The sequence below is a fragment of the Aulonocara sp. 'chitande type north' Nkhata Bay genome, linkage group LG11 (genome assembly GCF_057382095.1).
Source record: "Aulonocara sp. 'chitande type north' Nkhata Bay isolate Kocher_YH1m ecotype deep benthic linkage group LG11, A_spYH_male_GT1.1, whole genome shotgun sequence".
Lineage (NCBI taxonomy): Eukaryota > Metazoa > Chordata > Actinopteri > Cichliformes > Cichlidae > Aulonocara > Aulonocara sp. 'chitande type north' Nkhata Bay.
This window is the reverse complement of record NC_141354.1, coordinates 13744197-14024370: the sequence shown is the minus strand read 5'-3', so window position 1 is coordinate 14024370 and position 280174 is coordinate 13744197. Positions and strand designations below refer to the sequence as shown.

General features: G+C 40.8%; 23 protein-coding genes, 1 long non-coding RNA gene, 2 other non-coding genes and 1 pseudogene across 42 annotated transcripts in view; 18 read left to right on the top strand and 9 right to left on the bottom strand.

The window, feature by feature from the left end:
• Positions 1-18344: 18344 nt before the first annotated feature.
• Positions 18345-30352, bottom strand: LOC147318641 (basic helix-loop-helix transcription factor scleraxis-like). Its single transcript, XM_086309890.1, has 3 exons — positions 29035-30352; positions 28639-28855; positions 18345-19230 (listed from the first exon to the last, which is right to left on the bottom strand). Exons 1-3 carry the CDS (start codon positions 29427-29429, stop codon positions 19192-19194), a joined length of 651 nt encoding a protein of 216 aa, XP_086166016.1. The 5' UTR covers positions 29430-30352; the 3' UTR covers positions 18345-19191.
• A 15113-nt stretch (positions 30353-45465) lies between these two features.
• LOC147318640 (uncharacterized) lies at positions 45466-50010 on the top strand. Its single transcript, XM_086310156.1, has 5 exons — positions 45466-46071; positions 46993-48135; positions 48571-48805; positions 48869-49534; positions 49952-50010. Exons 1-5 carry the CDS (start codon positions 45466-45468, stop codon positions 50008-50010), a joined length of 2709 nt encoding a protein of 902 aa, XP_086166282.1.
• A 5765-nt stretch (positions 50011-55775) lies between these two features.
• On the top strand, positions 55776-65333 carry LOC147318639 (sialic acid-binding Ig-like lectin 10). 3 transcript variants are annotated; one of them, XM_086309887.1, is made up of 19 exons: positions 55776-55908; positions 56019-56084; positions 56784-56882; positions 57025-57136; positions 57243-57388; positions 57458-57578; positions 57982-58118; positions 59087-59209; positions 59463-59609; positions 60113-60218; positions 60680-60843; positions 60981-61130; positions 61281-61412; positions 62935-63016; positions 63233-63281; positions 63419-63505; positions 63611-63744; positions 64543-64665; positions 64806-65333. In XM_086309887.1, the coding sequence occupies exons 2-18, from the start codon at positions 56036-56038 to the stop codon at positions 64643-64645; spliced, it is 1941 nt and encodes a 646-aa protein (XP_086166013.1). In that variant the 5' UTR covers positions 55776-55908; positions 56019-56035; the 3' UTR covers positions 64646-64665; positions 64806-65333. The 3 variants fall into 3 exon arrangements, with proteins under 3 accessions (XP_086166013.1, XP_086166014.1, XP_086166015.1); XM_086309889.1 differs by having other exon boundaries at positions 55868-55908; positions 55974-56084; XM_086309888.1 differs by having other exon boundaries at positions 55848-56084.
• A 2272-nt stretch (positions 65334-67605) lies between these two features.
• Positions 67606-73768, top strand: LOC147318638 (B-cell receptor CD22-like). 2 transcript variants are annotated; one of them, XM_086310678.1, is made up of 10 exons: positions 67606-67737; positions 67852-68190; positions 68266-68490; positions 69097-69375; positions 70486-70776; positions 70956-71034; positions 71623-71653; positions 71813-71974; positions 72061-72170; positions 72493-73768. In XM_086310678.1, exons 1-10 carry the CDS (start codon positions 67698-67700, stop codon positions 72551-72553), a joined length of 1617 nt encoding a protein of 538 aa, XP_086166804.1. In that variant the 5' UTR covers positions 67606-67697; the 3' UTR covers positions 72554-73768. The 2 variants fall into 2 exon arrangements, with proteins under 2 accessions (XP_086166804.1, XP_086166803.1); XM_086310677.1 differs by lacking the exon at positions 72493-73768 and having other exon boundaries at positions 72061-72424.
• On the bottom strand, positions 73193-94850 carry hpn (hepsin). 2 transcript variants are annotated; one of them, XM_086310680.1, is made up of 14 exons: positions 94637-94850; positions 94439-94516; positions 92506-92648; positions 84258-84365; positions 84036-84077; positions 83652-83781; positions 83446-83565; positions 83216-83256; positions 82764-82929; positions 82261-82451; positions 81262-81357; positions 80861-81003; positions 80513-80677; positions 73193-74726 (listed from the first exon to the last, which is right to left on the bottom strand). In XM_086310680.1, the coding sequence occupies exons 3-14, from the start codon at positions 92540-92542 to the stop codon at positions 74682-74684; spliced, it is 1284 nt and encodes a 427-aa protein (XP_086166806.1). In that variant the 5' UTR covers positions 92543-92648; positions 94439-94516; positions 94637-94850; the 3' UTR covers positions 73193-74681. The 2 variants fall into 2 exon arrangements, with proteins under 2 accessions (XP_086166806.1, XP_086166805.1); XM_086310679.1 differs by having other exon boundaries at positions 94439-94850.
• Positions 76114-79977, top strand: LOC147318637 (uncharacterized protein C14orf93-like). Of its 2 annotated transcripts, XM_086310683.1 has the most exons (7): positions 76125-76651; positions 76846-76907; positions 77007-77104; positions 77186-77304; positions 77435-77752; positions 77859-77917; positions 78007-79977. In XM_086310683.1, exons 1-7 carry the CDS (start codon positions 76568-76570, stop codon positions 78113-78115), a joined length of 849 nt encoding a protein of 282 aa, XP_086166809.1. In that variant the 5' UTR covers positions 76125-76567; the 3' UTR covers positions 78116-79977. The 2 variants fall into 2 exon arrangements, with proteins under 2 accessions (XP_086166810.1, XP_086166809.1); XM_086310684.1 differs by lacking the exon at positions 78007-79977 and having other exon boundaries at positions 76114-76651; positions 77833-77917.
• Positions 94677-99938, top strand: LOC147318635 (protein amalgam). Of its 2 annotated transcripts, none has more exons than XM_086310681.1 (8): positions 94677-95344; positions 95449-95591; positions 95824-95906; positions 96005-96210; positions 97834-98094; positions 98511-98822; positions 98983-99082; positions 99875-99938. In XM_086310681.1, the coding sequence occupies exons 1-8, from the start codon at positions 95290-95292 to the stop codon at positions 99933-99935; spliced, it is 1221 nt and encodes a 406-aa protein (XP_086166807.1). In that variant the 5' UTR covers positions 94677-95289; the 3' UTR covers positions 99936-99938. The 2 variants fall into 2 exon arrangements, with proteins under 2 accessions (XP_086166807.1, XP_086166808.1); XM_086310682.1 differs by having other exon boundaries at positions 94678-95344; positions 95521-95591.
• Positions 99939-103468: 3530 nt separating this feature from the next.
• On the bottom strand, positions 103469-106454 carry cd22 (cd22 molecule). 2 transcript variants are annotated; one of them, XM_086309886.1, is made up of 7 exons: positions 106396-106454; positions 104880-105230; positions 104562-104783; positions 104201-104473; positions 103933-104014; positions 103799-103832; positions 103469-103694 (listed from the first exon to the last, which is right to left on the bottom strand). In XM_086309886.1, the coding sequence occupies exons 1-7, from the start codon at positions 106433-106435 to the stop codon at positions 103659-103661; spliced, it is 1038 nt and encodes a 345-aa protein (XP_086166012.1). In that variant the 5' UTR covers positions 106436-106454; the 3' UTR covers positions 103469-103658. The 2 variants fall into 2 exon arrangements, with proteins under 2 accessions (XP_086166012.1, XP_086166011.1); XM_086309885.1 differs by lacking the exon at positions 103469-103694 and having other exon boundaries at positions 103754-103832.
• A 784-nt stretch (positions 106455-107238) lies between these two features.
• On the top strand, positions 107239-111815 carry LOC147318633 (uncharacterized). Its single transcript, XM_086309884.1, has 6 exons — positions 107239-107489; positions 107808-107922; positions 108301-108527; positions 109016-109163; positions 110389-110511; positions 110601-111815. The coding sequence occupies exons 2-6, from the start codon at positions 107838-107840 to the stop codon at positions 110681-110683; spliced, it is 666 nt and encodes a 221-aa protein (XP_086166010.1). The 5' UTR covers positions 107239-107489; positions 107808-107837; the 3' UTR covers positions 110684-111815.
• Positions 111816-113612: 1797 nt separating this feature from the next.
• trnaa-ugc (transfer RNA alanine (anticodon UGC)) lies at positions 113613-113684 on the bottom strand. The gene has a single exon. It is a non-coding gene; the product is annotated as a tRNA-Ala (tRNA).
• A 756-nt stretch (positions 113685-114440) lies between these two features.
• Positions 114441-116635, top strand: LOC147318631 (uncharacterized). Its single transcript, XM_086309883.1, has 3 exons — positions 114441-114863; positions 114949-115567; positions 115951-116635. Exons 1-3 carry the CDS (start codon positions 114583-114585, stop codon positions 116149-116151), a joined length of 1101 nt encoding a protein of 366 aa, XP_086166009.1. The 5' UTR covers positions 114441-114582; the 3' UTR covers positions 116152-116635.
• A 6637-nt stretch (positions 116636-123272) lies between these two features.
• On the top strand, positions 123273-126976 carry LOC147318630 (uncharacterized). Of its 2 annotated transcripts, none has more exons than XR_015131474.1 (7): positions 123273-123401; positions 124814-124858; positions 124953-124985; positions 125275-125381; positions 125576-125650; positions 125773-125794; positions 126944-126976. It is a non-coding gene; the product is annotated as an uncharacterized LOC147318630 (long non-coding RNA). The 2 variants fall into 2 exon arrangements; XR_015131473.1 differs by having other exon boundaries at positions 123275-123411.
• Positions 126977-127809: 833 nt separating this feature from the next.
• On the top strand, positions 127810-139297 carry fxyd3 (FXYD domain containing ion transport regulator 3). 2 transcript variants are annotated; one of them, XM_086310674.1, is made up of 9 exons: positions 127810-128020; positions 129220-129330; positions 134025-134058; positions 135594-135626; positions 135811-135834; positions 136082-136156; positions 136267-136303; positions 136749-136792; positions 138531-139297. In XM_086310674.1, the coding sequence occupies exons 3-9, from the start codon at positions 134025-134027 to the stop codon at positions 138548-138550; spliced, it is 267 nt and encodes an 88-aa protein (XP_086166800.1). In that variant the 5' UTR covers positions 127810-128020; positions 129220-129330; the 3' UTR covers positions 138551-139297. The 2 variants fall into 2 exon arrangements, with proteins under 2 accessions (XP_086166800.1, XP_086166799.1); XM_086310673.1 differs by lacking the exon at positions 129220-129330 and having other exon boundaries at positions 127831-128020.
• Positions 139298-140981: 1684 nt separating this feature from the next.
• Positions 140982-156074, top strand: LOC147318628 (uncharacterized). Of its 2 annotated transcripts, none has more exons than XM_086310672.1 (6): positions 140982-141029; positions 141178-141446; positions 141672-141800; positions 141906-142041; positions 142490-142810; positions 155039-156074. In XM_086310672.1, exons 4-6 carry the CDS (start codon positions 141916-141918, stop codon positions 155195-155197), a joined length of 606 nt encoding a protein of 201 aa, XP_086166798.1. In that variant the 5' UTR covers positions 140982-141029; positions 141178-141446; positions 141672-141800; positions 141906-141915; the 3' UTR covers positions 155198-156074. The 2 variants fall into 2 exon arrangements, with proteins under 2 accessions (XP_086166798.1, XP_086166797.1); XM_086310671.1 differs by having other exon boundaries at positions 141581-141800.
• A 5797-nt stretch (positions 156075-161871) lies between these two features.
• LOC147318627 (uncharacterized) lies at positions 161872-165280 on the bottom strand (annotated as a pseudogene).
• A 3556-nt stretch (positions 165281-168836) lies between these two features.
• On the bottom strand, positions 168837-179575 carry sdha (succinate dehydrogenase complex, subunit A, flavoprotein (Fp)). The gene is made up of 15 exons (XM_086310670.1): positions 179496-179575; positions 177328-177411; positions 177026-177187; positions 176750-176893; positions 176293-176457; positions 176042-176190; positions 175835-175959; positions 173588-173756; positions 173300-173495; positions 173028-173199; positions 172637-172755; positions 170555-170666; positions 170316-170446; positions 170116-170229; positions 168837-169992 (listed from the first exon to the last, which is right to left on the bottom strand). Exons 1-15 carry the CDS (start codon positions 179556-179558, stop codon positions 169906-169908), a joined length of 1992 nt encoding a protein of 663 aa, XP_086166796.1. The 5' UTR covers positions 179559-179575; the 3' UTR covers positions 168837-169905.
• A 233-nt stretch (positions 179576-179808) lies between these two features.
• Positions 179809-184318, top strand: ccdc127a (coiled-coil domain containing 127a). Of its 2 annotated transcripts, XM_086310668.1 has the most exons (4): positions 179809-179905; positions 181512-181649; positions 182392-182636; positions 182853-184318. In XM_086310668.1, the coding sequence occupies exons 2-4, from the start codon at positions 181520-181522 to the stop codon at positions 183297-183299; spliced, it is 822 nt and encodes a 273-aa protein (XP_086166794.1). In that variant the 5' UTR covers positions 179809-179905; positions 181512-181519; the 3' UTR covers positions 183300-184318. The 2 variants fall into 2 exon arrangements, with proteins under 2 accessions (XP_086166794.1, XP_086166793.1); XM_086310667.1 differs by lacking the exon at positions 179809-179905 and having other exon boundaries at positions 181282-181649.
• A 206-nt stretch (positions 184319-184524) lies between these two features.
• On the bottom strand, positions 184525-185927 carry LOC147318624 (telethonin). Its single transcript, XM_086310669.1, has 2 exons — positions 185624-185927; positions 184525-185213 (listed from the first exon to the last, which is right to left on the bottom strand). Exons 1-2 carry the CDS (start codon positions 185755-185757, stop codon positions 184853-184855), a joined length of 495 nt encoding a protein of 164 aa, XP_086166795.1. The 5' UTR covers positions 185758-185927; the 3' UTR covers positions 184525-184852.
• Positions 185928-188966: 3039 nt separating this feature from the next.
• mrpl32 (mitochondrial ribosomal protein L32) lies at positions 188967-191201 on the bottom strand. The gene is made up of 3 exons (XM_086310666.1): positions 191012-191201; positions 190650-190846; positions 188967-189481 (listed from the first exon to the last, which is right to left on the bottom strand). Exons 1-3 carry the CDS (start codon positions 191106-191108, stop codon positions 189230-189232), a joined length of 546 nt encoding a protein of 181 aa, XP_086166792.1. The 5' UTR covers positions 191109-191201; the 3' UTR covers positions 188967-189229.
• A 1303-nt stretch (positions 191202-192504) lies between these two features.
• psma2a (proteasome 20S subunit alpha 2a) lies at positions 192505-196476 on the top strand. Its single transcript, XM_086310663.1, has 8 exons — positions 192505-192630; positions 193133-193209; positions 193360-193492; positions 193602-193724; positions 193993-194074; positions 194204-194277; positions 195386-195443; positions 195525-196476. The coding sequence occupies exons 1-8, from the start codon at positions 192590-192592 to the stop codon at positions 195639-195641; spliced, it is 705 nt and encodes a 234-aa protein (XP_086166789.1). The 5' UTR covers positions 192505-192589; the 3' UTR covers positions 195642-196476.
• A 260-nt stretch (positions 196477-196736) lies between these two features.
• Positions 196737-209738, top strand: atad2 (ATPase family AAA domain containing 2). Of its 2 annotated transcripts, XM_086310656.1 has the most exons (30): positions 196737-197221; positions 198260-198393; positions 198727-198782; positions 198896-199082; positions 199213-199306; positions 199456-199537; positions 200109-200279; positions 200395-200515; positions 200885-200899; positions 201724-201825; positions 202039-202147; positions 202258-202373; positions 202630-202804; positions 202900-202988; positions 203327-203486; positions 203644-203734; positions 203941-204118; positions 204225-204361; positions 204548-204674; positions 204883-205069; positions 205715-205900; positions 206099-206234; positions 206461-206657; positions 206949-207108; positions 207229-207351; positions 207632-207802; positions 207902-208612; positions 208861-208994; positions 209178-209306; positions 209532-209738. In XM_086310656.1, the coding sequence occupies exons 1-30, from the start codon at positions 197027-197029 to the stop codon at positions 209562-209564; spliced, it is 4506 nt and encodes a 1501-aa protein (XP_086166782.1). In that variant the 5' UTR covers positions 196737-197026; the 3' UTR covers positions 209565-209738. The 2 variants fall into 2 exon arrangements, with proteins under 2 accessions (XP_086166782.1, XP_086166783.1); XM_086310657.1 differs by lacking the exon at positions 200885-200899.
• LOC147318621 (small nucleolar RNA SNORA5) lies at positions 205192-205328 on the top strand. Its single transcript, XR_015131629.1, has one exon. It is a non-coding gene; the product is annotated as a small nucleolar RNA SNORA5 (small nucleolar RNA).
• A 730-nt stretch (positions 209739-210468) lies between the features above and the next one.
• Positions 210469-226773, top strand: zhx1 (zinc fingers and homeoboxes 1). 3 transcript variants are annotated; one of them, XM_086310659.1, is made up of 10 exons: positions 210469-211280; positions 213587-213917; positions 214030-214493; positions 214817-215020; positions 215326-215541; positions 216223-216387; positions 216543-217766; positions 217893-217921; positions 218492-218558; positions 221364-221462. In XM_086310659.1, the coding sequence occupies exons 2-9, from the start codon at positions 213701-213703 to the stop codon at positions 218520-218522; spliced, it is 2550 nt and encodes an 849-aa protein (XP_086166785.1). In that variant the 5' UTR covers positions 210469-211280; positions 213587-213700; the 3' UTR covers positions 218523-218558; positions 221364-221462. The 3 variants fall into 3 exon arrangements, with proteins under 3 accessions (XP_086166785.1, XP_086166786.1, XP_086166784.1); XM_086310660.1 differs by lacking the exon at positions 218492-218558 and having other exon boundaries at positions 221364-221491; XM_086310658.1 differs by lacking the exons at positions 217893-217921; positions 218492-218558 and having other exon boundaries at positions 210471-211280; positions 221364-226773.
• A 137-nt stretch (positions 226774-226910) lies between these two features.
• LOC147318617 (uncharacterized) lies at positions 226911-247536 on the top strand. Of its 3 annotated transcripts, none has more exons than XM_086310662.1 (5): positions 226911-227341; positions 227636-227659; positions 244491-244788; positions 245196-245344; positions 246863-247536. In XM_086310662.1, exons 1-5 carry the CDS (start codon positions 227308-227310, stop codon positions 247207-247209), a joined length of 852 nt encoding a protein of 283 aa, XP_086166788.1. In that variant the 5' UTR covers positions 226911-227307; the 3' UTR covers positions 247210-247536. The 3 variants fall into 3 exon arrangements, 2 of the variants coding, with proteins under 2 accessions (XP_086166788.1, XP_086166787.1); XM_086310661.1 differs by lacking the exons at positions 226911-227341; positions 227636-227659 and adding exons at positions 243103-243483; positions 243778-243801; XR_015131472.1 differs by lacking the exons at positions 244491-244788; positions 245196-245344; positions 246863-247536 and adding an exon at positions 228004-231122.
• LOC147318618 (uncharacterized) lies at positions 231089-234095 on the bottom strand. The gene is made up of 6 exons (XM_086310665.1): positions 233871-234095; positions 233522-233576; positions 232920-232924; positions 232552-232843; positions 231997-232145; positions 231089-231819 (listed from the first exon to the last, which is right to left on the bottom strand). Exons 1-6 carry the CDS (start codon positions 233902-233904, stop codon positions 231473-231475), a joined length of 882 nt encoding a protein of 293 aa, XP_086166791.1. The 5' UTR covers positions 233905-234095; the 3' UTR covers positions 231089-231472.
• Positions 247537-261983: 14447 nt separating the features above from the next.
• Positions 261984-274329, top strand: lg11h8orf76 (linkage group 11 C8orf76 homolog). The gene is made up of 8 exons (XM_086310655.1): positions 261984-262170; positions 262814-262915; positions 263510-263653; positions 269879-269929; positions 270369-270513; positions 270638-270767; positions 273157-273289; positions 273838-274329. The coding sequence occupies exons 1-8, from the start codon at positions 262066-262068 to the stop codon at positions 274108-274110; spliced, it is 1083 nt and encodes a 360-aa protein (XP_086166781.1). The 5' UTR covers positions 261984-262065; the 3' UTR covers positions 274111-274329.
• A 3322-nt stretch (positions 274330-277651) lies between these two features.
• LOC147318615 (uncharacterized) overlaps positions 277652-280174 on the top strand; it is a 2956-nt gene continuing 433 nt past the window's right edge. Inside the window, exons 1-5 of the mRNA XM_086309882.1 lie at positions 277652-277827; positions 278122-278145; positions 278861-279167; positions 279574-279722; positions 279900-280174. The exon at positions 279900-280174 is cut by the window's right edge and continues 433 nt beyond it. Coding sequence (XP_086166008.1) covers positions 277794-277827; positions 278122-278145; positions 278861-279167; positions 279574-279722; positions 279900-280174 — 789 coding nt within the window. The 5' untranslated portion in view covers positions 277652-277793. The remainder of the gene's footprint in view (positions 277828-278121; positions 278146-278860; positions 279168-279573; positions 279723-279899) is intronic.

Sequence of the window (280174 nt, the reverse complement as noted above, 5' to 3'; positions counted from 1 at the left end):
CATACGGCTCAGTCAGCTGCAGTTGCCACTAAACAGTACATTTACTCTAAAATGCTTAGCAGAAATTCCCGTAACAGAGCCAATTTGTTCCCAAAAGGGTCCCAGTACAAATTTTCCTACCTCTTTTTCCACTTTCAGCTTGTTGTTGTCTGAAACTGTAATCAGCATGAGCTGGAAAACCTTGCAGATAATCCGGAAAGGTTCATTTATTAAAAAAAGAAACCCAACAACACACACATATATACACAAATTCATTTATGTTTAAAAGAAAACCTGTAAACAAACAGAGATAGAAAGTATTTCATGGTAGGCACCGTAATCTATTTCTGCTTGTGGTGTGCACTGACAATCAGATTACTGGCCAAAGTGATCTGAACATGTGGAAAGACAAAAATAAGAAGAGTAATTCCCTCTGACAACAGAACACGATGATTCCTCTCATCTCAGCAAAGTGCTTCTCAAAGTGCTGAATGAGTCGGCTAATTTCAGATGATCAAACCAAAAGCGATTGGGTTTCATTTAACTGATCTCTCTGATATTATATCTTACGTTTAGCTAACAACAAAACACAGGAGACTTCTCTGGTAATTCGATCTAACTGCACCAAGTTCAATTCAACGTTTACCAGCACAAAGCAACAAATATAAAGAGGATTACTCCAGTCTGTCAAATGTTTTTGAATTATTCAAAAAGTAAAATGATTTAAGTATTTAATTCTGCAGGAAACAAAGTTAAGCAAAGAGATGCTGCAGAAAGCCAAGAATCTACTTTACTCCCTTATATGACTTTCTGAGGACAGATTATGTGTAGACCTGAACTGTTTTTTAAGATACTTTAAAGTTTTTCAGTTTAAGATTAAAAACGTACAATCTATGGAAATGAAATACTCTGTTATGTGCAAATCCTAATTTATGTTGATCAAAATATTATCATTTGTTCTTCTAGCAAAAAGCGAGTGGCTTCTGATCTGATCGATGGCTCACAGAGGAGCAGGGATCTTATTCTTTCTTTCTTTTGAGCGCTTCCACATTTCTACAGAGCGCTCCATCTCCTCCATCTTTATTTCTGTTGGCAGGCTCAGCTCATTCTCCCTGAACATCCTTCCTTCTCTCACAAGGAGGTTCATTGTCCTTAGAGGAGAAGGTGGGTTTATGATCCATACAGAGACAAGTGGCAGAAGCACATACCGTAACTTATTGGGACCTGTAATCCCATCACTCCCCATCTGCCAGGGTATGTTTGCACTGTGTGACTGCTGGCTGGGTCAGCCCACTGTAAATCCAGCCTTTACAAAGTGTAAACAGAAGCTGATCTCCACCCTCGGTTCTCTAGATGTTTTCACTGTATTCTCATATTTCTAAACATAATCACTTTGATGTTATAATAACACAAGTTTGCAACCATGGCACACAAGGCTGTCGTTCCAAAGCCAAAGCAGTGAAAGCAAAACAGAAGTAAAACAAAAATGACTAGCGATGATCTCGGTTTTCGGTCTCTTTAGTCATCATCTTCATTTAATGAATCATCGCAAGATGTATGTTTTGTGTCACTATTGGAAGCATCTTCCATTTATTACATGTCATCCATCTGTCTTCCCATCATTTCTCCTCCCGACTTGCCTGTTTTGTCATTTAAATTTCCCGATCCTTGGAGTCAGTAGACCATCTGGGAAAAAGACTGTAGTCGGTTCCAGCAAAACCACAGCATCACTTTTTTTTTTATGTACCTGTGTGTTTTTCTTCACTTATTACATGATCATGTTCCATGATAAAAATAGAAAACTAACATAAAATTGTAAGACACGTAAAACCATTCATCAATGAAATGTCAGTTTGCTGCTAGCTTCTATCCAAGCTCATATATCTGGGCGAGGCTTGAGTGCAGCATCATTATTTAGAAATGAAACAGTGGCTCGAAGACAGAAGAACAACCATAACTCTTTACAGCTCATCATGCAGACAGTTTTTAGGGAGGATTTATGCAAGCTTTTTCCTGATATCATCCAGTTCTGCTGTTCTTTTGCTCTAGGTTGCACAGTGGTTTCATAGATAAGGGTGTTTAAACTGTTTCATATTGTTTGGACAAGATAAGAGGTAACTGGACTTTTTAACACTGATTCCATCAAAGATGTTTTCCCATAAGGAGCCTTTAAAGATATTTCAGCCTCAAAGGAGACACTGTCCTGTCACACTGTAAAAATGCAGCAGTTAAAGCTGCAGATAAGATTTGATGGCTGAATACACCACACCTTAGATTGGATTAAACAAATGTGATGGTTTTGTGCATTGTTGAGATGAGGACATAAATGGGTCGTGTGGTTGTTGGATTTCTCTGTATAATTGTGGGGTCTCTTCCTTTACATTATTAAAAGCCTTGAGGTGACTGTTGTTGTCATTTGGTGCTATATAAATAAAACTCAATTGAATTCAACTGAATTGAAGTAATTGACCGATCTGAGTTATGCCGAGCAGGATCACAAAAGCAACAATTTTCAGCTATTCCTAGAAACATCCACAAAGAATAAACAGCAACAGAAATTTGTCTCACAGAAACCACACTTCAGACATGTCACACTGAGCTGAAGTGAACAATATAGGAAACAATTACACGCACAGCTCGCTGCTGTGCTATCAGATTATATTTAGTTACTCATGACACGAGCCTGTTATGGTTGTCCTGTATTTTTTCAGCCATTGCTGCTGCTCTATAGGGAAGCACGGTGCGCTCTGACCTCGCCCTGACCACAAAACCCTGCTGTAACTGACTGGCTAAACTGCTCATGGAAGTGGCTAAAAATCCGTGGCACCCAGATTCCACAGGGCGTATCCTGCACTGCCAGGTCACTGCTGCTGCTAGTTTGGTATATTTCTTTCCTCGCATACAGCACGCATCATCTGCTACAAGCTCTTATAGCAAAGCAAGCTTTGCAAAGTAAACATGCTGCTGAGTAATGGACAAGAACACTAGGTCAAATCTTTGGCAGTCGCTGATGTTCTCCTGGATTATAAATTGCTCATATTCTTGGAGTTCCCAATCCCTGATGTCTTGTGCTCTTAAAATCATTTTTGCCTCGCCTCCTTTGGTGGGCTACTATAACAGGCATTTTGTCCTGGGGCTGTATGAATTATGGGTTATCTAGGGAGTGAAATCCTGGTTTCTATTTTACTCCTTGAGATGTATCGTCTTACTGCATGTATCATCTTTCTTTGAGTCACTTTCATAACAGGCTCTGTATGTTGGCAGTGCAGGGGGTAAGTGAGTTTTTGCCAGCTAAATACATGCCAAAGGAAAAATACAATTTTGCAAATAAACAGTTAATTCAAACATAATACAATATTGAAAATCAAAGATATAACACATTCTGTTCATATTATGTACAGCTACACACTTGATTTATCCCCATCATGCACAGTAAAGTTATGTAGAGAGAACATTTTAGTGCCTTTCGAGCCACTTTACTCACAAGTCAATCAATTTTCCTTAAAACTGACCAACTCATTAAATGAGATACAGTACTAACCTGAAGCTTTCTTTCTCTCTGGCACAGTTCCTTGACCAAAAAATTTCCCTTGTTTTGTGTCCATGACAGATTAATATCACACACAGGCACACACAAATTTGCACTGATAGCAAATGTCTGGAAGCAAAGTGAACATTCAGAAAATGAGATGCCTCCACACGATGGCCCAAGTCACCAAGCTCTTCATGGACACCAGAAATACCAGCAGACAGCTGGTCCGTGAAAATGTCCTGTAAGATTAATATTACAGCAGAGTGAGGTACGCTGAAAATTCTTCACTCATAGCGTGCACTGCTCTGTGGGGCAAATTTCCATCCACACAACTGTGACTGATGCCCATTTTTCCATTCGAGCTGCTGCCAGTGTATAATCCTGTTTGTGTTATAAACCATAGGCCGAGATACCTTTCTCTAATTTGGGGGATGATGAAGTCTTCAAAGAAGTCAAACCATCCCAATTTAGTGTTGTTATATTGTTGCAACTACCTTGAAGTTTTTTCTCTCCTTTATTTTGGAAGAGTCATGAGAAATGATCATTTATAGTCAGAAGACTAAAGTTTTCTGGCCATCATACTCAGAGGTGCTTAGTAAAGCACACTTCGTTCCTATTAGGTACAAGTGTGGGAACATCTCCTGGTGTGGATTATGTGCCATCAAATACTGAAAGCTTTAAAAAATAAAACTGTGTGCAGAATTGTAGGGGCAAATTGACCTGTAGTTGCGGATAATTGATCTTCCCACAGGGCACTGATCCCAGACACATAACCGAAGGGGACACAGAGCCCAGCCCCAAGCTGAACTTGAATTTCATTTTGACCTTTTTCACCTTCTCATTGAGATGGAGCAATTTCGTCAGGAAGGACTGAGCAAAAATTGCTATGTCCAGATGTGCAAAGCTGATATTATTCAACCTAGTCCCACAGCTGTAATTACCGCAAACAGTGCTCTCTCCAATTTTCTTATAATTAGATAGCAGGTTTTTCTCTGTGTTTATGCTACTGCATTGCATTGTCTGTAACAACATTCATTTATTTAGAGGGAGGGATTTCTCGTTGCAATTATCTATTGAATGATAGATTAGGAGGAGCCACTGTCTATATGCTGAAGTTGCAGCCTTGTTGTGCTGGCAGTGGTTGTGAGCCGCCCACAATGACTGAGGTGCCAGAGGCTCAGCTGAAGTAGGGTATAGCCTGGAAAAGAGTTATTTCCTTAGTTGTTAAATTTGATTTTTGCATTGTCATCTTCATGTTGAGATTTCCAGGTTTTTTAAAGTTTTTTTTAGTAGTTTAATTCTTTGTCTTGGGTTTAGTTTTTTCTTCAGTTCTCTGCCTGTACAGTAAATATGCTGCTCCGATCCACCACTGTGAGGAAAAGAGTCAGAGAGAGAGCTACAACAGCTGATCAGTTCAAGGGCCACAAAGTGAAAGCTTAAAAAACCTCCAAAATGTTTCTCTGAGGGCATTTTGTAACATTTGGTTGGCACACAGGATGCATCACTAGCATCTTAACTGCACGACAGCACAGTAGCTTGTGAGCACGTTTAGCTGCGGTGTCACCTTTCATCGTGTCCCAGGAGAACATCTCACTCAGTGACGCTACAGTAAACAGTGAATTGCTCTGACACTGATGATTTTGTCTTGTCCCTTTTTTATTGGCTCCAGACCAGTACCAGTCAAAGGATATATGCTTTACAAATCCGTGCAGCCGGGGGTTGGATTCGCAGCCAAACGCTGACAGTAGTGAGGAGTGGGATTCATCTGGAACATATTGTTGTTATTATGAGCGGTGGAAACTGTCCAGCTGCCTACAGAAGAAATGTACGGGATCATATGGTCAAAAACCGCAGAGTTGTTACTCTCCACAGTTAAAATCCACTCTCTCCCTATTTTATCCCCCTCTCCGCCCACACACACACACACGTGTGCACACACACATACACTAACACACACACAAAGCTGAGATGGCCTTTCTATATAAACAAATAGATGCAAACAAGGACACCCAGCAGGCACATGCACAAATCACCCAAACGCATCGCACACATGCACACATAATTAATGCTGACATAAATCAGCTGCCCAATTTTTTCTGTTGGAGTGTGGAACCACTTTTTTCCGTAATTCCACAAAATGATCTGCTGCAATTTATGGTGTGTTTTCCACCAAGGGGAGTGATACCGGGTTCTGGCCTGTAAACGCTGCTCTGCCATGTTTATTTTCATTTCATTTTGTTCTGCCTCTACTAACACTTTACCTTGGTGATTTAAGGAGGTTAAGAGTGGTTTTGGAGTGCAACCAGCTGGCAGCCTGTTTGCGTGCATGTATCTTCCAAAGCATTAAGCTACCAGTTCCTCCCCGTGTGCTGCTTCGTTTCTCCAATCTGCAGAGCTCTGGTAGCAAAGGTGGGATAGAATAACTTTATCTTCGATGCATGCTGCACCTGTCATCTCAGCATGTTCTGTACAATGTCGATATAACTGGTATTTAAGTTGATTACAGTAATGTTGAATATTTTGCAAATCACCAGCAGTTATTATCTCTTTCCTATCATTTCTGATGTCTTTGAAACAGGCCTTCTTTGCTCTCAGCTGATGTTGTTGTCTTCTAAAAAAATAAGGACAACAACATCAGCTCTTTGAGGAATAACATTGAAAACCTTCAGATTAAATAAATTAGTAAATGAGATCTCACACTCAAAAAACAAAAAAAACCTCAGTAGAAGCATTATTTTGGGGTGACTGAAATATATCAAATCAAAAGCAATTTGTTTAGATAATTAATCATTACTGAATGTGTACCAGTTAAGTCAATTTAATTTGACCAGTTTTCATTAAATGTAACACTTCACATTTTATTCACATAATACAATTAGATAAACATTTTACGTCATTGATTGGTTAGGAATTTGAGCAGATTTTTTTTTTTTTTTTTTTTTTGTGGCTGGGCAATAGTATCTGTCTCTTCCAAAACGATTACAAATGATCAGTAAATCAGTTTTATGATGTCGTACTGCTACGGTCTGGGTTTAGTTTGGTTCGGACACAAAAACAACTTGATTATGTTTAGAGTTAGAGAAATGTGATGCTACAGTTTCAAATAAGCACTAATCAAAGTGTTGGAAGGAAGTTTCTTTATAGGAAGCTGCCTAATGCAACCAGCTTTGGCTTATTTTGTCTGAGCATGTGCACATGTCATTGACTGTAAATAAAAGCAAAGTGAAGCCAGTGCAGAAGTGTCTCGAATCTGCATGCTTTCTAATGATCAGTAAGGGGATACTCCTGAGAAAGTTACCACACTTCTCACTTGATTTACGACGTAAAGACGTTCATAATATATCCATAGTCATAACTGCTTTTCATTCAGATTATGGTTTATGGTCACATTTAGTGTAAAATAGACAATAAAGAAGAGTATGCCTTAGGGCAGGAGTATCAAATATATAATCAGCCCTGCAAAGGGTCCAGTCTGACCATGCATTGTCAGAAGTGAAAAATGGAACATTAAAAGTAATTCCACATCTAACCTAATGTTACTAGTGATGGTTGCTAAGTAGCAAAACTCTACATTAAGGTTTCTTCATGCAGCTCAGGAGTTCATCACCTGCTTTGCAAATGAGTCACTCACTGAGTGAAAATGACATGAAAAGCTACCTCCTGTTGTATAGAGAGTGGGAAGTAGAGTAAAATGTGTCTTTTACTTTGCATTATGATTTCAGTGCTATTAATATGCTCACTCTGCCTCAGGTGTCTTTTACTGGTGTTTCGTTTTACTGGCCCATCCCACTTAATACAGTGTTTTATTTTAAGTGGGAAGTCAGAAATTGTGACTGGAACTGGAACACCACCTTTATGCAGTGTTTCCTGACAGGTGATGTGTTTAGCACTGAATTCTATATAACCATATTTTATGGAAGAACTTCCACTCCACTATCAATCAGCCTTTAATGAAAAAAAATCCCCTCACACCTATGGGATTCCCAGGTACTTATAGCGGTCCTCGATGTCTGCAATGTCGCCTTCTGGTAGTTGTGATCCTCTCGGTTCTGACTACCTTCTCTCTGTTTGTTACCATCTGACTACACTTCTCCAGTCCGAATGACATCCCGATGTCATTGCCATATATCCTCATGGTATCGTTCAGTGAATCGATATATTGTTCACTCCTGGCATACAGCTTAATGTCATCCATGTAGAGGAGTTGGCTGACATTTGGATCCTTACCGCAGGCTCCCTCTCTCCTCTCTAACAGGGTCCGATGGCCTTTGTCCATCTCTCTGGTTCTCGCTCCTGGTATGCTGGTTTCACCTGCTTTTTATCTATGGTATATAGGTGTATCTATCCTATGTTATCAGGATTTCTTGATAAATCTTTTTTTTTTTAGTAATTTACTGATCATTTTACCACTGATGTAATTTATACTTGTTGATAATAACACATTTATAGACTAAACCCAACAGTCTCTCACAGTCCTTTAATGCTAACCAAGCCTTTAAGTAGATCGTAGCCCTAGGCCTCTTTTTCCACTGGAAATATAAATGTGTTGTCTTTTAAAGAGGTTCACTAATTTGCCAAAACAACTTACCAGTGATTTTTTAAATTCATTTTCAATTTGTGGAGAAAGTATGCACACCTAAAACTAAAGTAACATTACGTCTCATAATACTCTAATAGTTAATATGAGACAAGAATGGATCTGTGCCTCAAAAGAATAAGATAACGACCAGTAATAATTAAAATCTAATGATGCCTGCCTTGCAGTGCTCTCAGGCCCAGAAATAAAAGCCTAAAGGACTATTTCTTAGTTTGACAGGTAGAAGAAAGAGTTCATTAATGTCACACATGCGATACAATGCCAAATGCCACTCAGCCACTCAGTAATTGTCACTCATCAGTCAGCCAGTCAATCCCTCATTCTGTCAGCTGCGTTAGCCAGCTTGTCAGCACCCAACTAGCCCATCAGCTAGTGAGTTAACCAAACAACTGAGATAAAAAAAAAAAAAACATGCAATGAGCCAGTCAGTCAAATCAGATCCCATGTAGGTTAAGAATAGTTTTCCTAAAGGAAATCTAATTAAGCATGAAATAGAAAGCTGGAGAAACAAAAAGCTCCATGAACCATGTCTGGAGCACAAATGCATGTGAATGTGTGTGTGAGTGAGTGAATATAGGAAGATATGTATCTGAGTGTGCGTGTGTATGCAGGCAGATCCTGGAGTTATTTTCTGTAATACCCCCAGTTTCATTTCAGGTTTGGTTTGAGTCCAGGTGGTTGGCTTTAATGTAGTCCAGATGGGAGACACAGAGAGGAGAGTGGCCAGATTTTTCCAGAGTTTCGGGCGAACCAGGGCTTTGCTAATAAAAGCAGAGGAGATTTTCACAGTTCCGCAGACAAAACCTTGCATTCTAATTCTCGAGGGAGAACGGAGAGCGAGCGAGACCGCAATGTTATACTTTGTTTTTATTAAAGGAGGTGATTGACAGCTTGGAGAGAATTTTCCAGCATTAAACCAGGGGTCTTATTGGAGAGGACAGAGCAGAGAGCACAGGGACCTGGCGAAGCAAAGCAACGCTCTGGCAAGCTGCTACTGACTGAAAGCTTGGCTTCTTTTCTGATTCTCTCTTTCATGCCATTTCTTTCTGTCTCTCTTTCTGAGCAGAGGATTGCTATAGTCTGGATGTGCTCCTCCTCGCTGCCACACCCAAACCTGCTGTCAAGTTTTGTTGACCTATTATTTATGTTTGTGGAAAAAAAAACCTTTTTGCTTTCTTCTTTTTTTTCTGATTAGTCCTGTTTTGGTTTTTATTTCTCATCTTCCAACTAATAACTGTGTCTAGGGTGCTCTGAGTTTTAGTCTGGGGAGAGCTATACGTGGTCACAGTTGGATCTGTACACGCCTGCTTAAAGCTAATAAAACCTAAAGTGCCTCCTGATTCACACAGCCTGTAAAAGGATGAAACGCTTATTACACTTGCAGCCCAGTGTGTGTGTGTGCAACTAAGGCAGCTTAGGGTGTGTCTCAAACTCCCATCTATCTTAATATCCATCTAGCCCAGCCCAGATCTAGTAGAAATGTCTGCATAGGTCACCCACTATTTCTGTTGGTCGAAAACTTAATGCAGGACTGAAGGAAGAGTTAATGAACAGTTAACTGATATTCGGGCTTTGTTTTGGTTGATAAGATTTTATAGATTTACCCGAGATTGTCAGCTGGCAGTGATTTAGCCTGTGCTTGGTTAAGGTTTGGCTCTGTTTTCCAACCCTGACAGCGCAGAATTATTCTGTCAAATGGACACAAATCTACCCTTAACGCTATTTTAGTGCAGGCGAAATACACACAATATACAGAGCAGTATTAAGGGTATCTGCTTTTGTTGTTACTGTCAAGGTTTAAAGTTTGAAAGTCCATTTGTTAAGTGTTCAGCTGTACCTGGCCTGTCTTTGGTTTGATTTAGTATTTTCCCTTGCAATTATGAGCATGTGGGTCTGCACATTTAAATTGCTACCATGAAGCCATAGCACAGCAGCTTGTGTCAGTGTTCCCAGTATGAAAATGAGATCTTAAGCAATTTCTCATCAGCCTCTAATGTGATCTTGGTTTATTTTCCTTTAATTTCCTGTTTCTTCAGTGGTCTGTTCAAAGGTTTCCTGTGTTACTACTGTCACTGCAGAGGGCCTTTAAGCATCTGGTTATCAAACTTACAGTACAGTAAATACATAAACATACTAGTATGTTTTATATGGATCACTCTTTCTTTCTCGTAAAACGTAATTCAATTATTTAGCGCTGGAAACATTTGCTAGAGAAATTTCTTTGACGTCTTCTTCCTTATGGATATTGTCCTTTCCCTAGATTTGACCATAGCACGGACTTTATTTTTATGTTGTATGTGAGGTAATATAAATAAAATAAATAAATAGTTTAACAAAGGATGCAAAGAGAGAGAAATTAGATGTAATCCTGTTGGCTGGTGGAAAGACAGCCTGAGACATATCCATATGTGTTTCACTGATGCCAAACGTAGTGTTCAACATTTTACACATACAGCTTCACTCCAAATGCTTCCGAAATTCTTTTCAGACGTTCAGCCTGAGCTCAGTGCGATAAATGTTTTTGATAAAAGCACCTACTGTAAGATCTTTAACCTGGAACAACTTCTTATGGAACTGTGAGTAGGTAAAACATCATGCACCTAAATACACCAATTTAAACACAAACAGGGATTTCTTGAGTTTACAATTTGTTTGTTTGTTTTTTTAACTCTAGGTTTCCAACTTTTTTCTTTTCTTCTTTTTTCCTTTTTTTCTCTTGTTTTTTTCTTTTTTTTCCCTTTTTTTCTTTTTTCTTTTTCTTTTTTCTTTTTTCCCTTTTTCTCTTTTTTCTTTTTTTCTCTTCTTTTTTTCTTTTTTCCCTTTTTTTTCTTTTTTCTTTTTCTTCTTTTTCTTTTTTTCTCTTGTTTTTTTCTTTTTTTCCCTTTTTTTCCCTTTTTTTTCCCTTTTTTTCCCTTTTTTTCTTTTTCTTCTTTTTCTTTTTTTCTTTTTTTTCTCTTGTTTTTTTCTTTTTTTCCCTTTTTTTCTTTTTCTTTTTTTCTTTTTTTCTTTTTTCCCTTTTTTCTTTTTTTCTCTTGTTTTTTTCTTTTTCCCCTTTTTTCTTTTTTCTTTTTCTTCTTTTTTTTTCTTTTTTTTCTCTTGTTTTTTCTTCGTTTTTTTCTTTTTTTTTCTAGGCTTCGAACTTACATAAAGTGTTCATCTCGTTAATTGTCAGTTCATGTGATACATTACATTTCAGATGGTAAATGATGTATCAGATGCTTGTTTTGTTGAAAAAAACAATACAAACTATGTTATTGTAAAAGTTGCCTCTGCTAAATGGAGGTCACATATTCATTTCCTTGCTACCGCAACTAAAGCAATAGTTAAACTATTAAAACACAATTCTTAAAATAAAAAAAATTCTCTTAAACCAGTGTTAAAGTTCTTTAAAGAGACATCTGTATTGAGTCTAGACAGTTACTAATGGCATTTTTGAAAAGGGTGGAAAATGTGGGATCAATGGATGAGTGAAATGGAGAAACAATCACTGGCACTAGACAGTGCATCAGCTTTTGTTGTCTGACCTTACCTGACAAGGCAGCAGAGGGAAACAGCGAGCCTTTTAAATCTGAGAAGTGTTGAGGAGATTGCGCAAGACTCACAGCTTTGCAGATGATGAGGAACTGTGGTTCTCTGGTCAGCCGCAAAGTTGTTTTCGCTCATTCTGCTCTCATTTTCACGTGTTTTTGTGGTAAGGTGACTAAATATGACTGATGATTGCAAGAGTGATGCACAAGTTAAAAGATAAACATTTGGACACCTTAATTACCCTCTTGTTGGGGAAAAACACATTCACACACATTCACATGCAATTATATAGGCTTCCATGGTGGTATCCTCTTCAGCAGGAAATGTCTTTTTAACAACCAATTAAAGGTGAGCCAGGCTGCTAGCTTACAAGAGGAATGTGTACTCTGAGGACCTGTCGAAGAGAAAAAGGGGGAGAAAGATTCATTGTGGGGGGGCGGAGATACAGTGAGAGGAGGCATTAAGAAAGCTAGAGAGCCGAACAAGTCCGGGATTTGGCACTTTCGCAGGTGTGCACAACAGGGGGTTAGAGGAGGAAGGAGTTTGTGTACCTACTCATACGTGTGTGTTGGTGTGTATGCGTGTGTCAGAATGTTTGCAAGTGTGTGGAGCTGCCAAACTGGCCACCTGTCTTTCCCTCGTTGTAGTTTTAGTGTTTCCTTTCATCCGGCCCGCAGCAGCACAGCTCCCACTTGGAGCAGTTAGCCTCCTGCCGTGTGTGTGTGTGTGTGTGCGTGTGTGTGTGTGTGTGTAGCTCAGGTCCCACTTGGGTTACAAAGACTAATGTTCCTAAAGGTGCATTTCACTCTTTCCTCCACATTTTTATATCTTTGTTCTTTATGTTTTATTGAGACAGTTCAAGTGGAGCCAGGAAGTTGGCCAACATGCTCACCGAGCACAAGAGGACACCAGAGGAAACTTGTGCTCCAGTGTCAACAGGAGGTCATGCTTCAGGAAAAGCACTGCTACCTGTGCATCTTTAATTAATAGGCCTTATTCAGCTGGGTACCATCTGAGTACAAAAACATGGATGAGTTAGAGTAAAAAACAGGAGGTGCTTCTCTCTACTTCACTGATTCTCGTGTCATGATTGTTGATTAATGTAGAAAAAACCTGGTAACGCTTTTGAGAGAACGGCCAATGTAGCCACTTGTTTTTAAAAAAAGATTTATTTGTCAATAAATACCATGATAAACATTAATTTGAGCTTCACAAAGCTTCATTTTATGGATCTACAGACTGACACCTAGGGCTTAGAAAGCTTTTGCATAAAACAGTTTTTAGGGAGGTTTGTTTAAATAATTCCATATGTGACGTGTTAAGAGTTGCATTCACCAACATTTTTTTACAGTATTATCAGCTGTGTGTCACATGACACTAACAGTAAGAAACCCAAACCTTTGGGAGCCTTGGCACATATTAGCATCATTGGTGGGATTACTGCAAACTGAACAACGTAGAGAAAACCAAATCTATTTCACCCAACTAGTCCTGCACACTTTGTTATAGAAACACCATTCATACATCTAATATCCAGTGTGTCCAGTGAACATGGACAGCTATATTGGGTCTACCTGTGGCCTTTTCATTAGGGACGCCTGCGTAGATACATATGTGGCCACTCTATTAGGTACAGTTGTGTGCTTTTTAAAATGGCTGTATTAGTTACACCTACATCAGTGCCATTTTATTAGGGACACCTTATTAGATACAGAGGTGGCCACCTTGGTAGGTAAAACTGTTGCCAGCCACTTTGTTTGGTCCATCTGTGAAAGTCACTTTATTAGGTACAGCTAAAGTGTCTAATAAAGTGAGCAGCCATAGAGGAACTTGATAAAAATGCCGGGTCATGTTATTTGATACCTTGTGTACCTCTGTATGTCTGTGTACCGAAGTGTCCTTCTTCCCAAATTTTAAACCGCAACCCACACAAGAAAATGCACTCCAAAATGTCCAACAGCAGTAAAAATCCCACCAGTTTCTCCAGAAATTGCATAGTCTAGTTTAGCATATTGTTTTGGTCATAGAATTTGGAACCTGGACACTTTCAGTATCATTTTTCAGCTGTTTTCAGCAAAAACCTGGGAATATTCCACTGCATCTCACAGCCTAGCACTGAATGGCAAACGTTAGCAGCTATCTGGAGAACTTAATATAGTATTTAGTAGCTTAAGAATATTTCTCTCTAGAGATGGTAGAAATTGAGCTCAAAAGGAAAGTGTATATTTGTTTTTGCATTTTCTGGGTTGCCAGAAAGTCAAAATGAATTAAACCTCATGTTAATCTTCCGCCCTGTCTGCTGGACGTTTGAACTGCGAATTGTTTTACAAGTTGAAATTATATTACTATTTTTTTGCTCATCAGTATTATGTTTGGAGCTTTCTGTGCTGGACCCAAATGACCATAAAAATCTATAATTACATGTTTTAAAACATAACCTTCTATGATTCTTTTTTCCTTGTCACTGAACGTGGAAGAGGAGATGAAAAGCATCCAATATAGCGTTTAATAATAGTGAAGTGAGAGCTGATTGGGCAGGACAATGTCTTAATATTGAAGCATAATGCTATATGTTTGGGGAAATTAGTTAAGTAGGTTTTGGGCAGACATTTTAACACTAAAACATTTATAGGAAACATTTTATTTTTCCTACTAGCCAAAACAACTTGTGCCTACGTTAAGTTGAGGGACAGAAGCAGATTCAGGAGGCTGATAACTGCCCCCCGATGCCTGCAAGGCACCATATTATAAATTGAGTAATTACATTATAGTTACAGTTATGCAATTACTTGTGTTTCAAAGGTACTTCAGATATCTGTACACATGGCTGAGAGAAAGAAAAAAAATCATGCAAACATGCTTTTTTCTTCCTTCACAATTAATGCAAAAATCAACTGATTGCAATTTGTGTGCAGGCAGCAGCCAGACCGTGAACTTCAACAGGTAACAAACTGATGAGCAGTCAAGCCGCTCGTTTCTACCTGTTCGTGTTTCTAAAGCAGAATCTGTGGCGATCGCTTTAAAGTCTCTTTGCGCTGGTTTCCATCTTTGCTTTGTGTTGTCATGTTTGTGTTCACATGTAAAAACTAAAAGAAAGACAGTGTGTGTCCTCATTAGGATAGGGCTTTGCGTTGGTGTGTGGGACTGTAGCCACACATCAACACAAATAAAAATGTAAACTGCAAATATACATAGACAATAAAAAGAAAGCTCTGACTGCAGTTCCAAGGCCATAACTATTTAAAGTTTTTGAATTTTACCTTTAATTTAAGACGTTTAACAAAGCTACGGCAATAACTGTTTAGAAATTACAGCCATTTTTATGTGTAGCCCCTATTTTCACAGGCTCAAAAGTAACTGCACAAACTAATATAATGTTTAAAAAACTATACTTTTCTTGATTCTTTCTAATACTTAGATGAAAATCTCTTTCGGGCAATGACTGCCTAAAGTCTAGAACTCAATGATGAGTTGCTGCTTGTTTGTGGGTCTCTCTGCATTCATTTTTGCATTTACTAAATGAAAAGCATGCTCTGCTGGGTTGAGATCAGGCGTCTTACTTGGTCGTTGGAGAATATCCCATTTCTTTGCCTTGAGAAACTCTTGGGTTGCTTTTGCAAAATTTGTGGGCCGTGAGATGCCATCTGATCAGTTTTGCAGCATTTCGCTGAATCTGAGCAGAGAGCCTTGTACACTTCACAATCCATCCTGCAACTTCTATCAGCAGTCACATCATCAATAAACACTAGTGGCCCGCTTTCTCTGGCAGTCATACATGCCCATACCATAAACTTTCATCCACCATGTTTGACAGATGATGTGGTATGCTTCAGCTCATAAGCTGTTTTTCTCCTTCTCCGTACTTTTCTCTTCACATCATTCTGGTTGAAGCTAATCTTGGCTTCATCTATCCAAAGATTTTTTTTCGCTGTCGTGCAGACTCTTAGATGTTTTTTTGGGAAAAGTCTAATCTGACCTTCTTGTTTTTGAGTTTAATCAATAATTAATAGACATCTTTTGATTGTAGACTTTAATAATGATACACCTCCTCAAGAGTGTTCTTGACGTTGGTTAGTTGTTTTTCTAAATCACTGAAATGAATTTTTTTCCCCGTCATCTTCCACTTTGGCTGTCTTCTGTGGTCCTTCCAGCCTTTTGGTGTTGATGAGCTGGTCAGTGCATTCCTTCTTCTAAAAAAGTACCAAAATGTTGATTTAGCCACTCTCAAAGTTTTTGTTATCTTTCTTATAGGTTTATTTTGGTTTTTCGGCCTCATGATGGTCTCCTTCACTTGTGTCAACATCTCTCTGAGCCTCATATTGAGTGTTCAAGTGAACAGCAACCAAATGCAAATTTAACAGTGGGAGTCAACTCCAGATCATTTATCTTCTTAATTTGTCATGAAATAACAAGGGAACAGGCCATGAAACCGCTTGTCAGTCAGTCATCCAATGAACTGTTTAAATCCTAAACAGTTAATGCAATATTTTTGTGAAAGTCTACAATCATCAATCACATATTGATTGTTTGATTTCAAACAAACTGCGGCATTGGACGGAAGCATTTTTTAAAATAAAGAGTCAATGTCCAAACATTGAATGAAGTGAAGTGTAGTTATGTTTTATCTGAATCATCTACTTTAAGACAAATGGTCCATACCAAAGCCGGTGGTGCCGTAAAAGCGTGCAAATTCCAGCACAAACTCTATTTTTTTTTTATAACTTCAGCTATCAGCGTTCACATGCCAGATTTCCGTGGGGTCATCTCTGTCAGATCATTATAGTGATAATAATAAGAGTCAGTCGGTCTTCCAACCTCCGGTTCACATTGGTCCAAAACCGCCCACTTAAATAAAAAGCAGTTTGCCCTCTCAGCTGATCTGTTTCATCAATATAAAATACAGAGATCATTAGAAAGCTAAGCTATATCACAGATCTTCCCGTGTGTGCAAATGTGCACGTCCGCTCACACAGTACATCCATCTGTTTGTGCATATGTAAGTTCATCTGCGCACAAACGTGTGAACGGTCATCTGTGTGTATGCTAAGTTGTGCGTGCGTAGGCGTAGGGGGAACCTGATCTGGTCTGTGTGGGAGGAACCAGTCCCCCCCTTTAGTATCCAGACAGACGGCCTGCTAGAGAGATCAGACTGTCAGACTAACTGGACCAGAAGTCATTAGGACACGCTAGACACACAGAGCTTTTTCAAAGCTATTGCTTCCTTTTAAAAAGACAAAAAAAAAAATACCCCAGCAGTAAGATTATCTACATTTCATCGGCTCATGATAGGACTAAGATCTTTAAGACATGCGGTGCTTTTCAGATCTTTTTCTCAGAAACCTATAAGCAGCAGGGACCACTTATTTTGAATCCGTGTCCTGAGATTTAGTCTTTTGTCATCCCGCGTTACGTTTTAGAAGAAAAAAACTCGTAGGGCATATCAAACAACTGTATTCTTTGGTATAAGCGATTATAGGCTTTGAAGCTATCTTTAATTCAGATTTTAATGAACTTTCAGACGACACGTTTCTCTCCTTCATCACCTTTGTGAGTTGTTTCTTTAAAGTGCGTGTCCTCTAAAAGACATCCATCTGGGGACATATTAACTCTAGAACTGGCTGTGAGTCCCCAGTAGTGATATAATTTGGGGGTGTTTGTAAGATCTGACACATGCACACACACAAAATAAATCAGCTTTGTTTTTCAGCACCATTTCCACTAAAAGCTGTTTTTTGGCAGTGGAAAGTGGCATTTGAATTTTTTGTTAGTTGTTTTCCTTCATCGGGCACTTGTCACATTGTAGGAAAAAGCTCGATAATTGGCACCTCAGTCGCAGAAACAGCTTGTTAGCGTTGTTAAAAAATAATTTGGGAACACCGAACTAGTGCAGCACAGCGGTTAGCCTCCATTAAAAGAACAGGCTCAATTTACATTTCTTTTAATGGTGGAAAATAGCTTAAGAAATTCTACTGTTATATGACTTTGGGACACCAGTGGCATTATAAGATTTTAATACTCTTCATGCAGGATAATATATCACCCAGATGATGCAACATTTTCAGGTAGCCATAACTTCTATCCTCTGACCTTGAAGATAATGTAGGAAAAATGTGTAGTAGTCACAGGAGAAAGAAAAAGATAAATTATTACTTTAAAAAAGAGAATATGCTCAAAAATGAAGGGCAGAATCTACATTTTCCATCACAGCAGTTGCCAGACTGGAGGAGATGCTGCATGAAGGTGATGGAGGACACAGAGTCAGAAACACTGGAAAAGGCAGCAGAAAAAATAAGAAAACAAGTAGATGATGTATGGATGCATCAATAAAAGGACAAGTTCAGAAGAATGTAGCTGGTGTGGGGCTAAGCACACTGGAAAGCCATCAATAACCAGACTCTGGGCAGTGGCACTCCAGGGAAAAGAGAGGAAGAGCAGAGGAGAAGAGAGAACAAGCATGTGGAAAGGTAAAGAAGAGGACAGCAAAGGGACAAAGGCAGATGTCCAAGTAGCCAACCTGCAGATTCAATTTTGCTCATTTTCCTCTCCCCTCTCCCTTTGCCTTGCCTTTTTCTTTCCTCCTTAAGCCTCTGTTGCCAACCTCATCTGCAACTTTAGTCAGTCTGAGCAACAGCAGCACCAACTAGAACCGAGTTCTCGAGGAGAGAAGGAACAAGCATGTGAGAGAGAAAGAGAGCGTCGCAGGTGAATAAGGGTAATTAGGTTTATGTGAGCTATGGGATCAGACAGAGAGGAAGTTCCACTTAATTCTCTCCACCAGCCACAAAAGCATAATACAGCATTGATTTTAAAATATATCTGCAGCTCACCGGAAAGTCACGGTGGAAACTTCTACAACGTTTATTGGTTGGGACTGGCAAGAATTAGGAGAACATTTTAGAGTACAATCTGTTTAACATACCAGCAGCATATGAATGAAATTTAATCCCAGATATACAAACAATTTATTGCTCATCTTGAGTTAAGTTCAACTCTCAAAAATGATTATTAGAAATAACCAATGCCAACAATGTTCCAGCATATTTTTGTGATGTCATATAGCCAACGATTGTACCTCAAAACGATGCACATTGTTTGTCAAAAAAAAGTCATATAGCCGTTAAATAACATAGTTTCATTATATAATGTTATGTCACATAAATATACATTTATACTTCAGTTTACACATTAATAACACACAGCTTTTCGGGAATACAAGTTTATGAGTGTGTTTTCAGATCATGTGCCGTAAGTTCTCAGAGTCACTGATACAGTCAAGAGTCTTTTATAAGTGGTATTAAGAGGTTCTTGGTGGTGTTGGTATGCATGTGAAAGCCATTTGAAAGTTCTCAAACTGTAAAAAAATTTTTTTTTTTTAAAAAAAAGGTCATTTAACAAAATGCAAACTTTAGTTAAAATGTTCCTGGAAAATCCTGGAAGTGCTGCAAGGAGTCCTTCAAAAGTCTTTGAGTCTGGTTAGTGTTCAAGTTGCAGTAATTTTAAAAATCGCTGTAAGCAAGTGATGAGCATTTTATCCACGTGGCTCGCGTCGTCGTTGTTAGCTCCTTATGGCGGTCTTCCTGTCTCTGTCTTTATTCTGCAAGAGACAGAAACAACATCTCACATCATTGACGGGTTCACTGAAATCAAACTGAAACAACAGTTTGGGTTTTGCTCTCATGAGTTAGAGCTGGAGAAAACTTAAACGGTAGGTGGAAAAAAGGCTAACTGCCATCGAACATTGATTCTTTATGGATGTTGTTGGTGTTTTTACTTGATATATTTCATAGATTTCTCAGGAGGGTGGCTTCAGAAAGTCTTCCCTCCTGTAAGTCGACTTTATCTGTCCAGTCTCACAAATATAAAAAACAATTTGAGGTAAGCTCAAAGAAACAAACTTCTTAATCGTCATTTCATGAAAATTTGCCAGTTTTGATCGAAGCTTTCTCTGGTTTCACTAACACAAGTATACTTTACGTTTAATGAATTTATTCAAACCATATTTCATCACAGAGGCTCTAAAGAAGCCCAGCAATTTTACAGTAAAAAAAAAAATCATAACAGGTAAAAAAGATGATTTTTTTTATGTAAACCATAAAAAATGCACTCAAAAATATATGGTTTCGTACTGGAATCACTGGCACAGCAAGTTCATGTGGTTTTAGATGTACTCTGCTTTTAGTTGATGGGAGAGTAAATTAGCCTTGACTACGTGCAGCAAACTCACATAAACACATTCTGTAATGTAGCACACAACATTAATTGTGGTGGCAGAGAGAAATGAGCTTTTCTTTAATACTATTACAGCCTGCAGATTGACATCATGAGCTGGTTCATGACAGCAGAGCATGATGATATGCTTCTCATTTATCTGTGGTATCAGAGCAGGAGGCCCTGATTTCCTGGCTGGTTGGGAGACCTTCGCTATCTGGCCAGGAAAATAACATCACTTTTTCCCTCTTCACCTAACCTCTTCTCAGCTCACTTGGGCCATCTACCACTGGCTTTTCAGGCAACAGTCAAGGGATTTTATTGAACACACCACTGAGTGATATGCAACACATATTATCCATGCTTTTGTAAAAAAAAAAATTTAAAAAGGAGAAAAAAGACGGATGTTTTAAGGATTAACTCATATCTGACAACGGATCTTTGTTATTTAATTCTTCAGCTGAAGAATAAGGCTACCATTATCCCATATGCTAATATAATCACTCATGTCCTCTCCTGACTTTTCTCTACCCCCTCTCATATCATCTCAACTAACCCTCTCTGCCTCCCACTTTCCTTTCCTCTCATCACGCCGAACACCTGTTACACATTTCCTCTCAGACGGCGCACAAGGTGTAGGTGTTTGGAAAAATCCGTTTGCCTGAGATCAACATAGGTGGGTTGGTGGTTGGAAGGGTATCAGGCGGTAATCAAAGAATGAGATCATAAGACTTGGACAGGAATTGGTACTCCCACTGACGGAGGTGAGTGAGTGTGAGGAGACGCAGAAACTGTTGTTGTCAATCCTTCCTCCAGCTGGATCAGCAGAGGATCATTAGATTACACTGCAATTGAACCATTACCGTTGCTAGACATGAATCATTACCACTGTGTTACTGGCTGCGAGTGCAAGTATGAGCAACACCAGCGGTATAATTTAGTATGTAGTAGCCACGCTTAAAAGCAACTACTTCATGTGACCAAATGTGTCTTATTTGTTCTTCTGTTGTCCTGTTTTCAAAACTAAGTAGATAGTAGATGAGATATTACTAGCATAAGGAAATATAAGAACATCAATCAGCACATGTAGGGTTTCCTCATTTTAAAGATCATAGAGGTCTTTCAGCATTAATCCTAATGCAAATAAGCATATGTTTACCACCATTTATACTCTCAGTTGCCTTCTGGATTGTTTGTACCATAAATAAATAAGAGGCACTTATATCATATTAAGAGTTTCTTATGACCCAAAGACAAAACGAGTGGGAGAAAAGGACAGAAAATCCTTATTTTGTTGGTGTCCGTGGATCCCATCTGTAGATTTGCTCTTTTTTGCTGAAGAGCGCAGTTTTATAATTTATAGTAAATCTCTTGGCTGTGATTCGTGGAGCGCTGGGGGATCCCCCCACATTAAGAACCCTTGCTTCAGGCACAAATCCATTCCTAGTACAACTGAAGAGTCTTGATATGATCACCGTAAAAGATTACACAAGACTAATGATCTGCCTCAAATTATCTGTCAGTTTAACCATCTGACATGACATGTAGTCTTGCTCAGATGTCTATTTTGTGTCACTTACAGCCTGGAAAAACCTCGGCTTCATTGACGCTGTGATCTCATTGTGCTTGTTCCCTTTCACAAACCATCAAAACCATCAGTTGGAAGACAAAAACGCAGCCATGCTCCTGGGTGTTTGTTGGAAAGCAACGGGGAAAATTAAAGGCATTTGTCAGTGGAAGGAAAAGTACTTGAGGCAGTTTAGAGTTAAAGTGGGTACGTGAGAAATTTCACTTGAAACCTGTGTGTGAAAATTGGATGATTTCCCAAATTACATCAAATTGCAGCGGAATCGGTAGGAATCAGCCCACGTCTCATTGTTAGTGCTCCGTGACAGTTTAGAGGCACAGCTGTAGCTGGTGTAGGCGGTTCAGCTGGAGTGAAGCCGGTTCAGTCAAAACAGAAGGTGGAGGGGATTTGGGGAGGGGGGCTTTAAGGCCGGCCTGGTAGTCAAAACAATCTCCTGAAGACTAATAGGGCATGCTCGGATGACATCTCTGCTCTCTCTTTTCTCTTTCCAAACAGGCTCGCGCGCACACACGCATACCGCTGTCTTCCCAGGAGGCCGATTTGTCTGACATTAATATGATTACCTGCTGATGTTTACTTTAGATATGATATGATGATACTACCAAACTTGAACAATATTTTTGGACCAACAAGGAGAAAGCAGCCTGTCTTAACCCTAATGTGAAGACAGTAAACACTGTCTTCACAGCATCTTATCAAGTCCACAAATTCAGTCTTTAGTATTGTTTTTCCGAAACCCAATCCTGCCGTTCCTTCACCTATAACTGGATTTTCCATTCTCTTTTTTTCCTGTGTTAAGCTGTTCTGTCAAATACAAACATCTAATTTAGTTTCTGGCTGCACGAGGACAGGAATGACTGGTTGGAAAAAATAATTTCTACTTGGGCACTGGCCCGCAATCGTATAAGGAGATTGGTATTTAACCATGAAATGAAAACTGGTAATATCCTTTCAGTTTAGCGAGTGAAAGTATGTGTATGCGTCAGGGCCTCTGGTGGCTTATAGAAGCTGTAATTTCCCCCATAAATGATCATTAATTGATAAATAAAACATAAGAGACTTCAATTGAGTGAAATAAAACACAAAATAAGGCCCCAGTCTGCCACTACGTGACTTGGACACATCACAAATTCATGTTCATTGCAGCTTTGCCAGTAAGCATGGCTCTTGATTAATCTTAGATTGCCTAATTAGATGCTGCTTGCACCAGGCAGCCACACATGTACTTTATTTTCCCCAGCATTTTAAAAATCTGTTTTAATGACTCCATAACAAGCCAGACTTCATTTTCACTAGTCTCAGATGACTTAATTTTGCTACATTATGCACTAACCAGTGCTTGATCATCAGTGCTAAGATGTAGACCCTAAAAAAACCAGTATGTCATTAGCTTCAGTACATATTGTTTCAAGAAACAGCATAAATCCTGCTTTGTCGCTGTGTTTCTCTAAAGCCTGGCTCGACTTTCTGTATTTTTGCTTTAATTTTCTGGGTGAGCGGCCCTTTCCCCAAAGACCGAATGGCTACAGAATGATAGTTTTGCTAATAGATTTTGTTAGTTATCTGACCCGGCTTCTTCTGCTGGTGTTAAATTAGGATTTAACCGTTTCCATCTGTGCTGAAAATATACAGACAGGTCCACGCTCGAGGGCACACACTCGTACACAAACTCACACACACCGAGCGTGGCTGAGAATACATTTAGACGCTGCCATCAGCGTGTTAGCTGCCTTCGATGCACCTCATTAGCATAGCGAAGCTCTTGCTCACGAGGCATGAAAAACATTCCCTCCAACTCAACGCTAGCATTATCAGCAAATGAGGGCAATTTAGTTTTCATCTATGACGTTCTACCGAGACGTCGACTCCGTGCACAAAAGTGACGCAATGCTTTTTTCCAGTGAAAACAGACTAATATCCAAATAACTGCAAAAACCGCAGTCATTAGCGCGGCCCCGCACATGTCCTATGCATGCATTTAAGCCCTCTTTAGGCCCATGGTTCATTTGATCTCTATAAAGAAGCAAAGTGTAGTTTGAGCACAGCCTAAAAACCAACTGTCCAAACTGGAGGATAAATAGCTAAGTTGATTATCCCGCTGAGTCGTTGGCTATTTCTCTTTCTCTCTCGCTCTACTTCTCCATCTCTGTTTCCACAACTTCCTGCACACCATTAGTTTAGAAAGTGTTGAAAACGCAGTCATGATCCAGAACTCCTTAACTAAGTAATCATATTTAAGACTTTTTTTCTCTCTTTTTTGCACGCTGTCTAGAAGTGGTGAACGGCTGTCTGGTTGGAAAGACTAGGAGGTAGGGTGAAATGCTTTTGATAAAAGTGTCTGAGTGCGGTGGTGTGCTGTGCGCCCACATGTGTGTGTATATATATGTGTGATTGGTGTGGGCGTGAGCGTAAGCAGGGAGGGCGTTTCACAGTGAGTGGTTTCCAGGCTCCTTTAACATCACCATCAAAGCCCAACGTCAATGTGTTTCTAATAGCAGCCGCTGAATTAAACACTGGCTGTATGGCCTCAGCAGAGGATAAATCATTTACAGAACAATTAGCTCATTTGTTGCTCCGCTCTGTGCTGCCAATGACTTCCAGACACAGAGAGCCAGCCAGTGTGTGTGTGTGTGTGTGTGTGTGTGTGTGTATCTGTCTGTGAGTGTGTTTGCAAGGTTGCTGCTTAAGACACATTAAAAAATTCACTCTAGATGTGTCACTCACATCCGTCTCATGCAAAAACAAATGCAAGTGGTCCTCGCCCTCACACCAGCAGAGAAGAGGTGTTTCCAGTTGCACAGTGAGATTTTAGTGCCCCCGTCTCTCCATCCACATACAAAAATCACCATGCGTAGTTGTGCTGCAGCCGAGATATAAATCAGAACCGTTTGCGATATCAAAGGCAGAATGCATTGTCTGCTTACGTTTGCTTTTTGATTTCCAGAAATTCCAAATAAATGACCTCCGTTGAGTGCGAGTAAAACTCTGGGCCGTGCCTTAAAATGCTTGTAAACGCATCTAAATGTAACCATTTCAAAAGAAGCGCTGGTCTATTTACACCAACCACACCATAAGCACCAGAGCAGTTATATTTTCACCAGATTTTTCTTTCATTTTTTTAAAAATTTTGTTTCCGAACATAAGATGTTGCTTTTAATTAATCAGACGAGCTTCTTCGAAATTCAAATGATGGAAAACGCTTGGGCACGTCACATCCAGCTAGAAAGGAGAATGCAGTGTGATTGCTCTTATTGGCAGACGAACTGCTATTTCTATTTACTTTAGCCCTTTGAATTGAATTAACCCGCTCTCTGTTTCGGGCCAAAAGAAATAGGCCACAGTTGAACGCTGCGGACTAGAGACAGATAGATTTTAAAAGATGTTTGTTTTGAATCACGTTTTGCATAAATTCAGATTGTAAAATAACTGCAGCAGACAACCACCTCAGCACTTTCACCATCACTGAAGGTGACCTCTACCAGATATTGACTTAAGACAATAAAGAGCTGATGATTATAAAAGCTGCCACTGTGAGCTTCTCCTGTCACATGTTGAGTCCAGGCATCTGACAGTTGCACTGACAGCAAAGAGCCTTTGCACAGGATAGCTGCATCAATCAAGTAGACAGCACGGGGATTTGAGCCGTGCTCGGCTCACCTCAGTCGTCTGTCCTCAGTATTGTACATCTCATTTACAGATGTAGCCATCAAGCATGTCCCCCCCCTTTTTTAAATCCAAGTATCAAAGGCACCAGCATGCAAGAGCTGCTATCCACTTTGTCTTTGCCAAACTGCGTGTGCTCCACCCCTTACACATCAGATTTTTGCTGTGATATATATGAACATTCAAGGAGGTATTTGGCATCAAAACAAAAAAGATACTGAGAGTAAATTTCACAAAGTAGCTTTTCATGCTTCACCTGACACTTTAGGGCATCAAGAGAGAGATTTTGTTCTTTATGTTGGCATAAAAAATTAAAAATAGATACATTTTTTTTCCTGACAAGCCTCTACTAAACCTCTCGAATTTTTCAGACGACTTGAAGGTGGGTGAAAATTTTTAACCTAAAATCTGACAAAAAAAAAAAAAGACCCGTCATTCATCAAACGGCTGACATTTGACGACGCAGCGATATTGAGAGGGTTTTAATCATGTTCTGTATCATTTTCAGGAAACTCACCGTAAATGAGTGAAATTCATTTTAAAGCTCCTTAAGACATGTGTATAAAGAACCGACACATAATGAAATCCCATCACTATTCCTCCGACTCTGTAAGATGTAAAGCGTAGCACTCCGTGTGCAGTAGTCATTACTAACAACACTGTTTGTTTTGAAACAGTTATACAGTATTCACACACATAATAAGAGGAAATGAGCGTATACTTTTCTCACTTTCGCCCTCTCCGACGCTGGAAAGAAGTGTAACTGAAGCAGCTGGTCTAAGCAGACCTGACAGCTGTGATGAACCTCAATGACCATAAAAACATACAAAGAGAGCACTCAGGACACAAAGTCTCATTTTACCTTCACAATCGTTTCCTCTCTGTAATCACCAGCACCGACTCTGCTCTTTAGCCCACTTAGACCCACTGTAGCCACTTTTCCAGAGAAAACGAAATGCTCTCAGGTTCTGCCAATCAGAGGAGGCCAAATGAACCTCATTTTTCTCCTAAAATATATTTTAGATAATTGCATCAATTTACACACACACACACACACACACACACACACACACACACACACACACACCAGGCTGCTGCCCCCGCGACCCGGCCTCGGATAAAGCGGATGAAGATGGATGGATGGATGGATGGATGGATGGATGCATCAATTTAATTTGGAAATCGCACAATAAACATTCAGCGTGGATACATGAGCCTCTTTGCACTGCGTGTGCCGATATGATGGCGAGGAGGAGCACTGGAGCCTGGTGGAGTGATATTATTATGACTCCACCGGGCCTTTGTTGAAGGGTCCAGCTAACAAGTCCTGTTCTTGTATCCAAAGCCCAGCTCAGCTTATTCCTGTGTGCCAATACAGCTTAACTTTAAACATAGCCACACAGTGTATGCTGTACTTGTACCCACACAACATCCTGCTGCTAACCGTCTAACTAACCAAGTGAAGATTAATCCACCACTGAAATTAGACCAAGAAAGTGCACCATTTAACATTTTTTACTGGTTGTATGCAGTAAAAGAAAATGCAATATAGAGTTAAAAAAAAAAGATCTTCACATTGTGATACTGATAAGCTACTAAATTCACTTTAAGCAGAACTGCAAAGACATTATAGTTGTTTGTGTGTGATTCATAAAACTGTTTGCATAAACCAAAACTAAGCAACCATTTCTACACCCTTGTGCTAACTCATCTTCTGTCTTCTCGCTTGCGATTCTTCTGGATTCGTTTCGGGAAGTCAGCCAAGTACGCTTGATGCAACGTACACAGCACACAGGGGAGAATAATGAGACTTTTCATTGAGCTACCGGGAAACATCATAACGTGACTGACAGTGTGTAACACAGAGTAAGCTGAAGTGTCTGCGCTCGAGTGTTTTGACATGAGAAATAGTTTTCTACCCAGCATGCATTTACAGGTCAGTCATGCAACCACAGCAGCGAGCTGACAGCAGCAGATAGTATTACAAAGCTCCTACTGGCAGCTCTGACCTCCATCAGGTCGATCGATATGCACAAAGGTGGTGGTGGTGGTGTTTGAGGGGAGCCGGGGTGCACATGTTGAAGGTGAAGAAATGAAACAGAATGAGATGTTTGCGAGGACAAAGGAGGAAGTGAAGGAGGAAGTGAAGGAGTCAGCGAGGACAGACAGGTTAAAAAAGAAGGGACGGGGTACAGGTTTCAGGCGAGTTATCTGCGAGCTGAGGACGTCTGGGTTTGGACGCTCAGGACGTCTAGTTTTTCACTCGCAGAAGTTTGGAGGGGTGGGGGGGACACTAAGACTGCTGAGTCTCAGGTTATCCCCCAGCTAAAGGGTCTCTGGGTTGAGACACTGAGGAGGGTATTAGCTTTCACACACTGCTGGGGTAACGGCGGAGTCTGCCAGATGTCAGCCCCTTACCCATAAATCCTGCTAAATGGGCGGCAGCTATGGGCTGGGGGGGGGGGGGGGGGGGGGGGGGGAAGTCAACTCTTTATCATCTTCTGTAGCATTTGTCAAAATCAGAACTGGGGTCATATATATTTAACTTCACTCAGCTGATCCCTCATTTTCTGTACTTTCTCATCAAGCTGATGATTTTCGTCTGCGAGAGTGGCTTTGATTATGTTAATTTCCCGCGATGACTCAATCAAATATGAGCAGAAACAGGTTCGCCCTAAGGTGTAGCTTATCCATTTTAACAGTTGTAGAGAAATGTAGATTTTTATCAAGATTATTGACAAAAGTGGAGAAGAAAAGTTGGTTGTTTTGGTTTTTTTGCTCTAAAATGTTATCGATTCTCCACCTACATTTTGTCCTGTGACTGTGACTTTCACTGGAACAAAGTAATTGCCAGTTACCAATTTGTATCTCTCAGGTCAATCTCGAGAAGTTATGATTAAAACCTTCTCGTATTCGGGCTGACGTCAATGCATTCTTGAAATTATACGCATGGTTTTGGACGGATTTCACGGGCTCCTGGTCATAAATCTCAGTCACTGCATAAATACCCTTGTAAACTCTAAATTCATATTTTTTAAAAAGAGAGCACAAACAACACCATAGATGGGTTTAGACACAACACTCGTACACATTTAGTCTGGAAAAAGCCTGCGTGCTGTTTGAACCCAGCTCTTGGAGAGAAAAACAACCACTGCTGTGGACTGTAATGCTCAGAGATTTTCAGAAACCACCTGCTTAATTAAAACTAACCCCCGATGATACAATAACACTGAGTCCTTTAAAAAGTGGTTTTGCTTTTACAGTCCCTCTGGGCCAATCTGGTTTATGGGCACATTCACTGATCTCAGGTCAGCTGTCCTAAACCACCACACAGTGTCTCTGACCGCACTGGTCTTCAGCTAAATCTCTATCATTTGTATTTTGGAAAATTTAACAAAGATAAATAAAGAAAACAAGACTTTTCTTTTTAACTTCCCGCCATTTAGTTTTAGAGGATTTTTAAGCAAAACGCACTTTTAACTTAATGTTTTCCCGGATTTCCCTCTTCTTCTTTAACTGACTGAGAGTTCGTTATCCGCTCACCATTTTCCTCTGGTTACTGAGGCAGAAGGTACAGATGTGCTTGGGCTGCGCTGATTGGTCGGATCCTCGGTTGGGGGAGGAGCTGACATGGAAAAACGGCGGTGAGGGAGCGTGGCAGGGCTGTCCGTCATGAAGCCCTTCGCCCAGGAGCAGCACGTTACCCAGATGGCTTATGTAGCTGCTGGCCAAACGCAGCGTCTCGATCTTTGACAACTTCCTGCAATCATGAAAACAGTTGTGGTGTTGACAGAGGAAAAAAAGAAATTTGGAGGGTAACGTAAAGATATCTGCCTCATAGGATATGTTCAAACCTGCAAGAGAATGATGCTAGATGCTAGAATTTTTCGTCTTATTTGTGCATGATGTCACAAAACAGTAACTCATGCAGGTCTTTACCTGTCTGCAGGCTCGGTGGGGATGAGTGTGCGCAGCGCTGTAAATGCTGTGTTGACAGAATTGGTGCGATCTCTCTCCCGCGCGTTGGCCGCGTTCCTCTGGCGATATTCCTTAGGTGGAGATGAGTCCGGGGGGACCAGTCTCGCGGCCATGCCCCCTACTTCTATCCCTCCGCCTCCTCCCCCGCACAGCTTCCTCTTCCTGTTCACCTTGATGTGAAAGGCAGATGGGGAAGACGAGGACAAGCGAAAGGCGGCGTTGGAGGAATTGCTGGTACGCTCCTCGGAGCCCGAGCCCTCGCTGCCGTTCTCGTCATCGTCTTCGGAGAGAAGGGCGATGTCGCCGTACAGGAAGCGGCCCGCGGGGGGTGCCGTGCGCAGCATGGCGAATGTCATCTTGGGCGCAACAGCGTGACAGTTACCGGTCAGTCTTGTGGGGGCTTCCTCAAGGCAAGGTTGAGCTGATGAAGCTTGTTGGCTGAAGCTGGCTGAAGGTGTCCACCAGAGATATTTCCCCCAAAACTTCTCTTCTTCACAAAACAAATTAAGCCAGGAGAATCGGATGTTTCCCTTGCGAGTCTAATTTGCCTCAACTTGTAATCTCCCCTTATTGAAGTTGATCCTAAAGCAGGTTAAGAGGTCACGACAACTTGACCTCAGAGCACTCGGGTCATGGACAGCTGCAGGTTCCAAGTCCTTCTTGTTCTTTCTGGATCTATTCACATGCACTTCACATCCCAAAGATCTGTGTCTCCTGCAGCTATCACTTCAAAATAAGAATCAAAAAATCAGTTTATACTTGCATGTTGAAGCAAAAATTGGTCTCGTTTCTCATTGCTTCTCTGCGCGTCTTTCTTTGCCCTTCGTTTCTATATTTGCCCGTTTCAATTCCAGGAACGACTCTGCGCCAGCCGCCTCACTCTCTCGTGCTCTCTGTCCTTTCTCCCTCTCTGTGTGTCTCTGCTCCACATGTGCCTGCAGTCTGAGTGTTTCCGTCTGTCTCTGGTCTTAAAGCCAGTGGGAGGGCAAAAGGACTGCACTGCTCCTCCCTCTGAGCACTGAGGGTCCCTTGGCTGCTCTCTAGAAGCAGGCCGGAGAGACCGGAGGCAAGAGGCAAACCATCCGCAGGAGTTTGTTTTGGCTGCATGCTGATATGTTCCAGGGGAAATCCACCCTAAAACAGATCTTGCATCACCCACGGGGCCCTCTAAAATTTAAGAAATACGGTCGATGTGTTGGATAAAATGCTGTCATGTGGCATTAGTAATAAAGCTGTTATCTTGGACGGTACAATCAGATGTCAGGTTGATCTATTTCTCTATATTTATTTTCTTTTTTCCACAGAAATGTGTCCAGAATCAAATTTACCAAACTGTCTTTTGAATAACGACTGAATATCTTAAAAGAATTTCTGTTGTGTTAACTTGTTTTCAGTTTCTCACATGATATGTTCTTCCTGGTTTCTGTCATTAGTCTGACAGGGCACGCTACCAGCAAGAGGTACAACTGGGTTTTGCGTTTGCAGGAAAAAAAAAATCATGTTTCGTTCAACCACTTCCTCGACTGCAGTAAGCTGTGAAGACAGAGTGGCGAGTGTGAGTGTTTTTTCTTTCCCTCCGTCTACATCTCTGATTTCATCCCGGGACAGCTGGCCGGGAGGCATCGCTGAGCTCATGGATGACGCCAAAATGTAGGTTTATCCGACCGCAAGACTTTTATCTGTACGAGCTGTGGCACTAAAGAGCTTTGCAATGTATCTATCCTCATGGGACTCAGACATTTAACGTGAATTTAAGGTTCATGCGATTGGAGATTGTAGTAGGAGAGCTGCGACTTTAAACTGCCTTCATCTATCTGTCATCCTCTCTTCGAGAAGGAAGTTAATAGTTCAAAACGAGGTACAGCAAAGGAAGCAGAGACAGAGGCGAGAAGACAGACACAAGTGGGAGTAAATTAGCAAGAGACAAGGCAAGACAGGAGCGTCAAAGTCTAATTGTGTTTTCTGCTTAAACTCTTTGTGATATTATTAGTCATGATCGCGCAGCTTAACTCTTATTGCCAAGAGACTGTGTGACCTTTATGTGTTTCTTCCTACTTTAAATGTACAGCGGTTAAAGGTTGACAACCTATGTAAAGCTCAGCTATGAAGTCTGTAATCCTCAGCAGTACCTCAGTGAAAACTCTAAACCCAACTGCCATTACTGGTATGCCTCTTTTGTGTAGATTGGCAAGAGTAAGCTGCTGCTGAAAACTAATAGCACAATGAATAATCTGTCAGAGTTACACAATGTTACAGTCGGCATTCATCACTCTCGATTTCTCTGTCTTTTTCCCTCTTCTGCCCATATTTCTCCCTGACTCCCCTCCCCTCGGTGTCCATCCCTGCCCTTCAATCTTAGTCGTGGTGTTTATGCTGTGGTGTTGAGTGAATGAACCAAAGCCAACGCTGGTTGCAGCGGTTGATTGCAGTACCTACAGGAAGCACAGAAAAGTGCAGCATAGGTGGGAATTAAACTCCAGTCGGACTACTATAATGAAAACAAAATGTGCTGCTCTTCCTACATACGAGTGCTTCACAGAAGCAGAGAAGCATTAAGTTTTGGCACTGATCGGTTCCTCCTGAAGGTGCAATCAAACAATGCGGTTCTGCTCCTACAGTTCACGTTACACCACCTTTGCAGAGTTCACACTGCTACCATGAATAAATCTCCTTAAGAAAAATAAATAAATAAATAAAAAATAATCTTCAGCTGCAGGACGTAATGGAAACAAGGAAGAAAGCAAGGGAAACACCCCCCAAGTGTAACAATTTTACACTTTGTTGGAAAAAACCTTTTCCACTTCCCTTCAACTCTTATTGAACACATCCGTTCATGAGATCAGGCCAACTTCCAATCAATGTTTTAGATTAAAAGAAAAAGAACCTTTAATGATGCTCTTGTAGCTATTTAAACTTTTCCTAATGCCGAAAAACTAAATAAAAGTGGACCAAAAATAACAAAATCCCTCAGTGAAAACAAACTTTGTCTTTCAGGAGCCAGCGCCGTATCCGACAGCTCATCGCTCTTGCGAGGGAGAAAACTAGGACAGTATGTGGTAAACAGTTGGGTTTGGGTTGGAGAACATTTTGGATCTCTTCTAAATATTATTGCTTTGGCATATATGCCTTTAATTGATAGCTGCGGCAGAGACGGACAGAAAATGTGGTATGTGTGTGTGTGTGAAGGAGGGGGGGCATGCAACAAAAGGTCAGGAGTTGCGGTAATGTGGCATGTTAGTATTGTCAATGCTTGAGGAATCCTGCGATGATTTACAGCCCTGGAGTTAGAGAGAGATGAAGACATGATCTTTGAAACGACTTGTTCTGCGCTGTGCTCTGCCTATCTGCATATTTTTGACTGACCGCTAAAATGTGGAGGTGTATTTCCAAACCAGCTGCGCTCTCTCTGCGGCCCATCATTACATTGCATTAGCATGATCTTCCCCTAGTTTGCATATCCCAGGAGCGTGTGGCTGGTCTAATACAGTATCCATTTCTCTCTGAATCACTGCCAGAACCCATTCGACTGGGTATATCCACTATTTATAATCACGTATGTTTGCCAAGTGAATGTTGCATAAGAAGAAAGGAGTCGCATTACAATTCAGTAATGGCAACATTTACATTTAAACTACATAAAAATATTGACCAATATTCCTCGATGCAGACTGTGCATTACACAGTGATGCTGAATGTTCCTGTGTCAGATATTATCGTTGTACTGAACTGCAGACCCAATTTGCAGTGTAACACTTACAGTTTTACACTTAAGTTGTACATGTATGATGCATGATTTGCATAGTGCAAATAATGAAAACGGTGACATTTGACATGCCGTGTTATATGACAGAGTCCTACCAGAATGTGGGAATTGCATCTTGTATAAACTTAGCATTAGGTTTTGAGGCTTTGCACCAACCAAGTGCCAAATGGCCATATCGTGCACTGGTGAACGCATACTTAAAAGCAAGTATATGTTCAGACTTGGAGCTTTTTCACTGGAAACAGCTGCGCGACGCAGCTCAAAGCGGAGCCAGAAGAAAAAGGCAGTTTCAAAAGTTCTTTTATTTGTGAATGAACAGGTAGCCACTCATGGTATTTTTAAGAGGTGTTGATTGTACCGAGGATGTAATTTCCCGAGCACACACCTTCTGGACCGTGGACTTATGGCATTTGTCAGGCTGAAGCAAGTGATTTAGTACGAGCTGGCAAAGAGAGTTTGGCAAATTCATTTTAGAGAATCCCATGAACCAACATCACAGAAAAAAAGGCCAATAGGATTGATTATTGAAAAATGAGCAGTGAACTTTATGTTCGACTTGCATCGCTCTTTCTTCTCACACTGGGACTTTGGAAGTTCTTTTTTTTAATGACAGTTTTAGATTTATTTATTTTTTGTGTGTGTTTTTTAATCACGCATTTTGAAATTGAGTGGTGTTCTCCTTTAAAGACACAGCAGCAGTAGTGGTGGCAGCAGCACAGTAGTAGAGCACCATCTGATAGTCATTACCCCTCCCCTCTCCTCCCCCATCCCTTCTCCTCCTCTTCTCCTCTCGCTTGATACTCTTTGCTCAGCTCAGACGTATTATTCATTAGTCTGATGAAAAACACCCACCATCTTAGTAGGGCCCAGCCTCGCGCGCGCACACACACACACACACACACACACACACACACACACACACACACACACACACTCTCAGTCAGAATAAGTGAAGTGAACAACTCTGGCACAGGTCAGGGACCTGTCAAAACTCGGAAGCAGGTCTGGACTCGATACCGTACCAGAGAGCAGGCGCCTAGCAGGGGAAAGACACTCCAAGGAACTGAGCTATTTATTGTAGTCCTCGGATAATCGTTTCTATAGCCTCCACCGAAACTGATAGAAAGAGGGAAAAGGGGAAGATCTCTGTTATGATGCCACTAAGCAGACGTCTGGACTGGGTCATTACCAAAAGTAAGTGTGTGCTCTCCGCAGCAGGGAGCGCACAAATAATGACAATGGGAAGAAGAGTAGGGATAGAGAGAAAAGAAGGTGGGAAGGTGGAAAGCAGGACAAGGAAGAAAAGTAGGATGGAAAAGGGGGAAGTGAATGGGGGGGGGGGGGGGTGTCAAAGAAGACGAAGAGGAGAGAGCTGGTGGCAGCCTGCCAGCGCTCCGGACTGCAAAGTGTATTGTATGGGGAAAATGGTCGGAAGTGCTCGCCCCCCCAACTTGCAGCCCCCACCACCACTAGCCCCAATTTCAGCCTCATTCAGCCTCAGCGCCAGCCACACTCTACTGTGTTTCCCAAGAGAGCCAGACTCTACAGCTGGCCTTATTAAACTGAGAGAGGCAGAGAGACAGAAAAAAGACCGGGAAGGAAAGAGAGGTCACACAACTGGAAGACATCAGTCGAAACTGCGCTCGTTCTCTTAGTTTTTTCCGTTCATATCCCGTTTTATGATAGAGTTTCTCACAAACACGCTTGCGGTGCACTGGGTTCAAGCGTGTAGTAAAAAGCTATTGTTTGATTTGACATCCCTCAGAACGCTGTAAAACAATGAAAGAAATGCTGGGAAATTAAAGTCTGTGTGACTTTTATCTCGTTTGTCTGAGTGCGACTGAAGGCTGTCGTCATACATCTGAGCCCTGCTGTATGAGCATGTCTCCTTTTAGTTTGTGAACACAGTGGGCCAATAAAAGAAACTTTGAGAGACGGAAATCTGCTTCTAATCCTTTATCTTGTGGTCGTTTTGAATTTGCTTCATTTCTACTGCATTCTGAGTTTCTGTTCCACCTTGACGGGGTTTTCATCAGATGCCTTTACTTTAAAATAAAGAAATTAGGTTAATTCACACATGCACTGTGTTTTTTCCACAAGCAGCTTCTGGTCACTGATCTACTCCTATGGGAAAACCGAGGATAAAGTCCACCTCCACTGCATAATGAGAGTCTGCAAAGGGATACACACTCCATTTATGTCTGCCTTTAAATGCTTGATCAGTGGAACACCTATATGTCAAGTATACACTGCTTTGTCTTTTGTGATATTGGTAATTGATCAGAGTATTAGTTGGATGAGCAATTAAAGGCTTTCATGCCTGCACCAATTACCTCCTGACACCCAGCACATAGCTGGGAACCATTTGGGATGCTATTTGTGGTGAGTTGGATGCAATAAATTTAAAAACTAAGCATCGTCTTTGAATAGAAAGTCTTTATTTTGGTTTTAAAGTATGAATTCATATGGGAACAATGGGTTCATTTAACATCATAACTCAAGAAAAGTGCAGAAAGGTCCAAATGTAATGCCCAGTTACTAAGGTAAAAACAAAAATTACCAGAATTTATCAATTTCAGTTTGTTTTGTTGGTTGGTTACTAAAAAAAAGAGAATTGTTGGAACAACTCAATGATATTATGTGAACTGGTAACACATTTAATTAAGTTATTTTAAAACAACTTATTTCAGCAAGTCAGAACCTTCCAACAGATTTAAGTTACAAGCAACAGATAATAAGTAAGACTTAACTTGCACGCTTCACTTAAGAGAAATTAAGGGAAGAAGTTGTGATTTCAAGTTGATAGAAACCCCCAAAATTTTCAATGGTAACTCAGCTGCAACACTTTTTACAGGTTTGGTTTGTATTTTTTAAGATTGCTTCCAAGGAGTCCTACTCTTACCTTTTGCCAGTGGTGTTCCATAAGGACAAGCAAGGCAAGCAGTGCTTTCCAGAAACCAGCGTGTGACGCGAGCTGGCGCTTTCACTGCTCTGAGATCAGTTAGATCCATGTCTTCTTATGGAAACACAGCTAGCATTAGCAAGCAAACTAGCTTCAGTGATTTATTATTGTAACAGTTCAGTTTCATCTTGCTAACGGTGTATGTCGAGAAGATGGAGTTTGAAAAACCTGTTAAAAACGTATTTAATAAGCTGGCAACGATGGAGAGAGGACAGTTCTCACCATGTCCGTTCTAATAAAACTGGTAAGCTAAGCAGGTGCAGGATCAGCAGCACTTTCAGATTAATTTACGATTATGTTTATGAGCTCATGAACAACTGAGATTCTCACAGGACAGCGACCACAAGCCCGATTTTCTATAATATAATGCTTGTCATTAAACAGAATATATTTACAATGATCTCAACCTTAAACACATGCAGCAGTAATCCATGTAACACTGATTTCTAGGATGGCAACTCTGCTTACCTCTTAGTAAAAGTCACTGCATTGGACTGCATTTTAACATTAAACTTCAATGGACAAGCCCAAAATCAACATGTCAGGAATCTAAGTGAGGGCGTGTTGTATGGTCACTTTTATTTATTTATTTATTTTAATTCATTATGGACTGTGAATTAATCCACAAAGGTCAGAGTGTCGAGCACAGCTGTTACATCCTGATGTGGGAAAGCGTTTGGCAGAAACACCCATTGCAGTGATGTGTGCCATTGTGCCAGATTTTTTTTTGCCACATCAGCACAATTTCTTTCAACCTACGTACCAGATTTGGCGCCCCATGGCTCCATTTTCTTCCCCAAAGTCTGACATATGAGGAGATCCAGTACGCGTCACAGACACACAAGGGAAATGCTCAGACGGACTTCAAGGACTCATCACAGCAGAGCAGCTCCACTGAACGCGGTGTAGTCCTGCCAAGGAGACAATCAAAATCAAAGCTGGTGCATAGTCCAGGAGCCCAGAGACATAGTTACTGCATATCTTTGAGGAGCCTGTAACCAGACTGGCACGAGGTTAAAAGTTCTTATTGCCATATTGAGACTTGCACCCAAACAATCTTCTGGTTCTCCTCCACACAACAAAGGTTTCCCTAAAGGACAGCCAAATGGCACTTTAAAATGGCTTCCTGCCACTGCAAACTACAATCAGTGGAAATGAAAAGCACATGCAAGCAAAGAATGAGCGACACAACTGAAGTCACTTGTTACAGTGCACAACTGGCTCTGTAATAGGTGCTGGACATCTCTGATAAAGTTTAAAATCAAGTCAACACTTAAGTAGCCCTCCTTAAATAAATGAATAAAAACACAGGAGACTTAAACAGCCATGAAGGCTAACCTTTAATAAAAACCCAGCAGCAACCCAGAAAAGTGATGCTGGAAATAAAACTGAACTGGCAAAGCAGCCTTGGCTGCATAGAGAAGCCGACCCCACTCAGTATCAGGCAAACAAGACTGAACCATGTTGTTCCTCATCTTCAAAAGAAAGACCATGGAGTGGAGGTGGTCAACACATGACTTGTGTGTCAATTCCAAACAGGTCAATTCCAGGTGGGCGGAGCCAACATAACCCAGCTGGTTACACATTAACTTTAACCCACACTCACACGCATTTTGTTCCAGTGTAAATCAAAGTCCTGCTACATTTCAAGAACAGCCTTCTTCTGATTATCGGGCTTATATTTCTTGTTGAGTTAATGCTGTATGCAGAAAATGAGCACAATCACACACACAAACAAGTAGTGGGTTTGTTTCTGAATTGAAACCCAGTTTGGAAGCACTGCTGCTCACCTGTGAGATATTTGCTTTGTTGCTACATAAACGTCCTTGAAATCTCTCTATAGGCATTAATGTGAGCCAAATCCTCAGGAGAAACCGTTAAAGACTCTGCTTCAACTAAATCAGTTGAATACAGACAGCTGCAGCTGCTCTGCAGCGTATTCATGACGGGGAATAAATCTAACATTAAAAAATCAAATCTCAAAAAAAAAAAAAAAAGACGGCTTCACCAATCACGGTGGATCCTGCCTCCTTTTCTACTTTCTCTGAGTTATTGACGACATAAAAGTGGCTCCCCAGACTCTGCCGTTAAAGACTGGCCAGTAGCAGCTCTGTTAACAGAGGAGTGGCGGAGCAGTAGTAGCGGACCAAAAGAGGAATCAGCTGTGATGTCATCGCCACTAATGAGGTGGCAGGAACGATTTGACCACCTGACTCACTCACCACCTCAGCTCTCTCTCTCTGTATTTTTAACTTTCTCTAAATGTCTCTCAGTCACTTTCTCACCCACTTTTTCTTCCCCTCCCATGTGCCACCATCTCTGCCGTCCCCCCTCTTTTTTTTCTTTTTCCTGGGCTGTGTGTTTTCCCTCACTGGTTATATGAGCTTAGTCGGCTCTGCTGGTTCACTTCAATCATTTCCAGTGCCACACTTGAATGGAAGAGTTGGGCAGCTATCACTGGTATAAACTAAAACCTCGCTAAACCTTTGATCAAGTCTCTTATGAAACAAATCATTTATGCAAACAGGATTGTTTGTAATAAATGAGTGGTAACTAAAAGGTAATAATAAATAAAACATTACACATTGGTTTTCCAAACTCCTGAAGCTCTGGTTGGCTCCAATACGTTCCATGGTGTAATGACTGGCTGCCTCAAATGCCAGGGAGCTCACATCACTAAGAGAGCGAGAGAAAGGGGGGACAAAGAAAGGGCAGCTTGGAGCGCAACAGAGAGAAAGAGAGAAAGGGGTATGGACTATCTATAGCCTATCAGCAGCAACTTGCTACTGAGTGTGAAATCCATGAGTGAGCTTTGAGAGGTACTGGAAGAAACACAGACATAAACACAGAAACATTTATTTAGCATTGTTTAAAATGAGAAACGGGATCTGCTTACTTGAGGTTTTGAGATTAATTTATTTTTGGCAGGTTTTGTAGTTTTTCAGAAAGAACAACAACCACCAAGAAAAATAAATTCAATTCATTTCAGTTTTATTTATATAGCACCAAATCACATCAGCAGTAGCCTGAAGGCACTTTATATTGTAAAGTAAAAACCCTACAATAATACAGCAAAAACCCCAATAATCAAGTACTTGGCGAGAGTGAGAGGGAAAAACTCCCATTTAACAGGAAGAACCGTCAGGGAGGGGCAACCAAACAGACAAAACATGCTGTGAAGTAGAGCCAGAGATTATTCATAACCAGTGATTAAATGCAGAGTGGTGTGTAAGCACATAAGACAAAAAAGGTGAACAAGAATAATTAACAAGTGCTTGAGAACACAATCAAGTTATAGCCTTAAACTTTAGCTCATTACACTTACCCTTTTTACAGAGCATATTCTAGGTGGCAGTTTGCAATTTTGTTTTTTTGTTGTTGTTTTTCCGTTTTTTGCTCTCCTTTATTTACATTCCAATACTGTGTGTCATTACCCTTTTGTCCTCTCTCCTGTCTGTCCTCTTTCTCCCTTTGCCTTCTCCCAGGCATCTCTGGTTCTGGAGCTCCAGTTACTGACCTTACTTGCCTTCCAGGTATTGTTATTTTGCACGTTGTCTCCCTGTGGTCTTGTTTTGTCTCTTTCTTGGGTGCTGTTGAGTTTCTTTTTATCTAAGGTCTTTACTTCACAACGTAAAGTGCCCTGTGATGACGGCTAATAAAACAGAGCTGAATAAAATATGTTGAAAAAACACACTAGAAGTATTTTTCACTATTGCACTGCAACAGAAATTTTTCATTGTGAGGTTTTTCTATATTCCTGCATAACTCCCATGATATGCTGGGAGTTCTTCCAGGGTGCACCCTGCTTCTCACACAGTCAGTACCAAGGCTCCAACCCCACCTTGCAAATCTATACTCTCACATCTTGGAAAATAGCCTTGTTTTGTGCAATAGACATGCAGGCGTACCATTATTTTCTGACTACATAAATGTACCCAGGACCACTTTGCAGACTCCTTCCAAAGTTCTGCTTTTGAAACGTTAATGCAGAGGTGTGATGAAAATAAATATAAAGTGCAAAGGGAGTTTTATGGCAGGTCAAGTACAAACATTTCATACTTCATACTACATTTTATGACAGTTCTACTGTGTTGCAGCAGTCAAGCAGCTTTCACCCATCAGACCTTGGAGAGTGAAAAATAATCCCTCTTTAAAAGTGACACTGAAATTATTGGGTGGCAGGGGTTGAAGAGAACCTTTCTGCACGTTGTGCTCCTGGCGGCTCAGAGATCATGGTCACCTCTGGTGCTACACCTATTGGTGTATAGCTCATATTTAAAGATATTTTAATGTTGCTCAAAAGCTCAAAAGCAGCAGCGCGTTGACAACTCTTGTTTAATTGCAGGTGATTATCATGTGAGTTATCCCATTATAAACAATAGGAAACTGCACTGCATACACAACATATTAAACAGAAAAAAGGGAACACATTCATATATATAATATGTATATTTATATTTCATGTCACAGGGCGAGTGTGAGAGAGAGAAGGTCAGCGGCATGTCAGGAATGGAAGAAATGAGAAGCGTTCATTTGATGAACTTGTTAAAGCAGGCTGACGGTGTAAGGGAAAGATGTGTGAAGTCGAGCCCTTGTGTTAAGTGTGTGTGTGTACGTGTGTGTGTTTGATGTTAGAGTCTTGTAAAGGAGCAGCTGGAGTGGGCTGTCCCCTGAGAACCACCACAGCCCTCTAGTAAACCACACACACATACACATACTGACATGCACAAACGCAGCCTTTAATAAAGCTATTGCTCGGTAAAACAGACCAGACTCGACCAATCCGAAGCTCTTTTAAGGCGAGAGTGACACGGTCACGCTCGCGTTCATATAGATTCAGGCAGTTAATGGGTCAGTACAGGACAGCCTTATTCCTCAGACCAGAAGGAGGGAAAAAAGAACACATAACCTAAAATGATGGTCTATTTTGAACATTGTGTTTTGTTTTGTTTTCTTTAGGTGATGTGCGCAATTATAAGTGTTTTGCCTGCATATGGTTCTACCGTAAAGCCGTGAATGTACTGTAGAACTCCCTCATCCAGATGTGGGGTTAGTAATACAAGCCACAGCAGGGGGACACCCAGTGATTGCTATGAAGTCAGTAGTTCAGTGAAACTCATTAGAAAAGTGGAACACCTGGAAGAACCTGAGAAACAGCAGACTGAGGTGCTTTTTTTTTCATGTGCACTGTATAAAGTCTTTAGTTTTTCACATGTATCAAATATACTGACAGTTCACATGGTTTGCATATTTTTTGTTTCGAATAATAAGGGACAGGTGCTCCGGTTAAAGCAACATGTTTTTCTGTTTATGGCACGTCTCTGTTTAGACAAACATCAGCTGCAGACAGAGCTCAAAATTAGTCTGCACCACAAAAATCTCCTTATTTAAGGAAACCACCGTTCTTTGCACATTCACATGTCATCAGATATCCCTTTTTTTCCTTGATTGTTTGAATTATATTGGATGACATCATGCTGCAGCTGACTGGGAGCAAACACTCCTATTTTAGAGCTGTGGACCGTTTCCAGGGCGATGATATAACTTGGTCCAGATGAGCCCCTCCAAGGATTGTCTCATTATCACAAACGCCGCAGCTGCACACGACCACTGTTTATAGGAGTGACTGCGTGCACACGCTGCATGCGTATGTGCCTGTGACCATTTAAACTCTACTTGCAGTCAATTACCAGAAAATGACTTGTGCGGACAGTTTTCCCTCCGAAAAGCTAATTATAGGGTTTAGGTTAAAGTTAGGATTGGGGTTGGGATTGAAGGAAAGTCCTGGACTGAGATTGTTCCATGTGGAAGATGTGAAACCAGGGGCGTAGCCAAAGGGCTGCCAGGGTGGGACTGAACATTGGACAAATCTGATGACTCCCCCTCTGGACTAACCCCAAACTATAGAGTCTATAGAATATACTTATTATTTTTTAGATTTATTGGTATCAAAATATTTGGTAGTGACATACAAACTGACAACAGCAAGAGAAAACTAAAATGTTCTAACAACAGTTTTTAACTTTCAAGTCATTTGCAGCATGCAAATGTATTATATGCATACACATTATAAAGACAAAGTTCCTGGCAGCATGCATAGCAGAGTTTTCCTGTCCAGTCTTCAATCAGGAGGAAGAGGAAGAGGAGGAGGTAATAGCAGAAGGAGTGTTTCCGACGGTAGCCCAGATCTGACAGGTTCCTTCACATCCGACTTCATTCAGCCTCATGCAGCGACTCTGCACATGGTAAAACTATCACAGACACACATATATGCACTCCCACACACTGCCTTGCTCTCACACACAGGAGACGTGCACGTTTCACTCAAGCTCAACCAGGAAATGGCTTTTATTTTTAATTCAAATAAAAAAAGTGCAGGGAGACAGACGGAGAGACGTTTGGCTCGCAGCAGAAAATTTGTGCCATTGCTGTCTCGGATCAAGATTCCCAGCTGGGAATATCTGGATAGTAGAAATGAACAAGGTGTGCCTTTCTCTTCCTCACACAGCGAACCCTGGATTTCCAGAACCACTTTAAGCTGCACAAAGTGTTTCCATCGAAACAGCCGAATGAATTTTCTGCGTTGCCTGGAACTGATTGGAACACACTGACCAGCCACATGCAAACAATTTGCAAAAACCTGAATTGTGTAATATGAATGTAAAAAGCTAACTACCTCTCTCATGGTATTGAGCTATGGTTAAAAATGGCTGCTGTGTTATCTTGGGAACTACAGTCAGCTGCCACTTTATTAGGTACACCTGTGCAGCTGTTCGTTAGCGCAAAATATCCAGTCAGCCAATCACTTGACCTGCTGAAGTTCAAACCAAGGTCCTGAATCATGTTGGAAGGGGATTTAAGTGACTTTGATGGTGGCATGGTTTTTGGTGCCAGACAGGCTGGTTTGAGTGGTTCAGAAACTGCCGATCTGCTGGGATTTTCCCACACAACCATCTCTATGGTTTACAGAGAAAGGTCTGAAAAATAGAAAATATCCAGTGTGCAGCAGTTCCCTGGGTAAAAATGTCAGGAGTCACAGACTCTTCGAGCTGATGAGAAGGCAGCAGCAAGTCAAATCAAAGTTTATTTCTATTGCACATCTAAACCGACTTCAGTTGACCAAAGTGCTGTACATGTTAAACAAAATGTACACTATACATGACAGTCACTACATTTACAATCAATATACACAAAAAAATCATTTAAAAAAAAGTAAATAAAACTGTGCTTGCATGATAACACACCCTGCTCAACTGAAAGCAATGGTTGTCTGTGTTAGTACAGCGACAGGCTCGCGACTTGTCCAAGGTGGACACCACCTCTCGTCCTATGGTAGCTGGGATAGGGTCCAGTCTCCCCGCCCCCCTGTACTAGAGAAACGGATGAGAATGAATGGATGGATTATCTATCTTATTATTATCTTAATTTTTATTATGAATGTATGGATGGTCAGAATTTGGTGTCCATAACATGAAAGCGTGGATTTCTTGGCACACATTGGCTCCTTACTACCAATTGAACAGCAGGATAATGGGCCATGTCACAAAACTCACATCGCCTTAAGCTGATTTCTTGACAATGTGTTCCCTGTTCTCAGATGGCCTCCACAGTCACCAGATCTCAGTACAACAAAGCATCTTTGGGATGTGGTGGAACAGGAGATTGTACAGCCGACAAATCTGCAGCACTTATGTGATGCTGTCACATGAAGCTGAGAAATATTTCCAGCTCCTTGTTGAGTCTGTGCCGTGAAGAATTAAGGCAGGCCTGAGGGTAAAAGGTGTGTCCAACCCAATATAATTACTTGCTTTCTTCCCGAGAGGTAGATGAAAAGATTTCGCTCTCACGTCCGTGTGGTATAAAGGAAGCTACAACCAACAACTAGCAGAGTTGGCAAAAGTACAGACATTCTGTAGAAGTACAGATACCAATCTCCAAAGGTTGATTCTGTTCATCTGACTGGGGAAACCTGCAGACAGCTGAGACTGAAGAAGTCACTTGGATGAGTGATGAAATGTTTCTCCCACTGAAACAACTATGTCCAGATGAACAGAATCAACCTTTGGAGATTTACTTACCTGGATGATTGAGAATGCATCAAGATACAGATAGTAGTGTTAAAAATACTCCAGTAAAAGTTGACGTACTGATTCAGCTACCTTACTCAAGTAAAAGTTAAAAAGTAAAGGCTCTGAAATGTACTCAAAGTAAGAAAGTAAAAAGTAGCTGCTTGGAGGAATTAGTGCAAAGCTAACTGAGCCCCATGCTTTTAGAACATTAGTAGACAGGAATACAAACTTTATTTTAGTCTAAAGTTTAAATCTAATTGTACTCAGCTTGACTCAGAAGAAGAATATATCTCTGTTTTTTGTTGCCTACATTGCAGAGGGTAACTTTGCCTCTAAACAGGAAATGAATAGTTTAAAGAGGGATTCAGCACTTAGTGGGACCCTAAAATTTGTAGTAATTGCTCAGTGTGGGAAAAAGAATCACAACTCACAATTATTTCTAATCAGAGCTCCAATAGAGCGGATCTAAGCTACTGCTGCTCTGAGGTTTAAATATAACCTCTCTTCTTCCTCTCCTGTCTTTCTTATCTTTCTCCATCTCTGAGTGAAGTTAGCTCTTTCTTTTCTCTCTCTGTTAAGTACAGCAGCTGGACCTTTAGTCAGCAACAGACTTCACACAAACAGTTTGTGTGTTCGCTTATGTTTCCTGAGCTGATAGAAACACTGCGTTTGAAATTACCTGAAACAACATGCTATTTCCTTTATTCTCGCTCGTGTTCTGTACAGCTAGCTAGATGCTGAAGTGCCACCATCACCACTTACTGGCACCTGCAGTTGTTCCGGTGTTGTGACAGATACACAAAATGCCAGCCCACTTTAACTCCTGAGTGTGGCACACGTCATCTCTTTTTATGCAACATCCCCTGGTGATTAATACGTGAACAGGACTAACTTTCATTTGTTACGGTTTAGGTTTAAATCGATTTGATATTTAAAGGCTCGCAGTGACGAATTTACTCACTTTAAATGTGTTGAACCAAAAGTGTCATGGTCCTGGGTCATTTTGACCCAGTGTTCTTAGTTTTTCTGTAGTTTTGTATTTTGTTTCTTATGTCCATTGGATTGTTTGGTTTGGTATTTGGATTCCCCCTGTGTCCATGTTTTTATTGTGGTGTTTGCTCTGGTACCGTGTTCCCACCCTATGTGTTCTGTGTTCTCCTCATCCCCTCGTATTCATCCTTCTTCTCTGCCTCTCTCTCTGCCTCTCTCTCTCCGTGCTCATCTCTGTGTACTGTGTTGTGTTTAAGGTCCACATCTTGGTGTCAGTATCGTCAGTTTCGTGTCCTCCCTGCTCGGCCATGAGTAATTGTCTTCAGCTGTGTTCCCCGTGTGTTCCCACTCCCCTCGTTACCTTCTGTGTATTTATGTCAGAGTGTCCCTTTGTTCTGTGTTGCGTCGTCCCTCTAGGTTGTGTGCATTTTCCGTGTCTTCCCAGCGCCTCAGCTTTTAGTTGCTCCCAGTATAGTTTTATATGACTTCTTATGTTCCTGTTAATAAAGACCGGCCTTTGAGTTCATCCCCGTGTGTCTAGAGCCGTGCATTTGGGTCCTCTCTTGCCTTCACACAGCCGCCGCATGACAGAACGACGCAACCACGAAATGGACCCAGCAGGCTCCACCCGTGAGGGAGATATTCTCCGTGTACAGAGTCTGGTGCAACGAATAACCCACGCCTCGGACTCACGGACAATTTCCGTCGGACTTAACGCCATAAAGGCAATAATCAAGGGAAACCCTTTCCTTCAGCAGCTCACCTGCTATGAAGGCTTTATTGACGAATTGAGCCGAGCTAAGGAGGCATTACAAGCCCGTGAGCTGGCAGACAATGTCCGTTCCCGGGATTCCACGCCACAGCGACTGCAGACGGAGATCTCCGCCAATCAGCCGCCGCAGCAGCAGCAAACTAAGCTCGCCGCGACGGTACCGCAGCAGCAGACGGGGCTCTCGGTGTCGCAACAGCAGCTGCTAAAACGAGAGGGTTTTTTGGCGCCGCTGCCGCAGAGCCCTTCTCCATCCCCTCTCAGCTCTGACCGTCGCTCTCCCGCTGCTCTCCTAGCAGCGATGTGGTCGGATGATGAAGAGGAGACCGTCACCCCCGCATCATCACCGGTTTTCCCCGTCACCTCCGTTCCCTCATTAAGGAGGAGACGCCGTCGCCGGTCCTCTCCTCAGTCGGATTCCGGGACTACTGGGCAGCCGGCTGGGGTGAGTGACAAAGACACTTTCTCTGTTCACTCTGAGGCTAGTTCTCACTACTCTGAATGCAGGAATGCAAACTCTGTGACTCTTGCCGTAGACGCTAAAGGCTCACGGTCTGTAAACGTTGAATCTGAACCCGAACTTCTTATGAACCATTGTACTGCCCGGAGGGTCAACTCAGAGACAGTTTCTCCTACGTTTGGACTCATATTCGAGAAAGATCATCCTTCGCTAGTGTTTCCTAGGTCTAAAAACTCGAAGTCAGCATTTCCTGAGTTAGAGACACCTGTCTCTGTGCCCTTTACCTGTGTGTCTGCTGAGGATGATTGTTTTGCAGTTAAGCTCACCCCTGGGGCTTTACTACCTGCCCCCTTAGATGGTAAAACAGTAAAATCCAAGACTGTAAATGTTCCTGTGATAGCTCGACCCCAGCTCGTTGCTTCTGAGCCATCACCCCCGGGGATTGTCCATTCTGACGTATGTACTGATTCAAATGTTCTTGAGTCAGGGGGCTCTACACCCACCACTGTTTACCCTAGGTTTACTGCTTCTGGCGATCCGGTGGTAAAAGACTTTGTTTCATCTGCCTCTCCGGTGCACAGACCTATGTTTACATCGGCTATTAACCCCTCCTCTGTCAGTATAAGTACGGTTAGCTCCGAAGAAAGAAGCTCTAAGACTGTTGGTGCATCAGCTGATCACATTTCTCTAGAGTCTGTACACACTGAAGGTGATGCATTAGTGCCTGTAAGCTACAGCTTTAGTACACTTAACGCTACGAAGTCAGAGCGCTGTTCCTCATCCGCTCACTCAGGGCAGGGAATCGATCTCTTGCAGACTGTTCTTTCTAGGCCCGCCTCCCAGGCCCCTTGTGTTCTAGGGATAACTGCGGCCCAGCACTCACCTGCACCTGTCTCAATTCCCCAGGTGAGGGGGGCTGGCGCCCAGCTGGTCCCTGTTCCGGTTTCCGGGTCAACTGAGGCTCTGCTGGTCCCTGCACCCGTATCGGCTCCTCGGGTGGGGACAGCAGCCGCCCAGTCCCTGCCGAAATCTGTGCCAACCGCTGAGGTGGGGCCCGCCAGGACCCAGCCAGTCTCTGCACCTGTACCTACTCCTCAGGTGGGAGCGACTGGTGTCCAGCAGGTGCCTGCACCTTTCAACTGCGTTGTAGGCCCAGGGGAACTGACACTGCCACCTGTCCTACATCCGCCCCCACACCCATCATTGCACTCAGCTGCACAGGATGCCCCTCAGTCAGTCATTCGACCCATAACCCTGCCATTAATACACTCTGTAGCTGAGCCGTTAGCCGCCCGACCCGCAGCCACTTCAGCCACTCCTCCACCCGTCACACCTCCACTACAACCATCACTGCAGTCTCTAGCGCAGTCTCCTGCAGCTCTGCTTTCCCCAGTGCAGTCTCCAGTGTCCCCAGTGCAGCCTCCTTTAGCACAGTCATCCACTCAATCACCAGCTCCACTTTCCCCTCAACTATCACTACCACCTCTAGCTCAGTCTCCTGTGCACTCACCTCTGGTTCATTCTCCTGTGAAGTCATCAACTCCACTGCCTACTCCACTCTCACCACCTCCGTTACAACAGACATCAGTTCAGTCCCCTGTGCCAGTGCAGACGCCCTCAGTTCAGTCTCCCGTGCAGTTATCTACTTCACCACCATCAGTAGCTCAGCTCCCACTCTCATCCGCATCTCCAGTAGCTCAGCTCGCACCTGAACCATTGGCCCAGTCCCCGATAGCAATACGGTCTTCTGTTCGGCTTAACATTCAGCCAGGGGTCCCAAACCTCTCTGGCTCTACATCAGCTCCTGCTGGAAGCTCGGATGAGCTCATCCAGGACTCCGCGGCTCCCACGCCGCCATCTACCTCGTCCGCTGGGGGTTCCAGTGAGCCCGGCCAGCACCTCCTCGTCTCCGCTGAAGGGTCCGAGGGGCCCGTTCAGCCTCCTGTCTCCGCTGGAGGGTCCGAGGGGCCCGTTCAGCCTCCTGTCTCCGCTGGAGGGTCCGAGGGGCCCGTTCAGCCACCTGTCTCCGCTGGAGGGCCCGAGGAGCCCGTTCAGCCACCTGTCTCCGCTGGAGGGCCCGAGGAGCCCGTTCAGCCACCTGTCTCCGCTGGAGGGTCCGAGGGGCCCGTTCAGCCACCTGTCTCCGCTGGAGGGCCTGAGGAGCCCGTTCAGCCACCTGTCTCCGCTGGAGGGCCCGAGGAGCCCGTTCAGCCTTCTGCCACGTCAGCTGGAGGGCCCGAGGAGCCCGTTCAGCCACCTGTCTCCGCTGGAGGGTCCGAGGGGCCCGTTCAGCCACCTGTCTCCGCTGGAGGGCCCGAGGAGCCCGTTCAGCCACCTGTCTCCGCTGGAGGGCCCGAGGAGCCCGTTCAGCCTTCTGCCACGTCAGCTGGAGGGCCCGAGGAGCCCGTTCAGCCACCTGTCTCCGCTGGAGGGCCCGAGGAGCCCGTTCAGCCTTCTGCCACGTCAGCTGGAGGGCCCGAGGAGCCCGTTCAGCCTTCTGCCACGTCAGCTGGAGGGCCCGAGGAGCCTGTCCAGCCGCCACCTGCGACCGCCTCGTCAACGCCTGGTCCAGCTGCATCTGCCTGTGCTTCTGCTACGCCTGGTCCAGCTGCATCCGCCTGTGCTTCTGTTACGCCTGGGCCGGCCTCTGCTTGTGCTTCTGCTACGCCTGGGCCAGCCTCTGCCTGTGCTTCTGCTACGCCTGGGCCAGCCTCTGCCTGTGCTTCTGCTACGCCTGGTCCGATCTCAGCCTGTGCTTCTGCTACGCCTGGTCCGATCTCAGCCTCTGCAGCTCCGCCTGGTCCAGCCTCAGCCTCTGCAGCTCCGCCTGGTCCGGCCTCAGCCTCTGCAGCTCCGCCTGGTCCGGCCTCCGAGTCTTCGTCCTCGTCTGGTCCGGCCTCCGAGTCTTCGTCCTCGTCTGGTCCGGCCTCCGAGTCTTCGTCCTCGTCTGGTCCAGCCTCAGCCTGTGCTTCGCCTGGTCCGGCCCCCGCATCGCCACCGTCTGGTCCTGCCTCGTCTGGTCCTGCCTCGTCTGGTCCTGTGCCCACCAGGCCATGGCCAGCACGCCTGAGACTGGAGGGCCGCCGCTGCCTTCCGCGCGGTCGGCCCCCTGGACTGCTCCGTCGTCTCCTTCGCCGCCGCCGCCGCTGCCTTCCGCGCAGTCGGCCCCCTGAACTGCTCCGTCGTCTCCTTCGCCGCCGCCGCTGCCTTCCGCGCGGTCGGCCTCCTGAACTGCTCCGTTGTCTCCTTCGCCGCCGCCGTTGCCTTGCGCACAGCCGGCCTCCTGAACTGTTTCCACGTCGCCGCCGTTGCCTTGCGCACGGCCGGCCTCCTGAACTGTTTCCGCATCGCCGCCGTTGCCTTCCGCATGGTCGGCCCCCTGAACTGGTTCCATGTCTCCGCCGTTGCCTTCCGCATGGTCGGCCCCCTGAACTTTCTTTGACCTTTGGTCTTGTGCTCCTGTGTTTTCTGTTGTTCGTTTTTGTTTTTTGTTCCGGGCCCTCCGTCCTAGGCCCCCGCCGCCCGCCCTGGGTCGTTTTCTGTTTGGGTTTTGTTTTCCTGTGTTTGGGCTGTCTGGAGCCAGCTCTTGAGGGGGGGGTACTGTCATGGTCCTGGGTCATTTTGACCCAGTGTTCTTAGTTTTTCTGTAGTTTTGTATTTTGTTTCTTATGTCCATTGGATTGTTTGGTTTGGTATTTGGATTCCCTCTGTGTCCATGTTTTTATTGTGGTGTTTGCTCTGGTACCGTGTTCCCACCCTATGTGTTCTGTGTTCTCCTCATCCCCTCGTATTCATCCTTCTTCTCTGCCTCTCTCTCTGCCTCTCTCTCTCCGTGCTCATCTCTGTGTACTGTGTTGTGTTTAAGGTCCACATCTTGGTGTCAGTATCGTCAGTTTCGTGTCCTCCCTGCTCGGCCATGAGTAATTGTCTTCAGCTGTGTTCCCCGTGTGTTCCCACTCCCCTCGTTACCTTCTGTGTATTTATGTCAGAGTGTCCCTTTGTTCTGTGTTGCGTCGTCCCTCTAGGTTGTGTGCATTTTCCGTGTCTTCCCAGCGCCTCAGCTTTTAGTTGCTCCCAGTATAGTTTTATATGACTTCTTATGTTCCTGTTAATAAAGACCGGCCTTTGAGTTCATCCCCGTGTGTCTAGAGCCGTGCATTTGGGTCCTCTCTTGCCTTCACACAGCCGCCGCATGACAAAAAGTAACAAACCCGTTTTGAAAATGTAAGGAGTAGAAAGTACAAATATTTGTGTTAATATGTAGAGAATATAAGTAAAATATGTCATAAAAAAGCTACTCAAATTAAAATACAGATACCTCAAAATTCTACTTAAGTACAGTAACAAAGTATTTGTTCTTCATTACTTCCCAACTCTGGCAACTAGTTTGCTGAAAATGGGGAAACAGCAAGCTTGCAGCTCTCTCTCACTAATAAACACAAACAAGCAGCACATTGCAACATGTACTGTTTCCAAGGCATCATCAGTCTGGAAATACTCGTGCTGAAATTTCAAGGGCACAAGTGGTTCAGGCTTATTTCAGAGGCCGCAGGCCAAACACCAAAAAGTCATGTTTAATTTGTCTGAAATCTTCACAATAGGGACAGAGCTTCCTACTTCCATGATGTGTTAGCACATTTTGTGAAGCTCCAAAAGTTGATTCTGTTCATCTGGACGTAGCGTTTTCAGTGGGAGGAACGTTTCGTCATTCATCCAAGTGACTTCTTCAGTCTCAGCTGACTGCAGGTTTCCCCAATCTTATAAACAGTACATTTGCATAATGACTGAAACCAGCCCACTGGTTCAATCAGCTGGTTTCAGTTATTATGCAAATGTACTGTTTATAAGATTTACTTACCTGGATGATTGGGAATGCATCAAGACGTTTTTGTGAAGCTGTTATAGACAGTACAAACAGTGTGCCTGCTTTCAAGTTTTCAGTAACAAGTTTAAGTAACTGCTCCCCTTTGTTTGGGCCCCCAAAACATTCCAAAATGCTCACCATGATACTGATCACCACCTCTATTCAGCTTCAAATTTACTTTACCATCCTCGATCAGCTTTCTGCACACAATTCCCTCAACATGAAGTTAAAACAACAATTTATTCTTATGCCACTAACCAAAAATGTGCACTTAACTCATCTAGTCTGGTCAAATGAAAACCTGATCTTAGTCAGCTTGGTTGGACAAGGCTCAAAAGCAGATGTAATTTTGTCTGCTGCCACTAGACGGGGCGAGAGCCGGGACGGGGGGGGGGAGCAAACGCCTGCCCATAATAACCACCAGACATGACTCATTCAGCGTGGAATACCACAGCAGCCACAGACAGGTCTCTGGCAGACATGGAACAGAAATCCGACCCCACAGCAGAGTTTGTGAATGGGACCGGAATGAGCAAAACCAGGGTAAATTTAATAGGCCTTCAATAAGTTTCAAAGATTTAGGAGTTTTAAGAAATCACCAAGTGTTTGGATTGGCTTTTTCCTTCTTTTTTTTGTTAAAAGTCAAGTGTGTGAACGAGTAAATTCTGTGTGTTTTATTGATAACATGAATGAGGTAGGCTAAGGAGAAAAGCTTTTCTGTTTCTCTTTTGTTCTTTTCTTTAATTCCCCATCGATTCAGTGATTCTCTTGGCTGAAATCCTGCTCATCAAGTCATCACTTAGAGCTCCTAAAAGACAGCGCAGGAACAACATATCACCTTGTCAGATATGATTGCAGCTCTGATCATCTTGCCCTGACTCCCCCTGCGGAGAGCACCACTCAATATGAAGACTAACACATGTTGGACAGTCGAATGATTATTTGCTTATGTGGAGTTCGTCCAAGGCTGGAGGGCCTGCAGAGCCAAGAGTCTAATCTGTGGGCATAAGGAAAAACATAGAAATAACATATTGGACAACTTAAAGTATGGCAGGGGAGCAAACTGTGAGCGGTCACATTACATGAACACAGCACGCAGGAAGTGTTTTGCAACAGCGGAAAATCTTCAGGTCCAGTCTGACCACCAGACAGTCACACTTCATCTGGCCTGGAGGCTGCGGTCAGCGGATGGATATCTTGCCTACCGTCAGGGCAGGATACGCTGTCATGCATTTGTCTGTTGCTCCCGCTCACACTCTTTTCCATTTCTCTGACAAATGTAACACTTCTCTACTTTTCAGCCTCGTCCCCCCTTTTCTCTTTTATATTCTGCTCAGCTTTCTGGGCCTCTCTAAGCTCCATCTTCTGTATATCCTTTATTTCTTTCTCTTATGCCTTTGTCTTTATCCCCCCTTCCTCTGCTACCTTCCCTTCAAATTTTCTCATTCCTCCCTTTCTTGTCCTCTTTCTCTCTCTGTTTGTGGTCAGTCACACTTAATCTAGCTCCATCCATCTGTTTCTCTTCATTCATTTAGTCCCCTCTGTTTTCGATTAAGATTACATCAGGCTTTGACCTATTAGTGTGCCGTGATCCTTTTGAAGTCATTCTGTGGTTACAGGTTAAGCTCAAAGCCCACCAATCTTCTTACTCAACATAATACAGACAGTATTTGGAGGGGAGAGGAAAAAAATCAGTGTAGGTTCTAAAAACTTTTCAGCCAGCGACCAAAATGACTTTTTTACGCTGGGATCCAGGATCATTAAATCATACAAGACTTCTTGTCATGTGGAGGCTCAGTAGAGTGGGGTCCAACTCATAATCCAACCAAGCAATCTGTGAACTGGAGTATATTGTTCGTTTAACCTCATATCCTGAAAACTTTCATTATGTTCTCAAGGTAACTTTCCCAACCAGAGACATTCTGTTCCTGATTAAAGCTGCTTTTTAAAGTTGAGCTTTCCCACTAAACTTAGTGCAGAACCCTTGAACAAAATTCTCTTCTTAGGAACCCAAACTGGGAGCATATGGAGTGTCATTAACCTAACACTCCACCAATATATTTGTATTAATAAATGACAACTATTCTCATTTTTCCCTGAAGCCCAACAAAAGCTAGACCTACAGATGCTGAAATCTTGCAGCGTATAAATTGGATATAATCGGACAGCATTCCCTTTGTCGCCCACCCGCCATCATTTTCATGATCAGCTGGCTAGAAAGCAAAATATCAAGCTTCATTTCCAGATGGTGATCAATATCATCTCTGAAACTTTGAACTCCCCCCCACACACTTTATTCTACTCTATGCCCATGAATGAAGATTGACTTATATGTTAAACTGTACATCATCATTACTCCTCGGTCAAAGCTGGAGTAAGTAGCCAATTGGCCGAGCCGTGACGCTAAACTGACATCTATTGGCCAAGCTGTGGCAGGCTAGGATGTTAAAGTCATTTAGACTCATCAGCCTAAGTGGACACAGTTGACTGAGAGGTCTCGTACCTCCCCACGTCTGGTTGTGGGTAGATTCAGTGCCAACAATTCTCAATTAGAGCAGTGGATGAGAGGACATCTGGGCTGCTGAGTCAATGTCTACTTGACTAATGTATATTAATGTACGCCAACAGGCCTGGTCTTGTTTCATAAATGAACCGTGCATGCGCATCAGTCAATCGGGATGGTCAGAGTTCCACCAGTCTGTGACAATGTCAGTGTCGTTTACACTGCAGTCAATTAGATCAGTAATTCTGCATTTCTGCAGGATTAACATGCTGCATTGATCTTATTTCAACAAACTGGTTAAATATGTATCCATGGAAGGTGTTGCTCATGCAGACAGCTCACACAGATTCATCACTATTCTTATTAGCGCTCCTTCTTCTTCTTTTCTCTAGAAATCTCTGATGAACTCACGGTAGATTACCTGCTCAACACAAAACATAAAGATGGCAAAACTTACCATAGAGGTAGATTGGTAGATACCAAGATAAAAACTGGAAATAGTCTCTACTCTGTTTTAATATTTTATTAATGAGCCGTTTGTTTCTGTACATTGCTTTGAAGTGCACTTGCCAGCAGGAACAGCAGGAACTGAGGTGAAGGCTGACGCACATGGACAGCTGCAGATACCGCAGACGAGCTGTTCTTATTATACTGCTTTTTAGTCTGCTTGAAGGAAGTGTGTGCAGTTGGCCCTCACAGTGAAGTGGTCGCAACAAATTGGATAGTACATAGACAATTTATGTCATTTGGAACCAACTGGAGTCAACTCTTGGACCCAATCTCAGTTTTGTTCCCAGTGAAGAAAAAAGGCATAAAAAACGGTTCAGTAAAGCTTCTGGGTTAGAAGCCTGACTCTTCTAACCCAAAAGGACATAAGCATAGTTGTTTAAACATTGCAACATGCAAAAAGCATAGTAAACACTTATTAGACTTATTTTACCCATTTTACACTGTAATTGCAGTACCATGTGACAGTCTGGCTGGCCCTTTGGAAGCAAAATTTAAAAAAAAAATTCAATTTCACAGACTGTTAATTTATAAAGTGATCTTGAGCAGTAGTTTTCCAGGCTATCTGAAGGACTTTCAAATTTTTTCTTTGAACACTGGCTGCTCAAGTTCAGTCCAGTCCTAACACCTGACCATTTTCAGAAGAATGGTTTTTTTTTTGGGTTTTTTTTTGAACCACTTAACACTGACCTGTGAATAAAGCATAAAAAGCACCTAATTCAAGAGATTAATCAGTGCCGTGTCGCCACATGACAGACAACTTAGCAAAGAACCAATTTTAAATTGGTAAATTGGTAAATTGCATTTTTAGGCATTTTGTTGCAACAGCAGATCATTTATTCCCATATCTTTGATTGAATCCATGAAAAATGTCAAATGCCTTAAAAAGTGGTGTTAGGCATCTTTTCAAAACTGATGGAATTATAAATACAGAAACATTGCTTCCCATTTCCACCCACTAGTACAGCATCTGATTGGAAAGGGCTTCATTCTTCAGTTTAACAATAATCCCAAATACACTGCCAGGGGAGTAAAAGCATACCTGGATAGAAAAAACACAGTGGGACACTATCATAGATTGGTCTCCCCAGAGTCCTAACCTCAACTTTACTGACAGACCAAAAGGAAGCCAACATCCAAAGAAGAGCTTTGGATGTCCTTCGTGAAGAGCTATCCCTGAAATAAAGGTGGTCATGGCAAATATTTGACTTTCAAGCTTATTAGTTTTACAAACTTCTTTTCTGCCTTGTATGCTGTATTTCCATGTATGATTGCATTTGTTTCACACAGTTCCCATTTGCCTTTTTAAAAATATTTGAAAAAAATGAGTGATAGCTCAAGACTTTTTCATAATGCTATAACTACAGAGAATTAAAAACAATTTAGAAAATCGAGGGAGACGTGTTACAGCAACAGCCTGCGACCAGATATGAAAAAATTAATGGTCAGTATGCCCCAATTTTGTGCGTATTTAAACCACTTTCAATCAAAGATCTTGGTAGTTCTTTATCACTTCTTTAGTTTGGCTATACTACGAACTGATTGACCACCTATTTGTACGTACCACCGGTCAATGACATTTAACCTGCAGTAAGAATAATTGCAACATTGCCAAGTGAGATGATCACAAGGATGTCACATTTTCACAGCCACACAAAATAGGAACTGTAAGTCACCAGAGGAGTGACCTTAAAAAAGCTATGGGAGTAAAAGTGAAAATGCTTCAAGATGAAGACAGAGGAGAAATCAGAGGTTACTTTTTTACTTATACTTCCTCTTCTTCTTCCTCCTCCTCCTCCTCCTCCTGCCCCTTCCGCTCCTCCTGCCAGCCGATTCAGTTCACCATGCAACTCTCACCACTATAAAAATCACCTCCATCACTATCAGGGGTAGCAAACATCCCACAACTCTGTTTGACTGGCCGAGGTGAAAGTAAACCCTCTGAGAGGTGAGTACTTCAGATCTAATTGACTCGATGACTTTTTTTAAAAATTTGACTGATGTGATCTTTAGCGCTCCGTCTGCCCGTGTTTTTCTCCGTCTCCGGTGACATTCCAGCGCTCGTGTCAGCGGAGATGTTGGCAGGTGCGTTAGTTCTGGGCACCATCCTTACAGCTTTACCAGGTAAGAGAAATCACAGAGAGATCAAAGTATGACATTTTTCTTTCCATTTTGTGCATCAAACAAGAAGCAAACTAAACCTTTGTGCATTCTTTGAGATTAATTACTAGATGTGTGGGTTGTTTGTTTTTTTTAATCAAAGATTAAACAGATTTTTATTGAAAAGTATATCACATGCAAAAGGATTTACATGACAGGAGTAAAAAAAACAACAACAGTTTTTACAGATGTATTGTGCACCAAGGCTTCTGCAGCCAGGTGTCCTTGCCTTTACGCTCAGGTTATTTATAAGTATTGATTGCCTTTTGTGCAACGTAGTCAGCCGAGGCAGGCTGTTAGGCGCACAGGAAGTCACAATGGCTGCTCATCAAGCCTCATTTACACTGCTTCACTTTTATGTGTCCCTCTGAACGGAGCAGTGAGAGCTGTGGTTTGACAGCTTTCCCTCCGAGGAGTCACTCTAACTTGTGGGTTGTTGAGATTTATTCTTTTACTTCCCAAATATGTATTCATTGACCCTGGTGGAGCCTGTATTATAAGATGACGTGATGAGATGGTGAATCATACACATGTGGTTTTTGTAGGCTTTCTTTTAACTGTGTGTGTGTGTGTGTGTGTGTGTGTGTGTGTGTGTGTGTGTGTGTGTGTGTGTGTGTGTGTTCTTCAATATTTCTGTCTTATACCTGTTTGTACCCCCTGCAGGCATCCAGAGCAGGTGGAGTGTCTCATTTTCTAGGAAGCAGATCTGTGTGTGGGCAGGAACGACCGTCACTCTGCCCTGTCGATATGACTACCCATCAGGTACAGAAGATGGGTATGGTAGATGGGTTCTGTACTATCAGATAAACACTGGATAGTAAGAAATAGTATAAAAATGTAAAGCGTTAAAGAAAGATGAAATTTGCAGTTTTTGTTTGTATGTTTGTTTTTATGATCTTCACAGGTCACACTGTAAAGCGGGTCATGTGGTTCCGTGTGTCTGCTGAGGGTCGCAGGGAGTTCACCCACCACACCGACCCAAACCAGATCAGCCTGTCATACCGCGGACGCACACGGTGGGACCACCCGCACATCACAGATGCATTAAAGTGAAAGTTTGGTTGTGAAAGTTCTTTTAACACTTCTAGAAATAATGTGTTTTAATATAAATCTATCTTCCAGTTATACTGGGGGTAGCTACTCCAGCTGTTCAGTCCAGATTCGCGGTGTAAAGCTGAGTGATGCAGGTCAGTATCACTTCAGATTTGAGACAGATCAGCCCCTGGGGAGATGGACCTCCCCGGACACCATCACTCTGGATGTAACAGGTAGGTTCACACTAATGAAAGTTGCTATGACTGCTATTATGTAATAAGGTCTTAACAGCTGTGCTTCAGACCTCCAGGTCCAGCTGCATCCAGCCAGGCCTGGCAACATGTTCGGCTTCGGAGACACTGTGTTTGTGGGCTGCCAGGCCAGAGGATGTGCTGCTCCAGGAAGGAGCCTTGCGCTCTACAGGTGCGTGAGTGTGCATGTACACAGTACACACCGTACATGTCTCTCAGCTGTTATTAGAGTAAAGTTAGAATTATGTTGTTTGTTGTTGGTGGCTGTAGCTCAGGAGGTAGAGGAGGTCATCAGCTAATGTGAAGGCTGGTTGTTTGATCTCTGGCTGCTCCAGCCTGCATGCCAAAGTATACTTGGGCAAGATACTGAGACCCTAGTTGCTCTCCAATGCATCCATCGGTGTGTGAATGCTAGACAGAAAGCACTTAAGCATAGAAAAGTGCTTGAGTGAATGGGTGTGAATGAGGCATGTTGTGTAAAATGCTTCGAGTGTTAGAAAAAAGAACCAGTCTGTTGAGCATTTATAAAAACAGTCCATGTTAAGTGTAGATTTTCTGTGCTGTTGTGCACGCAGGAATGGTCTAAACCTCGGCTCTTATGAGAAATGGATGATCATTAACCGCTTTGACCAGCAGCATGCCGGAGCATACACCTGTCGACCGATCCCACCCCAGAACGTACAGTCTCCATCACTCTCACTGGCACTGGGACGTAAGCAACCTCAGGCAACCAAACCTGAAAGCTTTTCATATCTTCTAGTTTATCTCTTCATGTCATGTTCACAGGCATGTAGGAGGATATTCCTGGAATAGCTGGAAAATGTAACTGCTGGAAAGATCAGCAATTAAATTTTCAGATTTTACTGAACTTCACACATATAGGGCATATATGCATGTTACTGGCCCTGATAAACGTTAAATTTTGTACAAACCCATTAGGATGCTGTGCACAATGTAAATCTACACATAACGATTTATTTAGAAATCAATTAAATTTTATATTTAATTCAAAATCATACAAAGACTACATAAGTATGTTACACTAATTTTTTTTAATCATGTCATAGCTAATGAGGTTACCAAGTAATGTGCAGAAAAAGGTCCTTTCAGAATAAAATATAGTGTGGCTAAACAGTTCAATAATTCCACAATGAAGTCTTCAGTATCCAGAGAAAATATCCGAACCTTCAGGGACAAGGTTGAAAACCAACACTGATTGCCCTCCAAAGAACATTTGCAAAAACTATCCTGAGGTCTGACCAACCAAATTAACTTTAATCGTCTTTCTTATTACAGTGAAACAATGCCAAACTACATTCTAAATGTACAGCATGGATTTGTAGAAAAATTGAAATAGAAACATTTTGAACTCCACAGAACAAAAATACAACAGAGTTGCCCCTAAACTGCTGTGCTTCTGCAATCCAAAATCAACCAATTCAAAAAAGCAACAACAACATCTGCTCTCCTCAGATCACAAACATAAAATATACTGCACACATGCTCTTGTTACCAAATTCGCAATGAGCATATTCAATAAAATTCGACTAGTTCAGCACTTGATATGTTGTCTGTACTGTTTTCTGTTAAATACAGGGTTTTCATTTTGTTATACTTACTCATCTTCTCAGATTTTTGGTAATGGGGTTGTCCCTCTTTGCTCTTTCTCATGCTCACCAGATGGTCCTCGCTTCACCTCCATCACAGTCTTTCCAGTAGGAGAGGTGTCAGAGGGCAGCTCCGTCACTCTGACCTGCAGCAGCGATGCAGCTCCGCCTGTCGAGAGCTTTGCTTGGTTCAAAGGTACCGGACTCACCTCTGTTCATTGTATTTAAATTATATGTGATACATCCACGTCCACCTGATTGAGATGGATGGACTAACTGGTTGATGACAGTTACACATAAGTAGACATAATAATGAATAATTTGTAGAAATAAAAAAATCTAAACTAACTGAAGTTTTAGAAACAGTGTACTATAGAAGAAAACATATTTCTTGGATTATGACCACACTTAAATTTTATGCCTGCACTAATCCTTTGTGTGTTTTCCAGACATGGAGAGTGGGAGCATCCCAGATAGTTTCAGGCCTCAGCTCCACCTGTCCAACCTCAAATACACAGACAGAGGAGAGTATTTCTGTGTAGCCCGTAACTCACTTGGAACGGATCGCTCCAAAGCGCTTCTACTCAATGTCACTTGTAAGTTTGTTGCATGTTTTTATTAATATCACAGAGACAATCTGCCCCCAATTAAACCAATCAAAATCATGTGTTTAGTAATAGATTGGTGTCATTTTCTGTAAATGGTTATTCTAGTCGGGATTTTATTCTAGTTCTTATTGTGTAAATCTGTCAAAGGGCAGTCTGGGTTAAACTGATTAAGCAACGACTCTATTTTAAGCGAGATATGAAGCGAGTACTCAAATAAATGTCATATGGATAAAGGAACAGGAAGTGATACAACCTCAGCTCAGACAGTTTTTTTTTCATACTGTTCCACACAGATTAAGTTTAATAATCAAATAAAAAAGCTCTTTTGGCTGCTCTCTTACCACAAGGGTTTGTCACAGTGTTTAGCTCTGTGTGTTTGATTTGGAAATTTATGCTGGACGTCCTTACTGACGCAACCTGACCAATTTGCATAATCATTATAAATAATAGCATCTTTTTTTTCTTTTTTGACTGTCTGTCCGCTTCTTTAGACTCTCCAAAGAACACTCATGTGCTGGTGAGTCCTCGAGGGGATATGAGAGAGGGCTCATTTGCAAACCTGAGCTGTGTCAGCCACGCAAACCCTCCTGCCAACAGGTATGAGGGTACAGCAACAACCAAGTTTAATTCTACTACGTATTTTTTCCTTGTCTTGGTGTTTTTCCTCGTCAGTATCATGATTCTCTCATGGCTTTTCACCACATTAAAATTATGTAAATTCAAACTTCAGTCTTGTTTCTCATTTAAAACTGGATATTTTGCAAGTCCTGAATTATTTTATTATTTCTTCACCGAAAACCCCCCAGCACTATCAGTCATTAAAAATATAAGTAAGTAAAGTTTATTTAGTTAGCACATTTTGTGGCCATAAAAGGCACAGAGTGCTGTTAAAGGGTCTGGGTGCCACAGACTAAAAGCCCCTGTCCCCCCTAATCTTCAGTCTTCTACCAGGGAAAACTAACAAAAAATGATTGCTTCATGTTTGCCCAGTCCCATGAATCATTTTCACCCTAATCATCATCATCATCCCCACCCCCATAATCACCTCTCTGCTACAGGTATGCTTGGTATCGTATCATTGGTGACCAGGTGATTGCTAAAGGTGCCTTTCAGAACCTGACATTGTCGTCTGTGCGTGCTCACCATGCTGGTCAGTACTACTGCAGAGCTTCAAACGGATTAGGATACCAAACGTCACCTGTTGCTACTCTCACTGTGCTGTGTAAGTAATGAATGTGTTGGCTGGCTTCGTGTCGTTTAGCAGTTTTGTCTCAGTTTCTGCTCTGCTTGTACTCCTGTGGCTTTTCTTCATAGAGTAAAGTTTGAAGCTGTCTTAATTCTTTCTTATTCTCTCTCAAGATCCCCCTAAGAACACTTCAGTTCTGGCTCGTCCCTCCAGTGTTGTGGATGCTGGCAGACCTTTGACCTTGACCTGCAGCAGTCAGGCGAACCCAGCAGTGGACAACTTCACATGGCACCGATTAGCTCTGGATGGAGGGGCTGTGCAATGTCAGCATATAAAAACTAACTAATACATTTTAAAGCATTTATACAAAGGCAACATTTCCATCTGTAGGATCCTCCACAGGAAGTATGTTATATGAATTTGTGTTGTGGCATGCATAAGAAGAATCTCCTTTCCTGTGCTCTGACATGCAGCTTGGGTCACCAAGTCTGGTCCTGTCTTTACCATCTCTGAGGTTGGCCCGAGTGCAAGCGGTCAGTACTACTGTGAGGCCAGGAATCGAATTGGAGCCCACAGCTCTCCAGTCCTCACCGTAAGAGTCAGAGGTACAAACACATTCACATTTGTTACATGTCTGTCAACAGGATGTTATCAAGCAGTTTTTTTGTTAGTTTATAAAAATATGGCTGTAATTTTTAACCACAGTGCAACTTTAAAGAAGGACATGTTGTTTGGTCTGCCCGCCACTTTGGCTGAGACTGAAATATCTGAACAAAGATGAAATTACGTAGGGACATGAATATTCTTAAAGAGGATCCAAACACTGATTAACTAGCAACACCTACAGACTATAAAAATATATATATATAAAGATGTGCATGGTTTGAAGCCTCAAGTTTAGTGTATTTGTTGTTATATGCAGCCAAAACTGATTATGACAGAGTGGAGTGCTAAGTTACCAGCTAACGCCTCCTGCTGTGGTTAGCAAAGTGCTTCTGCAAACAGACACATATCCCTGCTAATTAGAGCTAACATGAAAATAAAATGATACTAGAATACTGTTCACCAAATGTGTGTGAAACAAGCTATAGTTAAAAAGCACAGTTAATAAGAAAAAAATGAAGGATATTCATTATATAATTGCTTTAAAAATGCTACCACAGGCACAATTCCTTCTTATTCTTATTAGCTGAAGCAATACATAGCTAATAGCTAAAGCGCTATCAGAGAGCAGAAAAGCAGTTTAGCAGTTGGTTTTAGCCAAACCTTACCAGCATAGGTAGTTTTAGCTAGAAAAACTCCCCCCAAAAACATTAATAATAACATAAATATCCGCACAGTTTTCAATAAAGAGGTATGTTAGCACCATAGACCAAAGCTTTGTTGGTCTAATTCTGCCCAAGTTTAGATTGACTCACTTTTGGCACTAGCTAGCGCCAATGTCCAGTTTCAGAACTTCAGTTTTTGGTACTTTCCTCCCAGGATATTGCTCTTTGGAAGCAGCAAGAGATCATCAAAATGAAAGCTCAAAAATCATTGGAAAGTTTTTAAACTTTGTCCTCACATACACAATGTACACATTTCCTCCGGATAAACTGTAGTAATTTGGGGGATCTCTTCACTTTTTACACACTCACACTCAATCAGGCGCAGACTCAACAAGGCTTCGAGTATTTATCTGCAATTTTTTACCATAGGAGATGTTTGGATAGATTTTCCTTTGTCTGAATGGTGATGAAACCTTCCTGTCAGTATCGCAGGCTCTGGTCTTCATTGTATATGGTCTCATGATTTCTGACTGTTTTTGTATGAGTCATGGTGAGTCACTTAAAGCCCTCTCTCTACAAGGGGGGAGGAGGAGGTGATGAGGTGCTGTGGAAAACGACTCTGTGAGTCTAGACAGCCGAAGAAGTGGAGCTGGGTTTGGAAATCAGGACTGGAAACACAAGACTAAAGTCTAGACAGCAGCTAACTAATGCCGTGCTCTTTCCCTCTTTAGTCACATACACTTTCTATTTTTATTTCTGATCTTTTTTTAGCTTGCGGCACTTCTGTACTCCATCATTTCATCTCCTTTCTTCCCCCCTCTAGTCACACTGATAACCCTTGTAATCCTTCCATTGGCAGGTCGTTTAAAGGTCATTGCCTTGGCCTCAGCAGTGGGTGTTTCTGCTGGACTCATCACACTGACAGTGGCTGTTATGATCAGGTGACAGGAAGTACACTGCTATTTATCCATTACTACTCCTGGGCTATTTCTGTGATCTTACACAGACATAAAAAAAGCACAATTTCTTCCTCTGTTTTAAGGAGGAACATATGACAGTTTTGTCAGTTGCTCGTTTTTCTTCCCTTTGGCTTATTTGTATTAGTGTTGTTAGAGGGGTTGTCACTTGCTAACAATCCCTTTTCTTTACCTTCCCAGTAAAAACATGCACAGAGTAGACACAGAGTCAGTAGACGTGACAAACAAGGTACAGTGATCTTTGTTTAATTGGTTTTGATCAGTTATGGAATTGCTCTATCTCTTCATTTCTTGCTGTAGTTTTGCTGTAAGTCTAATTCTCAGTTTTCTCTGCTGTGTGTGTGTTTTCGTGCGTTTCCCCCACAGTGTCCATCAGTGACAGCTGACACTATGTTTTATGAGTCAGCTGAACATGTCTACCCAGTGAGGAAGGGCAAGATGTCCGACATACCGGTGAGAAAATATTTACGAGGCATACATGGCTATGGATGAGAAATGCAGTTTTTGCATGTGTGTGTGTGTGTGTGTGTGTGTGTGTGTGTGTGTGTGTGTGTGCAGGAGGAGCCAGAGGATTTGAGTGACAGCTCCCATCCCTCCATTGTTCCTCTGAAGGATGCTCCACCAATCACAGAAGGTCAAAGTTGCAGCCTTGCCTCCAACTACATCACTGTGCACTACTCCAGGTTGTCCAGGTACGGCACACCTGCATATCTTTTTCCCATATTACGCAAACTACAAACCTTCCCCATCCCAAAGGTCCCACCCAATATATAAAAAAATTTTAATTTAAAAAACATACACTCAAAATTAGCCTAGTACAATTGTGTTCAAGCAGTTAAAATAAATGATAAACAGCCGCCACATGTACAAGAACTTATTAGCATTCCCTCTGAGCCTGAATTAGTTTTTTCACAGTTTAAAAAAAAACATCTTTCAGCCAAAGTGATGTAGCTGGAGGGTGAGGACAGCAAAATTCTACATCAACACTGAAGTAAATGCAAAAACATCCATCAGCTTACGACTAAGGTTTAGAGTGGAATCCTCAGAGACCAAAAATGGAAACTAGTGGATGAGATTTCAGCGCAACGATCAAAACATGCGCAAGCACCTCAAAATAAAAAGTCCAGCATGACTGAGCTGGTAAAAAACATGCAAGTTAAATCACGGGCAGAGGTATTAAAAGGATGCCGGGATGTGTTTTAGATTGTCTTGATTTTTACAAATGCAATCTGTATACAGTCTTAACCTGAATAAGGGCGAGTCTTTTTCATGAGGGTGAGGAATTCTGCCAATTACTTTTCCCCAGTAATCGTCCCCAAATTTAAGACCCACTTCCTGTTTCACTGTCGATTTGTTTCTCCAACGTTTAGGTCCACAGTACTATTGTTACTTTTGCTGTTTTCTACTATTGCTTTATGTTATGTTGACCTGTTACTTTTATGATATGATGTGAGATGAACTAATGTGGTTCCTGTTTGCTGTCCGTGCAGCACAGATCAGGTGCAGGTGCACAACCGGCCACTGGGTGCTGATAAAAAACCAAAGGATTCCTCCAAAGTTGTTTACACTTTACTGCCCCAGCCTCGTCACTAACCAGGAGGAAGCAGCTTCAGGTAAGTCACTTACAGCTGCTCGTGTCAAAAACAGCAACAGCACTGTGATGTAGGTTTGTTGTTGCTTTTCTTACCTGGACACGCTCCCTGTTTAAGTGCAGGTTTTATATTTTATTCTCTTCTCCTGTTTTCTTTCTTAGCTGAATGGCACATCAGCTTTCCTCATTTGAGCAAATCACTTTGCTTCTGTCCACTCAAGGGACAGGAAACTCACCCTGGTGACACCGTACACCGTTCTGGATCAGACACTCGGATTGTGTCACATTATGGATTCACTAAGAGAGAAGCATGTGTTCTTTCCTGGAGTCCAGCTCCTAACTTTGCTGTTTCTTTCTGTGCACCTGAACAGCAATAACACTGAATGCCTTTTTGCTTGCACTCCACGTTGCAGGTTGCCATATTTCTAGTGTTGCCTGTTTGTTGATACTTAACAGTGGAATTTTTGATGACCAATTATTAGCGGTTGCTACTTTATCATTTGCAGTGATGATTTGTATGAAAATAAGAGCTTGATATCTGAGGGAGAAATCGTGTAGAATCATTTTTGACATGCATAAAGGATATACAGCACTTCACATTGATGAGTTCCCGCACTGATTGATCTTCTCCACTAAATTTAGATGTTTGTGCAGTTGATAGAGCTTGTATTATATCCAATCAATGCAAATGAGCTGTCAATAAAATAAAATAAAATCAATCAGTTGTGCATGTCTGTTTTTCTTTGCTGCTGATTTTAAAATATCATCTAATTCATTTGTAATAAAATAATAAATATTTCAAACAATTAACTCTCGCAAGAATCGTATGTATTTATCTATGACTGTGTACTTTGTGCACGGTTTTCACCGGACATTTGAGACTTTCCACAGTGACATGGATCGACTCAAGAACGTCTTGCTTCTTGTGGTGATCCACGTCTTGTTTTGCAACACTTTAGATTTTAAGCCTGAAAAGGAAAAATAAGCACATATTGGGTCTCATTCACTAACCTAAATGTTCTTATTGCGCAAAAAAAGAAAGAAAGTGAAACCTCAAACATGAACCAGTATTGTCCCAGTTATCACCGCGTTTGTTGGATTCACTCTCAACTACTCCTGACTGCTACCATAATCTCCATACCACACCCTCTTTTCTCTATATAAAGAAATCTCTTTATCTTGAAATTAATGGAAATAAATTCATAAATGAAGTCTGACTGAGGCTACTGAAACTATAGTCTCTGAAGAAAAAGTGCATTTTTACTCTAAAGTGATTGTTTCCCTTTTTTTAAGCAGAAAACACCAGGCTTGGGCTGGAATATATCTAAATTGATATTGGGAAAAAAAAGTTGAGGACAAGGATGTGTCAGCCTCAGATGAGAAACTGCACTGCAGTTATTGAAAAACATCCACTATCACGAGCAAAGCTGGGACAGTGTGGAGAAATGAAACTATACTCTTCATCTTCCATACTTGCTGGATGGAAATGAAGAATATTTTAAGATGAGATAAGATTAGACACCACAATGCCTTTGTTAGCTGTTATATGCTTATTAATAAAAAGGTTAAAAGTGTTCACATTTGTCACATATTTCATTCTAATTCTGAGCACTTTAAGCTTTTAGTGTTTTGGAAACCTTTGAATGATGAAGAAACTTATAATAACCAGTATTAGTAATAGAATTAGTAGTTGTAGTGTTCAGTTTAAAGATGTGTGACTAAATTTTCTAAGACATCCGGGCTTTTATCATTTGTTCATATGATCTGAAGCGCTTCTACATTTGCTCGTAGAGTACGAACAAATTCAAGAAAGTATTGATGAGTCCCAGATTTGTACACAAATTTCTTTAGAGGCTCACTCACTCTTTCTGAAAGAGTCTACATATTTGACCTGATGCAGAACTTCATCCTATAGCTTCAAACTTTCAAAGTTTAGAAAATGTTTTTGCCTATAAATGTGTCACTAATGTGCTGTTTGTAACATTTCCTTTCTTTTGCAGCAATTGCAATATTTCGTGGGGCAATGTGTCCAGAAAAGACAACGTTAAGAAATCAGTCATGACAAATCATGATGTTACAATCATCCTGTTGGACGCACGATATAAAAGTACCTTAATAATGCCTTAGTTAAATACAGCGGAGAGGAGAGGAAATCACATGGTGATTGTTCCTTTGAGAACAGGCTCTTCCTGTTCATGGACACCAACCACAGTGCACAGCATAATTCACTTATGTTGGATACAAGAACCACAAACCTGAATGAGTCATGAAACATGCTCTTAAAATCCATTGCTTTTGATACTTAAACGCCTGCGAGATCCAAAACACAAAACAATCCATTGCCACAGCGTTAGAGTGACAGCTGCACACAGAGGTATCACATGAAAATACGTTAAGACGATCACAGCGCTGCACTTTGAGCAAAAAATATCTATGAAGACACCGGTGGGTTCTCCAGCTTCACTTAAATAGAGCGGTAGCCCCACCTGGTGGAAAAATATATTTCAGGTCGTCTACAAGCCCTTCCTACATCCTTGACTCCTTTCCTCAGCAAAAAAAAAGGCGATGAGCTAGAACAGCGGGCATTCAACAAATGAGAAATCCTTAATTAAGAACAGTCATTTTAAAGTGATGTTAGTCGAAGTCAGAGTTGATCATCTTAAATAAATAAAACATCTTCATTAGATGTAAGCTGTATCAATTAGTTGTCTTTTTTTAAATACAATTATTAGATAATGCTTGTTTAATAGAGTATGGAAACATTTTAATAGGTTAATTATAAATTGAAATATTTGTGTTGATATCCGTTTTTAAAAAAAATGAAACTATAACTTTTCATAATCATTCTGAAAGTGTGACATTAGAGGAAGCAACGAAAGGATGTGTGCCTACTTCTGCTTTTTGCACCACAAAAATGAAGAATGTGTAAAGCAATAAGCCACTTTGCTTCAGCCGGTGAGTACTTCTGATCACTAACTCATGGTTTCTTTATTTTTTGGGACAGCTGGTGTATATTGACCTGTGTCATGATTGTTGCAGGTAAAACTTCAAATAATGGAAAGCTGGAGCCTGATCATTCTGGTAATAACGCCAGGTGAGGAGATTTATTTTTTTAATCTAATAAACAGGATATGTGATGACTAAAATGGAACTGCAGCGCTAATTCTGGAAATACATTTTTCTTCATTTTCTGCATTTTTGTCCAAAGGTGTCTGGAGCGGAGACTGGAGTGTGACGTCTGAAAATCAGTGTGCTTTGAAAGGAACATCAGTGTTGATCAACTGCAAATATGACTACCCTGTAGGTCACTCTGTTACTTCTGTCAGCTGGTTTAAAAACTTGTATGCATCTGGCAGATGGGGACTTTTTCCTCTTGATAAACTTACTTCAAGTCTGGACCACTTTAAATATTTGGGAAACTTCCGCGGCGACTGCAGTCTGAAGGTCAATGATGTACAACACACTGATGAAGGAGCTTACTATTTTCGTTTTACCACAAGATTCAACAGATGGATGAGCATAAAACCGATGTACTTGTCTGTGGGAGGTAACAACTAATTACGAGAACATTTCTGTTTCGATGAGTTTAGCAAACATTTATTGATTTATGTTTCTTTATCAGAGCTGACCACAGTCATCGAGCCGAGCACTGTGACAGAGGGAGGTCATGTCGCGCTGACCTGTATGTCAGGCTGTCCTGAGCCTAAAGACATTGTCTGGTTCAGAGATGGGCAACCTGTGTCAAATCCAGTCTTCCAGGCCAGGAGAGAGGATGCTGGGGACTACTATTGTGCAGTCCATGGACAGGAATCAGTCAGATCCGCACCTGTGGCTCTGAATGTTCAATGTGAGTAGAGGGTTAAGAAAGCATACCACAGAATTCAAGTTACAGGCCCCGCTCTATTCACGTGCTACATGAATATATGATTAACTTTATTATATATGACTGTGTTTTTCTTTCTGTCTCCTGTGAGGAAGACCAATTGTTACAGGAGTACACTTGAATCTCATCATAATATTTCAATAACTTTGATCATGTGAATTATTAGAATCATTTTTGGACAATTGTGTCCAGAAATTGGCTCAAGTTGTACTTTTACATATCCTCACTTGGACTTCACAATATATCACCTTTACTCTGGGAAATTAGGTTAAAGGCTGCTTGAAGTTTGATCTAAGTGTGAAATAAGGTCAGATAAGGTTATGTTTTATCCAGCATGAGCACCATTGTTGTGGCCCATGCCGATGAGATAAGAGACAGCAGGATGACAGAGGAGTTTTTTTGTGGCTTGTAAAAATTCGTTTTAAAAACAGAAAAGGGGAAGTAAAATACTGAAATTTTCCTTCATTGTATTTTATTTTTGTTGCATGTATTGACACTTTTAATGACTCCATCATTACGATCAGGATTTATCGTCCATGTGGCTACACTTCCTTATCTCCTCTCAAGCAGACGCTCCCAGAGAAGTGACACTATCAGTGAGTCCATGGGGAGACATCCGCAGTGGAGGGACAGCGACTTTGACCTGCAGCAGCGATGCCAACCCTCCTGTGGCACACAGCGGATACAGCCTGTATAAGGATGGACAGCTTCTCAGTTCAGGGCAGAATTACATCATCTCTGACATCCTCCCCAGCGACAGAGGATGGTACTACTGCCAGGCATGGAATAACATCAGCTGGAGGGGCATCGACTTGATCAACTCGACAGAGGTTCACCTTGACGTTAGATGTGAGTGTGTCTGGTTACTTGGAAGCTATCTAGGAGGGCAATTAGACACATGGTCATGAGTACAGTGTCAGACATTTCAAAGGCAATCCTCAACTGACTGATATCACAACTTCCTGATGATTGCTACAGTCTGTCTGTTTGCTGTCACAATGTGTCAAAAAGTTCAGTCTGGAGGAAGTGATATTAAAATATCCATGCTGATGCATCATTTTTTAACTTTTTACAGTAAAGCACACATGTCGTCTAACTGGTTTCACCATCTACTTAAAAAGGAAATTTTCTAAGACCTGATTATTCACAAGTTAACAAGTTCTTTAGTGTTGTCCATAGGGAGAAGAGACTGATGAATGAAAGGACCAGAAACACATTTTTAAAAAATCTAATTGTTGCAGTCTAAGGTGACCCCCTTAGACTGTTTTTTAGTGTTTAGGTGGGTTTATGTGGGTTCTAAAAACTTTTATTTTAAACATTTATTTCCTAAATTGAGCTTCACGGAAAGAGTTAAATCTATAACAGTTTTTTAGGGCTCCATGGTCCAAATTAGTCCTACATGCCCACTTTAATTTAGAGATCACTTCTGGAAGACAAAGTCTGTCCTGTCCTAACAAATACGTGATGAAATTAGAGTTTAACTGATACTCTTAAGGTTTATTCATTCAAAGAATTAATCTTTAACAAGATTCCAACAAATGTAACATTTTCCACTGAAGTTAGGCATCAAAGTTAGATGCAAGATTACATGCAACCAAATTAATTAAAGTCAGCAGCTTTTGTGTGTGTGTGTGTGTGTGTGTGTGTGTGTGTGTGTGTGTGTGTGTGTGTGTGTGTGTGTGTGTGTGTGTGTGTGTGTGTGTGTGTGTGCCGGGGGGGGTGTCATCCTTTTTTTTAATTTACATTTTGGATCTTAAAGCTATTGAGAAGTGTATCTCTTCTGTTTTTATTAGGAAGACAAGAGAGCACATTTAAATGTAATTATTTTAGTTGTAATGTGTCTCTTCAGATTTTAGCACTCAAAGAAGAAGAGGTTGTGAACAGCTGATCACTTATCACCATTTTTCCTGTCTTTTTATAACAAATCTGTTAACAATCGTGATGTTTGGGCTTTTTCAGACCCTCCAACGAACATTTCCATTTCAGTGGATCCACAGCTGTTTGATGAGGGCAGCAGTGTCAATCTGACCTGCAGCGGTGTGGCTAACCCCGCAGCAGACAGCTACATATGGTACAAAATGGTTGACTCTGACGCCACCAGCTCCATGCTGCAGGTGGGCTCAGGACAGCTGCTCTCCCTTCCCTCTGTGGAAGAGTCCCACAGTGGAGTGTACCTCTGCAAGGTCAGGAACAGTCTCGGGGAGAGCAACTCAACTCAGGTGCTGCTGTCCATGCAGAGAAAGCAGGATGGTAGGAGCCAATACTTACAGATGCTCGTTGTATCCTCAAAAGGCAATCTGTGCCAAATACCACAACCTCTTAATCTGATATGAAAAATAAATCTTAAATTGCCTCAATTCCTTTATTGAAATTTATTGAGCTAATTGACTATATGTTATTTCCAAGCTGAGTGTGTGCTTTCCCCTCAGAAGGGCAGTCCCTCCCAGTCGTGGCTGGAATTGGAGTTTCTCTTCTTGTGACACTAGTGGTGGCGCTTCTTCTGTTCCGGTGAGTCAGTAAGAGATGGAGAGTGAGGCTTTAGTGAGGCTGACTCATGTCATTTTTTGCACTTAAACACTTACTTAAATGTGCATATTTCTTATGTCACTGTATTTTTTTTCACGTGTTGCAGAACTTTTAAAAACGTGTCTTACCTAATGCTGTAATGAGTGTTAACATGCACCGTGTGTGTCATCTGAATTTCCATTCTGCTGCTGCCATTTTTAACACATCAGTCACCGCAGCATATTTCTACACTGACAGTCGGTATCTTGGCATTTAGTAGGGAGGGGAGCATTCATTGCTAGGGTCCATATCAGCACAGAAGGTCACTACTATACATAAAACGACTTTCATGGATTCTTTATAGATTGTGTCTGTACATTTAGTTAGTTTTGATATATTAAGAAACTCCTAGAAGGCAGTATTTTAGCATGTAAGCTGCCTGTGTTTGCTAGTATTACATAACAGCTTCCCTTAAACATTAGGAAACGTGACTGAGCAAAGAAGAACGTTCTGTCCTGGCTGAGTTGGCACAACTTTTGACATATTTAACTCTTGATTTATTTATCTTTTTAAATTTTGTTGTCATGGCAGGAAGAAACAGAAGACTAGCGCAGACAAGAAAGTGAGTACATGCAAAAAAATCTTTAAATAAGCCATATCTGTCAGTTACACACAGGTTTGGGAAGTATCCCGCTGAAGAGCATGCACACACACACACACACACAGATGGCAGACCAAATATTCTAGTGGAGTGATGATTTTGATGTGTCCACTCTGGCAGAGAGTGTTTGACTCCAGGCTCATCAGAACAAGATCAAGATCTTCAGCCGCCGAAGATCCACCTGACACCACTTATGCTAACATCCACCCGCTTCCATCCTCGACTCCCTCTGTCCCTCCTCAGGCCATTTCTACGGCTTCACAGAGGAGCTCACACCGGGATGTAAGTAATGATCCACAGTCGTAACTGTTCAGCATTTCTGCTAAACACAACACACTCATATTACATCAACTTCTTCTTTCTCTTAGGATACCACTTCTTATGAAGATGAGGTTACCTATTCCACAGTGACCATCAGGCCCAAAGACCCCAGTTTTCCACATCACCTGAACTCCAACAGACGGCCACAGCACTCCTGGTATGCTTCCTCTCCAAACTCTGACATGTTCACAGCACAGCATTGTAGGGTTTCCACACACGTCTCCAACTAAAGCAAAATAACTGAAATCATCACAGATAAAAAAATTAAGATTTATCTTTATAACAATGGCTAAAGCCTGCACATTTCTAGAAACGTTACTAAAGGAGACACAACCACACTCCATGATAACAAAACTGATCTTAAACTGCCTCAGTGTTGCTATCGGTGTGTCATCATAAAGGTTATCACAGAAGTGACACCTGACACAGCTTCAGACTGCGACCCAACCACATTGTTCATTCCACTGTTTTCTCCTCAGGTCCGAAGCAAGAGAAAACAACGACTCTGTGATCTACGCCTCTGTGTTTAAATCCAGCTGAGTCTCTGCATTTTGTCATGTGCCCTCTTCCTCTCAAGAAAATAAGCAAGTTTAAAGCTCAGTGTACCGTCATCTTAAGGCAAACCTGTTTTCAGGAGTGTTAAAACGTTTGAAAACTAAATGTTTTTTATTGAAATAATTTTAATTATTTATAGCAATCATGTTGTTGCACTGTTTATGTTGTAAAAACACAACTGATCAAATTAATAGCATGTGAAATTTAAAATATGTTTTAAAGGATGGCAGGGAGAAAAAATGACATTTCTGTCATTCCATCAGCTAAGAGGTAATGAGACTGGTTCAGCTTGTGAATTAATTTGTTAATGGGATTGATTAATATATTATAAACAGATATGAGTCACAATTTTAGCTGACAGGGAGGAGGAGATTGGCGCTTTAGGAATTTCTTCAAGAATAATATTTTACTATTTACAGACAGGACAAAGTGTGACTTTCTCAAGAAACATCACAAACGAATCCAGGTCTCGATATTCTTCCTGTGGGTGCAGGGGTGTACGCTGTGCAGTGGCAGAGTACTCGTGTTATTTCTGTTAAGTCTGGGTTACTGTAAAACTGCCCTGTACTGTTATTTTATTTAGCTGAATTTATTTATTTAGCTCGAATGAATGAACAATGAATATTGTTACAAGATGCCTGCGGCCAATTAAAGCTTTATTTCAATGCAACACTCAATGCAACAATTACATTTTACAATATTTATAGTATGCACATGATAAATCCTGTAAGTGTAAAACAATTTTATTCCACATGGTGGTCCGAAATAGTAACTATTAGACTGAACAGACTTGATTGAACTGCAGTACTTCCTGCTTGGTAAAATCTGTTTACAAGTCAATCTTACCACTGACGCCTACATCATAAAAAGATGTTGATGTTCTTGATGTAGAATATCGAATCATTTATTTGGGTCATGTATAAATTCAATTTTCAGCAGCCACTCTAATAAGTAAGAACAAAACCAAGATATACAGTAATGTGTGTGCGTATATGTGTGTAGGAGGAATAAAACCAGTTAATGTGATGGGACACCTTTAGCATTTGAAAGTTGAAAGTCACAAGTAGAAGTATAAAAGTCTGCAACGTACATATTTAATAAGAACATGATTATAGTCGGTATTGCACTGTTGGCTCTTCAGATCAGCAAGTCTTTTAGACATGTGTAAAATGTCACAAATAAACATCTACATAAACAAGACACTGACTAATATTTACAAGGCAACAACAAAAAACTGATTGATTTTAACTGTAATCTGTATGATTTATTATTATTTTTATTATAAAAAAGTAAAGCTACTGCATATAAAAAGATATGGCGTGTATCACACACGTACAGGTTGAACTGTAAATGACTGTTATGAGTTTTAAGTTTAAAAAACAGAAACTCCAGGATTTCTCTACATGTTAATTAGCACTAATCTCTAGTTTTCTGTTAAGACCAAAGTACTTTAAGTATTTAGTACTAATTGATGATGCAGGGTGCACTCACTGTGGCTTGCTGAGTAGAAGGCTGCAGGAAGACCAACACTGAAGAAAGTGACTTGTGTGGGGCGAACAAATAAAATCTCCACATAAAGAAGAATTTCATAAAATGAGGCTTGAAATTACATCATGAATTCTTCAAACAGACCTTATAAGTACGCAATTAACTGATGTTGTATTTATAGGTTTACTTCTGGTAACTTTTTTTTTTCCACAGAAATGCAAAGAAAATGGTGTCAGAAAAATAATGTAGTTTACAAACTGTAGTGGTTCTGATTACTGCAGTGAATCAGTAAGCTCATCACTTGAGATCCTCATGTCTGGGCTCTGTCTGTGTATCCCTGCAAAGACATAAGCCTCTGTTAACATTTGATAATATGTACGGTATGAAGGTGTGACTGTGTCACACCTTCATGTGTGTCCAGACTTTTCACTCTACAGTAAAGGCTCAGAGAGTTGTTAAAATCCTCAGAAAAATGCTTCAGTGAGAATGGAAGGCTTGACGAGAGGGGAACATCACAGCCTTGTTTCCCCCTGTCGTAGCACCTATGTAGTCACAGTATCACTTATGGGGACTGTCCATTTTGTCATCCAAGAGTGGAAAAAGCAGAAACATGAAAGCAGGAATCTCATGTCCGTGCCATTTTATGAACACCGGGTGAGTTTTGATAGTTCTGAGGAAAAACAAAAGCAGAATTGAACATGTTATAACAGGATGAAATTCTTAATTGTATCATTCTATTCATCTTAAAACATCAATATTCAGCAACCCATCCAAAACATTAACTTCAGGTCTTCTCATCAATTTCATGGGCACAGGTATATAACCAAGCACTAAGACATGCAGACTGCTTCGACAAACATTTGTGACAAAATGAGTCGCTCTCAGGTCTCAATGTAACACTAAATATTCCACAGTTAACTGTTAGTGGTATTATAACAAAGTATCCCTGATTGGGAAACAACTGCAACTCGGTTCGGTGAAGGGGGGATTATGGTGTTGGGTTGTTTTTCAGGAATTGGGCTCAGCCCCTTAGTTCCAGTGAAAGGAAACCTTAAAGCTTCAACATAAAGAGACATTTTATAATGGACTGCATTTATATAGCGCTTTTCTAGGCACCCAAAGCGCTTTACATTCCACTATTCATTCACACACACTGGTGCAGGCAAACTACAGTTGTAGCCACAGCTGCCCTGGGACAGACTGACAGAAGCACATCGTGCCAACACCAGTACGGTAAAGTGTCTTGCCCAAGGACACAACGATCAGGACAGAGAGAGCTGGGGGATTGAACCAGCAACCTTCCGGTTACAGATGAGCTTCCCAACCCCCTGAACCACGGTCGCCCCGTGGCATTTTAGACAATTTTATGGTCCCAACATTGTGGAAACAGTTTGAGGATGATCCCTTCCTGTTTCAACATGACTATACACAAAGCAAGGTCCATAAAGACATGGATGAACGAGTTAAATGTGGAAGGCTGACCTCCACAACGTCCTGACCTTAATCTTACAAAACACCTCTGGCATGAATTGCTGCAGGCCTTCTCATCCAACATCAGTGTCTGACCTCACAAATTGTGCAGGCTCATCAGGCCAGGCAGTGTTTTTCCAGTCTTCTGATGTCAAGTTTTAACGAGCCTGTGTAGTCTAATTTTTCCATTCTTTGCTGGCAGGAGTGACACCATCACTCCTGTGGCTGGTGTGCATTCAGAGATCTGCATACCTCTGTTGTAACAGGCCGTTGCCTTCCTATCAGTTTCTCCATTCTGATGTTTTCTTGAACTTCAGCAGGTTATGTTGCCCAACATATGTAAACACCACCATTGTGTTTCTGTTATTATTAGAAGATAATAAAATTCAAGTAATACAGTAAAACGCTAATAAGAACATCACCACATGAAAGTGGGGGTTTTGAAGTAAGCAGCACAGTGAATTGCAGCAGAGGTGCAGGTAGAGATCAGGAATTTGTAGGCAGCACATAAAATCAGGAACTGCTGGGAATCTATGTTGAACTTGAATTTCAGCTAGTTTTGCATGTCAGAGAAGCCTGGCACCACCCAGGTAAGGTGGAGGCTTTCACACGCAAATGAAAATGCTGTAAGTTATAAAAATGCAAATGAGGTTGGGGGCGGGGGGCGCCACACCGGCCGGGAGTACCTGTGACCTTAGCCTCGCATATAATTGGATGAGGTTTCCATGTGACCAGGATCTTGCAGGTGATTGGAGGAACCTCGCGAAGAGCGTCTCTTATTACCATATGAGCATGTTATTCTCCGCTTGGTGAGAAGTTGTCAGGCTGGGTAGATTTAGGACACCGTGTGTTGGCGGCTTGGATTTTCCGTGCAATGCCGGGAACTCCCCGCACAGACCGGGGCTGGCTGCTCCGGACAGCAGAGACCACAAACTGCTCACTGCTGTGAGAGGGCTGTCTCGTCAGCTGACTCGGTTTGCTGCTGATGTGAATGACCAACTAACAGCGGTAAACGCAAAGCTGCACTCCATAGACGAGAGGATGACCGCTTTAGAAGAAGTAGTGAACTCCCGCGCTTGTGTGGAGGAGAAGAGGAAAAGACGGGCGCACAATCCCAAGATTGCGGTATGTATGTGTGCATGTATGCGGCGTGTGCGTTAAGGAGGCAGAGGAGAGCCGCACAAACACCCCGAGCAGGAGAGGCAGAGAGAAGCCACCGCTAACTGCTAAGCTCTAAACGACTAGCACATCTGACGAGCTGGGAACAGCTGGATGAGAGAGTTTGTTCATAAAGTCAATTATGGTGTTTTATTTTGTAGGAGGCGGTGCGTCGTTTTCATAACGCCAAGGGAAATCGCAAGCGCTATAATCCCGAAGAAGGGTGAGATATTATGTCGTGTAAGTTGTACAGGCTGTATAATACATATATACATATATATCGCAATGTGATCGCTGACGTGTAAACATCTGGATTTCGCAGACTGAGCTCGCCTCACAATGAGGCAGTCACGTCTCATTTGGTCCAAGCTCTGGCTGAAAGTCCGGATTTGCACAACCTGGCTAGAGATGCCATTCTATGTAAGCACTGTTTGTGCTTTACTCTTTTACTGTAGCTTTGTCTGTTTCCAGGTTTGTGACATGCTCTCTTAATGGTTCCAGCTGCCTGTAAAACATACTATGAGACCATACGCAGGAATTTCCGCTACAGCCAGCCGGACCTTGCAGCCCAGGCTGAAGCAATGAAGACTGCAGCCCGCAGCCGTCAGAGAAGGAAAAGGGTAAAGTTATCTGATGTGATTTAAACTCACTGACAGTACTGCTGCACTGTTTTTCAGTCACATTAGTGCACAAACTGTCACCACACAGAGGTTGCACATCCACAACTGTATGTACTGCTTCTGCTTACAGCTGCTGGAAGCCAGGCAGGGAGTCCTCAGTGCAGATGAACTGGACTTCTGGAGGGGTGTAACAATTGATATGATGTCCGAGGAGGAGGATGGTGCTGTTGAAGGGGTGGCTGGGTGGATTGTTAGGCCTCCTTCCTTTCGAAGCAAAGAACTCACCGATCTGTGTGCGACTCTTCAGGCTAGATTGGAAGCTAATCCAAAATACACATCTACACATCACAGACGTCTGCATATTGGACCGGATTCAGACAGAAATCCTCCAAACGCATACAATCCAGATGCAGCAAAGAAACATTTCAAAGAGCATCTTATCCCCCAGGTTGGGTGATGGTTTTATTAACAACTGCATAGCACTCAAGCTTCCTTATAAGAATATAGATGAAAAAGATTATAATCCAGTTTGTGTCTTGGTGTGTTTTTTATAGAGAGCTATGAATCATCACAACTTTGAGAACGACTGCACTAGTTACAAAACTGAAGAACTGTAAGTTTAAAAACAAAAGCATGAGACACATTTTTCTGTTTAAATACCTGCTGTATGTTTTATGATGTATTTGCTTTGTGTTTTGACAGACTGAGCTCGCCCGATGACACAGACTTGCCTCCTTTGGACGACGCTCTAGCTGAAAGTCCAGAACATCACCACGTGGATAATGAGATCCTCCGTGTGACTGTGGCCTAATGAAATGAATTAAATCTCTGACTGAATGTCACCTCAAGTCAATCTCCACACTACCACTGACCTGTATACATGGGGGGGGGGGACTAGAACGGCAGAGCTGAAATTAAAAGGAAATGCTCTTTTGAACTGGTCCTGAGCCTCTCTATCACAGTATGACATGAAGCCGATGTACAACAGTCCATTCTTTCCTTTTAGTGTCTCAATTTTTCCTCTCAGGAGATCATCAAGCCTCTGAGATACAGCAGTTGTTTTATTTTTTTATCACACAATTATCCATCCATTTTCTTAATCATTGTCACAGTTGACATAGGATGACAAGCAAATCCATTACAAAGCTGCAGGAAATCACTCTCTTATCCAAACCTGCTGCCAGTTTGAAATTAACCCGACAAATATATTGTTGGGTTCTGGAAAATCGTGAAGAAGAAGCAACCAGCAGGATTTAACCAAGAACTTTGTGGCAATGTTCAGGCATCAACATGGTTCAATGGTGGTCACATCCTAGAGACCGCTCTGAGGACTGCTGTCTACATGTTGTAGCTGATTATGGTCATACATGACTGGCCTGTGGACTACTCTTGTTAGTGCTGTTATTGGTCGTTGCCAGCAGCAGAGAAGAGCAAAGTTAAAACACAGAAAGAGCAGAAGTGAAATAGTGTCCATTGTGTCTGTTCTTTTCATGCTTTATGTTTTTGATATGTCTCTCGCGCTTCTCTCGTTTGTGGTGAACACCACTGTTCCAGCCCACTTTTCAACCAGTTAATGTTCAACTACATTGAGGGTCCATGGAGGACGGCACATATTCATGTTTGCAATAGTTGCATACCCCTTTCCCTAGTCAAATACCTAAAAGCAATACCATAAAACAGGTTTTTAACTGCTGCACCACTGTGCCACTCCATGAAACACTTTGTGAGATAAAGTGAGTGTTGTTTTAAGTTTTATGCTTGCCTATTTATTCAAGCTGACTTTGCTCTTTATTGTGTTTTTGCGCGTGTGTGTTTGTGTGTGTATGAGATCATGTTGATGGTGCTATAAAAATCTACTTTATTATTACTAACTGATCCAGTAGTTTCAGCTGTATTTGCATATTTGCACTTTCTGCTCACAGGAAACATAAATATATAGTCTTGGGTGTAACTGCAGATTTACAGGCCTGAGGATGTCAGAAGTAAACCCACCAGTTCGTAGGTCTGGGAACATTATTGCCAAAAGTACTTGCTTGTCTGCCTTCATATGCACAATAGCTTGAGGGACATCCCATTCTTAAGCCATAGGGTTTAATATGATGTTGGCCCACCCTTTGCAACTCTTCTGGGAAAGCTTTCCACAACGTCTAGGAGCGTGTTTATGGGAATTTTTGGCTATTCTTCCAGAAACACATTTGTGAGGTCAGATACTGATGTTGGACGAGAAGGCCTGGCTCACAGTCTCCGCTCTAATTCATCCCAGAGGTGTTCTGTCGGGTTGAGGTCAGGACTCTGTGCAGGCCAGTCAAGTTCTTCCACACTAAACTCGCTCATCCATGTCTTTATGGACCTCACTTTGTGCACTGGTGCAGATTCATATTGGAACAGGAAGGGGCCATCCCCAACTGTTCCCAGAAAGCTGGGAGCATGAAATTGTCCAAAATGTCTCGGTATGCTGAAGCATTAAGGTTTCCTTTCATTGGAACTAAGAAATTGAGCCCAATTCCTGAAAAACAACCCAATGCCATAATCTTCTTTCCCCCAAAGAGAGTTGCTGTTGTTTCCCAATCACTTCCATATTGTTACAATATCACTAACAGCTGACTGTGGAATATTTAATAGAGAGGAAATTTCACAGGTGGAACCCTATCACAATAAAACACTGGAATTCACTGAGCTCCTGAGAGCGACTCATTCTTTCACAAATGTTTGTAGAAGTCTGCATGCCTCGGGGCTTGGTTTACACACCTGTGGCCATAAAAGTAGAATCATTGACACCTGAAGTCAATGATTTCTATCAATGCAATATAGTGCAACTGCAATACAAATATAAATCAGGAATGTGTAGTCCAGAGGCTTCTGACAAGTCTCTTTTGACACAGACTTGTGATTATGAAGGTGTTTACCTAAGCCTGTATAACAGTGGATCAGTATTTATGACAAATCACAAGTGATATTTCTTGGTGGCTTCTTCCAGTGACAGAATGTGAGCGAATGTAGTCACTCCTTTTCAGATGCTAATTAGATGTGTTCAGACTTCCAACCCCATCCCCTGCAAGTGATTCATTCTTGCACAAGTGAACATCACATGTTGCAAACAATTAAGATCGAAAGTGCTGGGACTGAAGGAGATTTGGCTGAGTGGATGGGGCTGCACAGACAGTTTTTATGCAGTGTCCGATGAAATGAAAAATGGCAGGACTCTTACCCTCATGGCTGAGGATATCCAGGGCAGAAATCGGGACACTCTTGTGTAGACACCAGGTTTCTTGGACATGGCACAGCCAGTTCCCCAGCTCACTACTCCTAGCAGACGATATCGAGTGGTCTTGGACAAGCAGTCTTCAGCCACAAAGGGTCCACCACTATCTCCCTAAAACAACAGACACACACTCACATTTTAACTACCCATGGGAAAATATAAGAGAAAATCACATGCATGACACTGATATAACATCAAACCAGTACGCATGCCAATTTATATTCATGCCAGTAAAAGAAGGACTTATCAGACTAAACAAAAGTAGACAGAAATGCTGCATGAGCACAATCTGACCTGACAGGCATCAGTGCCTCCTTTCTCATAGCCAGCACAGAACATACTAGTAGTGATCTGGTTGTCGTAGTAGTCAGGAGCATTGCAGACGGCGTCACTGATGATGGGGACATTGGCTTCCTGTAGAACATCTGCTAGATGGCCTATAGTTTAGAATGATCAAAATTTAAATATGAGCAACTGTGTTTTTACCTGAATATAAACAGTCACGTATGAATAGTTGTTATCGTCACGCTACTGAAACCTTTCCCATTATATTTATGTTATTGTTATTTAGTGCACCGCAGTATTCATGCAAAATATGATAAGTTTAAATACAAAAACAACGACTGAATGCAAGAAGACGACGTTCTATAGAAATATTACCAAATTTATCAATAACTAATGTAACGTATACTCACCATAGTACCCTACATTTCCCCAGCCTGTCACTGTTCCCATCTGTCCATCTATCAGCCTTTGGCCATATGCAGGTAGGCAAACAGGCTGGATGTATTCTACACACAGAGACAAACATGAAACACAAACAAATATTTATTAACAAAAACAAATGCATACATTTAATGAAAATAGCAGGCAGTTGATTTTGTCACATTTCATTAACTCATGTCACCCCCTGAAGAAAGCCAGCCATTCCTACCTTCCCTCTTACTTGATTCCCCCAAACCCCTCAGCTGTTCCCCTTTCATTCATGCTTGCTTGTTGACATCACCCAAAGTGTTTCCATCTTTTCTTTTCTTTTTTTGCAGTTCTAAATGTTGAACACTAGATGTCAGACATGATGTACTGGAATAACACTTGTAGTAGATGACAGCACAGAGATGTAACAGTATCTGACGCACTTCATCTCCTATCTGCAGTCTTTCTCAATTAGAGTAATTGAAGTAATTAGTTCAGTGCCTATAAGGTATCGTCACATTAGATTTTTAAAAACCTGTGATTAATTATTTCATATTTCAGAATTTTGAGTGAGTTGTTTGATACTTTTTCCAGTATTTTATTCAGTATAAATACTGTTTATGCTCTGATATTTATTTTCTCCCCCCCTAAAATCTTGTAACTAATTGATTGTAGTAATTCTAGTCTATCACATTACCAAGATGTGTGTGTGTGTGTATATATATATATATATATATATATATATATATATATGTATGTATGTATGTATGTATGTATGTATATATATATATATATATATATATATATATATATATATATGTTTTTAAAATATGTAAAATATTCTGCACACAGTGCTTGTTTAAGTTTTAGTGTCACCCTAAAGCATCAGGAACAACCAACAGTTGCAATTTTTTTTATCCTGAAACAATTATGTTCGATCAAATTTAGGAGGTAAGTTACTGAAACCAGGCAGATTTTGATGATGTGCAAATGCGTCCTACCATTGAAAGTGAGAGGCTGAGTGAGGGCCAGGACAGCGATGTCTCTGCTGTTGTCGTCAATGTTAGCATCTACAAAGGGCAGGTAGCTGCTGTGGTAAACAATGGTCTTAACCTCCGCTACGTTGGCATTGACAGGTTTATTGTAGATGGAGCCCAACAGCACACGCCAGCGATTAACAAAGCGATACCGCCTAGCATTAGAAGAGCAAAAATAGGAGAGCTGTGATGTGTTTTTTTATGCACACAAACATCTAAATTTACATGCAAACACTACGTTAAACAAAACAGCAGGCAGAGCAGTCTGATGATTGTCCCTATGTGGCGAGGGCAAAATACACACACAGCTATGCTGAAAATGAACTTTTCATAGAAGTAAAATTACAGTTTCATTCAAACTGTCTGTACAAATTTATTAAACTTTCATGTATGCCTTGGATTTTCCAAAAAGCTACAATAATCCATCAAGCTGTTGTTTCTGTGTTAAATCTATCTGTTTCACTTACTCTGGGAAGCAATGAGCTGCAGAAACAATCCAGCGGTCTGAGATAATGGATCCTCCACACTGATGAACACCATCGTACTGCAAACTGACTTGCCAAGGCCAGCTGCCGTGCCTGGCGTCCACACCACCCACTATACGGTCTGCCGCAAAACTACGTCTGCCGCAGTCTGGTTTAAGATAGTAACAGTGAGGAAAAAGACCAGTTACTTTTTAAACTCTAGTTGAAAGACTGATATATTATGGACAAGAAATCAATGAGAATAGCTCCATTTAAAAAAGTAAACAAAGCAGACAATAGCTTAATAAATACATGTGAGATTAGTAGAAAGAAGACAAGAACAGACCGTGTCTGGGAGCTCTACACACCGGGGTGAAAACAGTGTTGGTGTTGGGTGTCGGTGTATAAAGTGGGCCAGTGTGTCAGACAGAATGAGTGGAGATCTGCGATCTTACCTTGGCACAACAGTGTGAGAACTTCCCGGCTTTCACAGTCACTGAAACAAAGACGGACAGAGTTAGTAACAACCTGACACAGAAAACATCCAAAAACTGAAGCCAGTGTTCGGCTGTCCTCTATGTTAACAGAGAAGACGAGTGAAAGAAGAGACAGGAAGAGCAACAGAGAGGACAGTGTAGTAGAAGGGCAGACCGCTGACAGACAGCCACTCAGGTGTATGCGTTACCATGGATACAAAGAGTCTTTGATTTTCTTGCCATAGCTGAGCTCTTCCTGTCTGACGCAGAAGAAGTCTCCAGCATCGCCGCTGGCCTCTGACACGGCTGTGACTGAGTAATTCACCACGCTGAAACAAGCACGCGCACACATTAGTCCCGAGGATGACAGTGTGTCACACTGAAACAACGAGATACAACTGTGAAATTACCACACCTGACAAATCCCACTTCTTCACAGCTGATGCTAGCTAGCAGTTCATCAACTGGGGAGGAACACACCTGACGCCACCTCCTGTGAGTGGAGTCGAAGACTCTGAGATGCTGGTCAGGTGAATTTACCTGAACTGTGGGGAGTTGTAAGAGCAACTTTTAAAACTACTGGTCCAATAGCACATACTCCTGTAATGTAGTATATATATATATATATATATATATATATATATATATATATATATATATATATATATATATATATATATATATATGTGTGTGTGTGTGTGGGGGGGGGGGGGGTGGAGGGGGTTCTGACGGTATCACTAATTAAAGAATGAAGAAAAAAGAAAGAAAGACATACATTCAAAGCTATCAGTAGACTCACCATCATACTGTTCTATGTCTTCCTCCATTGTGCAATATGTAACTACAAAGTTTAATAAAAACAGCACATCAGTCTGTTACAGCAAACAATGAAAGCATTTGCATCATCAGACAGAGCACAGAGCACAGAATATCAACTGCTTGAAATATCAACAATAACAGATTATGTTCGTCAACACTTTTGAACCAAATGTGTGTAGGTGTGCAAGAACTGCAGTCTGACCTACGGCCCAAACGGCTGCTCCAATGGCTCCCAAGGTCATCAGCGTTACACACACTCCAATTACCCGACAGGGGGTCAGTACACAGGTCAGAGAGATGCCCCTGCTCCCTGCACACACACATTTGAGGACACACAAACAAGCATACATAAAATAGCAGAGGATAATATAAAAGCATCTTTGCACAGCAACACACTGACAAGCACAAAAGCTCGCATGCTAACATGCTTGTGCAGCACTCCAGCTTTTAACGTTACATAACACACCAACAAATACACTTTGCTGAAAAGGTGATGAAATCTAAAAGAGTAAATAGTGAGCTATACTAGCTGCGTAGCTGCTGTGTAGTTCATGTTTTTACTTTCCAGCTGCCCTTCAAACCCTCACAGAGATAGCTCAAGCCCCAGTGAGAGCAGACATACAGCACATTCCCTGGCACAAACTGAAAAGTACAAGTGACACTTACTGATCAATAGTCTAAAGTCTAGGATTTCTCCACCAAGCAAGAACAAACTCTTCAACTATGATATAGTGCCAAAGCTGTCCTGAGTGCACGTACTGTCTGTTTGTGTTGCACCTGCACTGGGGTGTCGCTCTCAGTGTTTCCCCTCCTGTCTGCTTTTCTCTGCTGTGAGAACAGCTTGTCAACTTGACCTTGAGTAATTACTCATTTTTCATTGCACACATGTGATGGACTGAAAACCTAACAGTATTACAGCATTTTAGTATGCCAGTCTCAAGTTCCTGGTATTGTGTCGGGTTGCTCACTGTCATGATCTACAACCATTTGGTCTGCAGTTTGTTGTAACAGTTTCATAAGTCCTGTTCTTGCTTTGACAAGTTTGTTAAACTTCACTCAAATAATAATAAAGAAACTCGTTACGATAACTGTCAGTCTGCCATGCAATCCCTTATAGTGAATTATATGTCTCCCCGTGTCTCTTCCCACTACCAACCATTTACACAAACCCACTGTCGTTACAATCTTCATCAAGGTTATAACTACAGCACATCTAAAATCAGATGACTTGCAGCTTCAAATCTTTACTACTGTACTTCCACTTCTCCTCCTCCTTCATGTCCTTGGCATCCACAGTGATACAAGTATAAATAAAATACCCAACCACACTGACTATATCAACTTATATTTCACTTATGATATACTTAAGCACACCAGCATTAGTATAGTTATTAACTGGCCATGATGAAACTTATGGAAATACTAAACTGTAATATGTCAAGTGGCTACTTGAGTACACAAGTGCTTCACAATTTGACAAGTCATTTACTGTACTGTAGCATCTTTACCTTATAGTGTAAAGAACCTTAAAATGTACTCCTGAATTTAATAATAAGAACACCGCATTCTAGCCTCAGCTATGTGAACAAGTGTTTAAAAGTATTGCTGGTCATTTCACGTTCAAGTCGTTTAATAAAGACAGGAATACAGAGATCTAAGCTCGTTTTAGATCATGGGGACAGATGCAAAGATACCTACATCTTGTGGTCAGAAGTTTACAAACACTCATCATGGGCATTGTGATTTGAGGCTTTCCATTAATTTCCTTGATCACTGTACGTATGCTGTACAGTCAGTGGAATGACTGTACAGCATACGTCTTTAAAGTATCTAAAAAACAAGAATTTGAACGATTTCTTTTGGATTTTCTCAAATCCACACAGCATCAGGAGCTGAATATGTACACTAATATTAGTTAAGTTTGAGGTCAGGGCTTTGAAAAAGCCATTTCAGAAGCTTAACATTACTATACTTTGTACATTCCTAAAACTTTTGATGTGTGCCTGGATCCTTGTGCTGTTGGACTATTCAGCTGTGTCATAGGTTCAACCATCTAGCTAATAATTTGAGGTGAAGAACCTGGAGGCAGTCCATCTTCGTTCTTTCATCACTTTGTCCAATGTATCAGTACCACTGGCAGCAGAACAGCAATGATGCTACCACCACCATACTTGACAGCTCATACATTTTTCTTAGGTTTGAAAACCTCACATTTTCACCCTCAAACATATTTATTGCCATTTTAGCCAAATAGTTCAATCTTTGTCTCGTCTGATCATAACATGTTTGTCCAGAAAGCATTTGGCTACAAGTTTCGAGCTTGAAGATGTCAATTTTAGAAAAGGAACTTCCTTCTTGCTCAGCACCGACTGACAAAGTGATGACATATCAGAATAACTTGTACTTACATGCAATTGCTTAAACTGAAGATCCTGTACTCCGCAGTAGTTGAGAAATGGCCCATTACGTGTCTGGAATGAACTTCCAGATCTTAATCCTATTGAAAATCTGTGTTCTGTGTTTAAAGGCCAGTTCAATGTCAGGAAACCAACCAACTCTTCTGCTGTGAAGAGTGGTCACATGTCCAGCCAGAATTATGCCAAAGCTTGTTTATGATTGTAAAAAGCATCTGGTCAAGGTGCACGCTGCTAATAGACATTTAATCAATATTAGTGGGAGTCTGTGTAACTCCAAAATAAATACAAACTTGTGCACTCAATTATTGTTTTTTAAGTCATTAAAGATGCATGCTGTACAATTGTTCCACTTTTAAAAGAGAACAGTTCATAACAAAGCCCAGAAATTACCATGACATTCCCTAAACATGATAACCATTTCAAGATGTCTGAGTAATGAGTGCACTTTCAACAATATGTCTCATTTTTCTGCATATTTTTAGTCTTTACATGTCACCCTGGCTCCTTTGCTTGACTACCTTACTTTGATGTAGTATGGCAGATGATGGATAAACCTAATGATACTTCAGAACACTAGTTTGGATAAATTAACAGTTTAGACAATCTGTCTTATGATGTGACTCATTCTTAATAACAGTGAACAGTATGAAAATTATGCCTGTGTCCTCTGCAATTTTCAAACTGCAAATCCATCAAAGGACCCTTTGGTGGGCGGTTCTGACCTCCAGAGTTCATGCCTGACATCTGTGGCTCAGACACATTGAGTTGGCCTACACATGTCACTGAAACAAACATGATCAGGTCATTTTAAAGGGTTCTTAAATGGTTTTCTTATTAGATCTACTCCCCATCAGCCCTCCTGCCCCACAGGTACTGACTTTATGTGGATTTTTCTGTCCAGTATGTGATCAGCAGAAGTGTAACAGCAAAATTTTAAAAAATCTTAAAAATTGCATTAAACTGCATTAAAAAGAAAATATAGTGAGACTGTTCAATTCCACAGTTGCTGAATTTTTATGTTGTTATCAAGAAACGTGACAGTTGTGTAGACTTGCTGATCCAGGGACCTTAACCTTCTACTCTGCTAACTCCTCACACTGCACAACATAACCTCTCCCTGACAGTGGCGGTCCTAGCCTGTTTGGCGCCCTGGGCGAACACTCCCTTGTCCATCTTCCATTGGTTTTAATTTTGCACTCCAGTATGAACACCCATCCCCCAACTCGAGGATCACCACAACATAACCTAATAGACCTACACCTTAGTTCACAGATATGCTTTGTCTAGGGTTTATTTCTTGGATTTCGCACAACCCGGGATTCAAATCATGAATACATAATAATACATTATGGGCTTGGATTTACAACATTATGAATGAAATGTGCTCTATTTGGAAAGAGCTTTTGACCCTTTCGAAGGGTTGTGTGTAAGACTTTAAATCTTCAAACTGTAAATTATAAATTTTAAATTGTCATTGATCCCTTTCCTAATGTATATGTTTATTTTCTTACTCTTCTTATATTTATTGTTTGTTTACTTGCACTGCTGTAACTGGAGCCTCGTCGTCTCGTGTCTCTATATACTGGACTGTAAGTAGCGGAGACGACAGTATAGTTTACTTTGACTTCAGCAGCGAGCAGGTGCACCGAAATTCTATACACTTTTCGTGTATAGAATTTCGAAAAAACATCGGTGCAAATTATAAGTCTGTATCATGATGTCTGGTGTTTTCGTGTTTGTTGTTTTGTTTTTATTTTGTTTTATTTTGCGAGTTGGTTATTAGACGCCGCTCCAGCCAGCCAGCCAGCCAGAGAATCCCCCGCCGCCCCGCCCTCTCCTCCCTGTGCCGCAAGCAGCAGGCGCACCTCGCAAACGGAGGGCGCCCTTACTCCCAGCAAATGGTGCGCTGGCATGACGTCGAGGCAGCATGAGTACGAGCAATTTTATTTATTTTTTGGTCGATGCCCGTGATGCCGTCCCCCACCATGATGCCACCCCGGGCAACCGCCCGTGTCGCCGGTATCAAAAACCGATACTGCTCCCTGACTAACTCTACCTGTACACAGATGCTTGAAAACTCCCTACGTCTTTCTTGCCTCCTCCCTCTCTTCTCTTTATACCTTTTTCCTTCTCCTCCTCCCATTCCATACCTGTCCTCTCCTCCACCTCTCCTGTCCTCAGGCTTCCCATCCAGCTAAACAATGGTGTTATTGTTCTTTGAAACTGTGAGTAACAGCTGTGACCCAAAGGTCAGAAGGAGATGGTGAAGATAGAAACAGAGGTATAGAGATGTATGATTAAGCTTAACGACCCATGTTTGCGCTTTCACATTTTCTTTCCACCATACCTCAGCTCTAACAAAAACATGCCAAAAAGCTATTTTTGGCTGTTCTCTTTTCACAAAGAAATGTTGTTGGTTTTTACATTAGATGTCCTTCTTGGCACAACCCCACAGGGATTTCTGGATAGAGCCACTACACTACTGCTGCTTTAATACACTGCAGCCCTGAACATTGATAGACATCCAACAGAGACGTGAGACCAAAAAATGTCTAACTCAGTCAGGTCAGACATTAAAGGAGGTATACCCCTCCATCTTCCTATTACAAACTCCATGTGATGGCCAGCTGAGCCCACTCAAGAGACAAGAGTAACTGTCTAGAGAATTCACACTAGTGGGCATAGTGTTTCCTGCCACCTGCACACTCCAGCCATCAACACCCACACATAAATCTAATGTGTTTGAAGAAATGACAAAGCATCATATAGACTTGTTGTTTAGCTACATGTAATCATATTCTACATGTGAATAAAGGTCACTTTCTAACTGTTTCTCTCTCCAGTATACCCAGTTTACATGTGAAACATCTCTAGACTGGTGCCACTCACCCTTCTTGTTCCTCATATTGGCCGTTCCTTCTTTTTTCCAGCTATACTTCCCCACATGCCATTTTCCTAATCACAAAGCAGGTCAGAACAAGCTCTCCATTGTATCTACCTCTACCTGAGACCCACTTTTCTCTTGTGTGTGTGGGTATACATGTCAATGTGTGTATTATGAGGCAGGGCTTTCTGAAATCGCTGTGGTCTTATAGTCGATGATTGGATTAAAATAGTTAATGTTCCTATAAAGCACTGAGTGTAGTCCATATGAATGATATTAGGAATATATGCTACCCTGAAAGAACGCACTAGCAAATCCTGTTCATTTATCTTGACAGCTAACCCAAACATAAAAGCTACTAACAAAAGTTTTTACAAGATACAAAGTCTGAGCCCTGAGCTCTTGCTAACAACAAGCTTAGTCAACAAAAACATTTTAGTTAGTGTGTATTAGCAACATCACTGTTTTGGTGTAATTTTACCATGAATTCCAAATTTAGAGCTGCTACGAAGTGTGTCTGGATAGATTGTTGCCATGGTTTGTTGTCTTTATGGCAAATAAGGGTAAGAATGAATCATAATATAGTACATGACCAATCCACAGAGACGTGCAGATCATCCACAAACTCTTTTATAGTTTCCAATGTCTGTTCTCAATCATGAGTCACATGTTAGTCATTCTGTGGGATGTTGGACGTTATACTTTTAACATCGCATGTAGCATCTGACTGCTGGTTAAAAAGCAACAGCTATGCACCAGATGACAGGTTAAGCCTCCCTAAACCAAGTTAAAAAACACAAAAACACCACACCACATGACTACTGTCATGTTACCACAGTGCATTTTATGATACGCTATACTGCCAAAAGTATTCACTCATCTGCCTTCACATGCACATGAATTTAAGAGACATCCCATTCTTAATCAATAATGAAGAATTTAATTGAATATGTCAGCCCACCCTTTGCAGCTATAACAGCTTCAGCTTGTCTCAGAAGGCTTTCCACAAGGTTTATAAGTGTATTTATTGGACCATTCTTCCAGAAATACATTTCTGAGGTGAGACACTGATGTTGGACGAGACGGTCTGGCTCACAGTCTCTGCTCTAATCCCAAAGGTGTTCTGTCGGGTTGAGGTCAGGACTCTGTGCAGGCCAGTCAAGTTCTTCCACACTAAACTCGCTCATCCATGTCTTTATGGACCTTGCTTACAGAAAAAAATCTGATAATTAATTTCTTTATTTTGCTGTGAACCTATTGTAAAAAAAAATGTGGGTGGGACTTTTATCAGTAGGAAAAACTATAAAAACCTATTTAAACTACAGTTAAAGTAAAAATATCTGCCCTCCGTCACATTTTTAAAAGCTGTTCAGTGGGCCGGATCGCAGTCTGTCCAATTTCAGCCCCCCTGCCTTATGTTTCACACCCCTGTGCTATGCTAATGTTTATTAGGTCTGCTGACCCTCTCCATTCCTTACTGCATTGTCAGCATCTAATGTATCATCCTTTATCCTCTAAGCAGCGACATTTGGACATGGGGAAACCAGGAAGATCAGATATTTATGTAACTGGTTCATCAAAACAGGTCTGATCTTGCTTCAACAAACACATCCCCTGCAATATAAATAGGAAAAAGGTTTAAGGGGTTCGCAAAACGAACAGAGGAATGTCCATCATCAAGTAAGCCTAGGTGTGGTACAGTAGGAGTGGGATAATAACAGTACAGGAGCAGAAAGAGACCTCACACACAGCTAAAGTTACAACACGAGCTATGAGTCATACATGTAGCGGCCATTATCACACAAGACTAAAATTAAACACGAACACAGGAAATATTAATCTAATAAGACAGACACACTATCCTATGAGAAGAGTGTGCTTACACGCATGTGCATATTTCCTTTTCTTTACTTATTCACACTTACGTGGTATATAATCATGTAGAGGTTGAGACAAACACAGATTGCCTCTGAAAGCTGATGACGTACCACCTAATCTTAGCTCAGACAAAAACAAAATTAGCCACAACATATGTGACACACCTAAGATGAAGTGTGTTTTCCATATAATTACACACATTAAAGACGCAGCCTGTGTTTGGGTGGACGCCTTTTCTGTGAGGCATTAGTGGTTCGCAAACCCATGCTGAAACACAGAAAGTAAATTACAGCAAAGCCTTGCCGAAGGAGAAGAACCGAGGAAGATGTGGAAATCATTTTAAGGAAAACTTCATTTCCTGGGAGACTATCGGCTTCAATGCTGGAAAGCTGTGCCTCGTGTAAGGTAAGGAAAGCAACTTATAAGTAGCACATTTAAAAGAGATAAAAACAGTGTTAAAGTACTGTTTTAGGATTAAAATGATAAGAGCTCTTGAAAGGTCACATATTTATGTAGACATCACAAACAGAATGTCACAGTTCATACTGACACAAGTGCCTTTCAGCAATAACATGGCAAATAATCTTATCTTTCCTTCCATAAATTACAGTCAAGTCATTTGCAGCTGTAAAACTTGCGTATAAAACTGTGCCACATCACATTTTAGCTAATACCAAAAGACAGGAGGACATGTGGAGTCTCTGGTTTCTTTTTAATGTTGGTTTTCCCTGATGCTGTTGGAATAAAACAAGAGAACTAAGGTTACAGTAAGTAGTTAGTTTACGATTGCCAAGGGATGATGTTGTTATTGCAGTTAGTATATTGTGTTACAGTTTACCGTGCTAGTGTGCAAAGGACTTTGACATATCAGATTTCTACTTGGGTTGGGTGCTTATTCTTGTTGTAAGAGAAAAACATCAGCCAGTTCAAGTATATGTTTTTCACCCTAAAAGAACCTCAAAAATAACTCCAGTGACTATCATAGAGACAGCCAGCTTTGCAAAAAGCAGTTAATGGTTAACTGTCATGTGGACTGATGTCTCTTCCCAGACACAGAAAGTAGGCAGCATGGGCTGCAGCATGACCAGCGCAGCATTTCAATCTTCAGATATGTATGCATGCATGCATGCGCGCGTGTGTGTGTGTGTGTGTGTGTGTGTGTGTGTGTGTGTGTGTGTGTGTGTGTGTGTGTGTGTGTGTGTGTGTGTGTGTGTGTGTGAAAGGCAGGAGATAAGACTGCAAAGACTTGTATATTTCACATGCGCACTCACCCATCTTTCCTTCAGTCACAAATTTTTCAGCATACATTTGTGCACAACAGGAAGCAACAGTCGACAGCGGCAGTTTCTTCCTTTCTCTTCCTCTCCTTGACTCCTTGAGGCAGATGGTCCAAGTCCTTGGTGCTCCCTTTTGTCTGGCAGCATGACATTGATAGGATTGTGTAAAAAAGATAAAAAATCGATAAAGCGGGTAGTATAATATTGTACTATAGTCTATCTTTGGGCAGAAACAATTCACTCAAAACCTGCTTTGATAAATTTTATGATCTCTAAAACATCTGATCTTTATATTTTCAATTAATTCCTGAAACTCTGAGATGTTACAGCAGCTGTTAGTCACTGACTTTGTTTAATTCGGAGGATGTATGTCTATCCTCTATACCCAAGACCCACACCCATCCAGGCTTTCCAACAAGTTCCTGTTACATTGGGCTCGACTATGAATTACACCCTCACTTGCCACTTTATTAGGTACACCTTGCTAGTACCAGATTAAATCCACTTTTGCCTTCACTACTGCCTTAATTTTTCATGTCATAGATTCAACAATTTGTTGGAAACATTTGGTCCATATCCACTCGACAGCATCACACAGTTGCTGCAGACTTGATGGCTGCTAGGAATCTCCTGTTTCATCACATCCCAAAAAGGCACTCTGTTGGATTGAGATCTGGTGACTGTGGAGGCCATCTGAGTACCATGAACTCATTGCAGTGCTCAAGAAACCAGGCTGAGATGATCTGAACTTTGCAACATGGTTCATTATTATAATATTCATTATTAAGATAATCCACATCATTATACCACCACCATCGACCAGAACATATAAAACAAGGCAGCGTGGATCCACGCAACACCAAATTCTGACCCTATCAGCAGAAATCAAGACTCATCAATCCAGATAATGTTTTTTCAGTCTCCTATTATCCAGCTTTAGATTACAACACACAGGATAAGCCTGTGTGAATTGAAATCTCGACTTCCTGTTATTAACCAATCTGCTTCGAGGTTTGACAAGTTTGGAGATTCTCTTCTGCATACCTTCGTTGTAATGTGTGGTTATCTGAGTTGCTGTTTCCTTTCTATCAGTTCAAAGCAGTCTGGTCATTCTCCTCTGACCTCTGACATGAACACGGTATTTTCTCTCACAGAACTGTCACTCACTGGACATTTTCTACTTTTCTGACAATTCCCAGCAAACCCTGGAGATAGTTGAGTTGGAAAAATCCCAGCAGATTGGCAGTTTCTGAAATACTCAAATCAGTCCATCTGGCATCAACAACAATCTACGTTCAAAGTCACTTAAATCCTTCCTCTTCTCTAATCTGATGCTTGGTTTGAACTTCAGCAGGTTGTGTTAACCATGTCTGCCTGCCTAAATGCATCGGTTTGCTGCCAAGGACCTAAAAATGTGGCTAGTGAGTGTAATTACATGTGCGTAATAACAGATAAGTGGATGATGGTCATTTAAAAATTAGTTACAATTTTTGCTGCTTTTGAAAAAGCACAACATACATACAACATACAAATGAGATCGCTGAGATCTGAAGATCTCATTTAAAGTAATGTATCCTGGCTGTATAAAAGTCTATCCCATTGCCATTCTATACATCACAATGTAAAACCTGTGCTGTGACGTTTGAAAAGTGTTTGTTTGTAGGCTAATATTGGCAGTGAGTATTGGAGACTAATTTAAACCGCTGAGTGTCACTGATTAAACAGGTTAAACAGACCCAAGGGCATTTTAAGAAGCTCGCCATATAAACTTTAAATAATTAAAATATCACTGCCAACTTTAGTTTAGACTATTTCAAATAACTTGAGCAAGGTTAACTCCTTAAGGAGAAAACGAAATGAGCGTGACTGCTAATAACCAACAAGGCTTAAAGACACCATTCAAATCGCCTTCCAGACAATGACTCACCTGTCTGTTTTCCTCAGCTACAGGTGGAGCCTTTCGCTTTAAAAAGATGTACAAATCAAAAGAAGGCCCATAAAACCTCTAATAGGAAGAAATTGGATAGCAATTTTAAACGCCAACACGGATAAATCCAAAACTTTCCGAGCTTTTGCCAAGTAAATCCTTCCCCCCCTTTTTTTGCTCTCTCCACAGGTTACTGACCCCAACAAAGAAGACGAAGAAAAAACAGTAAATAGCCGTTTTCTACGACAGCTCTTCCTGTCAACCAAAACCACCAGAGCTCGCTTCTAACTGGAGAGAGATGAACATTTGGACGAATTAAAACAAACTTTTAGTTTCGTCGCTCTGTGTGTGCGTGTGCTGTGGTCGTCCTGCGAGCGGTCATCTGCGCACAAGAGAGGGGCACGAGTGACGTCAGCACACGTTTCTGAGTGGACAAACCGCGCGCGAGGGCTCTCTCGGGACCCCTACAGACCTGCCGCAGCTCAACGCACCGACATATAAACACAAGCTCACTGAGACAAACACTGTCAGCTGTTATTTTGTATATTATACTGAACTTGTTGACCTCAATCTGAGTCAGCAGATGCATGCAGTATCCACCAGCCGGCACCCTCTCTCTCACACAAACACACACCAAGTTCTCTTTACTGACATGAAAGCCTAGTCACGGTCCTAGTTCCTCGTTGGCAGATAGTATAAAAGGGAATTTGACATTTGACTTACACATACAACTGCACTGAATTACCCAAAGACTAGAAGAGGACGCCTTGTTAGACAGGGTGAGAGTGAAGCCAAAGAAGGTTGGGAGGATCAGAGCACCACAGCTAAACAGACAGCAAAGAAGGCAAAAGATGCATGGAGGCATGGCTCAGAACTGCTGGCTCTTGGTCACACTCTCTCTTAAAGGTAGGTACATATATAAAAGCGCTGCAGCAGTCATGCTGGGATCCGAGCTTCACGCAAAGACAGTGATGGTTAGAATTTAGGGGTTTTTTTTGTTGGTATTACAGGTATTCTTGCTGGTGATTGGTCAGTTAATCTCCCATCTGGTCCCATCTGTGCTGTGATTGGTTCTTCCATAGAAATCCCGTGTTCCTATGACTACCCGCAGACCTCCAATGAAACCAGGGAAGAGGGGTGGCCCTCTGCTCAGGTATTTCAATAAAGAAGGCATTGTTAGCAGTTATACTGTGCATTAAGAGCTAAAAACTGCAGTCAGAATAAAAACAAGTGTCAGTTCTTTGATAAAAACTAGCCAAAATTAGTTTTTATGCTAAGCTTACAGGTGATGTTTTGGGTGTGGTTTGAACAGATACAGTCAAGTTAGTCTAGAATTTTCCACTTTACAGTATCCACTGATTTAAAAAGCTCTGTGTATCTGTTAGGGTGGAGGAGGTGAAGGAGGACAAAAGTACATGGTTTTGTCTGAGATGTGGTGCCTTGAAGACAGCCGGTGTATTACGGCAAGGTAACAATGATGTGTTGAAGTCACAGAAACACACACGAGGGTGGAAGTAAAGAGCACAGGTGTCTAAGTCTGTCTGCTTGTCCCTCTGTCTGTGTTAGATACGTGTACCACAGCGATCACATCTTCCCAGATCTATCCTACCAGAACAGGGTGCAGTACCTGGGAGAACCAGGAAGCAAGGTCTGCTCTCTGAGGATTACTGATCTAAGGCAGTCAGACAGCGGGACCTACGTGTTTTACCTCATCACCAACCACTCCACAGAGAAGATGCCAGAGCAGGCCGGCGTACAGCTCCTGGTGGCAGGTGTGAACCTTAAATGAGTAAAAATATCATTCTCATCGTTAACAATGATGGTGTGCAATCAGCAAACGCATCGTCCCCCCATCATTCAAAAGCTTTTATAGATTTGCAAAGTACGCAAGAAAAGATACCTTATTTTATATCTATTTTTATGAGTTTCCTCCTGTTGTCGTGATCATTTTATACCCTGGATGAGTCACATCAGTATGACCTGGCAAACCATTAAAGACAAACCACACATCCCTTCTTATTATTTTCTATGTGCATTGTGGTTTTGTCTGTCTTTCTCTTTCTTTTGCTATGTATTGGTCAACTTCTCTGTAAGTAAGATAAAAAAAAAACTTCTCTGTAAGTTGCTCAACTTCCTTGTCACAGAATATATCTCTGTTTGCTCTGTTTCTTATTTTGTTTTCTTGATGAATGGATCTGAGTGTGATTCCCTGTTGTCAGAAACACAGCGCAGTCAGAGACCAGCATTTACTGTCCAATAACCTAAAGCTAGCAGCGTTTACAGTTTACCTTACTGTATTTCTTAAATGACTGCTTAGCAAAGCTCGTTGCTTTTTCTAGCACCATTGCAATATTCAGTAACAGTTTTCTTTGTGCAACCCTTTGTCTGACATTTTGTGCTATTTATGAGAAGCTGAAGTGAAACCGACGACTTGTTGGGTTTAAGTAATCTTGATGTAAGACTCTGTTTCATAACCTTTGATGCTTTTGAGGTTGTAGTCAAATTACTCTTAGAGCTAAACATTAAAGACGGGTTAGTATTTGCAGAGCTTGGGAGAAAAAGATATTATAACCTGTTGAGAGGCAATCGAGTTGAGTTTGTCTGTCTTACATAAAGCTGGTGTGAGAAATGACAGCAAATAGCTATATGATTATGTTAAGACACTGTGGAATAATAGTGTTTAGCATTAAATTAAAACACATTCCCTGTGTGTGTGCTTTAATATGAGCCTCTCAGCTCTATGTCTTGGTATAGCTTGTCTGGTTCTGCATGCATATGAGAGCATCAGAGTCCTGTCCTTTAAAACTGGTGGTCTTCTGTGGATCTATAAAGAAATTAAATAGTACATACATACTATCACATGTAATAGTGATATGGCCCAAAAAACAATGGAATAGAAAGCATTCATAGTGGTTTCCTCCTACCTTTAAATAGAAAATAGGCATGTACAAATGGTATATAAATCACTCCACCCATTGGCTTACCAACCACTTTTTTTAGACTCAAATGTGGTATTTTGGTTGTTGCATTGTTGGACGGGTACCTAAAGACTACAGACACCAGGCTGTAAGTGTACTTCCTTCTGCTCTATTTGCGCATTTTTACATGTGCACCTATGGAGGCTGACTCACTTTTAGAGTCAGCCTCCAGTTACCGTTAGAGGAACTGTTTTGTTGTTGTTTTTTTTACTTTGGCTTTGTTTTTCAGCTGCAGAGCTTGTTCCTTGAATACTGTCCTCATTAACAAAAATGAACTAGTTAACTATTAGGATAGTGTTTTAAAAGTTGTTGACTTTTAGCTTTTTGTAATTCATGATTGTTTTTTCCATTTGAATATATGAAATAATAATCTCACCACATATGTGCTTTGTCTGTTTCTGTTTTTTTTCCCTTCAGACTCCCCCAGTGCAGTCACTGCCTTAGCAAATCCATCCAGGGGCATCACAGAGGGTGCAACCTTACGTTTGGCCTGCTGCAGCCCTGCAGAGTCACAGGCCAATGTGACTTGGCACAAGAGCACAAGTAACAGCGTAACACACACTGGACAGGTGTGGAATATTACTGAAGTTAAATCAGATGACTCTGGCAGCTACTACTGTCAGATGCAAACTGGAGCCAAAGTGCATAACTCAACCATACTACCAGTTGATGTGCAGTGTAAGTCAAGCTTTTGTTATAAATGTAAAAATCAGATCAACATTTATATACAAGGTCATTCATCTGTTTATTTATTAAGCTTGTTTTGACACACAGAACTCCAAAGAGCAGAAAGAAAAATTTCAAGCTTAAAATATGTGCTGCTGACGAAGCATTTTAACTCTTTCTAGAGAAATTCTAAAAGTAAGAAACTTCCGCATTAAGCCTGGGTTAACCTTTTGTAACAGGGATACAAGCAGTGCTCTTACAGAGTTTTTATTTCCTCTGTTTCCTCAGTATTATTGTAGGGCCTTTACTTTACAATATAAAGTGCCTTGAAGAACTGTTATTGTGATTTGGTGTTATATAAATAAAACTGATTTGAATTGAATCAAACTCACTTGAAGATTTAACTTATCTCTAATGCCTCCTTCTAGATGCTCCTCGAAACACAACCGTCTCAGTGTCACCTGCTGGACAGCTAGATTACGAGCTCCCCATGACTCTGACCTGCAGCAGTGATGCTAACCCGCCCGTGCACACATACATCTGGTACCAGGGTGCAGCATGTCTCAGTGACGCAGACAAAAGCTTTCATCAAGGCAGACGAACTGTAGCTACAACCACAGGAAGCAGCCAGACATCCAGCAGTGCCAACATCACCACTGAGGAATCTGGGCAGCACTGCTGTGTGGCACGAAACAGACATGGATCTCAGACTTTCAGTATAACGCCCAGAGCCTCCAGAGGTAGGTGTATGAAGAGGCAGGTCTTAATATAATATTAAGACCTTTCCCTGCCTACAGTGTCAAACATCACATAAAGCCAAACTTTACCACCACAATATCATTATATCCATTTTTTTCAAACATTAAGTGTTACTAATGTGTATTTTGTTGTCAACTGCAGCTGTGATCCCACCCCTCTCTGGAAAAAGAAAAGGGGTGATTGCTGGAGTGTTCATTGGAATCCTTCTGGTTATTGTTGTCATAGCCATCTGTGTCATAAGGTGGGCCTTTGTTTGTTTACAACCAGTAACTTTCATCATAATTCACTTCACAGTCCCTGTAGCTGGGCTCGTGCACAATATGTGTGAAATAATTTCATTAAAATCAAATGAGAGTGGTCATTGCTTAAGTCAGAGTCGTTGGTTACTGGCGTGGATCATTTAAGCAAATGAGTTATTACTTAAAGGTTAGGTTTAAATATGACCAAAAAGATAAATCAATCAATTATCTTGGGTCATTCTATCTCAAATCAACACGAGATTTCTGCTCGACCATCTCAGATTTGGATAAAAATTTTATGATAGGAAGTTTGAATTTATATAATGAGTCCTGTGAAATTTTAATTCCATATATCAGAGCGTTTCTACATAGTACTGTAACTATAACACTGAACATGATGTAGTTAAATATGTGCACATTTTCATTTTCAAGACTTGGGTCTCTCTTATATAATCATATATTTTTAAAAAATATTGTCTGCTGAGTCATCACCGATGCATAAAAATGTTATGGCCCGAAGTTTGAATATACAGTATATAATGATTGCTGTTAATTTTAATTTCATATATCAAATACCTTTTTAGAAGTCTAGTTGAGTCTAATTAAATCTCTGAGGTAGATTGATTGGTTACTAACTTTGATCATTTAAGGAACCAAAATAGTTAAACAGTAGGTTTAAATATGACTGAAAGGATGAATTAATGAATTTAGTTCATTATATAACATGAAAAGTGACTTTAGATTGCAGTGACAATGTCTTTATTCTTAAAATGTTTTGTTCTTTTTGCTTTCAGGAGACAGAAGTCATCCAGACGTCAGTCATATGTGCTCACTGCAACTGCGTCAGAGCCTTAAAGAGTCAGTGAAATCAGGCTTTATTCTACCTAGAATCTTACCCACAGTGCAGCACATGCACCAACAACAGATCTGTACATTTCTCTAACACACACACACACAGAGCAAATATTTTTCTTCAGCTCCTCCTGTGTGGTTACTAACATCACTTTCCCCAAAGTAAGACCACATCACATTAACTTTAAATGATTATTACACTATGGCTGAAGTCTAAGGTGGTAATCAAATTTTGGCACCAGTTCTCACCAGCTGTGAGCGTGTGCAGCTCATGTGATAAACATCAATGTTCATTCAAGCAAGCAGGATGCGACAGATTTCAAAGCACTGACCTGAGCTTTCGTTTCCTTTTCAGAAAGAAGCGAACAATGGAGCACCGTCAGAATGTATTTCACCCGCTTGTTTTCCATTAGTTTAAATGCATTTCTTCTTTAGGATTAAGCCTAGTACTGAGTCGAGGATGAAGTGATGCATCTCTAAGAAAAGGTTTTATTCCAAAAGAAAGAAGCTAGGAAACAAATGTCACCCCTTCATATGACCTCAAATTTATTTATTACTGTTTTTAAGTTTATTTTATTTGTATTTTATTTTATTATTTTATGTTATTCGCTTCAGTTTGTTGGAGTGTTGCCGTAACAGATTTGAATTTAAATATCCTCCACGGTTCATTGCATAACACGACTACAGGCGACATCCGGAGATCTCGCTAACACTTCCTGACACAGGGTTGTAACCACACAGCACAAAGTGCACCGGGTAATGTACAAGCAATGTCCAGAAAGAGAAAACATTGAAGAAGTTATTACTGAAGGCCTGCCAGTGATGATGACTGCGAAGATGATAACCCAATTAAGTGCTGCTGGCAAGTCCAACTGGATCCTGTTTGTGTGGCTTTGAGTAAACTCCTGAGAGCGATAAGCCTCCAGCAGATACTGAGCAGAGCGTGAGGAGAAGTGGGAGAGGATGAAAACCAAGAGGACAGTGACTCTAACACCCAGACATCTAAAAACTGCACTATTTTAGGATTTTGCTTTTGTTTGATTTGCCATATTAAAGTGAGGTGTGACGTGCAAAGTTGTTTTAATAAACAATAAAGTGTTTCATTAACAACTATCCAAAGAGACAGTTTTGCACATGTGACTCTTAGCTGTAACAAGTTGCATTTAATACACATTTTTGCAGCCATTTGATGTTTTCATGTGATCTGTAGAGCATGTATTGTGCTGTCAGTGCCAACTTATAATTTCATTAAATGCTCACGAGCTGAAATTTATACTGAAAAGCATCCAGCAAACTGCAGTGGGACCAAAACTTACAAAACTCAGACTTCGGACCGTTTTCAAAGTCAAACTGAACTTGGAAATTTAAAAAAAATAGTTAAAAAAAGAAGAGCCGGAAGCAGATCAAAAGGCAACAAGTTTTACACAATAATCTTTATACAGTTATATGGCAGCAAATATTTATCCAAGCTTCTGTTACAATTAACATTGAACATTTTAAAACATTAACCACAGTTCTAGCAACAGAAAAGACTATGAGAGCGATGGTGTCATGTGACCTGTGAGCAGAAGAGAATGCACATGCTTATTGTAAACTCAAGGGGGAGCAGAAAGTGTTGTAACCAATGAAAGCCATATGTCCACACATCAGCAATGTGGCTAACATAACACACTGGTGTGAAGGAAGACTTAAAGTGATCACATGTCCTCTCAGTTTCACCCAGGAGAATTCCTATTCACACTAAGGCTTGTGGGCCTCAATTGTTGAATTAAACATTTATATTTTCTCCCTCCCTGCGCCGTGAAATTGAACAATGACCCAGTATTAACGAAGGCAACCTTGCAGCTCAGCTTTTTCTTCTTCTTCTTTCTTTCTGCATAAACCTGTTATGTTTTCTGTGCTTGTCATTCTGTCTGTCAGCTAAAAATCTGAATTGATTCCGATAAAACTTTGTAGGAACATAGAGTGAGGTCACGTTAACGATCCATTAAAATTTGGCTTACATCCACCAAGGTCGTCTAGGTCAAGTTAATCATTTATTGGACAAAGATAAAAATCCTTATAACTTAGAGACTATAAGACCATCAAGTGTGGTGCGTATTGGCAACGTATAGAAAGCACTGTATGAAGATTTTAAATTTCATGTCACATGACCGCTGACCTCTCCTCCAAGGTAAAAGTAACTAATGCTATATAGAGCTATTTACAACTACATTTATATTACCATTGTTTTTATTAACAACATTTGGGCACATAAGGACTGATTCAGCAGGTAAAATAAGTATTTATCATGTCACCAATTTTCTAAGTAAATGTGTTTCTAAAGGTGCTATTGACATGAAATTCTCACCAGATGTCAGTAATAACCCATCCAATCCACACATGCAAGGGAAATAAACCACAGATGTCCACAAATTAGGTGTAATAATGGGAAATGACACAGGGAAAAAGTATTGAACCCAGGAAAAAAGGGAGACGCAAAAAGATGTGGAAAGTCATGGCACCAGAGGAAATCTATCAGTAATTAGAAAGCAATGCCAAGGCCAAAATTGAAAAACTCTTTAGATGCCAAAAAACACACCATGTTTAAAAGGCACTACATATATCTCTCCAACAACACCATGCCAACATGTTTAATATAACTGAAGGAAGGATGAATGAAAAAATGTATCTGCTGCCAGGATGATGAAGATGAAGGTGGACGTTTCAGCAAGACAATGATCCCGAACACACAGCAAAGGAAACTCTCAGTTGGTTTCAGAGGAAGAAAATAAAGCTGCTAAAATGATCCAGCCAATCAGCTGACCTGAACCCAAGTGAAAATCTATGGAAAGAACTAAAGGTCAGAGTTCACAGAAAGGGTCCACTGAACCATCAGGACTGTTTGTGTGGAAGAATCACGACTGAGCAATGCATGCAAATAATTTCTCTTTAAATAGGAGGCATTTTGAAGCTGTAGTCACCAACAAAGGATTTTGCACAAAATATTGCATAATGTGTGGATTTGATCAGTTTAGCACCTTTGGAAGTATATTTACTTGTTGACGTAGTCAATGCTTAAATATTATATTATCCATCCATTCGCTTCTGCTTATCCTTTCCAGGGTCGCGGGGGGCGCTGGAGCCTATCCCAGCTGTCATGGGGCGAGAGGCGGGGTACACACTGGACAGGTCGCCAGTCTGTCGCAGGGCTAACACATAGAAACACAGACAACCATTCGCACTCAGATTCACGCCTATGGGCAATTTAGATTAATCAATTAACCTATCCCGACTAACAGCGTGTCTTTGGACTGCGGGAGGAAGCCGGAGTACCCGGGGAGAACCCACGCAAACACGGAGAGAACATGCAAACTCTACACAGAAAGACTGATGGTGGAATTGAACTCAGTACCTTCTTGCTGTGCAGCAACAGTGCTAACCACCGTGCCCCTATTATATTATATTATATTATATTATATTATATTATATTATATTATATTATATTATATTATATTATATTATATTATATTATATACAAGTTTTACCTGCTGTATATGGATATTCTAAATATCATGTTACTTTAGACCTCTGATCTCTTCTTCAAGGTTGAATAAGGTCAAACTTTCATAAAATGTTTCCTATCTCTAAAACTTGCTTTAAAGCCTGCTGCTTTTGTACTGACAACATTTAGCAAATGATAATAGTATGTGTGGATTCTTGTTTTCTGGGTTATTTTTACCCATTTCACACTGTCATATTTTCATAATCATTGCTGTCCATCTGAAACATAAAAGGACAGCATTAGACATTTTGTGAGAGACGGTTATAATCAGTTTGAATCAATATTTCAAACAGACCCGAGTCCAACGTGTCATCCTTCTCACCTTACTGTCCCCAGCAGGATTACACCACCCCTTCCTTTAACAAGGAAACGAGAGACGTTTGCAAACACAGCACAAAAACATTCAAAATCATCCAACTGCTACTAAATTAGGAGTAGTTGGTATGATTCACTTACCGAACCCAGATAATAATCAGTGTAAGGAAAAGCATCAAAACCACTTTGACTCCAATACCAAAAAGGAGGATAACACGATCAACTGTTAAGAAAAGTAGGAGAAAATGACAAATGACCAAGCCTGCATAGTTTCCTCTGCAAAAATGTAAAAATAAATGCACATTTTTTTGAGCCACTAGATTGGATTTCTTAACAATTTTATGAAATATCTACTAATAATTTGCATCATTTGAACAATAGGTTATGCCCACTCGCCTGACAGACTCACTCTTTGTTTCTTCCACTTCCAGCAGGACCGCCGTCGAGTTGCTTTCTCCGAGACTGTTCCCGGCCTGGCAGAGATAGACTCCACTGTGGGACACCTCCAAAGAGGGAAGAGACAGCACCCGGCCCGAGGCCACCTGAAGCCTGGAGCTGGAGCTGTACCAGGTGTAACTATCTGCTTCAGGGTTAGCAGCGCTGTTGCAGGTAAGATTCACATTGCTGCCCACTGACAGGAGGCCAGCCTGACTCACCTCAGCAGACACGTTCAGTGGAGAATCTGCATTAAACAAAGTCACTGGTTGCACTTTGTGTTGTATGAGTAAAAACTCAGCTTGCAAGAATCAATATTATCTTCATCTACTTACACTGAACATCCAGAGCAGCAGGGTGTGATTGCACTGACTCATACCCCTTGACAGTACATGAATATTTCCCAGTGTCTTCTGCCTGCGCCCACAACAATGTTTTTGTCATTGGATGTCCATCTTTGAACCAGAGTGTGCTTCCAAGTTGGCACGATGTCACACATTCAAGAGTCACCTTTTCTCCAGCTCTCACTCTCTCCGGCTGCACTGTGGCTCTCATCTCTGGATGTGGGTCAGTTAAATATTTTTTTTTTTAAAAAGAACAAGAGGCTGGAAACATTAAGTCTGGAGAGCAGGTTTAATGTAAAATCACTTTACCTGAGACGGTCAGATGCACAGAAGTTTTGCTACGCATTCCTATCGTATCCGTGCCAAAGTGGAAGTAGTAATATCCAGTGTCATTAACCTGCAGGTCATGAACTTTCAGGCTGCAGTTGTGCTGCTGGTCGCCAAGATATTCATAACGATGGCGATACGACAGAAGGTCGACTGAAAGCTCAACTCGTTTCCAGACACCATTTTCCAAACGTCCCTTGTACCATCCAGTCGTTCTAACAGTTTCCCCAGCTGTGTAGTTGTATACGCACCTAAAAGTCACAGATGATCCCTTTATAGCACAAAGATCTGGGTTTTCAAATGTCACTGACCAAGCAGCACTCACAGTTCCTGCTGACAGGTGATGAAACACGACAGAACATATTTTGTTAGTTTCTTTTATTATTATGGAGAATTCAAAGACAAGACGTAAAAGGGAAATTGAAGTAAACCGCTGAACAGTGTGTTTTTTACTTCTTACAAAAAAATGAGGAAGTTAAGTTGTCAAAACAAGGCAACAACAAGAAGGTGAAGATCACTCTGCTGTTCACTCTTATTCGGCCTCCACTAACTTCAGCTTTTTGTTGTCATCATTTTGGTTTGGCTTTTCAGACTGAAACAAATAACCAAACATTGACCTGACAGATACTAAAACAGTCAGTTAATCAGGGGAAATTACCCGATTACATGATTGCCAGCAGTGCGTGTAATGCAAATACTTTCAAATGTGCATGTGAACTGCCACAGTGAAAACTGGGTACGTGTTTTGGGTACAGAATAGGAAAGTAAGTAGGTTCCTTTAAGAGAGCAAGTAGAGGTTGGGTGTGTTTCTTTTTTGTGACGTGACTGTCTAATTGCTATCAGATAATATTCTTCTGGCAGCTCTCTACCAAGCTTTTCATATTTGATGGATTACAATCGGTTCCGATAAAATTTAAGGAGAATAATATTGCTGTTCTCATCCTCATCAATGTTTTTTCTTGCTCATTTGTTGCCTTTTAACTTTCAAAGAGGAAAATCCCACTGAGTACTTTTTTGTATTTGAGTGTCTGCAGTCGCTGAAAATCACACATCCTGAAACAGTTAAACAGCATTTTAACTGTTTCAGCATTTAAGTCTTCCACTGCTACACATTAGCAACTGAAAGTCCAAAACATCAAAGTGAAACTTTGAAGAAAAAAAGATGGTTGGTTGTAAAAATTTGAATCTTGGAAAGTACCTGCTTTCAGAATAATATAATCCCTCTACTCATTGTCTCATCTTTTTATTTATTCCTGTTTGATGCATCATTGCTTCAGCAGGTACAGTCATCTTAACAACTGTGTTATTTTCTATCCTCATGTTCCACATTCACTCTTTGGCTCTTACAAAGTAAAAGCAGCCCCATGCAGTGTAGACATAACAGATAATTACTAAGTATACTTAAAAAAAAAAGTCTAGAATTGCAATCAAAAGAAGTTTTATTCCATTCCAAGCTTTTATGTTATCTTAAAACTCAATTGATAAATAATCTTCTTACCTGACTTCACAGTCAGGAGCAGCAGCACTGCGATCATCATCTCCACATCAATGCGCAATATTTCCACACAGCTTTGAAGTCTTGGCGTCTACTGTAGCTGATACAGTAGACGCCAGCTACACATTTCTGCATTCTGCTCTGTAGAGTTGCATTGAGACCTCTGCATGAACTTGAGATTCAGACAGTGGGAGGGCTCAGCGGTCTCTCACCCATCCTCCGTTATGACTCATTGCCAAAAATGTGACAATTTAAAGTCAGGTGAAAAAACAACAAAACAGAAGACAGAATGGTTTTATTTTGGCCTTAAACTAATTTAATAACATTTGTGAAACCCATTCATAAATAAATTACAGCAAATATTCATTTATTTGTAACTTATTATTCACTTTTTTCAAGATTTTTTTTATAAGCTGGCAGATGGGGAACTTGTGTTTCACTAGTTCAACTTCCATTTCTGTTATTACTCTCACTTCGTAATGAAAATATGACAACTTTGAAAACAAATGCCCCTCGATTATTTTTTCCATCCAGCCAAACACCAAAATGTAAAAATGAAGAAAACCCTCTAACAGAAGGAAGGCATTTCTGGCAGGTCACGATCATTTACCATGAACTTTGTCCCTTGTGCCTTTTTTAAACCATTCAAAGAGAAGCATCACTGATTGAAGGGTGAACAAAGAAGACAGGTTTAAGACATTTGTTTGTGTGTGTGTGCGCGTGCGCGAACCTGACGTCTGACCCAGCTATAATCGGTTCAGGCTGGGCCTGCATAACCTGTTTGTTACTTGTTTTCATCAATCCAGCTTGCACATAAGGAAGTTCTCCACATTCCTAAAAGCGCCCTGTTGTCCTGAACTTCTGAAGCGAGCGGATGGAGATAGGCAGAAAGAAGTGAAGCAGCGAAGGGTAAGAAGTGTGAGGACAGTGACACTGTTATGGACAGTGGGCGCAGATGTTCGTCACAGCGGCCGGTCTCCACCACATCTGTGCAATAAATAGGATTTTCTTTTTAAAGAGGCACCGTCAAACAATCTTCAAATAAGGAAGCTTTCTGTAGAGCTGGTTGGGAGATTCCAGTTCGTTTTGTGCTCAGTGTAAGTAATTTCATTTGAAATTCATATGTTTTCTAAAATGAAAAAAGTAAGTCATTTGCTCAGGTGACATAGAGCAGCATGTTAGATTGCGTGTATGTTTAATTTATAGTATTTTTAAAACTATGTTGTTGTCAACACTCTCAGTTTGCTATATCTAATTCTAGAACAGTGTTCATCTACTGCTGCACTACACCCATGAAAAGAATGGTTGCATAAATAACTGGTTATCTACACACTCCCGCACACAGGCACCCGTATAACCTGGTTTTGCATTCACTGAACTTCTTTTATGGTTTATGAAGTTTTTGTTGTTTGCAGGTTACTAACTGGAACTATAGTGAAGAAAATATGGACGGAGAAATGAGGAGCAGAAGGGCGCTTCCTCTGATGTGCTTGTTTCTGACTGTGCTCCAGATCAGCACACCTTCCTCAGGTAAACCAACCACATCCATGACTTCCAAAATATACTTTGCAGTCACTGAGACATTCCTCTCTCACGCTTCCTCATTCCATCGTCGCAAATCTTTCCATCCATTTCATTCCAGTCATTAGGCTAGATATACATTTAGGAGAGGAGGTGTGACTCTGTATTTGGATATTTGTTTTGTATTTATTTTGTGAAATAACTTTGATGTTATTTACTTTCTATAAGAATTTTTGTACTCTTTAGTTTTACCAAATATAAATTGCTGATATATTTGGGTTAGCAGTGCATTTGTTAAATTGCAACTTTTTACTTTTTACCTGATCATTTTTCTTCCTTCTCTCTCTCTCTCACGCGCATGCATTGATCACCCAATCACTGCTCCAGCTCAAAACACAACTTTGAGTACTGCTAGCACCACCACCAAAGCTCCAAGCACCGGTGCTCTCAAGTACAGCACACAGCCATCTAACATCTCAGTGGGTGTGGGAGAGCCTGCAGTGTTTCACTGTGGCGTGCCCGAAGCGCATCCGAACCTCACGTTTACCTTGTATGGGAGTAATCACAACTACAGCCTCACCTGCCCCGGTGGCCACGTGGAAGACATCCCCCAGGTGAGGGAGGGGAGGGGGGAGTGACCATGTGACTGTTGTTTTCTGACAGGAAACAGCTGCTATTAGATTACAGGGAGTCTTTCTGAAGAAGCAGAAACAGGATGTGCACATCAAGGAACAAATATGACAAAGCTTTTCTAGGAAACCAAAGTAGAACCAAGTCACATTTACAATAAGGTTACAGCAGCCCTCACTGTGCCGTGGATTTATATATTCTAAGCGTGTCTGCATATTCATTTTTTTCATTGTAAGTGGTCATTATAAGGACATTCAATCATGAGTTTAACATGTTTGCACTATGGTGCATTTTCAACTCATCCCCATCAAACGACCCAGGATCATTTTATAGTATCATCATCTTACATGTGTTAAGATTGTGTTGACATTGTAAATTGACCACCATCAATCACCCTATGAAAACGTCTTCTTTTGAAGCACTTTTGAATCCCTTATTCAGTCTCCTTTCTCTCCTCTTTCTCCATCCTCAGGCTGTCTATGGACGTTGTGAAATGAAGAATGGAGAGTCGCTGGCTACGTGGACCCTCCTGGGAACTGCCTTGCCCCACAACGGCACAAGAGTAGTTTGTCAGCAGCTGAGCAACCCGAGAGCGCTCTCTGCCGTCCTGCATGTTTATGGTGAAGTATTGAAATACAGTAAAACTAAGTGCATTGCCTAACGTTGCATGTCTTCAGTTTAATTCAATCCAGTAGTCTCTTGGGTTCAGGTCCAAGTCGCTTTATTTGTACCTTTCAGTAGTTGCAGTTTAATCAGATGGTTGCCCCACTTTGAGCGTTTCCTGTAGTTTCTTACCATTAAAAGGGGGTTAAAAGGAGAAAGAACATCATCTCCTAGTTCTTTCTCAGAGGGGATCATCTGACTTTTGGGTTTTCTCTCTTAATTGTAGGACCTCAACATTACACACTAAGACCTGTCAATTCTCTGTGGGGGACACTAAGTCTGAGACCACTGTGCCCAACAAAATGTTTGCAGTCTATGGAGTCCTGCTGTACTGTCAAGAGGACACCCTGAGCTTAGTGACTTTCCACAGACAATGGGCATTGCAGCTTTTACATCTTATGGCAACAAGTTTAAGTGATCATTTTTTTGCAGATAAACCACTAAAACTCAAATTGTTTCTTCAATATGAGATTCTTAACTTCAATTTGGCAGCATTTCATTAATGTGCAGTCATTTTAACCCTTTAGCTTTTTATTGAGTGGTTTGTTTGTTTTTTTGTCAGTGTTCATTTTCAATCTCTCCAGGAAGTAGAGGACTGAGTGAGGCAGAAAAGAGGAGATAGAGAGCATATAGTTTTACCTACCTCGAAGCAGGACGCACCTTATGACAAACTGAAAGTGTAATAAGCAATGCGTCTTTTCAGCCTTTTCAGTTAAATACACACACACACACAGTACATAATCAGGTGCAAGTCTAATTTCTAATGTATTTACTTTGCCGAGACTAGGGCTGCTCTGGTTACATCATCCAGCTCATCCATATATGGGCATTGAGATTTTTGGACATTTCTAAGCACACAAACTACAGGGAGGTGCTCATCTCTGAGGAATGCCTTAAAACTGAAAGCCTTCTTCATCATATCTGTTCATGGCATGACTTGGATACATAGGATCCAGATACAGTTATAATCTTAGATATAGTGATCTTTTTCTCCTCTGATAAGGAGAAAAAGAATGATACCCTCTGAAAGGTGAGACCTCTCTTAAACACGATGCAACAAGGCTGGCTCAATCTGCAGAGACCACGAAAAGCCTGTGTAGTTGAGACAGCATGTAAAGTTTCCTTTACATGGCGGTGTCCTGTTTTGCACTCATGTTGTTTTTATTTTTACTTTATGCCTAGATACTGGTGCAACCAATGTCCTTCTCATTGGCTGTATTCTTGGAGGATTCTTTGGCGTCCTGTTAGTGGCAGCTTTGTTATACACCTTCCTGGTCAAATCTGAGTCCTTCCAGGAATGCTTCGGTGAGTGATGGATAAATTTATTAGCACAAGAAATGACTGAGAAGAATAAATAGACTGACAATTAATATACAATGTGTCTGTGCTTTTAGGTGGGGAAGAAACCGAAGATGATATGATCACTATTGTATCAACGGAACAAAAGAAGAAATCAAGTCAGGATGTGACAGACTGAAAATAGATACACAAACTGTTTCTATTTTGTTACCAGGCTAGCTAAAGTGAGAGCTGGACTGAGCCAAGGTCTGGAGATAATGCTGTTGCAAATGTTTAAAATCAATACTTTTACTGAAAGTGCTCATAGATATGACGAGACAATCTGTTCCTACACTTTGATCTGTTCAATTTAGATGCTTTGAATAATTTCTTCTCACGCTTTAAATTATTCGTGACCACAAGCCAAATAAATCTTGCTTACTTACTTAAAATTAGTGTATGTATGTGTGTAGAGAAAAGAAAAATCAGGCAGACAAAGAGCAATGAGCTCATTTACATCTAAATAAGTCGTTCTCTTAGCTTGAAAAACAACACTGGTATTTTATAGCTGTTTTATTTTGGAAATATTATAATTCCACATTTATGCAGTGCAACGACGCAAAAATCACCTGTACCAATTCTGATTACTTATTGAAAGGACGATGTGATTTAGGCCACTTAAACTTGAAATTGTGATTACAAGTAATTTAGTATCACTTGATGATTTTGAATCTGTAAACATGTTTTCATCTCAGCTCCAGGTGGAAGGAAAAGGAAAGAAATGACGGTGCATTGTAGCCAGTCGGTGCCATGTTTTACTACATGGCACTGACATTTTTCTCTCTCTGCTCCATTTATGCCTGCTTTTGAAGGCTTTCAGCCTGACAATGGGCTGCTCACTAATGCAGGAACTACATGTGCTTTTAACAGTAGGTCAGTTTGTCCACTTGAGGGAAGCACTTACTCTGAGGAAAAGCTGATCATCAAAGAATGACTGTGAATAAAAACTCTTAGTCAACATAATTTGCATATGCTAATAAATTAAAAGTACACTGTAGATGTTGATGTACTGGAGTTTATTGAATGAAGTGAGCATCTATATTTATATGTTGCTTTTTCCATAAAGACAGCACAGAGCAGAGTTGCTTTAAGTTTTTACAGCTCAGGGTGTATCACTCTTTATGCTTTGTGTGTATGTGGTTATTTGCCGTCTATGCATTCTACTTTAATTTTTTCATATATTAAATATATTTGTATGTTTCTTTACATATATCTTGCTGCAGCTGCTCACACTTTTCATGAGACACACTGATGTTAAAAATAAAAGCTGAGTGCACTTTAATCCAGCCCTTACTGATTTTTTTTCTCCATATTGAGCTGTTTGATTCGCTCTGTGGGTCACTATGTAATCTTGGGTCATTAGTTATTAGAGGAGCAGGTTAGGTGCTCTAACTCCTAATCAATATATCAAAAAATCATTCTATGACCATGTTTTTTGTAGAATCCAGGCCCAGAAAAGCCTAAGAAGATAAGTTAGATAAAAAACTACGTTTGATACGGCCTTTCGTTGTGTTTAATGAGATATCTGGATGTCTATGTCTATGACATTTGTTGTAGGTGTAGGCTTGATTTTCTTCTGTAGTCTGTAGGAAGTTTACCATCAGATTTTTTTTCCTTCTATAATGTTGTGCTGGTCAGACCTTCTTGTATTCACTTTAGAACAAGACACCCGGATGAATTGTCCCTGCAACCACGAGTCAGTAATGCGATTAGACATCACAATATCCGGCGCAACATCTGCTCCCATTTCTTTAGTTGAATCTATGAAAAATTCCACATTTTTATACAACAAATACAAATTGTTGTATAAAATCTGATTTTTCTACCTATAACTGCACATCACTTTCATTTGCAGTCTTGGTTCTAGTTAAAGTGAACTTTTATATCAATCCGGCTTCAACAATGCAGATGGTTTTAGAGTATTAGACTGTACTCTCTTCTCTTCTCTGTTTATATTCAAAATTAAGAAAGGCAGTCCACAGCTGATCCACATTATGAATTATGAAGCTTTATGATGATAACTGATGGATTTTCCCTTCACATGTTTGGCTCATTATCCTGAGTCAGTTAAATATTTCAGAACGGCCGACCATACCAAAGGTTTTATTTTAACAGATCCAGTTTGAAAGTCCTTTGCTCTTTTGCCTTCTGCTGATATCTTCTTTTATCATTTCATCATCTTCTTCTGCACTTCAGTCATTTGGACCAATAACTAAGACTCGTGAAAGAGACAGAGGTCAGTAGCCTGTCATATTGAATAAGATTCAAATTCAGACATTTACCTAACCTTAATTTGCCAACTAAGCCCAGAGACTGGCTGGATTTGAATGTAGAAAATCTCTTTGGGGCTTTAAAACACAGAGCATCAGAGCCTTTTACTCCACCACACATGGCTGCATTTGGGTCCACTTTATGTGCTTACTTAAAATTTGTTTTTTTACGATTTCCATTTTTTTACATAAGGAGCAAATGAGATCAGGCCACTTTTACTGTCATGGTTTTTCTAGTAGAAAGAAACGTCTGATCCTTTGTTAGACACACCTACATTTTATGTAAACTTTAGGGAAAGATTGATGTGGAGGCAGAAAAGAAAGAAAATAAAAATCCTTCTCACATCCACAAATAAGTCCAATGTAGAATCTCACTCACTCAGCAGTCTTTCCAGGTACATCTCTTGTCATCCCCAGCGTGTCTTATCTTTTTTAGATGGAGTGTATTTGTCAGGTTGAGTGGGCAGTCTATTTATTATCTATTTATTTATTGCCTGCTAAAAGACAATATGACAGAAAACGTTTCTGAAAGTCTCAGAAACACCATGAGTGAGCAAAAGAAAGGTTCTGGTCTAAACAGTTTCTTAGTGACCGCATACATTGGGGTACATATCTCAGCCAAAAAAAGCTGGATTTTGTGGGATAGTCAAAAACTCTGGACACATTTCGATACATATTATACAGCAACTCGGAGTAGATTACATTAGATGAAACTTTATTAATCCCTCGGGTGGATTCCTCCAGGAAATTCAGTAGAAGTTTTGAGCTGTAGCTCAGAAGCTTGATGGTATAAAAACCTGGAGATGCTGGGGATTGAACCCAGGACCTCAGACATGCAAAGCATGTGCTTTACCACTGAGCTACATCCCCTGACAATATAATGAAGCCTGGGAATGAATTTAAACTGAATGAGACAATGGAAAGCGTTCTTGTATGTTTTCAAGGCAGTTCTCCCAAATGTCGTCTGGAATACATTCTCCAAAGTAATTTTCCCGCTTAGCAGAAGAGGAGGCGCCTGCAGACAAGAGAGCGTCAGGTGGGATTTTAACATATTTTTCTACATGCTACTCTCTATTATAGTCTCAAAATTAATTTATACCTGACGTTACCTGCAGGTAGCAGGGATAAGATGTTACTTTGCAATCCCTATTTCCTTTGTAACTGCTTGAAAGAAGCAAAGACCCCCATTCATGCAAATATCGTATAAATATATACCAGATTTGGTGGGGGTTTTAGCAGTGGGTAATGCTAGGGATACGGGGTTAAGATTGAACTAAGATTAACTCTGTTTCAAGCTCCATACAAGACTGAATATGATTGAGCTGTTGTTAAAACCTCACTTATTAGTAGTAGTGGGAGTTAACTGGATTGCACACTTATTAAGAAAGAAATTAGACATTCTCAAACAGATGCAATTAGTTTCCCAATTAGAGAGAAAGGAAGAGTTTTCCCAAACTATTTCAACAAATATAAAATAAAACATGTAGTGTCACAGTAGAGTAGGAGAGCATCTTTAAGAACAAAGTCAAAGGTGACAACAGGAGAGTACAACAACAGGGCCATTTGAAATGTATTTGAAATTGTGCAGAGTTCCTATTGGTAAGCTGGATGTTGAGGTGTGTGTAGGTGGCACTGATCACATAGCTGGTTGCTATAAAAGCAGGGTGATTGCTGTTCAGCAGCCACGGATCACATCATAAACTGACTGACAGCAAATACAATCTCTGAAAACTGATCTGTGTGGCTTGTTGTCCAAACAGGAGCAGATATGGGGAAAAGCAACTTTGAACTGGCACTTTGCCTCGTACTCATTGCTGCCTGTGGCTTACAAGGAAACATTGAACGTGACACACAAATTTTTATTGGGAAAAGGAACTGGACACAAGCAAGACTATTCTGCCAGACACATTATGTTGACTTGGCTACTTTGGACATGATAAATATGAAAGTTATTATACCATTTTTGGTCCAAAGGAATATCCCAAACACTTGGATTGGTCTGCTCAGAGATCCTGAAGATGACTCATTCTGGAAGTCTATAAATCTAAGGTGAGTGTCAATTTTGAAATGACCTTTATGTCAATATCCATGTCTGTTTATGCTGATTTTGAGATGATTGTTGTGTTGATTTCAGAACAGGTGAAGGTGTCTCAGGTGATGACCTCTCACATACCAGCAAATGGGCCTCTGCACAGCAGGACTACTGTGCAGTTGTAGGAGATGACCTCATGTGGTACAGTGCACAATGTTCAAGTATCAATAATGTCTACTGTTCCCGAGGTGATGTAATCCAGTATCACACTGTTATGCTCGGTTGGTATGATGCTGTAAAGTGCTGTATGGAAAACTATGGTTACCTAGCCACTGTCACCCAGGTAAACTCAGGTGATGTTGACAAACGGGGCTGGATTGGACTGTATCGAGTGGGAGGCAAGACCTGGAACTGGACGGGTAGTTTAGCATCTAGCTACAGAAACTGGGCACCAGGACAGCCACTCACTGCAGACTGTGGCTCTTTGCATGCTTTTATCGGAGGCTGGGTAGGCTATGCTTGCTCTGAAAAGTTTAACCCTTTTTGTTTTGTTGACAACCTGGTGGTGGTGAATGAGAACAAGACATGGGAGGACGCCTTGATTCACTGCAGAGAGATGAAAGCATCATGTGCTGGCTGTACATACGACCTCCTGAGCCTGACCGATGTCTCTCAGTACAACTATGTCAGAGACAGGATCTACAGAGCAACCACTGATGAGGTTTGAGTTTATTAGTTTTGAATTATAGATGTTCTTCTAAATGCATCACTTGTTCATAGATTCTGCATTAAACACCAGAGGAGTTCACGTTCAAGTGGCTTTACTCTTTCTACTAGTTCAGTGCTTTAAGGCAGGCTGTGCTGTGGAGATGTCCTTTCATGTCCAATGTGTTTAAAATCTATACTGTACAAAACAACTGCATGGGGGGGGAAGGAGGGGGTGGGGGTAAATTAAAAAAAGGATCAATATTCATTTCAGGAAAGGCTTCACTAAAGCCTCGGTAATGAGTATTTGTGTCCGGCTTAATTTGCAAATAGAAATCTCTTATATCAACACTTCCACAGCCAGGAGTGACTCTCCCAGTTTTGTCCTGTGTTTCTCAGGCTTGGATTGGCTTGCGCTTCCCGGGAGGAAAATGGTTTTGGTTAAATGGAGACAAACCAGGTCCCAAAGATATGCTGCCGGACTGTCCGTCCAACTGGGAACACTGTGGGACTTTGTCCAAGTTTGACACAAACAGCACGTGGATGATCAGGGACTGCGCAGACAGAAGAAACTTTGTCTGCATTGAAGTGACCCCATAGTGAATGAAACTGGCAGCTTAACATCAAATGCGATAGTAATGGTTGTTCTATCTGTACGTTAGAGTTATGCACTAATCAAATCTATGCTAAGTGTGATGCTAATATTATTTATTAATCCTTTCATTGTAACACACATTATACCATATACATATGTTATGATCTCTGAAAACAACGGTGTACTCTGAGGTTGTAGATACTTTAAAACGAGAAGTGCAGATCAGGCAAGATCAGTTGCATCATTAAAACACGAAATCATTACATGGCTTTGAGCTACAGTGACAAAGGCTCCTTTAATGACAGATATATTATTCAAGGACCTTAAATGACTTTAGATGACTTCTTGAAAACCCATCTGTTCTCTGATTGGATTGTTACATTTGTGATTGACATGACATTGACCAATCAGATGAAAGGAAGAAAAACAGGGTCAAAATTCGTACTTGTAACTTGCAGGGTTTTTTTCTGGCTAAGTCCACACACAAATCTTTTTTACGCACACACAAATCTTTTTACACATACAAAAAATTTTACACACACACAAATTCTTTTTACACATACAAATCCTGATTTACAAGTACAAAACTGACTTACAAGTACAAAATATTTATGACCACATGTTGAGCCCATAGCAAAGCTCTTCAATCTGCAAAAGCTTTCACCTTCAATCCTCCAAATGATAACACCACAAGAACAATGGACACCTGAACCAAGACGAGCAAATCATGCCTGTCAAAGCTATGTCAGTGTCGAGGACCACTGAAAGGCATCCAGAGATGATTCCCCACATCTGTTTAACATGGCAGAGGTTTATCGATGATGCAAATGTGAAAAAAAAAACAGAAAAAAGCTCCTGGCCTCTCAGCTTGCCCAGTTCAAGCCATTGTTAACAGGAGATGGATACACCATACAGATGGCAATAATGTAACGGATGGATGTAAACAGGCAAGGAGCTTTATGACAGCACTGTCTGAAATGAAAGGAGAGAGATCCCTTTTTTCGGTATTATTTAATTAATGTCTATTTCTAAATGTGATAGTAAGGCAAGCGTTACTTGCCTTACTTTTCCTGATGGAACTCCACTGCGTAATGTCTGCATTAGTCTTACACATGCCACATTTTATACACAAATTTGAGTTACAGTATGCTTAACTATCTACTCTCAGAGTGACTTAGTAGCATATAACAGTAGGCAGTTGATACCAGAGAAAACTGTTGAGCCATGAAATGAAGCCAGAGGTGGCCTCATACATGCATACTACTACTACTACTAATGATGATGATGATAATAATAAATAAATAAATAAACCACCCTTCTCAGTTTTGTTATGAATGGTGAAACCATGCAAAGGCCTTTTTACAGTGAGTAAATATGCTTTTGAATCCTCTAAAATTTGACTTTTTATCACAAGAGTCTGTGTTGAACTGCAGTTTTTGCCACTTCAGCATGGACTTACAGTTTTTTCTGATTGTTTAAGCACATTTTTTGTAACTATTGGCTAATTTTGCAAAACTCTTCACACAGATAAGAAAACCTGTCACCCAATAATCAAAACATTGTAGTTCTCTTGCAAAAGCAAACACAGCTAGATTAACTCTTCACACCTTCGTAAAAATGGTGTTTCCGTATCAAACAGTACACACAAGCCATCATCTACTAAGCACACAATGCGCCAACTGCACACTGATGGTATGAATACAAAACACATCTGGCTTTTGCTTTCTCTGTGCACAAGGTAGGCCATGTCAGTTTGAGCTCATACTTCTGTCATAGATCCATAAGCATAGAGGGATCCAAACATCAAGTACATCAAAACAAACACAAGTGTTTATTTCCAAGTATAGGATTATTTGCAATCGCCATAATGACTATATGGGTTACTTGGTCTGCAGTGAACATGCTTCCTCTGCCCCCAGCATCTGGTCATCTAGCAATTCTGTAAAGTAACAATTTCAGTATTTTTACATCAATGGTATTGGTGTGTTTCTCATTGGCATATGGCAGTGCTACAGATCTTTGTGCGAAGTGACTGTACTAACCGATTCTCATTTCAAGATGTCCTTATGGTGCTTGCTACAGTGTAGCGGCTCGAGTTAGGCTGGACCCGTTGGCCAGCTACCCTCAGGGTCATTCCACGGTTGATGACATGGTCCACTATTGTAGCTCTGATGTCATCAGCAATTCTATTTCTTACTCTTCCTACCCTTCCTCTCCCCCCTCCTCATCTTCCTCTCCCCCCTCCTCGTCTTCCTCTTGCTCCTCCTTGTCCTTGTCGTCCTCTTCATCCTACTTCTTCACCTCCACGTCCTCTTCCTCGGCCTCCTCTACTTCTCACTCTTTCTGCTCCCTCCATTGTACTCCGCACACACAGCTTACCTGTATTATAGTGCTTAGGCTGATTGCAAAGTGAACTAATTATCTAAAAAAGTTTTCACATGTGAAAGTGTGCCAGACAGTTGGCAAATTAGTGTTAATGATAGCCATACATGTGTATACTTTTGCTAGGAGTGTGTTGGAAATTTGGTAATTGAGTGTTGTGCAGTGAATTGTGCCTACAGTTTTGCAAAGTGTGTGTTACGAAATTGCAAACTGAGTGCAAAGCAGATTTTGTGCTTTTGGTTTTGCAAACTCAGTGAGTGGTTTTGCTATAAGTCTGAATAGTTTTAGGAATTGTGCTACAGGAATCACAGTTAGAGTTTAAGCATTCAGAAAAAACTGTAAGCATTCAGAAAAAACTGTAATTCCCTGTTGATATGAAGTAAATCTCTTTTAGCGACCTCTTGTGTTTTGCTTCCCCCTGGTGGTGATTACAGTTTGTCTCAGGACCAGCTACTACCTACTTGTATTTGCTTTTTTTTTTTAACTTTCCACCCTCATGTCAGTCTAAGCAAGCTGCTCATAACATTTCCAATAAACTAACCATTTATTTCTAAACTTAATGTTGCTAAAGTTCTCTCCAACTTCACTAAAACATTGCTACTCATAAAACGTGCCACGTCTGGGTGCATAAAACAGGGACCAAGTCTCTCATTAGTAATACAGCGCTTACCCTGCCATTTGATTGCCTTTGACTGGGATCCTCACTCACTCTGCTGTGTGTTGTGACACCTGACTGACGAGCCCAGCAAAACACACACACAGACAGAGAGGGAGAGAGAAAGAAAGAGAGAGAGAGAGTGAGATCAGCAGGAGAGAATTCTCCCTCAACTTTTAGTTGATACAGTGAGGTAGTTTGGAGCAAAGTGTTGATTCAGCTGCTCATCTGCACCTCGGTCCGCACCACGATAGGTTTCTGTCATATTCTAGTGTCTCATCTTAGCCCGTAGTGTTAGCATGGCTAAAAGATGAATGAGGAAAATGATGGATATGTGTTTAGGAGCCAGTCAGGTTATGTTCCTCACTTTTTATTTCTTACTCTGGCTGGGATTAAATCTAACTGTCTAAACACACAGGACTCTCACATGGCCACCAACTAGTAAATCTGAATGACTTTCTGTTTGCGTATAAACCATGTTGTGACTTTATTTTGAAGGGCTTTATCATTTTTATTGTTATTGTTGGGCTTTTATTGTTATTGTTATGATATCATTATAATGATATCATTGTAAGGATAATTATGTGCAAGGATTATTATTATACACATTTCTAGGTCTGACTTCTAACTATTACGTAAGCTTACCTGTCCTCACACCTTTCTTTCTCCTGTTTATGGAAAAACACCCTCAAATACCACCATAACAGAGGCGCACGTGTGTGTCCACTGTTCAGTGTGTCTTCTCAAGATGACCTTTGTCAAATACAATGAAACTATTTAACTTGTTCCATTATATCGAAAGAAATGACTAGTAGTAGACTAGTAATAACTAGTAGCACTGGCCGAGTTGAGTTAGTTGTGGGGCAGTTGATCAGTTTTATAGCTTTTACAACTTTTAGATACAGCCTCTATTTTTTTGTGCTTTTAAGGAGGATTTGTTCGCCTTCGGAGAGCTCCTGAGAGATTTGAAATTTAAATTTTGCTCTCCAAAAATCAACACATAACATAAATATTTTATAAACATTTTGGTTTATGCCATGCTTTAAAACATTATGTCTCCAAAACAAGTAGTTGACATTATTTATTTAACCTTTATTTATTAGGTAGTTCCACTGAGACTCAATGTCTCAAATACAAGAGAGACAACATATTAAAATTACAACAATAAAAAAAACAAAAAACATAAAAAGAGCAAAGAATTGTCTAATGTTTACACAGTCATGTCAAAAACAGGAACTAGTTCCCAGTGATGATTTCACAAGGTCATTTGTATGTCTTTTAAAGTCTGCAAGTGAAATCGATCATCGAGAGAGCTTCTATAATCTAGTCCTTGAAGACGGGGCAGAAAATGCCTTCTTTCTTAGTTCTGTACGAACTGTAATGATGTCCTGCGACTGTAAATGTTATTTTTGAGAGCTTGTTTTACTTTTACAACCTGTATTTAAAGAAAAGAACCAGACTTTCAACAGCTTCACTGTCAAAGAACAATAGTATGCTATATTGACCTGGGGTAGTTTCAGAGTAGTTTCATACCTGTTCGAGGATAAACTTTACTGTGGTTTCTTATTGCTGTTAAAATGTTCTTTAATATAGATAGGAGGCCAGAGAAGAAGAAAACAGCGCCTGCAGATAGAAACCTCTTACCTTCACAAAAAGAAATGCATGAGTGTCCTTTACATATTGTACAGGACACGTCCTGTAATTCTATCAGTGACATGCCAATGTCATGGAAGAAAATGACCTTTATTTAACCTCACTTATGACAAGCAAGTGGTGCTTTATGCAGACAGACACCACACACACAGCTGTTATTGAGTGCCTCATTCTTTCACCCCTGTATGCTTAATAATGTGATTTAATTGTATAAAAAATAACTTCAAACCATTGATGAATTATAAATTAGTTAAGCTAAGCATAAGCATAGCATTGGGATGTAAAAAAAAAATGTTGGATTTTAGTTTTTCCACTCCCCCATTTTCCTTTCTTGTCATCAGCTTTGCCACTATCATGTGTCAAAGTATTTTACTCTCCCATAGACCAAAACCTCAGCACACATACTTTACATTCTTGTGTCTGTGTCATTGTCTCTCTTTTCTAACCTTGCAGGTATCAGACGGATACAGTCTACCCCGGCTTTTTTCTGCTGTGTGACAGAACAAGGAATGGCACCACTATACGGCATGATAAAATGTAACACCAAAGAAAATCTACGCGGATAACTAACCAGCATACTTGTACACAAACACCTTATTAAACAAAAACAAACACATCGCAATTTGAAAACTGTGTTTTTGTTTATGCTATCTTTTAACCAAGGAGAAAGCTGAAAGTTTTCTTCTCAGAACGACCTCTATATCCTGCCCAGGACAAATAAACGGAAAATGCCCAGCAACCATCAGACCAAAACAGTGCAACATATTCCACAGAAAGATGAGCACCGGGGATACCTGGAAACTTAGCAGATCTTCAAATGGCAGAAACAGGACAATATGTGTGTGTGTGTGTGGGGGGGGGGGGGGGGGGGGGGGGGGCATGACCAAAAAAGGAGAAGGAGAAGGAAATGAAAAATAACATGTATGACAAAGGCTCACACAGTCTTTATTTAAGGCTACATTTAGAGGTAAGCCTTAATAATTCAGGCAAAATTTTACTTTCAAACATAAAAACTGATAAATATATAACACTATACAAAAAATGAATAGAGTAGAAAATAGGAAAAAATTCTTACTTGATATCTGAATTTGTAAGTTTTGCCACTTCCAAAGGAATGAACAGTTTCTACTTTTTATGGTATTTTAATTTTTTAATGAAAAGAGATAGCATATAAAACAAAAATCCAGAAACACACATTACATAGAAGTTATAAAACGGTTTGCATGTCACTGACTGAAATAAGTATTTGATCTCGAATAACAGCCAGAATTCTGGTTCCCACAGCTTGGCTGTGTGCCCATGTGACCCACTGATCAATCAATCCTGATCGCAACTCATTATATGTGCAAAGCACACCTGTCCGCAGAAACAATTTCTTCCATCCCATGCAAAAGGATGTAAGGGACAAGATTATAAACACACACAATGGACTGAGCAACATGGCCATCACCAAGAAGCTTGCCGAGAAGGTGACAAGTGTTGCTGTGATTATTCAGGAATGGAAGAAATATAAAAAAAGACCATCAATCGCCCTCAGTATGAATCTCCAAGCAAGGTCTTGCCTCACTGGTTGTGGATTACCATAAGAACTTATTTCCCTCAGCCAGAACAAATTGTACATGTACAATGACAATAAAGAGCTATTCTGTTATATTTTAGTAGATGGGTCTCATGATATAACAGTGACCCAAAACATACTGCCAAGGCAAGAAAGGGCTAAAGAAGAAGCACATTAAGATCATGGAGGGGCTTAGCCAATCCGTAGCAAATCCATAGAAAAACCTGTGCAGGGAGCTGAAGCTTCAACTTGATTTAGTGTTTCTGTAAATACGCTAGAAAATCCAACCTGGGACAAAAACTCAATGCATTTAGGCATGTAGACATGGTCAAGATGACCCCCTGAAATTCAAACCAGCATCAGAATGAGAACGAAAGGTGATGTAAGTGACTTTGAAGGAGACATGACCGGACAGTCTGAGTAATTCAGAAACTGCTGATCTTTCGGAAATTAAAGAACTGAAGGCAAAAGGGACCTAACCTGTTGCTAGCAAGGTGGTCTATATGCTACTGTCAGGGAGTTGGTGTGTGTATTTTCCTGACTTCTATCCACTCTGAAAGCAGCAGGGACAGCAAATGAGTCTATTTAAAGGATTCATCGACTCACCGTTATGTCAAAGCATCCTTTGCAGTTCAAAGCAGTGCTTAGCTTAGAGCATGATAATAATGTCTATCAACATATATAACAGAGTTTCTCAACTACGTTTAAGAATGTCCTCTCTGAGGGACATTATGACAGGCTTTGTTCCTGCTATCCCCATACACACGCAGATGTTTATGTAGCAACAGTGACTTTGGTCTCTGATACATGTGTAAATGCGTCAACACAGCAGCCAATCTCATATCCACACCGGACACGTGTACACACAATTGTTTATATCCCAAATAAAGAGGAGGAGGAGGAGGAGGGAGCACTTAGTCAGGTAAAATAAGAAAGACGCTTTTAACAAGACAGTGTCTTAGAACATTGTCACCGCACACACCACTGCCACTGAACCATCAGCTCAGGTAAGCACAGGTATGGTGCAGCGAGGTACAATGGGAATTAGGACTTAGGAATCAGGCGCCAAGGTTATGATTCTTTGTAGTTGCTGTTCGGTGATGGTGTAGGTGTGCTGAGCTTGCTTTAAGAGAGTGCTTAGCCAATCTTTTTTGTTTTGTAGACTTGTTAAGGGCATCTAGGATATTTGGTTTATTTATGCACCGAGTCTTCCAATGTCATTTAGAACTCGGGGATGACGCTGAGGCTAATTTCCTCGGACCCCATACATTTTAAAAGACTGCAAAACTTTATCTTTTTCCATATTTAGGATGTTTTTTGTCTTGGTGTCTTCTTTGCATATTCAGAATTGAAAAGTCAATTCTGGATAGATCAAATCAATGATCTTGTAAAAACGAAACATGTTGCTGCTCTGTTTTCTGATGGGCAAATTATGGTTCAGCCATTCTAGTGCACTGGCGATGCATTGGCAGTCTGAATGTAGCTTCAAACAAGCGGTCTACCTACCTCGTACTACTTGTGTTTTTGCTGACATTGGTCCATCGGTGAGCCATAGAGAACTACAAACTTATAGCTTACAAAGAGCTGAAGTGAAACTGAGAAAGGTGTCCACTGCAACCACGGTCTGTTTGTTTTGGGGTTGTTGTTGTTTTTTTCATTTTTGATGGGTTTTTTCAGAAATTCTCCCATTCCTGGTAAACTCCGTTATCACTCTGTGCAGTTGTGATTTTGGATCAATGCATGGTGAAAAAAAATCAGACGGCATATTTATGCATCAAGGTGTTTTTTGATCTTCTTGACAGGCAAATCTGATGTGTTTTAAAAGCACGAGGTGTCTTTTATCTTGCTGGGTTTTGTGCGTGGTTTGAAAAGAGGCATGGCTGTTAAAAATCCAAACAGTGATGGAAAATCACTTTTAGCAAGAGAGAGAAGAGCCAATAAGAGAAAAGGTGCTAAATTTCTAGAATGCCTTGACTCTTGCCAGCCCAGGGGTCTTCCAAGGTCATTCAGAACTCGGGGATGACGCTGAGGTTAATTTCCTCAGACACCATACATTTTAAAAGACTGCAAAACTTTTCTTTCTTTTTTTTTCCACTGAGCATGTTACTTCCAAAACAAACGATACTGGAAAGCACATGACAGCATTCATCCAGTTGCAATGAACATTTGCAGAGCTGAGCGTAGGCTGAGGGAAAGGACCCGCTGGGTTCCTCCCCAAAACAAAAAGCGATCCGCTGTTTACTCTCCAAACACTCGGAGTGCATCCCTGCTGACGAGACACCGACCTCTCACACGGCAAGGGCAATCTTCCCGAGGAGAGGGCAGAGCGTGCGCTGTTTGGCTCTCTTATGTATGCATGTGAGAAAAAGTGATGTCTCGCAATCGTGTCTCACCATTTCTCTCCATCTGTCTCATTCAGTTGTGTTGAAGATGGGCCATCTCACTCTTGTGGCTTTTCTCACAGGTAAACAAAACAGAAATGCAGAAAATGACATTAAAGACAAAGTCCACATAAAATCCATAGAATTCATATTTTATCACCCTTGCTTCTCTTGCAGTGCTGTTCGGCCTTTTTGTGGAAGCCGAAGCAAGTAAGGTCAAAACTACGTGCACCTAACCTTGAGAATGGGTTTGTCGCAGTCCTGGTTTATAAACAAGCCATCCACAAATGTATTTCTCCCTACAATCAAAGTCATTCTTCTGCAGCCCTGACTAATATTTTTAGAGTCAAACTGTTTGCAGAAGGTCATCGCAGAGCAGATAAATCAGTTTGCTTAGTTCTAATAATAGCTACTCAACTGATAATTCACAGAATGTCATTACTACACCATATTTATTTATTTCCATTTGCTTTACATTCTCTCTTTCCTCTGGTTCAAGGAAACCAAATGCTGTCACACTTCACGACTACTTCAAATTTGTCACTAACTTCTTTTTCCCTCTCTTATATCGCCTCCTTCATGTGTCTGAAGATTCATTTGTTTACAGTAAGTGTACATGCTCTTATTTCTTTTATCATATACAATTTGAAATCTACCACATCAATAATATGTGCTCATTAAAAAGTTATAAAAGAACAGAGTATGACAATGTGTATTCTGTTCAGTTTAATCCATATCATAAATGAAAATGTGCTGGTTCTCTGCTTGATTTGCGGATGTGTTTGCTTTGCATCAAACAGACTATGAAAGCCTACGGATTGGAGGACTGGTCTTTGCCATCTTGTTGATCAGTGCAGGAATCGGTTTTTTGCTTTGTAAGTACTGTAATCGCAACAAAAACACACACATGGACAAAAATGTGCCTCTGAACCTCTGTAGAAAAAAAAGGTCACTGTAATTGAGTTGGGACTGACTACATCATGGTTTCTCTCCACAGATGGCAAATGCAAGAAGAGAGGGTAAGCTGTTCTTTTTGTGTCTTTTTTAAGCCTCACTTTGTAAAATAAATTGAGTGTAGGGCTGCCACGATTAGTCGACTAGTCATGATTACGTCGACTATCAAAATCGTCGACGACTAATTTAATAGTCGACGCGTTGTTTGAAGCTTTGTAAGATCCCAAAAGACGCAGGAATAAGTAGCAGGATTTAAGAGTGTAATAACGGACTGAAACAGAAGATGGCAGCACTGCATGTACAAGGATGCCAACTGCCGTTAAACCCCGGAGAAGAAGAAACTGTGTCCCAGAATTCATAGTGCAGCCCAGCTCAGTTTCCAACAATGGCGGCAGCTACTTAGTTTTAATGTTACTCTTATTATTCTTTCTGGTCACAAAATAAACGTTTAACATATTTTATGTTAATGTAGCTGTGTAAACTTGAAATATCTGCTCAGTTTATCAAGACACCACATATTTTCAAAAGTGCTCCGAAGTTTTCAGAGACGTCTGTTACCCACTAGCTCGATAGTTAGCCGGGGTTCAAGGCTCACTAGAGCCCGTGAGAACACCGGACCGGCAAATCGTTTTCAAACCCACCGCCGTCTTTCGCTACTCAGGTTAAACATGTAATATAAGTCACTTAGATAACTTAAAAATGTTAGTGTTTGGCTTTTTTCAGTATTTGTTCCTGAGTAAATCGGTTTGGCTGAGATTAAAGTTATAGTTTATACACAGCTGAATAAACGTCAAGCAGACAACTGATTATCAGAAGTGTGAGATGCTTGAGAATATACTCCGGTGTCCTGTTATATTTTAGATAGCAAGGAGTTTATTAAACTTCACCGAAACAATCTGCAAATTTCATTTAAATTTAATAAACTATCTTGTCTTTATTTTTAGTTAGCACATACTTTAAACACTTAAAGCTGTAAGCTAATGATAGTTATATAAGAGCAGATGCATGCTGGTGCAATAAGCTGTACGTTTTACGTTCAATGGATGCATGATCTGATTAGTCGACTAATCGCAAAAATAATCGGTGACTAGTCGACTATCAAAATAATCGTTTGGGACAGCCCTAATTGAGTGACTCTTATTTATTGTCTCCATCTCCGTCTTTCTGTTGAAACTTCACTAATTACTTCCTCTCGCTCCTCTGTCATTTTGTAGAAAACATACTGACAACAGCAGTGAAATCTGATCTGATGCTTGACAAACTGGTTTTGGCCTTGAAAGAAGAGCTGGCAGGAGATGGGGCGGAGAGATTGACTGCCTCCTGAGAGCAGGGGGGTTCAGAGGAGGCTCACCTGCTCAGATACCTGTGTGAAGACACATCCTATTTTTTTTTTAATCAAGTACTGCTCAAATTTGACATCACTTCCTTCCGGTCTGCTAGAAGGAGATGCAAAGAGAAAAAGTAAATGTCCACTTCTGTGCTGATACGTTGATGTTTATTTTTGTAAGTACACACTCATCCATGCATCATATCCAGTCTGCCATATGGTGCTTCTTTAGTTATTAATATTGTGTAAAGCTGATTAAGTAATACACAGTTAGCATTTTAGCATTACTACCTGCTGTTTTGATCAGTTGTCCATACTGATGCTGTCAAACTCTAAACTATTGGAATAATCATGAAAAGTGTATTCTGTCAAATATCCTGAGTCAATTCGAAATTAAAGTCAAAATAAATGTTGGTGTCACTAACCAAGAGTCTCATTTTCATAACTTCCCTACAGCAAATTAGCAAACTTTCATTTCCAGCAGTAAAATAAGACGTTATTTCATATTCAACTGTAATGGTGACAAATGCTATTATTACAGTACTTATAAAATTATTACTGCCCGTTTTTGTAAACATACATCACAGAGCGGAGGAAAAGCCAACCCCGACCCCACAAACCTCGTCTCCTTCTCCACAAGCAAACATTCCCCTCCTCTCCAACTCTGCGCCTACAACTGACTCTGGATCAGCTTCCACACCCAGCTCTTCTCCAGCCGCCAACCCTTCTGCTGACAAACGTAACCCCCAAAAACTGACCTGGGATCAGGATACGGCAACAAAGCTCCAGCAGTTTAAACTCTGCCCCCTTTTCCCTAAAACCCAGCCAACATGTAGAGTGTCACGGAGTGCTGAAGGCAGGGTGTTGGCGCAGCGCGTGGAGAGAAGTCGCAGTTTCAGTGTCACGTATCCGTCCGCTCGTGAGAAATTTCCTCGTGATTTGCTTGTCGCTGCTAAACACAAAGGTAAGTGCCGAAACAAATAAATTAGCTCACATTTCACACAGCAGTGACGCCCTCGTCTATCCTTAGTTGCGGAAATTTGTTGATGAAGTTACGTTTTTTTCGTCAGTTGAAAGCGTTAATCTCATTCCGGGCTAATTGTAGGGTCACGTCACATTTAGGTTGTCATCTTAGAAAAGAAGAACTTTTGGGGGGAAAAACTTTGTTATTGTGTTTTTCTACACTTAAAGGTTCAAATAAGACGAGTAAATACAACGTAGGCGGAAAAACAGAGCGTCAGGCGCCTATAACGTCTATTTGGCCGTTTCCATCGAGCCCACCAACGTGCCCACCAACGTGCAGTCCCGTTGCCAGGACAACGGGACTGCACGCGCTTATTTGCGTGCGTGTGTCCATCACCTTCTTTGCTATTTTTTTAAGTGCTCAACAGGCTTAATGTACACCAGCTTTTTGTAGATAGGTCCTTGTTTAAATTCATCAGATAAGAGGAAAAACTCAAAGGAATATTTGCGGCATATTTTATCGCACCAATAAGGAGTTGGATTTTTACAAAGCGCACATTATTTTTCCGTTTTCGGTTGTAAGCTTTCCTACTTTAGACTTTTCTAACGTGCTCATACTGTAGGCTGTATACACAGTCTTTTTTTAACAGGACTGCAAAATGGTATGTGTGACCAGCTGATAAGAGCAGGAGTGACTGTGTGCCACCAGGACAGAGTGGGACAAGGACACAGGCAGTCAGATTATGTTGCACAGGACATGCATAGCATGCTGCTAATTTATCAAAGCAATCATTTGATCGTCATGGTTTCAGATACAGACTGTGCATGTGCAAAGAAGACTCTGCAAGAGCACAAGGAATTCAGATATGGAGCAAATAAGTTAACTTTCCACCAAAATAAAGCCCCCACAGAACCAAATAACCACAGTGAGGCTGTGAAATGTGTTGTGCAAAGACGTGATGGGAGTGCTGCAGAGCAAATGTACTCTGTGGAAAATGATGATCAACTCTCTCCCAACAGTTCTTCCCTGTTTTTCCAGTGATATAAGCTAGGGGGCAAACATTAGGATAATAGGCTGGTGATATAATAGAAGAGATGGTAAGAAGACAGGACAGAAGCTAAATAAGATGATTTTGTGATGATAATAACTTCACTTATATAGTCAAAGTATTTGCAATGGCGTTTTCTTTCCTTTCTTAGCTGAGACAGACTTGTCTGGACGTCCTCTCCTCCTCATGTAAATTACAAAAGCCTAAAAAGAAAACGGGACCAGCAGTGGAGAGAAAAGGGAGGACGAGGAAGCGCTCTTAGGTGGCACACTTGCTGCTCACCTTTCCTAATTGCATCAGTTCAGTGGCTGACAAACACAAATTTAGAAACTGCAACAAGAAGACATTGATTTTAGATCAGCCATGTGACTGTGACCTTCAGAGCATTTCCTTTCCTTCTCTGGGATAATGTTGGAAGAGAAACAGATGATAGAGGTCTTCCAAAAAATTTTGTTTTGAGCAGCTGCTAGTCAGCACTTGGGAGATTGATGGGTGTAAGAGGAGGTTAAATTATGGAAATGTACGGTCTTTGTTGATCTGCTGAGTATGACTCTACAACATAAAGACTGTTTCTAGCCGCTCACTGTGGTTTCCATGAGTGATTCATGGCTTTAGTATGCTCCACTCCCTCTCTGTGTCCCTCCTCTTCCCCTCTCTTACCCAACCGCACTCTCCCTCATCTTCCTCTCTCCCACTCACTGTCAGCTTAAATCCTACTTCAAAACTTTATGTCATGTGATGTATTTCTTTCCCTTTTTTTTCAGTTTTGTCACTCTTTCATTTTCTTTGCCAGTGCTGATCTCCTCCACCTCATGCCTCTTCCTTCCTTTCTCTGTTGCTTGTTTCTCTTTACTTGTCAATGGAGTCCACACAGTTTTGCAACAACAGAGCCCATTTTGTGGTTGCTGTTTTCAGCTTGCATTTGTGATCACACATTTCGTTTCCAGCCTTTCGTTTCTGGAAAATCATCAAACGCCGGAGTCACAAAGTGAAGGGAGGTTCTGCTCTGTCTTGGGCAAGTAGAGGAAAAGTATTGGTTAAAGCAGGTTCACACTGTGTGCAGTGTGTTTCTTCGAGGACAAAGACTTCCCTGTGGGTGTGTGACTCGTACAGGATGTTTTGCATACTGGAATTCACTGCTTCTAATTTAGGAATAAAAAAATGCCTCTGAAAATAGGCAGCTGGCTTTGTAGTGCATTACATGACCCCAAGCACACCAGTGTCCAGCATTCAAACAGGTGGACGGGGGGTGGGGGGATTGTTAGAAGACAGAAACCAAGTCATACATGCTGTAAACACACACACAGTAGAGGAAGCTCTGATATTAAGACTTAGAGTGTAGTTATAACGTACTGCATGCGTGTGTTTTTCATACACGCGTACTTGTATCACTGATTCATTTTGTACTTTACCCTCATGGCTCAAAACATAGTTAAGCAACTTAAGCATGATCTGGTGGAACTGGCAGTTGGCTCACATTCAAAGCCGAGGTGCTCACATGTTTGTGTGCTTTGCTCATTTCATTCCCCAAAGATCATCTTCTTGACACTGAATGGTAGCCGAGGAGCGCTCCTTGTGTATTTTGGATCCCTACGATCTTTCCTGCAGTAGCACCAACACAAGGAAAAAATTCTGATCACAAAATGTTCACGTTACTTAAAAATCAGTTTGCAGAAGCTTTACTTGTTAGCAGAAGTCGAAGTGGAACGTAGCTGAAGTTTATTGCGTAACCTCACTTGTAGAAAAGGGAGGAGAAGGAGTGTTGGGCGGAAAAGGGAAGCTCACCATGGGCTCGAGTGTATAGAGTAGAGAGCCTATCTTCAAGGGAATTTGTAAGGGAAGGGATAAACGAGAGAATGCTGGGGAAAGTGCAAGGACGTGACGAAGCGTGTCCAGGAACTGAAGAGTGTAGAGAATAAAGGAGAGGTCTAAACTGACTGGAGGGCGCTGGAAGGGTAACAAGAGCTTAAAAAACAGAAGAGCTGTATGAAACAGCAGTGTTTAAACAAACATGCGATTGCTGAACACTTTCTGATGAGGACAGAGAAGATGAAGTGAAAGAAGCAATGGGTGAAAGGACGCAGCAAGAGAGCATGAGACGGAGTGTAAAGCACTCCCGAGGTCAGGAGGGAGAGGGATGCTCCGAGAGCTGACAACAAAACGCGAGGGATAGTCGGAGACAGGCGGGGAGAGCCAGAACAGAAAGCTCTTTATCCTTGGAGCAGAAGAAGCTCCACGGGGAGTTGGTGCCCGCAGTTGTGAATATAGGTTTTTAGTGGTTCTCTGGAAACATTTGTAATTTCCAAGTGGCCTGAAACCATAACTAAATTAGGTCAGAAACAACAGGATGATTAGCCAGTGACTCTTGTAGGTTTTTAAACAAAAATACAATATAGATTGATGTTTCCAGCATTTACAATTTGAAGATCTGCAGCTTTTCTTGTTCTTTTTATACATGAAAAATCTAGTAGTTGTGTAAATGTGAGTTATTCATGAACAATCCGCATATTCTGGCCAAGTTTGAACACTTTACTTACACACCAGGTGGTTTGTTCTTATGTTTCTGCAAGTCATGAACACAATGATTGGGATACACACCTTCATCACTTACTGCCTCGCCCCACCCTACACTAACATTTGCATTAGAATATGATCTTTCAGTAGGAGCTGGGAGGCGCCACCTTTCTCTCCCCTGCCTGACCTTTCAGCTGCCCTTCTTTTTTTCCATCTTTGTTCTCTCTTACTGTCTTTCTGTCTGCTTTTGCCTTTGTTTCTCCCACCTTTCTCTCTCCCTCGGTGCCTTTCTAACTAGGTAAACCATTCTCCAGTGGTTGTTGGCCTATTTCCAGCAACTGTGCATTCCCCCTGGCTCGCCTTGGGTTGCTGTGGGGAGGCACTGTGATGGAGGCGCTCGTCCTGATCTTCTTTTTCTCCTCTTTGCTGCCAAACTCCGAAATACCACCAGCTGAACAGGGAGACACATTGTTCTTGCTTACATTCTTTATAGTGACCACCATGTCTCCCTTTCACACAAGCAAAAATGCTAGAAGATACCAGATTAATTGACCAATTTAATAATTTTGTATATAAAATGACACGTGAAAAATACAGATTTTCTCACAGACCCATCAGATCATTGGCAGGTGTCTGTTTTTGTCTGTCAGTCCAAAATCCAAAGATAGTCTTTCCCATATCAAGTATGGTGGAGAAAATCAATAATTTCTCATGTTTCTCATGAAATTACAGGAAATAGTAGTTTCATGAAAAACAGAGGGGGGTAAGTGGTAAGCTGTTACTGGTTTCAGGACAGTTTAGACAAGCTAAGTGGGGCATCAAATTTGACAAGTAACTAGGGGTGCACTCAGATCTCCTCTTATGGCAGCCTTTCAGTTCACAGACAAATGCTGCAGGGCATACATGACAGTTTTGCTAAATTTGTGTCCCCCATCTGGTTTGTTTGGTGTAAGGTGGCCGCAAAGCTCAGTCGGAGCCCTCTCTCTTTAATGTTATCTTAACTTTTGTGTCTGGCCTCATGCAAACAACATTCAATCCAAGGCAGTCGTTACTAAACGCTGCTTCTGTTTCTCCCCCATGGATCAACAGCTTTTCTTCTTGTAAATTTCCACCAGGAGCATGATGGAGAATAATCCCAAAAAGAATCTCGTTGCAGTCTTGGGGGAAAAAAAACTAATCCTGTCAAGATCCCAGATCTTTGCAAAAGTCTTATAGTCTATGACTGAAAACTCAGACCAACCCATTGTCTCAGGATGTCAGGGGATGCCAGACTTTTTAAAGGTTTCCAATGTGTGAATGTTTATGCCAAGTGGAAAATCGCTGCCCTGGTTTTTTTCTTTCAGGGGCAGGGGGTTAAGGCGTGTCCTTTCTGAGAGCACATGATACCCCTGCTCCGATATTCCACCTCACACAGCACAAATACCTCAGATAGTGTGTTTAATATGGGTGCCCTTCTCTGGAAATACATTTCTCTATAAACAGTGACACAAGTTTATAGATGTATCTAGGTCGTCTTAGTCTAAGGAGCTTGGAAAGAAAAGCATCTGGACTTCTCCAAGTTTCTTGAAGACATTTCACCTCTCATCTGAGAATCTTCTTCACTTCTAAGGGAACACCATTGCTCCTAGACCTGAGGAAGCTTCTGGGATGACAGGAGAAACGTCTTCAAGAAACTTAAAGAAGTCCAGATGCTTTTCTTCCAAGCTCCTCAGGCAACAGTAGAAATAGCTCAATTGGCCAATGCACAGTTCACCTTTAAAAAAAGTTGAATTCAGTTGTTTTGTTCTTGTTTTTTCAGACAGAAATAGCTGTGAAGTTTGAGTGCACTTACCATATTCTTGTGGATTTATCCTGTTTATCTGCAAGTGAAAGCTAATTTACAAAGAAGACTTAAAAAAAACTGACAGGAAACTTCAAACACCTGGACAGTCACCATAGCTGTGGCCACACAATATATAATGCATGATGACATTAGAATGTGGTCTATATTCAGGCTATAGAACATTAATGCTTCGGTGCTTTAAGATGGCAGCAGTGCAATGCAGTATGCACGAGAGATGTAATTCTCCTGTTGAGGCTCCATTAGAGCACTTTGTGTCCATCAACATCAGCTCAAGTTTCTGTGTGTGAAAATAAAGCAGGAGGGGCCACTTTGTATCCATTTGAATTTGATCATTTGACTTTGTGTGTGCTTCAAAGGGGACAGATGCATGTCCTGTAAGCGTATCTCTGTGTGTTTAGTCCTTTTACTGCCCCTCAGAAAATACTGTGAGGCTAAATGTTGCATCATGTCTGTTGACTTTGTTGGCTGGTACTAGCCAGAGCCTTGTACTGACTAGAAGTTAATGGTTTCAGTCAACATGCATGCACAAGTGAAACATGAAGTTCTGGATGTTTCAACTAACTAGAGCTTGTGTTTCTGTCCTTATGTAAATCCTGAAGATGTTGAAGATCTGTGTTTTGGTGTTAATGACAAGTAAGTAAAACTCAAGTCTTTTAATATAGTGTGGGGGAAAAAATTGTATCACGTTTTCTCATTTTAGAAAAAGAAAAAAAAACTTAAGTTATTTTCATTCATTTGTTAAATCGGAAAGCATGACCAGTTAGCTTCACTTCCTTCTAACAGAGCTTGCAAGTCTCTCTCCTGTCAGCACATTGTACAAATATTTGAGGACTCCTGATAACGTGGTGGGGGGAGAAAATAAACAGCAGAGTTCATGAGTGGCTACAGATATCATCTGGTCACCATTTCAGTCTTGGTTTAATTAGGTTTACAGTAATGCAGTACTGTGTAAAAGTATATGCTTCTTTCTGATTTTCCTTTTTCTTGCACATCAAATTGAAAAACTAGACAAAGACTACCTGGGTAAATACAAAATGCACTTTTTAAATGATGATGTAATTTATTAAGGGAAAAGGGTATTCAAACCTACCTGTGTGAAAAAGTAATTGCCTCAATTATTAAATCATAAATTAAAAAATACTTGATGATTGGAGAAATCATGCAGGAAGTCACAAAAGAAATCAGAACAACAACTAAAGAACTGCAGGCCTCACTTAGTCTTAGTTAAGGTCAGAGTTCATGATTAAACAACAAGAAAAAGATCGAGCAAAAATGGCATCTATTGGAGAGTTCTAAGGAGAAAACCACCGCTGACCAGAAAGAACCCAAAGGTTCTTCTCACATTTACCAAAAAAAACTTGATGACCCCCAAAACTTTGCAGAAAATATTCTAAACACTGACGAGATTCTAACAGTCAAACATGGTGGCAGTAGTGTGATGGTCTGGGCTGCTTTCTGCTCTCTACCAGAAAGTCCTGAAGGAGAATGTCCATCCATCAGTTCATGTCCTAAAGCTCAAGAACACTTCAGTTAGATATACCACGTGTCCACCTGTGAATGGCTCAAAATACAACCCCCCCCCTCCCCCCCCCGCCCCACACCCACCCACCCAAAAAAAAACAATCTTGAGTGAAAACTGATCGAGATATTTTATTGTGACCTCAAACCAAACTCTTTCACACAGGGTCAAATAGGTCTGGGTAACTTTTCTCCCATGATAAATAAAATCCTTTTTTTTTTTTTTTTTTTAAATTGCATTTTAGTATTCACTTTGATTATATTTGTCTAAAAATAAAATGTTTTATCAGAAACATTTAAGTGTCATTAATATGTTACATTAAAAAAAAAACAATAAATGAGGAAGTGGGGGGGAAATACATTTTCACAGCACCGTATGTGGAACTAATTTCTGACAGTGTAGTTTCCATTGGTAATGAAGCGAGGCTTCATCAAGTGGAAACTAGAGATGATATTTGGTGAAACGGAGCTTTATTTATAATTTTAAATACGAAAGCTTTAAGGGGTATTTATGAATTGCCACTGAGAGAATTTCATTGCCTTTCTTTGAATGCTGCATGAAATAGTTTAACATCAGCTTCCACTTTCAAGATCTCTTATCAGCAGCACGAGATTGGCTCTGTTTCACTGTTGTGTCTGATCCCTTGCAGTTGTGTCCCTGGTGTTCGCAGAAGAACAGAACGGTAAGTACAGTCCTGGACGTCAGATTCAATAGAGCCTAATGTTTGAAACCTGTCCTCCTGACACTTAGGCATGCCACGATTTAGTAACTCTGATAATACCACTGATGATAACACTACTTAGATGTTTCTGAATGTTTCCCGTGTGTCTGCTTTTAACTGATCCTCTTTATTTCTGTTCCTACAGCGGAAGATGACCCCTTCACCTTTGGTAATTATCTGTAAATTTATTACTGTCTTATGTCAGTTGATTAAAGTAAGAAGATGATGCCTTATATTGATTGTTGCACCCTTATATAAAAGAAGAATGCAATATAAATATTGTTGGGTAAATGTCTATAATATTTATTTACTTGTTGGTGCATCGATTTCAGTCTCGACCTTTTGTCTGACTATTTTTTTTTTTTTACTTCAAGTTGTTGTTGTTGTCTAATGGCTAACATGATGTGTTCGTGCAGACTATCACAGACTGCGTGTCGGAGGCCTCATCCTAGCTGCCGTTCTCTGTCTCATTGGCATCACCATCCTTCTCAGTAAGTGGCAAAATACTCACAGATACATGCATTATACAAATATATGCACAGCTATAAATAGACTCCATCAAAGGCACGCAGTCATCTTTGCTTCTTTTCTCTCACTTCAGGCGGCCACTGCAGGTGCAAGTTCAACCAGAATAAGAGGTGATCTGTCATCGAAATATTTAAAAAACATCTGTGTAACAGGAGTAAACTAACGCTGCGGCCACACCGGAAATGTTTTGCAGCAATGTGCCCACCAGAGACCACAGAAAGTGATCACATTTGACTACAAGTGACTACAGGTTAAATAACCGCTGGCAACATGAAGCGGCCAGGACCTGAGATAAACTTTTCTCACATTTTGTGTGGCACTTCCAGCTAAGCGATTGAAGCAACTGCCAATGAGAGCACAGGATACTCCTGACAACTGGAGCCTCGAATATCTGCAACCAGCCCTCAGTTTCAAAGCAATGCACAAGAAACAAAGCACTTCCAGTGTGGACGGACCTTAATGGCACCGCATATCAAATATTATCTTGCAAGTCATGTTAGGCTTTTGTTTTGTTTTTTTCAACCCCAATTCTTGAATTCTTGCTTCTCTTTGCAGGCGGAGGACAGGAAGCAATGCTCAGCAGATGCTTACCGATCAAGGTAATGCATACATCCTGATTAATAATAATAATAATGGATTGGATTTATATAGTGCTTTTCAAGGCACCCAAAGCGCTTTACAATACCACTATTCATTCACTCTCGCATTCATACACTGGTGGAGGCAAGCTATGGTTGTAGCCACAGCTGCCCTGGGGCAGACTGACAGAAGCGAGGCTGCCATTTCGCGCCATCGGCCCCTCTGGCCAACACCAGTAGGCGGTAGGGTAAAGTGTCTTGCCCAAGGACACAACGACCAGGACAGAGAGCCCAGGGATCGAACCGGCGACCTTCCGGTTACAGATACGCTTCCCAACCCCCTGAGCCACGGTCGCCCCATTGACAACACTCTTTACCTTATTAACTGGTTCACAAACTAAAGGTGCACCAGTCGACCGGCCAGAGACTGTTGTCCAGCATTCTCACCCTGAATCAGTGACTGACTGGTCAGCCTCACGTGTGTCCGATTACAGGCCAGTCCATTTAATGTCCCATTCGGCACAGTGTGCAGGCTCCTCTCAGAGAGCAAAGATAAAGTTCTTCTAAGTGGGGGAACAACCACATAAATGTTTATAACAAAAACACTCATTAGACAGTTAAACTGAGTGAAAAAGAGGAAAAAAGTTTGATGTTCTGTCATGTGATGAAGTTATAAATATTGGAAATGGAATATTTTGTTCCTGTATAGGACACTCTATTTCAGCTTTTTAATGCATACCTATGAGTTGTGTGAAGCCGGATAAACAACTTCTTCTCTTATCAACATATTCACAATTTTATCACCCACTTGGCATCCTGCCTAGATCTCAAGTTATATATACTCGGTTCATCTGCTTCACTGTAGACATCCCCATGTGTCTCTCACACGCACGCACACACTGACACAGAATGGAAAACGCTCATAGTGCTGGACTGAGATGGCACAGACCTCGCTGTTCAACAGGTGCAGGGACTCTGGGAGTCTGGCAGGCAGAGAAGGGAAGGAGAGAGGAAGGCAAAAAGTACTGCTGTTTCATTTAACTTTGCATTTTTTAGCGTTTTTTGTTTTTTTTTTAACACAGAAATATTGTTAATTTGTATACTCTGTGTTGGAGCTGTTGATACTGAGGCCAAGCTGTTTTGATTTTAGCAGCTTTAATATAGGACAAACACACAGGTGGCCCATATGGAAAAAAACACTGGGTGTGTATACAGGCAACTCAGCAGGATCCCACAGGGACATACTGCACTGTTAGGCAGTTTCCACTCACAGGCCCACACACTCTTCCTCTTTCTGACGTTCATTCTCAGATGATGAGCAGCATATAACAAAGAGTGGATTTTCTACAAAGAGCCACAAACATTCATCATTTTACATAAAATTATGATTGCTACGTTGTTATGGCCTCACTTGCCATGATGGGGTTGAGCTGGGGGGTGTTTTTTATTTTGTTTGTATTTTGCTTCTTCTTTCCTTTTTTTAATGCCTAATAAAAAAAAAGTCACACTTTTCAGTAGTTACTTCTCTAAATATGTTTACTGCTGTCACAAGATCCCAGTTAAATCTGCAATGTTTTGTCACAGTGTTCTCTAAAGTCTAGAGGTTTAATTTTTTTTTAAAAAATGCAGTTTGAGTTATATTGCAGATTAAAGCAAAGTCATGCAGACCCTACTAAAGGACCCCGTTTGTGCCTCATGTTGGCGATCATATTTTCAGGAAGAAAGTCAACCATGCTTTCCTTTGTGTGTGTCTCTGTAGGTCGTGCCTGCGACTGCTAGATGTCAGCCAGAACACACCGACTTCCCAAATCTGCAAGCAACAGACACCGCAGAGGATGAGCACTGGGACTCGTGACAACCCACAACACCCTACTGTTGTTTATTTAGAGAGATAAACAAAGAGTAGTCTGTGTGCACCTGATCTGAGGTGTGGCGCTTTCTACCTGAGCTACTGATCTTCAATCCGCCCCTCAACCCATACACCCACGTTCAAAAACATATATATATATATATATATATATATATATATATATATATATATATATATATATATATACGGTTTTGCCACTTTCATTTCAATCAGTTTACCTTTTGTGATACTGCACACTGTGTAAAAATAAAAAATAAAAATGAATAAATCGATATTAACCAGCTGTGATACCCAGCTGCTCACGACAGAAATTGGTCATTGACACACAGGTCTTTTTTTATGTTAGTAGTTTTGAATGTATCTAAGTAAAATAGTAGCACAAACCTATTCCCAAATAAATGTCTCACATTACTCCTCATTCCTGTACTGTATGTCTGAGTCAAACATTGATGTAGATGTTAGTCACTTACTGTGGCCGGCCTAACCCTGTGTGCTTTTGTGTGAATTATATGAAATCCATGTATTCATGAGTAATTAGGGTGCTGCTGGGAATTCATCAAAATCTGTTCGTTTCCATGTTTTGCCTTTTGAAAGAGTGTAGTGGATTGCACTGTTCAGAGAGTCATGTTTCTATAAAAGAAATGCTGAAACACCTATGTGCTCTTTACTTCTTACTTTTTTACAAAGGGGCTTTTTATGAAGTTTCAAATTAAGGCCTGCTGTACAATACCAGTATACCGAAGGCAGTAATACAGAGACAAAAATGATGTAGTTGTTGAGAGTGAGCTGTGTTGTTTCCAACAATTGAATGAGGCTTAACTGGATACGCTTCTCATTGTACGCTGTGTGTCTGATTTTCTGAAAGATGTTTTAAGGAGTAAAGAATTGGAAAGATTCACCTCATGGGTGTAACAATCTGCAAGCAGTAGGTGTAGTGAAGGTAGATGAATTTAAATACCTTGGGTCAACGTTCTGACACAACGGACAGTTTACAACACAGGTGGGGAATACAGTGCAGGCAGGGTGAAGTGGGTGGAGATGAGTGTCAGAGGTGGTTTGTGACAAAGTGGTAGTGAGACCTGCTATGATGTTTGGATGAAGGCAGGAGGTCGGTCTGGAAGTAGTAGAAGAATGAAGATTTTCACTGGGAGTGAAAAGGATTAGCAAGATAGAAATGATCATATCAGAGCAATTTGGAGAGGAATAGCTGGAAATGTGTAAACGAGGCATAGGGCTGTTGAATATGGAGCGGTCAGGGGGCAGAAAGACCACAAAGATTCATGGATGTAGTGTAGGAGGACATACATGTGACTGGAGGATGCTAGGGACAGGGTGAGATGGGAGCAGATCCCTGTGGCGACCCCTAAAGGGAGCACCCGAGAGAAGAAGTCGACCACTTTTTAAAAGGCTGTGTACCATGTTATGTATCAACTGCTGATTTCCTCATCTGTTGGAAAAATGTAGAAAAGAATTTGAGGTTTAAGTCGCTGTATACAAGGGTGAAAAAGACAACAAAAAAGTATACAATGAACAAAAAATAAATAAAAATGTGTCACTCTGTGTCGTGGGATAAAAAACAGACAACCTTAAAGTGGAAATCCTCACATTACCTATGTTCAGTGAACACAGGGTGCCACTGCATCCACAAAAACAATCCAGAAACTTCCGTAGCTTCTGTCTTTTAAGATGACTTGAGGGGACGTAAAAGCTGGTTACAAAGTGCTGTCTTTTCACTTTTATTGTTTGAAAATAGTTGTGCTGGTTTTTATATCAAAAAGGGAGCTCACATAAAGCATCTTGTGTAAGCGTTAAAGGGGTTTTCAAAGTAAGTAAATGAATAGAAGTATAATGAGTGGCCTTCATAGCCATGTTCTTTCTTCTTTATTAGACATGCTCTGTCGCCATCTAGTGGACAATCTGTTTCCCCCTGCCTGATTAAGGTAGTGAGACCGCATAATGAGCCTTCCAATCATGCGGTGCCCTCGTGTTTACCCGTGAGATACAGACTTAAATACTTGAGTAACAAAACTACATGGTGTGTAAATCTACAGAGAAGAACTCGACATGAGTCGTTCTTTTAATTAACTGTATGACAACTTCAAACCATAAGACCATAATATTTCTCAGTTATTGACATAAAGGGCTGTTTTCCAGTTAACTCGCAGTTTTTGTGAGAGACCGTCACCCCTGATTATGCCCACCGAGCCGACCCATACTATAGGCTCTGTAGGTCCTGATTTACATATGTCCAGCCAGCTATTGAGACCGGAAATTAAGCATATTTGCATTCACAAAATAAAAGCGTACTGCGTTGAAGACCGTAAAGAAACAAGACGGAGACACCATTTTGGATGTGGAAATTATACGTGTTTTTGTGGCTATAGATAGGTATTTTCCGGGTTTTATTGTTGATATGTGTTTCGTGTGACCCATATAATCATAAGATTGGTTTGGTTAAATTGTACATGTGTCTGTGGAGGCTGAGGGTAAAAATAAGCTTGTTTTCATTCTATATTGTCTCTTCACCTGTTTCCAGAGCCTACATAGAAAGGCAGGCATCATCTCGTTTCCTAACAACCACCAACTAACGGACTAAAAATTACAAATTTTAAACATGTATGAACCCAAGACTTATCTTAAAGCATCACGTCACTTTAACTCCAACCATAATCCCTACCATGACAAGTCATGACGCACCCACTTTGCCTGGCAACCACCTAACGACGGACTAAAATTACATTACAGCAGGACCTGAGCATCGCAGGGGGACCTTTTGAAGCACATTGTCCTATGCATTTTTCCTAGGTGCGTGTAAATTACATTTATATGTTAACTATAAGACATTTAATTTTGAAAACCATAATCAAATTCAAGTTGTGAAATCGAGTACAGACCCAGCTGTTTTTGTTTGTTTGTTTGTTTTACTTTTGTATTTTCAGTTTTCTCATTATGACCAATATTGATCAAGACCAAAAATACCGCGGCATGAGCAGGTACAAGATAAAATAAAACCGCGAATATGCTCCGCAGCTCTTTTAATTTGAAAGCGGAAGTGTGATATGCAATGCTCGACGAGGGGCTACGCTGACTGTCAAGCGTTTGGAATAGGACTACGACGTGTAGCGGACCGTGTTCAGCTGTAAAATTCAAAAGGGCTTGGTAAGAAAAAGGAAAAAAAAAATTAAATATTTTAGAGAAGTAAGCTATACGCGAACCCGGCGCCAAAAAAACAAGGCTGACTTTCTTTTTTGTGTGAAAACCTAGAAGTTGCATTATGGATTCGGGGAAACACCCATGCGCTCCACCAGCGGGATGGTCCAGTGAGAAGTCCTCCATGGGCCAAGCGCCCCCTCCACCCTACCAGGACGACAGTAACCCTGGCCCTGGATATCCACTGCAGGTAACCAGCACATTTAAAGACACATTTTTTAAGACAATCTAAAAAAGAGAGAGAGAGAGAGGTATTTAATCCAATAAAAACTTTAGTTATATTTTCTCTATTTACCTATAGACTGCTAAACAATGTTATCATGTAATCATGACTTTTCCCATCGGTTCGTTCGGTTGTGTTATTATGATATTCATCCTGCTGAGTTGGTTAGCTGCATATATATATATATATATATATATATATATATATATATATATATATATATATATATATATATAATATGGAGAGAGAGAGAGATCTAAAGACGAGGTAAGATGTACTCCTTCTATATTTAACCTCTATCAACAACAGTCTCGTTTTTCCATAAATCACTTATCCAACCGGTTTTCCCACTTCAACCACCTGTTTCGTTTGCAGTGGAAATGAGTTGGTCTTATTTCACCTCTGTGTCCTGCAGGGTTATCCCGGGCAGCCTGCAGGAGTAGGATATGGACAGCCTGCAGGAGTAGGTTATGGACAGCCTGCAGGAGTAGGTTATGGACAGCCTGCAGGGGCAGGATATGGACAGCCTGCAGGGGCAGGATATGGACAGCCAGCTCATCCCATGGGTGGACAGTACCCTGCACCTCAGCAGGGTACTGTCGTGGTCCAGCCCACAGTGTATGTGGCTCAGGGTCCTCTAACTAACCCCGTCAATGACTACTTGGGCTACTCCATCTTCACCATGTTGTGCTGTTGCCTGCCACTTGGAATTGCTGCCCTTATCTTCTCCATCTTGGTGAGTCTCAAAAAAGAAAGTTTTTCATTCTTCATGGACTGTTGCACTGCAATAAATACACATCATAAAGCTGTTTGTTTAAGGAGATGAGATGATACCTAAAGAATTCCAAGAGTTCTAAAATGAAATGAAATAATAAATTAAATTTGTCATTAAGTAATTAAATTTGGGAATAAATAATAATTCTACTAATAATCAAAATAATAAACTCAAAGATTACTAATAGTTCTGGTGGCTTTCTTCCACCACTGATGCTTGTGGTTTCATTTATAATGTATTTTGGGAGACCTGGCTACATCAAGTCCACACCAGCACCAATTCAGTTGACTGTAACACTGCATCAACTCAGTACCTTGGATAATCTGTGTTGACTTGCTGTTAGATGTTGGGGTCTGTTGAAAAGCCACAGCAAGAATTTACATTTTAAAATAATTTTATGGTGCACTCCAGGACAGGAACCATGAAGTAATTGATTAAAAAGTGGAATATTTAAAGATATGTTTAATTAAACAAATTGAAATGTTAATTAATTAATGATAAATTTAATGTATTCATTTATTATTTACGCAGTTTTTTTTATTTAGCCCACATTTAGCACATTTAGCCCTCCATAGTTTTAAAACATTCAGTATAAAGTTCATTGAGGTATTAAAGTAAACCATGCTGTTCAGAACAACATCTAACACCCACATGTTACTGCGTGGGAACCAGATTAGAGAACATGCTTAGGTTACCAGAAGGTGTAAAAATTTGTGCAGAGAAAAGGAGAAGTGAAAGATGCAAAGATGTGCAATAACTGTGTGACAAGAATTCACATGGAAATCAAAAAGACTAGGGGAATAAGTAAAGATGCCATATCCAATGTGGCACGAGAGATGAGAGCGAGATGTTTAAAAACAAAACAAAAAATATTGTACCCACAGTCTTGAGGAGGGGAGGATGGGTATTGCTTTTTACTTCCATCTGGAACGAATGGCTTTTTAAATGGTTGGTTTTGGACTTGATTGACCTGAATGTCTTTGCAGAGGGCAGGGAGAAGAGTAAGTAGTGGCTGCATTGGGTGTGGCCATCATAAAACAGCTGGCTGTCTTTTCGAGTCAGCAGGTGTGACTTTCACAGAGACAGAGAGAGAGTAGAGTAGATAACCATTGTGGGAAAACTCAGCAGTAAGAACACGCTGGTGGTGAAACGCTCTGCAGTGCAAGGGTTTCACTTGCATTTGAAAGAAGGCAGCTGTAATTACCGGCGTAATTGAATATAGACCCACATAATTTCCTCTGAGGCACACAGTGAGCAGCAAAGAGGCGTTGCAAGTGAATGCAAGTGAAACCCTTGCACTGCAGAGCGTTTCACCAGAGATCATCAACAACAACCATCCCAGTTATTCAGGGACTAAATCCACCACAATAAGTGAATGCAATATTTACAGGCACGTCCTGCTGTAATCGTTGTTGCTGCTGACGTTGGGCTCTTTGTATTCTGGTAGAGTCGAGATTCTGGCTCCAAGACATAACTGTAGATTTGAAAAATTGTCATTTGCAATTAAGAGCAATTAAAAGAAAGTAGGTCTTTACTGAGGGGCTTTAAAGGGACAGAAAAAGAATTTCCGTAGGCTGCAAATAAAAGGGGTCTCAAAGTGAATCCAATGTGGAAGTTGCATTCTTTATACCAGCCAGCAGGGGGCAATTCTTATGTTTGTGGTAACAAATATTGTTAAACAGGAATATATGGGGAAAACAGTCTACGGCTCCCTTTATCCATGGTCTCAGTAAAGCCTTTTCTGATGAGTTTATGGTCCCTGGTTTTAAGTGGTATTGAAAACAATATGATGATTATTTTGTAAAATATGGTCATTATTAGTGTCAAGAAGGGCTATAAAGCAGGATGTGCTTAAAGCCATTGCTTTATAGCTGTACTAGAACAAATCTTAGTTTTAGTAACTGTTCAAAGTTACAACAATTAGTCCAGGAATACAAATATGGAGGTGAAAATGAGCAGAACAGCCCTCTTTAATGCCTTTTTTAACACGGTCTCATTAGAGTGCTACTGCATGCACGTTGTCTCTGGAAGTTGTGGTAGTTGATTCTTACAGGATGGAAAAGACACCCTTGCTTCCTCCATGTTTGTAGTTAAAGGCCAAAAATAACCTTACATTTTACTGCATTCACAGAGACTCCTGCAGAGTATCACTTTTAAATAAAGGTGACTTCTGAAGCTTTAGGTAACTTCACATCTGAGCAGACAAGTATCACATGTGGAGTTCCCCAAGGTTCCATCTTGGGACCCCTTCTGTTTAACATCTACATGCTCCCACTGGCACAGATTATAAACAACAACAAAATAAACTATCACAGCTATGCAGATGACACACAAATATATATCACAATGTCACCAGGAGACCGAGGCCCTGTACAGGCTCTTGGTAAATGCATTGAGGAAATCAATGACTGGTTGTGCCACAATTTTCTCCAGCTAAACAAAAACAAAACTGAGGTAATAGTCTTTGGCGCCAAAGAAAAACGATTACAGGTCACCAGAGAACTTCAATCTATACATCTAAAAACCACAAACCAGGCGAGAAATTTGGGTGTAGTGATGGATGCAGACCTAAACTTAGAAAAACACATTAAGACAATAACAAAGTCAGCTTACTATCACCTCAAGGATAAAAGATCTGATGTCTCAACAGGACCTGGAAAAACTAGTCCATGCATTCATCTTTAGTAGGCTTGATTACTGTAACAGCATCTTTACAGGTCTACCTAAAAAATCAGTCAGACAACTACAGCTCATTCAGAACTCTGCTGCTCGAGTCCTCACTAAGACCAAAAAAGTGGACCACATCAGTCCAGCTCTGAGGTCCTTACACTGGCTGCCTGTCCGTCAGAGAATAGACTTTAAAGTTCTGATGCTGGCCTATAAAGCTCTGAATGGTTTAGGACCAAAATACATCAATGACCTCCTGACCCAGTATGAACCATCCAGATCCCTCAGGTCATCTGGATCCGGTCTTTTATCAGTTCCCAGAGTCAGAACCAGACACGGAGAAGCTGCATTCAGCTTTTATGCTCCTTATATCTGGAACAAACTCCCAGAAAGCCTCAGATCAGCTGAAACACTCAGTTTATTTAAATCCAGGTTGAAGACTCACCTGTTCTCAGCTGCATTTGAATAAAGCACCAAATCCACACTTTAAGCTTAAATTTCAAAACTTACATTTAACTACTGATTTTATCTACTGTTCTGATTTTATCTGTTTTGATTTTATATACTGTTGTTTGTTTGTTTGTTTGTTTGTTTGTTTGTTAATTAGTTAGTTAGTTTATTTGCTTGTTTTAATCAATTTTAAATCATGCTTTTTATTTGTTCTTGTTTCTAATGTCTCTGTAAAGCACTTTGAATCACCTTGTTGTTGAATTGTGCTATACAAATAAACTTGCCTTGCCTTGCCTTGCCTTTAATGTAAATGTTTTTGCCATAGTGACTTGCAATGCACTTCTATGTGACTGTGCACAATGTTTTATATTATGTTTATTTTTTCATCAGTATTCAGAAGCCTACAGAAACACAAAGCGTGCATATTGCCCTGCATTTTCTGTTGTTTTTTTTTTAGCCTTTCTTGAGACAAAGAAAATGACAGATGAAAAAACAGAGTCATTAAGCTTTTAAGCTTTTCTAAATTTCCTGTGCTAGGTTTTGTTAAAGTTATGGCTGAGACTACACATGTCATGCTGTGCTAATTATAACTCGCGACACATACCTTCCAAAGCAGCAGATGCTTCCGAGCTGTTATTTTTAAAATGTTACACATGTATCTTTCAGTATTTACATTGTGGTTGTCCACAGTTTCCCACAGTTGCTGTTGTGAACCTAATTAGAATAAAACTAAAACATATTTTTTACCATTACATAACATTGTAGGATTATTGCTTAAAAATAAATAAATACAATTTTTAAAAAGGCATCTATATTGACCAGTGCGGATTAAATATGAAAAAAAATAGCATCAAATGCTGGGATACGACAAAGGCACGATAAGATCAACAAACTCTATTCACTAAGTTTATGCTTTAAGGCAGAAGATTTAAAATTAATCACTCAAGGCTTATTTCGGCCTCTTTTAGCATTTAATAATAATAATAATGGGTTGCATTTCTATAGCGCTTTTCGGGACCCCTCAAAGCGCTTTACAATACCACTATTCATTCACTCTCACATTCATAAAGGGCACTTATGTAAGGTTGATGATTTGTTGCTCTCCCGAATCATGCATAGACACACTTTCAGTTCGTGCTGGAAGAACATGAACTCCTCGATGTCTCCCTCTCTGTCTTCCTCGTCTCTCCTGCAGGTTCACGCATCCTGGCCCTTGTTTTGTCTGTGCCTACACAAAGTTGGCATTATAGCAGCCCCACCTCTTTCCATTACTATATCACAGCCGCTGGGTCTAACACTTTGTCTGGTGTTGTCTTGTAGAAACAGTATCTCTGTGTTGGGGCTGGTCATTTTGGTCTACATTAGACATAATAATGCAGTTCTTCTCATAGACACTGGCTCTTTTGTCAAGCTGAGGAATTTCAGATTGTTGGTGATCACGCGGTCATGAGGATCTCATCATTTTGGCAATATGGAGAATGCCCACTGATTTATTTTTGTTTTTAATCTGCCTCTGTGTAATCTGTGAATCTCTTAGCTTCAGTACTGACAAATCATTGAAACAGCAGTAAAACCAATTTTATGGCATTTACAGCAGCATGTGCCTGAAGACATGGTACACTTACAGTGGGGCAAAAAAGTATTTAGTCAGCCACCGATTGTGCAAGTTCCCCCACCTAAAATGATGACAGAGGTCAGTAATTTGCACCAGAGGTACACTTCAACTGTGAGAGACAGAATGTGAAAAAAAAATCCATGAATCCACATGGTAGGATTTGTAAAGAATTTATTCGTAAATCAGGGTGGAAAATAAGTATTTGGTCAATAACAAAAATACAACTCAATACTTTGTAACATAACCTTTGTTGGCAATAACAGAGGTCAAACGTTTACTATAGGTCTTTACCAGGTTTGCACACACAGTAGCTGGTATTTTGGCCCATTCCTCCATGCAGATCTTCTCGAGAGCAGTGATGTTTTGGGGCTGTCGCCGAGCAACACGGACTTTCAACTCCCACCACAGATTTTCTATGGGGTTGAGGTCTGGAGACTGGCTAGGCCACTCCAGGACTTTCAAATGCTTCTTACGGAGCCACTCCTTTGTTGCCCGGGCGGTGTGTTTTGGATCATTGTCATGTTGGAAGACCCAGCCTCGTTTCATCTTCAAAGTTCTCACTGATGGAAGGAGGTTTTGGCTCAAAATCTCACGATACATGGCCCCATTCATTCTGTCCTTAACACGGATCAGTCGTCCTGTCCCCTTGGCAGAAAAACAGCCCCATAGCATGATGTTTCCACCCCCATGCTTCACAGTAGGTATGGTGTTCTTGGGATGCAACTCAGTATTCTTCTTCCTCCAAACACGACGAGTTGAGTTTATACCAAAAAGTTCTACTTTGGTTTCATCTGACCACATGACATTCTCCCAATCCTCTGCTGTATCATCCATGTGCTCTCTGGCAAACTTCAGACGGGCATGGACATGCACTGGCTTCAGCAGCGGAACACGTCTGGCACTGCGGGATTTGATTCCCTGCCGTTGTAGTGTGTTACTGATGGTGACCTTTGTTACTTTGGTCCCAGCTCTCTGCAGGTCATTCACCAGGTCCCCCCGTGTGGTTCTGGGATCTTTGCTCACCGTTCTCATGATCATTTTGACCCCACGGGATGAGATCTTGCGTGGAGCCCCAGATCGAGGGAGATTATCAGTGGTCTTGTATGTCTTCCATTTTCTAATGATTGCTCCCACAGTTGATTTTTTCACACCAAGCTGCTTGCCTATTGTAGATTCACTCTTCCCAGTCTGGTGCAGGTCTACAATACTTTTCCTGGTGTCCTTCGAAAGCTCTTTGGTCTTGGCCATGGCGGAGTTTGGAGTCTGACTGTTTGAGGCTGTGGACAGGTGTCTTTTATACAGATGATGAGTTCAAACAGGTGCCATTCATACAGGTAACGAGTGGGGGACAGAAAAGCTTCTTACAGAAGACATTACAGGTCTGTGAGAGCCAGAGATTTTCCTTGTTTGAGGTGACCAAATACTTATTTTCCACCCTGATTTACGAATAAATTCTTTACAAATCCTACCATGTGGATTCATGGATTTTTTTTTCACATTCTGTCTCTCACAGTTGAAGTGTACCTCTGGTGCAAATTACTGACCTCTGTCATCATTTTAAGTGGGGGAACTTGCACAATCGGTGGCTGACTAAATACTTTTTTGCCCCACTGTATGTCTTCAACCTGGCACCACCTGCCACACCACATGTGTGAGGTGACAGACACTGAGAGGTGCACAACCAGCGGAATAAAGACCAAAGGTTTTGGTGCACGCTGCTGTTTGTGAAAGCAACAACGCCAGTTGCAACAGGGGCTTAACAGCTTGTGGCTTGTTGTTATGAACAATTTGAGGTAACGGTGATTCGTGTTTGTTTCCATTCTTTCTAATGGAAAAGTTCCGGGTTTTTCTTCCTTTTCTGTGAGCTTTTCTGAATTAATTGCTTTATGACAAAATACTGTGGAGCTTTCAGTAGCACTACATGCCCCCGGGCTTTCCAAAAATCCCCACTTTTGTCGCAATCAGGCTCGAGCAGTCAGTTACCTCAGCTCAAGGGCATTGCCTGCTTTTGTGAAGGCATCACCAAACAGCTCTTTGTTTCCCTGTCAGAGATTTACAGTTAACAAACAGTCAGGTGAATAAACAACACTGAGACACTTAAGATTGACAACGTGCGGCACGGGTGAAAAGCTCAGAGCAAATCACACCGAACTGCAGTATTCGTTTATTTTTATAGGTTACATCGTCAATATGCAAATATAATCACATTTCCTGTTACGCAGGTCCTGATGCTGTCTGTGTGTGTGTGTGTGTGTGTGTGTGTGTGTGTGTGTCACAAAGTATGTGTGTTGCAAGTCAATTTCTAAGAATAATATAATGCAAGTCAACTTCTGCAGATGTGTATTTCTGTACTGATCTCTTGTCAGTGTCACAGGGTCAGCTTCCTGTTTCAACAGAAAGCTGTGTCTGGTGAAATATGTGTAACATAACTTTTGAAGCATAAGCAAGTAAAACAATAAAAACTCCCTAACATTCCCCAAATGCCAGCATTTTCTTCAGAAGCCCTTATTTACAATGAGTGAACATTCAGATGAGCTAATTCTTCTGCAGAGGGGTGATGTATTTTAACTGGAATTTAAGGTTATTTCCTCTTGCTGACCTTAAAATGTGGCATACATTTTAGTTTGTGTCACATTAAAATGTGATACAAATTTATTTTTGGTCTAACATGGCATTTCTTGTTACTGAACTGTCATGTTACGTATTGAAATCAAAGTGGAGACAGTTTTGTGTTTAACCACGGAGCTACAGAGAGCAACATAAAGGCAAACACTGGTCATTGGCTGTAATGTCAGGTGCTCTGTAGCATCTGATTGAGGTAAATTTAAATATTAAAGTGTAAAATGTTTGATCAACACTAAAGAAAATTAGATTTGATTCTGTAAAAGGATCTTCATGTAAAACTGTCTGTAGTCACCAAAACCGATAAAGCCAAAGTAAATATTTGTTCCGACAGGACTTTACTCAGATCAGTGTGACCAACTACCTGATAGCAACAAGAAGCTGTTTTTTTTGTTTGGTTGTTTTGTTTTTTTACATTATATTTTTTTTCTAAAGAGAAATAACCACTTTTCTATCTGAACATTACATTAAACTTACTTGAAAATGTTATTTGACAGATGTGAATGGCGTCTTTTCTACGTTCACTCGGTTAAATGAAATAACAGTTGATGACAGGAGAACTGTAGAAAGATGTGAAAAAGATCTAATGAGAGATTATTTTGTTTTCACCATGATAAGTGGTTAGCAAGACATTGATTAGAGCTGTGCAGTGAGGTAAGAATTCATCACTGAGTGTACTGAATCCGGTTTTAACCCTTTCCTTTCTGATGTCTAAAACTTTTGGCATATTTGACTGTAAAAAGTTTATTTATTTAAAGTCATCGCTAACAAATCTAAAAGCAGGGCAACAGAGCAGTGCGAAAAGCACATACAATTGTCACTTAAGTAGACGCACAGGTATTTGTGTAGCACCTATTTTTGTGCAGTGTTATCTGAACCTTCACCTGCCACTTAGTTATAATAATAAAATAATTATGATAATGCAGGTAAATACAATCTTTATTTCAAGTTAAATTGCAAATGTAATGAAGAAAAAAACAATTGGGTTTTTAAAAGTTCAATTTGAGATTTTGTCGTGGTCCTGAGTTGACTCACTGGTTTTGAATACTGTTATCTTATGTTTTAGATTAATTCTTAAGATTTTCTTGTTCTTAGGGTTTGATTTCTGTTTTGTATTTTTAGCTCCTGTTCTGTGTCTCTGTGCCTGTCCTGGTCCCACATCTGTGTTCCCTCCCTGTTGCTGTGTCTGATGTCTTTGTGTTAAGTTTTCGTGTCTTGCGTTTGGTCTGCGTTGCTTCCTGTGTCTTGTTAGCTCTGATTTATTCCTGCTGTGTTATCACCTGTTCCCTATCCTCTCGTTGTCAGTCTGTGTATTTAAGCCTTGCGATTCTCTCTGTCTGTGTCACATCTTTAACGTCATCCACACCTTCTCCGTGTTGTGTCTCATCCCTCTGTGTTCTGGTGAAGTTCTGGTTCCCAGTTCCACTCTCCTAGTCTATGCTTCCTAGTTTTAGTTTCCTGAGTCTAGTTAGTTCATGTTTGAGGTTCTTGTTTTGTTTTTGTAAAGTTTACTTCTTACAAAGAGTGTTTTAGCAAATAACGCAACTGTTAGCTTCCTGTTTCTGAGTACATTTAGGTCCACATCCTGCCCGCAGACAGATTTGTGATTTGGCAGATAATGAAAAACCCCAAGTTCTACTGTGGCGGCGTAGTGTGGGAAACAGAATCACTTTAGAGCTATGCCCAAATGCTATAGCTACAAAACAAGCCCAAATCATCACTCCACACCTCTGTGCTTGACAGTTGGTATGAGCTGTTTGTGTTGATATGCCACGTTTGGTTTTCCCCAAACATGGCACTGTGCATTATGACCGTAACAACCATCTCTACTTTGTGCTTGTCCATCCAAAAGACATTTTTCCAGGAGTCTTGTGAAAATTCCAAACCTAAGCTTTGTTGCTATCTTATTTTTAGAGAGGAAAGACTCTTTTTGGCAACCCTTCCATACAAGCTGTGCTTCTTCTAATTGTACTGTCATTGGCTCTTGAATTTTCTTATTATTATTATTATTATTGTTGTTGTTGTTGTTGTTGTTGTTGTTGTTGTATTATTAGTTTTTAATTTCTTTGAGTATTGAACAGTCTGACCTTTGGCCAAAAGGCTGTGAAAACGTTTTTTCCCATGACTCCATATATATCACAAGTATGTACGTGTTGGTACGTGTTTAACATAGAAATATGCTTCTGAGTTTCAACCACAAATACATAAAACTGTTAAAGAGTAAAATGCCACTCAACCCCCCTGCTGTTAGCCTTACCACAAGATTCGGATGGCTCACAGAGGTGAGTGACATTTTGTGTGGTTAAGATGTGTTGAGGATGTTGTACATGTTCCAGGAAATCTCTAAACTGTTGGTAAACTGTAGGTTGAAAAGACAGAGACAGAACAAGAACATCTGAACAATATTAACTCACTGAATAAGCTAGCTAAACTACTCTTTGCCCGTCACTTTGCTTTCATTTCATTGTGGCAAAACTATGCAGACTTTTTTATCAGCTGCGTTCAGCTTTGCTTGCTGCAATGTTACCAAATCCCATGCAGAAAGAAGACGAAGAAGCAGCACAGGCAGACACACTGATAACCCTCCATTGAGACGGCACACAGATTATACTGTCTAACCTACAACAAGGCAAGCTAGTCAGAAGGAAAGGAGAGCCGTGCTTTCAAAGAGCACTTTCTCGATTTTGGGACACTAGTGCATTAGTCTAGTGCACTAGTGCATTAGTGCATTAGTGCATTAGTCTGTAGAAAGGCTGCCCTTTCTACAAACCAGTTTGGGCTGTGTTTTTATCAGATTAGTTTGTTTCCCTTGGGCCTGCTGTTCTGTTGAATGGACTGTCTAATCCTGTTAGCCAAGCTCCTTCCTACAAATAATTCAGCTGTAATATCACCATAAGAATATATTTTAATGTTTTATTCCTTGGCTTTTGTAGGAATTCCCCCCCCCTAATTGGCAGCAGAGATGACTCTGTGGTTCTTAAATGTTTGTAGGAAAACAGCCCTTTGCTTTCTTGTGTACAACCTCACTTGATGAGGTTGTGCTCGATTGCTAGTTGTAAGAGTCACTGAATGCAATGTGATGTTGTTTTTGTATGTTGTGGCCCCTATTAGTCTTCAAGGCTTCAAGGTACTTTTTAAACTAATGGATTAGACAAACATTAAGCAGATGTCTCCTCAGCATTTTTAGTGGGAGCTCAAAATAAAGATGGAGGATAGGTGTGGTCCAGTCTAAGTACTGAATAAAGTATGCTAACAACAGCTGGTCTGTTGTTTCCTATTTTATTAAAAGTCCTGTGGTTTCCCACGTTGTCCCAACATGTCAGTTTAAGTTTTCATGTGGCCTAAAAGGTTTTTTTTTTTTTTTAATGGAGTAAATATTGGATTAAAACTCTTGGTAAACTTCTATTTAAGAGATAAAACGATGGGAGTGCTTCATATTGCCTCAGTAAATATTCTGCAGTGTGGCTCTTAAACAGCAATTGCTCGCAAATTACAGTTTACCCATAAGTAGTAATCATCACATAGAGTTCCTTCTCAGTGTGTGCATATCACCGTCATGGGCCATTTGTTCCACAGTCTCAACAGTCAGCTTGTTTTCCGTAAGTTAAACGTTCTTGCCACACCTCTAACAACATAACAGTTGGTACAGTAATTTAGAGTGTTCTGTGCCATGATTGTGTTTGTGAAGAGTTACTGCTAAGCTTTTGTGTTTCTGAAAGTGCATGCATCAGTTCCTCAATACTCCGTTTTCAAATTTTCCAAAGTGAAAAATAATCTTTGTTTACATCATCATTAAGAGGGAACAGGATGCAGGATGAGATGGCTGATGAGAAAAAATGAACTTGATGCATGTCCACTACAGAGTAATGCAGAGTGCAGAATCATAGGATGCCAACAATACTTGACAAAAGGGTTTGTACTAAACTGGAGAACCCAAAAATCCAACAAAGGATGTAACTAGAAACGTACATATGAGACACAATTTCTTTAGGCAAGGTAAATCTGAGGCACATTAGGAGGAGCAACGGGCAATTTGAAAGGAGGAAGAGGAAGGTGGGACTCACAGGAAACCAATGGGGAATGAGATATGGGAAAACATCACGACGGTTAGAAGAGACAATTGACTGTGAAAGTAAAACAGGAACCAAGCAAGCAATGCCACACAGCAATAGAAATCCCCACAGTAAACATGATGATAGAGGCAGGGGCACACGCACTAACACAAATCCAAATTAGGGAACACAGAGGGACACAACCAGTTCTTACCAGGATACTAAAGCCAAAATGTAACCAAAAACTCCAAATAGGGAAATGAAAACCTGAACCAGAACTCAGAACAGCAATACACATCCTTTCCTATCAGCCTACCTCTCTGACATGTCTTCCCAATGTGTTGTTTGTGTAAGTTTGGTCAGAAGGTTCCTTTGTAAGTGTGCATGCGCCATTAGCGTGCTGCCTGCTGTAACCTATAATTTCCTTCGGGATTAATAAAGTATTCTGATTCTGATAATCAAGCAGGAAAACTTGGTTTGGAATTCTTACTGAGATAATGTAAAACGTCCTGGCTTGCGTGGCTATGCTACTTCTCATTCTTTTTATTATGTAATTTAATAATTTTCTTTACATTATGAATGTTGACGGTTGTAGAATGTCTCAATGTTCAAACTGCTGGAAAACATTACATCTTCCACACGTTTCCATTTTCAGAAGATCAGAGTATATGCTTTCTGGGTTTTTAAGCTCTAAACAAGTATCATCCTGTATAGTGGAGGTCCAACAACCAAGAGCAGCAACAACAACCAAATTGCTTTGTTTTTCTTCCTTATCACTTTCAGACTCGGGAATCCAACCACGTTGGCGATCGGATGTCAGCGGAGCGGAGCAGCAGGACAGCCAGGACACTGAACCATGTGGCTTTGGGACTCGGTATTGCTGGCCTGATCCTCACAATTGTTTATGTGGCAGTTGTGATAAATGCCGTTGGCAAATACTGATTTAACATTTTTTCTATATTGCCTCTTCATGCTCAGAAACAGGTTATGTGATCATATCAGGAACATTATTGGCTTTCAGGATGACGTTTTATTGGAAACTTTTTAAATTTGTGGCCCCTAATGTGCTGAAAAATCTTTGACGTTAACCCTATAATGGCATTTGTATCATATTTGCCCTCTTTCTCATCAACATAATCAATACCTTCCATAATTTTAAAATGTTATGGACAAAACTCTTTTTTAAAAGAGTCTAAATTTAACATTGTTGTTAACAAAAAATTGTCAAAAACGCCCAATGTATCAAATGTGATACAAAGAAAATATCTCATAAATATCTCATAAACAACATAATATAGCACAGAAAATGTGGATTTGGTTATAAGGGTTATTAAACATCTCAGTTCCAAAACAATTTGAATTTTTTCTGGTTATTTTTTGATGGGTTGGGTCTTACAGAGTTAATCAAATTATTATCAACAGTGATTGGCAATTTATTGTTATGATCTTGCTGAATACATCCAAATCACTGCAACCCATTACTCTTCAGCAGTGTGAAGACTAGCATCTATTGCCAAAGATTCATATTTACTAATCAGTTATTTTGCTTATGATTTGCTTTTGTATGTTATCACGCATCTATCGTCACATTTTTGACATGTATGGGGTTTTGTTTCTCAATTTTGATGCCTTATGAATGAGAGTTTATTGTGCTGTCATTACACAAGCAGAATTCATGCCATACAAAGTTTATGTTTCATGATTAAATGGCAAATGATTATCACAACTTTAGGTTGTGAGATTAAAGTTTGACTTTGAGTTTTGTGAAAGTATTAAAAGGCTAAAATGTTTACGAACATTAAAATTCCTCACTGATGGAGACATGTGTTTTGTCCATGCTGAAAAACAGTGGAAGACTGAAGTCTGTTGATCATCAGTTTTGCAATCTTAAACAGGATGTCATAGACTGTTTAGAGGAGTGCAAAGCTTCTCATGAAATCAGCAGTAAAGTAGAAACAGCTGAGGCATTATGAGGAGCAGTTCAGTCGGGCTCCAATTCGCTCTGTATTCAAACTTGTGTAGGTATCGCTGGTGTTCTGTTGCACTCTGTGTTTTCTTTGTAGCCAATGCTTAAGACTGTATACCAAATTTCTTTATAAATAAAGTTGAAGTATGTCATGAGAAAAATGTTTGTGTTGTTTAATTGGATGAGTTTTATCAGACCAGTTTCAGAGCCTTCCCATAGAAACCTTGGGAACACAACTGTGGAATAAGTGAGTTTGCAGCTTAACTGTTGAATACATTATTTTACAGGTGTACAGGTGCATTTTAAAGAAAACTGTTTCTGTTAATACACAACTACAAAATTATTATTCCATTAAAAAAACAAAATGATTTGAGTGGATATTATTAGCTCCCCCACCCCCCTAGAAACCATAACACAAACCAGCGATGGGTTTTATTTTCCAATGTACACACGGTATAAAAACCTCAAGGGTCTGAGTGTCATTTGAGAAAGCATCGTGCCAAAACAACAAGTTTAGACTTGAGCGGGGCCTGCACTTCCACAGGTCCCACTGGTTTAGACTTATTTCTGTTAACAAAGCAAGACAGAGCAGCTCAACCGGTTTTCACATGCTAGCAAGGGAAGGATCTCAGAGCAGCCCTTCTGCCCTTGGTGTCAGACCACTTCGAAGAACCAGCTTCCACTGCAGCCTTTTATTTCTGTGACACGCAGTTTCAAATTCAAATTCAAATTTTATTTGTCACAGTCATACACAGTACGATATGCAGTGAAATGCTTAGACAACTGCTCGTGACCTAAAGAAAAAAAAAAGGAAAAGGCTATGAATAAGATAGGAAATAAATATAAAAAATTAAAAAGTGTAAATTTAACTAGGAAGGAATAAAATATAAAAATTAAGGTTAAAAATGAAATAACTGTACAACACAAATTAGAATGAAGGGTAAATTTAAATGGGAAAGAATAAGATAAAATATATAAATTAAAGTTGAAAATAAAATAACTGTACAACAAAATAAACAGTATAGAACTATATAAGAATGTATGAAGAAATATAAATAAATAAATATATATATACAGGGAGTGCAGAATTATTAGGCAAGTTGTATTTTTGAGGAATAATTTTATTATTGAACAACAACCATGTTCTCAATGAACCCAAAAAACTCATTAATATCAAAGCTGAATGTTTTTGGAAGTAGTTTTTAGTTTTAGCTATTTTAGGGGGATATCTATGTGTGCAGGTGACTATTACTGTGCATAATTATTAGGCAACTTAACAAAAAACAAATATATACCCATTTCAATTATTTATTTTTACCAGTGAAACCAATATAACATCTCCACATTCACAAATATACATTTCTGACATTCAAAAACAAAACAAAAACAAATCAGCGACCAATATAGCCACCTTTGTTTGCAAGGACACTCAAAAGCCTGCCATCCATGGATTCTGTCAGTGTTTTGATCTGTTCACCATCAACATTGCGTGCAGCAGCAACCACAGCCTCCCAGACACTGTTCAGAGAGGTGTACTGTTTTCCCTCCTTGTAAATCTCACATGTGATGATGGACCACAGGTTCTCAATGGGGTTCAGATCAGGTGAACAAGGTGGCCATGTCATTAGTTTTTCTTCTTTTATACCCTTTCTTGCCAGCCACGCTGTGGAGTACTTGGACGCGTGTGATGGAGCATTGTCCTGCATGAAAATCATGATTTTCTTGAAGGATGCAGACTTCTTCCTGTACCACTGCTTGAAGAAGGTGTCTTCCAGAAACTGGCAGTAGGACTGGGAGTTGAGCTTGAATCCATCCTCAACCCGAAAAGGCCCCACAAGCTCATCTTTGATGATACCAGCCCAAACCAGTACTCCACCTCCACCTTGCTGGCGTGTGAGTCGGACTGGAGCTCTCTGCCCTTTACCAATCCAGCCACGGGCCCATCCATCTGGCCCATTAAGACTCACTCTCATTTCATCAGTCCATAAAACCTTAGAAAAACCAGTCTTGAGATATTTCTTGGCCCAGTCTTGACGTTTCAGCTTGTGTGTCTTGTTCAGTGGTGGTCGTCTTTCAGCCTTTCTTACCTTGGCCATGTCTCTGAGTATTGCACACCTTGTGCTTTTGGGCACTCCAGTGATGTTGCAGCTCTGAAATATGGCCAAACTGATGGCAAGTGGCATCTTGGCAGCTGCACGCTTGACTTTTCTCAGTTCATGGGCAGTTATTTTGCGCCTTGGTTTTTCCACACGCTTCTTGCGACCCTGTTGACTATTTTGAATGAAACGCTTGATTGTTCGATGATCACGCTTCAGAAGCTTTGCAATTTTGAGACTGCTGCATCCCTCTGCAAGATATCTCACTATTTTTGACTTTTCTGAGCCTGTCAAGTCCTTCTTTTGACCCATTTTGCCAAAGGAAAGGATGTTGCCTAATAATTATGCACACCTGATATAGGGTGTTGATGTCATTAGACCACACCCCTTCTCATTACAGAGATGCACGTCACCTAATATGCTTAATTGGTAGTAGGCTTTCGAGCCTATACAGCTTGGAGTAAGACAACATGCATGAAGAGGATGATGTGGACAAAATACTCATTTGCCTAATAATTCTGCACTCCCTGTACTCACAATAACAGCAGCTGTACAAGTATTAACTGGAAATGAAGAATATAGTAACCAGTGTTGTGCAATCCACATTATGTCTTGTGCAGTGCAAATATGCTTAAAGTGATTTAAGTGATGAAGTGAAAACAATGTCCAGAATGTCCAGTGTGTGTGTAAGAACCATATGTGTGGGTCAGTACTGTGTGGTGTGTGATTGAGAGACCGTATCGCCTGCGGGAAGAAGCTCCTCCTCAGTCTCTCTGTGTTGGTCTTCAGGGAGCGGAATCGCTTTCCTGACCTCAACAGAGAGAACAGTCTGTTGTTGGGATGGCTGAGGTCCTTCACGATCTTCCTGGCCTTGGTCCAGCACCGCCTGCTGTAGATTGAGTGCAGGTCAGGGAGCTCGGAGCGGATGGTGCGCTCAGCTGACCGCACAACCCTCTGTAGAGCTCGTCTGTCCTGCATGGTGCTGTTCCCGAACCAGGTTAAGATGTTTCCCGTCAGGATGCTCTCTATGGTGCACGAGTAAAAGTTCCTGAGCACCTTGGAGGGCAGTTGGAAGTCTCTCAAGCGTCTGAGGTGATAGAGACGCTGACGGGCCTTTTTCACCACGGTGTTGATGTGACAGGACCATGACAGGTCCTGCGTGATGTGAACTCCGAGGTATTTGAAGCTGTCCACTCTCTCCACTGGGCACTCGTTGATGACGGGGGTCTGGTAGTTCCTCTCCTGCTTAGTGCTGAAGTCCACTATCAGCTCCTTTGTCTTACTGACGTTTAGAAGGAGGTTGTTCCTCTGGCACCAGTTCTCCAGATTCCTAATCTCCTTCAGGTAGGCCGTCTCGTTGTTATCAGAGATCAGGCCCACCACGACGGTGTCGTCAGCAAACTTGATGATGGTGGTGGAGCTGGTAGTGGCCACACAGTCATATGTGTACAGAGAGTACAGCAGGGGGCTCAGAACACACCCCTGGGGGGCTCCAGTGCTGAGAGTGGTGGAGGCTGAGACATGTCCGCCCATCCTTACTGCCTGTGGTCTGCCAGTTAGGAAGTTGGAGATCCACTGACACATAGATGAGCTGAGTCCCAGATGCTCCAGCTTGGTGGTGAGTGTGGAGGGAATTATGGTGTTAAATGCAGAGCTGTAGTCTATGAAGAGCATTTTAACATAATTCCCCCTTCTAGTGTCCAAGTGAGTGAGTGATGTGTGGAGGAGATGAGAGATGGCATCGTCTGTGGAACGATTTGGACGGTAAGCAAACTGTAGTGGGTCCAGTGTGTCTGGTAGTGAAGAAATGATGAAGTCTCTGACCAGGCGTTCAAAGCACTTCATCACTACTGAGGTGAGGGCTACAGGGCGATAGTCATTGAGAGAAGCAGGGTGGGGTTTCTTCGGGACAGGAACAATGATGGACTCTTTGAAGCATGTGGGGATCACCGACTGAGATAAAGAGATGTTGAATATCTCAGTGAACACAGGAGCTAGCTGGTATGCGCAGTCTCTGAGGATACGACCTGGGATGCCGTCTGGTCCTGCTGCTTTCCTGGTGTTCACTCTCTTGACGGCTCTCCTTACTTCATGCTCGGAGATGACGAGAACGTTTCCGGTGCTGGCAGTATCTTCCTGTCTGCAGCCGTTAGCGCCGCTAGCACTAGCATTGTTGGAGTCCTTAGCTGCAGCCTCGAAGCGAGCATAGAAAGTGTTCAGCTCGTCTGCCAGAGTCACGGCCGCATTCGTCATACCGGTTGTTGGTGCTTTATAGTCCGTTATTGTCCTTAGTCCCCGCCACAGGCTCCTAGAGTCACTCTGTTGGAGTTGTGACTCTAGTTTCCTCCCGTAGCGCTGCTTCGCCTCTTTCACCGCCCTCCGCACGTTATATGACGCGGCTTTGTACGGGTCCATGTCCCCCGTCGTGAGTCCCGTGTTGTAGGCAGCGGTGCGGGATCTCAGAGCGTCGCGGATGGTTTTATCCACCCACGGCTTCTGGTTGGGAAACGTTGTGATAGTCTTTGTCTCCACGGTATCATCCACTAGTTTCCCAATGAATCCCACAACTGCTTCCGTAAACACGTTGACATCATCATCGGAGCTGTTTCTGAACATGCCCCAGTCTGCGTCATCGAGTGCGTCCTTTAACGCGGCCACCGATTGATCTTCCTCTGAACCGGAACTTCCTGTTTCAGCCTTTGTTTGTATTTTGGCATGAGGAAGATGGCGGGGTGATCGGATTTGCCAAACGGAGGGCGGGATTGTGCCTTGTAGCCGTCCTTGACCGTAGTGTAGCAGTGGTCTAGTGTCCTTTCACCTCTGGTGGGGCAGGTGATGTGTTGATAAAAGTTCGGCGCTGCGCGTTTGAGGTTGGCACTATTAAAGTCCCCCGTCACAATAAGCGCAGCGTCCCGGTGTTGTGTCTGGTGCTGTGTGAGTGCCTCATGCAGCTCGCATAAGGCGGTGACCGTGTCCGCTTGTGGTGGAATATAAACGGCACTTACAATGACCGATGTAAATTCCCGAGGTAGATATAAAGGACGACACATGATGGACAGTAGTTCCAGATTTGGTGTGCAGGAGCGTGTGAGAGGAACAACGTTCGCACTGTTGCACCAGTTGTTGTTCACCAGTTTCCACAAACACCCATTGTAAAACGAATAGTTATGTCTATAACCTCTGTTCCCTGAAGGAGAGGAACGAGGTACAACACATAAGTATGGGATATCACGCCCTCGCGTGTCCTGGCTGAAGAAACCTTTAATCACGCCTTTAAGGCAGATGACATGTGATGACACGCGCATGGCCCCGCCTGCACATATAGCCGCTGTCATCACAGTCATCCCTCAGTTCGATAGCCGCTCTTCACCAAGCCAAACTGCTCAGTGGGGCCACCTTGTGTTGTACCTCGTTCCTCTCCTTCAGGGAACAGAAGTTATAGACATAACTATTCGTTCCCTTTCAGTCGATTTACTCGGTACAACACATAAGTATGGGACATATATACACGCCCCACAGAGCAGCCACCGAACTGGAATCGGACCACCACATCCTTAGTGAATGGTAGACCCAGCAGAAAGGACAGCATGAGCCATCGAAGGGGCTGTAACGTCCAACCGATAAAACCGCACAAAAGTGTGCGGTGATGCCCAACTAGCTGCCGCACAAATATCAGCTACAGGCACCCCTTTAAAAAGAGCCCATGAGGTTGCCATCCCCCTGGTGGAATGAGCTCTCACCCCGTGGGGCAAAGCAAGACCAAGCCGTATGCCAGTGAGATAGCTTCTATAACCCAGTGGGACAGCCTCTGTTTCGACAGAGCTCTACCTCTATTTGGATTAGCGAAGCAGACAAACAGCTGGTCACATAAACGCACATTCTGAGTGCGCTCAATGTAGGTGCGTAGCACACGCACTGGACAAAGAGAATGCATCCTCCTCTGCTCCTCAGATGCAAAAGGAGGGGAGCAAAAGCTCAGCAACTCAAACTCCATTGAGCTAGAAGATGCAGGCATGATCTTGGGAAAATAGGCAGCATTTGGACGCAATACGACCTTGTGGCCATCAGAAGAGAACTGTGTGCAGGAGGGATGCACAGAGAGCGCATGAAGGTCACCCACTCGCTTTGCCGAAGCCAAAGCGAGAAGTAATGCAGTCTTTTATGAAAGAAATTTCATATCCACAGACTCAATGGGTTCAAACGGGGGGCTACAAAGGGCCTCCAGCACCAAAGACAAGTCCCAAGCAGGGACACTGGACTTAAGCACGGGCCTCAGCTGGCGAACTCCTTTCAGAAAATGTATGGCGAGGGGATGTGCACCTGGTGTCACCCCGTCAAAGCCAATATGACAAGCAGATATAGCTGCCAAATAAACCTTAATTGTCGAAAATGAAAGGCCCTTATCCAGCAGCTCCTGCAGGAATGTCAAAACATCCACAATAGAGCACTGAAATGGGAGAATGTGGCGGTCCTGGCACCATTGCTCGAAGGCTCGCCATTTGTAAGCATACAAGCCTCTAGTAGATGAGGCCCTAGCGCTCTGAATTGTCGCTATCACACTAGGTGGCAAACCCTTAGCAATCAAGTTTAACCTCTCAGCAGGTAAGCTATAAATACCTTGGAGTACACATTGACAATAAACTGGACTGGGCTAAAAACACCACAGCACTTTACAGGAAGGGCCAGAGTCGTCTCTATTTTTTGAGGCGACTGAGGTCCTTCAACATCTGCCAGAAAATGCTGAGGATTTTCTATGAGTCTGTGGTGGCCAGTGCGATCCTCTATGCTGTTGCATGCTGGGGGAGCAGGCTGAGGGTCGCAGATGCCAACAGACTTAATAAACTGATCCGTAAGGCCAGCAATGTTGTGGGGATGGAGCTGGACTCCCTCAAGGTGGTGTCGGAGAGGCGGATGCTGTCCAAGATAAAGACAATGTTGGATAACACCTCCCACCCACTCCATGACATGTTGGTCAGTCACAGGAGCTCGTTCAGTGAGAGACTGAGATTACCGAAAAGCACCACTGAATGACACAGGAAATCATTCCTGCCTGTGGCCATCTCCCTGTACAACGCATCCACTTAACACACTGTTTGCTGCTACAACTACACATGTTTCTTTTCCAAATATTTATTTATAAGTGACTTATGTATGTATGTATGTATGTATATATATGTATATATTGTACTATTCTTAGTTAGCGTATTGTCTGTCTTGTCTTAATGTTGGTTTAAAATGGAGCACTGTAACAAAAAATAATTTCCCCCAGGGATCAATAAAGTATTCTGATTCTGATTCTGATTCTGATAAGCATGAAGGCGCCACAGATCTGGGTGCGGATCAAACACTTTTCCTCCCGCCTGAGAGAGGAGATCCCTGCAGAGAGGAAGCTGCCAAGGACTCGCTGCTAGCAGGCTGATTATCTCTGCATACCACGACCTTGTGGGCCACCAAGGGGCCACTAGAATCAGAGAGAGGGAATGCCAACGCACTCTCTCTAGAACTGGAGATATCATTTCCACTGGGGGAAATGCATACAGGAGCACGTCTGGCCATTGGTGCGCTAGCGCGTCCAAGCCCAAGGGTGCATCGTGGTCGATTATGGAGAAGAACAGGGGGCAGTGAGTATTTACCCTGGAAGCAAAAAGATCTATTTGCGCCTTGCCTAATAGGTCCCAAATCTGAGCCACTATTAAAGGGTGTAACCTCCATTCTCTCACCAGAGGACCCCCCCGTTGAGAGAAGGTCGGGCCCCAGGTTCAGGTGGCCCGGGACATGGGTGGCTCTTAGAGAGAGAAAATGAACACTGCACCATAACAGCAGAGAGCGAGACAGGAGCAGCCCGGGCTCCCTCCAAGGACTGAGAGCTAGCATGCAAGACGCGGTTACCGGCAGCCTCCTCCAGAGGTGACGCGATGCACACAAACGGTGAGAGAGAGTCCAGCGCTGAAACGCTCTCATTTTTAACAGTCCAAGTGGCACTACGGCGATCAAAGATGCCATCATGCCCAACAAGCTTAATATCGTCTGGAAACGCAGTCTGCGTCCCAAATGAAACTGAGCGAGGCAGCGATGAAACGCGGCCACTCTGTGCTCCGACAAACGCGCGCGGCTGGAAAGCGAGCATATTTCCAAACCGAGAAAAGTAATCTGCTGACTCGGGATTAGCGAGCTCTTTTGAAAGTTCACAGAGAACCCCAGTGTCTGAATGTGTGACAGAACCAGCAACAGCTGTGTCTCTACCTGCTCTCTGGAGCAAGCTACGAGAGCCCAGTCGTCTAGGTAGGCTAAGATGCGGATTCCTCTCTCTCTGAGGGGCGCTAGTGCTGCCTCGGCACATTTCGTAAAGGTGCGAGGAGCAAGCGACAGCCCGAACGGCAGCACTAGGTATCCGTAGGCTACGCCCTCGAATGCAAACCTCAGAAACTGCTTGTGTTTCGGGTGTATAGCCACATGAAAATAAGCATCTGTTAGATCGATTGTTGCAAACCAATCTCCCGAGCCGACCGCATTCAAGAGCTGTCTGAGTGTTAGCATCTTGAACCTGTACGTTCGTAGATACGTGTTCAAGACTCGCAGGTCGAGGATGGGACGAAGCCCTCCCCCTTTTTTCGGAACAACAAAATAACGGCTGTACCAACCTTTGTCTGTCTCCGAAGCGGGGACCACTCGTATTGCTCTTTTCTGCAATAGCGCCTTTATTTCCTCTCTGAGTATCATGGCCGCCTCGGTGTTGACAGTCGTGTTTACGACTCTTTGGAAACGAGGCGGCTTGACCCGGAACTGCAACCGGTAACCCATGGCAACAGTTCGCAGCACCCATGGAGAGGGGGCGCAAGCGCAGCACTGAGGGAAGTCAGCAGCCAGCCGGCTGACCGTCGGCGGGGCGTTGTCGCCCCCCAGTGTGTCGTCACCCCCCAGTGTGTCTGCAGGGGACTGCATCACCTGCCTGACCTGGCACATTCTGCCTGCAGGCTGAGCATTTGTGATTGTTTGAGAATAAACAACACTCTTTATTGATTTTAACATGGAAACATGTACATTTATACATTTTGTTGGAGGCACCTTTTCTAAGGCACAACAATGAAAAATAGCGGGAACACTCGATGTGGTCACCTGAACATTTAACACACCTGAACAGGGAGTTACCTGAGGCATTTTGTGTGCAGGGGTTTTGTGCTTGGGAGACAGTGTTAGGAAAGTGCAGCGCCTTCTGGGGCTGACAACCTGAACAGAACTTAAGCGGCACCTCTTGTGCGGCAACAGAGGGGTAAAAACAGCGTCTCCCTGCTGCTGGACCCCCTCTCCACTCGAAACCACAGCTAGGAGGGCTGAGGCTTCTTCCTCCTGGGCGTCGGGTCCCGCCGGGGGCCCGAGGGTGGGCCTTTGCTCCAGGCCGACTGGCGTGGAGCTCGGGCCGGAGGATGTGCTCTCGCTGGCGGCACACCCATTTCAGCAGTGGGCGCCGGTCTCTTGCCAGTCGGCAGAGGAGCGGCGGGCCTGTGAGAACTAGCTGCGGGCTTGGGTTTCGGCTGACGTCTGGGGATGATGTCGCACAGAGCTTCCGTCTGCTTCTTCCTCAGATCGAATCTAGCCTGAATGGCTTCAAGTGAATGTCCGAATAACCCAGCCGCAGACACTGGTGCATCCAGATATACAGCCCTGACCCTATCCGGGACGTCAGAGAGGGTCAGCCACAGGTGCCTCTGCGCCACTACTGTTGAAGCCATCCCTCTGCCCAGGGAGAGCGCTGCACAGCGAGACGCACGGAGGATGTAATCTGTGGCGACTCTGACCTCGTTAAGAAGAGGTGCCAGCGGGCTGTCATCAGGAACCAGCGATCCGAGCTCCGCCAGGCACATTGCCTGGTACGTCTGGAGCATGGTGACAGAGCTCATGGCGCGAGCAGTGCCGGCCTGAGCTCGATAAATCTTCTCCAGCTGCGAAGCAGAGAATCTGCAGTGCTTGGACGGCAGAGTTGCGGGGCCGCCGACACCATGGTTATGGGACGGGGCCAGATGAGCAGCCAGAGACGGCTCTATAGGGGGTGGGTTAGTTAAGCCAGCCCCCTCAGCGCCGTCCAATTCCATGTACTGTCCATAGCCGGGCACAGTGACGCGGGTAGACAGAGGTTTGTCCCATGATGCTGTTAGCTCGCAGAGAAAGTCTGGGAACATGGGAAGGCAGTTTTTGGCCGTTGCGGGCTCCGGTGGGAGGAAAAACCCCGCGAACCGCGACGGCTTCTGAGCTGGCGGAGGAGAGGGTCAGTCCACCTGCAGCTTCTCAGCAGCACGGCGAAACAGGGAGAAAAGAGAGGTGTCATCGTGGCCGACCGGCGCAGCAGCGGCAGTACATTGGGCCGACAATGAGCTCTCCTGCTCATCCTCCGACAAACCATGGATGTCCAGGCCGATGTCCAGCACGTCATCATCGTCCTGGGGAGCGCTGGCGGGCTTCAACCCAGGCTGAAGCCCGTCAGCGCTCCTGCATGGTTCTGGCTCGTCATCGGGGGTCAGAAACAAAGGAATGTCTTTGTTTGAACTAAGACTTACAAATGTAAGTACAATAATGGCAACATTTAACAATTTGACTCTAACACTAACACAGTCGGAGATGGCTATACAAAGTAGTCAAAGCATTTCCAAGTGTAAGAACTGCAGTGAGAAGTATTTTTAAGAAATTCAAGGCGAGTCACACATGGTTATAGAATGAGCCTGGTATAAGTAGGAAGTGAAACATTTCAAAGACTCTGGAAAGAAAACTAGTGTGAAATGTGTCTCAAGAACAACTGCCTAGACATTAGTGAATGACTTAGCCAAGTCATGAATTGTCCTCTCAAAGAAGGCGGTCACTAAAACCTTGCACAAGAATTGACTGCAAGATCAAGAAAATCTTCACTTGACTGAAGCCAGATTGAAGTATGATATTGACAACCAGGAGAAAGGTCATCCTTAGCATACTGTTCTATACTGTCTGGTTCTCTTTGGAAACAGGTCCTTTGGTCAGATGAGATGAAACTAGAGCTCTTTGGCCACAGAGATCCTTCTTAGGGAGAGGTGTACGATCCAAAGAACACTGTCCCCACAGTGAAACACAGTGGTGGGAGCATTATGCTGTGGGAAACATGAAGAAAGAAGGACATGTGAAAATAAGAAAAAAAGAAATAAATGCAAGCACTCAGCACAAATCTGGGTCTGGGTTTGTATTCCAACAACACAAAGAGCCACAAAATATGTCGCTCCTGTAGAAGTACCTCCAGAAAACCATTGGGAGTATTACTGACTGGCTTGCACAAAGCCCTGACTAGAATCACACTGCAAATTTGTGGGGACCTTGAGAGAGTCGCCAAGAAAGAATGGATGTGTGGGACTGTTGAAAATGACAACACACAGCTGTTTGTTGTAGTTTTGTTTCTACAATATCCAAAATAAAACCAGGATATTTAGAAAAGGCTATGTTAAAACTATGCTTGCTGTTTAACAGCGCTTGGGAAATATCTTAAATGGCTTTAAAAGGAGAATCACAGACTGGAATTCTCATAAGAATTTTTAAAGCTGTACTGACTGAGGAAAAATTGCATGTGCTGGTTACACGGATGCTATATTTAAGATTCGGTGAGATTCAATCTGACTTCTTTTAGCTCCTACTCAATTTAACAGCTTTTCATTTGTTTCCACTGTAGTATTTATTTTCCCCCAGTCTACCAGTTACTTGTATTTACCTTTAAATTATTTGAACTGACACTTTAACTCCTTTTAGAGGATGTTCATGAGTACAGAACATTTTTCTCCCACTGGTGGAAAAAATCCAGACGCTGATAATGACTTCAAGATGTGAGTGGGCGTATGAGCTTTAACGTAAAGAATGCGAGTATGATTTCCTGTAAAGGCAGTTACAGTGACTCCTCCCACGCTTTTTCCTTTTTAATCCACCTTTCATCAAATGTATTCATACTTTAAAATGCAACCGATTTGCCACAGCAAATAAAGGTTAACCAACCTTTATCTTCCCCCTAACAAACCCTCTCCTTTGTTCCAACAGGAGTGTGATACCTGACTCCAACCCTGTTTACTTCAGCCGTCATCGAGCTGGGCTTGTACAGCTGCCGGGAATATGAGAAGGGCTCAGGTTACAGTCCCGTTTGTTCAGCGATAACAGCCTTCCACTACATTTACAGTTAGGCAAAGCAGCTCCATGAGGCTGTTACAGAACAAATCCAGTCATTATTGTGCCGGCCCTTATCAGTAACACATAGAAATATGTTCCTAAAGATCATGATAGCAGGACAAGTGAGCAGCCGCAGAGCAAACATGCACCAGCTGTTCCTGGGTGACATGTGGATGTTTGCTTCTGCTGCCCTCCACTGGACAAAAATCACATTTATATTTAGACCTGTGACAAAATCCCTTCCTCAGTTTCATTCTTCTCACGGTTATTGTGAAGGTGTTTGTCTTAAACTTTCCCGGCCTCTTACTAAAACCTAAACTAAAAGAAAAGCTTAAAAAAAGAAAAGCGTTCGTTTCTATCCACAGCCTAGACTTTATTGAACATATGAAAACGAAAGTACAAACAGCAAAAAGCAGAGGATTAACTTTTTGTAGCAAATAAATTAAGTCACTGTTGATTCAGCACAAGAGGCATCAACATTTTAACACTGAGCGCATCTTTCACCTTTGATATTTAAGTCATTTAAGGAGTTGAAGAAAGCTACACCACCTTACTGAAATTTATCCTCAGTCTTAAAAAAAGCAACATCAACAAAGTAACTTAAAAAGCAGTTCATTTATCCCAATAGCTGAGAGGCTGTAATGTGGCTGAAGACATTAATTTAATATAATTAACACTTATAGCGCGAATTTGTAGAACGCTAGAGCCAAATACATCCTGTTAGCTGATTATCTACAGAACAAGCGGCAAGTGTTGAACACATGCACAAAGTGTAATGAGTATTCCACAAGAATGAAGGCCACAGTGAGCGAGATGTGAGACTTGCACTTTAACTAGTACATACAGTACAACTCACCATATTTATTGTACATTTATGCAATATTTACATACTTCAAACTTGCCTGCAAAGTGTGTGGTTGAAATTACAATCACTTCCATCATCTCTTCAACTCAGCTAAAAGGAGAAAGAGGTTACAAGAAGCTCTTACTGCAATGCCAGACTGGGAAATGAGAGTATGATGTCATCACAAAAAGCCAGGCTTATTGTCAACTTTGTTCTTCCCCTCATATATATATATATATATATCACGCACACACAACCTGCTCACACAGCGCGAGAAGCCATGAGAACCATGTGGAAATTTAGTTTCTGCAAACAGATTGAAATCAAGGCAAAACACGCCAAAAAAAAGAGAAAGAGAGAAACAGGAAGTGACACAAAATGGTATAGACAGTATTGTACTGAACAGATCTAAATGCATACAAATGTGCAATAAAAGTCTGAATTTGTCTCAGAATGTTATCTCTAGCACAGAAAGTTTAGCTTCCTTAATAATAGATAAATGAGCCTTCTGTAATTGAGTAAGGTGGATGTGATGGGCAAAGGGTGGGAATAAAGGGGAGGGCAGGAGGGAATCATCTTAGTAGGAGCGGATGGCAGGTGGAACGTGGGCGCAGTCCTGCTCATCAAGAGAGCTGTCGATCACAGGGCGGTACTCCAATGTGACCTGTGATTGGTCAAAAGCAAAGGAGTATGAGGATACTGACAGCTGAAGCTGTCAATAGCTTCAAAAACTGTTTAAATTATTCTGTAAGACACAGACAAACACACACACTGAGGGGGTCATCACCTTTCCAGTCTTTTGATCAACGAAGGACAGAGTGTGCTTCCTCCAGTGCTGGTCATACGGCTTCTTCTCCTGACCCTGCAGGGGCTTAGAGTAGTCGTACTCATCCACACGTTCCTGAAGCACAGTTCAAAGAAATGTTGGCAGAGAGCAGATTGTATAGACATTAATTCCATCCTTACGCTAAACATGTTGACGCAGACCTTGTAGTCCTCTCTGGCGTGGGCTCCCCTGCTCTCCTTTCTCTGCTCGGCAGAGTTGATGGTCTGGACGGCGTTCAGCAGCAGATTCTGCAGCTCTAGCGATTCCACCAAGTCGGTGTTCCACACAATGCCTGAAGGAGAGAGGAGGAAATTTAGAGGGGAGGAAAAAAAACAAACCCATTTCAAAGTAACCCTCCAACAACTTTTTGCACAAGAAGAGCAGCAGTGTGGTGCAGTACCTCTGTCAAAGGTCTTGATGTCCTCCAGGGTCTGATAAATAGCATCCATCTTATCGCATCCTTCCTTCAGGACAGAGCCAGTACGGAATACCGCAGCATGGGTCTGCATGGTCTGAAAGCAGAAGCAGAGAAACACGTTACTCTAAATGAACCACGACAATGAAATCTCATGGATGACACAGGGGCCAGTTGTGGTGTTTCACACCTGTTTAACCTGTGTGGTGGTGGTAATCAAATCCAGATATCAAGTCATCCTGGCCAATGCTCATTATCATTGTAAAGATATATGTAAGAACTACTGCTGTCAAAATTTGCATTAATGCAAATTAATCTGCCATCACGGTCAACGCGATTAAATTATTTTAATGCAACTAACACATCTGGAGTGCAGAATAACTCAAAATCCCTGAACTGTTTCTGTCAACGCATTCCGGGCAGTTTGTCCAAGTAGTTACCTTCGCAAATGCGCAAATGGGCAGTTGATCTGGTAGTGACGGGCAGCTGAACCAATCAACTCCGTATGGAAGATGTGTGATATGACTAAAATCTCATATCCCAATATAAGACATTTATCGTCCCAACAACGTTATACATCACAAAAATTTTACATTTTCTGTAAATTCTGTGAATCTCGGGCAACTTGACTTGTGTGAAGTGTTTTCAGCTGGAGTCGAGTGTTACATACGTTAAAGCGGCCGGAATTTTGTATTTATTACACGGCGTGCTGCAGGGAAAAAACTAGTAGTAGCACACTCTTTTTAGCTTCTCGTCCGTAAACACTCTGCATACTATTTCACATGATTCAGTTTATCTTGAAAAGTCTCAAAAGGATCTTCAGCTTTATTGTGAAAGGTTTATGTGGAAAATAAACAAGCGGAGGGCAGAGCCACGCGATGGTTTTACCGTCGCTGTTGCTAAAGACGACGCATAAAAACAGTCGCTTGTCCGTCTGTAGTGTTGTTATTTAAAATATAAGAGAAAGAAAGAACTTTAAGGAATTCTACTGTGACCATCAAAATCATCAAAATAATATTGCCGTAGACACCATGAAACAAACGATAGCGTAATATGAAATGATAGACGTTTTCATATCGTCATATCGAACAGCCCTACATGATATTGCATAAGTGTCTGTTAGCTTAAATATAAAGTTGAAAAAAATGTAATTGCAACCAGGCTACTGATCAAATAATGTGATTAATCGCGATAAATTACAGAAAATGGTGCGATTAATTCGTTTTTGTTGTTTTTTTTATTGACAGCAAAAGTAAGAACATTTATGTTTGATTGACCTGTTAGTGAAGAAGTAATATTGAGGAAGAGGTAGAGAGAAGAGCTCTACTACATGAGTTTATTGACACTAGCTTGGTTTGAACTTCCTAAATCTGCCGCTAACAGATGCCGCCCATATTGACTAATATTAAAACTGATAAAAGCAGAACTGAAACAAGAAAAGTATCCTTAGAAACCAAAAAAAGGAAACTAAAATTCACAAAAAAAAACCCCACTGGCACCTGCCCTCATCCCTACTGGATGCATGTATGGTATTGTATCACGACGTCTCAAGTTATCACATTCACACGATTTTCATAATACCTGACCACTGACCTTGAGTTCAAGGTCACTGGGATTCAAACTCCTCTGAGATTTATAGTAGATGCACCTATGGTATGAATTTGGAAGTACTGGGTGACTTCCTTCTTGAGTTATTGCAGTCATAAACTTGGGTTCCCCACACCTGGGTCACGACAATACCCCGTTAACAAAAAGAAAAAAAAAGGGAATGAAAAATAAAAACCTTTCTTGTGGAGAGAAAAGTTTTCTAAACCTTATTTTGTGGCAGGTCTTTCCAGATTGTAGCCATTAGTAAGAGATTTGGTGGTAATTATACATTACATTTTTATGTCCTGATGATTATTATCATTTAGAAAAGATCTACAGATAAGGTGTAGAGTTGTATATAATAAATAATATCTAACAATAATAATAATAAAAATAAATAATTCATGTAAAGCCAAATATTAGTTAAGTACAAATATAATTTATACATCAATATGTCTGTGTTCATGTTAGCATGTCCACCTTCTGCATGTTGAGCCTGATCTCAGAGGTCCTCTGACTTCCGTTGGCAAACCTCAGCCTGTCCAGGTTGGCCACAGACTCCTCTCCTGCGCTGGGCTTCAGAGGGGACAGCTTCTCTCCTGCACAGGAAAAGACAAAAAAGCCAACGTCAGCATGAACACAGAGACAGCAAAAGTGATTTTTCTCCGAATGTGAATGTAGAACAGATATATTTTCTGCTAATATTTTAACAGAAAGTATTAAGTCTGTTTTAATCAGTTGTTTTTATGATTTTTTTTTCATTATTAATGCTTATTTTTTAAGATTAAGAAACTTTTTATTGTAATAAATTTAACCAAATACACTACTTTTGGGATTAATAAAGTATTCTGTGAAAAGCAGAGGTTCTCACCAGGTTTGTGCTGCTCAGCAATGGTGAGGGCGCAAGCTCTGCCAAACACCACCAGGTCCAGCAGGGAGTTGGCACCCAGCCTGTTAGCTCCATGGACACTGGCAGAAGCTGCCTCTCCACAGGCATACAGTCCGGGAACCACCTTGTCCTCGTCGTTGACGTAAGTAATCACCTAAGGGCCAAATATTACAAATCCTAAGCAAGCCCGCTGTGCTCACAACAACAGTGTTAGTGCACGACGCGTGGAGATGACACATGCAGAGATTATGTACCTGTCCCTTGTAGTTTGTGGGTATTCCACCCATGTTGTAGTGGACGGTGGGCAGGACAGGGATGGGTTCTTTGGTGACGTCGACTCCAGCGAAGATCATGGCTGTCTCTGAGATACCAGGCAGCCTTGCGGCCAGCTGCTGAGGAGGCAGATGGTGAAGCTGCAGGTACACGTGGTCCTTCTCTGGACCAACACCTCTGAAGAAATTAAAAACGTAAACGTCAGTAAGGAACAGGAACTGGCTTAAAAGCTTTGACAGACATCACACAGACAGGTGAGTTGAGCATACCTGCCCTCTCTGATCTCTATGGTCATGGAACGGGACACCACGTCTCTGGAAGCCAGGTCTTTGGCGTTGGGTGCGTAGCGCTCCATGAAGCGCTCTCCTTCACTGTTAATCAGGATTCCTCCCTCACCACGGCAGCCCTCTGTGATCAGACAGCCGGCTCCATAGATTCCTGTAAGCATGAAACATGAAGAAGAAGAAAAAACAAAACAAAACAAAAAAAAACCTGTTACATCCAAATATTTATGAATAAATAACAACAGTAGTTATAAGCTTTCATTCCCATCAAAGAAACACAAGGTCAACACTGTAAATGTAAAATCCACAAGGTTTTATTGCCATGGCACAATATAATGTCAATAAAACCAAAGACATTATGCTTTATAGACCCAGTACTGTTAAGCAATTTCACTAACAATTTTAAAGTTTTATCTCTAGAATCTGTGAAAAACTGTACGTTTTTCCTGCTATATCCACCAACCAATTTAAATCATAGGTTTTCCCTCAGTGTAGCAGAGTTATGCATGAAACATGGCGAAGTCTGCTGCCCTTATGCAACAAGCATTTACAAAGATGGAGCATCTATGCCACAGGGCACATGTGCTACTTCATCCATATTTAATGATATCATGATATCCAGGAAAAACAAAAATAAACATGACCTTTAGGAAAAAGAAAGTTGTCTTCAGGGTAAAATGTAGACATTTAGTGAGTTAAAAGTCTGAAATATTGGTCAATAGTTTTTTCTTTTAGACACATGAAACATGAACAGGTTTCCCTTACATTTTTTATGTGTAGTTAATTTTTAGTGCGGGTGAAACTGGGTCCTCACCTCTCTTCCCCTCGCACTCTCAACATCAGCTCTCCCCAGGGCTGTGTACTAAGCCCACTACTCTACTCCCTCTACACATATTGACTGCAGTCCTGCCCACCCAGAGAACATCATTGTCAAATTTGCTGATGACACAACAGCGGTGGGGCTGATCACAGGGGGAAATGAGGCGGCTTACAGAGATGAGGTCCTGAAACTGGGAGAATGGTGTGCATCAAACAACCTGGCACTTAACATTACCAAGATCAAGGAACTCATCCTGGACTTCAGGTGGAACAGAGCTGCCCCTGCACATCAACGGAGAATGTGTAGAGCGAGTGGAGTCCTTCAAATTCCTTGGGGTCCACATCTCTGCAGACCTCTCCTGGTCAGCTAACACCATGGCGCTAGTCAAGAAAGCCCAGCAGCGGCTACACTTCCTGAGGATGCTCAGGAAGGAGCAACTAAACACCCCGCTGCTGGTGACCTTCTACAGATCCACCATCGAGAGCCTGCTAAACTATGCGGTGACAGTGTGGCACGCCAGCTGCACGGAGGCAGATAAGAAGAGACTGCAGAGGGTGGTAAACACAGCACAAAAAAAATCATCGGCTGCCCCCTGCCCTCCTTGTCTGCCGTCTACAACTCCCGTTGTATCAGCAGGGCCAGAAACATCTTAAAGGACACTACCCATCCCGGCTACCATCTTTTCAACCTACTGCCCTCTGGCAGGCGCTTCAGATCCATACGGACCAGAACAAACACACTCAGGGATAGCTTTTTCCCCAAAGCTATAACCATACTCAACTCAAACTTGCACAAAAAGTAATCTGCACTGAAATATCATCAATTCTCTGCCTGTCTGTCTCTGTTATCCATTACTGTACTGTGTATTTATACTTATATTAAGTGTATTGTTAAATTATTCTATAGTTTTTAATGTGCTAAAGCACGTCTGCACTTTTATAGAGCTGTTTCTAATCTCGTTATACGATGTATAACGACAATAAAGGCTTTCAATTCAGTTCAATTCAACTAAGATAATATGACAATGCATTTTAAAAAATAATTTTGTTTTATTGTCACAAGTCGTAGGTTACTCCTTTATGCTCTGCCAGACTGCACTCAGATCAGCTGGTTTTTGTTTTTCTGACTCCAGAAGTTGACAACAGAAGTTGTAGAGTGCCCTCTGGTGGCCAAACTATGTAAAATCATTCATTTTTCTCTCCAATCTCTTCTTAACTATATTACATTTGCACTTACTAGACATTGACTTGTTATTGATACAGCATCTATACTAGTTAACTTTACTGTAGGTATTCCAAACATATCTTTGAGGAATTTGTATAGTTCCTGTGGAGCTTTCGCTTTCAAAATAAAACTCTCCTCAATGCTTCAGCAACATTTTTTGGTTTAATAAATTAAGTTTCTTTTCTCACCAGTGGGATGAAATTGGACAAACTCCATATCCTGGCAGGGCAGACCCGCTCTGGTCACCATCGCATTTCCATCTCCTGTGCTTGTGTGAGCAGATGTGCAGCTGAAATAGGTTCTTCCATAACCCCTGGAAAGAAAGACAGAACTTATTTCTAAGCTTGTAGATAAAATGACAGTTGAAGAAATGTTTAAGCAAAGGCATCTCCTACCCAGTAGCAATAACAGTGTTCTGGGCTCTGAAGCGGTGGATAGACCCGTCCTCCATACAGAGAGCGATCACCCCTTTACACTCTCCATTCTCCATCAGCAGGTCCAGGGCAAAATACTCCACAAAGTAACTGGTGTCATAACGAAGTGACTGAAGACAAGTCAGGCAGACGCACAGAGGCACTTAACTGGTGCTCCTCGGCAACACAAAGATTACGCTGCAGAAAGAAGGTAGGAAAGTATGTGTACTCACCCTTCCATACAGCGTATGCAGCAGTGAGTGGCCTGTTCTGTCTGCTACACAGCAGCAGCGGTGCGCCTGACCTCCCTTTCCATACTTAAGGCTCTGACCTCCAAAGGCCCTCTGGTAGATCTTGCCCTCCTCAGTGCGGCTGAATGGCATGCCAAAGTTCTCCAGCTAGGAAAAAAAAAAGAGGAAACAAGAGCAACATGAATTCCTAATCTGCTGTAACTGTCTTTTTACACAGCTCTGGGTGGAATGACCCCCATCTGGTGTAAATTAAAAATAAAATAAATTAATAATTATTTAAATCCACCAATAAGCTGCTCGGCTTTTATTATGCAATGAGGTATTCCTAAAGATCACATGGCTTACACACTCATTTATGTCTTTTGTTTAAGGCCTAGTACTTGCCAGTTAACATAATGACTTGTTATGCATGTTAGTGTGTTTCTAAGAGAGATCATACCTCTACTACGGCTGCAGGAGCCTGCTCTGTCATGTAGTGGATAGCGTCCTGGTCTCCAAGCCAATCAGATCCCTTCACTGTGTCATAGAAATGCCACCTCCAGTCATCCTCCTCCATGTTCCCCAGAGCCGCATTAATCCCACCCTATTAACCAAGGTAAGTTTAAACATTATGCGTGTTTACTTGATGACTCAAGATTAGTAAAATATTTGCAATGAGATTGAGACTTTGGTCCTAACTGACACACAAAATCATTTACTGTAACCACTGATTTACCTGTGCAGCGACAGTATGAGACCTGGTGGGGAACAGTTTGGTGACACAGGCAGTGTTGAAGCCAGCCTCAGACAGGCCAAAAGCTGCCCTCAGTCCCGCTCCACCAGCTCCAACCACCACAGCATCAAACTCATGATCCACAACTGGGTATTGAGTGGAGATCTGAAACCAGTTGAAAAGACAATGTACTGCAAACATTTTTGAAGCAATGAGAGTGTACTCTACGTATGCGGAGTCCTGGTTTTCATATCATATACATACTGTTCTGCATTAAAAAAAAACACAAACTTAATGTGGCTTACGTCATCTGATACTTTGGCATTTTTCTTCTTGCCATAAATGGAAAAGTGGAAGTTCCTGGAACCTTGAACTGCAGCAGCAGGGACCTGGCAGAAGAAAAAGCAACTTAAATAAAACTAAAATTAATCCCAAACATAAAACACACTGAAAAACCAGACTCTGCTAATAAACACAACAAAATGATTATTCAATGAAGTGAAGTTTTAAAGCTTTAAACGTTCAGTCTTGGCACCTCCACAACCCATAATTCATATCATTAATATTTTGAGCCATTCATCACTGAAAATGTTACCAGCATTTACACAGCTGATCTTGTCAGATGCAAATGTATTTTAAACCTTCTGTAGTTCAACACTGACTTGAATTTAAAAGTATACAAACCTGCCAGTAGGAGGAACTAATGCATCACTTTAACAGACACAACAACACTGTGCCCCACGTGCTTAAACTTTCCTGACAAAATGTGAAGTAATTAAAATAATTTTGTGTGAGATATCCTTATTCACACATGATGAATAAACCATTTACACTAAATGACTGAATTTCCCAAAATCACTTTAGTGTAAACAACTTACACTAAGCTAGCAGACCGTTGATCTTCATTGCCCTTTGACACAATGTGATTAAGACTATTCAACATTTTATTCTTCACAGCACAGTGAAAAAGAGGTTCCCCAATCCCACTGATGCAAATACAGACTCTCCATATTGGGAAGAAGCTCATTATACATTATAGCAAGGAGGGTCTTAAACACTAAAATGATAATATCATATAAATCACAGGTGATGATTTATCATGTAAATTATCATCTAGCATCTCTTAGATCAACTGACTGTCTGCTTGGCCAACCGATAACAGAGGAGGACACTGAGACTATCCAATGGTCATCTTGAAGTGTGCTCATATACCGAGCATGATCCCCTGAGAAATTGTACTGTGGGTAAGTATAGTATAAGACTTGCTGCAAATTCAGAGTAAATAATACTACACCTGGCTAGTTTCTGTTATTTCTGTCACTTTTGGATGTACTGGGGAATGCAGGCGATTTACAGGGTTTCTATCAGTAGAATCAAGTAGAAAGTATACCAAAAAATCTCCTTTTTACATTAATAAGCTGTTTATCGTTATATTTTTAAATTTGCCAGAATAGGATCCCCATGTTAAAAAAAAAAAAAGAACGAATGGCATCTGTTGGTGTAAAATAGCCCGATATCTTATATGCAGGATTTTTTTTTTTTTAAGAAAAAAAAAAGAATAATTCCTGGTGAATAATAAATAATCTGTTTCTTTTTTTTCTGTTTGGTCTTCCCTACCTGTGGGGCATCAACAATCAGATGCTTACAAGTGTCAGAAAGCAGCAGAAATGACTAACAGATTCATTTAATTTAAGTGTAACTTATATTAATTTCACATTAGAAATTTAAAAAAAAAAAAGAACAAATTAATGTTAAGCTGAAACTATAAGTTTAACGATCTACATGAGAAGTGACAGGGAGGTTACAGTCTGATCAACTGTCAGGTGGCTCCTGCCTTTGAAAAATGATCTGCTAAAATACAAGCAGCATACCAACCAAAAGCATCTGCTATACCTGTGCCACGACATCAGCAGTGATTTATAATAGGGGGGGGGGACTCCTGCACAAAACTTTCTGTTAACAGCCTTACAGCACTATGTTTAATAATGGCTGTGAAGGCATTTACCAAAACAACCCATAGCAAAAACAAAACAAAAACAAAAAGCATTAAAACGTACGACCATTTTTATAGTGACGATTGCTCTTGCCCTTTCATATCTGCAGTTTGCCCCATTTTACTTTTGTAGCTAACAACAGCGTCTACATACTTAGAACTGTTTTACACAAGGGCAGCGGCATTTACGACTTTCATGGTGACGAAACGTCTCGGTTAGGCATTAGAAACAAAGTGAATTGTGGAGATAATAGAAGTGTAATAGATATAATATAAATCATTTTGTTGGACCTGCAAAATACCTTTGCTCATAGTGTCACATTGAAACAGCACCAGCTACATAACAGATTACGCAAGTCAGAATCCGCCGGTTATGAAAGCTTCGTTTTAGAAACAAAAAAGGGAAAATAAAATATTATCTTTTACAATATACTACATATATAAATATTTAACTTTTAAAAGCATCTTTTCACTACTCACTGCTTTCGCAGTAGATAAAACCCTCTTGGAGAGGAGACGGGACGCCGCGCGGACACTCGCCATGTTGTCAGACGAAGGATCGTTCCTGCTGCGCTGCGGAGGAACACATATTCTGCCGGACCGGACTAATCCAATGTGCTAAAAGAGGGGTCACTCATTTATTTAATATTTATATGATAGTTATTATTTAAAGCATTTAGCCATGTGTTTTAAGGGTAATTATTAAATTATTACCTTGAAACCATCTGAGTAAATATACAGGGTTTTTTACTGCAACACTTACAGGTTCTTTTTTAAAGTAATTTTTAAAATCACCCTCTGCCGGCTAAGGTGGAACGTTAAAGCGTTAAAATTGTATAATCTGCGTGTGCAGGAACAAATGCATAAGTGACCTACACTTTTCATTCAAGGTGAGACACAGTTCCATACATTTAACAGGCGTACGCTGACACGTTGTCAGGATTGCAAAACTATGAAGCCCCTTCGTTCTGTTGTGTTTTTTTATAAACACAATGACGAGCCACGAAGCCAAATGTTGGCTAGCATGTAGCACATAGCTAGCTTTGTTTATGGTTAGCTCAGCTGTCAAACTTCCGAATCATGAGAGGCTCCTTTCGCCCTGCATGCCCGGTGCATTGTTTGGATTCATGCTAAAAAGCTATTTGTTAATGCACTTTCACATCCAGTGCTTATTCCAAACACTGTTTTGCAGATTGCACACCCTAGCAGATGCATTGGCGTTAGGGCTGGGTATCGTCACTGATTTCTAGAATCGATTCAATTCCGATTCACAAGGTCCCGAATCGATTCGATCCACGATTCGATTTAATTCGATTCGATTCGATTCCATTTAAATCTGGGAAATTTTGACAGTCAGAAATATAATTCAGATCAGAACATTTACATATTTTTGTATCTATAAAAAGGAAGCTGACACTCGCAAGACTTTATCCAAGCTGTGAGCATCACAGCAGATGCCTTTGTGTCAAAGTAGCTGAAGATAAAACACAGAAAAACATGTAGGTGATTTTCCTGGCCTGGGATTTTATAAAAAATATTCTGCAGTACATCAAAAACGAAAGAAAACCATTAATTAATGAACATTACCTCTGACGTTACAGCGGTTTTATTAGAGACACGGCTAAGCATTTTGCATTTTGAATAATTTTAAAAAGTTTAAATTTGTTCAGTATTGAACAGCAGAAATGAGGTTTTCTTTTCGGAAGAATATAAAAGGGAAAAAAACAGCGGCCGACAGCCTGTAAACAGCGGTAGACTTGTGCGTAACAAGCAAGCGAATAATGAAGAAAGCAAAACTGTTCGAGAGAGAGAGAAAGAGAGAGGGAGAGAGGGAGAGAGAGAGAGCTGCGCATCGCAATGGAAGCAAAACAGTAAAAGAGTGAATTCATGACGATGTTTATGTGAAGCGTTTGGATCTTCTTTTGCTGCTGGTTCGGTCAATATTGTTTGGAGAGAGATCAAACTAACAGCCTTAGAATCAGCGCATAAAGGGCGTGAACACAAAGCGCGGACCCGGATCAGCGAGCTGTCGGCTTTCACTTTCAGCCCCGACTGTGAGAAAGGCGACATCTAACTGATTCTGATCCGCGGGTCACGCCCTGTGTTTAAGTCTATGTGAAGAATCCCTGTACCTGCTCTCATTTACTGTTTGGTGGTTCTTGAAATTTTGTGAGATGTCACCAGAGATTCTGGCATTTCGGACAAAATAAATTTATATTAAAAAATCGATTCAGGATTTTAATGAATCGATTTTACGTTATCCAAGCCAGAATCGATTATAAAAACCCACCCCTAATTGGCGTTTATTCACTGCTCTTTATTCAGCCAGTAGCAAATGATGTGATAGTTAATGCAGAGTAAATTATAGACGTGTCAAAGAGAAAACACCTCTGAGATTATATGTTACTCACAAATAAAAACCGAGAAAGAGTCAATTGTTGGTGATGTTTTGGGCTGAGCTCTCTTCGTGCTTGTGTGTGTGTGTGTGTGTAACAGCGGCCTCCATGAACAACTTGAATGATCCCCCAAGATGGAACATCCAACCAGATCCCAGAGGAAGGGGGGCGGGAGCAGGCGATGGCAACCAGTGGAACTACGCCCTGCTGGTCCCCATGCTGGGACTGGCTGCATTTCGTAAGTTACACAAGGAGATTCACCTGTGTGATTGTGGATGAGACAACAGAGTAGAACAGCATATCAATTTCAAATGATCTGCTGTGGTGACCCTTAAAGGGAGCAGTCAAAAGAATATGATGATCAGTGAGTGAGTGTCTGGCTTACAGACACACAGTCTCTTTTGTCATTAGAATGCCAAATGGCATTTAATGATTAACACAGAAGTGGGGGGGGGGGGGGGGGGGGGGGGGGAAGTAGACTAAACTGCAGATCAGTAAAAATTATTCCACTAAAAGGAGACATTTTGACCCTTCCAGGTTAAGCACAGCAGAGGTTTCTTGCACAACTTTACATACTGTAAAACAGGGGGGAAACACCTGCAACAGTTGTAATATACAGAACAATTTTTTGTTTTGTTGTTGTTTTTTGTTTTGTTTTTTATTGACAAGACGCACACATTCTGGCTCGCTGCCTTCATCAGCATCACCATAAAACTTAGCGCAAACCTCCCAAAAATTTTTAGGAAGATGGGTATAGGGCAGAGGAAAAACCTACAACTGCTTGTGTGCTTCCCCAGCATGCATCTGTTCTGATCTGTGTGTGATTGTATGATAGATCATCTCTGTTACTTAGATAAAGTCATTGCCATGATTTTATAAAATTCAGTTCATAAGTAGCTCCAGCTACTCTACTCTTCAGAAAATCATGGTAGTATCACTTAACATCTTCCCCATTTTTTTTTATCCCATTGCCCTTTCAGGATGGATCTGGACCAGAGAATCTCAGAGGGAGATCCAGAAGGTGAAAGCTCAGTATGACAAAGATGTGTCTACAATAAAAAGTGATATGGAGGCCCGTTACCGGGAGACTCTTACCGAGAGGCGCAGGGCAGCAGCTACGCTGGAGCTGGAGCTGGAGAAAGAGAGACAGCGGGTCAAAGGGTACAAGCAGGCCCTGGTCTCACAGAGCCAGCAGCTTATGGAAGAAAGGAAGCAGTTACAGCAGGTAAAGATCTGCTGAAGGGTTTATAAGGGATAACGGAGCTAATGAGTAGAAATCTGTCTTAAACCTTTGTTTTCTTCCATCTCAGTTACCTGCCACACATATGTCTTTTGTTGTCCTCCTTTTACATTGAACATTGCACCCATTTTATCATTGTGTCATTTTCCTTTGTAATGCATAGCCTTTACTCACTAACCTTGTATTCTGTCTTCTAACAAGGAGCGAGAGTCCTTAGAGGAAGAGAAGCAAAAGTTGGTGAAATCAGGAGCTGCAGGTGCTCTGCTGCATCAAGCTCTGGAAAAAGAGCAGAACTGGTACAACCGAGCCACAGCCACTCTGAAGGAGTTGGAGGGTTTACTTGTGGAGCGGCAGAACGCCTACTGCTCCCTCATCCAGCCTCGAGATCAGCGGCTGGAGATGGAGAAGAACATGCTGCTTAAGGTCGTTAAAGATCCCATTGGGCCAGACCTGGATCTAGAGACTGACCTGAAGGATATTTTTAAGAGAGACAAGCATTGTGCTGACCTGCTAAACATGGACAGGAGGAAGAACGGAAGCCTCATGTGGGTGTACCTCAAGTACTGGCAGCTGCAAATCACCGTCCAGAAACACAAAAGAGCAGAGGAAGCCATATTAGGAGGAAAAATCCACTCAGACACAAAGTGACAAATAGGCAACATTAAGCTGGTGTTTTGGTTTGACTTGAAGAATGTGGCGAGGGTGTGGTTCAGAAATGGAAAATTCTTGTTTTTTTTATCCCCTCTGTGTAATAACCTTTACTTGTAGGGATGTTATGCAAACACACAGAAGGTCAGTGAGGTCTAACAAGCTGAATATCACCATCTGAAAACTCCACCCTTGATCACATTTTGATGATGCACTAATATCGCTTATAGCAGTTAACCTCAGCTGCTCAGATAAGGATTTATTTCATTTAACTGAAGAAAAACAGAAATATTAGTAGGATTAATCAGGTGATATCCATATTGGATACAAAAATGCATGGTTTATTAAATAGAAGATGATAAAACTTTATAATTTAGCCCCTATAAAAATGTCGATTTAACGTCCATATTTTTGAATGCCATGAATTATTGTCAGTTAAGATTATATCTCGGAAGAACAATTTTTTTATTCCTTAGATAGGAATTCAGGGATGCCATAACACTCTATCAAATCTATTATTATGTTTTTGTAGATAATTTAAGTCTGTTGTTGAAGGAGTGATGTGGGAGATATTTATAAAGACAACTCTGGGACTTTCTGTTTTCAACAACCTCTCTGTTCATTGAGTTTCCTCCATTTAAAACAAGCCTGATCTCATGATCGAGCAGAACAGGGAGGATGTTTCTTATGACTGGTTTGTGGGTACCTCACTAATGTCAGTGACGCCGGACTTAACCGACGGTGCATGTATGCAAAATAGTGCTGAATAATATAATGTGTTGTAAAAAAAAAAAAAAAAGTAAAATAAAAAAAAAAAGCACATTTAATTTGTTACTGTAACACACATTCACACATGCAATGAAAGGATTTACTGAATCTGTAGCATTTGTCTTTGGTTATCAGGCCTTTCTGTGCTGCCATGTTTTCATTTTGACCTTGGTGATTAAGTGCTGGATGCTAAACTGACACTTACAACTCTGTGTGGTCATTTAAATACATTTGTTTTTGTTTAGAACTCAGTTTGTAGGTTGTCCTTTTTGTCCATAGAGACTGTTTTTTGGGGGAGGGGGCTTCAAGGAGCAGCTTCATCTGGATTTAGATACAGGAAAGATATAATTTAATCCGTTAGCTATGTGGAGGCTCATAATGCATGATTAAAAAGGTGCATGCACGAGGAATGTGTAAAAACAACTGACACGAGAATATTGATTGAGGTTTGTGAAGCAAGCTTCCAGAAAGTGTTTAATTAAGCTTTACAAACCATAAAAATCACCAGGTGTGACAAAATTGCATTTTCCTCCTGGAACAAAGTTACAGTTCACACCAGACTCAATTCTGCAGCACCCAGAGCTTTTATGCAAATTATAGCACATCTTTTTTTAGTATTATTTAGCTGCTGAAGATATGACACTACTACAAATATAAGTATAGCATGTGAGATAACATCCTCGAGTTTGATGTGCATAAAAATAGTACTTCTAAAATAGTCAATTTTAGAAGAATATTTGATTTTGTTAATACTGCTGAGAAATTTGCTACAACAAAGGCTGTGATCACTCCCTTCTCTGAACCCGATTAGAGATTTCCCTGGGAGAGGACATCAGACTCGAGGCCCTGAAGTTCACTCTAACCGGCTTGCTAAGATCTTGATCTGTGGTGGCTCCTGTTCCCTGTCTATCTGCTCCAGCAATCAGCTTCTCTTTTATAACAGGCTCTTCTGTGTGCCTAAAGCTGGTTGTAGTACGATCCACCTCCCTGCTGGTGTTGAATAAGGGTAGCTGGTGCTTTGTCATCGCTCCACTGGTGCTGCCCAGCATCAGTATCTGGCTGGGGCTCCTCTCCACCATGAAGTGGGCCACCTGTTGCTGTTTATAACTCTCTCTGCGAATGCTGTCGCTCTCTGACAGCTTCAGCCTGCAACACACAGATCAAGCTTTTCTTACATCCGTGAAACACTAACGCTGTATACAGCTGCGTCACTGCCTCTGTGTTAGTTCACATTTTGAATCGTCTGAATTGTTAACTGCAATAAAACACACTGTACAGGCTTGACTGATCAGAGCCTGGTAAGTCATTTTGCTGAGCAAAGCAGATTTTAACTGCTATTCCGTCTAAGTTAAAATACAACATCACATGTCATGGCTTTACTGCCAAATTACAGTGAGCAAATAGGCTGCTTCAGTGTAATACTACATCTTAAAACACCATAACAAACTACAAATACACAGCAAAGCTCAAATGAGCGCAACACAGAATATTTTACCCTCCAAAAAAGTATATTTAGTGAGTCATGCACAGCTCAGTATCTAATGTGAGCAACCTACCTGTACTGTGGTCTGGTTTCAAGGACGAGGCTCACCCAGCAGGCTTCATAGCTCTCTTTCTTCCACCTGTTCTCCTCCCGAAGATCACACCAGGAGTTCACCAGGTAGCAGCCTCCTCTGCTCATACAGTGCATGGTGCGGTTTTGTCCGTAACTCAAATGTTAGTAATTTGCTCCAAGATGAATGTCCTCTTTCATGTGGGTGCTTCTAAAGATGAATAAAACTCGTGGGATAAAGGATACAACGATCTGTCAAATCATGCTAAATGTATGTTCAAAACACCGTGAGAAGTGTGTGTGTGTGTGTGTGTGTTGGCCAATGTCTTAAATATCCAGTCTTGTTTCTATTTTTACTCCTCTGTGTCACATTGTAGTGAACGTAGTGAATGTCCCTGCTTAAGACATCCTGAAGGTTGTTTTTCACATGAAATGGAATTTAGTTCTTTCCATGATGTGATCCAACCAGAATAATCCAAATGAAAGCTGAACGTGGACCTCTCTGACTTCATCTTTTAGATTTTTATGTACTCTTGGATAAAACTAAGTAGTAATCTTAAACATTAACATTTAATCTATAACTATTCAGTCACATTTATTGTCTCTTGGGTTTGTAAATACACTTTTTTCTCTTATACTGTATATGTTTGTAAGGATCAGTGCGTTTAAAGCTGCGGGACGTGTTAATTCATCTCTGTGTGATGACAGGAAATATAAAATGACTAATCTGCTTAAACGAGATGAATGCAAGATCGCCTATCTGATCGGGTCAGAGAATCCAGCCTCTTGCTCCTCAAGTGTCACATGTTGCTGTGGGGAAACAGCTGAAGGCACTTAGAGCGCTAACTGACACTCACAATCTAACTCATTAATCCGAAGCCGCGTCAGGTCCTCGGCTGAAATCACCACGCTACAAAGGTACTCTGTCGCAGTCATCACTGCTACAGCAGATCAGTAGAGTGCATTCAGTTCTTAAACAGTTTACTTAGTAATTAAATGGTGGATGAGTGGTAGCAGCTTTGAGTTTAACAGAGGTCTTTGATTTCAGATGGAAAGATATAAAGGAAGGCAGGTTATCACTATACTGATGATTGCTACAATAATTAAGAGGGACCCGGCCTTTCCTTATGACCTGTCATACATGTGATGTTACTTAATATGAGAACATGAAGCATTTGAAGAAAAACAAGAGAGGAGATACAGGGGTCTAGCTGCTCAACAATCCTGTGTCTCCTTTCCCACATTTCCCATTTCAAGATTGCTCCAAATGTTCCCAGTTGCTGAAAGGTGTAGACTGCAGGAAGACCAGTTCATCACCTGGACTCTTCTGCTACAAAGCCATCCTGTTGTCATAGTTGCAGCATGTAGTCTAGCTTTGTCTTGTTGAAATATCCAGTGCCTTGCCAAACCATCAGAGATGCAGGCCTTTGAACAGAGTACAGATAACAAACCAGATGTTCCCTCTCCTCTTTAGTTTGCTGGATGGCGCATCCATGTTTTCCAAAAAGATTTTAATATTTCGGTTAATCTGATCACAGAAGAGTTTTCTATTTTGCCTCAGTCCATTTTAAGTGAGCTTAAAGGAGATAACGTCACTTCTAGATCCTGGATCCTCGTCTTCTTCACATAATAGAGGCTTAACGTGCATTTGTGCATGGCACGGTGAACTGTGCTCACAGACAGTGCTCCTGAGCCCATGCAGTGATTTTCACAACAGAAACCTGTTTGATGGAGAGTCGCCTGATGGCTTGAAGGCAAAGGCACCCACCTGACCTTGATTTTTAAAGTCTTACACTGAAATTGTTCCACAATTTGATTTTGTTTTTTTGCTTCTGAGAAACTCTGCCTCTCTAAGATGCTCTTTTTTTAATGTTACTAACCTGTTCACAATTCACCTAATTAGCTGTGAAATGTTCCTCTGGCTGTTTTTGTAGTTCTGCTTACTTTTCCATCTTCTTTGAGACATGTTGCTGCCTTTAAATTAAAAATTAGCTACTATTGCTCATGAAGCATTAAAATAGCTCAGATTAAATGTTTTCTAGGCTCTATTGTGAATAAAAATGGATTCATTCAGCTTCCCAACTTTTCTGAAAATGGGATTGTAATTGTCATGTTTGGGATCTGCATGATGGTCAGTGTGAGGGGATTTTTTTCTAATAAAGCCATTTCATGCACACACAGCTCTGTGAGCACAGAAGCCCCTCCCACCTGCTGCTCAAACTTTGTGCTAATGAGGGGCAGCCAATCAAAAGAAATCTAGCTTTAAAGGAAGGGGAGCTAAGAGGTAAATAAGGATTATTCTGAGCTGTAATTCAAGCTGCCCTAGAATAGTTCAATGAAGATAAAGTGTTAGAAATTAGCATGATAGGCAAAATACTGAAACAGTGCTGATAAAACACACTTGCCAATAATAAATCATTTTTTATACGTTTGTACACTTACAGTTCACGGGTTCACCACCTTTGTACACCTGCAATTTAGGTATCATTCATTTGATAAAGCAAGAGAGATAACACAAATACAGTTAACGATTAATTTGATGGATTGCATACAAATGTCTGCAGATGTTACAAAATATTTAAGGTTAAAATATATTTGGCAGCCTTAATTAAAAAGCAAGTGAAAGCATTTGTTTAAAAATATACTAAATTCTTGCTAAAGAATTTGGTAAGAACATAACAAGCAAGATTACAGCGCTGTGCAAACCAAGTAAACCAAAGTAATTTCAGTGGAACACTGATAAGCCCGGTCTTATCAAACTATGAGGGGGAAACTGAATCACAGGGACACTGAGGCAGTGGAAGGTATGCTGGACTCATCCCAGCAAAAACAGTCTACTCCAGCGACACATGAGCCACCGTTACATGACTTTGGTTTAATGCCGAATCCTGATTAAAGGAAGTTGTGGCTGAAGCGACATTGCATGCTTGTTTGTACACACCAGTGTCTGATCCTGTTAACCGACAGTTTTCTACCACAAGCAATTGTGCAGCCAGACTCTGATAAGCATTAGAAAGCAGTAAACATGACAGTGACACTCATGATTTGATGTTAAGTGTTCCAGATCTTAAAAACATCAGACTCTGAGTCATTATTCCATTTATAGTGAAAGCACCTCTCGTCACTAATAATTGTGATTGCATATGTTCATTTTCCTCCTACTTTAAGGAGAGAGGTCACACAACAGGGTTTAAATGGGATTTGATAAACTAGAATATGTTCATTTTTTTAAGAATTAATGGCGTCCCTCCAATGCTCAGAAGACTGGAGAACATTTCATAAACAGTCTGGAAGTTTCCTCCTGTTTCATGAAGCAGAAGAAGTCATTCACCTTCACCCAAAGCAGATTATTTCAAATAAGGAATTTATTGTCAAACCATCAAAAGTATTATGCAGTTGAATTATGTCCATAATCTGACAGTCTTGGCTTTTAGAAAAACCGAACTATGATATCATCAACTCCAAAGGCATATTTTCTACTGGAAACGCGTTTCTGATGTTTAAGCTCTCTGGATCAGTTCTGAACAAACTAATTCTTAATTTGTGGAAGAAAAACTGACCCAGAGAGACTGAAATATGCTGTTTGTCGTGGTATATGTCACACACAGCTTCAGTAGTTGAACCATGCAGGCCTTTTCCTGGGCCTCTCCACTATCCTCTTGTCTTTGTCCTGCTCCTTTGGGATTTCCCCCTCATATAAGACCACAGTCTCAACAGTGGGGGCCTTCAATGGGCCTCCTTCCATGGCTTGAATCTGATGACGAATCATACTGGTCTCCTTGCACACCTTAGTGTAACAGAAGCCACACAGGATGTGTTTCTGTTTCAAGTGGCCACACTCTGGACACGGCTCGATGTTGTTCTGAGGAAGAGAGGGGTGCAGGGGAAAGCAAACAGGGTCAATGGATGCAAGCGACTGCTTCTCTAAATGTTTCTGATCATCTTTGATATTCCTGCACCACACTTTGTGGTCTCGTTTTAGTAAACACTACCTATATACATCAATGGTAGCATTTACACATCACTGGGGTTAGGTATCACTTTAAAATAAAGCTAGTTTTATTTTTCTTTCTTTCTGTCCAGCAAACAGGAGAGCTGCACCACACACACATTGAAGGTGGCCACTTGACATTAGTGTGACCCGTTCAGCTTCTTATCACATGTGACATGGTCACAACGCTCCCTTCTATTACACAGTTGTAGAGCTGAATAGTGTCATTTTTTGTTTTCATAGTGATGTCTAAGTGAAGCTCAACTCTCAGCGCTCCAATACAAAATATCATTTTATTCTGTTCGAAATTTCTATGAAACTGTGTTTTAAAAAGTGTACAAATTGAGTTCAGACCAAAGAAAATTCCTCACTCAAGGATTTTTTGCCCTAAGGGAGTCGGAAAATAGGCTTACAAGTATTAACATTTTAACCTGGGAGTCTATGAGGACTGACCCAGGGGATGCCACAGGTCTTGCAAGCATGAAACTAAAGTAAAATAAAAATAATCTCATTTCTCCGTAATTGAATCTGTTTAGATAGTTTGATCAGACACATTCAAGAGGAGAAACAGCAATTGAAGAAGTATAAATAAAAATCTTTGGGAGAAAAAAATAATTTCCGAAGGAAAAAATACTTCAAATACTGTATTTTGGGCCAAAGTTCACTGACTTTGCAGCTAAATTAGATGATGCTTTAGAAGAATTGCCTATATAGGTCCGTGCCAATGCTAAAATGTTTGCCTCCTAGAAAGATTTTGGATTCAGTTTAAAATATTAGTATCTTTCACAAAGTACACTTTCATTTCAATCTGCGTACTCTGATCTATGGAAGTCACTCCAGCTGGACCCAACGTTAATGAACGAGGTGCTCTCCTTAAATCCTAAATATTACCAGTGACTCGTCGTACTGAATGGTTTATTTGCCACAAATCAAACCCCTCTTTGCAGTAAAATTAGGTACCAGTAAGACAGATGAAGCTATAATTTGGTTTAAACGTTGAAATGACCCAATGAGATCATCCAGTCACTGCGGAGCGTACCTTGACTTTAATAAGTTTGCTCTCAGCTCTCCTCCTGGTGCGGTTGACCTCGATTGTGCGCCTCTTCTTGGGTGCTGCCATCCACATGATGCTGTCCAAGAGGCCGGGTTGCTGCTCCGGGCTCTGCTGCTCCTCCAGCTGCTGCTCCTGGTCGAGCTGAGGCAGGAGGCTGGGGCCGTTCACAGCCAGACCCGGAGCTGCACGCAGAAGGAAACAACGTTACAGGAATCACTACGACTTTAACTCCACCGAAACAGCAACACGACACGGACTGGTGGTATTAAATGAAAAATGTCTTTAATGAGTATGTTTGTGTGAATGACCCCATCGTAAAAAGAGGCTATTAGCAGCAGCTCACTCACCCAACTGTGCTTCTAGTCCGACCGCCTGCAACAGTCTACTCTCAATGCGCAGCAGAGAGCACCTGAGGCTGTGAATTAACGCAGATAAATTCATCATTTTTGTTACCAACGCGCTTCCTCTTCTCCCAGCATGTCAAACAGCTCACGGTCACTGAGGATCCCTACGTCGTAAAACAGCGACGCCAAGCTGCACTTCGTCTGTTTAATTTCCGGCACACAAAAGGAAAGATTTTGTACGCTGCTGCCATCTAGCGGTGAACCGTGGAGCTTTTATTGTAGCAAAACTGTGTCTCAATCCTTGTGTGCATATTTTAGATTTGTGTGGAAATTTGAGTTCAAGCTTTCCAGCTGTTTTTTGTTTTTTTGCTATAGCTATATTTTTGCTATTTAGTTCAGTTTAGTATCCAGAGGGAATGTTCTTGTTTAAGCTTTTATTGTTTTAAAATGTCTAGTTTTAATTTCGTTTCTATTAGTTTTACTTTTAGTTGTGATCGTCTTTTTTTGCAATACTTTACTTTCCGATTTTCCACTTAGCGAAGCATGAACAAAACACACCTCTAAACCCACGCACACAGAAGAGGAGAAACAACGACAACGAAAATAAAGATGAGTGTAGGTGATGTTTTCAAGTGGAATACAACTATTCATCTCTGAGATCAATCTAAAAAATAGGCAGCTTTCCAGCTTTCCGGGTAATGGTTTACACTTTTTGACAATGCATAGTGCCAATTCCAGGAACTTCTGTGGGCTTTTTCTTAATAGTGTACTAACATTTGTAAAGTCTCCTAATAAACATATTTGAGGATCTAAAGAAAAGAGTAACTCTAAAAGTTTTGACATTTTTGCCAGAATGTGTTTACCTTTATGCAAAACCACGTACTGTGCAGGAATGAATCCTCCTCAATGCCACATTTAAAGCACAGACTAGAGAACTCTGGTTTATATTTATGTAATCTTTGTGACATAATACAAGCTTGGTGGAGAAAGCCACCATATACTGGGCATGTGTCAAAGACAAGGTTTAGGAAAATCAGTCAATTTATTATAAAAAACAAAACACAGAACCTTCTAAAAGTAGAAATCCAGAGTTTCAATAAACACACCATCCAATGCCGCATCAGGCAACTTGTAATAAGATTTTTTACCAAATTAACAAATACTAAAACTAAGTATTTTCTATAAATAAAACCTTTAGTTTTATGTTAATTTAGTTACCCTAACGGACACAAAATGATCTCAGTTCATTTAATTTTTTTTTTTCAGAAGTCTAGTTTTAGTTTTTAGTTTTAGTTAACCATAATGATATGTAATCACACAAATATCTACACTCAGTTCAAAATATGTAAATATGTATTTTATTTTATTTTAAAGAATAATATATACTTAAGAAAAATATTTTTTCAAAACAGTGGAAAGGACTAAACTCCCAAGTTTAATGAAATGCAAAGTAAAAATGATAAAAAACGGAGTCATAAAATAATATTGATCGAGCACACAATCTTCACAGGTGGCGATGTTCACTCGTGATCGCACTTGGAGCTCTCCAGAGCAGCAGAGAAGAAGAAGAAGAAGCTCAAGATGGCGGAACGTGGTTACAGTTTCTCTCTCACCACATTTAGGTAAACTTTGTCAAAATATGGATAAAATTGAGTAGCCGCATCGAAGCTTATGGCATGTAACAATTGCTTTGTGGCAGTAGCGTCATCACATGTATGCATTACTTTTTATTTCAAAACGTAGATGAGGTTTTGGAGCCGCTGGAGTTGATGCACTGTCATTGCCGGATAATGAATCGGCTAACATCGCCTATTAGCATGTTGGCTAACAGTTTTTCCAAACTGAACATTCGAAAAGATAAACTTTGTTCAAACCCATAACAAAAGCTCACCTGTTTTAATGCGGAACAGTACCCGAGCAGACTGAAATGGACGGCTTGGTTTTGAATGCTAAATATTTAGATTATTTTGGCAAAGCGTCGAATTAGCTTAAATGAGTCAGTTGTTTTAGATTTTACTTTCAGTTTCGTCTCTGTTAGTTACAATACGCTAATTCGGATTTCCAATCGTTTATCTGACTTTAACACATAGTGAAGCAGCTTGTTGTGTTTTTTTTCTCTTGCAGCCCCTCCGGTAAGCTGGTACAGATCGAGTATGCTCTGGCAGCTGTAGCAGCCGGAGCCCCCTCGGTGGGCATCAAAGGTGAGTCCAGAACTCGACTGTAGCTTTGAGAGTGAATCTGTCAACATGTTAGCGACGCAAAGCATACTTGAAAGCTCTGCACATTCAAGCAGAGTTGAAACTGGTTAGAAACGCATATTCTTCAATAACTGCGTGACTCTTGATTTCCAGCTTCCAATGGCGTTGTCTTGGCAACAGAGAAAAAACAGAAGTCCATACTGTATGATGAACAGAGCGTCCATAAAGTGGAGCCCATCACTAAACACATAGGAATGGTCTACAGCGGCATGGGGCCTGACTACCGGTGAGTGTTGCCAACGGCTTTGCAGACTATAGTGTGACATTTTGTTAGGCAACTGAAATGACAACTGAAAGCTAATTGCAGAAAAATAATGAGTGTGTCATGTTGGCAGGGTTTTAGTGCGGCGAGCCCGCAAGTTGGCACAACAGTACTTCCTGGTTTACCAGGAGCCCATTCCTACAGGCCAGCTTGTCCAGAGGGTGGCCTCTGTGATGCAGGAGTACACACAGTCTGGGTGGGTATATACTTAACAAAACAAACAAACATACACACACACACACACACACACACACACACACAAAGGTAGACACACTGCTGTTTACTAGTGACATGCTTTAGGGGTAGAATTTGTTTTGCATTGCTGTGATATTTTCTCAAAATTCAGTCCACTTTAAAAGACGTGTTAATGTGTTACTGATTTTGCTTGACAGTTTCGAGGTCTTTAGAGAGAAATTAATTAGTGACGTGTAATATTTCTCTTTTTTTCACCCCTCCATCCCTAGTGGAGTGCGTCCATTCGGTGTGTCTCTGCTGATAGCTGGATGGGATGAAGACCAGCCCTACTTGTTCCAGTCGGACCCTTCTGTACGTTCTTCTAGTTCTCAGCACTGCTGCCTACAGCTCAGGATTAAATATTGCTTGTGCTTTTAAAAATGCTTTTGCAGGTCATCCTGCTAACCTAAAGTTTTTTTTTATTCTGTTTGTGATTGGCAGGGTGCATATTTCGCATGGAAAGCCACAGCCATGGGGAAGAACTATGTTAATGGAAAAACATTCCTTGAAAAAAGGTACACGTAAATGAGTAACTCATTATTTCCCTGTTTTCATTCATATTACTAAATTGTTGCATGTTTATGTAAAACTTATAAGGAATATATATTACGTCTGATTCTGTCACAGTTTTTCTGTATGATTGTTTGCTTAAGGCCAACTTTAGTACTTATGCGCTTATGTACATTAGTGCTCAAAAGCACTGACGCTCTGCAGGCTTCCAGATATTGGCCTGTTAGAAAAAAATAAGCCTTTACAAAGGTGCGGTTTGGCTAAAACAGGTTGTTTTTGAGTTGAAAGATGGTTCTGAAAAGTGAATTCAGTGCCAAAGTGACTTAAACCTGCAGAGGGCGACCTCTGTTAAATTAGAAGTCTGAGAGGATGGCCATACAACTCACTTGAATTATCTTGTTAAAAAAAATCTTAAGTAGTTTATGGCCTTAGTAACACAGTTTGAGCCTCATTTTTAATGAAAGAATGATACATATTCAGAGTATAGTAGATGGCAATGCATAAAGTCCAAACTCAAGAACATAAATAAGAAGTGCTGGAAGTCCACTAACCAGTGGAATAGATGCATCATTTATATGAAATCTGAAGGGCTCCATAAGATAAGTAAGTTGCCTTTCACATCAACTTAAGGGATGCCGCACAATAAAATATATTGTTGGAAATTAGAATTATAGGTCCCATTTATAAAGTCACGTTTAATTAAAATTCAGTGATTTTTCTGTTCCATGGACTGAGCTTGATATTTTGTACTGGATGTATTTGGTGCTCGGTGGCCAAACTCCCACAGTAAGAGCTCTGTGTATTTACTGTAGCTGTCTCAATGATCATGTGTAAACTGTGTTTAGAGTGCTATATCTCATTTGTGGTTTATTATAAAGCAGTTTGAATGAGTGGTAACCAATAAGCTCTTCACACAGTTTGAATTTAGACTGTTGACCTACTTTAAATTGTCTATTTTGAAAATGAAGACTGGGTAAATGCATTTTAAAGGCTCTGTACTTGAATAGAGAACCATTAACACACAGCACTATTTAATGCAAAAAGGAGCTGCTGTGAAAGGGGTCTATTGTTTCAATAGTTCAAGGGTTTGACCACTTTGTTTTTCTTCCTCAGGTATAACAATGACTTGGAATTAGAAGACGCCATCCACACAGCCATCCTGACATTAAAGGTATGCAGCTTGTAACCAGAAACGGCTTAGTGACTCCACCTTAGTGGTGGTTATTCAAACCATCTTGTCTTTGTGTTTCAGGAGAGTTTTGAGGGTCAGATGACAGAGGAGAACATTGAGGTGGGCATCTGCAACGAGGCTGGCTTCAAAAGACTCACCCCAGCAGAGGTGAAAGACTACCTGGCAGCCATTGCTTGAACACATCCCCCTCGGTCACATTCAAGACAAAAGCCAGCACAGTAGCCAATTGTCTCATGATGCTTTTTTTTTTTTTTTTGTAAACCCATTATAAAGATAATATGGCCCCATTGTCTTATGATGAGACAGCTTCTGTTCTCCAAACACCGGAGAAAAAAAACTGCTGTAACTTCTTCATATTCATAGTTGTTATTATTATGCATTCTTATCTTGTATGACAGAATTAAATGGCCTGTTGACCATCACAACAGGCCGGCTGACCAGACCCATTAAAGTAATGAGGCAGCCGTTGTGCATTGACTAAAATCTGCCAGTGGCAAATAACCGATCTTTAACCAGTTGGTATTGTTGTTGAACACACCCTGGTGCTGTGAAATGTGACAGTTGGCTACTGTGCAAATGAAAAGGAATGTGGACTCTGATGAGTAAAATCTCAAGTCTTCCATCAAATCTGTTTTTGTTGCTCATTAATGTTTGAAAGGCACTTAAGATCGAGCATGGATTTATTCAAAAGTGGTATTGCTAGACATGGCTTGGGTTTTTAAATGTAAGTGAGACTTCTTGAGCCCAGGAGAAGCCTTAATTTGCATCCCTGATTAATTCTTCCTCATCCACTCTGAAACCCACTAGGAAAGAGGATAAACAAAAGAAGCACATAGGGAGGATCTAATGGGAGATTCTGAGATTTTACTGTCAGGATCTGATTGCCTGTACAGCAGTTTTACATGATGTACTCTTTTTTTCTTTTTAGCCTACAAACAGTTCCAAAGTTTGTATTTTTTTTCTCTCTTCTGATATCTGTCACTTATTCAAATAAAAGCCGGTGAGTTTGTGATGACTCCGTGTGTTTAATGTATGTGCTTTTGTTGTGAAATGGCAGCCTTATCGCGGTGTTTTTATGTTCAAACTGCGAATGAGCCGTTTGAATATCTGCGGACTTAAATGAGCGCGTACTTCACAGCAGAGCGCGCTCTAACATGAGCCGGAACACCTTTTTTTCAAATTGTAGTGTGTCCCTCCGCTTCCTAATGTTTTTACGAATACTGCGACCATTCAAACCCGCCGTAATATCGACATGATGAAAATAAATCTACTTTAACAGTTAATTTCACTACCCGTGTAAAGTTCATCTTATTACTCCGCTTTGCATTTAGCTAGGAGGTCTATTTTTGCGAGCGGCAGGCCGTTGCCGCTTACCTCATAACCTCTGATGACGTTTATGGCGCCAGAAATCAAGGCTTTAGTAAGGAGCTAGTGTGCGTCAGCTGGTGGATATACCGTTTTATGTAATGTGTCGGCGGTTCCGTAACCGCCAGTCATTTTAATGTAGATTGACAGTTTATTGCTCGTCGTTCATGTCATTATAAGGTTGTTTAAGAGCCAAGATGGTGGTACTACGCAGCAGCGGCAGTGTCGGAGCCGAGCCGGTAGCGACAACACCGACGAGGACGATTGAGTTGGATACGAGCTCCGAGTTTCTCTCACTGCTTCCCGCGTCGCAGAGAAAGTCCGCCCGGCTCAGCCGATCTTCCCGGGCCCCGTATGACAGCTTTAGCAGCCCTGAAAACAACACTGCGAATGTGAGAACACACACTGAAACAGCTGGTCAGATAAGTAGTAACCGTTTGTTGGTTGGATAAGTCTGCTATGAATGCAACTTTGCTGTGCTAGTTTAGCTACCATGCTAAGTTGGCTAAAAACTATCCTCTCCTCTGCATTACTAAGTTATGACGCTTTGTTACCTATCATGATGTATCGAAAGAGTTAAAAGCATAGTCACATTATTTTTTATTCATGCGTGACAATCATTTATTATCGCAGTCTAAATGACTTCTTAACTAAATCATCTTATTGATTTGCATCATAATCATATAACAACATCGTATGATATCACATAATTAAACTCACTGTTAGTTACGTGTGCGTGTTTGTATTGTTAGTAGAAAGATTATAAGGCTTCTGTCCATTCAGTAATTCTTCATTGACCTTTATCTTAGACCCGTCTGTTACTTTATAACAAAAGTACTTTTTAAATCTGCTTGATGGAAAATAAATAGTTGCAGGAACCGAGGTCAGCCGCAGCACTAGAGGAGCAAATAGTGGTTTAGTTACTAGAGCAAACCAAGATACTATCGTGTTTAATGCACAGGAAAGCAAGTTTATAGCTGTTCAGTCATATGACCATCACTTCCACCCAGCAGTCCTCTTTGCATTCATGTCAGAGCTTCGGTTTGCTATATTTGCTTTGAATTAATTAATTACCTATAGCTCATAACATAGTTGGAGTTAGACATGTTAGTGTTTGTGTGTGTGTGAGCACGTTTTAAAGAGTGATCTCAAATATAAGATACTACATGTGAAGGAATTTAAGTGAACTAGATAAATTATGTAAATTAATGATATATAAATAGGTCCTTTCAGTACACAGGTGATAACTGATTAGTAGATGTGCACTCTCTGCACATCAGTTTTTCACTCTAATGTTAATCATTAACTGCACTTAATCTGAGCATGAGATTGACTTCCTAACTCATTGGACAGGCAGCTTTTAACTCCCGACTACATATTCTGTAAACTATAACAGCACTGTGTGTCACTCACATGCTGATATGAAACAGGGGGAGGACAGTGGTCTCCACCACTCTCTGAGGACCAGAGGGCAAAAGGTTAAATTTGAGGTCTCATTTGCGGACTCGCGACCCAAGAACAGCTCCCCTGCTGATGAGGACAAAGTTGGAGGCTGCTGTACCAGGTAATCCAACACCACTCACATTGTTAACTGATTATTTTTTTAGTCGTGTTGTTTAACAAGCTCTCTGGTGCCTCTACTTGCAGATTTGAAGGTTGTGTGTTAAATGTGTAATACCTGCCATTCACTAAAATGACTGATGGGTATAAAAATGAGATTTTTATATTTTCGTAAGCTAGCTGAATCAATGCCCAATTTAAACTGTAATATTTTTGCCATCCAAGTTCACCAGCTGTATGCAAAATCTAGTTCTCAGTGGATTTCCATCAGTGCTTAATGTATATGAAATGCAGCAATATAACACAAGAAAATTATTATTTTGTCATCATTTGTCAGGAAATCATCCAGGCTGCAGAGAGATGGAAAGGCATCGAATGGCAAGCAGCAAGCAGGTACCATGTATTGTAGAATCCATGCTTTTAAATTAAAGCAGTGTAGAGTAACTAATATTTCTATATTAGTCTCTATACATCTAACTTGGGAGAGCTTATGTTTTGCATCCCAGATGTTCCGGATGAAGTGGAAGGCTCATCCACTCCCAAGAGGAGCCGCTTTAACCTACGAAGCCCAGAAGTGGAGGAAGAAGAGGAGGAAGACGAGGATCATCGCTCAGTGCGTCGCAGCTCTCGAATCACCAGATACAAACTGGGTTCCCGCAACCAGTCTGTGCTGTATGACCGCCTAATTACTAAGTGAGTTCAGCAGAATTCACTCAGCAAAACTGTCATCTCTAGTAGTATTTAACAAACACGGTTCCATACACTGCGGGCTGATGAGGGATTAGATAAGACATGAATGTCCCATTCTTCCTTTGTCCCTCAGCACTGCTGAAGCTGTTCTCCAGAAGATGGACGACATGCAGAAGATGAGACGCAGGCTGGGGAACCGAGACCGGGATAGAGACGCTAAGGAAGAGGTGATAATCCACACAGGAAACTTCACAGTTCTGCATGGTGCTCTGTAATGTAGTGTTTTTATAGAGAGTGGGTAGCTAGTAGCTGACGGTGTGAAGCCATCTTCGAGCTGTTGAACTGATGAGTGTTTGTTTCTGTTTCCTCTGAGCAGCTGAGTGTGTACACAAGTGGCAGAATGAGAAGGTCTCTGAGGAACAATGTGAAGACTAAAGAAACTGAGAAAGAGAACCAAGGTGAGATGGTTAAAGTCTAGTAATGTTAGGAACACAGTTTAGGAATACTGTGTGCAGTGGGAATGTGCACAACTTGCTACTGTCACTGTTCAGTACCAGACGTACCAGTTGTTTAATCTAATTATAAACATTTGAATTGATACCCAATGCAGGGTTTGTGTCCTGAATATTATGCAGCCATTTGCCACCAGATGGCGCTGCAGTCACTGTTTTAAAAAAAAATGCCATCACTCTGTTAATCAAGACCTGAAATTTTTGTTAGGGCTATTTTGCGGATACAAACTGCCTTCTTGTTTTTTTGTTTAGGCAGCTTTGAGATTTTCCATTAAAGGCTCCTCAAATAAAACTTGATATCTAGGGGCTTGTTAGTTTTAGGCTAGTCGGTTAGTTAATTTTTTTTTCACGTTTATTAGTCACCAGGAACGTTTCTAGTTGAAGGCATGCTGGTCTGAGTTTATCTTCTTCAGGGGAGGATTAATCTCAACATCAATCTCAACATATAGTGAAGTTTGGACAGCAGCAGTGTCATGTGGTGTTTCATTTTTGTTTTACATTTTCATTGAATTCACAGGAGGGGATGAGGATGATAATGATGATGATGAAGAGGAGGAGGAAGATGGAGAAGATGACGAGGAGGAAGAAGAAGATGATGAGGATGCTGAAGATGAGGAAGAAGAAAACCAAAGACGCTATGACTTAAGACAGCGAAAGACCGTGGTCCGCTATCAGGCCCCACTAGATGGTATGCTGTCCATTCAGAGCTGTGGATCATCATCATGATTAACTAGAATAATTGCTTAAATTGCTTTTGTCTTGTCATTTTGCACTGTTGAAGGATGCTTTCTTTTCTTTTGTAGAACCGAGAGAGACCAGGAAGCGCAGCATGTACTTCAAGGACCACTCCTCATCTACCAGGCGCAGGTTCAGATTCAGCTCCACAGCCCCGAGGAGCCCCTACAACAGGAGGAGAACCAGCAGGTTAGTGTCACAGCTCGGCTACCGAACATTACCCTGTACATACAGCATATGCAGGAGTAACACCTCATGTTGTTATGTTTTGTTTTTCTTAAATTTGTACACGTGACAGATGTTTATTACTAAATCAGACAGGATTATTTTAGCGCATTGTCCACTTTTCTCAGGTTATCTATGAACTTTTTTAAACAGTCACATACCTGTTTAGATCCTCATCTCAGACATACTCAAAAATGTTTGGCAAAGGCTTGATTTCAAACAGATTCTTTGACAGCTATTGCCATAACACTGTTTCTACTAGTTGCTAGCATAATCACTGCATGTCAAATCCATCCTCTTTTCTTCCTCTTTTTTTCCCCGTCCTACCATCAGGAGTAGTTCTGAGAGGTAAGACCCTCACTGCTCTTCTTTGTCAGTGTTTACAGTTTTTGTAGTTTGTCTTTAATAGAGTCTCTCCTTGTTAGCTCTGCGGTTGTTGGTAATTGCTGTTGGTGCATTTGAGTTTCACTCTGCTGTGGCGAGTAAAGAGATGATGAACCAATCTTCATTCAAACGTTATGCACTTTAGAGCATTTCTTTTAGGCTGCTGTAAAAAATCCGAGCTCGTCAGTGAATAATCATAAGTTAAATATCAGTCTTGACCATGTGGAAAAATGTAGATAATGAAAAAACTTAACTTGATTATTCATTAATTAGTTTTATGTTCCCCTGTTGCTCGTTACAGAGCAAATGCCCTAACTTTCTATTTTAGTTTATTTTTGTATTACTTTGTATTACATTTGACAGCTTTTTTTGGGTGCACTTGTTTTCATTTCTGCACATCTAATCTGAAACTTCTGTCACTTTAAAAACGTTTGAATGTTGTGCAATTGGTTTGGCCTCACAAGCCTTTTAAGTTTTCTGCAAGTGAAGCTCTCCCTGTGTGTTGCTCAGGTGTCGTCAGGTGATGGTGTCATCTAAAGTGGTTGGATGAGTCACTCCTGTTTTGCTACACTTGTACAAATCAGATATTTTGCTTTGTTTTTTCCTCAATATGATTTCTACTAATGAATGATGACCAATGGTGGTGTATTGTTTTTTGTTTGTCACAGTTTATATGTGGCTACAGATGGCTTCTAATCCTAATCTCATTGTTGGTGATAGTAACCTGCCTCCATGCTGATAACCTTGTTTGTTTACAATAAGCTGTGTTCACATCTTTTGGTGCACAGGAGGAGACATGCCATCCACAGCAGCGACTCCACGTCCTCCTCCTCAGACGACGAGCAATTTCAGAGACGGAGGAGTAAGAACAGGAGCCGGTCAGTCAATAGGTGAGAGCAGTAGGTGTATCAAGGTGTTGTTTTGTTTTCTGGTTTTTTTGCAATGTGAAATAAGACACATAAAAGGTTGTACAAATGATTTTAAAGAAAAACTTGTGGTTAGCCTTGTGACTCATTAGTGAGAATACCAGAACTCCTGATTGTTGTGTTTTATAATAATAAAATGCTGGTGCTATTTACAGTTTTTGTTTGTGTGTCCTGTAGATGTCTACCTATGAACCTTGTGAAAGAAGACCTGCTGGGGATCCACAAAGACAGGATGAAGATCGGAGCTAGCCTCGCTGATGTGGACCCCATGCAGATTGACAGGATGGTGAGCTGCGTCAGAGAATGGCCCGATTAACAGATGCAATGAAAAAACATGTTACACGAAAGCACATTAAACATGTAATCCTAATGTAACTCTGTTGTGAATGCGATCAGGTGCGGTTTGACAGCATCGGAGGTTTGAGCAGACACATTTCAGCTCTAAAGGAGATGGTGGTGTTCCCGCTGCTTTACCCAGAGGTGTTTGAGAGGTTCAAGATACAGCCACCCAGGTAAGCAGTGTGTTTGTGAACAGGAGAAAGTTGTGTGTCAAAAAGTCACGGTTGCACATTATTTTTAATGTAGTTTGAAGATTTTTTTCAATTTATTTTCCCAAATAATGAGGCTACATAAAGTACACTACACTATGTATGCAAGATATACAGGATATTACACAAACATGTTTGCACGATAGATGTCTTATATCGGGATATGAGATTTTGGTCATATCGCACAGCCCTATCGCTATGGTTTTCCCTTGTCTTTCAGGGGCTGTCTCTTCTATGGTCCCCCGGGCACCGGTAAAACACTTGTAGCCAGAGCTTTAGCCAGTGAGTGCAGTCAGGGCGACAAAAAGGTTTCGTTCTTCATGAGGAAAGGAGCTGACTGCCTCAGCAAGTGGGTTGGAGAATCTGAGAGACAGTTACGTCTCCTGTTTGACCAGGTAAACTGAACTCATCTGCCTTTATGTTGAAAATTAAAAATTTAATACCTGTACATGTATCAGGTGTTAATAGGTTCTTACTGGGTTCTTTCCAGGCATATCAGATGCGTCCCTCCATTATTTTCTTTGATGAGATTGATGGTTTGGCTCCAGTCAGGTCCAGCCGTCAGGACCAGATTCACAGGTCAGGCTTGTTTGCAGTCTTGACTTTATCTCAAATTTAACAACTCTGTAAAATAAACATTTGCTTGTATATTTTATTAGGAATAAAGTATAATTTACATTAGGAAATTGTTACAGAAGCTTCTTTCAGTTCCTAAATGTAGAGCCCTAAAACGCACCAGAAAAATGAAGCAGAACGGTCTTTATTTTGTTTGTTTGTTTTTTCCAGTTTACACTGTCTCAGTTAGGTACCTTGATAGAGTGAGCCTTAATATTTAGGGCTTGTTGTGTCACTGTGTGTCCTTTTTGTTACAGAGAAGACTGTTAATGAAAACTAAATCTAACCCTTTGTGTCTGTAGCTCCATTGTGTCGACCCTCCTGGCTCTGATGGATGGATTGGACAGTAGAGGAGAAGTGGTTGTGATTGGAGCTACGAACAGGCTGGACTCCATCGACCCAGCTCTGAGAAGACCCGGACGCTTTGACAGAGAGTTCCTGTTTGGCCTTCCCGACAGAGAGGTGAGGAATGTAGTTTCAGCAATACGATATAGTAAATATTGGTAGTATTTTGTAAATATTAGTAGTTTTCAATACTGCTGCACATTAGCATGAGTAGAAAAAAAGCAGCATTGCTCGTTCTGAACATGAATTGTTGGCATCTTATGTTGTATGGCAGGCAAGAAAGGAGATTCTAAAGATCCATACCAGACAGTGGACTCCTCCACTCTCTGAGGCTTTTCTGGAGGAACTGGCAGATAAATGTGTTGGTAAGTTGAGCACATGTCACGTAGAGATACATGCTTCATTAAGTTATAGTTGTCCATACTGTATAAGTAAGTTGAAATGTGATAGGAAGAAGGAAGGAATAAACCTGAGACACTAACAATCCTGAATTCATTTAGGAAGCGATCACATGAAGTTTTCTGGCCATACAGGTTAAAGTTTGCTTATTAATAAACTTTCTGTTGTTAAGGTTACTGTGGAGCGGACATCAAGGCGGTCGTTTCAGAGGCAGCCCTGTGCGCACTGCGGCGCCGCTACCCACAGATCTACTCCTCATCACAGAAACTTGTACTTGACGTTAACTCCATTTCCATCACTAACAAAGATTTTATGTCTGCCATGTCCAAGATGGTACCTGCTGCCCAGAGGTAAAGTTTTGGTGCTGTCTTCACAGTCCTTATGCAGCCTGGTTGCTGCATACATACTGTTAAGTACTTTTGATAATGATTATGATAATTTATTTATTTATTTTAGAGCGGTAGTGTCACCAGCTAAGGCTCTGGTACCTGCCATTCGTCCACTGCTGAATGCAGCCCTGCAGAGCATCCTCCTCACAGTCAGCAGAGTGTTTCCGCATGCTGAGATGGGCTTAAAGAGAAAGAGGGAACAAGGTGCGGTCCTGCTTTACCTTGTTATTCTTGCTCTGTTGCTACACGCATGTTATGTTCATCATAGGAATTCTTTCAAGAAATCAAAGACTGAGAGAAACAATAAAAAGATGCGACACACAAAGAGCTTTTTTCATTTTCTTTAATTCAGGGTGTAATTATTTACCTGCTGTGTTTGTGTGATCCAAGATGTGGCCTTTGCTGTATCTGATGATGATCTGATGTTCAGTGAGGAAGAGGACTCTGAGGTCTGCCCCATTGGACAGACCTCCCAACACAAAACACCTGCCGCTAACGGCCTCCTGAACCTCCACAGGTAGGACACATAGTCTCAAATATAAGGTGGTATTTTTGACAAGTACTGTTTGAAATCAATTTTAAATCAAATGGCCATCTACTTCTACCACTTTGTGTCTCTACATTGCCTCTCTGTTAGCTATCTGGAATGCCTGAGACCCAGATGTTACTGAAGTGAAACATTCCTATTACTTCACCATCTCAGTATCTCTGTCTGTCCTGTGTAGGAGCGTGTTGAGCCAGCCCACATCCTACCGTCCCCGGTTGCTGCTGGAGGGCAGACCAGGTTCAGGCCAGAGCTCTCACCTAGCTCCTGCTGTGCTCCACGCTCTGGAGAAGTTCACGGTGTACACACTGGACATGGCCATGCTGTTTGGAGCCAGCGCAACTGCACCAGAAGAGACATGTGCTCAGGTACATGAGCTATAAAGCCAAATTAAATATGTGATATTATGGTTACATTTGGATCATTTGCATTTAAAGAAAATGTAGAGGTACATGTTGACTTGAGGTGGTCTGGAGGCAATCTTTGCCTCTGCAGCCTTGTCAAATTCAGTGTGTTCTTTTAAGTGGACCTGACTGGCCAAAATGGCTGCCACAGAAAAACTGTAGTTCATGGGCTCCACTTCCTTGTACCATGAGCAGTGGGGATAATTATGTACTACAGACAAGTGCGTGTATGAAAGAAGATGCTGTTATTTTACAGTGATGCATGGCAGCAGGCTTCTCACACACAATCATAAGCCACCCTAGTTTGCTGCACTTTTAAGCAGGAGGTATGGTTGATGGTGCAGCATCATTGAAGCAGGAACTGGGGTACTGGTCCATTCAGGGTCATGAGAACAGAAAAGAGAAGACGACAGAAGAAACTAATGCTCCAGTCCTGGGCGAGGCTTAAGCGGAGCGTTTAGCATAAGGAAAACACACAGAATAGATTAGTCACAATGAAGGAGGGGCAGGGAACTGACGGCTGTTACACGTCCATACCCACGTCTGTAGATTTCAGTCCAGATGTTGCAATTGCATTAGAATTTACTGCTCTTGTCACATGTTCTGCAGATTTTTGTTGAAGCCAAGAGAACCTCCCCCAGTATCCTGTACATCCCTCACATTGGCCAGTGGTGGGAAACAGTTGGTCCTGCTTTAAGAGCTACTTTCCTGAGTCTCTTGAGCTCCATCCCGGCCTTCTCTCCTATCCTTCTGCTCGCTACCTGCAGCCTCCGTTATGACCAACTCAGCACTGAGGTATGGAAAGATGAGTAATGCTCTGTTTCATGGGTTGCAAATGTGCCAGAGGATAAACAGTTATTATCTGCTTTGTCAAATGTTCTTACAAGGTGTAATAAATCAGTGTCTCTGTTTTTACTGAATGCAAAAGGGCCCGCTAAAATTTAGAGCTGCATTCATCTGCGGTAGTCTCACCTTTCACCTTCTTCATCTCAGGTACAGGAGCTGTTTCGGCTTGAGTACGGAGAGGTTTTCCAAGTTCAGGTCCCCACCAGTAGGGAAAGAAGAGACTTCTTTGAGGATCTAATCCTCAACCAGGCTGCTAAGGCCCCTGTCTCAAATAAGAAAGCTGGTAAGCCTATACATTCATACTAACATATCTCCCAGCTCATGACTAAAATTGGCTCAAAGCAGCAGTCTTGTAGTTTAAGTGTGCAACATCTGTTCATATGGTCGCACAGTGCGGCAATGTTCATCTTATCCTAGATGGAAGCTAAAAGCAGATGCTTCCAAGATATACATTTTGTCTCTTGCAAAACATAATTGAATTAAATCTGTCAACTCTTCACTTGTCTCAGTGCTTCATGCATTGGAAGTGCTGCCAGTCGCCCCTCTACCAGCTCCACGTCAGCTAACACAAGAGGAGACTCAGAGATTGGAGGAGCAGGAGGAAGACACCCTCAGAGAGCTTCGCCTCTTTTTACGTGATGTCACCAACCGTCTGTCCCAAGATAAGCGCTTCAAGGCTTTTACAAAGCCAGTGGATTTAGAGGAGGTAGTAGTGCTATTATTATTACCTTGTACTCCAACAATGCCTTAGACAGCACTGGATTACTACAGTAGAGAATATTTCAGGAGGGGAGCAATGACTGAAGGTTAAAGATTTGCCTAGCTAAAGTATGTATTTAGATACTGCCACTGGGGGGCAGCAAACCTATCCCCACAAATGACAAGTTTAATGTGCAATTTACTGCCGTGCTCATATCAACCGATTTTGTCCTCTGAGATCCTCTGAAATGTTTGGTTTCATCTCTTTCCTTCACTCAGCATCTGTCCTGTGTTTCAGGTTCCAGATTATGCTGAAGTGATCAAGAAGCCTATGGACCTGTCAACAGTCCTCTCCAGGATAGACCTCCATCAGTACAGAACAGTCAAAGAGTTCCTTCAGGACGTGGATCTCATCTGGCAGAATGCCCTCGAATACAACCCAGACAGGGATCCCTCAGGTACACACAGTGGACAACAGACACACACATGCACATACACCATGGATAAGAGAAGAATCAGTGAAATACAAAGTGCTCACACATAGGCTGATTGGAGTGTAAATGTTTGTTTTTTCTCAGATCGTCAGATACGGCACAGAGCATGTGCACTGAAAGACACAGTCCATGCTATCATCAAAGATGAACTGGATGAAGATTTTGAGAAGCTTTGTGAGGAGACCAAGGAGTCACGCAGAGCAAGAGGTCAGTTTGTGTCTCTATGTGTGTGTGCATGATTATTGACATTTGTCCTGGTCCAATGGAATTAAAAAGACTGTTTGGTTTAGCTCAGTTATAAAATAAACAATCTGGGGTCAATCAATAATGGCTATAAAAAAAAAAAAAAAAAACCTTGAGTAATCTGAAATTTTTAGTTTTAATGTGATATAACAAACTCTGTTTGTCTCAGGTTTCCTTAAGGAGCAGTTCATTTGCAGTTTTAAACAAGTAAAAGTGTACATATTTCTATTTTTGACTACCTCAGGTTGTTCCACTGCACGATTTACTCCCTCCTTCTACCACGTCCTTCCCAAACAGTCCAAATCTCCTGCTGAGGCTAAGATCACCGACAGCAGCTCACAGCAGCTGGATGGATCCACAATTCCAGCTACTAATAATCCATGTTCCTCTGCTTTTACAACGCCCAAAAATACAGGTAAAGATCATACACTTAAATTAGTAGCAAATAATCATACACATAAATCAGTTGCAAATAATCTCTCAGTTTATGGATTACAACATTTTTTTCCCCCAGCCCAGAAGAAGAAACGTCGGAAGAGCCGATGGTCCACTGGCTACTATGCAAAGAAGAAGTCCATTTCTCCTCACGTGTCCAAAAATGATGATCAGCTTGGGTCTGATGAGGAGGAAGAGGATGGAGATGATGAGGATGAAGTTGAGAAAGCAGGAGAAGAATGTGATGAGGGCGATGGAGCAGAGGAGGATCATACAATAGCTGATGCAGAGTCAGAACCTGCAGAAACTCACATAGATGGTTTTGGACTTTCTGAGAAAATGCAAAGCAGTGAGGAGGGGAGAGTGGAGAAGAAAGCAGATCCTGAAGATGAGGTCAACTCATGTGAAAAAGCAAAACTGGAAAATCACAGCGAGACGCAGAATGAACAAGAGAAGGTGGACGATGCTGTTGCACATCACTTAGAGGAAAACAAGCTGTTAGGACAGGAAGCAGAAGAGAACCACAAACCTCTTTCAGTGAACACTAACAAGCACAGCTACATTGAGGCTGAAGCAGATAACCAGCATCCCCGCGCAGTAGATGCTCAAACTCTAAACTTGTCAAAAACTCAGACTGAGCCGAGTCGCTGTGTAGGCCAAGAAGAAAACATCAAGGTAGTTACAGAAGAGGAGGCAGAGCAGAACATCACTGCTGAACCAATGGAGGTGGAAGAATCCTCAACCACAGATGCCTGCACAGCTGCCAGAGGAGAGGAGGACACAGGCACAGGTTGGATGTCAACACACTAAGACTGGTTTCTCACATTTAATGTGACACCAGATGTTTAGTTGAAAATGTTGCTGAAAGGGGAAAAAAGCACACGTCATGTCCAGCAGGGAAAGCAGATTACTAGTATAGTGCTTCTAGACCACAGTTCTTGGGCCTCAGAGTGAAAATACCAGCAGGCTATCGTCTGTTACAATCGTGTAAACATTTTGTGTGTTTTCCTGTGTGTGCATGTTTGTTTGGTGTCTCAGAGCGGAACGTGAGGCGAATGACTCGGGCTCTGAAAAACGCTGTGCTGCAGCAGCAGATGATCAATGTGGACAAAGCTCTGCAGATCTTGGATGAGGAAACCCCTCCTGTAGTTGTGGACAAAGACAAATTAAAGGTGTGGGATACCATCTGTGTAGTGTGTGCTGACAACGAGGAAAAAAAGAGAACTAAACTGCTCAACTGCAGATTTCTCTCTCTCTCTCCCTCTATATATATATATATATATATATACATACATACATACATACATATTGTAAATGTGTAATTCCATTCCTTTTTTTGTCCTGTGTGTTTTCAGGTGCTGTTGGAGCAGGTGGTAACTAAAACAGAAGGCTATGAGGTGTATAAGCTGGAGAAACTGTATGCTCTGCTCTGCCAGAGCATCTATAGACACAGACGAGACTACAACAAAACTGCACTAATACAGGTGATTACTGGAGGAGCGTTGGTAAACTTTGCTCCTGGAGATATTCTGAGTTGGTGTAACTGATAACTTTAATGATGGGTCTCTGTATGATTATGAGTATTTTATCACAATTGAACTTTGTTGATCAGTTTTGTTTTGTATTTTATTTTCAAAGATGTCTACTTTTGCTTTAGTATTTTAATGTTCCTAATCTGTAGTTCTTCCCTTGTGTGTTTGTTTTATTAGGAGATGGAGCAAGAAATTGAAGACTTCTGTTGACATGTCCACATGAACAGCAATGTCATTTTTAATAGTTATTCCCATCCTTCCATATGTGTAAATAGAAACAAATTGGTTCTATTTTCATAGAAATCCACAGGCACCTATATTTGCATTAGCTAATACTTTGTACTACTTCTCATGTTTATATTTAATTAAATGGGTTTCCTCTAACTGTTGTTGTGTGCCTTCTTTTTTTTTTATCCCCAAGCTGATCATTTAAAAATGACTAGGTCCACAGAAATCTGCTATATTTGTGCACTTCAGGGTATCAGCAGACTGTATTAGAAAGCATCATAATACTATCACTTCCTGTATTTCACTACTACAAGTTGTGGTTGACTGTTCGAAAGCCAATCAGGTTTAGAAAGTTTTACAAGTTGTTATCAGCGACTGCAGCGGGACTACACAAACAAACTTATCTGATCTTATATATAGATAATACTTTTAACGACCATTGTTAAGAATAGGTAGACCGGAGAGATTAAATAATTGCATTATGGGAAATTGAGGATCCAGGATTTTTAAAAATGTGACCCCATTTTAGGCATTCATCCCTTCACAGATGCTCATAACTTGTCTCCTAACAACCATGTGACTTTATTATGGCACATTAATTCAATGAAGTGCATTTAAAATGATCCACACACTGATTTTGGTTGCGTAATGCCAGTGATAACTAACGGATAACAAAAAGCGAAGTAAATACAACCTGAAGTGTTTAACCAGTTATACCGCGCTTCATGTATGACTGTTGCATTATACTCTGACGCATTCTTGTTATTGTTTATAGCCAAAAGGAGGCGACAACCTCGTTTTATTTTAAATATATAAAAGACGTTTTTTTACGGCAGCTGAAAAAGCTCTTTACATAATAGCCCTTTTTTTTTCAAAAGTGAAAATAATCACGAGAAAAGCCTGAACAGCAACTGTACACAGTATCGCGTGTGTTGAAAGGAAAGTCTGCATTGTCAGTGTTGTCCTTAAGTAGCTTCTCATCGTGCCCTGACAGGTCATGTAAGGACATTTTGGCACGCAGCCGGATCGGGGAAATGATGAGTTTACGGCCCGCCGCACACGCTGTTTGACACGCAGTTACTCTCTAAGGATATCACGGCCAAAACAAGCTCACACCGAGTCCACTGTAGTGCTGTTAAATTGGGCATTTTGTAGCCTAAAATTTCTCCCCCAAAATTTTAAGAGCACAGAGAGAGTCGCCGAGGAATGACGTCAGGACGTATTACATTGAATGATGACGCCGTTTGATCATTAAAAAAATCTGCCGTTAAAAAAAAAATCAGAGAATTGGGTCAGCAAACAGCACGGTATGAATGTAACTCCCGTGCGTTCGTTCGGTGGTTCAACTTTGACAAAGAAGCCCCCGCTTTGGCGTGAAGTAACCTGCTCCGACGGGGAGAGAGGGAGATGTCCGGTGTTTTCCAGCATCTGCCAACGACAGCCGTAGCCGTTAGACCGGTCCGTCTGTCTGTCTGCGTCCCTCGGCTGGGTTTGGGAAGACCCGTTTGCCCGGATAACGTTAACGCTGCTGCGGTCCCGGGCCAGGCTCGGGTCTGAGCGGTTAGCCGGGGGAAAGCAGAGACGCCGACAGATACCACCAGAGAGGAGCTGAGAGCTGCTCTGCTGAGACCCAGGAAATCACTCCTCGCCTTGTCTCGACAGCCTGGTAGCAACACAGTGCACATTTCAGTAGTTCCAGTAAGTTTACCGCCAGACGTGATCAATAATTATGACTGGCCCGGCTAACACTGGCTAGTTGGCCCATTTCTTTGTACGTGTCGGATGCTTTAGAGTCGAACTAACCATATTTTGTTTAATAATTCGTAGCTTGAACGTGGCATTAATAATTATAACGAATGAGCTAGCTCACACCTCCACATTATTGAGTTGCTAACAGTTGATGCAAATGAGCGCATGATGGCAGAGCAGCGTAGCATGCCGTCCACACCTCTGTGTAATCTGTTAGGGTGACTTTACCAGCAACAAGTCAGGAGAAGTTGGCTCAAAGCGTGTGCAGAGGCGTGTTAGAGGAAAATGTTTGCTTATTTGCTGTAGCACTTGTGTCACAGTCAACAACCTGGCATCCATAAGCTTTTAAGTTGAACTCTTAATTCGCAAAGACACATGCAAAGTGAATTCAAATATTATTTTTGAGCAGGAAATCTGTGCCTTAAAGCGAGATGTAAATAATGAAATAGATTATGATATGATCCCCCTACCATAATTGCTTTAATATATCCTGATCTGACTAATTTAAGTCATTTTAGCGGCCTTTTTAAAAGCCCTTGCCAAACTTATAGTCTCCACAACTACAAGATGTATTCTGAAGGCCTCAAAGGGCTCTTTAGAACTTGACAGGATCACACACTTCAAGATCACAGATGTCAAAGTTTAAATAAAACAGAACTCACTGTCACTTCCGAAGAAGGTTGTTATCACCGACACCTAATCTCAAACACCTGACTCAAATTTTATGGATCTCCTTTGTTTATCTAAATGTAAATTTACTGTCATTTATTTGAATATCTTCTTCAGCTGGATTTAACTGTTTCAAAGTGGATCCAGTCTCTGCTTGTTCAGATTTTTTCACGTGACTGTATATGAGGATGCGGCCCCTTTTAAGTCCTGTATGATTATTTCTTGTTACCTTCTGTGCCCAATGTATTATGTGTAACACCTGTTATTAATAGTCTAATAATAACCTGTTAATAACATGTGACATACACTGTCTGAATGCTGCTTGTTTTCAACGGTCAAATATACCACATGTATCAAATCACTTATCAAATCTGATAAAAAAAAATGCTTAAAATTTAGCTGAATTTGCCTTAAAATGAGATTTTGTTTTTAACAATCTTCTCACTCTTTGAAGTTATGCTTGTAGCACCATGTTTGCTGTTGCAGTATCTCCCTTTTAATGTCTCTGGTATAAATTCACAAGTGTCTGTGATGACTTTAGGAGGCAGAGAACTCAGCTGATCAAGTTTTAGTTACGCCTCACAATTTCATGCAGTTACATCATCATCTGAAGGACTGTGCAGTTCGTAGCCTGTGCAGTGCACTATGTAAAAATATAACTTAACTGGCCTAGTTGTCTCACTATTATAACATCATCATTAAGTCACATCACACATCAAGTAATTAAAGACACATATTGCAGTATACTGATGAATGAACATAATGAATAACTTCATTCGAGATGAAAAAAGAAATCACCTCATGGGGACTTCATCTGCAGCATAGAGTGGAACTCACTGTGTTAATCAATGATTTGTTTGGGTGATTGTTTAATCTTAAATAGTGACTGCTGCCGGTCAGCATGATTCCATAGTAATGCTCTAAACTGAAATTGGTAACAGTATCAGAGGTTAACCCCACCGTCATTGACCCCTTTACTGCTAGTTAAGTGGTAAAAGCCTTAAAGATGAAGTGAAAGTCTTATGTGGGTTTTATGAATCATATCCTGAAGGTGGTAATTGTACAAAGCTAGTGCAGCATGTGTAGCTCCAGTTCATAGATGTCTCCTAAATGCATGACATTTAGGCAATCATTAAGCTTCTGTTCTTAAAATAGCGCGAATGTTACAGACTGTGGTGTTGCAGCTTTCCTAAGGATTGCCCGTCCAAACCGGGGGCCTGAAGTCATTTGTTAATAAAATCAAACACAAAGAATAAAAGAAACAATAAATAAAAACCCGTCCAGTCATTTTGTAAGAATAAGTTGGAGTTTTAAGCCTTCAGCGTAATTACGCTTTGTAATTAATTAAACCTGCATTCACTCAGGTTAAATAGCTTGGGCTTACTTGTAATGCCTTTCCCTACGTGCCTCTTTAAAACACTCAACTCAGTAACAAATACACAGCTGAAAACTGAACTCCTGTCCCACACACAGTTTCTTACCTTTGGCAGCAAAGGAAAGATTTGATAACAACAATAGGAACGCTTAAGCAACAGTGGGCAGATTATTTGAATAATTGTTCTGTCTGTGTGTGTGTTTTTCAACAGAAATACAGAATTCAAGGACTTTAAAGTGGGAGCACGTTTGCTTGCGATATGTGAGTCTCGGCAGTTCTGCCACGCATCTAGTTTTGCCGGAGAAGTAAAAAGTTTGGTTTGACAATGTCGAGCCGCCGGAAATCCACCACACCTTGCATGGTGGTGCCCTCTGATGTGGTTGAGCAGGAGCAAGAGGAGGTGGAGGAGAAAACAGAGAAAACGAAGGAGGAAGACGCTGGGGAGGAGGAGGAGGGAAAGGTGAAGGAGGGAACGGAGGAGGGGCTGACTGCAGAGGAGCTGGGGCAGGCTGTAGTTGTTGTTCCTGCTCCACCAGATTCAGGTAAGACTCTTTCTTGGTCTCATTCTCACCTGACAAACCTGTAATATACTTAGTATACACAGATGTGCTGTAAATAATGAATGCTGCATTATTGTTACTGTTTATACTACAGATGAACCTGGTGTATCTACTGTAGACAACAGAGAGGCTGTCGGTCCGTCACTGAAAAGCAGCACTACAAATCCTCCTGAGGATCTGAGCAGCGATCAGCCCACCCACGAGCAACAGTGTGACACCCCTGAGGAGGGGGGAGCAGACCCCGCTGCAGTTGCTGCCATCTCTCTCAGCAAGACCCCGATCATGAGGATGAAGACCAAATCTGAACCCAAGAGAATCGCTGTGTCCCTGAAATCGGCAGACGAGGCAGCGGAGGCTTTTGGAGGAGGTGGCGATGGAGAGTTGGGTGGGGAGCAGGAACCCATTGAAGCTCCTCCGGGGCCGATGACGCCTGTGGAGATGCTCATGCACGACTCCATGAAGCTCGGGGGAGGCGGCTTGCTGATCACCCCTCAGTTTGAACAGCAGAGGAAGTCATCCATTTTAAATCCTACAGTCCTGCCTGCTGGTCTGGCACAGGTAGAGACACTATATAATGTCATGTGTTTTACAGCTGTACGAATTCCGATTTTACCAGTGCCTGTGAGCAATTAATGCATGTGGTGAGACCCAGCAGCGGTCTGTACCTAAAACCTGCTGCAAGCTTTTGGACAAAGGGTTGCTGTAATGTTAAATATCAACAGCATAATAGCAGCCCTTCAGCTGATAAATATTCATTGCCTCGTTCAGGAACACTTCAGCTGGTCAGAAGCCTGCCAAATAGAGCTTGGACACCATCTCTCCTTTAGCTGCTCTACATGGATAACATTTCTCATTTCCATCCCTCTCTGTCTTTGTTCCAGGTGCTCTCTGCCTTCCAGGCCCAGCAAAACACAGCAGCAGTTCAGCCCCAGCTGCTGATTCCACTTAGCAGCATCCCCTCCTACAGTGCCGCTATGGACACCAACCCTCTGCTGGGCACCACATATAAGAAGTTCCCTTACCCCTCCATGGCTGAGATCAGCAGCCTGGCAGCACAAACACAGTTCACAGAGGAACAGATCAAGGTACCTCTGCGCATAAAGCTTTCATGATTTCTTAGTTCTTACTTTGAATATTTTTCACACATTTAAGTAAGTAGGACTAAAATCGGATATATTGGTGAGTCACCAGTAAGGAATTCAGAGGCTCATTACTGATAATTACTTTTGTGTTATGGCCATCATTGTTTTTGTAGTGTAGTATTACTTGTTGTTTTACAAGTGAAAAGCTTCCTCAATTGGAATTCCCATTTTTCATCTACAAACGGACTGTTTTAAAGTATACTTTAAAACAAAATATTAGAGTCAGATGTGCTCGATCTGTGTCGCAGGTGTGGTTCTCAGCTCAGAGGCTGAAGCACGGTGTCAGCTGGACTCCAGAAGAAGTGGAAGAGGCCAGGAGGAAGCAGTTTAATGGCACGGTGCACACTGTGCCTCAGACTATCACTGTCATACCTGCTCACCAGCTGTCGGCTGCTGCTAACGGCCTGCAGTCCATCCTTCAGACCTGCCAGATAGTGGGCCAGCCTGGCCTCGTGTTCACACAGGTAGGTAAGGAAAAAACACGTGTTACATTTGACCCAGCCTTAACCTGGCTTGGGTTTCTCAGCTTTTCATCTTGTCTCAGGTACAATGATCTAGTCTGAATGAGTAGTAATGTAATGCAAAGGAGTAATCAATTACAAATCCATCTAAGAAGGTGTGCGCATATGAATAGCTTTCCTGTTGATGTCACAGTGACGATTTGAAAATGAGCACATCACTTTAACTGTTTGAAAAACCAATTCCATAAAAGCTGGCTGCGATTGCATTCTGAATTCCAGTAATACTAAATTAGCCACTCAGAAACAACAGTACTGATGGACACACAGACTTCCCTCGTGCTTTTACACCCAATGTTGACGTTGCTTTGCATCTCTGGAACCGAGCCTCTTATACTAAATGAATGCAGAACAAATAGGTGAATTATTACTCTCACTTTGGTGTGTGAGAACTGAATTCTTTCTGAGTGAGCTGGATGTTCTGACCTCTGTTGATTTTGGTCTTTAGCCAGACATGAGAGGAGATGGGAATTGGAGTCTTGCCAAAAAAGCCACTAGCACAAGTACATGAAAACATTACAGCGGTTAAACACTTAAAAAAAAACACTTTTGTTTTATAAACACGTTTTCCCTTTAAACAAAACATCACATCTCTGTCCTTTATTATTTTTTTCTGATGCTATGTAGGTTGGCCCAGGAGGCAACCTTCCAGTGACCAGTCCCATCACCCTGACAGTGGCAGGGTTGCCTAGCCAGTCCCAGAGCTCCAGCAGAGTTTCCTGCCAGCCCACCCTGACAAACAGTGAGCTGAAGCGGGCTACCACTATCCAGCCTCCCTCTCTTTCACCACAGGTGTGGAAAGCACTTACAGCTCGTGCTACCAAGAAGAACCTTTAATGGCTTTATAATCAGTACACAAAAATGACCTTGTGGTGTTTCTTTCAGCTAGAACTGTGTTGGAGAAACAAAATGTAAATAAAATGTAACTTTTTCCTTCTGTCTCTAAGGAGAACTCAGCCCTCAGTGTTGACACATTCAGCATGCGACCTAAGAAATCCAAAGAGCAGCTGGCGGAGCTGAAAGCCAGCTACCTGAAGAACCACTTTGTCACAGATGCTGAAATTGCCCGATTGATGAAACTTACCAACCTGACGAAAGGGGAGATCAAAAAGTGGTTCAGTGACACCAGGTACAACCAGCGCAACTCCAAGAACAGCCACGTCATCGTGTTTCACGACGGAGGTGGTAGAAGCGGGGGCACATGTAGCAGCGCTGCTAACACCACCATTGTTATCGACTCCAGCGACGAGACCCCGACATCACCCCATCCTCCACGTACACCTCCCGTGAAGGAGAAGGAGACCCGTCCCAAAACGTGGAACCCGTTTCCAGACTTTACCCTGCAGAAGTTTAAGGAGAAGACGCCGGAGCAGCTTGTGGTGCTGGAGGAGAGTTTTGAGAAGAACACCACACCTTCAGATGAAGAGCTGAGCCGTCTGAGGACGGAGACTAAACTGACACGGAGGGAAATTGACGCCTGGTTCACCGAGAGACGAAAAATGCCATCCGTCAGCACCTCGTCTCCAGATTCCTCTGAAGGAGGAAAAATAGAAACAGATGGAGCAAAAGCAGGAGAAGGGGGAGGAACAGGAGCAACGGCCTCTTCTTCACCTCCTGCCTCCTCATCTCGAAAAGGTAGTCAAACTCCTCCTGGGAATCGCACCAAGCATTTGCCCAGCAGCAACAAGAAGGACATTAAGGACAAGAGTAAAAAGACTCCGGAGCAGCTCCATATTCTGAAAAGTGCCTTTGTTAGGACCCAGTGGCCCACACCAGAGGAGTACGATCAGCTGGCAGAGGAAAGCGGCCTTCCTCGCTCCTACATTGTCAGCTGGTTCGGAGACTCTCGGTATTCCTGGAAGAACGGAAACCTGAAGTGGTTCTTTCAATACCAAAGTGGCAACATCGAAGGACCAAACAGCGGAGGTGGGAGTAAACTGGGAAGCGGCAGTCGGAAAAGACGTGTACGAAATCGTGGGTGGGGACGATCCCGAACCAGGAAGCAGCCAAGAAGGTCCACCTCTTTAAGTTCGGATGTCGACCGGCCAACCCCATCAAAGAAGTTCAAGACTGGGAAGGAGATCCTGAAGGAGTACTACTTGAAGCACCACTTCCTGAATGAGCAAGATCTGGACGAGCTTGTCACCAAGACCAACATGAGCTATGAACAGGTAAGAACAAGTAACTCCTAGGACCACCTTTCCTCTTAGGTGAGGAAAGTAAAATAATAATAATAATAACAATAATAACTGCAGAATTGAACAATATTTCTTTTTTAAAATCTCTTCCTATTTTAGCTCATCCAGCCAAATGGACGGATGCAATGGTGAGGCATCTGTCCATCCGTCCTTCATAGTGCAATTCACAAGAATTATAAATATTGGTCAGATTTTAGAGAAACTTGCACAGCGATCACTTAAAAGGTCTTCACCTAAATTCTGCTCAGTGTCAGGGTTGTATTTATAGTTTTATAGACACGTTTCCCAAGAATCGCTACACCACCTAGGGATGGGTGTCCAACTCCAGGACTCAAGGGCCGGTGTCCTGCAGGTTTTAGATGTTTCCTTGATCCAACACAGCTGATTTAAATTACCTCTTCAACATGTCTTGAAGTTCTCCGGAGGCTTGGTAGTGAACTAGTCAGTTGATTTAGGTGTGTTTACCAAGGGTGATATCTAAAACCTGCAGGAGACTGCCTTTAGAGGCCTGAAGTTGGACTCCCCTGCCCTAGGTTGAGTAGCAATTTTTGGGAAAAGTGCCCATAACCATGAATATGATTGTTTGTGTGCATTCTTGTAGATTTTAATTAGTTTTAGTTTAATTATCTTTAGTTTGTGCAATTTAGTTAGTATAGTAACAGGAAAACTTGTAACCTCCTTTCTGTTTGTCTGTGAAGGTTCTCAGTCATCCAGGTCATCGTAGTCTAAGGAGCTTGGGAAGAAAAGCGGCTTCTCGGATGAGAGGTGAAACGTCTTCAAGCAACTTAAAAAAGTCCAGACGCTTTTCTTTTTCAAGCTCCTTAGACTCCTTTCTGTTCTTCACTCATTACAGTAGCCTGTGGACTGTGTTGGATTATGAGCTTGATAAGCTTCTGTATTATTGACATTCTGGTTTTTAAATACTTTGTTTTTACCTAAAAAAAAACCCCTTATGAGATGATTTGGTATACAGTGGTCCCTCGTTTATTGCGTTCTAAAAATAACCCGCGTTAAGTGAAATTCGCGAAGTAGCCAACTTTCTTTTTTACAGTTATTATAGATTTTGTAAGGCTGTAAAACCCCTCACTACACACTTTATACACATTTCTCAGACACTTTTCTCTCTTGTTTAAACACTATCAGTATTATAGGATGAAACCAAAGGCACCCGCGGTTGCCTTTGCGGTGCGAAACGTTTTATTGGCATTGTTGTGTTTGTTGGGGAGAAAACTTACAAACATACAGTGCAGCACTTCAGAGTCACACTGCTAGCGATCGAAGATTTGTGTAAATTTGACAAGCTGAACGCATTCTGTACTGTACAGGAGACACGGCACAGAGGAGATTGATTGACAGTGGTCTACAGCTGGAGCTGGGCGATAGAACGATAACGATATGTATTGCGAAATAACTTTTTCTCGATAGAAAAATGAAACTGTTGCAATAGACCTCATCTCTCTCTCTCTTCCTCTCTTATAAAAAAAAAAGAACAGCCAATCCAAATTAAGTAGCGCAGAGCCGAACCACGTCACGTGACTTGTGAGCACAAGTGCCAAGCCGCACAAGTGCCAAGCCGCACGTGTGTATTTGTTTGGGAAGCAGCCAGCCGCCGGGTAATGGAGGAAATGAGTGTGCCAACTAGAGAAAAATCAACCGAGAGCTTGGGTGACCAGGTTACCGAAGACAACACAGATGACGGTTCCAATGCCGGAGAGATTGTCAAAAGGAAAGGCCAGAGAAGTTCCGTAGTGTGGAGGTATTTCAGCTATTTGAAGTCTGACAAAAAACAGAGTAACGCCCACTGTAAATTGTGCCGAAAGCATGTTCCCACAAAGTCTGGAAATACAACAAACCTTTTTTTTTTTTATCACCTGAAGCAGTGCCACCCACTAGAGCACGCTCAATCTCTGACTGAAAGCGCTAATTCGTCATCGAAAACAACCAGGGGGAATCCCTGAGAAGCAGCAACAGTCAATTGAGTTGGCTTTCTCCAGCGTCTTACCATATGACAAAAAAGCTAAGAGACATAGCAACATAACGAATGTCATAGCTTACTGTCTTGCTAAAGACATGCTACCAATAAACACGGTCGACAATGAAGGATTCAAGCAGCTAATTAAGGTAATGGATCCTCGTTACCAACTCCTTGGACATAAACATTTCTCAGACAGCGCTTCCAAAGCAATATTAAAAAAGTTAGTCAATTTTGTCTCTTCTTCTGTAAAATAAACTAAGATTTATTTTTAGAATTAATATTTTGTTTCTACGTGGAACTGACAATTTAGCAGTCTGTTTTGTTTGTTCTATTTTGAAACTTAAACGCTTTAACGGCTCCCTTTTGTGTAGTTTGTAATATTTGCCTTTATTTTGCCTAAACTGAAGCCTCATTTTAAGTACATCTACCCTGTTGAACTTATTATGGGAAATAAATATTTAAATCAAAACAAGCTGCTGATTATTTCACATTTTACTTGTGAGCAACGGCACATTTAAATCTTACAAATATAGTTATTTGGGTTATATCGTGATATATATCGTTATCGCCTGAAATGAAAAAAGCATATTGTGATATGAAAAAATCTTATATCGCCCAGCTCTATCTACAGCCAATCAGGACGCAGAACACAATGCTCTGTTAAAAAAAAGCATGCAAAATTGCACAAAAAAAATCTGCGAAACAGTGAGACTGCGGAAGCTGAACCGCGTTATAGCGAGGGACCGCTGTATACTGTATAGACAAAATACTGGGCCACCTACATGGAACATCTAAAGGAGCTGCTCAGTTATTGAATTTAGTGCAATGAAGCTCCCAGTCGACACTGGGATGCTGATGTTAATGTCAAAGGAGGTTTGGATCTCTGCAATTACTGAGTCAGCAGAGCGCTCTGTAACTTTCACTTCACGGCAGAGTGTCTGTGGTTCCTAAACACTTTCACTTTGCTGTATTACCACTTACCACTGATTGTGAAACACTGTACCTAGAAATATCTGGAAATGTTTTCAGTGACGAGATCCTATTACAGCACTACGCTTAAATTCAGTGATCTCTGCAGAACAACCTGTTCTTTTACAAATGTTTATAAAGGCCCTTTGTCATGCTAGTTACTTGATATTGTACATCTGCTGCAATGACATTGGAAAAAAGCTGAATTCAAAGATTAAGAGATGTGGCCCAATAATGTATATTTAGTCAAAAGATAATGAGTTAAAGTACTTTTGCCTGCTCTCTTATTTCTCCATGGCTCACCGCAATGAATGAGTCCACTTTATTTGACACAGATTTGGTATTTGGCACAGATTTTTCACCACATTCCTTTCTTGAGGCAAACCTTCCATTTATCCTGGACCAGCACTATGCTAGTTTGTGACCCCCTGAGGCTAGGGTTGTCTCTGTGCCACTAGTTAAAAGATAATCAGGATTGTTACAGAAAACGTACTAAGGGTTGCATGGACCTAACTGGTCTTCATGTCATTAACACTCACTAGTAAAGTGAAAGTATTTTCAACCACCTCGAAGCTGAGAAATAACCTTCTGAGGTCACGACCTCCTCTTTCTCTGTTTGTCGAAAGGTGAGGGAGTGGTTCGCCGAGGTGCAGCGACGCTTGGATGGGGGGTTAGATCCTTTCCTGGAACCGAGCGCACAGAGGACTGATGGAGACGAAGGAACACAGGAGGAAGGAGAGGAGACGCAGGGAGAGTCAATGGCCACCGACGAGCAGACAGGCGCAGGGCAGGGAGATGAAGAAGATGAGGAGGAGGACGAGGAGGAGGATGGTGATGACACAGACGACAGTGAGGTTTGGGAGCCATCACGCAGCGTCAAGAAATCTTTGTCCGTTTCTGAAGACTAGCAATTGTGGGGAAGCAGGGTGAAGCTTAACTGAATGTTACAAGAAATACTGTTTGGAGGAATCGACGCTGGACGGCACTTAGCTAGACCAAGTGTTTTTATCCACTGATTTGCATGTGTAGTTCTCCACATTCATTTGCTTTTCAAGCTGTTTCCGAGTCACGTCTATGTGACACTAAGACACGGACTATTAGCTTTAGATCAATCTCTCACTGTAACTAAGGTGAAAACAAGAATCCGACCCCACACAGAGGCACATGAAACTTTGATAACGCTTATAAAGCAGCACCTACATAATGTTTATAAAGAGGAATGACGTGAAATACAATCTTCAAGCTGAGCTGAGGATGACAACTGTCAGTGAGATAGGTATCCAAAAATATGTTGAATCCAAACACATCCATTAAACCCTTTTTTTTTTTTTTTTTTTTAAAGGAAGCAAACTGTCTAAACGACAGATTTTGCTCCTTTCTAATTTGCACTCCTTGCCTGCTTAAATGAAGCTACTAAGCTGCCCCCTTTCAGACACTGATGCTGCTTTTCTTCTGGAAGGAGCGTTTGATAAGTTGTGAGCAAGGGCCTGAATTCAAATATCAATTTGTAATTCTGTGAATGCCCACCCTCCTCTGAGCAGTTGTACTTAAAAAGGTGCTTGAAAATGTATTGCAGCTAGATGTCACTGCTGAGCGGTGTATCCAGTGAAACCAGCACATGACTGTGGGATTTCATTTTACCTGTTTTTTAGCACCTGTGAAGAGCAGATCAAGAGAATCAGCAGGTTATTCGAACTGACATGAATTTGATGATCTGTGTGAAATGATATGAGAAAAAAAGTACCTTAATGCTGAATGAATGCCAAGGCCAGGCATTAAATAACACAGGATGTCTATTCAAGTCTTCCCTTTATACTTGCTCATTGTTTCTTTACTCTTATAGATTTTTAACATAACACCTACAGGTCGGATGGGAAAGAATGCGTTTAATATGCACTGCTTTCACCTTTTGATAAAACACCTCCTGTGATCTGTTCTGACCTTTTTAAAGGGGCTTGTGTAGATCATGAGAATGAGAGCGTTTATGTGAAGTTGAATGTGTTGTCTTCTGGGCAGTGAGCTACAAAGGCACCATTTGTGCACTAAATAAGGGCCACTGGGAGATGGACCTCTGGTTCCATTGAAATAACAACACAGACGCAAAAACTTTGCTGCAGTGTTTTACTAGTTGTGACCTGTACGTTTCCCTAAAATCGTGCAAATAAAAGCAAGTTCTCACCTTAACAAGACTGGAGTTAGCACCACATCAATGATATGAGGCCTGTGAATCACGATGGCTCTGACTCGTACTTTAGAAAAATAAAAGCAAAAACAGTTAGGCAGTATTTCAAATAACAATCTGACTCCTTTCTGCACTGAAGAGAGAAACCTGAAGCACCTAAAGTAAACTTTAAAAATCAATGCACTTTGTCCACTTGTGTTCATAGTGGACTAAATACTGATTAGGCACCTTAATCTCATTTAATTCCATGAAATGGAAGACCAAATCTGTTTTGTATGACTACAAACTGAACCAGTGTTTTGCCTTTTTTTTATTTGTACTAACCTGGAATGTTACCAGTTTAATCACTTTTTTAATAATATATTTGTTTCATAGTTTGATGTTTATATGGCTGAAAATAATAGAACAATCACCCAACATGTTGTTTCACTAAATTGCACAATTTGAGCCCAATTTTTCAAGATTTCTTGGTATGAAAATGCATTTGCATTATATGTCTTGTAATCCTGTTGTTGCTTTAAATCAAGGGAACCGTTTCCCGCGTCTCCCTCTTGTTTCTACACCCCCCTGCCCGCTGCTTTACCCCTCTCCTCCTGTGTTGTTTGTCAAATAAGTGACTATTACATGATGCGCACTTCCCAAGGTGTAAACATTAGCAGCGTCGTATTGGCTCTCTGTCTCGGTAAATTGTCTGCAGCGTAAGCAGGCACAGAGGCAAAGGGACTGAAAACTGAAAAACGCTTTGGAAAACTAAAAGACGTTCTTGGATAAAGTTGCTTTCTCTCATCGGAGGAATCGTTGTGATGAAGACGTGGCACAGCTTTCCCTCTGCGGCGAGAAGACTACCAAATAAAGCTCCACTCTCTGTTTTCTTGACTCTTTCAAACTCTTTGCGAACTGTCCCGACTGCTGTTCTTCACTGACAGGAGAGAGAAACCGATGAAGCTTTGCAGGTTAACCTTTGTGCCTACGTGGCTCGTCGCTTGTTTTGAACAGAATTTCACCAACTCTCAACTTTGGAAATCAGTAAACTTAAGGAAGGATTGTTCAAACTAATGATGATGCATGAGCGAGCTCTGCTTTCTGCTGACGCTGTTAGATGCCTAGCTACACTGAAGCTAACATTGGTAACTTCAGTTCTAAGTCCTTAAACAGACACCTTGAAGTTCTGAATTTTGATAGTGTTTAGAACGTATCCCCGGGCACTTGTCGCACTAGAAGTCACTGCGGTTAGATTTCCAACATCTTTAGCTTTAATCCAGCTGAAACCTTTTCTCTTTTTGGTCATCATGTGACGAGTGCCTGGTCATGAAAATAACAGAGTCACCGTTTTAAAGAATACTTTTGTCTAATACTGCATGCAATAACCAAGACAAACAACATTTGTACATATTTGGGGTTGGTATACTTGGCACAGTAGAAGCCTCATCCTGGTTAAACTGAAAATGTAGCTTAAAAATGCGATTTGAGGACCTGTTTTCTTTTGAAAATGTTGCTCAAATCACTGGAATATTTGCTAAGTTTGAGCTACTTTTAGTTTAGAGGGGCTTATTTTAATGACTTATTTCTATTTTGCACAACATTTTTTTTAAAAAAAACACCCCAAGTGCAGCCGTTTTGTGCTCTTTTCTAAGCATTTATGATCTCATATGCTAATGTCTATACATGGTACAAAATGGCAGTCAGTACTCAATTTAGTCTACAGGTTAGGCTTCATGCTGCCCCCAGGTATCCAGCCCACAGTCTTTTACAGTGTGCTGTTTCATTATTATAGTCGATCTGTTTTGAATGGTTTTTATATGTTTCTATCTATGAAAACTGTCATTGCAACTCTATCCAGTCAACAGTGGACTTCCTGTTAGCAAGACAGGCTCAATATGTACAATAGATTAGTGTTTTTAATTAGAATCAGTTTTAGAGTTCACTGTGCACAAGTGGCTTTTTGGTACTTTGCAAAAATGTAGAATCATAACTCAAGAGAAAAGACATGCAGTCAGCTGGATTAATGTTTGAATGAATTGTGCTTGCTAATAGTGTGTTCATATTTGAGGTGCTAATTAGAACACAACTAATGATAAGATAAGATAAGATAACCTTTATTAGTCCCACACGTGGGAAATTTGTTTTGTCACAGCAGGAAGTGGACAGTGCAAAAGTTATGAGCCAGTATTGTTTTCTTTTAGACATAGAAAATCGCACCTAAACATTCTCTGAACATACATAGTTATTACTAAGTCCTTATTATGATAAAATGACAGTGCAGATTATAAACATGGGAAGTTGAGAGTGCCCTCTGGTGGACAAACTGTGCAACGTTAGGACTCATAACATGATTGGTTCTCCTGCCTTTTCTTTGCATTTTAGTTTTTATTGACTAAATATAAATGCTGATACCAGTAGGTCAGCAAATCATTAACATTGACCAGTATTGATCGCTCGGGCTCAAATGTTAATCCTAAATTACTTTATAAACATGCAGTCAGAACCATAAATATCTGGACACTGGCACGTTTTTCTTTTGTGTTAGTGCCTATGTACAGCACCACAGTTCAAGTTGATTTTAAATCAAGCAATCTAGATGTGATGTAAGTGCAGACTTTCAGCTTTAAGTTAAGGCATTTAAAGAAAGAATTGTATTAATGGTTGTACAGTTTTACAGCATTTGAGTGTGTCTGAGAGGAGAGTACAACCATGTAGACTTTAAAATTCATTCTACTAATTCTGTCAGCAGTCACATCATCAATAAATATTAGTGATGTGGTCTCATTAGCAGCTGTTCAAAGATGTTTTCTGGTAAAGTCTAATCTGGTCTTACAGTTCTTGAAGCTATAAATACACAGATGTGTAGCTTATATCGAGGCTGCCGTGTCTTTTCACTGAGTTATGATTTTATATCCAGCATTCATCACGTATCCCAGTTAACCTTGTGCTGTAGAGCTAAAAGCTAACGTTGTGATCTGAGTAGTTTACCTGCGGTCCTATTACGCTCATATGTCATATCTGTACCTGCTGTACTTCTGCTATAGTCCTCACTTGTTTTCTGTATTTAAAGGTAGTTAGCTGAATGTTTCTTACAGCAATCCAGATGTTTTCACTCTACAGCTGCCAGCTTTTTGGTTTTAGAAAATACACGTTGTCAGATTTGAAAATAACTGTGGACATGAATTGATTTTTTTCTAATCTCACTGTAAAGTTTTTACCTTCTGTATTCTGATCAGATTTTTCCTTCATGTCGGTGCGGTTTGCTTTGGATCCCAAATGTTTTCTTTTCTGCATCAGTACTCTGTGTACCTTCAGATCTGTTTTTGCTGATTCATGACAGTGTCTGGATGTAATTAGTTACAGTTGTTTCTCCACAGACACAGATAATGCAGGACGAACACATGTACGCTCCACTTTAACCAGTGGTTTGAAGCCATTTCAATATATCGCTCCTAAATTTAACTGCGGTACCGACTCCTATAGCTGTAAATAATCTCCTGATAGGCTTTGACTGGAGAAGATTCTCTGAATGAAACTGACCTACTGAGGCTTTTACAAAGTTGAAATCCTTGTTACTCTGCGTCTGTGGAACCAACATTTCCACTAACTTAAAGTTTCTGTGATGACCTTTGATTAATCCTGGTGTGTGTGATTGTTTCTCCAGTGTTGCTGTAGAAGGCTGAAAATACTCTCTGTGGTCCCTGCACTCCTCAGCTTGTAGCTAGCAGCTGTGAGACATGAAATGTGTGCAATGTTAATTTAAAATCCCAGCTGTTATTGAGGCTCTGGCTTGATAGGTTGATTTAGAAAAGATTTATATTTTATACTTGTTTGAGGACAAAACCCAATAAATTTGGATCAAAGGATGTGAACATGTGAGAAGCATTTTGCTTTAAATAATGAAACATGAAGTTTCAGGACATTTAAATTCAGATGTTGTGCAGAAAGTCTGGCATAGTGTCCTGTTAAAAATGAAAACATAAATTCTTGTTTCCCTACATAATGATCCAGCTGTGGAAATGTCACTGAAAACCTATTCACACAGCTTCCACTGGTGAAGTAAGTTTCCTGGTATGCTAAAGTATTTGCACGTGGATGGACGCACAATGTAGTTTGAACATGGTGATCATAACAGTCGTGGTATGTTCACATCTGCAAATCAGATGTAAAAGTCTGGGAATGCTTTGCCTACTGAACATAACAGCCTCACTCTGAGTGTAAACAGGAGAAATGAATATTTTCATGTTTTCTGCTGTGAGGGAAGTGACAGAAATACAAATCCAGCTCTGACTCAGAGAGGGGATCATATCAACATCAGTGTGTCTACAGAAAACTCCAGAGTGAGGGTAGAAGTCTTTTCTTTCTCTTATTAGAGGACACATTTGTGCAAAGAGTCTAAAGTAAAGATGCTGTGGAGTCTGTTGTTCATCACTTTGATTGGTAAGTGGATCATTTGATGTTCCTGCCTGGCACAGTGATGTTTCAATGATCGTTATAAAGAATGAAAAAGATCAAATATAACAGTTCAGTTTTACTGTGAGTTGATCCAAACTGCTCGATAAAGCAAAAGTCGTTTCATTTAGTTTAAAGAGGATTTGACTTTAGTAAAGCCAGTTTCATTTCTGAGTGTTGAAGGATGGTTTACATTCTGTGCTTTCTGCTGTATTACCAAACAACAATATCAGAGCTGGCAGTAATTCACTCATTCTTACATCGTTCTCTGAAACTTCACAGGAAGATCAACTCAAAAGGATCCAGGTAAGAGTGCATTTCTAATCAGTTTCTTCAGGTTATATCAAAAGTATGATGGTACTTCTGTTCTGACTATACTTATTTGTAAAGTATTTAATTTTATGCCTTTTAAATTATTTTTATATATTTTTTCTCCCTTTATTTATTTGTGCATCACAATATTAATTGTGTGTGTGTGCTAAATATGGTAGCTACAAAAGACTTAATCTGATTATAAAGTCAGAATTCAGATTCATTATTTAGGAGTGAAAAGAAGATTTTGATAAAGAAACAGCAAAAGCCTTAATCTGAAGTGTTAGTACCACGTACATCATCTTTTTTGAAAACTTTACTTTCTGTTACATCATCAGGATGTAGTCCAGGATGGGAAACTATCAAACTGGATGACAAAGTGGCATTTCAGTCTTCAGTCTACACAGTAAATGGTCTCAACTACACTGCTGACAGAGCTTTGGATGGAAATAAAGAAACATGTTCTAACACTGTAGAAAAACGGCCCATCAGCTGGTGGACAGTTGACTTATTTGGTCTATATGAAATTTCCTGCATCACCATTTACAACATAAATCAACACAATGTCGATCTAAGTAGCGCTCACATCCTCATCAGGAACTCATCTGAGAGAAATGCTGCTGACACCACTGAGTAATACCTTCATCTTACTTTGAATCATTCTGTTCTCAGTCAGGCTCCAGCATGTCCAATGTTTTTTAGATAATTTTATGAACATTTAAGTGCATTTAAACCCAGTAATACAGTAACACAGAGAACCCTGTATCAGTTCTATCAGATGAAATAGGACAGGGGTGTCAAACTCAAACACACAGTGGGCCAAAATTCAAAACTGGAACAAAGTCGCGGGCTAACGTTAATATTTATTTTTAAAAAAATCTTCCTCCAGATATAGGAATGAATCTTTTCTTATGGACTCAAATAAGTTTTGCTGGAAAACTGAATATGGAACAAGCAAAGCTTAATACTAAACAATATATATATTAGCTGTTTAATACCAGTAGGCCAGCTCTAATAATAATTTGGTATAGCTTCGCGGGCCAAATGTAATTAGGCTGCGGGCCAAATTTGGCCCGCGGGCCAGAGTTTGACACCTATGAAATAGGAGGTCTAATATGGTGTGATGTGGTTTGGAGTAATAATCAAGTATATGTGAAGAATATAAAAATCTTTATTTATTCTCATTTTCCTTTGTTGTTTATTTGTAGGTGTTTTCCTTCTTTCTAAAATGTTCTCAGACAGCAGCTCACATTTATTATCCAGCTGTTCGACTGTCTCCACTGTTTACAGCATGATTTAATCAAACAGAGCCAGAAACTCTTTCTGTACATCTGTCCAACCTTTTGTCTTTGTTTACAGGTGTGCAACAATAAGCACAACTACTAGAGGAGAAAATAAAACATTTAACTGTGTAAATGGACCAAAGTGGGGGCGTTATGTAACTGTGTACCAAGACACATATGGGCCTTTAATTCTGTGTGAGGTGACGATGAAAGGCAGAAAAAAAGGTACAATAAAACATTCTTACCCACTAAGTTAACTGGTCAGTCAGTAGAGTCGATATAAATGTGTAAATTGATTGCTTGATTGATAATACTTTATTCATCCCGAGGGAAATTGGGTTAAGGCTGCCGACCTTTGCCAGCGCCATCTTACCCTCCCGACCATACATACATTACACAGCATCACATGGGGAAGTCAGGTCAGAGAGATATAACAATGGAAAATGCACAACATGAGGAAAGATGCGGAGAAAAAAGAACTCCCCCCAGGCTGAGCTCCAACAGCGAGTGTAAGACTCAGCTTTGCAGTTTGTCTTTACAAAAACCCGAAAAATTTGTCATTCTAAAGAACTCACTGAATTCGAGCATGCTACTGTAAAAGGATACCGCCACTGCAACAAGTCAGTTTGTGAAATTTCTTCCCACCTTGATACTGTTTGAATAATTTTATTCTTTTCTTTTAGAATGAGATGCTCTGACTTTCATGGTGGCCATTGCATAAGAGCTGTCTTCTATTCCATTCATCTACACAGATTTATTTACATGGAAGAAAGTTTTCCATCTACTAATAAATCTGAACCACAGAAGTTTAATGCTGGACTTGCACTTTGCCATGGCAGAGGGCAGTAAAATAAGGAATGACTTTTATGAACCACATAGCAGGAAGGTGCAAGATGCTAACGTGCAGGGCATACATGGAACATCATAACCAAATGGCTGGCATAGTTCAGAGGCCGGGCCTGGAAGTCCCAAAGTCAATATGGGAGACACCGCCAAGGGTGGTCGAGAATGACCGGACTAAGATCCTGTGGGACTTCCAGATACAGACGGTCAAACTGGTGATAGCGAACCATCAGACATGCTAGTGATGGACAAGCCACTATACCGAGTAATAGCAGCATCAGGAATAACGAATACCAGAAGCTGGAAAAACAACAAGGCCTGAGAGAGGAGGTTAAGAAGATGTGAATGGTGAAGGCAACAGTGGTCCATGTAGTAGAATAGAATAGAATAGAATTCAACTTTATTGTCATTGCACATGCACAGGTACAGGGCAACGAAATGCAGTTTGCATCCATCCAGAAGTGCTTTAGTGATATAGATATATTAGATAGATAGATAGATATATTACAATATATATTAGCAATCAGAGTATATTAGTAATCAGAGCACTCGGGGCAGTGACCCCTAAACTGTCCAGAAGAGTGCAGCTCTACGAAGAGCAAAGATACTTTACAGGATCCTGGTAAACATTTGTAATAACGGATGTGTGTGACTCTGAGTGAGGCACAGGATTGCTAGATCAAGGCTAGCGACCTTAAAATGGAGATTCCAGAAACTTTCTTTACCGCGATGATCAAGCATCAACACTTAAAATGGAGAGCACTTCAGTCAATGTGATATTGATGTAGTTATTTTTATTCTCAGATGTTAACTGTTGGAAAATCCTGCACAAAAACACATTTTGTCTTTTAAAAGATATCAGGAACTTAAGGCCTTTTTTGATTATGTCAACGTAACATCAGTTCAAAGTACAGTCATGGGTGTGGAACCTTTTCTCAGTGTCTTTGGCTTTAATGAAGGCTATATTATTAAAACACTGTAAGTGCCGTAATTTCACTGCTCATACAGATTCATTCAGAATAATTATCACTGGTTCAAATTCATGGATTGAATAAAAGGGTCATCAGGTGGTGGTCGTTACTGAACTGTCTCCATTTGAAAACATTAAAAAGACACTTTTGTGCAAATGACCATTTTAACTGAAACAAGCATTTTACAGTGTAAAAATCATATATGGAGTTATTTAGTGAATTTAAAGGAGACAATCTGAAACACAAACACAGTCACTGAATGTCTGTAAACTTGACAAACATCCCAACAAAAATAAACTGAATTGACAAACATTTGTTTTCCAGTTTATGTTTTATTTGTTCAGCAGGTTTAAACATGAGAGACGCGAGTAAAACAATTCAAAGGCCAACGATCCATTTACAACTAAAGGAAATAATATATATATATGTCAATTCAAAATTATAGAAAACACTAAATGCTTAAGTTTTTTAAGTGTCATATAATCATCATATCAGTGTATCATGAAATACAATCAAAAGTAATTTATAATAATAACATGTTTCTGAGTGTTAATAGAAAAGTTCTGCTTAATTTCTCCACTGTTTATCTTCCTGCTACACTGAGCCTGAACCCATCACCTTTGATTTATTAGAGGAAAGTTTGCTAGAACCCAACAAGCCACTACTGACACCTGTCTAACTGAATAAACAAAACCAACCCATGGATCTTCTTACACTGCACAGATGAAATTATATTTATCATAAACAGACTTCTTGTACCACAAATGGTTCCCACCTTTATTCATGGCAGTGTTCATGCCACAGACTGCTGTTCTTGTGTCATCTGGAGCCCACTGATCAAAAAATACACACTGATCGTTGACCCAGATCCAGAAGTCGAAGCCACAGATGTATTGAAGACCCAGCCAGACAAAGGGAGTGTCAGCCTTCTGAGCCTCCAACCCAACCCAGACCTGGGTCTCGTTATCAAGGATGGAAACCAGATCCATGTGTTCCTCTCTGCAGTGGTACCGGGCGTCTGCCCATGTCTTGTTCTCTTTAATCAGTTTAAAGGGCTCTAAAAGGAAAAACATCAAAAACATGAAACTTAGAAGCATCAAACCAAACAGTGTTTCTGAGTGTCTAACATGCTGCGTTAATCCAAGCACATAATTCTTACTGTCAACATTTACACATTTATATTGACTCTACTGACTGACCAGTTAACTTAGTGGGTAAGAATGTTTTATTGTACCTTTTTTTATGCCTTTCATCGTCACCTCAGACAGAATTAAAAACCCAGATGTGTTTTGGTACACAGTTACATAACGCCCCCACTTTGGTCCATTTTCACAGTTAAATGTTTTATTTTCTCCACTAGTAGTTGTGCTTATTGTTGCACACCTGTAAACAAAGACAAAAGGTTGGACAGATGTACAGAAAGAGTTTCTGGCTCTGTTTGATTAAATCATGCTGTAAACAGTGGAGACAGTCGAACAGCTGGATAATAAATGTGAGCTGCTGTCTGAGAACATTTTAGAAAGAAGGAAAACACCTACAAATAAACAACAAAGGAAAATGAGAATAAATAAAGATTTTATATTCTTCACATATACTTGATTATTACTCCAAACCACATCACATCATATTAGACCTCCTATTTCATCTGATAGAACTGATACAGGTTTATCTGTGTTACTGTATTACTGGGTTTAAATGCACTTAAATGTTCATAAAATTATCTAAAAACATTGGACAAGCTGGAGCCTGACTGAGAACAGAATGATTCAAAGTAAGATGAAGGTATTACTCAGTGGTGTCAGCAGCATTTCTCTCAGATGAGTTCCCGATGAGGATGACTAAATCTTTTGCGTCTCTTAGATCAATAGTGAAATGATCCATGATGTAAATGCTGATGCAGGAAATTTCATATAGATCCAATAAGTCAACTGTCCACCAGCTGATGGTTTCATATTCAGTGGAGGAACCTGTCAAATAATTTCCATCCAAAGCTCTGTCAGCAGTTAAATAAACACCACGCCGATTTGTGTAGACTGAAGACTGAAATGCCACTTTGTCATCCAGTTTGATAGTTTCCCATCCTGATGGTGTAACAGAAAGTAAAGTAAAGTAAGAAAAAAGAAAAGAAACAATGTCAGTGGCAATAATACTTCAGACCAGGTCTTCTAGTGTTTTTTTTTAGGAAAAATCTCCTTTTCACTCCTAAATAATGAATCTGAATTATGACTTCATGATCTGACTAAATCTTTTGTGGCAAACATATTACACACACACACACACACACACACACACACACACACACACACACACACACACACACACACACACACACACACACACACACACAGGTTATTTCCAAGCAGCCTCACTACATTATAAATGTTGAATAGTTTTGCAGTTACTGAATAAAAATTCATCAGAATTTATGAAATGAATAATTTGACTCTCAAAACATATCAAAGACTGCACGTTTATCAAAGCACTTATTTCTAAATCACATTGATCACATATCATAGAACATAATTCAATATAAATTTACATTTATAACATATATTTATACAGATGTTTGTAAAATTGCTTCAGTCCAACAGAAAATCCCCACATGAAACATTCCCACAGATATGACGTCTACTGTGATGCAATAAGTAAAAAAATGAATTGAAAAATAAAATATAAAAATAATTTAAAAGGCATAAAATTAAATACTTTACAAATAAGTATATTCAGAACAGAAGCACCATCATACTTTTTGATATAACCTGAAGAAACTGATTAGAAATGCACTCTTACCTGGATCCTTTTGAGTTGATCTTCCTGTGAAGTTTCAGAGAACGATGTAAGAATGAGTGAATTACTGCCAGCTCTGATATTGTTGTTTGGTAATACAGCAGAAAGCACAGAATGTAAACCATCCTTCAACACTCAGAAATGAAACTGGCTTTACTAAAGTCAAATCCTCTTTAAACTAAATGAAACGACTTTTGCTTTATCGAGCAGTTTGGATCAACTCACAGTAAAACTGAACTGTTATATTTGATCTTTTTCATTCTTTATAACGATCATTGAAACATCACTGTGCCAGGCAGGAACATCAAATGATCCACTTACCAATCAAAGTGATGAACAACAGACTCCACAGCATCTTTACTTTAGACTCTTTGCACAAATGTGTCCTCTAATAAGAGAAAGAAAAGACTTCTACCCTCACTCTGGAGTTTTCTGTAGACACACTGATGTTGATATGATCCCCTCTCTGAGTCAGAGCTGGATTTGTATTTCTGTCACTTCCCTCACAGCAGAAAACATGAAAATATTCATTTCTCCTGTTTACACTCAGAGTGAGGCTGTTATGTTCAGTAGGCAAAGCATTCCCAGACTTTTACATCTGATTTGCAGATGAGAACATACCACGACTGTTATGATCACCATGTTCAAACTACATTCTGTGTGCATCCAAGTACATGCAAATACTTGATACTTAGCATATCAGGAAATTTACTTCACCAGTGGAGGCTGTGTGAATAAAAGGTATTCAGTGACATTTCAACAGGTGGACATTTGGTCTACTTTAAAGAAAAACAGAGACATTATTAACAATCGGTCATTCATTAATAAGCTGCCGGGAAAAAACCTTCACAAGTCCATCATTGTGTCTACTTTCTGCTCTGCATCTGCATTTAGTCTGGATTTCATGTTTCATGCAGAAATTATTTATGGAAAAGTGCTTCACACACTGCTGAGTATTTGTAAATGTGTGCATGAGGGCAGGGATGCATGTTTGTGTCTGTGTGAGCCTGTTTCTCTAAGTCTATGTCAGGCTACCCCCAGGTGTGGGGGCCGATCTCACCACACTCCATACCAGTGGTTGATGCCCTCGGGCATCGGTGCGTTGGTGGTTCTCGGTGTCCAGGGCTGGGCACTTAGGTATGTACTGGGTCACTCCCGGTGGCTGTTTGGCGGGGCCTGGCGCCCGTGGCTCGGTCGAGCCCCTACCAGAAGGCAGGGGGCCCTCATACCTCGCGTGGCTGGGCCTGGTACTCTGCCGCAGCTGGCTGCCAGCACAGCCTGCAGACACATCACTGCAGCCCCCTGTAGCTTCTGCACCTTTGCTGCAGGGTGAGTCCTATTCATCACTAATAACATGAATTCCATCATGTACAGTCTTGAAGTGCAGTTCTCACTTTGATTTGTGCACATTAAATACATTTGGTCATTGGAGCAGAGAAGCAGCTGGGATATTCAAAGTAAAGCAGCATCATGGTTTTTGCTGCGAAAGCACAGGAATCTGCATATCAGACTTAAGTCATGGTGTGTTTTATTATCACAGTGTGAAGTTCTTGTTTTTAAAAAAAAATATATATATTCTAAGTTATTTTAATCAAGAGTTCCTTTTCATTGGTACTTGGTTTCAGACTCAGGTCTGTCACTGTGTTCATGTGTAAAAGAGGGTGAAAGAGTAGTGATAAAGCACACAGCTCAGTGAACATGGAGGTGTGTAGACCAAGGAGACAATATTCAACCTCATCTGGTAGTTCATTGCTTTGAGCAGTAGGTGGCGCTGCTGCATAAAATGAGGATCTGAGATTCAAACATGAAGCAGCTCCTGAGCTCAGAACTGCTTCTAAATCAATTTCAACACATGAGTCAGCCTTCAGAAGTGATAAGAGGTCCACTACAGTCTAACAAGTTTATCTGCAATAACACAGCATATATTAGCACACTAACATTTTATTACCTGCATGTGTCCATGTCTAAAAATATTTATGATGCATGTTGGTCACTGACCATCACATAAAACCACAAAAATCATTTTATTACATTTGAGCCACAGTCATTATTATAATTGCCATATTATTATTAATAGCAGGATGAGGAAGGTTAATATAAATAGTTGGACTGGTAGTAGCAGGATGTAAAAACAATCGAGTTGAATGGACCAGTGGAAGCAAAGAGGGTTTTAACAGAGGAGATAGAGAAGGAGCAGGAAAAGGCTTTTTTAGTAGGTTCATTTATTTTTATTAATGTTAACACAGCAGCCTGACTCTCAAACTCTAAACGTCTGCTGATCTCAGTGAATGTAACAGAGTTGCCTCCTTTCCTGAGATTTGCAGATATGCATAAAGGTCAAGCAGCACACTGTAGATGGAGCTCTGGTAGAAAGCAGAAAACCTCCATCATCAACCACAGTGTGTTATTTGGAATCTACTATAGTGAAAAATGAATAACTTTTTTCTTTAAAGTGGCATCACTTAAAGATTTAGTATTTGGAAATGATTTCATATTAAATATTGATTTTAAGTGGCGTAGCTGGCCAAGTATTGCTAAGTGGTGTCTTAAAGCGTATTGTTGTGTTAGAATGAGTCTGAGGAGGAAAATATTAGACTGGAAATGTTGCAGATGTTGATTTACACTTATTTTAAGAACATTACAATATTATTATAAACAATGTGGTTACTTTTTTAATCTCTGAATTTAATTAGTTAAAGTTCATGAAGGTTCATAGAGGTTACATTGACCATAGTACATGCTCAGAGTATATAGCATCACTGGTTCCTGAAGTATTTTTTTGTGGGGAAAAACATATCTGAGCTCCTCTGGGTCTTTCACACAAATGCACCCTGGTCATGGATGTGTAAGACTCAGCTTTGCAGTTTGTCTTTACAAAAACCCGAAAAATTTGTCATTCTTTTTTTTCTTTTCTTTTGCCTGTCCTATTTGGTTCTTTAGCCATCAGAATTGTTGTCTGAAGACCAACAAGGATACCCAATGGATTTACTTTGCCAAATGGATCATCGTGGCATTGCCGTATTGGTCCATTTGACTGACCTTTGTTTTTATTATTTATTATATTTTATTTTCAGATGTTACAGACGGGACAGACATGAGTGAGGGACAGGAAAGGGAGAAAGAAAGAGGAAGGAAAAGAAAAACAGAAGGGGAGAGGGACAGTGAGAAAAGGGGGGAGAAAAAAATCTCCTGGATCACCTGTTGAGAGAAGAAGAATAGAAAACAAGCAAAAAAAAAACCCAACCAGCATACTAAACACAACAGCATCGCATTAATCTAACCGAGCAGAAGCTAGAGGGGGCTGCACCGGCGTGCCCGCCGGCTCTGCCGGCAGCCAGCTGAGCCAGAGTGCACCGAGCCGCAGGCCCAGAGGAGGAGGAGGCCTGACCGAGCAACAGGCGCCAGGCCCTACCAAGTAGCCACCGGGAGTGAGCCGGTACATACCCAATACCCAGCCCCGGACACCAAGAACCACCAATGCACCGACCCATGAGGGCATCAGTCACCGGCAGGGAGTGTGGTGAGGGGAGATAGGCCTTGGAGGGCCTGGGAGTTCCCAGAGAGGTGGAGTCTAAGACCCGACCTGACAAATAGACACAGACACACAGACACAAACATGCATTCTCACCCTCATGCACACATATACAAACACTCAGCACTCACCCAACGTAAGGATTGACATAAATGGACATGTACACACAATCACACTCCCCAAACATACTCTATACCCCGGGTCCAGGTACCCTCGCCCCCAGAGGGGGAAACAGAACCCAGGCCAATCGGACAGCTAACATCTCTTCCCAGCCCCCCCGCCCCGATGGCTAGCAGAGAACGGGGGTGTGTGAAGACCCCATACCTCCCTCCTCCCGCTCATGTGTAGTGTTGCTGCGTGTTGTTCTAAAGTGCATTTAAAACAAGGGAGAGCATGGTGCTGCTGCCAGAGAGCAGCAGGTGTCTCCCCTGCACCCTTGTGACACACCCGCACCCCAAGGACCTACTTGTGTGGGTGAGTGTGGTGGAGCGGGAAGAGGGAGGTAGCCGGGGATGCAATTAATACAATACAAAACACTACATAGAGTGCACTATACAGGTCATCGGATGTTCAAGATGGGCTTTACATCTTCCAACAACTGCTCACACTGTCAAGGCAATACACCAGACAATTATATCCACACTCTTTGGTTCTGTCCACCAGTGCAGAAGTTTTGGCGCGAGATATGTGAAGACTTATCAAAGTGTCTGAAATGTAACATTCCAACCTCCCCTTTAGTATGCTTGTTGGGAAAATTGGATGAGGTCACTACAGAAACTACTACAGTCCACATGGTTTTCACTGCCCTATGCATCGCCAAGAAAACGGTCCTCATGAACTGGAGCTAATAAATGGTAGGTCTGAAATCTCTAGATCCTTGCATAGTGCCTGTTCAACATCTAGCCAGGGCTCATCTAAGAAGGTATGTTTTAACCATTCTGAGATGAACTGAAGCCTGTTGGCTAAGAAGTATTGGTGAAAATTAGGCAGATCTAATCTTCCTCTATCCTTGGTTCTTTGTAGCGTTTTTAAGCTGATACGCGGGGGTTTATCTTTCCAAAGGAATTTGGAAATATATGAATCCAGAGATCTGAACCAATCTTGTGATGGTTTGTTAGGGATCATCAAAAATAAGTAATTTATTTTTGGCAAGATCATCATTTTTATAGTGGCGACCCTTCCCATGAGTGATATGGGTAAAGATTTCCATCTAGTCAGATCGCCTTCTACTTTCTTTAGAAGTGGGATGTGGTTTAATTTAGTTAAGTCTGAAAGCTTAGGAGAAACATTAATACCTAAATATTTAATATTTCCGGATTGTAGTGGGGCAGAGGAAGAATTATGGAAGGAGCAGTTAATGGGGAGAACTGTAGATTTTGGCCAGTTAATTGAATAATCTGAAACTCTTGAAAACCAGTTTATTAGAGTAATTACCTCAGAGAGGTTGGTTTGTGTGTTTTGCAGAAAAAGCAACACATCATCCGCATAGAGACTGATTTTATGTTCTATGCTCTTACATTTTATGCCCTTAATTGTTGTAGCCTGTCTAAATGCTGCTGCTAGAGGTTCGATAAAAATTGCAAAAAGTGAAGGGGAGAGTGGGCATCCCTGCCTGGTGCCCCTCAGGAGACAGAAGCTGGAGGATGTCTGGTCATTTGTTCTGATACGAGCTGTTGGGGAATTGTATAATATTCTTATCCAGTTTATGAAAGAGTTTCCAAAACCAAATTTGTGTAAAGTTGCGAATAAAAATTTCCAGTTAACTCTGTCAAATGCTTTTTCTGCATCTAGAGATAATATTATGGTTTCGATGTTTTTATCGTATGAGTAGTCTATTAAATTAAGTAATCTACGAGTGTTTGTTGAGGAGTGCCGACCTTTTATGAAACCAGTTTGGTCAGGATGAATTAAGAGGGGGGTTATTTTCTCTAATTTCTTTGAGAGAGCTTTGCAGATTATTTTAAGGTCTACATTTAAAAGAGAAATTGGACGATAGTTTGAGGGAAATAAAGGGTCTTTGCCTGGTTTTAGCAGGAGACTAATGTTGGCAGAATTCATATTTGGTGGTAGTCTGCCCTTTTCCTCGATTTCCTGCAACATGCTGTGGAATACTGGTGCCAAAATTGTCCAGAATTCTTTGTAGAATTCTGCAGGGAAGCCGTCTGGACCTGGAGCCTTATTATTGGGCATACTTATCAGGGCTTCCTGGAGTTCACCTGGCGTCAGTGGCGAATCCAGTGCCATTGCTTGACTGTCTAGTAATTTTGGAAGAGTTACGTTGTCAAGAAACAGATCAATTTCATTTTTAGATGGGTTTATTTGTGGTGAAAGTTTCATAGAAATCCCTAAAAATGTTGTTTATTCTTCCAGGGTCATATATTGTGTTCCCCGATAAATCTTTAGCAGCACATATAGTTGTTTTTTCTTTATTTATTTTTAGCTGGTTTGCTAGAAATCGACCTGATTTGTTACTGTGTTCAAAATTCTGCAAGCGAAGTCTTTGTATAAGGAATTGTGTTTTTTTATTAATAGTTTCATTTAATTCTAGTTTTGTTTTGCGTATTTTGTTCAATGTTTCCTGATCTTGGTGGGACGCGTAGGCTTCTTCTAGTGATTTGATGGTTTTTTCTAATTCCTGAATATTTTTGTTTTCTTCTTTCTTTTTGTGTGATGAGAAAGAAATTATTTTACCTCTCATCACAGCTTTCCCTGCTTCCCATAGAACAGAAGCAGATATTCCGGGAGTGTCATTAAAGTCTAAATATGAAGTCCATTCCTTTTTAAAGTATTTAATAAAGTCTTCATCTTTAAGCAATGATGTATTAAATCTCCAGTTTTTACTTGGCGTAGTATTATTCTTGTGCATTAGTGTTAAAGATACAGGACCATGATCGCTGACAGCTATAGGATGAATCTCAGTGTCTGAAATGTCACTCAGCAGTGAGCTGCTGACCAAAAAATAATCCAGATGAGAGTAGGAGTGATGAAAATGTGAGAAAAAAGTATATTCCTTACTGTTGGGGTGAAGGGAGCGCCATGCATCACGAAGGCCAAAGTCGCTCATATACTGTTTGATTATATTTGTGGACTGCCAATTGCGCTGAGTTCCTGTTGTGTTGAGCCTATCCATTTCTTCATTTAGTCCAAGGTTGAGGTCGCTGCCAAGAATGAGTGTGCAATCGAGGTGTTCAGAGAGTGCACTAAAAAATTCCGTGGAAGAATGAGGGTTCATCAACATTTGGACCATATATACTTACAATACATAGTTTTTTGTTCAATATTGATAGTTTAGACGTTAGGAAACTCAGGTGTTTTAAGTTCGTTTAAACCTGTGACAGGTCTGTGAGTTTCTTGTAATAAAACAAAATTTGTAATTTTAAAGAACTCACTGAATTTGAGCATGATACTGTAAAAGGATACCGCCACTGCAACAAGTCAGTTTGTGAAATTTCTTCCCACCTTGATACTGTTTGAATAATTTTATTCTTTTAGGCGTGCATGCTTGAGGGGTTAATAATTACTTCTAATGCACTAGTGGTTTATAAAACAGAGTGAAAAGGAAACACTGTGTCCCTGTGGTTCATGTTTTGATTTACTGTTTGCATGTGACATACTGAATGTAAATACAGAGGTTACAGTCACACGCTGTACCTTGTCCTGAAAAGTGCAAACATTGAGCCAGACTCTGTCCTCGCTGAGCTTCACGGTCTCCTCCTGCTGTCCCTCACTCTCCTGCTCATCTGCTGATTCAAAGCTGTCAGAGGGAAACAAGACCCTAAAAAATATGATTAATGAAAAGCAGTTTCAGACTGAAGCTGACTTGAGCGGCAGGAGGCTGGTTAGGTGACAGACTGTCAGTAAAAAGATGTGTGTCAAAAGAAATCAGTTCAGTTACATACACTGCAAAAAACGATTTTCAAGAAAGTAAAGATTTTACACTCAGTTGCTCACTATTGCACAGCTTACCTGTTGGAAATCCTGCACAAAACACAGATTGTCTTTTGAAAGATATCAGGAAGTTCTGGTCCTTTTTTTGATGAAATCAGTGTTACATCCGTTCAAAATACAGTCATGGGTGTGGAACCTGATCTCAGTTGTTTTTGTGGCTTTAATGAAGCCTATATTATTAAAACCCTTTAAATGCCGTAATTTCACTGCTCATACAGACGCATTCAGAATAGTTATCACTGGTTCAAATTCATGGATTGAATAAAAGGGGCATCGGGTGGTGGTCGTTACTGAACTGTCTCCCTTTGAAAACATTAAAAAGACACTTTTGTGCAAATGACCATTTTAACTGAAACAAGCATTTTACAGTGTAAAAATTATATATGAAGTTATCAGGACAAGCACAGCAAAATCTCCAGTGTTAAATTAACACTGGAATATTTCTAACATTTTGAGTTATTTTCCAGTGTTACAATATCAGCACTGCTCAGTGTTAGTCTTTGTTAATCTTCAAAACTGACTAGATTACTTTTAAACATATAACACTGTCAAAAGTCTTAATTTAACACTCAACAGTGTTGTATTTAACACTCAGAGGTGTGGACCCATATAGACACTCTCCAGTGTTAATTTAACACTGGAGATTTTGCTGAGTACAGCGTGTGACTGTAACCTCTGTATTTACATTCAGTATGTCACATGCAAAGAGTAAATCAAAACATGAACCACAGGGACACAGTGTTTCCTTTTCACTCTGTTTTATAAACCACTAGTGCATTAGAAGTAATTCAGTTAAGTAAGTGTTCAGTTGTGTCTTCCTGTGTTTTTGCAGTAAATGTTGTTTTCTGTTTCTGATGTGTGTACTTCCCCTGCTTCGTCGTATTTATGTTTTTTTTTCTGTGCTTCCACCTGTTTCCTCTTGCCTCTTAACCCAGGTTGCATTCCAAATGTGCTTCCAGTCTCATTTTCCAAACCTCTTTTCCTTGACTTTTGAGGTCAAAGGTGAGTAGGAGAATTGATAAGGCTTTGGAAACCTTCCACTGGTCTTCCGAGAAAAGGTTCCACACCCATGACCCAGGTAACATCTGAGAATAAAAATAACTACATCAATATCACATTGACTGAAGTGCTCTCGAATTTTAAGTGTTGATGCTTGATCATCGCGGTAAAGAAAGTTTCTGGAATCTCCATTTTAAGGTCGCTAGCCTTGATCTAGCAATCCTGTGCCTCACTCAGAGTCACACACATCCGTTATTACAAATGTTTACCAGGATCCTGTAAAGTATCTTTGCTCTTCGTAGAGCTGCACTCTTCTGGACACAGATCTCAGATGTCATTCCTGGGATCTTCTGGAGCCACCTGCCCAGTTTAGGGGTCACTGCCCCGAGTGCTCTGATTACTACATGGACCACTGTTGCCTTCACCATTCACATCTTCTTAACCTCCTCTCTCAGCCCTTGTTGTTTTTCCAGCTTCTGGTATTTGTTATTCCTGATGCTGCTATTACTCGGTATAGTGGCTTGTCCATCACTAGTATGTCTGATGGTTCGCTATCACCAGTTTGTCCGTCTGTATCTGGAAGTCCCACAGGATCTTAGTCCGGTCATTCTTGACCACCCTTGGCGGTGTCTCCCATATTGACTTTGGGACTTCCAGGCCCGGCTTCTGAACCAACGCACCGATGCCCGAGGGCATCAACCACTGGTATGGAGTGTGGTGAGATCGGTCCCACACCTGGGGGTAGCCTGACATAGACTTAGAGAAACAGGCTCACACAGACACAAACATGCTTCCCTGCCCTCATGCACACATTTACAAATACTCAGCAGTGTGTGAAGCACTTTGCGATAAATAATTTCTGCATGAAACATGAAATCCAGACTAAATGCAGATGCAGAGCAGAAAGTAGACACAATGATGGACTTGTGAAGGTTTTTTCCCGGCAGCTTATTAATGAATGACCGATTGTTAATAATGTCTCTGTTTTTCTTTAAAGTAGACCAAATGTCCACCTGTTGAAATGTCACTGAATACCTTTTATTCACACAGCCTCCACTGGTGAAGTAAATTTCCTGCTATGCTAAGTATCAAGTATTTGCATGTACTTGGATGCACACAGAATGTAGTTTGAACATGGTGATCATAACAGTCGTGGTATGTTCTCATCTGCAAATCAGATGTAAAAGTCTGGGAATGCTTTGCCTACTGAACATAACAGCCTCACTCTGAGTGTAAACAGGAGAAATGAATATTTTCATGTTTTCTGCTGTGAGGGAAGTGACAGAAATACAAATCCAGCTCTGACTCAGAGAGGGGATCATATCAACATCAGTGTGTCTACAGAAAACTCCAGAGTGAGGGTAGAAGTCTTTTCTTTCTCTTATTAGAGGACACATTTGTGCAAAGAGTCTAAAGTAAAGATGCTGTGGAGTCTGTTGTTCATCACTTTGATTGGTAAGTGGATCATTTGATGTTCCTGCCTGGCACAGTGATGTTTCAATGATCGTTATAAAGAATGAAAAAGATCAAATATAACAGTTCAGTTTTACTGTGAGTTGATCCAAACTGCTCGATAAAGCAAAAGTCGTTTCATTTAGTTTAAAGAGGATTTGACTTTAGTAAAGCCAGTTTCATTTCTGAGTGTTGAAGGATGGTTTACATTCTGTGCTTTCTGCTGTATTACCAAACAACAATATCAGAGCTGGCAGTAATTCACTCATTCTTACATCGTTCTCTGAAACTTCACAGGAAGATCAACTCAACAGGATCCAGGTAAGAGTGCATTTCTAACCAGTTTCTTCAGGTTATATCAAAAAGTATGATGGTGCTTCTGTTCTGAATATACTTATTTGTAAAGTATTTAATTTTATGCCTTTTAAATTATTTTTATATTTTATTTTTCAATTCATTTATTTATTTATTGCATCACAGTAGACGTCATATCTGTGGGAATGTTTCATGTGGGGATTTTCTGTTGGACTGAAGTAATTTTACAAACATCTGTATAAATATATGTTATAAATGTAAATTTATATTGAATTATGTTCTATGATATGTGATCAACGTGATTTAGAAATAAGTGCTTTGATAAACGTGCAGTCTTTGATATTTTTGAGAGTCAAATTATTCATTTCATAAATTCTGATTAATTTTTATTCAGTAACTGCAAAACTATTCAACATTTATAATGTAGTGAGGCTGCTTGGAAATAACCTGTGTGTGTGTGTGTGTGTGTGTGTGTGTGTGTGTGTGTGTGTGTGTGTGTGTGTGTGTGTGTGTGTAATATGTTTGCCACAAAAGATTTAGTCAGATCATGAAGTCATAATTCAGATTCATTATTTAGGAGTGAAAAGGAGATTTTTCCTAAAAAACACTAGAAGACCTGGTCTGAAGTATTATTGCCACTGACATTGTTTCTTTTCTTTTTTCTTCTTTTACTTTACTTTCTGTCACATCATCAGGATGTAGTCCAGGATGGGAAACTATCAAACTGGATGACAAAGTGGCATTTCAGTCTTCAGTCTACAGAATATATTATTGGGTCAAGTACACTGCTGACAGAGCTTTGGATGGAAATAAAGAAACATGTTCTAACACTGTAGAACAACAGCCCATCAGCTGGTGGACAGTTGACTTATTAGGTCTATATGAAATTTCCTGCATCACCATTTACAACAAAGATCAACACAATGTCGATCTAAGTAGCGCTCACATCCTCATCGGGAACTCATCTGAGAGAAATGCTGCTGACACCACTGAGTAATACCTTCATCTTACTTTGAATCATTCTGTTCTCAGTCAGGCTCCAGCATGTCCAATGTTTTTAGATAATTTTATGAACATTTAAGTGCATTTAAATCCAGTAATACAGTAACACAGATAAACCTGTATCAGTTCTATCAGATGAAATAGGAGGTCTAATATGGTGTGATGTGGTTTGGAGTAATAATCACGTATATGTGAAGAATATAAAAATCTTTATTTATTCTCATTTTCCTTTGTTGTTTATTTGTAGGTGTTTTCCTTCTTTCTAAAATGTTCTCAGACAGCAGCTCACATTTATTATCCAGCTGTTCGACTGTCTCCACTGTTTACAGCATGATTTAATCAAACAGAGCCAGAAACTCTTTCTGTACATCTGTCCAACCTTTTGTCTTTGTTTACAGGTGTGCAACAATCAACACAAATACCAAAGGAGAAACTAAAACATTTAACTGTGTAAATGGACCAAAGTGGGGGCGTTATGTAACTGTGTACAAAAACACATCTGGGCTTGTGATTCTGTGTGAGGTGACGATGAAAGGCACAAAAAAAGGTACAATAAAACATTCTTACCCACTAAGTTAACTGGTCAGTCAGTAGAGTCAATATAAATGTGTAAATTGATTGATTGATTGATTGATTGATTGATTGATTGATTGATTGATTGATTGATTGATTGATTGATTGATAATACTTTATTCATCCCGAGGGAAATTGGGTTAAGGCTGCCGACCTTTGCCAGCGCCATCTTACCCTCCCGACCATACATACATTACACAGCATCACATGGGGAAGTCAGGTCAGAGAGATATAACAATGGAAAATGCACAACATGAGGAAAGATGAGGAGAAAAAAGAACTCCCCCCAGGCTGAGGTCCAACAGCGAGATCAGTTTGAGAACAGAAAAAAACACCTCAGCACATGAAGGATCACATCTCACAACATAGAAGACATAAGCTTCAAAGGCATTTGGAGGGGGTGGGGGGTGAGTGCAGGTCTGTGTCAGTGTACATGCGTGTGTGTGTGTGTGTGTGTGTGTGTGCGTGTGTGTTTTCTGTGTTCAGCCGAGAGAAAGTGTCCCTTCACCCGGTTAAGCAAAAGTCAACAATCTTCGATCAACGCGGATGGCCTTAAAGGAGGGACAAAGAGTTTTGACAACAATCCTGTTATCATGGAAGAATTTTTGTTGTTCCAGTCAGCTTCGACCTTGGCAGGCCTTCAGCTGGCACCAATCCTCTCAATTCCTGTTGTTCTTCTCCAAGATGTTATCCATTTTGCGTTCAAAACACAATCTGAGTACTCACAGCCTTGCCCATTGTCTATCATGTCGGGCAGCCTTATGGGATTTTGAACAGCTGTAGCCGCTTCTTTTACTTCGATAAGCCAGGTCCAATCAGCCAGAACTCTGTTATTGTGGTTCCGAATTGGTAGATGTCATTCAATGTCCTCCATCGAGAGTGTCGCCAGACACACGACGCAACCGACCATCGAGTATCCTGCAGCAAACGTCTCCGCAGGACAATCGGGCTCTCCCAAGCCCAGCAGGGTATCAATTCCATTACGGGACCAGTTGATCAAACGCATAATTCTTTAGGTTTTAGAGAACAAGACTGAGAAACTCTTTGAGGGCGATCGTGGCTCAAGAGTTGGGAGTTCGCCTTGTAATCGGAAGATTGCTGGTTCGAGCCCCGGCTTGGACAGTCTCGGTCGTCGTGTCCTTGGGCAAGACACTTCACCCGTTGCCTACTGGTGGTGGTCAGAGGGCCCGGTGGCGCCAGTGTCCGGCAGCCTCGCCTCTGTCAGTGCGCCCCAGGGTGGCTGTGGCTAGAATGTAGCTTGCCATCACCAGTGTGTGAATCTGTGTGTGAATGGGTGAATGACTGGATATGTAAAGCGCTTTGGGGTCCTTAGGGACTAGTAAAGCGCTATATAAATACAGACCATTTAAAGAATAAGCGAGAATAAGTAAGAAGAATTATGTGCTTAGATTAACGCAGCATGTTAGACACTCAGAAACACTGTTTGGTTTGATGCTTCTAAGTTTCATGTTTTTGATGTTTTTCCTTTTAGAGCCCTTTAAACTGATTAAAGAGAACAAGACATGGGCAGACGCCCTGTACCACTGCAGAGAGGAACACATGGATCTGGTTTCCATCCTTGATAACAAGACCCAGGTCTGGGTTGAGTTGGAGGCTCAGAAGGCTGACACTCCCTTTGTCTGGCTGGGTCTTCACTACAGCTGCACCCTGCACCTCTGGTTCTGGGCTGATGATCATTGTGTAGGTTTTGATCAGTGGGCTCCAGATGACACAAGAACAGCAGACTGTAGCATAAGTGGTGCCATGAATACAAGTGGGAACCATTTGTGGTACAAGAAGTCTATTTATGATAAATATAATTTCATCTGTGCAGTGTAAGAAGATCCATGGGTTGGTTTTGTTTATTCAGTTAGACAGGTGTCAGTAGTGGCTTGTTGGGTTGTAGCAAACTTTCCTCTAATAAATCAAAGGTGATGGGTTCAGGCTCAGTGTAGCAGGAAGATAAACAGTGGTGAAATTAAGAAAAAATAATCATTCTGTGGTATAATAACGCAATTTTATATTTTTTTTGTAATCTAATTAAATGCAGTTTATAAATAGAAATTAATCTTAATTTGCTTTTGTTCTCTTGAAGGTAATTTTTTGGGAGTTATTGATTTGCTCATGTATGTCTCATGAAAATTTGCTGTGAAAAAAATAAAAAAATATATATAATTTGTATAATTTTTATCTGAATTGCATGTAACCTCCTAAGACCCAAACTCTTTCATGACATCCTTTTTTAATTTCTCTTTGCTCTTTGGGTTTATTGGGACCTGATGAATGTAAAAACAAAGAATTACCTGATTTTTTTTTTTTTACCTGATTTTTGTTTCTGATAAAATGAGAGCCACATATGAGGACATTAGTTTTAACTTTCGATAGAAAAGTGGCAGTATAATGTCCTCGTAAGTGGATATCAGGGCCTTGTAGAGCAATATTAAGTATTTTGGTCTAGACAACCCAAAATATGATGCCAGGTCCTAGGAGGTTAATGAACATGTTATCATTTTGAATTTGAAGGAGAGGTCAGAGGTCAAATATGATACTTCAAATTTTTCTACGGTACTTTCTGCACAGAAGCAAGTGTCTCTTATCTGTGCGCAGTCATCTGTTTAGCTGGGAGGACACTCTGGATGTGCACATTTGTGTTTTGTGTCAAGAAAAGCTGATATGTGTTCATACACTATATTCACTCATCCAGATCATTGAATTCTGGTGTTTTAAACACCTCCATTATCAGTGAAAGGAACTCTTCATGCTTCAGCATACTTTTTGGGACAATTTCATACTCCCATCTTTCTGGGAACAGTTTGGGAATGGTCCCTTCCTGTTCCAATATGACTCCATATTAGATTAGATGAATTAGATTAGATGAATTAGATGAATTAGAACATGAATGAGAGCAGAGCCTATGAGCCAGGCATCCTGATGTGGCGTCCTTGTCCAACATCAGTGTCTGACCTCACAAATGTGAAAGAATGAACAAAAATTCCCATTAACACACCTTGTGGAAAGCCTTCCACAAGAGTTGAAGCTGTCATAGCTGAAGGGTGGGCCAACATCATATTCAACAGTATAGTGTGTCTGGAATACAAGTGATCATGGGCCGTCTACAATCGTCATGCTTTCTTGATGTTTAAGAATGTTTAATTTCTGAAAATGTTCAAATAAACAGCTAAAACCATAAGACCAAAATCCTCTTAAAGCAGTCCTCTAAATTCTTGCCAGATAACACAACAAACTATATATGAACAATGAATTTACAAACCAGGTGCCTGAGATGTCCAAAGAAAAAGAAGTTCAATTTCAAAACTGTACCTCAGTTCTTTTAAACAGTGAGTGAGTCTGCGGTCATTAGATGCACTTGCAGTTTCATGGGGAAAGGCACAGGAAGGATGGAGATGCCTGTTTGAGGCCACAGACTGAGTGAGTGTCTCTCTATTGTTAGAACACCAGCTGTGAGAGTCCCTTACTTGCTGTAAGTTACTAGATAAGTCAGCAAGTTCGAGATTTTACAACAGTCATAAGCTGCCATAAAAACATATGCTAGCTATTTTAGATAAATGTCTACCATGAATTACTATGTGCAGGACAAACAACAATGTTGCAAAATGTAGTGCAACACTTTTGTTGCACTACACTAGTGTAACAAAAATGTTGCACGAGACTTGTGGACTTTAATGTTTTAGCCTTGTGTTTGTTGTTTATGAACAAATGTTGATGTTCATTTATTCAGGTTGTAGTTAAATAGTTTTAGAACTTGGCAGAAAATAAATTATTTCTATGCCCTAATGTGCAAGACCTTTGATTTTGGTGTACTTTCTTTTCATCATGATTCTGCATGGAAGTTCAAGTTCAAGATCAAATAATAGATAATATTGCTTTGATATTTATGGTTCTGAGCATAAATTGCATTATGTATAAAAAATATCATAGACGTGGAGACATGTACTTCTCTGGCAGTGACTGACTGAGCAGCATCCTCTAACAGCTTTGTGCTGTGTAGTAAAGTTGTTCCTCTCTGCAGTGGTTTTGTGACAGTGCTGCTCTGGATACTGAAGATTCTCTGGAGAAGCAGAAAGTCTACAAGTTCAGAGGTGAGCTGGCTGTGAGACAAGGAAACTATCAGGTACTGTCACTCATTCAATTTAGTCTGTGCTCTCTTACATCAAACACTTCCTCAAATAGTATCCGGCTTAAGCTCAGCTAGTATTTTCATTCTTGACAAACCTATACAGCTGATGCAAACTAAAAATGATGCAAAAAAGTCTTCATTCATGACCAGCGGTTTACAGCAGCTGCCTGCAGTGGATCGCTGACAACAACCTGACCATTAGACAAGATGTAGTGGAGGGGATGGCCCGATGCTGCACCAGACTGGGACAGAGAGACAGAGCGCTGGAGTTGGCCCAGTTACTGGTAATTCTTTACCTGACTGGGTTTTCCATGAGGAACAGTCAGAGTGAATACTGTCAGCTATCATGTGACCATCCCATCCTGTGACTTTTTATCAGCTTTTTAAAATTATCTGCATCCAATATACTTATGACACCTAACAGCAAATGACACGACACGAAAGACACACACAACAGCCAGTCAAAACTAATTATTCAAAATCTCCTGATAAATAGAATTATGTTACAGAAATATTATGAATATGTTTGTTTGTTTTTGCCATATTTAAACCTTACAGGATCTTTTTCATCTGAGATCTGTGTGAATCAACATGATGAGCAGGAGGATAGAAACACTGAGGAGGCATCAGAGCTCAGTGAGGACAGAGTCTGGCTCAAAGCTTGGATTTGAGGAGGAGTCCACTGGCTGTGTAGACTGCAGGAGCACCTTTACACACACGACATGACTCAACAATGGACAAAGGAGAGACTGAGACAATAAATTAAAAAGAATTAGACAGTTTGACATTTTGGCAAGTGTTTTATGGCTACATCCCACAAACTCATGTCTACTGCTCAGTGTAGCATCCCCGGTTGAAAAGATGGTCTCTCAAACTGATGGTTCACAATCCTTTTATTAAACAGCTGTGTATGTGAACACACCGTAAGAGCTACAACATACAGAATAAAAGACTATTAGTAAATCAAACAGTGTGTTACCTTTTGACTTATTCATTAATCACAAATTAATTCTCCTTACCTTACATAACAAATAACACTAAAACTTGTAAATTATTGCATATAACAGGGAAATCGTTGCATCGCTGCCTAAACATGACGAGGTACGTTAGCGCCCTCTAGTGGGTGAAAACTTAGCCTTTATGCTTAGTAGCGGTCAGCAGCTATATGCTCCGTAAAACAACAAAATACATATCTACAGGACAAACTTTGTTACAAACCTTGTTCCCTCATCAACCAGGTGCTAAGAAACTGCTTTCAACTCAGTGTTGCACCTTAATAGCCGTTCTTTTTCCCATTCCCGTCCATTAACCATAGAGCACACCTTCTCTCTGTGCATTAAAACTCGCGCTTCTGCTATATGGTTTACGCCACTTAATTTACGGCACCTTGTCGCTCTGTGACTTTCAAAATAAAAGCATTCACTCCAACAATATAATAGCCACTCATAAGTTTACAAAACACTTTACCAAATATTAATGAGGTCATTTACACTCAGTCCATAAATGTATTTTCCTTAAAAATGTGGCACCATTTAATGTGGCACCATTAGGCTTTCATCAGTATAAGACTTATTGCCAAGAAGCATCGTTACACCAAAGAAATAATTGACCAAGCACAAATTTCCTTACTTTTTAATCTAAGTTTATACTATCTATGACACCACATTCACTATGTTTTCACCCCAGATTTGCTTAAACCGTTATAGGGCGAGGAAGCTTATATGGTAAATTGATCTGCAACATTAACAGAATCTCACTGAGGTGAGATGCACTGCTTCTTGCACACACACTGTGACAAAGATTAAATTCCAGGCTGTTTGGGCTTAAACTTCTTCATTTTCACACACCAACATTAATTCTCTCTTTCATCTCCCAGAGAAGATGAGGGAGGATTACTAGGAAAGAGAGAGCCGGGCCACTGTGTGTTTGCACAGCTTCAGACAGCGCTGGTGGAACAAGATCTTACTGACAGGCCTGTTAGAGACTGATGGGCAGCAGCATAAAACACATTCTCACGCTCCAGTGTAGACTGTTTACAAATGTGCGCACAGACAGGAGGGAAGTGAAGAACGAGCTGAAGATGGCTGTAATAAACAGCACAGTGAATGTGGTCGTCATTAAGCCTTCAAACTGAACTCTCATTCATGTGGGGAAGGCTAAATATTTATCAAAAGTTTTATTAAAGATCAGCTTTAAGTGCTTAAGCCACTTAAAACGCTGTGACCACTGCCACGGTGTAGAACGAACAACTGTAATGAGGGCTACAAAGGTTTGTAATTCATTTCCTGCTCCTGCAGGATCAGTGATTGTCTGTTTCTAATCAAACAGCTGAGATCATGATTAGAGTTTTCTGTTCTCAGTGACAGCAGTGACGTCGTAATGCAGCAGCGCATCTGCAGGAGGACAGAATTCTGATCTGAGGTCTGCATCCAACTTTGAAAGTTATGTTATGAAAGTGAAATGCGTGCTGTGTTTTGCTGCTTTTCCCTTTAACCTGTGCCAGCTATACATAATGCACTTGATGTTGACTTAAGTAAAAAGTAAAAACACACGTCTATTTTCCACACTGCATTTTGTTTGTGAATAGTGAACGTTCTAATCTGTATTCATAGCTGTACACTTTAATAATTAATACAGTTACTTGTTGTTCATGTAAATACAGAAATTCTCCATTGCCTCAAAATGTTTAAACAAATCTCTAAATCTCAAGAACTGTGACTTGAAAACTGTATGAAGTCAGGTTAAAAATTAAGGCTTTATTTTATTAACATGGAAATGAATCTGTACAGTTCTCTAATTGCTCTTTAAGCTCTTCTTCTTCTCTCTTCAGATATTTTTATTGTGAAGCACCAAGCACAAGTAACAATTACAAATTGCCCCATAGGCTGACATTGCTTCCTTTTTATATTTTTTATCATCAAGAAAGGGGAAAACAAACAAACAAACAAACAAAACCACAAGAACAACACAAAACAAAACACACAACCAAGACACTGAACTAAAAAACTGAACTAAAACAGTATTTAGAGAGTGCTTCCTCCAAGGGCTATGACAAAACTTAATAACTCTATTAATAACGACCTCAAATGAAAAAGGCATTTACCAAAAATAATTTTCAGATTTTTAAAATATTTATAAAATACAGTGTAAAAGAAATAAGTAAGAAATAAATAAACTAATAAAATTAGCCAATATAGAGTTTGCAGCCTTTAAAATAATTATCATAATGCTTTCTGTGAACAGTCTCATCAGTCCAGATGTTCCCAAAAAACTTTATCATATTTAATAATTAAAAGATTTGAAACAGGATTATAAAAATGATGTCAGTCCAGAACTCCCTGTACTACTGGCATGGCAAAGGCCTATAGGTGATGCTAGAGGGCAAGATGGTTTCCTAACACATGATGAAAAGTAACAAGAGACAGTCGGTTGGTCTGTTAGTGTTAATTGGTGACCTTCCAGTGTGAAGCTGTGGAAAGAGATGAACAAATCCACAGGAAATCATGTTTACATGTGATGAAATTGTATAAATTATTTAAAATATTAACGTAACAGTCAAGTCAAGTGGCTTTTATTGTCATTTCAACTGTGTACAGTGGTGCAGTACAGAGTGAAATGAGACAGTGGTCTCGGAGAAACCCTGATATGACATATAACAGACAAGCACAGGAGCAAAACTGCACATTGCACTCTAAGAAACTAAGAAAGAGTATTGTGCAAAACTAACTTGCTGTCTGTTGGTGTGTGTGTGTGTGTGTGTGTGTGTGTGTGTGTGTGTGAGTTATTCAATGAAATTATGCTTTAAGACATGCCTTTGTTTTAATGTCACTATTTAATGTCACTATATTTCTCCCTCTGAACGAGGGAGGATGTAATCAGTTTGGATTACATCCTCAGTTTTCAAGGTATTTTTTTTTAGATTTTGTGTGATGGTAGATACCAACAACTGATTGAGATGATTTAGGTGAAAACGGGATCAAAGTGAAAGTCATAAAAAATGTGAAAATCATTAAAAACTTTATATTACCCACACTTTCTAATGTTTCGTCCTCTTTACTTGGAAATTGCTTTCCAGGTTACTGACAGTCACAAAGTTGACACTCAAATATGTTAAGAATCATATGATGGGTAATCTAACCATTACCTTACTAAAAACAAAGAATATCAACAATCAAAGCATTTACTATGTGCTACCACTTTCTGTTCAGGGTCTTTAATACCACCACATCCACAAAAGCTACATTTGGCCCATTTAGGAGCATCAACAACACGTGTAACATTAGAAATGAGCAGAATTGTGCATTAAACCTGAACTGATTTCAATGCTGATGAACTGAACTTCACTGTACTTTCAGAAAAGAAGTGCCAGTTCATCTACTCTGCACCTTTTCTGTGACAAATCTTCTATTGTTAAATTAATATTTCAAATTATCAACCAGCATGCATTCTTTCCAAATATGGAATAACCAGTTTGTTTATGATAAGTTTATAACATCATAACATCAGTAGGAAGACATTTTTAAACACTATCTGAATTTGTTTACAGAGTTTGTGCTGCCATCTTCAGGACAGAAATTGCCAAAGCACTTTAGAATATTATTTTTTTAATAAAATAAATACAATTTAGGCGCCAAATGCTGGTAGAAAACATTATTACCCACCATCTTAAATCAGAGGCAGTGTCACCATGAACATACTGTGCTGAAGAAGAGATGCAGCACAATCTGTTGTTCAACTGACAACAGATTTTTGTCAAAAGGAAAACAATCTGTGCAGAGAATTATGTGTTTGAATGTTTATGTGTGTTGCCTCATGATAGCATCACACAGTTGCTGTTGATTTGTCAGCTGCTCATCCAAAAGTCCTTTTCTATCACATCCCAAAGGTGCTCTACTGGACTGAGATCTGGTGACTGTGGGAGCCACTGGAGTACGCAATTCTTTCTTCCACACAGTCCTCATTCATTAAGTACTTTACAAAACCGAACAGTTCAGCGCAGCTAGCCAAACAACAAAGAACCACTTACTGCTTAGGAAATAAAGAATGAAACTGGACAGTTTTAACATAAACATGGTTGTTACAGCCAGTGGCAGCACAAAATTGATCCCCTTAGACGGAATTTTAGTTTTTGTGTCCTTATTGTCCCCTGAGTTATTGGTTCTGTTACTAGTTACTACTACGTAACGCTACGTAAATCCAGCTCACAGACAGTGTTACATATAAAAGCATGTCTCAGTGGTGTAAATTAGCCTTCATGTTTAGTGTTTCATTTCCTCTTTAAACAACAACAAAAATCAAATGAAGTTTAAATTTCAGTATCTTTGTTTGCATTTGTGAAACAATGTGTTGAACACTAAAGTATAAAGTTTTTACTCTGAACAGACTTTTTTTTTTTTTTTTTTACAATTTATTTATAATTCATGCAAAAAGCAACTCAGCATTAATATTGTGCAACAGATGGTAGGTGAATGTGCAAATCTGTTGTGACGTTAATTATGTGTGTCGTTGTGACTACTAATGTTCTTAAGCATATTAATTCTGTTACCTGGGTTACTTGACCTACAACACTTGTTTTATTGAAAGCTGTAGCTCTGTACCACGGATGGGAATACACAATGAATTTATAAATGAATTAAAGAATGACTATTTTTATTTAAATCATTTCTTTAATTTCTGTAGCCAAACTTCTGTTCACATTAATAAGTATTTAAGTAGAATAAAGAATGATTTTGATGTAAAACAAGCCTTTTTAGGCTGCATCTCATTAACATTAGCAAAATTATTTCAGGGAACATGGTGGTCTGTGTATTTATTACTTATTAAAAATAGTAATAAGCATATTTATTACTGCTGTCAGGGTAACATTTGGGGTCTTTAACCAGTCAAGTTCAGTTCTATAAAATATAATAATTTACAACAATATTAATGTATTTTTCTTAATTTATTGAATATGTGCAGTATTCCCAGGCACTTAGTCAAATGCAACAAAACAAATGATTTAAGATACCAGAATTAAGTCTCTCTTCCATTTAGCACAATCTGTCCAGCTGTACCATGTAGCTTCAGTATTTTAGATATAAATAATATCAAAACACAAAACACTGTCACTTTAAAGAAAGAAGGAAATATTCCAGATTCCTGGGGGAAACGTCTGCTTTGATGACCAGTTTGTTCCAGTGTATTGCCATCTTTTACCAACATCTGCAAATGTCCAGACAGGGAAGAATCCTTCTCTGAGATTGGTATAACAAATATACAAATCTGATATATAAAAAACAGGGAAAAATTTGCATGCTTTAAATAGATTTCAGTCTTGCAATACCCCTTTACATGTACCTGATTTGTGTTATATTTTAAGTTTTTTATAGAATTCAGATTGGCTAAACATTGTAGCACAGAGTGTTGCAGTGGATAAGAGGATTAAATCAAAACCTGTAAACAGCTGATATACAGGTTTGCCAGTATGCAAAGTTTGTCAACCACTGCTGACTGTTTGTCTGTTTGGCAGCAAAATTATGTGAATAGTATATAAGATAAGATAACAGGTAAGATAACTCTTTATTGTCATTGCACAGTCATACCTAGTACAACAGTACAAAGAAATTGGAAAGGCATTATTGAAGGAAGCAGTCTGGATGTAATTTTGATACAGATTATTAAGAAAGAACAATCACAGCACTGTAAAAATGAATCATTTCCACACCAATTTGATCCAATCTAACGGATTTACTGCAATGTTACAAGGAAATACATAATTTCCTCAGGGATTATTCTGATTTTGATCCAGATTAACCTGCAGCAGGTTTTATAACTCAAGCCACTTTGTTAGGACTATATCTAGAATATTTAGAAACTGTTCAGTGTCAAATGTTAGCAAAATAAAACAAAAAACAAACCCTAACCTGGCTTGTCAAGAGTTCAGATTACAGTTCTTGTGATTTACACAGATTCACACACATTTAAAGGATAATGAAGAATTTGCATATTTAAAGAAAAAGTATTTGAACACTTGTGAACTCTTTGACATTAACAAAATGTCATGTGAAAAAAGAGACAAGTTACCAAAGTGCAGAAGTTTCAACATGAAAGCTCCAATCAAAATATGATTTTTGCATCATTAACACCTTAGTGCAGTTATGCAGATACTTAACTTGTGTACCAAGTGTAAGAATGTTTACAAATTGAAATTGTGTTGTGAAAATTCTAATGCTAAGAAAGTTGTTTTAGTCGTCGCACAGCACAATACAGGATAACTAAACAGAAAAGGTGAGTAAATAGTTTTATCCTTTCCAAAGACAGATCTGAGATCAGAATTCTGTCCTCCTTAAACAAATTTGGGGTGAAAACATATTGAATATGGTAAAAAAAATTGTAACTTAAAGAAAATTGTAACAATGTTTCTTACTAATAAATCTTACACTGTGGGAAAGCCTGTTTATTTTCCCCTCAGTGGTGCCACATTTGTAAGGAAAATGCATTTGTGGGTTGAGCAGTAGAGATGAGGATGTGGGTTGTGTTCTGCATCTGCGTCTGCAAAGCAACAACCACCTTCCACAAAGCACATTGTGACACCATCATACACTAAACATCAGACCTGTTGCTCTTTCAAGGGAATTTTGACTATTACAAAATTACATATTTTCCTCCTTCCCTAAGTGGTGTCCTCTGATATGTGTTTAATGCTTTGCCTGCTGTGACGGTAATTTAGGGGGAAAAAAATATATCTAAGCTGATGTTTTAAACCTTTTTGCAAATAATGCATTTAAAATAAGTGAGGTATTTGCATATTATATCTTTCTTGTTCAAATGAAAGTGTTCTTTACTTATTTGGTTTTAATCTTACAAATGCCAGTCATTCACTAAACATCAAGCCTGTTCCTCCATTTTTATTTTAGCTGCAACTTCAGTGAAGCTGGCATGTGCTTTGGTTTGGTTTTCTGCCTTGTCCTGATGAAACTGATAGAAAATGTTATATGTTTGATGACCTGCTGTAAAAAGTAGTGTTAATGTATCACGACAATTTGCCAATCTGTGGTTGTGTTTCTGTCCAGCAGCTGCAAACACATCTGTCCCAGGTTGAACCAGTGCCAGGGGTTAAAGGGCAGTGGGCTACACAGCTGCTGCAGAGACAACATCTTTGATCCCTCAGATATGAATGCTCATAGATGCTGACCTTGGAGACAAAGTAAACATTATATTTGTACTAGAGATGGCACGATACCACTTTTTTATGTCCGATACCGATATCATAAATTTGGATATGAATCCGATATAGTGTGTTTTTTAATCAATAAAACTGTTTTTTTTTTTATATTTTGCTGCTTTTTGTATAAGTTCATACTCAAGTTAAAAAAACAAAACACTAAAGCTATTCTGTTATACCTGTATGCAAAAAATACACTGCACCCAAAATATTTCATAGTTCAGCAATACTGATCAATCTAATAAACTTAAACCTACTCCATCCTCCCTATTCTGGTATTTTAAAGAGTAAGCAACCTAACTAATAGGGTTCTAAAACTCCCAGCAAAAAAAATTAAAAAAAATAAGGAACCACCCTCCACCTCATGATGCTTAATTCAGCGGTCCCCAACCCCCGGGCCTCGGACCAGTACCGGTCCGTGAGTCGTTTGGTACCAGGCCGCGAGAGTTGATACTCAGGTGTGAAATGTATAGTTTTCAGGGATTTTTATCGGTTTTCAGCGTTATTTTGTTATCGTTTTTATCGTTAACTCTGTTTTCCTGGGTCTTTTCACGTGTGTCATGAATAAATCTTCTTTTTTTCGGTACCGGTACTAGTTTTATTTTGTTGTATTTATCCGCGACACCTTAAAGGCCGGTCTGTGAAAAATAATGTCGGGCATAAACCGGTCCGTGGCGCAAAAAAGGCTTAATTGACGTAATCAACTTCAATTTGATGCAGTGTGAAAAAAATGCCCAGAAATCAATTATTTTTCAAGAATAATTAAATAGATTCAACATCTTTCTTCAACAGAACTGCAGACTGCACAGATCGTACCTTCCCAAAGGAAAAAGTACTATAGCTTACTAGGGTATATTAGACTTAACAGTTACTATATACAGTAATGGACTTCTATATATTTTACATCAGATTAAAACTTTGGGTGTAAGATTCAGATAATTATTTATTAAAAGCTAGACATTTAAAATGAGAATAAGAAAAAAAAGTATGTCTTTGTGCCCCCTTTTCCCTGTTAATGCCCTATCGGCCCCCCTGGCTAAACTTTGCTAGATCCGCCCCTGCACAGTTACCAGCCGTCAGCTACTTAGAAAAGGATCCTGGTGTAGAAAGTTATATTAAATAAATTCTAACAACAGCTTATCAAGCTTAAACGTGCTGCTGTTGTTCAGCCGCTGGTTTCCTCTTTCTGGTGCAAAGTGGGCCAAAAACAAACCAGAGAGACGGACTCGCGACGATCAGCTGATCATTGATCAGTTTCATGATTGAAGTAGCAGCAGGAGAGGCAGTCGCTCCATATATCGGTTGTTAAGCTTAACATGGGAATGCTTTACAAACATTCAGAGATGAACTTACATACTTGCTTTACTTCTCTCTGGAATAACTTCCTCGGAGATGAAATGCCGGGTTGGTAGTGAGGCTACAAATACAGGCAGCCGCTCTATCACGTGACACCTACTACGTGCTACAGTTATGAGCCGAGTTACGCCATGTCGCAAGTTTTGTGAGGTGCTTTTTTGATATTTAATGGATCGGATTACATTTTTTATTTCTCTCCGATATCCGATCCACTAATTTACGTCTGATACGTAATATCGGATCGGTCCATCTCTAATTTGTACAGATTGGGACTGTGAGCCAAATATAAATTTCTCCTGTTAACACTCAGAGTGAGGCTGTTATGGTCATTAGGCAAAGCATCCCCACACTGATTTGCATCTGTGAACATACCACGGTCGTTATGTTTCAGTTTACATTGTCCGTAAGTAGCAGCACATGCAAATACTTTTCCATACCAGGAAATTTATATAACAAGTAGAAGATGGGTGAATAATGAGGTATCGAGTAACATAATGTTACAGTTACAATTTCTAAATTATAAATTTTGATCTACTCTATAACTAATTTATAGTAATTCTTTTCAACAACTAAAACAAAACTAATTACTGTAACAATCAGTAAATCATTAACAAGCTGCTAGAAAAAAAAGCCCCTCAACCAGTCAACCATTAAGCCCTGCTTTCTGCTCTGTGTTTACATTCAGTTCAGTCTTGATGCAACATTATTTAAAGCAAATGCTTCTCACCTGTTCACATAATTTAATCGAGATTTTTTTGGGTTTTGACCTCAAACAAGTATAAAATATAAATCTTTTCAAAATCAACCTATAAACTTAGAAACACTGTTTGATTTGATGCTTCAGTGTCTAACATGTTGTGTTTCATTGTTGTTGCTGGTTTTATTTATTTTATTTACTTAAAATCCTGTCCTGTTTTGTAGCTTTTGCAGGCACACTTGTAATCTGAAAGCACTGTTGGGCTCAACACATTTTGCTTTTATAACTTGTTCTCTATAAATTCTCTACAGGCTCTTCTTGTTCATGTGTTGTCTAAGTGGACAGGATGGAGAAAAAAAAGAACAAGGGGGAAAATACGGGACTACATAATAAAAGCATTGAGCACAAATAGAAAAATATAAGGAAAACCAAACATACAGCACCTGGAACACAAAAATATGAAAATAAACAGATCAACAAGATCAGCAGATGGAATATACATTTCTCCTGTTCAGAGTGAGGCTGTTCAGTAGGCAAAGCATTCCCAGAGTTTTATGTCTAATTTGCCTTTGTCAAGAAATTGTATTCATGTTTTGTGTTCAGAGATACTTTTCTGCATGCCTTGGTTCTAACGAGTGGATATTTGAGTTACTGTTGCCTAGTCTCAGCAGCCAAAGCATTGCCATTTAGTCCGGACCTCACGTTTCATGAAGCATTATTTAAAGCAAAAATGAATCGGGTTCTGTCCTCAAGCAAGTATGAAATATAAACTTTTCTAAATCAACCTATCAAGAGTGAAGCTCAATAACAGCTGGCATTTTAAATTAAAATTGCACACATTTCATGTCTCACAGCTGGTTGAGTGCTGTGGAGTTCAGGGACCACAGAGGAAAATGGTACAAAGGGAATATAATATTTCATTAAAATAAAGGATTTAAAAAAAAGTTCAGGTGTGATGTTTTTTTATTCTTGTTATTCTTGGCTGGTGAACTCTTAGCCACCTATATAGCAGTTTCTAAATCCCTCCCCAGGTGTCTCAGCCCCCACTCCCACCTTCACCCATGTCACCCAATAACTCACATAATAGCATGAAGGAGCAATGTTTCACTAAGAATCCAAACCTGCTTATAAAACTGGTAACTACTTTGATTGGTTCACATTAAATACATTTGGATCAGACAGAATTGAACTTTAAATAAGTTCAACTTTGATGTATTTAACTATAACATTGTCTTTTAAGTACCAGTGGGTTTTCTTACCACAATATTAAGAATTTTTCCTCTCAATTTCAGTCTTTTCCCTTTTTTGACACTTATTTTCAGTCTTAGCTCTGTCACTGTGGAAAGGAGGTGTGAAGGATAATGATAAAGTACACAGCTCAGTGAAAGTGGAACTGAGTTTCATGTTTTTGATGTTTTTCCTTTCAGAGCCCTTCAACCTAACATGACATGGAAAGACGCCCTGTACCACTGCAGAGAGGAACACATGGATCTGGTTTCCATCCTTGATGAAGAGACTCAGGGCTGGGTTTAGTTGGAGGCTCAGAAGGCTGACACTCCCTTTGTCTGGCTGGGTCCTCACTACACCTGTGGCTTCAGCTTCTGGATCTGGGTCAACGATCAGTGTGTATTTTTTAATCAGTGGGCTCCAGACAAGACAAGAACAGCAGTCTGTAGCATAAGTAGATTCATTTGTCAAATACCCTCAGCACGTCAGCACGTCATCACGTTGCCTGGTGGGTGGTGTGGAGACTTAACTTTGTGACTAACTCAAGAATGAGGTGACATAGGCTTTTTAAAATTGATGCCATAGGTGCATCAACTTGGAGGCTGAGGGGTAGCGCTGCCAGCCGCCAGTGTGGTGTAACGTTTCCGTCAGGTTTACAGATATTCAGTGATTGCATCTGTGTCAAATTTCCTCCTTTAAATAAACTGCATAATTCCACATATGTCTTGTACATTGTAAAATGATGCAGCATCATCAGTGTATTTTTGCCTTAATTTCATTGGATGAATATGCAATTTGAGCACAGAGGCAAACACTTATCAAAAGTGGTCAACTGTTTAGATGGGAGGACACAATGGAGACTCACTTTTACATTTTACAGCGTTTGTCTGAGCCGCATGTTTGACACCACGATATGAATTCTTCTTTATATCCAGGGAGCTGAGTGGTTACTGCGTCATCAGCCGGAACCTTTCTGTCCGGAAATGAATTCGTCGGGCTGTTTAACCAAGCGCACAGTAGTTGCTGTATGGGCAGCCTGTATTTGTGGAGTAAATTGTATGTATTTAGCTCCAGATGGAGATATTAGGGAGCACGTTTGACGACTCGGTGTTTTCGGAGGTCAGAGACCGAGTGTGTGCGTCTCTGTCTTCTTACAGCGCCAAACTGTGTGAGCCAGAGGTGAGAGTCTTACACAGAGACGTTACTACATGAAGATAGACATGAAGGTTGTTTAGATTGTCCTTCGTGGTGAACACGAACACAGAGCGTTATGTACAGAACAAACACGGAGCTAAAAGACTAAAGTGCGAATTTCTATTGTAACGTTTACGATCTGACATGTAGCTCATACAGGAGAATAACTGTAACTATGGTTCGTCATTTTAAGCGTTTGTGTCAAATTAGGCTGGTGATTACAGACACTCAGTTTTAAACACACAAATTAAAGGAAATGAAGTTCATGCTTCTAAATAAGTGCCCAAATAAGTACCCTGTGGCATTTCTAGAGGCCAGACGTCTCCCATGTTATTGCACTTGGCTGAGTCTGTCACATGTTTCGTTTACATGGAGAGAAACAAGCAGATAAATCGGATATCCCATCTCTGAATTAAGTGCAAGATTTCAATATTGCTCCTCTTTGATATTTGTGCTGCTCGCTGTAAGTTAAATTGCATTATTATTATGCTGACGTTTAAGCATAGATGAAGCTGAGTAGCTGCTGCATCAGGGCAAAAGTGGAGACATGTACTTCTCTGGCAGTGACTGACTGAGCAGCATCCTCTAACAGCTTTATGCTGTGTGGTAAAGTTGTTCCTCTCTGCAGTGGTTTTGTGACAGTGCTGCTCTGGATGCTGAAGATTCTCTGGAGAAGCAGAAAGTCTACAAGTTCAGAGGTGACCTGGCTGTGAGACAAGGAAACTATCAGGTACTGTCACTCATTCAATTTAGTCTGTGCTCTCTTACATCAAACACTTCCTCGGAAAGTTTCACTGGGACATGGAGGTCTATTGTAGCAGGTATTTGTATAGCTGATAAACCTCCTGTACAGCTGATGCAAACTAACAGGCAAATAAAAAAAAAAGTCCATTCATGACCATCACTTTGTTGCTTTATCAACAGCATCAGTATTTGAATATTTCTGTAAGACTGTTGTAAAGTTATGAACAAACAAGACTAGTTAGATCATTTTCATATTTCCAGCCTAATAAGTCACCTCAGAAAAGAGCAATTTTTATAGTCCCATTTCACACAGCCAAAGAGCACAGATGTAGTCAGCAGTGGTTTACACAGCAGCAACATTTCCAGACAGCATGGAAAAGATTTCCTAAAATATTGACAAGAAACTTCTGTTTCAGTGAAAAAATAAAACCTACAGAAGCTGTTTAAGCGTTGGACCAAATCACACTCTGGGTTTGACTCTTCCTGTTGTTGTTGCTGCCACTCTCACTTTTCCACCTTAGCGTTTGTAACGTTTTAGAAGTTTTGTTTGGTTTCTTTTTGTTTGGTGTGTGTGGGTCAGAAAGCCTTGGAGGCATACAGCAGCTGCCTGCAGTGGATCGCTGACAACAACCTGACCATTAGACGAGATGTCGTGGAGGGGATGGCCCGATGCTGCACCAGACTGGGACAGAGAGACAGAGCGCTGGAGTTGGCCCAGTTACTGGTAATTCTTTACCTGACTGGGTTTTCCATGAGGAACAGTCAGAGTGAATACTGTCAGCTATCATGTGACCATCCTGTGACTTTTTATCCGCTTTTTAAAAATCTGTCTTCCTTAACAGTGACCCTGTCTGCACTATAAACTCTGAACACTAAGGGTGTGTTCCAAAAGTCCCTCCTATCTCCTTTTTCTAACCTCTTTTCCTCTTTTTGGATGAAAACATCATTGAGGTCAAAGAAAAGTGGGTAGGATCACTGAAAAGCATTTAGGAAAAGAGAAGAGCTGTGCGATGAGAATTGGAACAACCTTACACCAGTCGGATGACGAATGTTGAAACTAACTCGTGCAGATGGACTACAGAATACAGAATCTTATTTCACCACAATGTGTTTTAACCTCACTCTGCTTGTCATTTAAATGATAGCAGCCTGTGAAAAATATCTCTTTGGAAATTATAAAGAAGGAACATTTAGGGCCAGATTTATTAACGTCATGCAGCACCACTAGGCCTTCTTTTGACATTTTAAAGGTGCATCTACACACGTGGTACAGTCACACAGCAACTGGGATGGACAATTTTTTTTTTGTTTCTCTGCACATTGTACACGTCAGCTGTTCCACTCACATTTCAGGTTTATATGGTGGAACAGTTTGTAATATTATAAAGAGACTAATCTCTGCTGCTTTTGGCAGAATGCTGTTTTTTACTGAAGTGAACTCACTGCATCTTTGTAAATAAATTATAGTTCATTGTGAGTAGGTCACCCTGCAATTGCGGCATCACAATAATTCGCTCCACTTAGTAAAACTGTCCCATAGCCTATAAAATTAAACCCATCTTTTTGGCTTATATTAACCAGCTGTGATCCAGTGGATCATACTTCTTTTTCCCTTTTTAGGATTTCTGTGACTGCAATAAAATTCCATCCCTCCCTTATACCAGCTGACCTGAAGTAAAAATAAATTTAAGACAATCCGAAAGTCTTCAATACAGCAAAGGACGAGCTCATAATCTTTACAGAGCTTACATAAATCCATGTCCTTCATGCCATAATCTGCTGATATAGTTTTACATTTTAACAGCAACCTGTTAAAGTTGTTAACTTGTTATTTTCTGTTTTATTGCGAGAGTACGGTTGCCCGCGAAGTGTTGTTGTTGTGTTCAGTATGAAAAATGGCGGAACGGATAAAGCGCTGTGAATGAGAGTACGACGTCGTGTCTTTTGAGTTAACATTGGTAGCAGAGGATGGTTTCCAATTACAAAGTACCACCAAAGCTTGATGAAGCCAGGCCATACGAATGCTGGAAGAATGAAGTCAATATCTGGAGACGAGTTATGGAGCTGGATAAAAAGAAACAGGCACTCGCGGTGGCGCTGGGGCTCGAGGGAAGAGCCAGAGAAACGGCCATGGAGATACCCGCGGAAGATTTGGACAAAGATGACGGTATGGAAATACTACTTGCAAAACTTGATGCGGTGTTTCAGAGAGAAGAGAAAGACCGCGCTTATGAAGCCTACTCGTGTTTTGACTCCATTGCAAAGAACCACAGCGTGTCCATGCCAGACTACATTATAGACTTTGAACAGCGTTATAACCGGATGAAAAAGTACAACATGACGCTACCTGACGCTGTCCTAGCATTTAAGCTTCTAGATACAGCTTGTCTTGATGAGAAAAGTCGACAGCTTGCACTGACAGTGTGCACGGACTTAACGTTTGCGTCTATGAAGTCTGCACTGAAACGGATTTTCGGAGGGAAAGTAACCGGAGTTTTCAGCGGAATTCAACTGAACCAAGAAGCAGTTTTCCTTACGGAACAAAAAGGTCCCAAATACAAACGAAACAACGGTACTTCGTCGCGGAGTGGACAGCGACAACCACTACAAGGTACCAACCCACTTGACAAGTTTGGCAAGCGAACAAGATGTGCTATTTGTCAGAGCACTTACCACTGGGCGAAAGACTGTCCTCATCGTAATGGTGACCAAGTAAAGCTAACTGAAGATGGGAAAGTGGAGGAGTGTAACATTACTTTGTACACTAAAGCCTCAATGACAGACTCTGAAATCTTCCTGACTGAGGCACTGGGGTCAGCCATTATTGATACTGCATGTACACGTACAGTTTGTGGTCAGAAGTGGCTAGACAGTTACATGCGTGACCTCAGCCAAGGCCAAGTAAACAAGCTGTTGCAATCAGAAACCCCCAGCTCCAGACCATTTCGCTTTGGGGATGGTATTGTAGTGTATTCCAGCAGAAAAGTGAAACTTCCAGCCAAAATTGGACAAACAAAATGTGACATTGAAAGTGAAGTAGTTCCTGTTGACATTCCACTACTACTGAGCAAAACGTCTCTCAAGAAAGCAGGGACTGTTCTAGACATGGAGAATGACAGTGTTGTCATGTTCAAGCAGCCTGTTCCCCTAGAGCTCACTAGTTCGGGACACTATTGTGTGGACATTAGAGATGAAAATACTACAGAAAGCTGCAATGAAAATGAAGTTCTCATGGTAACTGCTGAAATGTCTACAAAAGAGAAACAGAAAGTCCTTGTGAAACTTCATAAGCAGTTTGGTCATGCATCTGCAGAGAGGTTATTGAGGCTCATCCAAAGCTCTGGCAATACAGATAAACAATGTGCAGTTATTCTACAAGAGATAGTTCGTGACTGTGACATTTGTCAGAAATATTGCAAAACCAAGCCGAGACCTGCTGTTGGTCTACCCCTGGCTTCTGAGTATAATGAGACAGTAGCGATGGATCTACATGAGCTGGAGCCCAATGTGTGGTACCTTCACATCATCGACCACTTCACACGCTTCAGTGCCGGCAGCATCGTAAAGACAAAGAAAGCTGCAGAGATCGTCAACTCCTTCATTCACACCTGGATAAGCATTCACGGTGCCCCCAGACGGCTCTACACAGACAACGGCGGAGAGTTCAACAACACAGACATTCGGGACATGGCTGAAAACTTCAACATTGAGGTAAAAACAACGGCGGGGTATAGTCCCTGGAGCAACGGACTACTGGAGAGACATAACATGACACCTACAGAAATCCTCCTGAAGGTAAAAAAGGAACGAGGATGTGACTGGCACACTGCGCTAGACTGGGCCCTTATGGCCAAAAACAGTATGCTTAATGTACATGGTTATAGTCCACATCAACTTGTGTTTGGCCAAAACCCCAACCTACCTTCTGTGTTGATGGATAAGCCACCTGCCTTAGAGGGCACAACTGTAAGTGCAAGAGTAGCTGAACATATCTCAGCATTACATGCTTCCAGGAAAGCATTTACTGAGGCAGAGTGTTCAGAAAGGATCAGGAGAGCACTACGCAAACAACTTAGGCCTACAGATGACAAATATGAGGCAGGAGATAAAGTATACTACAAACGAGTCGACTGTACAGAGTGGAAGGGTCCAGGTGTAGTTATTGGGCAGGATGGAACTGTTGTATTTGTAAGACATGGGGGGACTCTTGTAAGAGTACACTAGTCAAGATTGACTAAAGTGGATTCACAGACTGGAGATAAACAAATATCACACAGTACTACTGATGATGACAACAAAGACGCAGTTGAAAATGATGACACTGACACACCCGATGGTGAACAGAGTATTAGTGAGGAAGAAGACATCACTATTGACAGAGAAACTAACACTACAGAAAACATGTCTGTCACACACACTACAGAAAACATGTCTGTCACACAAACTGCAAATGAGCCCTCTACACCCACTGATCATGTCTCTGCAAATGTAAAGTTAAGATCAGGACAGCTGATTGCTTTTACCAACAGAGACAACGGTGTTCAACACACAGCCAGAGTGCTAGGCAGAGCGGGAAAAGCAAAAGGGCAATACAAAAACTGGTACAATGTGCAATATCTTGAGCATGATGGTAGTGAAGGTGAAAAGAAAGCTGTAGACATGTCACTTGTTGATGGTCTTTGCACTGAAGCTGAAAACAGAGATGCAGATGTACTCATAACAAAAGATATTTCCTTTGATTCTGCTAAGCAGCAGGAGATTGAGAGCTGGCAAAGTAATGGTGTGTTTGATGAAGTGAAAGACCTGGGTCAAAAATGTGTGTCTACTAGATGGGTCTGTACACTCAAAGAAACTACTAATGGTGTTGTCCCAAAGGCTCGACTTGTGGCACGGGGGTTTGAAGAGGTAAATACTAAAGAACTACAGAAAGACTCTCCAACATGTGCGTCTAAGTCCCTCAGACTGGTGCTAGCTGTGATATGTCAAAACAAGTGGAGAGTAAATTCAATGGACATTAAATCTGCCTTCTTGCAGGGAATGGAACTGTCAAGAGACATCTATCTTCGTCCCCCACCTGAAGCTGGCAAGGACAATGTTCTATGGAAACTGAAAAAGTGTGTTTATGGACTTGCAGATGCTTCACTTTATTGGTACAATAAGGTCAAAGACATTATGCTTAAAACTGGTGGTAAAATATCACAGGTTGATCCTGCAGTGTTCTATTGGCAGAATGAACAATCTGAGGTTACAGGAGTGCTTGCATGTCACGTTGATGATTTCCTTTGGGCTGGTTCAAGTCACTTTGCAACTCATATCATTCCTGTACTGAGATCTACCTTCCTTGTGGGCCGTGAAGAACATGACAGCTTTTCTTATGTTGGTATGGACATTTGTACAGTTAATGATGTAATAGAGGTGCATCAACAACTTTACATTGACAACCTACAGCCGGTTCAGTTACAAGCAGCACGGGCTGTACAGAGGGAGGCTCCCTTAAGTGAAACAGAACGTGAGCAACTCAGGTCAAAAATAGGACAGATTTTGTGGGTTGCCAAACAAACAAGGCCTGATGTTATGTTTGACACATGTAGCCTTGGATCTAATATCAAAAATGCAACTGTACAGTCTATTCATGAAGTGAACAAAGTTATCCGTAAACTTAAGGCAGAGAAAGTGACTCTTAAGTTTCAGCACTTGGGTAACAGTGAGGATCTGGCATTGGTTGTTTTCAGTGATGCTTCATTTGGAAACCTTCCTGATGGCGGTACTCAAGGAGGGGCATTAATCGTCCTTATGGGTAAAGGAGGAAAGTTTTGTCCTCTCTTCTGGCAGTCTAAAAAAATCAGGCGCGTAGTCAGAAGGACACTGGCAGGAGAAACTCTTGCCATGTCAGATGGAATAGACAGTGCTGTCTTCCTGGCAACACTTTTTTTCTGAGCTTACAACTGGTAACACTGGTCTAAATGCTCTTCCTTTGATCTGTGTAACTGATAATCATTCCTTGTTTGACGCACTCAAGTCTACCAAGCAGGTTACAGAGAAAAGACTGAGGCTAGAAATGAGCAGCATTAAAGAGCTCATACAAGCCAAGAAAATCAGACAGGTTTGTTGGTCAGATTCAAAATCTCAACTTGCTGATTGTCTGACAAAAAAGGGAGTTTCACCTTTAACCCTTCTAAAGGCGCTAGATGAAGGACTCTGGATACTGTAATCCTTTGTCTACAAAGTTGTCTTTGCATTCAAATGTACCATTGTTTATTGTGTGCAATGATAGTATGCTTTAAGTAAAGCAAAGCACTTTTGAAATGTTTTTTGTTATATAAATATATACATATATGTATACAAATGTTTACAGGGGTGTGTTTATACTTTTATTTTATTTTTTTTTAAGAAAGAGGGAGATTGTTAACTTGTTATTTTCTGTTTTATCGCGAGAGTACAGTTGCCCGCGAAGTGTTGTTGTTGTGTTCAGTATGAAAAATGGCGGAACGGATAAAGCGCTGTGAGTGAGAGTACGACGTCGTGTCTTTTGAGTTAACAAAAGTCACAGCTGAACTCTGAACATCACACAGCTGGATTAAAAACTACTTCTTGATGAGTTGTTTCTTCATGAAGTATAAAATACAGTTATAATTAACATTTCCATGATCTGCACCACTTTGTTTATAATGTCGATTGTTTTCATTAACAGTCGGATGGTCTGCCGCTCTGAATTATGGTATGCCATCTTCTCCCCTTCGTAAAGGATGTTCCAGTGGATCCTAAGGAAGCAATAAAGGAAGGATTGAAGAGTCACTTTTCTCACTTAGGACCTTAATAAGCAAAATGGACTATTGGAACGCACCCAGAGTTTGTCCTCAGAGGCTAAAAGCCTACGGACCAGATTTAGTGTGAACTGGTTTAACTCTAATCCGGACCTGATAGTAATATGTACGTGATCTCTCTACAGAGCAAAGACGCCTCCAACACCTGTCACCTAACCAGCCTCCTGCTGCTCAAGGTCAGCTTGAAAAACACACACACACACACACACACACACACACACACACACACACACACACACACACACACACACACCCCAATGATTTAGATTCACTAGTTTAGTTTCCACTACTTGAGAGAGAACCAACCCTGACACGGGCAGAACATGTGAACACAAAGGCCCCAACCAGATGATGGATTCGAACCCACGACCTTCATGCTCTGAGACAACAGTGCTACCCACGGGAAAAAATAAATGTTCGGAAGTGATTAATACTGCTTTTTTCATTTTATTATTGATACTTTTTAGAAATCATTACAAATGAGTAACTTAAATATTGAAGAATCAGTTCCACTGTGTTGCTCCCAGTATTCCTAACACAGACGGCCTTTTCACCCTTTTCTTGCTCACAGTCCCAATCATTCTGTACAAATCTAATGTTTACTTTTTCTCCAAGGTCAGCATCTATGAGCAGTTTGGAGCTGTAGGATCAAAGATGTCGTCTCTGCAGCAGCTGTGTAGCCTGCTGCCCTTTAACCCCTGGCACTGGTTCAGCCTGGGACAGATGTGTTTGCAACTGCTGGACAGAAACAGAACCACAGGTAGTGTTTCTTTAACTTCCTTCTTCAAGTGTATTGCTATGGTAAATGAACTCTGTTGTAATTTTTTACAGCAGGTAATCAAAGATATAACATTTTCCCTTTGCTGTATTTGTGTTTATCAAAGAATCCTCCTCCTCTGAGAGCTGCAAATCAACAGATGAGCAGGAGGACAGAGAGGGGCATCAGGAGGAGACCGCAGAACTCAGCGAGGACAGAGTCTGGCTCAAAGCTTGCACTTGTTTCATCAGGACAAGGTACAACATGTGACTGTGACCCCTGTATTTACAGGGAGTGCAGAATTATTAGGCAAATGAGTATTTTGTCCACATCATCCTCTTCATGCATGTTGTCTTACTCCAAGCTGTATAGGCTGGAAAGCCTACTACCAATTAAGCATATTAGGTGATGTGCAACTCTGTAATGAGAAGGGGTGTGGTCTAATGACATCAACACCCTATATCAGGTGTGCATAATTATTAGGCAACGTCCTTTCCTTTGGCAAAATGGGTCAAAAGAAGGACTTGACAGGCTCAGAAAAGTCAAAAATAGTGAGATATCTTGCAGAGGGATGCAGCAGTCTCAAAATTGCAAAGCTTCTGAAGCGTGATCATCGAACAATCAAGCGTTTCATTCAAAATAGTCAACAGGGTCGCAAGAAGCATGTGGAAAAACCAAGGCGCAAAATAACTGCCCATGAACTGAGAAAAGTCAAGCGTGCAGCTGCCAAGATGCCACTTGCCACCAGTTTGGCCATATTTCAGAGCTGCAACATCACTGGAGTGCCCAAAAGCACAAGGTGTGCAATACTCAGAGACATGGCCAAGGTAAGAAAGGCTGAAAGACGACCACCACTGAACAAGACACACAAGCTGAAACGTCAAGACTGGGCCAAGAAATATCTCAAGACTGGTTTTTCTAAGGTTTTATGGACTGATGAAATGAGAGTGAGTCTTGATGGGCCAGATGGATGGGCCCGTGGCTGGATTGGTAAAGGGCAGAGAGCTCCAGTCCGACTCAGACGCCAGCAAGGTGGAAGTGGAGTACTGGTTTGGGCTGGTATCATCAAAGATGAGCTTGTGGGGCCTTTTCGGGTTGAGGATGGAGTCAAGCTCAACTCCCAGTCCTACTGCCAGTTACTGGAAGACACCTTCTTCAAGCAGTGGTACAGGAAGAAGTCTGCATCCTTCAAGAAAAACATGATTTCCATGCAGGACAATGCTCCATCACACGCGTCCAAGTACTCCACAGCGTGGCTGGCAAGAAAGGGTATAAAAGAAGAAAAACTAATGACATGGCCTCCTTGTTCACCTGATCTGAACCCCATTGAGAACCTGTGCGTTGCAGGACCACTTTAGTGTTCAAGTAGTACAAAAAACAAATAAGAAAACACCCACAATGTGTCACAATGTTTATGGGGTGGCTGTGGCTCAGGTGGTAGAGCAGATTAGGTACTGAAGGTTAGTAGTTCGATTCTTGGCTTCCCCAGTCTGCATGCCAAATATCCTTGGGCAAGATACTAACCCCAAGTTGCCCTCGATGCGTTCATCGGAGTATGAACATGTGTGAATGTAGTTTAGTTTGCACTTGTGTTGAGAAGTGCTTGTATGAGTGGGGTGCGAATGGGTGAATATACAGCGCTTTGAGTACTCCGGGAGAGTAGAAAAGCACTATATAAGAATCAGTCCATTTACCATTTGTTTGTTTTTTATTTCAAATATTGTGTAACAAGACAAAACTGCAAATGTGAATGCAATTTTTTTTCCCCTCACTCTAAACTAACTGAAGCCTTTCATTGAACTACCACATAAACAAATTAGTACTGTCTTTCTGGCCAGACACGTGGCAGCACTTCTGCTATAATTTTGTTCGTATTTAACAAAATAAAAATGCAGACATAAGTGTTCACATTAGTTTTTGACTGCTAGTGAAAATTGTTTTCTTTACAAATAACTCTCCTACTGAACTAACACGGCCAATCCCTCAGCATGTTTGTCTTCTCTGCTCATATTGCCTTCATAATAAATCATTATTTGCTTTTTAAAGAACTTATTTTAACATTGCACTCAACAACAAACAAATCCTTCCTAACAAAAAAAACTAACTTCTAGGGCCAAATTTCATTATAGTTCTTCATGCCAAAATACGGGCCGCAAGTGCCCCCCTGGCCTTGTGTGAATATAATGAGATATACAGTTCTTATCCTAACAGTGAGCAAGTTGCTGGATTACAGTATCCAAAACAGTTAAGACATAACTCTTACTAAATAAAATATACACAATATGACAACACAAAATAGGTCAAAAAGGTGACACTTACACTAAATAACAACATTAGTGAAGTAGAAAATGGAAAAAAATAAAAAATGAATAAAAACCTAAATTTAATACAATACAGAGCTTAATATGTAAGATGGTAACAAATAAATGCAGTTATTGTGGTGTGAAGTGGAGCTGAAACAGGTGACTGTCCAATAAGTGGTGCAGAGTTGTATGGATCCTTTAATTATCCACAGCCACAGTCTTTTGGATGATGTCTGTGCCAGCTGTCAAAGATTTAAGCATAAAAAAGACCAAGTATAGACCGATAATATAGGGTATAATATTAGATATAAGAGTACTCACATTGTTTTGCTGCCTCCTACAGACTCCTGTTGAGAATCCTACGACAACAGCAGTCCTCCTTTGTGCTTCAGCGTAGTGAGAGAGTCCTACAGATGACAGAAGAGGCGTTACAGCGGCTAAACCCCAAACAAGAAACCCTGCAGGCTCTCACTGAGGTGAGAACCCTTCTTGCACACATACTCTGAAACCAGTTTTTATAGTCCCACGATTCTGGTCGGAGGGGTTTTCACACACCAGACTTGCTCCTGTTGAGTTCGTCAAGATCCTGATTGGGTGTCAGTGGAGGTGGATAACATAAGCTTCTGCTAAATGTTGACTGGTTGACAAGTGGGCTTGATTAAAGAAAGTGGTGACAGTGGATTTACAGGAATATGGAGAAGTTCAAAGACAAAAAAATGTCATGAAAAGCAAAGACAGTGGCTGTAGTGGACAGCTCATTGTTTTTAAGACTCTGGTTTACTTCAGCTCTTTGTACACGGTTGGCTGGTGGACCAACAACAGCACGAGCATCAGTGGCCCACAGACGGTTTGTACCACATACTTTAAAGACTGCTTCCATCTGGCAGCTTGGCTCTCTGCAGGGAGACGGGACATGCCGTCTAGCTGGACTACAAGACCTGCTTGAGGAGGCTTAAATTCCAGGCAGTTTGGGTTAAATTGGCTCATTTTTACACATCAACATTATCTCTCTTTGGTCTTCCAGGTGATGTCAGAGGACCTGATCCCAGAGAAGATGAGGGAGGACTACCAGGATGGGGAGAGCCTGACCAGTGTCTCTTTGCACAGCTTCAGACAGCGCTGGTGGAACAAGATCTTACTGACAGGCGTGTTAGAGACTGACGGGCAGCAGCATGAAACACAATATCCTCATGCTGCAGTGTTGACTGTTTACAAAGGTGAACACAGACAGGAAGGAAGTGAAGAACCAGCTGAAGATGTTTCAGACAAGCAGCACAGTGAATGTGGTCGTCATTAAGCCTGCAGACTGAACCTTCACTATTTCATCCACTTCACGGTGATAAATATACGGCAGTGCCTCTGATCTGTATCAAACCATGAAACAAGTGAATTATTTTAACTGCTTCATTTTGTGCTTAACATGTTTAAAATGTGTAACATCTCTGCCAAAGAGGTGATGTTTTCTAACAGTTTTATGTTGTTAACAATCCATTAAAATTTGGCTTACATCCATCAACATCTTCAAGGTCAACTTCATGATTTATTGGTTGAAAACTGACAAAAACTGAGAGACTGTGATTCCTACAAATGTGGTGTATACTGTCAGCATATAGAAAGTAGCACGAAAGGATTTAAAATATCTTCGACTGACAGAATTGATAGCTCTGCATGTATATAGCATTGTTATCTAAAACTGTGTTTTTTACTTATATTGTTTGTACTAATAACATATAGGTATATAGAGAATGATATATGGGGATTTTAAATATCTTGTTACTTTAGACCTCTGAACTTTCCTTCAAGGCCAACGAAGGTCAGACTTTCATAAAATGTTGTTTAAAAACAAAAACAAATCTTAAATTGATCCTGCTTTTGCTTGTACTGAACATTTAGGGAATGATAAAGGTATATGGGGATTCTAAATATCACATCATAGTTTGCATCCAAATATCATGTAACATTTAACCTCACTTTTACACCTCACTTCTGCCTGTCTCTGAGGCTGACCCCAGAATGCATTTAAATGCATTATATCCTACATAATGTTTGTGTAATCATAGTAAACATCTTTCATTTTACTGCACTACAAACTTCTTAAAGTACTTTTAAACTTAACAAAGCAAAGATTGTTTTGGTTCCAATTATACATATCAGTAAAATAGTTAGCATCATGTGGAGATATAACAATTTAATTAACCCAGGACCTTGAAAAGTGTAGAGCGTTAAACATTTATGAAAGCTCTTACTAAATCAGGCACTGTGACCACTGCTGCAGTGCAAAATGAACAACTCTGATAGGACGATGAGGATTTGTAGTTATGTTCCTGCTCGTGCAGGATCAGTGAGTCTGTTTAAAATCAAGCAGCTGACATGATAATGGAACAGCAGCATATCTACAGGAGGACAGAAGTCTGAGGTCTGCATCCAGCTTTGGAGAGGTAAGACACTCTGTTGATGGGATACAACTGTTTATAATTCCCTTTTCTGTTTAGTCTTTCTGTATTGTGCTGGACAAATCCACTTTTCTTCAAGTATAATTCAAATAATCTTTTGCTGTAATCAGATAAATCACAATTTGATATTAATTCTGCTTTTAAAGCATGCAAGCTTTTTCTGACTTGTTTTACCTTCAATCATTTCAGGTGACACAACAGAAGCTAACAGAAAGAATAAGGCGGGTAGTGGGATTACATCAGACAACAGAACAGACGAGAAGAAAGAAAAGATTGAAACAATAATATAGAGGTAATTGTGTGTCAAGGGCATTGAAAGGCAGCAAGAAAAGGGAATAACGGCAAGAAGTAACAGACGAAATATTATTAGAAACATACAGCAGATAAAATAAAAACTGAACACATCCCCAATTTGTTTTTCTAAAGGTGCTATTGGCACGAAATTCTCATCAGATGTCGAGAACAACCAATCCAATTCATACACGCAAAGAAATCAAACGATAAATATCCATAAATGAAGCTCTGTGTAATAATGGGAAATGACATAACTGCCTCCTTTATTCTACTTGTCTGCTGCTGAATGTGACCAGAAGTTTGTAAAAGATTATGAAGGGGCTGAAGAGTCTTTCTTTTTATTTAGACATTAAAACAGTAATTCTTTATATCATTATTTAACTGACAATAAAAAAGAGGAATTACAAATAAATATTTCTGAAACTATTAATCCATTGATGAATGATAAAAAAGAAAAAAAGGCTTAAAAAAAGCAGCAATAGCAAAGACATAATTTCTTAAAGAAGTTGCTAATTTTATCCATATTTTCTCATTATTATTCCGATTTGTGTCAAAAAAAGTTTATTAGATTTACAAATTATTAGATTTACAAATTTCTTTACAAATTGGAAAGTTAGAACAACACAGTAACACAGTTACTAATGTGGCAGACGTGTGGTCTTTGGCCTGCTGCAGAGGAGGGGTGACGCCGTGAGCTCACAGGGCAGCGTGGAAGCGGGGAAGAGCAGGTGTGCTGAACTGGACTGATGAATGGAAATTTATGTCTTGAAGTGAGATGGAGCAGAGGGAAAGAGACAGCTTCAGAGAAGTGACAGTTGCACTGCTATCGATAAAGCTGAAGAGTGAATCCTTCGGTCCTGTGTCGCGACTAAATAACAAGAAAGGAGCATTAAAAATGTTAAAAATTTATTTTGAATAAGGAGTGGCAATAACTGAGCTAATAGGCAGTATAACACAGAGCACTCACTGTAAAACAAGATGAACAGCTGATTGTCTTAAAATTGACCTCATAGCTGACAACAAAAGAATAAGAACACATTTTTAAAATGATTGTAAAAGTAGAACAGAGTTTATCATCTTATCTGCATCTGCCTCTGATCAATAACCTGCAGCCCCTGCTTGCACACTGCTCCACCACAGTCCACAGTGCTTCACCTCCTCAGCTCTCCTCGGTCTCTGCTCTGGATTTCACTCTATATTTGCTCAGAGTAGTTCTCCACACTCTAGAGGTTGTGCTCAGTTCAGCTACGGTTACCCAAAATTCAGAATTTGATGAATAAATCTATTCTAGTAAACGTCATAAAATATGAGATGATGGATTTTAATTTAACAGAGTAAAATTCCACATGGAAATACCAAAGGGTTCAAACAAAAAACTCCTATAACAAAATCTTTTTAAAAATCCAATTTAAACTGAGCAATAAGTAAAGTGATCAAAAACTCAAATTTGGAATCCAGATTTTTTTAAGTGATATGTAAGATAGTGATTACTGTTATATCAAGTGTGCATGGCGGAAATTACTTAACCACCTGTTGAAGGCAACATGCTAATATAATGCTAGCAAGCTCATTACAATGACGGCTGTCAGTCCAGTCATTCCTTATTTAGCAATGTACTTGTGCTTCACCTCCTACTCAGCTGCATTATTTACCCACCTAGTTTCAAAATAAATGTAACTTTCTGTACTTAGAAAGCTTTCCTCCTGGCAGCAGTGAGAGGTGAGAAAATCTCTACAAGATGCACATAGATGTCACTGAATGTATGTCACTTTCAGGAATTTAAATAAAACTGAATTTGAATATGAATCACAAGCCTCCTTTTTTTCTTTCAAGCACACCAAATATCTCTGAATATCTTTTTATTTAGTCAGCCTCGACTGGTAAAGTTAATTTCCTGGTATGCTAAAGTATTTGCATGTGCTGCTGCTTGGATGCATGCACAATGTAGGTTAAACAGGGTGATCATAAGAATCATGATAAGTCCAGAGATGCAAATCAGATGTAAAAGACTGGGAATGCTTTGCCTAACAGCCTCACTCTGAGTGTTAACAGGAGAAATTTATATTTTCATGTTGGCATCTATGAGGGAAGTGACAGAAATACAAATCCAGCTCTGACTCAGAGAGGGGATCATATCAACATCAGTGTGTCTACAGAAAACTCCAGAGTGAGGGTAGAAGTCTTTTCTTTCTCTTATTAGAGGACACATTTGTGCAAAGAGTCTAAAGTAAAGATGCTGTGGAGTCTGTTGTTCATCACTTTGATTGGTAAGTGGATCATTTGATGTTCCTGCCTGGCACAGTGATGTTTCAATGATCGTTATAAAGAATGAAAAAGATCAAATATAACAGTTCAGTTTTACTGTGAGTTGATCCAAACTGCTCGATAAAGCAAAAGTCGTTTCATTTAGTTTAAAGAGGATTTGACTTTAGTAAAGCCAGTTTCATTTCTGAGTGTTGAAGGATGGTTTACATTCTGTGCTTTCTGCTGTATTACCAAACAACAATATCAGAGCTGGCAGTAATTCACTCATTCTTACATCGTTCTCTGAAACTTCACAGGAAGATCAACTCAACAGGATCCAGGTAAGAGTGCATTTCTAATCAGTTTCTTCCGGTTATATCAAAAAGTATGATGGTGCTTCTGTTCTGACTATACTTATTTGTAAAGTATTTAATTTTATGCCTTTTTAATTATTTTTATATATTTTTTTCTCCCTTTATTTGTGCATCACAGTAGACGCCATATCTGTGGGAACATGTTCCATGTGGGGATTTTTTTTTTGGGACTGAAGCAATATTACAAATATCTGTATAAATGTATGATATAAATGTAAATTCATATTGAATTATGTTCTATGATACGTTATCACTGTGATTTAGAAATAAATGCTTTGATAAACATGCAGTCTTTGATGTGTGGGTGGGAGTGTAATATATTACAGGGTCATCCTTCAGGATGTTTTGAGAGTCCAATTATTCATATCATTAATTTTGATGATTTCTTTTTCACCAACTGCGTGAGAGAGAGAGAGAGAGAGAGAGAGAGAGAGAGAGAGAGAGAGAGAGAGAGTGTGTGTGTGTGTGTGTGTGTGTGTGTGTGTGTGTGTGTGTGTGTGTGTGTGTGTGTGCACGCTAAATATGTTTGCCACAAAAGATTTAGTCAGATCATGAAGTCATAATTCAGATTCATTATTTAGGAGTGAAAAGGAGATTTTGATAAAGAAACACTAGAACTCTTGGTCTGAAGTATTATTGCCACTGACATTGTTTGTTTTTTTATTTCCAACTTCACTTTCAGTTACATCATCAGGATTTAGTCCAGGATGGGAAACTATCAAACTGGATGACAAAGTGGCATTTCAGTCTTCAGTCTACACAGATTATTATGGTGTCAACTACTCTGCTGACAGAGCTTTGGATGGAAATTATTTGACAGGTTCCTTCACTGAATATGAAACCATCAGCTGGTGGACAGTTGACTTATTTGGTCTATATGAAATTTCCTGCATCAGCATTTACAACATGGATCATTTCAAAGTTGATCTAGAAGGCGCTCGCATCCTCATCGGGAACTCATCTGAGAGAAATGCTGCTGACACCACTGAGTAATACCTTCATCTTACTTTGAATCATTCTGTTCTCAGTCAGGCTCCAGCATGTCCAATGTTTTTAGATAATTTTATGAATATTTAAGTGCATTTAAACCCAGTAATACAGTAACACAGAGAACCCTGTATCAGTCCTATCAGATGAAATAGGAGGTCTAATATGGTGTGATGTGGTTTGGAGTAATAATCAAGTATATGTGAAGAATATAAAATCTTTATTTATTCTCATTTTCCTTTGTTGTTTATTTGTAGGTGTTTTCCTTCTTTCTAAAATGTTCTCAGACAGCAGCTCACATTTATTATCCAGCTGTTCGACTGTCTCCACTGTTTACAGCATGATTTAATCAAACAGAGCCAGAAACTCTTTCTGTACATCTGTCCAACCTTTTGTCTTTGTTTACAGGTGTGCAACAATCAACACAACTACTAGTGGAGGAAATAATACATTTAACTGTGAAAATGGACCAAAGTGGGGGCGTTATGTAACTGTGTACAAAAACACATCTGGGTTTTTAATTCTGTTTGAGGTGACGATGAAAGGCATAAAAAAAGGTACAATAAAACATTCTTACCCACTAAGTTAACTGGTCAGTCAGTAGAGTCAATATAAATGTGTAAATGTTGACAGTAAGAATTATGTGCTTGAATCAACGCAGCATGTTAGACACTCAGAAACACTGTTTGGTTTGATGCTTCTAAGTTTCATGTTTTTGATGTTTTTCCTTTTAGAGCCCTTTAAACTGATTAAAGAGAACAAGACATGGGCAGACGCCCGGTACCACTGCAGAGAGGAACACATGGATCTGGTTTCCATCCTTGATAACGAGACCCAGGTCTGGGTTGGGTTGGAGGCTCAGAAGGCTGACACTCCCTTTGTCTGGCTGGGTCTTCAATACATCTGTGGCTTCGACTTCTGGATCTGGGTCAACGATCAGTGTGTATTTTTTGATCAGTGGGCTCCAGATGAGACAAGAACAGCAGTCTGTGGCATGAACGCTGCCATG

Bases quoted from the DNA above. Each gene is read 5' to 3' on its own strand.
- atad2 (XM_086310656.1), top strand. From the start codon at position 197,027: ATGGTGGTACTACGCAGCAGCGGCAGTGTCGGAGCCGAGCCGGTAGCG. The intron at 199,538-200,108 runs GTGAGATGGTTA...TTGAATTCACAG, and splicing joins AACTGAGAAAGAGAACCAAG to GAGGGGATGAGGATGATAAT. The intron at 205,901-206,098 runs GTATGGAAAGAT...TCTTCATCTCAG, and splicing joins ATGACCAACTCAGCACTGAG to GTACAGGAGCTGTTTCGGCT.
- fxyd3 (XM_086310674.1), top strand. From the start codon at position 134,025: ATGTTGAAGATCTGTGTTTTGGTGTTAATGACAA. The intron at 134,059-135,593 runs GTAAGTAAAACT...GATCCCTTGCAG, and splicing joins TGTTTTGGTGTTAATGACAA to TTGTGTCCCTGGTGTTCGCA. The intron at 136,793-138,530 runs GTAATGCATACA...GTGTCTCTGTAG, and splicing joins GCAGATGCTTACCGATCAAG to GTCGTGCCTGCGACTGCTAG.
- LOC147318633 (XM_086309884.1), top strand. From the start codon at position 107,838: ATGGACGGAGAAATGAGGAGCAGAAGGGCGCTTCCTCTGATGTGCTTG. The intron at 108,528-109,015 runs GTGAGGGAGGGG...CTCCATCCTCAG, and splicing joins ACGTGGAAGACATCCCCCAG to GCTGTCTATGGACGTTGTGA. The intron at 109,164-110,388 runs GTGAAGTATTGA...CTTTATGCCTAG, and splicing joins TGCCGTCCTGCATGTTTATG to ATACTGGTGCAACCAATGTC.
- LOC147318640 (XM_086310156.1), top strand. From the start codon at position 45,466: ATGGACCCAGCAGGCTCCACCCGTGAGGGAGATATTCTCCGTGTACAG. The intron at 48,806-48,868 runs GTGCTTCTGCTA...GTCCGATCTCAG, and splicing joins GCCTGGGCCAGCCTCTGCCT to CCTCTGCAGCTCCGCCTGGT. The intron at 49,535-49,951 runs GTCTTGTGCTCC...GTTGTGTTTAAG, and splicing joins TGAACTTTCTTTGACCTTTG to GTCCACATCTTGGTGTCAGT.
- LOC147318635 (XM_086310681.1), top strand. From the start codon at position 95,290: ATGCATGGAGGCATGGCTCAGAACTGCTGGCTCTTGGTCACACTCTCT. The intron at 95,592-95,823 runs GTATTTCAATAA...TGTATCTGTTAG, and splicing joins AGGGGTGGCCCTCTGCTCAG to GGTGGAGGAGGTGAAGGAGG. The intron at 95,907-96,004 runs GTAACAATGATG...TGTCTGTGTTAG, and splicing joins AGCCGGTGTATTACGGCAAG to ATACGTGTACCACAGCGATC.
- LOC147318639 (XM_086309887.1), top strand. From the start codon at position 56,036: ATGTTGGCAGGTGCGTTAGTTCTGGGCACCATCCTTACAGCTTTACCA. The intron at 56,883-57,024 runs GTACAGAAGATG...TGATCTTCACAG, and splicing joins TCGATATGACTACCCATCAG to GTCACACTGTAAAGCGGGTC. The intron at 61,413-62,934 runs GTACAAACACAT...TTCCATTGGCAG, and splicing joins CCTCACCGTAAGAGTCAGAG to GTCGTTTAAAGGTCATTGCC.
- sdha (XM_086310670.1), bottom strand. From the start codon at position 179,558: ATGGCGAGTGTCCGCGCGGCGTCCCGTCTCCTCTCCAAGAGGGTTTTA. The intron at 176,894-177,025 runs GTAAATCAGTGG...CTTGGTTAATAG, and splicing joins CTCATACTGTCGCTGCACAG to GGTGGGATTAATGCGGCTCT. The intron at 170,667-172,636 runs GTGGACATGCTA...TTCTGCTTTCAG, and splicing joins TCAGGCTCAACATGCAGAAG to ACCATGCAGACCCATGCTGC.
- LOC147318618 (XM_086310665.1), bottom strand. From the start codon at position 233,904: ATGCTGTGGAGTCTGTTGTTCATCACTTTGATTG. The intron at 232,146-232,551 runs GTAATACCTTCA...CTTTGTTTACAG, and splicing joins AATGCTGCTGACACCACTGA to GTGTGCAACAATAAGCACAA. The intron at 231,820-231,996 runs GTACAATAAAAC...TTTTCCTTTTAG, and splicing joins GATGAAAGGCATAAAAAAAG to AGCCCTTTAAACTGATTAAA.
- hpn (XM_086310679.1), bottom strand. From the start codon at position 92,542: ATGTATGCTGAAAAATTTGTGACTGAAGGAAAGATGG. The intron at 83,566-83,651 runs GTGTGGTAATTT...TGCTTGTTTCAG, and splicing joins GAAGAAGTGGGATTTGTCAG to CGTGGTGAATTACTCAGTCA. The intron at 83,257-83,445 runs GTAACGCATACA...TCTTTGTTTCAG, and splicing joins AAAGACTCTTTGTATCCATG to TGACTGTGAAAGCCGGGAAG.
- LOC147318628 (XM_086310672.1), top strand. From the start codon at position 141,916: ATGGATTCGGGGAAACACCCATGCGCTCCACCAGCGGGATGGTCCAGT. The intron at 142,042-142,489 runs GTAACCAGCACA...TGTGTCCTGCAG, and splicing joins GCCCTGGATATCCACTGCAG to GGTTATCCCGGGCAGCCTGC. The intron at 142,811-155,038 runs GTGAGTCTCAAA...TATCACTTTCAG, and splicing joins CCCTTATCTTCTCCATCTTG to ACTCGGGAATCCAACCACGT.
- ccdc127a (XM_086310667.1), top strand. From the start codon at position 181,460: ATGTTTTGGGCTGAGCTCTCTTCGTGCTTGTGTGTGTGTGTGTGTGTA. The intron at 181,650-182,391 runs GTAAGTTACACA...TTGCCCTTTCAG, and splicing joins GCTGGGACTGGCTGCATTTC to GATGGATCTGGACCAGAGAA. The intron at 182,637-182,852 runs GTAAAGATCTGC...TCTTCTAACAAG, and splicing joins AAAGGAAGCAGTTACAGCAG to GAGCGAGAGTCCTTAGAGGA.
- cd22 (XM_086309885.1), bottom strand. From the start codon at position 106,435: ATGATGATCGCAGTGCTGCTGCTCCTGACTGTGAAGTCAG. The intron at 105,231-106,395 runs GTAAGAAGATTA...ATCACCTGTCAG, and splicing joins GCTCCTGACTGTGAAGTCAG to CAGGAACTGTGAGTGCTGCT. The intron at 104,474-104,561 runs GTAAGTAGATGA...TGTTTAATGCAG, and splicing joins TGCTGCTCTGGATGTTCAGT to ATTCTCCACTGAACGTGTCT.
- psma2a (XM_086310663.1), top strand. From the start codon at position 192,590: ATGGCGGAACGTGGTTACAGTTTCTCTCTCACCACATTTAG. The intron at 193,210-193,359 runs GTGAGTCCAGAA...CTTGATTTCCAG, and splicing joins CCCCTCGGTGGGCATCAAAG to CTTCCAATGGCGTTGTCTTG. The intron at 194,278-195,385 runs GTACACGTAAAT...TTTCTTCCTCAG, and splicing joins AAAACATTCCTTGAAAAAAG to GTATAACAATGACTTGGAAT.
- LOC147318641 (XM_086309890.1), bottom strand. From the start codon at position 29,429: ATGACATTCGCCATGCTGCGCACGGCACCCCCCGCGGGCCGCTTCCTG. The intron at 28,856-29,034 runs GTAAAGACCTGC...TCATGATTGCAG, and splicing joins CCCACCGAGCCTGCAGACAG to GAAGTTGTCAAAGATCGAGA. The intron at 19,231-28,638 runs GTGAGCGGATAA...TGTCTCTTGCAG, and splicing joins TCAGTAACCAGAGGAAAATG to AATAAAGACAGAGACAGGAA.
- LOC147318637 (XM_086310683.1), top strand. From the start codon at position 76,568: ATGACCGCTTTAGAAGAAGTAGTGAACTCCCGCGCTTGTGTGGAGGAG. The intron at 76,652-76,845 runs GTATGTATGTGT...TTTATTTTGTAG, and splicing joins CGCACAATCCCAAGATTGCG to GAGGCGGTGCGTCGTTTTCA. The intron at 77,753-77,858 runs GTTGGGTGATGG...TGTTTTTTATAG, and splicing joins AAGAGCATCTTATCCCCCAG to AGAGCTATGAATCATCACAA.
- zhx1 (XM_086310658.1), top strand. From the start codon at position 213,701: ATGTCGAGCCGCCGGAAATCCACCACACCTTGCATGGTGGTGCCCTCT. The intron at 213,918-214,029 runs GTAAGACTCTTT...TTTATACTACAG, and splicing joins TCCTGCTCCACCAGATTCAG to ATGAACCTGGTGTATCTACT. The intron at 214,494-214,816 runs GTAGAGACACTA...TCTTTGTTCCAG, and splicing joins TGCCTGCTGGTCTGGCACAG to GTGCTCTCTGCCTTCCAGGC.
- LOC147318631 (XM_086309883.1), top strand. From the start codon at position 114,583: ATGGGGAAAAGCAACTTTGAACTGGCACTTTGCCTCGTACTCATTGCT. The intron at 114,864-114,948 runs GTGAGTGTCAAT...TGTTGATTTCAG, and splicing joins TGGAAGTCTATAAATCTAAG to AACAGGTGAAGGTGTCTCAG. The intron at 115,568-115,950 runs GTTTGAGTTTAT...TGTGTTTCTCAG, and splicing joins ACAGAGCAACCACTGATGAG to GCTTGGATTGGCTTGCGCTT.
- lg11h8orf76 (XM_086310655.1), top strand. From the start codon at position 262,066: ATGGAGATATTAGGGAGCACGTTTGACGACTCGGTGTTTTCGGAGGTC. The intron at 262,916-263,509 runs GTACTGTCACTC...TGTGTGGGTCAG, and splicing joins TGAGACAAGGAAACTATCAG to AAAGCCTTGGAGGCATACAG. The intron at 273,290-273,837 runs GTGAGAACCCTT...TTGGTCTTCCAG, and splicing joins CCCTGCAGGCTCTCACTGAG to GTGATGTCAGAGGACCTGAT.
- LOC147318617 (XM_086310662.1), top strand. From the start codon at position 227,308: ATGCTGTGGAGTCTGTTGTTCATCACTTTGATTG. The intron at 227,342-227,635 runs GTAAGTGGATCA...GAAACTTCACAG, and splicing joins GTTGTTCATCACTTTGATTG to GAAGATCAACTCAAAAGGAT. The intron at 244,789-245,195 runs GTAATACCTTCA...CTTTGTTTACAG, and splicing joins AATGCTGCTGACACCACTGA to GTGTGCAACAATCAACACAA.
- LOC147318638 (XM_086310677.1), top strand. From the start codon at position 67,698: ATGGAAAGCTGGAGCCTGATCATTCTGGTAATAACGCCAG. The intron at 68,491-69,096 runs GTGAGTAGAGGG...CCTCTCAAGCAG, and splicing joins TGTGGCTCTGAATGTTCAAT to ACGCTCCCAGAGAAGTGACA. The intron at 71,654-71,812 runs GTGAGTACATGC...CCACTCTGGCAG, and splicing joins AGACTAGCGCAGACAAGAAA to AGAGTGTTTGACTCCAGGCT.
- LOC147318624 (XM_086310669.1), bottom strand. From the start codon at position 185,757: ATGCACTGTATGAGCAGAGGAGGCTGCTACCTGGTGAACTCCTGGTGT. The intron at 185,214-185,623 runs GTAGGTTGCTCA...TGTGTGTTGCAG, and splicing joins GAAACCAGACCACAGTACAG to GCTGAAGCTGTCAGAGAGCG.
- mrpl32 (XM_086310666.1), bottom strand. From the start codon at position 191,108: ATGATGAATTTATCTGCGTTAATTCACAGCCTCAGGTGCTCTCTGCTG. The intron at 190,847-191,011 runs GTGAGTGAGCTG...TTCTGCGTGCAG, and splicing joins CGGACTAGAAGCACAGTTGG to CTCCGGGTCTGGCTGTGAAC. The intron at 189,482-190,649 runs GTACGCTCCGCA...TCTCTTCCTCAG, and splicing joins GCAAACTTATTAAAGTCAAG to AACAACATCGAGCCGTGTCC.